At 38.6% G+C, this 288,358-nt stretch overlaps 3 protein-coding genes, 1 long non-coding RNA gene and 1 pseudogene across 62 annotated transcripts; 2 read left to right on the forward strand and 3 right to left on the reverse strand.

Moving 5' to 3' along the window:
* Nucleotides 1-271: 271 nt before the first annotated feature.
* FGL1 (fibrinogen like 1) lies at nt 272-45,869 on the reverse strand. The gene is made up of 10 exons (XM_003823644.6): nt 45,375-45,869; nt 30,875-31,844; nt 27,107-27,233; nt 20,856-20,935; nt 17,793-17,973; nt 10,234-10,393; nt 9,891-9,988; nt 4,798-4,886; nt 4,430-4,617; nt 272-632 (listed from the first exon to the last, which is right to left on the reverse strand). The coding sequence occupies exons 4-10, from the start codon at nt 20,916-20,918 to the stop codon at nt 473-475; spliced, it is 939 nt and encodes a 312-aa protein (XP_003823692.4). The 5' UTR covers nt 20,919-20,935; nt 27,107-27,233; nt 30,875-31,844; nt 45,375-45,869; the 3' UTR covers nt 272-472.
* Nucleotides 45,870-58,181: 12,312 nt separating this feature from the next.
* On the forward strand, nt 58,182-161,777 carry PCM1 (pericentriolar material 1). 50 transcript variants are annotated; one of them, XM_063607076.1, is made up of 42 exons: nt 58,280-58,698; nt 60,226-60,293; nt 71,132-71,249; nt 72,672-72,917; nt 74,277-74,546; nt 75,191-75,361; nt 75,542-75,658; nt 77,148-77,336; nt 82,687-82,864; nt 86,111-86,220; nt 88,449-88,665; nt 90,957-91,140; nt 92,093-92,266; nt 92,753-92,910; nt 93,029-93,264; nt 95,524-95,675; nt 95,825-95,954; nt 97,228-97,368; nt 98,296-98,486; nt 99,763-99,963; nt 101,193-101,412; nt 101,522-101,667; nt 102,174-102,364; nt 104,777-104,948; nt 107,536-107,894; nt 115,775-115,939; nt 118,420-118,476; nt 120,632-120,804; nt 121,144-121,272; nt 125,044-125,164; nt 126,723-126,884; nt 128,656-128,792; nt 140,475-140,621; nt 143,684-143,881; nt 144,740-144,799; nt 145,327-145,456; nt 145,753-145,913; nt 148,035-148,107; nt 148,657-148,913; nt 159,387-159,479; nt 159,570-159,684; nt 161,656-161,777. In XM_063607076.1, exons 3-42 carry the CDS (start codon nt 71,154-71,156, stop codon nt 161,679-161,681), a joined length of 6,453 nt encoding a protein of 2,150 aa, XP_063463146.1. In that variant the 5' UTR covers nt 58,280-58,698; nt 60,226-60,293; nt 71,132-71,153; the 3' UTR covers nt 161,682-161,777. The 50 variants fall into 50 exon arrangements, with proteins under 50 accessions (XP_063463172.1, XP_063463176.1, XP_063463174.1 ...); XM_063607080.1 differs by having other exon boundaries at nt 140,487-140,621; XM_063607074.1 differs by having other exon boundaries at nt 58,306-58,698; nt 93,026-93,264.
* A 28,659-nt stretch (nt 161,778-190,436) lies between these two features.
* On the reverse strand, nt 190,437-218,724 carry ASAH1 (N-acylsphingosine amidohydrolase 1). 3 transcript variants are annotated; one of them, XM_003823639.6, is made up of 14 exons: nt 218,584-218,724; nt 209,502-209,548; nt 205,249-205,339; nt 203,736-203,822; nt 201,223-201,301; nt 198,490-198,564; nt 197,213-197,258; nt 196,317-196,461; nt 195,724-195,778; nt 195,415-195,496; nt 193,608-193,739; nt 193,377-193,500; nt 192,872-192,928; nt 190,437-191,608 (listed from the first exon to the last, which is right to left on the reverse strand). In XM_003823639.6, the coding sequence occupies exons 1-14, from the start codon at nt 218,707-218,709 to the stop codon at nt 191,519-191,521; spliced, it is 1,236 nt and encodes a 411-aa protein (XP_003823687.3). In that variant the 5' UTR covers nt 218,710-218,724; the 3' UTR covers nt 190,437-191,518. The 3 variants fall into 3 exon arrangements, with proteins under 3 accessions (XP_003823687.3, XP_003823686.3, XP_054972304.2); XM_003823638.6 differs by lacking the exon at nt 218,584-218,724 and adding an exon at nt 217,889-218,021; XM_055116329.2 differs by lacking the exon at nt 218,584-218,724 and adding an exon at nt 210,142-210,352.
* On the forward strand, nt 218,710-261,289 carry LOC103786971 (uncharacterized). Of its 8 annotated transcripts, none has more exons than XR_008626344.2 (6): nt 218,856-219,395; nt 220,788-220,841; nt 238,665-238,768; nt 240,539-240,687; nt 250,955-251,206; nt 260,727-261,289. It is a non-coding gene; the product is annotated as an uncharacterized LOC103786971 (long non-coding RNA). The 8 variants fall into 8 exon arrangements; XR_008626343.2 differs by having other exon boundaries at nt 250,955-251,092; XR_008626347.2 differs by having other exon boundaries at nt 250,955-251,092; nt 260,731-261,289.
* LOC100979868 (BRCA1-A complex subunit Abraxas 1-like) lies at nt 221,191-223,800 on the reverse strand (annotated as a pseudogene).
* Nucleotides 261,290-288,358: the final 27,069 nt, after the last annotated feature.

Here is a 288,358-nt window from a genome sequence, read left to right on the forward strand (position 1 = left end):
GTGGTTAAGATCCTGGGTTGTGCTTAAAAGTTTCCACTCTGTAATCCAAAACCTGAGTTCAAATCCCAACTCATAATATTTATTGTCTCTGCGGTTGATTTGGCAATCCATTATTTGCCGGATTTTGTCATGTGTTTTGCCAATTGCATTCATAATTTATTTTGCATTTATGCTTGTATCTCCTAAGTCATGGTATATAATCCATGCTTTTTATGTTTTGTCTGACATAAGCTCTTATCAGAGCCCTTTGCACACAGGGATTCAATAAATATTAACACAATCTACATTTATTTGGTGAATATTGCATATCTGCTGTACTGAAAGCACATTAAGTAACAAAGGCAAGTGAGAATAATGAAAAGCAGTACTCACAACAGTTATCATGATTGTGCATGGATATGTTCAGAATGAGCATTTTTCAAATCACTTTAAACAAAGCTGAATTGCAGAAACGAAAGGCCAACAGCAACAATTAAATTACATTTGGAATAAAATCATTTGGCCTAATTTTCATAACCACAGATTTCAGAGAATACCACCACCCATGCCAGGTGTACCAGACAATCCCATTGTCTGTTTTAGCCGTGTAGGGGCCGCTGTAGTATACACCATTCAGGTTTGCAGAGTGACATCTAGTGGAAGGGGGAAAAAAAAAGAAAACAACAATCAGACTGGAAAAATATTGTTCAGAATCCCTTTTATTTTGCTACAAATACTTAAAACTTTTGAACTATGAATTCTGCCATTTTTCAGACAAGTATATATTTACTAGTTTCCAAAAGCTGAGAAATTTCTACAACAGATGGCTATTGTATTTTATTTTTTATTTTTTAATTTTTTTTAATAATAGAGACAGTGTCTCACTGTGTTGCCCTGGCTGGTCTCCAACTCCTGAGCTCAAGCAATCCTCCTGCCTCAGCCTTCCAAAATGCTGGGATAACAGGTGTGAGCCACCGCGCCTGGCCTCAGAGATGGGTATTTTAAACTGGTGAGTTTTACTGCCGTAACAAATCTGAAAATACAACCCAGGCCACTCACAGTGCATTGAAAAATAAGCATTTCAATTTTCGATTGTCTTTAAACAAAAAATTAAAACAAGAAAACAAAAACGCCTCCTTGTAACCTCCAGCCTTACAACCTCCTGACTCAGAACAGTGTTAATTTCGTACTTAACAAGAGCTAAGGTGAGTGTCAGCAAAGCAAGGCGTGGGCAAGGTGCTCTACTACTGGCTTTCCTGGATAATTTGCACTCACACATTCGTTCCCCTGCTGCTAAGACTTAGCTTTCATAATTCAAACTCCGTATGTCCCCTTCTTTAAATTGGTAGCATATCAATTATTTCAATCTCAAGGGTAAGCAAACAAACCTAAACCACCATTTAAAGTTTTGCCCCCCATCAACCAAAAATCATTTTTTCCTAGTTGCTGAGTTAATTTTTTACATATATTGCACCAATCTAGATAAGCTGGTTAGGTTATCGACAATATAAAAATGTTTCTTTCCTCCTTTGGAGTCTGTAAATTTTGTCCTTGATATGTATAATTTACATGTAACAGTATGCAATAAGTTTATGTGTGTTGTTATGAAATTAATTGCCATATACTTCTTTATTGATACAATTAATGAAAAGATGTCAGAATTAGGATAGAAGGAGAACATTCACAAGAGGTAGTTCTGAACATCTATGGAAAAACCCAAATTATTGAATCAAAAAAGCATATAATCTACCCGTAAAGGCTGAGTGGCTGGCTTGAATCACTTATCAGCTTAATGATTCACTCCTACTGAGCGTTCTCGAAGTCCTCCTAACTTAAATGGACGTAATTAATTGAAAATATGTATGTCAAGTCTGCAAATGTCAAAGCCTACTGTGTTTTTAAAACAGCATGGAAAGTAATGTTAAAAAAGAAAATACTGTAAATTGAGTCTCCAGAATATATATTTTGGCATATATTTGTCTATCTAGAGACATCTGCTAACTATATTTTTATATTTGGTCTATGATTTGAATCCCATTAGGAAACTGACTCTGTGATGAACATAAGAAACCTTCACTATTCTGAGACCAGTTTTCTAGCATCGTTTAGTTTTTAGAACAGCCTGGATTTGAAACTAGGTTAGGGGATGATTGGGGCTTCCTTGGTGAAGAAGTGGCTGTGAGCACTCACGTGAAATGCTACACTAACAAAGAAAAGACATCAACTCGCAGTGATTGGTTTGCTATGTGGAAAAAGAATATCTTATAGGTGGGTAACATTTATGAAGTGCCAACATTTCATGTAAATTAGAAGAACTATGGGACAGAAAAAAAGCAACAGTAAGAAGGAAGAAAAGATGATAGTCGAACTCACTAATTGTAGGCATGGTAGAAGTAGCACCAAGTTTCTAAAACAATCTACTTTCTCTCCCTTAATGCCTACTGATTTTCCAATTGCACAGCCTTATCAACCCCTTTGATTCCAAAGATAACGTGGGCTCTGTGGCTGGCTCCACCTAATGAATTGCCTTTCTTTGTGCTCCCTGAACCCATATCTTTAAAGTCAGGTAAATCGTTCCTTTGCCCACATTAATATACATGGTAGTTTTCATTCAGATGCCTTAGAAGCCAGTCAGCTGGATAAAGTACATGGTTTTGATCTCAGGATACTATTAGTAATTATTTCTGTATACGGAATTATTTTCAAAATCAAACATTGGTGATGCTTGCAGATGACTTCATGAATTACACGTAAGTTTTATGTCATGCTGACTTAGAAGAACAAGGGGGAAAGAAAGGAGGAGTAGGAACAGGTGAAGAAGACGGTTTTTAAAATAACAGGAAAACCACTAAGGAAAACACCATCATCACCTTCAATTTGCAAAGCAGGAGAGTGAAATTTCCTTCTCTCCTTCACACTGCTGGAAATACTCCAGTTCCTTTATAAATGATCAAATCTTAAATGGACTCAAATGTTTTTTTAAAAAAGCAAAATATAGAAAAGATGACTATTTTTACAACAGCAGTAGTACTCCCTTATCTGCAGGGGATACGTTCCAAGACCCCTAGTGGATGCCTGAAACTACAGATAATACCAAATTCTATATATTGATACTATGCTTTTTCAGTCTGATAACCGAAACAGCTACGAAGTGAGTAACGAGCAGATAAAGAAAATAAAATTTACCAAACTGAAAGACATGATATAGATTCAAAAGAACCACTGAGTACCCACTGTAGTAAACAAAAAGAAGACCACGACAGTGTATGTCACTGTAAAATTTCAGAACGCTAGGGGGAAAAATCTTTTGGGTGTAGGAAAGAAAAAAACCATCTATAGTAGTTCTCTGTTTTTTCCTATAATATACATACCTATGATAATGTTAATTTATAAATTAGACACAGTAAAAGATTAACAACAACTAATAATAAAAGATTATGATTATATAACAATATGTCAGCATTACAGCTCTTGTGCTTTGGGACCATTATTAAATCAAATAAGCATGATTTGAACACGAGCACTATGAAACTCCAACACTGGATCTGATAACTCAGACTTCTACTAAGTGTCTTGGGGCAGGGAGGGCTTTCAGCATGGATACGCTAGACAAAGGGGTGACCCACCTCCTGGGCAGAAAGAATCCAATGGTGCTAATCTCTGCTCAGAATGACATGCAATTTAAAACTTATGAATTCGGCAGGGTGCGGTGGCTCACGCCCAACACTTTGGGAGGCCGGGGTAGGTGGATCACATGAGGCCAGGAGTTCGAGACCTGCCGGGGCAACATGGCAAAACCCTATCTCTACCAAAATTACAAAAATTAGCCCATGTACCCCAGAAATATATAAAATATTTTGTATCAGTAAAAAAAGAAGCAACTATATACAATGAAAAACGGAATGAATTTGCTGATAAAGTAACATGAATGTATTCAGTCAGAGGGTAGAATTAGGTTTCTGGATTATTGTAAAGGAAATTTCTGTATTGGGAGAGGTTTAGACTCAATGAATTAATGAAAGCCATAGTGATTGAAAAGTAGTACTATACAGAAACATTACAGCAATAACGGTGGCTCTTTTGTGTGATATGGTCAGGTGAAGAACTAGTTGGTTATTAGGATGCCAAATAGTCTCCATATATATACATGCTCTCTCTTTCTTTGTGTGAATTTGTGGCCTTCTATTTATAACTCATCCATAATTCAGTTTGCAAATGATCTTTGTAAAAGTAATCATTTATTTCTATGACATTTAAACTTTACTAATGTACACAATGAACAAATCCTCAAAACGACTTCATTGCTGAAGAATTCTAATGAGAGTGATTACTTAATAATACTAATATTATAAATAAAGACTAACATTACCATACATATTATATTGATAATTAATGTCTATCAGTGAGATATCATCAACTCCATTACAACTATGCTCGTAAGACATCAAACCTGTTAAACCACCAGCCAGACTGATCTTCTTCTGCGCAGTTCCCTTCATAGTTGTCATGATCTCTGTCCCACGTGCTGAATTTCATTCTTTGGTGACTAGCCCACCACTGCACCTCAGGATGAAAATTCCCCGCAAGGGAATCTCCAGCTGTTCCAGAATATTCCCCAATATTCAACTCGTAGAAATTCTAAAGAAAAAGAGCATTTCTGCTGTCAGTGGAGTTCCTCTATGACCATTTTAAAATTAAGTTTATTTCATAAACAAAAGAACAGGTTCTATTGTATATTTTTATTTCCACTGACTCCAGGGTTATATTGCACATTTTAAGCATTTATTCACGGTTTTACTTATTAGAAAATTGTAGTACCTTTTCATCTCCAACTTTGAAATTCTTATATTGTGCATAACGGCTATTTTTTTCAAAATCTGCAAGGTCGATTTTTAAAGTGTAGTCTTCTAAAAAAGAAACAAGCAATTATAATTTTTAAAAATGTGTGACATGACACGGACTACTGCAGTTTAAAAATAATTCACAGCTCTATTTTAATTTTACCATTTCCCTTGGACAAGAATCAGTTTTCAAAGATTAAACAGTGACTTCTTTGTATTTATAACATGAACATTTTATCGTGTAATTTATTTGGAAAAAAATGATGGATACAATATTAAATTTTAAAAATGTCTACTAGATCTCTCAGAGGTAAAACCTAGTGCAATTCACTGAATAATGAACAACAGAAAAAATAAGTGATTACTTAAAGCAATCTAACAATGAAAGGATCGACGTTTTACGTTTAATAGTTTGACCTCTTTTTCTTGATTTCAGTAAGAATGTTGATCTTGAATGTAAATGGTGGCTATTAATGACATTGTGTAATCTCTAGTAGCTGAGCCACTAGGTTTGTAAAATGTAGTTGCCGTTGCCTGCATATGCCTGAACTTGGTTATTTTCCCGATAGCATAAAAGATCAGCTAGGAAACCCTTTAAGAATAATTTGAGGAAGAAATATGAATCCTAATTGTTATCCGAAAACCTTCGTTTGATACTGGCTCATAAGATCAAGAGACTCTTAGCATCAAAGTTTGTAGAGTGGATGTCATTGGAAGAGAATTTCAGAGACAATAAGGAAACATTCTTGAGAAATGCTGTACCACCAACATTCTCAATGGCAGAGATGATGATAATTACTGGAAAATATGCTAACATCAATGACTCTGAGTCAAAAAGTATTTCTGAAGAGCTGATATCTACATGTGAAAGCATTTTAAGAATACAATGGGGCCAGGGCGGTGGCTCACGCCTGTAATCCCAGCACTTTGGGAGGCTGAGGCGGGCGGATCACGAGGTCAGGAGATAGACACCATCCTGGCTAACACTGTGAAACCCCGTCTCTACTAAAAAATACAAAAAATTAGCCAGGCATGGTGGCGGGCACCTGTAGTCCCAGCTACTTGGGAGGCTGAGGCAGGAGAATGGCGTGAACCCAGAAGGCAGAGCTTGCAGTGAGCCGAGATTGCTCCACTGCACTCCAGCCTGGGCGACAGAGCGAGACTCCTTCACAAAAAACAACAAAAAAACAAAAAAAAAAGAATACAATGTATTGGGTATATATTATCTTTTATATATGCTAAAGAATGATATATGATGACAAAAAATCTCTAAACATTAAAGATATACTTTAATGACTGTAAAAATTCTAGGCGATATAAGAGCATTATGTTTTTAAAATGATTAAAATAATTGCTACCTTCAAGTAATCTTTTTTTTCCCATTGTTTGGAAATAACAAAGACTATTCCTTTTTCAGAAACAGAACTCTTGTCAGGGGCACCAAATGTTATAAATCAAATTATTAGATCACATGGGTTCTATCCTCCTACTTTGATAAATAAGATATAACAATGACCTGTAAGGTCAGGTTAGAGTTTAGAGCCTCACTTTCCTTGGAGTTTCAAGCCAGATCATGGAGGCACTGGGAAAGAGAGTCCCTGAATAGTCCTATCACCTAGGCCCCATCTCTGGTTGGCCTCTTCTCTCTTTCCATCCCCATCTCCATCACTTATAGCAAGGGGCTTTGGATCCACTTGTGGACATCCCAGGCTGCATATCCAAGTTCTATTCACACCCAAGTTGGGTGGATTACAAGGTCAGGAGATCGAGACCATCTTGGCCAACATGGTGAAACCCTGTCTCTATTAAAAATACAAAAATTAGCTGGGCATGGTGGCACGTGCCTGTAATCCCAGCTACTCAGGAGGCTGAGGCAGGAGAATTGCTTGAATCCGGGAGGCGGAGGTTGCAGTGAGCCGAGAACGCGCCACTGCACTCCAGCCTGGCTACAGAGTGAGACTCTGTTTCAAAAAAAAAAAAAAGCCATTTTTTAGCCTCCCCTCAAGCTTAAGGGTGCACACACCAGCAGCAGAAGAGGACAGACAAGAGAACAGCCTGAAGGAGTCCTATAAACAAACTCAAGGCTGTTGGGGCAGGGAATGCTGGATTCCTCATGACTGGAGTCCCTTTAAGAGGGGATGCAGGCCTCTCTTGGGCTTGTTGATTTAGCACCACAATTTCCTTGCCCCAGGGAGCTCTCTCAAGGTAGTAAAGGTCACAGGAGAAAAGACTGTGGAGTGTATAAGAGCAGCAAGGCAGGCTAAGTCAACTGTCTTTAAAAATATTCTATTACAGACGAGATACGGTGGTTCATACCTGTAATTGAAGCACTTTCGGAGGCTAAGGCACGCAGATGACTTGAAGCCAGGAGTTTGAGACCATCCTGGTCAGCATGGTGAGACCACCGTCTCTACTAAAAATACAAAAATTAGCTGGGTATGGTGGTGTGCGACTATAATCCCAGCTACTCAGGAGGCTGAGGCATGAGAATTGCTTGAGCCAAGAGTCAGCGGTTTTAGTGAGCCAAGGCTGTGCCACTGCACTCCAGCTTGGGCAACAGGCAAAAATCTGTCTCAAAAACAAAAAAAGAAACTTCTATTATAACAGAGACATAAAGTCTCAATTTTTTGGCTAACATTGAAATGTCTCTTTGTTCAATAAGTAAACAAATTACATTTACCATTTCTAAATCAATTTTATTGCCACTACTTCTAGTTGAGATTTATGTAGTGGGGATAAAGCTATTCTCAGAGGTAATTCATTAGCCGTAATGCTCTCATAATTAAAGAATGCAGAGACAAAAACACTGGCTATTGTCTGGATTGATGGGATACGTGGTTGGGGGCCCAGGAACTGAAAAATACGTTTTTTCTCCAACGAAATTAGCCAGGCTGAGTACCAAGTTGATATATGAAAAGGAACAGGTTTGTTGGTAAAGTTCCTCTGGGCAAATATGTACATCATAATAACTTAAAAAATAATACGTTTGAATTTCATATATTTAGAAAGAGCCAAGGGTTACTGCTCTGGGGTTTTCATAGTTTCAATAAGAAACCAGATAAATATCAATGTGCAAATGAAACAGAAGTTGGTATGGCAAATTTTATATATCTGGCATAAAACACTTAAAACTAGAATAATAGATTTGTTGAAGGAAAGGAAGCGTTATGTAAATTTAGAGAGCACTGATCATAAGAAGGACATACAAAGAAAGTATAAGGTTTCTAGGATTACTCATCCTGTCTAATATTTATCATTCTAGTGTCTCAAAGAACTTTATAACCATAAGCCTACTACTATAAATATAGAAACACCAATAGCTTTCCAGAACTTGGATGGAACAAAGGAACTTTTGTTTTATCTTAATTTATTATTATTATTATTATTATTATTTGAGACAGAGTCTTGCTCTGTCACCCAGGCTGGAGTGGATTGGCACAATCTTGGCTCACTGCAACCTCCGCCTCTTGGGTTCAAGCAATTCTCCTGCCTCAGCCTCCCAAGTGGCTGGGATTACAGTGGTGTGCCACCATGCCTGGCTAATTTTTGTATTTTTAGTAGAGACGGGGTTTCACCATGTTGGCCAGGCTGGTCTCGAACTCCTGGCCCCAAGGGGTCCACCTGCCTCAGCCTCCCAAAGTGCTGGGATTACAGGCATGAGCCACCATGCCCAGCTGTTTATTTTTAATGCAATTGCAGTGTAACTTAGCATGCTTTCTTGGGCATTACAGTTGGCTTTTATGAAGGATTCAGGATCAGACTTCAGTGGGACTGATGATAATCTCAGACTAAAACAGAGGTAGGGAAGCAATGGATTGGAGCAAAAGAACATGGGAGATAGAAGCTGGGAAAAGTCGTTATCAAAACAATGATATTTTAGACAAATATTAAACTCTATAGATAAGAATTTAAAAGTATATAGGGAGACATCCAGATGTCTGCTATTTACTTTGAAATATATATACAGAAAAGATGGATTGATGGACGGATTGAGTAATGGGCAAACGGATAGATATGTAACAAAAACAAGCAAAGTAAAATGTTAATGTAGGATACAAGTGGTAGGTTGAAACTTCTTTCAAATTGGTTGCATCTTTGAAAAAATTTCAGCATAAAAGATGAGACGTATGTGGAAACATGGACATTTCATATATTATAGTATTTTATTGGAAAAATAGCACCAATTCCCCAATTGTTCACCTCTCTCTCGTAATATGTCTTCATAACTCCTCCTATTGTTTACTTCCTTTTTAAAAAAAGTCTGAGCTGCTCCTGTGATTTGCTTTCACCAATAGAAGAAAAATGACTCCATGCCAGTTCTGGGCCTAGATCTCAAGAGACTTACATACATCCACTCTTTTTTCTGGAACCCTGCCTGTGCTACAAAAACAAGTCCAGGCTGGCTAGCTGGAAGATGAGAGACCCTATGGCGCCAGGTTGAATCCATCTATCCCAGAGCAGCAACTTCAGCGAGGAAGTTGATGGCAGACTCATAAGCAAGCCCAGCCATGATCAGCAGAGCCCAGCCCTGATCAGCAAAATCACCCAGCCAACCTGCAGATTTGTGAGAAGTGATAAATGGTTATTGATTTTAAGCCACTAAGCTTTGGAAGAGGATTGTTACACGTTATTATTGTGACCTTAGGTAACTGATACAGCATATATAATCTCCAGGAACTCAAGGCATCAAAAAGGAATAATTATGACATTATATATCCTTTTCAGAAGTAGAATCTATAGATACATATAGCGACTTATATTCTATATATCTATATATAGCTACATATATACTATGTATAGAATGTATATTTATCTATAAATATATATAGATATTTCTCATAAATATATATGTGAAAACAATTTCCCGCAACCCAATTCTAGCTTTTTTTTCTGTTTCTAATTTTAGGCAGCCACATTTTACATTTGGGATTATTGCCCAAATGTTATCACTACCATCTGCAAGTCATAGCAATTATTGAATTAGTTCCATTGCCTATAATTTGGTAAAAAAAAAAATTTAGTGTTGTTTTTATTTTATTTCAAATAAATCTGACATCATTCAAACCTTACCTTGAGTGGTCAAGAAGTGAAGATTTTTATTGCCCAGCCAATATTCACCATGTTTTTGGACAAAATTTCCAAAGCCATTTTCATAGTCTTTCCATCCTCTAAAAAAGGTAAAGTGGAAGCCGATTAGAGCAAACTCCATTTGTGGTACCAAAGCGACCACCACCCACCCCCTGCTACCACCGCCTCCAATATTTTCTTGATTAGTTAATTCATTTTCAGTATTCTTCTTTAGAGAGATTGAAATTCTGTCTAATTAATAGACTTCAGGATATGATCAAAATATTTGACTTATAAATCTCACTTTTGCTGCTACATATAAAGTCTTACATCATAATTAGCACACCTGTTAAAGTTTTCACTGCCATCAGATCGTCTCTGAATTACAGTCCATCCTCCTCCATCGGACATGTCACAATAAACAGAAAATTCTGCTGGGCTCTGGAGAGGTTTGATTTTGTAAAATCCACTGAGCTTATACCCATCATTGAAAATCTCTGAACAATCTGTTTTTAAAACAAGGTAATGTAACATTCATTATGTGTCTTTCCCCGCCCCCCCTTAGGGAGCCTCTGAATGAGACTACTCAGTATCACTGGAGACAGATAACACATGGTATAGAAATCAGCGTTTTAAAATTGCATCTTGTACATCTTCCAGTGGATATTAGGAAAGTTTTATTTCCTTTGCTAATATTTGCCACCTGAATCCTTGATATAATCATGGAGGAAAAAATGGGAGTGAAACAAGAATCTAGTTTTTTGTTTCTTTCTTCTTTTTTCTTTTACTTTTTTTTTAAGAAATGGGGGCGTGTCACTATATTGCCCAGGCTGGTCTCGAACTCCTGGCTTCAAACAATCCTATCCTCCCACCACAGACTCCCAAAGTGCTGGGATTACAGGTGTGAGCTACCACGCCTGGCTTAGTTTCCAATTTCTGAGTTTTGTAGAAAACAATCTTAAAAAAACAAGTTATGAGTAGTCTGTGAATAACAGTATATTTAGGTGGAACTTACAGTTTTATCATACGGAATAGTAAAATTTATCTCACCCATGAAGCTAAAATGAAAGCAGAAATGTTAACACCAAAGTTACTACAGGTTATCCTGACTTAGAGCATGATAAATCATTCTGGACATCTGAAAATGAACCCAAAATAGTAATCTTGTCAAAATCTTTTTTTTTATTCTTATACTTTAAGTTCTAGGGTACATGTGCACAACATGCAGGTTTGTTACGTATGTGTACGTGTGCCATGTTGGTGTGCTGCACCCATAATCTTGTCAAAATCTTATAATCTCTTAGCTTTATTAGATTTTTTACTAACCCACTGAAGTTTCTAAAAGTCTATACATTCTTAGATGTTTTTGCTAAAAACTGCAAGCTTCTGCTATTCTTTTCATCCCTTAATTCTTTTTTGCTGTGGTATTTCTTTGAACACTGAAGCAAATGTAGCTACCCCTTTGTCACCACAAAGTGATATCTATTTCTTTCTTTCTTTTTTTTTTTTTTCCTTTGAGACAGAGTCTTGCTCTTTCACCCAGGCTGGAGTGCAATGGTGCTATTTCGGCTCACTACAACCTCCGCCTCCCGGGTTCAAGCAATTCTCCTGCCTCAGCCTCCTGAGTAGCTGGGATCACAGCCATGCACCTACACACCTGGCTAATTTTTTTGTATTTTTAGTACAGACGGGATTTTGCCACGTTGGCCAGGCTGGTCTCAAACTCCTGAGGTCAGGCCATCCGCCCGCCTCGGCCTCCAAAGTGAAAGGATGACAGGTGTGAGCCACCACACCCTGCCAAAAGGTGATGTCTGTTCCTTAAGCCACTTGAGGGTGATGTAAATTAATACCCATTGGGTCTCACCTAGGTCGATCTGTACAGACTTAGAGAATGTGGCAAATGGGGACCTCTCTATTGTTCAGATGCATAGAAAGCTAGGTTTTAGGATGATTGAAGTAGTGGTCACTATAAACAGTCTGAAGAAGAGCCGTCTACAAACATTTGAATAAAAATACTATATCATCAACTTTCACTTTTACCCTTATCGCTTTGTTAATTTCCTTAACAAAAAATTTTTTTCTTATTGGATAATTCCATTCTTGTAGCATATTTTAAAGATGTTTAAAGATTTAAAAACAAATGTTCATTGTTTTGATACTAAATTGCCAAATTTACAACTCTCTTGTTTTGTTACAGATAAAATATATTGCACATTAAGTAGGTTGAATAGGCCATAGACATCAGAAGAGAAAAGAAAAGAAAGAACCTTAGTCATTTTATAACCTTCACATGGTTGGGACCAACCATATACTCCTGCTTTGGTGAGATGTTTATCTTTGTAATGATTTAGGCTTTATTCATATATTTATTTTCAAGATTCAGAAGCACATGTGTTCAAATACATGCTAAATTATAAAAAGGATCCTGTTTTGGCAATTAAACAAGAAGCAAAACAATGAGAAAATGATTACCTAAAATTAGTTCAATGTTGTTATAAAGTTTACATCTTGTAGTCAAGTATATAGTACAACACTTTTATTAAAGTAAGCAGATTTTAGCCCTATTTGGAAAGAAGCTTTTTGCTTACATTTAATTTCCTACCAAAGAGCTGAATACTAAAGACTCACAAGGATCAAACTATTTTCCAGGCAAATATGGAAGTGATTAGCTATAACATTTGCCTCTGGAAAACTTAGTGAATATAGAGGTTTCAGCCAACATTTTCTACTTGTTATTATCTTTTGCTAACTGCGAGTTTGTTATTTCTTTGGTCTTGTTTTTGAAATTTTCCTTCTCCCCAGAAGAAAATGCCAAACACAACTTAAGAAAAGCTTTTAACTGAAATAAACAGTAACACAACAACAAAACCCCCAACAAATAAATAAACATTAAAAAAGCAAAAAAGCACCAGTAGTTCAATTTGCTTATAGCTAACAAGTTGAGAAGCCTGCTTTGGGAAATGAGACTTAAATCGTAACAGCAGAAAGTATGAAAAATGTAGAATTTAAAATATGAACTTGATATTTAAAATGATGATTTTCAAAATGTTCTGACCCACTCAACTCCCTGGAGAATAGGTAGAAGAAAGGCAAGGTTAAAGAGCTTTGTGTTCATGGGAGTTTTTTTTTTTTTTTTAAAGAAAAAGAATTTTGAATATTTACATAATACTAGAGTGAGGCCAAGGCATCCTGCCTTCTGTTTTGACAAACACTGTATTAAACTGGGTGATGTGCATCCTTTCTCTGATCATGCAGAAAGTAAGCCATGTTGGAAGGCTGAATGTTTAAGCTCATAAAGTGACATGACAGCCTGCCAAATGGGCTTTTTCCTCTTGTCTCAGGATGGTGCCTGAGGCACAAAGCTGAGAACCAAAGGCACAAAGTACCCCACATTCTAAACACAAAAAGAGGTAAGCAACAGAGGTCAGCTGCCACTCCCCAGAGCATGTTGGGATATGCGAGAACTGGCCCTGCTACCGCCATCTTCACCCCCAGGCAACATAAGGAGAGAAAAAAGAAAGGATAAAGGAAGGTGGGTGCATTGTAGGTGTATGTATTTGTTGGGGTACATGTGATATTTTGATAAAGGCGTGCAATGCATAATAATCACATCATGGAAAAGGAGGTGTCCATCCCTTCAAGCATTTATCCTTTGTGTTACAAACAATTCAATTTTGCTCTCTTTGTTATTTTTAAATGTGCAGTTAAATTAATATTGAGAGAATGCGATACTCTTGTAGGGTAGAGTGAGTAGGCTTTCTTCCTTGAAAACAAGTCTATAATAATGTCCATAGATAGCTGGCATTCACTGAGTACTTCTTTTGCTCTACAATGTTAAATATATTAACTCATTTTATTTTGTTTATTTATTTATTTGAGACGGGTCTCACTCTGTTACCCAGGCAGGTTGTAGTGCAGTGGCACAGTCAGTTCACTGCAGCCCCAAACTTCTGCAATCCTCCTGCCTCAGCCTCCTGAGTAGCTGGGCCTGCATGCATGCACCACCAAGCCTGGCAATTTTTTTTTTATAGTGTTAGAGTCTCACTCTGTTGCCCAGGCTGTTCTTGAAATCCTGGCCTCAAGTGTTCCTCCCACCTCGGCCTCCCAAAGTGCAGGGATTACAGGCATGATTCATGGCACCTGGCCAAAATATTTTCACTCATTTGAATATATTTTAATCCTTACAACAAATACACAGCATTCTTATTCTCATTCTTCAGATGGAGAATATGGGACACACAGAGGTTATGTAATGTCCCCAAAGGCCACAGCTAGCAAGATGGGTAGCTGAACTTTGAAATCAAACTCCAGAGTCAACACCTTAGGCCACTTTGTAACCTGCCTCAAGACACTCACATGCAGACTGGGGGCTCCTGAAGAAGGGGAGATGCTGGAGCCAGTGGTGTTGTCAAGTGAACAGCGGTGGTGATGCCAGATTTTTGTTCTTGCCACCAGTTAATGTGAATTTGACACAGTAACCTTTTAATTCATAAACCGCTAGCACCCAAATGCTTTAAAAAAAGATACAGCTTAATAGTATGCTGTAGAAAATCATGTGCCTTGTGCATTGTTTGCACAAATTGCTAGGTTGTATGTAATTGGGTGTTTTCTACCATCAGATAAATTAGAATTCAGAAAATAACTAATTTAGTAATAATAAAGTAACTTATAAATAAGAAGAAAAGATTTACATTTCTACAGATTATATGTATGAATATTTAATTGTTTTCAATTTAAGGACACCAAAAACATCAACTTTGAGGTGAACAAGTTCTTATATATTTTATACCATATTATATATATATAAAAAACACTATACTTTATTGGAATTTTTATGTTATATATTTTATTTATTGAGTGTCTGTTCTTAGTAGCCTCTCCAGTACTATCTCCCTATATGCTAAAATATAAAGAACAATTGAACTGTGTTTATATTTTATATTTTATTTCCCCTTTTTCTTCTTCATGCTTGTAATTAATATATGAAAAATATTGTTTTAATCTACTGAATTCTGATTTTTTTGGCTTTTATGTCAAAAAACAGTCATCTAGAATTCCTATCATCTGTCTTATTATTATAAGTCTTATATTTATAATAATTATAATGTGTTTTCTGAAGCATCTCTATACGACTCTTCTAACTCCTGCTTGTACAGTTAATCCTGCTCTGACCTTGGCATCGTAATTTCCAAGTAACTGATTTCTTGCCTTATTCCTTGGTGACCCCTTGCTTCCCAAAGTCTGCTCCCCAGCAGTGTCAACACAAGGACTGGATCTTCAGCTCTTGATATGATTTGCATGTGTGTCCGCACCAAATCTCATGTGGAGTTGTAGTTCCCAGTGTTGGAGGGAGGGCCTAGTGGGAGGCGATTGGCTCACAGGGGTGGAGTTGTCATGAATGTTTTAGCACCATCCCTCTTGGTACTGTACAGTGAGTGGTGAGTTCTCATGAGATCTGGTTTTTGAAACAGTGTCGCACCTCCTCCCTCTCTTTCTCCTGTTCCCACCATGTGAGATGTGCCTGCTTCTGCTTTGCCATCTGCCATGATTGTAAGTTCCCTGAGGCCTCCCCAGAAGCAGATGCTGCTATGCTTCCTTTACAGTCTGCAGAACCACGAGCCAATTAAACCTCTTTTCTTTATAAACGACCCAGCCTCATTCATTTCGTTATAGCGGTATGAGAACGGACTAATACAGCACTTAAGCCTCAGTCTTCCCATGACTGGTTGTAGAGGCCTGGGAACAAACATCTGATTAGCTGCCCCCTGCCATGATTGACCCTTGAGTCTGTGCCAATAACCTGCTCAGAATGTGTTCGAATAGAAACCCCAAGTCTTGGGCTTGGTTTGAAATTTGGAATAATGGTGATCCACTGGCATCTACCAGTTCCTTGCCCTTGAGATCAGCTTTGTATGTTCTTTTGGGATCACTTATCTGTATGCTCATCCCTTAAATGATAGTCCGTTTGCTTCCCAAGCCCATTTTTACCCGAACTGTCCCTGGTTCCTCTTGGCTCCAGAGGCACTGGCCATCTTCACGCTATAGCCATCCCCACTACTGCAGACCACTGGCTCTGGCCTCTTTCTGATCTCTAAGAGCCAGAGGGAGGGCAGTTGGATCAAGATGCTGGCCATAAGAGAAGCAGGAGCCCAGGGCGAGGAGTCTGAGCAGAGGGAGATAAGGATCTTGGTAGAAAAAAAGGGAGCATTTTAAGAGTCTCATGCGCTGCCGTCTGAGCCAGCCAGGTGCCCTGAAGAATTTATGGAAGCATAGATTCTCACAACTCCTATATCCTACACTTGTATGATTAGAAGCAGAAAATAAACATGTTTCTATTCCCATAAGATCGGCATCTCTTTGACCTCTACAGTCTTTCAATTCTAGTCAAATAGGTATCCGAATTTATATTTGCTTATCTTGCTATTCCTCTCCCTATGAACTACCTTCCTTTCATTCCTGAATATGAGGATCTACTATGATTCAGGCACTCTAATAGCCAACAGGGAGATAAAAGTACATTAAATATCATTCTAGACCTTACAGAGTGCCCAGTTAATTGACCTCAATAGACTCATAAACAGAAATTACAATGTAGCATGGTAGTGCTAGAATAGACATATGGACAAAGTGCTCTCGCTAGCATTCTTTTTGTTTCTGACAATCATCGTTTACTCTAAAAGATACCTTTTACTTCTGGAGGAATTCAAGTGAACAGTTTTCCATAGAGAATAATGATTTGTGCAGCAATGTGTGTAATGTGTTGCCAGTTTAAAATCATTTAGTTTCTGGGGAGAAATACCTCATTGAAAGGAACATTATGAAATCAGAAAATATACATATAAAAAACTACTCTTTTATTTTCCTTAGTAATTCTGGTTCTTTTTCCTTTTTCTACTCCTTTATTTTTTACCTTATTTGCCCCCCTAATGCACATTAGGATTTCAGAAGGGAAAACTGCATACATGCTACAAGGAAAGATACACAAACACAAAGCTCATATGCAGAAATTCCCAATTGTAATCTGCCATGTGTACACTGATTTTTTTTTTTTTTTGAGACAGAGTCTTATTGTGTTGCCCAGGCTGGAGTGCAGTGGCACCATCTTGGCTCACTGCAACCTGCGCCTCCCGGGTTCAAGTGATTCTCCTGCCTCAGCTTCCCAGGTAGCTGGGACTACAGGCACCTGCCACCACGCCCAGCTAATTTTTGTATTTTTAGTAGAGATGGGGTTTCACCATATTGGCCAGGCTGGTCTCAATCTCCTGACCTTGTAATCCGCCCACCTAGGCCTCCCAACATGCTGGGATTACAGGTGTGAGCCACCGCACTTAGCTATGTCCATCAGTATTTAAACAATCTATTGTCCTGATTTCTTATTAAATGATATAAATTCTCAGATATTTAGCATTCACATTAAATGCCCCCGCAGAGATAGAAAAAAGTAAAGTGTTGGCTGGGCACGGTGGCTCACGCCTGTAATCCCAGCACTTTGGGAGGCCGAGGCAGGCGGATCACAAGGTCAGGTGATCGAGACCATCCTGGCTAACATGGTGAAACCCTGCCTCTACTAAAAATACAAAAAAAGTAGCTGGGCCTGGTGGTGGGCACCTGTAGTCCCAGCTACTCGGGAGACTGAGGCAGGAGAATGGTGTGAACCTGGTAGACGGAGCTTGCAGTGAGCCAAAATTACACCACTGCACTCCTGCCTGGGCGACAGAGCAAGACTCTGCCTCAAAAAAAAAAAAAAAAAAAAAAAGTAAAGTGTGAAAGAAGACATTTACAATAGATATAATGCTTCATATTGCTTGTTACTGAAATAGGAAAAGCCTGAAATAACTAGCACCATCACTGTACATGGGTGCATAATGTAAGTTATTGAAACACTTAAGAAAAGTCCATTCTGACCTGCATACTGCCTCTTGCTTTCAAGATCAATGACAGTATTCTCATCTCCTTTATCAAGGAACTGGACTTCATTCTCCTGCAAAAGCTGCTTGATCTTGACCTGTTGCTGTTTGACCCGGGTCTCAAGCAGGCGCACCTGGGCTCTGAGCCGCACCTGCTCCTGGGCACAGTCCTCGAGCGCCTGCAAAACAGGTGAGATGAGATGAGTATGCACCTCATTTTCATGGAAAACAAGTGCTCTTTAAACATTTGGATAAATCAGTGATTCCATTTTGTCTCCAGTTCCCATTTCAGAATATTATTCCAAAGAGAAAGTGGCTTGAAAAGTTCTAATACTGCCTAACTATTTGAAGAATTGGAAATTATGGCTTATGCGAAAACTCCTGGACTCAAAAGATCAAATAATACAAAATAATTGGAATCGCTATGCTAGGAGCTTTATAGTTGTCTCCTTTGATCCTCATAACAATTCCTTGCGGTAGGAAAGGGCTCAGTCTTGATGCCCATTGGGTAAGCGGAGGTGGGATTCAAATTCAGTTCAAGGACTGTGCTCTCAATCTCTATATGACATTGCTTATGTGTTTTCTAAACAGTAATGTGGTTTATAGAAGTTAATTGTACTGTTGGCATGTAAATCTCCATAATAAATGAGGTTTTTGAATGGCTGTCTGGTATAAATACTTTTAAATATGTATATTTAATGTATATTATATACATTAAATATACATTTATAAATGTATATTCATATATATTATATATCTTATATAATATATATGCATATAAATAATATATCATATATCATATATTAAATAATATATAATATATCATATAATATATTAAATAATATATAATATGTTAAATAATATATAATATAATAATATATAATATATTAAATAATATATAATATAATAATATATATAATATATCAAATAATATATAATATATAAAATAATATATAATATAATAAAAATATATAATATATATTACATAATATATAATATGAATATATATGAATATAAATGAATAGATATTATATATTATATCATTTAAAAATATATTTAATATGTAATATATTAAATATATTTATATATAATATAATGTAATATAATTGTATTTATTATATTGTAGTCTTTATTATAGTCTATATTATATTTATATATATGTATATATAAAATTACATAATGGATTTATATATTATATATTATATCAAATACATATGCATATATAATACATTTATATTTATATAGTCTATTTTATATATATATATATATGTAGTACGTCTCCCCTCCCTCCCGTCTCTAGGTCCAAGTCATGGAACCTCTCCCAGCCATTTTTCTAGGATGGTTTCTCCCTTTTCCTTCCCCTTCCCCTTCCTCTTCCCCTTCCCCTTCCCCTTCCCTTACCATTCTCAGAACCTCTCCCAGATATCTTTTCTAGGATCATTTCTTTCTCTTCTTTTCTTTTCTTTTGTTCTTTTCCTCTCTTTCTCCTTCCCTCCTTCCCTCCCTTCCTTCCTTCCTTTCTTTTCTTTCCTTTCTTCCCATCCCTAGGTCCAAGTCACAGAATCTCTCCCAGCCATTTTTCTAAAATGATTTCTTTCTCCTCTTTTCTTTTTCTTTTCTTTTGTTCTTTTCCTTTCTTTCTCCTTCCCTCCCTCCCTCCCTTCCTTCCTTCCTTCCTTTCTTTTCTTTTTTCCTTTGTTCCCATCCCTAGGTCCAAGTCACAGAACCTCTCCCAGCCATTTTTCTAGGATGATTCCTTCTCTCTCTCTCTCTTTCTTTCAACAGAGTCTTGCTCTGTTGCCCAGGCTGGAGTGCAGTGGTGCAATCTCGGCTCCCTGCAACCTCTGCCTCTCCGGTTCAAGCGATTCTTGTGCTTCATCCTGGCAAGTAGCTGGGACTATACAGGTTGTGTGCCATAACACCCGGCTAATTTTTGTATTTTTAGTAGAGATGGGGTTTTGCCATGTTGCCCAGTCTGGTCTCAAACTCCTGGCTTCAAGCGACCCACCCACCTCAGCCCCTCAAAGTGCTGGGATTACAGGCGTGAGCCACTGTGCCAGGCCTCTCTAGGATTACTTCTTATTTGTTCTTGTTTCTCTATCCCTATCACTCAGATTTATCCCTTCTGAGAGAGTTATTTGTTTAGCACCTTGAGTCACATAGGCTAAAAAATGAACAGCAAGAACATTTTATGGTGTCTGGGTCCTGTGTTGTTTTACAATAGTGGGGGATCGGATGTGATATTGTTAAACATAGTGCACTATGCAATTTTAAAATAATTGAAGACATCACAGGTCAAGTATGCCCAATCTTTATGAGACTGCATACGCATATTTAGTAAGCTTATTTAAAACCTAGGAGTTTTCTTTCTCCAAGAACTTTGAATGAATGTTTTGTCTTTTTTATTCACAAATGAAGGACAACACAAGTTCGACGTAATTACTTTCAAATAATCTGGTTAGTTTTACACTTTTCAATATTGAAAAGCTCAAGGTTAATTTTAATTACTATGGACAGTTTCAAATTTCTAATATTCCAACCAAATAACTCCAGTGAATTTTTAAAAATTACTTATTTATTATGAATACTTTTTATTTAAAAAAATGTAAAGCACTTTTTTTTTTTTTTGAAATGGAGTCTCACTCTGTCGCCCAGGCTGGAGTGAAGTGGCATGATCTCAGTTCACTGCAATCTCCGCCTCCTGGGTTCAAGGGATTCTCCTGCCTCAGCCTCATGAGTAGCTAGGACTACAGATGCGTGCCATCACGCCCGGCTAATTTTTTGTATTTTTTTTAGTAAAGATGGGGTTTCACCATATTGGCCAGGCTGGTTTCGAACTCCTGACCTTGTGATCCACCCATCTCGGCCTCCCCTACAAAAATGTAAAGCGCTTTAAAGTGCTGCTTTACTATGTGTCCAGTATTTCTACCAGCCTCTTTGCTTTTCCCACGTAGTTAAGTTTTTTCAATGACAAGTCACTATAGGTTTAATGCAAAATGAAAGAAAATTCAGATAAAAGCAGGCATTATAAATATGACAATAGTTTTCACAATAAGCTTACCGAAATTTCCCTGCCCATTATCAGAGCGGTGGTAACAAGGATGAAACTGAACATCTTTGCCATGTTCCCCCTTGAAAAAACTGCAAGAACAAAAAGAATTTTATAAATGTATCAACCTTGAATTTTTCATGAGACCAGAGTTCAGACTTCAGTAGCTCCAGGAAGTCGGATGCAGCCGCAGGCCATCCCTAATCTTAGAGTCGCCGAGGAAATTCTCCCAGACTTTCCCAGCCTCTCACCACACAGAATGACACTCAGTGTTAACTAGAATTGAATCTGTTTCATCACAAAAACAGAGGAAGGACTCTGGTTCTTTTCGCTATCCTAATGTGCTGTTTGTGTTATGCTGTGGAAAGGCACAGGAGCATTTTAATCAGTTACTTAATGTTGCACAACAAGGAAGTGGCTTAGTCAAAATATGCACGCAGGTCTCTGCTTATGGAGCTTGTGTCTTTTTCTCCCCATGTTGCGAGGCTGGTCTCAAACTCCTGGACTTGAGTGATCCTCCCACCTTGGCCTCCAAAAGTGCTGGGATTACAGGCGTGAGCCACTGCCTAGAGTAAGATTTTTGAAAGCAAAGGTCACACCTGGCTAATTTTGGTATCCCTAGCATTGAATTCTTGTGGTGACCCCAATAACTGTTGTTGCCTCTACGGAATTATTCCTCAGGAGGCAAAATCGTTCTCAGAGGGAAAAATGTAATTTCCTTGCTTTAAACTACAGTCTGTTTATACTGACATACTTTCCTCTTTTACTGGAAAACAATGGGCTAAGTATAGTTTTGAAGGTAAGAGTTAAGAAGGAGTTGGGGACTTTTGGTTTGATTGAACACATGAATTTAATTTTTTCCTTCTCACAAAGCCCACTAGAAAATGAGTGAAGAAAAAGTTTAAAAGATGCGAATTGACAAAGTCAAAGAGAAAGGGAAAGAACAGCTAGTGTGCAATGTCAGCAAGTCGGCAGATGATAAAAAGCATGTGGAGGGCCTGGTGTGGTGGCTCACGCCTGTAATCCCAGCACTTTGGGAGGTCGAGGTGGGCAGATCACTCGAGGTCAGGAGCTCGAGACCAGCCTGGTCAACATGGCGAAACCCTGTCTCTACTAAAAATACAAAAATTAGCCAGGCGTGGTGGTGGGCACCTGTACTCCCAGCCACTCGGGAGGCTGAGGCAGAATTGCTTGAACCCGGGAGATGGAGGTTGCGGTGAGCCAAGATCGTGCCAATGCACTCCAGCCTGGGTGACAGAGTGAGTCCCTGTCTAGAAAGAAACGAAATGAGAGGAGAAGAGAGGAGAGGAGAGAAGAGAAGTAGGGGAATTGGCAAAGCAGCAGTAGAGAGGAGCACCATGAGAAGCGAGAGAAGTCACAGTGTAGCACCCTAGGGGATTCTGGATTGGAGGCACTGCTAGCTTGGAAGTGAAGGTAGAGGCAAATGGGCTAACAGTCAGATCCTCATCTAAACCCTGTGCAGCCAGGTGAATGCTGCTTCTCGTACCCTTTCAGAATATGGAAGATTTACTTTCTATTAAGATTGCCCAGAGATGCTCCAGGTGACATGACAGCAGAAGCGCTGGAGGGGAGGAGAGAGACCCTGTTCAAAAAGGGTGAGGCTTTCCCAGGCTTCTTCTCTTGCAGCCAGGCAACCGGCTCTACACTCTTCCTACCACTTTCCAGGCCAGAGAACATAGGATTCCTCGCTGGAATAACTGCAGAGCTTCACTGAAAAGATATTCAGAGACTGATATTGGGGGATTCTCCATCAAAGGAGGCTTTTCCTTGACTGATCGCTCTCCAAAGAAGCCCACCAGTTGGGAAGCCTCCTTCATGCACCTGGGAGAGGTATAAAAGGTATAGGCACACTATTCTGCTTATTTCTTTCAACATAAGTCTTCTTTCTGAAGAGAGGCATATTTTATATTTCATTCTCTGTCCACATCAAATGGTCTAAAGAGAAACACCAAATTTCTGTATTACAACACTGGGCAGAAATTCATATGATAGCAATTAGTCATGACTTAACCCTTTCACCCAACATTGTAAACAAAACAACCAAGATGGGCCGGGCGTGTTGGCTCACACCTGTAATCCCAGCACTTCAAGAGGCTGAGGCGGGCGGATCACTGAGACCAGCCTGGCCAACATAGTGAAACCCTGTCTCTACTAAAAATACAAAAAATTAGCTAGGCGTGGCGGCGGGTGCCTGCAATCCCAGCAAATTGGGAGGCTGAGGCAGGAGAATTGCTTGAACCTGGGAGGTGGAGGTTGCAGTGAGCCGAGATCACGCCACTGCACTCCAGCCCAGGTGACAGTGCGAGACTCCATCTCAAAAAAAAAAAAAAAAAGTATCTCTAGACCCATTTTTCCATTAAAGTTATCCTTTTAAACATATAATTTGTAGCAACAATTTAAAAAAAAGTATCTCTAGACCCATTTTTCCATTAAAGTTATCCTTTTAAACATATGATATAATTTGTAGCAACAATTTATAAGAACTCTGGCATTTCACTCTTTATTTTATCTTAGTAAATATTTTTTCTTTAAAATTCAATTGTATATTGAGTATGTACCTATCTTAGGCCCAGTGATAGAAATAGTAGATGTTTTTATATGTAATGTATTAAATATAATTGATTATATTAAAATATTTGCTTATATTAAAAATAGAGAAAATTAACTTTCTGATATTTAAAACGTTTACCAATGTGAAAAAGAGACACCCTCTGTGTATTTTTATAAAAGATAAAATGGGGTGAGAATAGGATTGCAAAGGAACAGAAGTCGTGACCAAATTAGAAGAAAAGATGATTAGGTTTGCTATCAATTAATATTTGCTAATTAATATAATAAGCTTGGAATTATTTAAGGAAGACTTTTCTAGGTCACCTTTATTATTGTCATGAAAGGTAAAATCATTTTCTTTAAGATAAAAACATTGACTGCACTAAAGAGTCATCATTTGCAATGCAATAGTGTCCTAAATCTCGTATTCCCAATGTCAAGATTATGTCTACAAATTAAGAAAATTTCAAGTTGAAATAAGTATTCTAAACCGAAGACATCTGATGTTAGGAGCAAATACATTTTCATTCTGATCCTGGGGGTAGTTTCATGTTTTCTTTTGTTTTTCTTTTTTTGTCTGAGGGTTCTTGGGAACACTCCTTATTCATTGTGGCTGAATTTTTTCAACATCAGCATTGAATACTACAAAGGATTGTATCATATATAAATCAATAGTCAATAATTTTATTAAGAAGTAAAAACCATCCATTTAAAATGAATTACAGTGGGAAAATATATCTGTAAAGAAGGCTTACAAAATAAACAATAACGATAAACTACAATGAGATTATTTCAAGCATATATTTTCTAACAATTCGTAGGTAAAGTTTTAAAAATTGAATGGATTCTAGTCCTCTAATCCCTGTCACTAGAAAATGACTGACCTACAGCATGCTTTAGTATATTTTCTTCACAATAAGAGAATAATATTTTAATAATGACACACAATAATTGCTAAACAGGCTTGATGGGACAATAAGCGTAGTTCCACAAAGATGCCAAGCAGCCTGCGTGGCCTGGGGCATTATATAAAAATGAGCTAGCCATTCAAGTAGAATGTACCTCTGCAAGGCTGCAATATTACTTACATTAAAGGGCCCATCAAGGGGACAAGGGCTATTTCCCCAAGTCTAACGTGGATTGGAAAAATAAGGAATACTCATCTGAAACCATATTGTGTTTGTGTTTGGGCATCAGTAAACACTCTGCCAAACTTTGGCTGGGCATGGTGGCTTACGCCTGTAATCTCAGCACTTTGGGAGGACGAAGTGGGAGGATCGCCAGAGGTCAGGAGTTCAAGACCAGCCTGGCCAACATGATAAAACTCCATCGCTACTAAAAATACAAAAATTAGCCAGGTGTGGTGGTGCACACCTGTAATCCCAGCTACTCGGGAGGCTGAAGCATGAGAATCACTTGAACCTGGGAGGCGGAGGTTGCAGTGAGCTGAGATTGTCTCACTGTAGTTCAGCCTGGGTGACAGAGCGACACTCCACCTCAAACAACAACGACACTATCAAAACACTATCAAATTTGAATTGACCATTTTATTTTATTTCATTAGGCTCACAGTGAAAATAAGAAAACAAGCACAAGGATGCTTATGATTTCTCCAGGACCATTCAGCCTCTGGGGATATCCTCTGGGAATATCTCCCAAATCTCCTGAACCTATTTCCTTATTGCCTGGTTAATCCTTTCTTACTGTATTAGGTTGAACTATAAGAAATGGCAGATGTTTGAACATTTCTGACTTAGAAAAATGGCAATTTCATTGTTTCAAATTAATGCATATTGGTTAGATAGGAAGAACACACTTGAAATCATTATAACCATTTATACTACAATGAATACCAAAAAAAGTAGGTTCAAAATATACTGTTTGCGGCTTACTTGATAAGAGAGAGAACAAATTGGCAAGAACCTGTTTTTATATCAATGCTGCCTCCCATGTTAATAATGTGTGCCATTTAAAATATGTTTACAAAATTGCTAATACATCATCAACACATGAAATCTCACAATGTCTTTAGAAGAAAAATTATGTTTACAAAATTGCTAATACATCATCAACACATGAAATCTCACAATGTCTTTAGAAGACAAATTATGTTTACTTTTTACTAAAGGAAGCTAAAATAGTGAAGCAAAGTAACTTTCCTAAGGAAAGACTCTACGTTCAAAATTTATACAACATCCAATCATTTCTCACCACCTCTATTGCTACTGTCTGGCCCAAGCTACCAATGGAAGATTCCAAAGAATTTTTTAGAATTACAATGAGACAACGTTCTATACTGAGCCTTTCCTGGGCAAACCGGAATATTTGGTCATTCACCGACAAAGCTTCACATAATCTGTGAGCATCCACCTCCTCAACACATCTCTTTTCCCATCATTTTTGCCTGTTCTGGCTACATTGGTCTCTTTGGCATTTTTGGAACACGCTGAAATACACAGACTTCTCAGGGCGATTGCACTTGCTGTTCTCTCTACCTGGAATGCTCTTCTGAAAATCTCTGTGGTTTGCTCCATGACATCCTTTAGGTCTTTCCTCAGGTATTCCCTTCCCAGAGATACCTTCCCTGACTACCACATATAAAATAACAACTGTCCCCCATTGTCTTACTCCATTCTCATTTTATAAATTTACCCAGTAAAGATCTGCCTGAGACTGGGTAATTTAATAAAGGAAAAAGGTTTAATTGACTCACAGTTTGCCCTGACTGGGGAGGCCCCAGGAAACTTACAATCATGGTGGAAGGGGAAGCAAATATGTCCTTCTTCACATGATGGCAGGAAGGGGAAGAGCCAAGCAAAAGCCCCTTATAAAACCATCAGATCTCGGGAGAACTCACTATCACAAAAACAGCAGCATGGGGGTAGCTGCCCCCGTGATTCAATTACCTTCCACTGGGTCCATCCCATAACATGTGGGATTACGAGAACTACAATTCAAGATGAGATTTGGGTGGAGACACAGGCAAAAAACATCACCCATACACTTCATGTCTGTATTACAATGGATTAAGTTTCTCCTTAGCACTTATCACCAAATATAATGAAATATTATAATATATGTGTTTATTGTCTACCCACTCCAACCGCCCTCTACAATGTAAGCACGAAGAGGTGAATGGCTACATCTGTTATGTATACTGCCCTAATGCTAGGTGGATAGTTAGATACTGTACTAGTTTCTTGAGGCTACCATAACAAATTACCATAAACTGAGTGGCCTAAAACAACAGGAGCTTATTATCTCACAGTTCTGGAGCATACAAGTCCAAAATCAAGAAGAACAGGGCCATACTTCCTTCAAAGGCTCTAAGAGAAAATCCTTTCTGGCCTCTTCTAGCATTTGGTGGTTGCCAGCAATTCTTGACATCCTTTGACTTGTGGCAGTATCACTCCATTCTCTGATACCATCTTCACATAGCTGTCTTTCCTCTGTGTGTCTCTATGTCTAATTTCCCTCTTCATATAAGGACATCAGTCATTGGATTAGGGTCTGCCCTAATCTAGTATGACCTCATCTTAACTCAGTTACATGTACAAAGACCCTATTTGCAAATGAGATCACATTCACAGCTAATAAAAGTTAGGAATGAACATGTTTTGGGGGCACAATTGAACCTAGCACAGGTACTTGACAAAATATCTACTGAATAGATGAGAAGAAAACTTGTAAACCTGAATTAGAATTGTAGAACTTCCCAGGATCTGTTATCGTAATTTCACAGTTGTTTATGGGAGATCAAATTCTTTTGTGTCTGTTGAATTTATAAGATGTCTTTATCAGATTCCCTCCGTCTTCACCCTTCCAGCAACAACAAAAATAACTACTCTTAATGAATTATGCTTTTCATAAACTTTTTTGTGATTTGCAAATATGTCATGTCAATATGTAACAGCTTATTTTGGTTTTAAAAGAGATATTTGGATTTATAAAATCCCAAAAGAAAATATATACCTGAAAATATAATACCTAAGATATTTGAAAGTTGGCTCATTCACTGGGCCAAGGTCATTACCATAGCTATCTCATAATAAGTTTTTAGTTTGACTCATGTTTTCAGTTAGCAATAAATATGTTTTTTGAGCAAAATTATAATAGCTATGTTGCTTTTTAAATTTGTACCCTTGTGTCTTTAACTATCTAATTTTAAAATTTATCACAAAACTCAAGTAGCATAAAGGAAAAAAATAAATGCCCTTATGCAAATGGCAATTTCTTAAACATAAACAATAACATAGTCACAGACATACAGTCATAAAGTATTTTTCATGTTACAGAAAATAAGAAACAAAAACATTTTATTATAAGGAAGCAAAAGAAAATAAAGATGGAAAACAAAATATTTTTTAAAAAATATAAAGAGATTTTAGAAATAGCCTTGTCCCCCGAGACTAGAACATGCAGACAAAATATAATTAAAGGAAGTGACATCATTCAGTCAAATATCATCAACACTAGAGGCTCAGAGAGGGAAAATTGTTTGCCTAAAGAAATAAAAGAGACTTTCACTAAGTATATTCACACTAGTCTGGGAAATCAGCATAACGACATGACATAAATACGATTTATTTGTGACTCCAAGTCAAATTATTCTTCTGACTGAAAATAACCAATGTATTTAATAGATTACTGATTAGGATTTTTCCTTGATAAATGAAACTGCTAAGGATTAGTAGTAAAAATAATGTCCTCTTTTTTTATGTGACAGGAAACAAATCTTCATTATTTTAATCCACTCCCAGATAATATTCAGGAGTCAAAAATTAAAAATCATGAAATGTCTGTATCTTCTAGACTTTGCTTTAATGTTATTTGTTGAAAAATTTTTTTATTTGATTCAAGTTTTCTTATGCATTTGTGGGATCAAGTACTTTATTTCAGAAGTGAATAAATTAGCTTAAAAAGTTAGAGCTTAGCCAGGCGTGGTGGCTCATGCCTGTAATCCCAGCACGTTGAGAGGCTGAGGCAGGCAGATCACTTGGGTCAGGAGTTTGAGACCAGCATGGCCAACATGGCAAAACCCCGTCTCTACTAAAAACACAAAGAAATTAGCCGGGTGTGGTGGCACACACCTTTAATCCCAGCTACTGTGTTGGTTGAGGCATGAGAATTGCTTGAACCTGGGAGACAGAGGTTGCAGTGAGCCAAGATCACACCACTGCACTCCAGCCTGGGTGACAGAGTGAGACTCCATCTCAAAAAACAAACAAACAAACGACAACAACAAAAAACACCTAGAGCTTAAAAAAGAAATTTTCTTATTCCAATGTTTGATTCTGGCTCTTGCATAAATGGAAGTATGTTTTGAAAATGCTCTGAGTGATGCACCTATATATCATATAATTTTACCTATGCACACTGTATATATATGTATATGTATGTACATAACATTATTATACATAATATGTATATATTATAGATTATATTATATATACATTATATAAGGTATATAAATATTGCTTAGCATTAGATTTAGTAAAAAATAAAGGGCTAATGAAATTTTTTTGACAGGCCTCTGTCTCTTGATGTCCTGAAATGTTCATCTCACTACCATTAAGATAATCCAATAATCAAAAAGGCACCCCCTAGTCTGGTAGCATATAAACAATAAAGCATTTCAAAAAGTAATTATATACATTTAGAAAGTCATTATATTACTTTGATTAGCTTTAGAATAATTCCTGAGAATATCTTAAGTTCTCTAAAATTTTCCATTTTCCTCCTTTGTAATTCTAACCAACATTCTCTGTAATATTGAAGAAATGCTAAGCATTAAGAAACTTGCTTTGAAATTCTGGTCTCCATCATTCATTATAGTAAACCATTATTTCTTCTGCACATCTGGCTTACAGTAAAGTTGTATCAAATTATTCTGTTCATTTATTGCACAATTAGTTGTATTTCTTTTATAATATTTTTGCTTTAGGCAGTATCAAAACTTTTAATTATTATAAAATTAAAATTGTTATCAAATGGCTGTTCTTTGGTGGACTATATTATTTTACATAATTTTAATGCTATAAATTCTAATTCCTTCCCCACTACATTTAAAAAAAATTTAATTAATTACGCTGCATTAAATTTAAGATGAAGACATTAAATTTGTAAATGAAAAGTTCTACAGATAATATATAATTTTTAAAAACAATTACAAAACAGAAGTACATTAGTAGCATGTAAACATTTCAAAACTGGTATGTTTTAAGCAAGCATTGTAAAAGGATATATAAAAGAAATAAAAAGGAAGGAAAAAGTTATTGAACAAAGTATGTTTAATAAGTTAGCGTTCACAAATGCTATAGGACTATAATGCTTAGGACTATAACCTAAGTCAGTGAGTTAAAAATGTACCCATAAACACAAGCTTAGAGACTCCTTTTAAGCTATTTCCTTCCAAATTTTTTCCTCTTTCTGAAAATGGAATATAACTGTGCTTTTGTATTTTTCTTAAGAATCCATACTCACTGAAAGCCTTACAAAGCTAAACATAGTTGATCCCTCAAGAAATGCAATAAAGAAAAATGTTTCCGAAGTTTTTTTACTTCTGAAGTGAAAATTGTCATATAGTCCATTTTATTTTTAATTTTTTATACTGAAACTGTAAACCTATCATTTACATCAAACTCCCATGCAATTCATTCAAAATGTAAAGGAAATTATACAGAGTGAGACTCCATCTCAAAAAGCCAACAAACAAACGACAACAACAAAAAACGTCTAGAGCTTAAAAAAGAAATTTTCTTATTCCAATGTTTGATTCTGGCTCTTGCATAAATGGAAGTATGTTTTGAAAATGCTCTGAGTGATGCACCTATATATCATATAATTTTACCTACGCACACTGTATATATATGTATATGTATGTACATAACATTATTATACAGAATTATGTATATATTATAGATTATATATACATTATATAAGGTATATAAATATTGCTTAGCATTAGATTTAGTAAAAAATAAAGGGCTAATGAAATTTTTTTGACAGGCCTCTGTCTCTTGATGTCCTGAAATGTTCATCTCATTACCATTAAGATAATCCAATAATCAAAAAGGCACCCCCTAGTCTGGTAGCATATAAACAATAAAGCATTTCAAAATGTAATTATATATATTTAGAAAGTCATTATATTACTTTGATTAGCTTTAGAATAATTCCTGAGAATATCTTAAGTTCTCTAAAATTTTCCATTTTCCTCATTTGTAATTCTAACATACCTTATTTGTATATCTGTATATTTGTATATCTGTATATTTGTAACAAAAGATACATAATTCTAAATCTCTTCTCCAAGTTGCAGAAGCAGACTCCTTGCTAGTCAACCTGACTTCTTGCAAAAGCTAATGGTTGTTACCTGAGTTTTGGTTACTATCATACCTGTGAAATAAATTAGCATTATTACAGGCACGTCAAAAATGCAGAGACATTAAATAACTTGCCTAAAGTCAGAAGTGAGTCAGAGACCCAGCTCAGGTTCCATCCAGACACTCTGCTTCCCAGGATCCTGTAACTGCATTTGGAATTCGTAATTATTTCTCCATTATTTGATTAGAAATAGGGACAATGTTGATTCTGGCTTCAATCCAGAAACAAACATGTGGACACAGGTTTAACTGAAAGAAAGCTAAAAGAGAAGATTCAAGGACAAATCCCAATACTCTGATATTTTTCTTTTTTCCCCACTTGTATGACTTTTTGTGAAAGATCCAATAATATATCTTTATAAAGATATATATATTTTACAACTTATTATTATGTTCATTCAGAGAATTTTTATACTGTAACTTCAATAATGTTCCATTGAAGATTAAGTAAAAACGAAGTCCAGCTGAAACTTTGCTTTGTATTAAGGGTAATAACATTTTACCCACAAAGATATGAATTAATATGTCATCTCAACTAAAATATGGAGATAAGCCAAATTTTTCCTAGTTATAAAAAACAAGGCAGGTTAATAATTGCCAAGGTGAAATGGTCAGTTTATTTGCTCTCTAAGAAAAACAAAAGTATTCTCTGAGGTGCAAAATTGTGAAATATAACTGGAAGCATCAATTACACTCTGGACAAGTTGTTCCTTTTGTTTTAAAATCCTCTAGAAGATTTTCTAATGTGTAATAGGCACTTGTTAGCTCCATTAATCATATTGTGTAACAGTTTCTTATTGGAAATCTGGGTTCATCATTTCTTCTTTCCTTCTTACGTAACTCAAGCAGTTGTTTGCCATTTGTCCTGTGGTCCCTATTTATTCACTCAGATTCCAGTAAAATACCAAAGTTTTGTTTTCTTTCTGTTCTTTGTTATCTACTGGACTTGAGCACTGACGATGTTTGGTCTTCCCATTAAACATCTTGCTGTCCTTCACGTGGACATTTTGAAGATTATTAAGGGAAAGGTAATCCTGTTGATTTACTGGAAAAAAGAAGGAAAAAAAAGCCAGTTAGACTGAAGTGATTTGCACACACACAGAAGAAGTGGAAATTATACATTCATAATTGTAGAGAATTCAAGCTGCTAATGTTAAATTTCAAAAGCAAAAATATGGGATTATTCGGCTAATTCAATAATGACCTCTGGTAAAATGACATTTTTTGAAATACAAACTTATCTTTCCTTCTTGTATGCCTTTAGCTTTGTCCCCATTCAAGCAATAATTTAGCCTTGTGTTCATTTCCTCACTGGAGGGACATAACATTAACAGCAGGTAACATGTGGTATACTTACCATGTGCTAAACATGGTAATTATATCAACTCACTCAGCCACACAGCCCTATAAGTAGGTACTGTTAATGATCTCCATTTCACAAATGACAAAACCGAGACACAGAGGTTTAAGTGACTTGCACGAGGTCACACAGCTAACAAGAGGTCTAGCTGGGCTCAAAGGCAATCCTGCTCAGAATCTGTGCTCTTTTCTACTAAAGGTAGACTATGCTGTCTTTCGGAAACTTGGCTAGCATCATTGCCTCAGGAGAAACTTGCAAAAGTTAATCAGGCAGTAAGGACTACTCTAGGGCCAATATTTTGTGGAGGAATTCCAAAAGCCAAATTTTCTTGGAGTAACATTATTCCATGGATGTACTGCCATAACATGGTGGAAGAACTATCATCAGGAAAGGTCAAAATTATGGCCAGGTGCGGTGGCTCACGCCTGTAATCCCAACGCTTTGGGAGGCTAAGGCAGGTGGATCACCTGAGGTCAGGAGTTTGAGACCAGCCTGGCCAACATGGCAAAACCCCATGTATTTTTAGTTTCTACTAAAACTACAAAAATTATCCAGGTGTGGTGGCAGGCGTCTGTGGTACCAGCTACACAGGAGGCTGAGGCAGGAGAATTACTTGAACCCAGGAGGCAGAGATTGCAGTGAGCCGAGATCGCGCCACTGCACTCCAGCCTGGGTGACAGAGCAAGACCCTGTCAAAAAAAAAAAAAAAAAAAAGAAAAGAAAAAGAAAAAAAGCAAGAAAGAAGAGTTGTGACCTTGCACAACTGCACCAAAGCTATGAAATGAGAATGAGACCTGAGATCACTGGCTGAAAAAAGTACAAGAAAAGCATGATATAATAGGACAACAGGTACAGTCCCACCAAGATCAGGCTGATTAGGCTCTCAAACACATTAAACGGACGCTGTCAATTCTTTTTTCCTTTTCCTTTTGGAAGACCTTTTTCAGACAACTCTTCAATTAATACATCAGTTACAGCACAATTTTCATCCAAACCCTCTGGACCCTGTATTGTGCCTGCCAGATTGAACACCTGTCCATTATTTGATACTTGTCCCAGTCACCGTGAGAAGGTTTAATTCCAGATCTTGCCGCCTCCAGTCCACTCAAGCTTGCAGCGAGGAACATGTCTGCTTAAGGCTGCATGAGGAACTAGACTCAGACAACTGATCTTATATCCTTGACTGTATTCTACCAGCATAAATTTCTGATGGTTATATTTTCCAAACTTGACTCCCAGTTCAGGAGGCACCCTTTTATGGGACTTATAAAACCCCATGCTCTGATTACAATGATAACATTTTAAACTTCAAATGTGCCCTTTATTAAAATATTTAGAACGGAGTGTATTGTAGATATCAAGGAAAGGGGTTGTTAAGAACAGTCTTCATTCCACACAACTAGCAGAGCCTCCTCAGGTGGAGGTAATCAAATTCCTTCCTAAAATGCTGGTTTCAATGTCATCTCAGGCAGAGTCCTGAAAAACTAGAAAGTTTATTTGCACATAACGTAGGTCTCAGAAATTTCAATGGAGAAGCATTTTAAAATTAATAAAACTAAAACAATTTTACTAGTGAGTTATCCTAAATATTCCCATTATTGATGTAACTAGCAGAAAGTTTAAATTAATAGATGCTCAATAAATAGTTCCACCTTCACACACACTTTCTGGGAAAGATTCTGACAATATGAACTAGAAAAATAAGGGTAAAAGTGGATAAAGAGAAAGAGGAAGAAAAGAAAAAGTGAGGTGCTTTGCAATGTGTCAACTTGGGTAGGCCGAACTACGGTTCCCAGAATTCCTTTTGCCTTATGTTTTCCATTAGGAGCAGTTGGCGGGCAGAAAGGAAGTGGCAGCTATCTTTGCAGCTCCCCCATGCTGTCACGTATCTCGTTGGCCTTAAGATAGCGGCTAAGCCTCCAGCTGTATCACTTCCCTTTGGATATAATTTGGAGCCTCGTTTAGCACATAACAAATGGGTCTGGCTTCTGTAGGACACCCACATCAACCAAGGTCAGAGGCAACAAGAACGGACACAGGTTTCAGTCCGTCCTCATAGATTCCAGCTCCTGCTTCTATTACGCTCATCTACTCTCTCGCTTAACTGCAGTTCGTACTTCAACCTCCAACATCATCCGTGGAGACAGCTGCCTTTCAAAGAGTACTTAACCAGCTCCCACATTTGCATTAAGTCAAATCCCTTATATATCCTAGAAGCTCTGCTTCTGTGATTGAACTCTGCCTGTAACTCTGAGGCTCCTGGACAGGAAAGTGGAATGCCACAGAAGGAATTTTGTCACTGCACCATTGTTTCTTCCTCCCAGAGCTCTCTGTTCTTTTGCTCACATCTGGATTGCTCTCTCTCTAGGCCTGCTACATGAGGCATGTAAAAAGTAATACTGATAGACATTTGGCAGATACCCCCAAATGTGTAGCTTCAGGTTCCACACAACCTATGTCCTCCCCTGCATACTAGTTAAGATAAAATGAAACGCTTACTCACTACTCATCTTTTCAGAGCTTTCTCACCTATGTGTTGGGATTTTTTTCCCCTCTGATTCTCAAACTAATTTTAAATTGGTTCCCTAGCAGGAAGAGTGCAAAAGATGTTTTCTTATTTTTTTTCTGCCACAAAAAATAAAAAGTGTTCTTGCTAAGGAATATGTTTGTTTTTCTTTCTGTGTGTTTGCAAGGACTGTGGACTGGCATTTATTTTATGCTTCTGAATAATAACATCTTTCTTATTAAAGAAGAATCGCCCCAGAAGGTCACATGTCATTAAAAAAACAATTTCAACCAAATACACGTAAATTCTAATAGAAAACAGATTTTTTACCCGTAACACATGAAGAAGAAATTTAGCTATATTGTATAAAAATATGTGGGGAAAAAAGAACACAAGAGCTCGTGTTAAGTAAAACCACATTTTAAAATACGCCTTTAGGAACACGGAAGATGGAAGGTATCACAAGATACTTGCTTTCATTCTACTCCTCGGTGATGATGTAACTGCTTTTTTTTTTTTCTTGATGAATTTGCAGTGTATCTTTTCATCCTGATGCCTAAATCCAGTCTCTATATATACCTCTTTTCTCCAGTTTTTAGACTTTTAAAATATTATCTTTCCATGAAGAATTCAACTAATTGGAAAATGCATGATTCCTACCACTATGACAATATCTGAAAGTAGAATCCTCAGGGTTGCAAGGTATTCTGACAAAATTTCTGAACTCTAGCAGAAAATGTAAGAATATACATTTGACAAAAATATATTTGCCCATTTGAATTTAAATTTTGTCTTTTTTTAACTCAGTTTTTATTTCTTAGAAAAAGGAAGACAATCTAAATATAATTCCCTGAGATATAGTTTCCTTTCACTTCAAAATAACTGTACATTTGGTTGAGAGACAAAAAAAATTCATTTTCTACAATTACACATACTTTCTGATTAATTTATTGGTTAGCCCACATTTAGTTCATCACGCACAACTTATTTTTCTGCATGTGCATTTGGGACAATAACCTGGCATATGAAACCTTTAACATTTACATTTAAAAATTTATATTTGCACTTGGATGACTTTGCCAATAACTAGAACTCCCTCAAAAACAAAGGCTAGGTCCCTGACTCCTATAGGCATGACCAAGAGTACACTACAAAATGATTCCTCTGAGACTGAAATGTTTTTTTCCTGCTTCTCCCTCAGAGAGACATTGTGGAAAAATTCTAGAACTTTTAGAATAGACATTGTGTGCTTGACTCCAGCGATCAAAGATTCTGAAATATTGAGGCCCCATTTGAGAGTCATACACTTATACTAGTTTTATTTGTTGTTGTTGTTTATAATCTGAAGAAATGAACTTCAGCCATCTAGAGCAAAAATAGTTGGATTTGTTGGAGGGATACGGACTGAGCTAAGTAGTAGAATCAGTGACAGACTGATACAAGCCAAGGGACGGCAGAATAAGGAAAGCTCCAAAAATCTCTCAAAGGTTTGTTCTTGGATTTATTCTGTAGTATGCAGCCCTTAAAATGTTTTAATTTCAGTGGAATTCTGGCCTCTGTGTCTGTCCATACAAATCTCACATCCCTAAGAGGGAGAATCCAATTAGCCCAGTCATCTGTATTTCTTTCTGTTTTTCTTTCTTTCTTTCTTTCTTTTTCTTTCTTTCTTTCTTTCTTTCTTTCTTTCCTTCCTTCCTTCCTTCCTTCCTTCCTTCGTTTCTTCTTTCTTTCTTTCCTTTCTTTCTTTCTTTTTCTTTCTTTCTTACTTTTTTTTTTTTTTGAGACAGAGTCTCACTCTGTTGCCTGGCTGGAGGACAGTGGTGCAATCTCGGCTCACTGCAACCTCCACCTCCCGGGTTCCAGCAATTCTCCTGCCTCAGCCTCCCAGGTAGCTGGGACTCGGGCATGCACCACCATGCCCAGCTAATTTTTGTATTTTTAGTAGAGATGGGGTTTTACCATGTTGGCCAGGAACGTCTCGATCTCTTGACCTCGTGATCCGCCCACCTCGGCCTACCAAAGTGCTGAGATTACAGGCGTGAGCTACCACGCCCAGCCATCTGTATTTCAGTGTACACCTAGATATATGGCACCCACACACTGAGGCCACACCTTTACTCCCTGGCCCCAAAATTTTTGTCAAATGTGGCTGCTGGGTGATCTGTTGTGAGCAAGAAAAGCCCCATAGTATGTGCCAATCTCCTACTACAAAATTAGGAAATTTCAAGAGAAATGAAAGGGGGGGATCTGTCCAGTTTAATGGAAGATTGCCTGGCTCAATAAAGATGCTCGGCAAGCCTAAGACTGCATCTCCAATGACTCTTTCACCAATGAATTAACCATAATACATGTACCCTTTTCTATTGCTGTGATGTATATAGTTGTTACCTTTTTATTTGCCTATTCTAATTTCTATGTACCCTCTCTGAATGAAATAAGTCTTAATTAGCCACCAGCCCTTCTCCTAGCCCATCCACCAAGGCTAGATGTTCTCCTATGTATTTACTTCTCTTATATCACACATCACTATACTGTGTACTGGAGCTTCTCTTTTCATTCCAGGGAGATCAGGGGCTTGTTTTTTCTTATTTCAATATCCACAGCACCCAGCATGTGCACACCACACAACAGAAGCTCAGAAATATTTATTATGCATGGAATAGTAATATCACCTACTTGTATTAGCATATAATGTAAATATTCAAAATTGGTAACGATTAAACTTGATAACTTACATGAAGTGCTTATGACAATGCCTGATAGAAAATATGCGATAAATTTTCGTTTCCTTCTGTCTTGAAACAATGTCATGATTGTTTAATTCGTTCTGTAAAGAAGGAGGCAGCAGGCTGGCTCCTGGGATTGGTGGCTTACACCTGTAATCCCAGCACTTTGGGAGGCCAAGACATGTGGATCATCTGAGGTCAGGAGTTTGAGACCAGTCTGGCCAACATGGTGAAATCCCATCTCTACTAAAAATACAAAAACAGCCAGCTGTGGTGGCAGGTGCCTGTAATCCCAACTACTCGGGAGGCTGAGGCAGGAGGATCACTTGAACCTGGGAGGTGGAGGTTACAGTGAGGCAAGATCACACCATTGCACTCCAGCCTGGGCAACAGAGTAAGACCCTGTCTCAAAAAAAAGAGTGAGGCAGCAATGTACAACCAAAGATAATAAATCATTTTATGAAGATAATTCCAATGTTAGATTAGGAAGCTACCATGTCCAGCCTGCTGCCTCATTCTTTACAGAACGAATGAAAGAGTCATGATGTTATTCTTAATAATGTAGAACTATTTGTGAAATGTGGATGCAGTGAACGTTGATGCAGACAATACAATGCCCCTAAAGTCATTTTACTAACATTCCCAAATTTACTCATGCTTTAGCACAATAATTTTACATTTCAGTTAAGAAAGGTGAAAGAAACTTCTTTAATCTGTAATGGAAGACCTTGTAGCAGAACAAAATTGCTACCAAGAAAGTTGAAAAGTAGATATATATAAGAAAAACGTTTTTGTGACCTGGATTCACAAAGTCTGGGATAATATTCTTACTCAACAACTATTTAAATTGGGATTCCCTGAAAGCAGAGCCTGAGACAAAGATTTGGATACAAGTAGTTTATTTGGGAGGTGATTCCAGTGAGCATAAACAAGGGAGTGGTCAAATGAAATAGAACAGGGAGGAAAGCCAAAAAGTACCTAATGAGTGGGGGTACACTCATAGACAACTGAGGCTCCAACCTACTGAAATCTCTGAGAGCCCCACATCAGAATTTTCCTCTCAGGTGGCAGGAGACCAAGAGTAGGTATATATCCACCAACCCCAGGTCCTTGTTGCTTGAGGGTTGCTTCTGTGGTATTGATTCCACCTGTTGTACTATGATCCTTCCCCCTGTGCTTTAATCCCCAGCTCATTTCTTCTCTAGAGCTAGGTTGATTACCTTCCTCTTTTTCACTTTTGACTTCACCCTTTCCTTCCACAGTTGTTTCCCCTTTTTCCTCTATGAACAAGCCCAAGTCTATTAAACCCTAGAAAATTAAAACCTCTCTTATTCCTGCCTCTAGCAACTTTCCTATTTTTCTCTCCATTTCAACTATGCTTATTTTTTAAGAAGACAGTCCACACTCACTGATTCCACGGTCTCTCTTTCCATGAACTCCTCAATTAAAGCCAGTGACTTCTGACTCCTTTACTGCAATGGCAGCTGCTTACAAGACGCCACAACACTCCTCATGGCAGTTTCTCACTGAATTCTCAGGCTGCTCCTTCTTCCTCAAAAGTTCTTCTTCCACAGGCTTTTATAAAACCCATCCCTCTTAGTTCTCTGGGCATCCTCCAAGTTTTCCATCTTTCCTTTATGGAGTATTCTTTCCTTTTTGGTCCATTGAATGTTAGTGTTTAACAACTCCCAAATATTTCATTCCAGCTATTACTTCTCTCTGTAACTCCAGAAGTGTTTGTCCAGTAGCCTGTTAGCTCAGACTAAATTTATTATAGTCTCTTCTCTTCCTCTTTCCTTCCCTTGGGAAGAAAGGCTTGCCTTGGAAAGAACATAGTGAGTTGGCAAAACCAGCATTTACTCACTTCATTTACCCACTTCAAAATCTTGGGATTATCAGAGAACATTCCTCCTCCTCATCCTGCATTTCCAGTTAGTCATTAAGTTCTGCTGATTCTACCTTCTAAATGCTAAATTCTCTCCATCAGCCCCATTGCTGCTGTCACCTTAATTCATGTGTTCATCACCTTGGCATAATCTACTGGTATCTCTTAGTTGATCAATCTGCTTCCAGTTTCTTCCTCACGCAGACCATCTCCTACAGAGTATAAAACATTATCTTGATGCAAAAAAAGACCACATTACTTCTCTACTTAAAAAGGCTTAGAAGTTCTCCATCAAGTCAACAATCAACAAGCTAAAATCCAATTTCTTTTATGTGGTGATCTAGCTAGTCCCAGTGTCAGGATCCAGAAGCTGCTCAGGTGGTCCCTGTGGCTAAAGCCATCATGAGCCAGCCAACCTGGCATGTGTGGGTGCTTTGAAATCAATGGTTAAAATCTGAGTGTGGGAATGGATCCTGAGACCTTGTAGCCCCAAGTCAGTATTGGCACAGAGCCTTCTCTGTAAACTTAAATTAAGTGTCAACATTTAGAAGTCATTTACTATGAGCCAGGTACTCTCTGAACACTTCCTATGTACTAATTCATGTAATCTACAGAGTAGCCCTTTGAGATATGTATTATTATTTTTAATTCCCATTTTCCCAGTGAGGTGACTGAGACATAAAGAGAGCAAGCAACTTGCTTAACATCATATATGCCACGATTTGACTTGAAATAGACTGTTCTAGAAGCAGGGTCTTATCCATTTGCTATGGGCTTTGTTAGCTTTACACAGAGGCTGTGGGGTTCCCAGGCTTAGAACATAATTCCAGCCTGTGCAGGGATCTAGACGAATCAGAGGTGAAGAGTGGAAGAAAGAAGCAGAGTGGAAGCCCAAGCCACTGATGGCAATCTGAACTTGGAGCGTGACATCACCAGGACAATCTTTATCTCCACATCTTCCCAATCCTCTACAGTTCTCTCATCCAACACACACACAGATACAGACATACACACGCACACATAGACACACACACAATCCATGAGAAGCTTTCACCAGATCAGAAGTGGAATTATTGCTGCAGAAGATAATGATGGATGGCCCCTGACCACATGAGAATGTTTTTAAAAATGACAAAATATTGGGAATATAACAAACAAGCAAAAAAATGGGACCCATCTAGAGAGCCACATGTGGTCTCTAATTCCTTCCTGCACTGTGGGTTTGGAATGAAAACTGGCCCCTAAGAACCGAGTTAGCCATGCCCTGTTCTTCTCTTGAATATAACGGGAGGGGATGTCAGGGAAATGGAGATGTCTCTTCTCACAATATCTGCTAATCAGGATTGTTAAGGGCCTTGTGCAATTAATTTTAGCTTTCAAAAAAGAAATAATTTCTCAGAACTCCATGGTGAGGAAATAGGTCATACTCATTAGCATAGTTGTAGAGGAAGAACAGTGTTTAATAATAGGCCTGGCTGAAATAGGCTAGCAGTGAAACTAGAAGGGCAAAATTATTCTGTTAATGAAGAATTAATGAAGATTTTCGAGTTTCCTTAGGTAACCCAAGAAGAAAGGGGTGAAAAAGGAAGGAGTGAATGAGATAAGAATGGGGAGGAGGATGTGAGGAAGGAATACATCAAGATGCCAGGGAGCTGAGCAAGAGGCAGCCAGGGAGAAGTTCTGGGCTATGGCCAAGGATCTTTAAAGAGCAAGGATCTTTAAATAGTCAGTTTTAAGGTGTTTGGTGCAGCCTAAATTCCTCTTCCTCTTCCCCTGCCTGAATCTTCCGTCAGAATCTACTACACAGAGATGCCTTGTATCTGCGGCATTTTGAGAAGAGGGAGAGAGGCAGTTGCTTTGGGAATGATGCAGAGTGGAGAAAAAGAACAGCCAAAAGAGGCTAGACTTGAGAGAAATCACAGTAATTCAGTAAAAGCAGGAAATAATAGAAAAACATTGACTCCAAAGATCCTGGAAGGTGCCAGCAAGTGAGGTTAGGTTTCCCACTGTAGATGTAATGGAAACATGGTTTCCCCACCAACTTCGAGGCTTGAGAGCATTCAGGTAACTGATACTTGTACTATGTTAGTAAAGCGGATATGTGTCTTTTGACAATTTACATGTGAAATAACTGCAGCTCTGTTTTCTAATTGAATTTCAAGGCTCCATTCCATGGGCTCAGAGAAATCTGATTCTCTACTGCTTTCAGCATGATATCAGACAATTTAGAGTTTCTCTCCAGTCTGGGGGTTGCATATGATTTCTGGGGTTTGGGGTGGTGTGAAGTTGGTATAATGTCACTACAACTGTCTATTCTTGCTCTAGTCACTGGGACCTCAGCCTCAGGGACTACACAGATTGCTGCCGCAAATCCCCCCGCTTCCTTTTCAGCAATGCAAGGGAAAACATCACATTCTTTTGATTTCCCACCAATTCATCCTCTTTCCACCCAGGCAAATTGTGGGAGTGGGAGCTTCTCTGATTTTAATCTTTTTTCATCTGTTGTTTCTAACATTGCTGGCTGTGACAATCCGCAGAGGAAATGCATGCCTACCTCTAGTCTGAATGGGGAAAAACAAAATCCAGTATATAAGAAAATATATGGTACAGTGGCCCGGCATGGTGGCTCATGCCTATAATCTCAGCGCTTTGGGAGGCCAAGGTGGGTGGATCACAAGGTCTAGATATCGAGACCATCATGGCCAACATAGTGAAACCCTGTCTCTACTAAAAATACAAAAATTAGCTGGGCGTGGTGGTGCATGCCTGTAGTCCCAGCTACTTGGGAGGCTGAGGCAGGAGAATCACTTGAATCTGGGAGGTGGAGGTTGCAGTGAGCCATGATTGTGCCATTGCACTCCAGCCTGGTGACAAAGTGAGACTTTGTCTCAAAAAAAAAAAAAAAAAGAAAGAAAGAAAATATATGGTACAAACTAATACCTACAAATATCATTCGGTTACATTGGCTTTACACCCTCCCTTTCTATTAGTTCAAAATAGTACTCATAAAATAACCATCCTGTAAAGTAATGAAACTGAATTTTCTTCCATTGCTAATTTCTCCTCTGACCTAACATTAATTATCTAAGAACTTAAGTGTTTAGTGCTCTACATCAGAGGTCAACAAACTATTGTATCGCCCACAGTCTAAACTGGACCCATGGTCCATTTTTATATATTTAAGTAGTTGAAAAAAATCACAAAAAGATCGATATCCTGTGACCTGTGAAAATTATATAAAATCTAAATTTCAGTGTCTACAAATAAAGTTTTATTGGAATATAGACATGCTCATTTGTTTATATACTGTCTGTAGCTGCTTTCATTCTATAACCACAGAGTTGAGAAGTTGCAACAGAATGTATAGCATACAATGCTGAAAATATTTAATATCTGGTCTTTTACAGAAAAAGTTTGGTCAACCTTGTAGGGGAACCAGCCTGCTATACCACCCGTGGTTCTCCCCTTCCCAGTGGAGACGAGGGAATGAGAAAAGAAATAAAGACAAACACACAAAGTTCAAGAGTTATCAAAAGTGGGTCCAGGGGTCCATCGCAATGTGGAAACTGTGACAGCCCTGAGCTCTGCATTCCACTGATATTTACTGAGTACAATTCCTTTGATCCTATAGGCTGAGGGTGGGCAGATGGTGGGGTGATCATAGGGTGACCATGGGGAGAGGTGGCAGAGGGGGTAGCATGCGTCATCAGCAAGTTAATATTATTTACTGTTCCACTGTATAAGCTAATACTCTATGTTTAACTTACAGATAATCGTTAAAGTCCAACTAAGTGGTTAACAGAACAGGACGTGAAAGCAGACAGCCCGTCAGATCACAGGCCTGTGCATCAAAGGAGCGGTCCACTCCAAGCACCATCAGCAGAGCAGCAGAGCTCTCTGCCTCTGGGAACGAGCGAGAGATAGAAGACTTTCTCCTTATCCTCAGAGGACTTCTCCTCTTTTACAAGCAGCCTCCTGCTGTTCCCTTCTGGGGAATGGAGCAGGGGTCGCTTCCCTTCCCACAAGACCTTTGTTCAGGGACTCAAGTGGGAGGTTGAGCAATAAGCAAGCTTTCTTGCTTAGAGGCTCCGCACACTTCCTGCGGTTGTTTGTTCCACCCTGCGGTTAGTCAAGCAAGCTCACCGCCTGATTCTTATATTGTTGGACTAAGCAGAAGCTATTCTTATGATTCATGACTATATTAATAAAGCACTATTCTAAAGCATATATTGTTAATCCTTAAACAGGCACACCATAGGCCAGCCCTCAACCACCTCGGCCCACATCCAAGCCCCTGTTTTGACCCACATTTCCCCCATTTTTTAAATTTAAAACAGCCATCTCAATCATAACTTGCTTGTGGTTTTGATTTTCTTTCAGGAGCCGCCTTCCGCATCTGCAGACTAAAAACAGACAACATAAGCAGACACAAATTAAAACAAAATTAGCAATGGCAGAGCTTCCCAGAGTTTTAATCCATTTGATAGAATTGAGCTCCGAGAGCCTATCTGCGGCTCCAGCAAGCATTTCTGATCCAGGCAACAAATTTAAGTGAGCCTGCGATGCTGCAAAAATCTGTTCTTTTAATTTAGTTATATCCAGGGTTAGATTATCTTCTCTTCCTTGTAAGTGGCATCAGACCTTTTCCCACTGATGTTCAGTAACATTATAAGAATAAGGAGTAATACAAAAAGCAGATGTATTCCAATCACATTGCATTTGCATACGATGCTCTAAATTCATAAAACGATCTCTTATCCAGGTGACTGTTTGCCTCAAATCATTAATTTGATTGGCCAACTTCTGATCAAGTTTTGCCTGAGAATTCCATAATCTGGTGAAATTTTTCTGCCAGGCATTAACATAATGAGCAGTTTGAACGGAAGAATACAAGGCAACACCTGCCACAGCCGCAGTGGTGGTGACAGCAATCAAGCTCATAATCACAGCAATTAAAGTAAAAATAAATCTTATTGTACGATTAAGAATCCCTTTTAAAACTCCAGTTATTACATGAATAGAGGGGAAAGTCTCCCAAGGCCTGTTAAGAGTAACTGGAATCCAAACGCCCTCTCGCACTCGGACCAGCAAAATGCTATTCCTCATATCAAAAGTAGAATCAATACAAGTAAACAGATGGCAATTGTCACAAGTAATGGTTTGAGAGTCAGGTAAAATGATAAGTTTTCCAACAACTAACATGTAAGGAGGTTTAACACAACTTTGAAGAGAAATAGACTGATTAGACTGAAGAAGCATGGTAAACAGTAGCTTATTACCTCTTGTTCCCCATGATGCTTCCCCTTTCCACACTCTCATTCCGGAGGTAGCCATAAGCAGCTTCCACAATTCTGGATGTTCCAGACCCATGACTGGACTAATTATCTTTGGTCAGGGAGGAGCAGTACCTTTATCTTCCCATTTCAATGGATATAGTGATTCCAATCTTCTAACTAAAGTGGGAGGATTATTGGGACTTTCTCTATAATCTATCATGAAGGAATCCTCAGCGCACCCAGCATTTTGTCCAGTGCAATTTCTGGCAAAGGATCCTTTGGGGGCCCAATCTATAATTATTCCATAAGAATCATTTTGCAAAACTACTGCACCATCTGCTACACAGTCGTCCCAAGCAAGAATCTCTAGTTTTTCTGACCATTTTGGATTTCTTTTAGGACAAGCCAGTCCTTGAGATTTGTAATTTTTTACTTTTAAATTTGACCGAAAATAACCATCCCCATAAGTTTTTACAGTCATGATAGGTTGGAAAGACATTCCACTCACTACGTGATAACTGGGTTGGGAACGATTATGAGGAGGTACATAGATTATCCAACTATGTATTTGCAATGGTAAACATCAAGGAGCAATTCCTAAACAAATTGGAGGGTATTCATACTAGTTACATTGATCAACATGCCCTCCTTCTCAGGCTGTGCAGGACAGCCATCATCAATCGGCCCAGGCATCCAAAATACTATCATTTGTATAAACTTCAATAGGGGAATCCATCCAAGTAACTGGCCTAATTAAAGGAGGAAATGGAACAGAAGCCAGTATGTAAAATTTTGTTCAGTCCAGACAGCAGGGAGACTTACCGCCGCGGTAATTACCATCAAGGCAGCCAAGATCATATTACCCGGGATAATTGCCAGTTGTTTCTCCTTTAGGCTGCCCTCTGCCATTTGAGTCAGCTTCTTTATCTGTTCTCATGTCGGTGGTGTAGCCTGGCGGGTCTTCTCCGTCTTCTGTTGTTTCTCTGAGACGCTCAGCTTCGTCATCTTTCTCAGCTCCCGAAAGGACAGGTCGGAGGGACCAGTCTTCTTCCTCTTTGGATTCTTCCCTTTCTTCTGTCCGGTCGGTGTAGGGTTCATTGTAGAATTTCAAATGTCTATTGGGTATCTAAATGGGTGTTTGATTGTCTCCTGGTGAAACACAAGCAAAAGCCCTTCCCCACGTCATAATTTTTCCTAATTCCCAAGTTTTAGTTCTGGTATCCTTCCACCAGACCGTTTTTCCTTCATGTAAATTAACTTTCTGTCCAGAAAAGTGTTGTTCGGCTGCTGTGGAGACCTGATCTCTGGAAATGTTCAAAAAATTTAGAGTCAAAAGGGCTAATTTTAACTGCCTATGGGGCGTGGTATACTCCTTACTACTTCCCCCTTTCTTTTGTTTTTCCAATTGTGTCTTAAGAGTCCGAATGGCCCGTTCTACTATGGCCTGACCTTGCAAATTATAGGGTATTCCTGTAGTGTGTACAAATTTCCATTGCTGAACAAAACTTTCAAAAGTTTTACTGCAATATCCTTGTCCGTTGTCCGTTTTCATTTTCTGTGGCACACTCATGACTGCAAAACAAGATAATAAATGTCGTTTTACATGAGCTGTACTTTCTCCAGTTTAGCATGTAGCCCAGATAAACCAAGAGAAATTATCAACAGTAACATGCACAAGAGAAAGTTTTCCCAATGATGGGACATGAGTCACATTCATTTGCCAAAGAGCATTTGGTTTAACTCCAGGTTCTTGAGTAGGTAGCTGTAGCACCTGGCATTGTGGACAATGTTGCACTATATTTTTAGCTTGTTTTCAGGTAAATGAATATTTATTTTTTAATCCAGCTGCATTTACATGAGTTAATGAATGGAATTCTTGAGGCTCTGTTAAAACAGGTGTCACTAATAAATCTGCTTGATTATTTAATTGGGTTAAAGGTCCTGGTAAATTTGTGTGAGCTCGAATATGTGTAATATAAACAGGAAAATTTCAAACTCTAACTGCTTGTTGAAGTGAACCAAACAAAAAATTTAGCTGATCATCAGAAATATATTTTATTAAAGCTGTTTTTACCATTGTTGTCGCCTGAACCACATAGACAGAGTCAGAGACAATATAAACAGGTTGATCAAAATCTTCCAATACAAATATAACTGCTTGTAGCTTAGCTCTTTGTGCAGAATGAAACTGGGTTTGAATAACCTTTTCTTCTGGTCCTGTATAAGCTGCTTTTCCATTCTGAGAGCCATCAGTAAAGACAGTTACAGCCCCCTCCAAGAGGATAGAACTGGTTATTTTAGGTAAAATCCAGGTAGCCAATTTTAGGAACTGAAAAATTTTTGTTTTAGGGTAATGATTATCTATATGGCCAACAAAACCAGCTAAATTAGACTGCCATTCTGATAAATTTATAAAGGCTTGTTGAACCTGTGCTTTGTTTAAAGGAACTACAATTTTATCTGGATCAGTGCCAGTGAATCTAACTATTCTTAATTGGGCTTGGCCTATAAGAATAGCTATTTGATCTAAGTAAATTGAAAAAGTCCTAGTTGTACTGTGGGGTAAAAAAGACCATTCAACCAAGTCAGCATCTTGAATAATCACTCCTGTAAGAGAATGGAGAGTAGGAACACCAAGAGCTGTAAGGGAACACTAGGATCTATTCTACTGACTTGAGCACTTTGAATTTTTTCCTCAATTATTCTTAACAGCTGAAGCTGTTGCAGGCGTCAGAGTTCTTTTGCTATGTAAATTTGGATCCCCTCTCAGCAAAGCAAACAAGTCAGACCTCGCATAAGTGGCAATTCCTAAGGTGGGCCTTATCCAATTAACGTCTCCTAATAATTTTTGAAAATCATTTAAAGTTTTTAAGGACTTCTTACGAATTTCTACCTTTTGAGGCTTAACTGTTCTCTCCTCCACCTTCATTCCTAGGTAATGATAGGGTGTAGTAGTTTGAATTTTATTTGGCGCTATAGCGAGAACTGTAAGCCCCACCATTTCTTGTAACATAGAAAAACATTTGATAAGTCTATCCCTACTTGTAGCAGCACATAAAATGTCATCAACATAATGAATAATATTAACAATCAGGAAACTGATCCTGGACAGGCTGAATGACCTTCCCAACGAAAGTTTGACGAATTGTAGGACTATTTAACATTCCTTGGGGTAAAACTTTCCAGTGATACCTAGTAGCTGGTTCCTTATTATTTATAGCAGATATTGTAAATGCAAATTTTTCAAAGTCCTGGGGATCCAAAGGAATGGTGAAAAAACCATCTTTCGAATCAATTTTTTTTTTTTGAGACGGAGTGTCACTCTATCGCCCAGGCTGGAGTGCAGTGGCGCGATCTCGCTCACTGCAAGCTCCGCCTGCCGGGTTCACGCCATTCTCCTGCCTCAGCCTCCGGAGTAGCTGGGACTACAGGCACCCGCTACCACACCCTGCTAATTTTTTGTATTTTTAGTAGAGATGGGGTTTCCCCGTGTTAGCCAGGATGGTCTTGATCTCCTGACCTCGTGATCCTCCCGCCTCGGCCTCCCAAAATGCTGGGATTATAGGCGTGAGCCACCGCGCCCGACCCAAATCAATTATTACCATCGGCTATTCTCTTGGAATCATGACTGGGGATGGCAACCCCGGTTGGAGAGCCCACACCGGTTGAATGACTGACTGCATTAACCGCTCGTAGGTTGGTCAACATGCGCCATCTACCGGATTTTTTCTGAATTACAAAAACCGGGGAATTCCACGGTGAGAAAGAAGGTTCAATATGTCCTTTGTCTAATTGCTCTTTTGCTAGTCAATGTAATGCCTCCAGTTTTTGCTGAGGAGGCGGCTACTGATCAACCCACACAGGTTTTTGAGTTTTCCATTTCAATGGGATGGGCTTTGGAGGCTCAACAGTGGCCGCCCCTAAAAAGAGTACCCAATTCCTTTTCGGTCAAGTTTAACTGAAGCTTCAATTGGCTGTTATTCCATCCGCATTCTTTCCTAATGTTTTTCCAGGAGTATACCCCAACTTAGTCATCATGCTTTGACTCTCTGAACTGTAAATCATAGAGGGAATGGTGATTTCTGTACCCCACTGTTGTAACTAATCTTTTCCCCACAAATTAATGGGAATGGCAGTAATTATAGGTTGGATGGTGCCTTCCTGTCCATCTGGTACTAAACAGTGTAAAATTGTAACACTCTGATAAACTTCAGATGCCATGCCTATTCCAATTAAACCCATAGAAGCTCTCTGTTTGGGCCATGTTTTTGGCCACTGATCCAGGGCTGTAACAGAAATATTAGCGCCTGTATCGACAAGTCCTTCAAAGAGTTTTCCCTGAATCGTTATTGTGCACACAGGTCTATTTTCAGAAACTTGATTTACCCAATAAGTTGCTTTTCCTTTGCTATCAGTGCTGCCGAAACCACCTTCTCTTTTTACTGTACTTTCTCCTACTTAGGTAATAACAACAATTAGGTAATAAGGTAATAACAACAATTGAGCAATTCTCTCTGCCAGGCTTGCACTCCAAGGAATACTAGAACTAATAACCAATTGAATTTCTCCCACAAAATCTGAATCTATCACTCCAGTATGAATTTGAACTCCTTTTAAATTTAGACTAAATCTCCCTAAAACAAGTCCAACTGTTACCTCAGGTAAAGGGCCAAATACTCCAGTGGGCACCTTTTGAGGCGGTTCCCCTGGAAGCAGAGACACAGCTCTGGTGCAACATAAATCTAAAGCAGCGCCCCCTGTTGTAACTGGCGCCAATTATGTTACTGTGGTGGTTGGGCTAGAGGTATTTGTGTCACTTGAGGGATTAAGGGCACTGGTGCCCACTGACGGACAAACTGCTGGAGAGGGAATGCCCCAGTTTGGAGTGGGGCCTGAGGCTTGCCCCTCTTCCCATTTCCCAGTTGCGCCTGCAAGGGTTGGCCATTTTCATCAAATTTGGAGGGACACCGTTTAGCCCAACATTTACCCTTCTGGCACCTGGGACATAAGCCAGGTGGCTCCTTTGTTTGATTAGATCTGGATTGTTTGATTTGTTCTTATATTCCTTTTTTGTATTTCCAAATTGCCCACAGTTATAACAATTGCCTGAAAAGTTTTTCACTGGATCTCCCACCTTTAATCCTGCCATGTTTTGAGCCATTATCATAGCCTTATGCATGATTCCACCAATCTATCACATGCCCTGATATACTCATTGATTACATCAACTCCCACCAGAACCTTTCCTTTCACAGAGCGAATAGGTGATTGACACTCAGGGTTGGCATTTTCATAAGCCAACAATTCTATAATCACCTTCCTGGCACTTTCATCAGTGAGAGCCTTCTGAGCTGCATCTTGAAGAGAAGCAATAAAATCAGGATACGGGTCTTTTGAGCCTTGTCTGACAGAATTAAAAGAGGGATAAGTAGTTCCCGGGTCCTGAATTTTTTCCCATGCCCTCAAGCAACAACTGCGAATTTGCTCAACGGCATCATCCTGAGGCACTAATTGCTGTTGTACAGTTCCTCATTGGCCCCCAACTCCCAACAGTTGTTCAAGTAAAATGGCAACAACAGGATTAGCAGCACGGTTTTTTTTATCTTGATTTTGAGCCTCATCGGTCCACCAACTTTTAAATTGAAGAAATTGGGAGGGCGAAAGAGTAGCTTTTGCTAAAATCTCCCAATCGTCCGGGGCCAATCGCTTGTCCTGAGTCACTGAGTGTACTAGTGACTGGACAAAAGGCGAATTGGGACCGTACTGACCAAAAGCTGCTTTGAGATCTTTAAGCAGCTTAAAAGAAAATGGTTCCCATACCGCCTGATGGGCACCACCCTGCTGCTGTGGGAGTTCCAAAACTACTGGAAACTGCCAGGCATCGGGATCTCCAGCTAACCTAGCCTGCCGAATAACCATTTGAAATGGTGATTCATTGACATTAGGTGGCAGTGCAGCCCTATGCTGTATTGGTGCCGCGAAACGTGTTCTTGATTCCTGAGCCCCTAATTTATCCATTCATGAAACAGGGCAAATTTGAGATTCAAACCTCCAAGGCTCCAGGATACTTTGCCTTATTGGAGGCGGCCACTCCGGATGATCACAATGAGGAGCCGAAGATTCCTCAAGGCCCTTCTTTGTTTTAAACATATTGGCATAAATAGCTTCTCTCTTTATTTTAGGAGCAGCTGGAGGTCCCACATGCTCCTCAAAAGAAATTAAGTCATCTCCAGGTTTGTCTGTACTTTCCTCAAAATCTTCTTCACTATCCTCTCCTCCTTCAACTTCCTTTATATTTATATTGGTGGCAGCACCGCCTTCCTCCGCTGGAATTCTTTCTGCTGGAGGATAAACCTCGTTTTCTGTTTGAAACGGTTCCAAGGCTGCTTTAACCATAGCCCAGTGTGACCAGACCATTAGAAGAATAAGTTTTCCTTCCTTATGAACTTGTTTTAAGGCAATTCCAACCTGCTCCCAGTCTTTTAAATCCATGGTACCTTATTCAGGAAACCAAGGGCAATACTGCTCTACTGTTTGAAACAGAGTAATCAAGTTTTCTGTGCTAGCCTTTATTACCCCCCTCTTTAAGAGGAGTTTGATAAAGTGTAAGTAAGCAGAGTGCTTACTTTCCGATTGTCCCATGGAGTCCCTGGAATACTCCGAGCACACAAGCTTACCGCAAGGCCGACCACACGTTCTTGGGAGTCCCTCGACAGACTGGTCTCCGCAATGACCACGCTCAGGTGTAACTCTACCTGGGTACAAGGAGCCCACACTGGGTGCCAAAGATGTAGGGGAACCAGCCCGCTACACCACATGCGTGTTCTCCCCTTCCCGGTGGAAACGAAGGAATGAGAAAAGAAATAAAGACACAAAGTTCAAGAGTTAACAAAAGTGGGTCCAGGGTTCCATCACAACACGGAAACTGCGAAGGCCTTGAGCTCTGGATTCCACTGATGTTTATTGAGTACAATTCCTTTGATCCTATGGGCTGAGGGTGGGCAGATGGTTGGGTGATCATAGAGTGACCATGGGGAGAGGTGGCAGAGGGGCTTAACAGAACAGAACAGGACGTGAAAGCAGACAGCCCGTCAGACCACAGGCCTGTGCATCAAAGGAGTGGTCCACTCCAAGCACCATCAGCAGAGCAGCAGAGCTCTCCGCCTCTGGGAACGAGCGAGAGATAGAAGACTTCCTCCTCATCTCTACTGCAGAGGACTTCTCCTCTTTTACAAGCAGCCTCCTGCTGTTCCCTTCTGGGGAATGGAGCAGGGGTCGCTTCCCTTCCCACGAGACCTTTGTTCAGGGACTCAAGTGGGAGGTTGAGCAATAAGCAAGCTTTCTTGCTTAGAGGCTCCGCACACTTCCTGCGGTTGTTTGTTCCACTCTGTGGTCAGTCAAGTAAGCTCACCGCCTGATTCTTATATTGTTGGACTAAGCAGAAGCTATTCTTATGATTCATGACTATATTAATAAAGCACTATTCTAAAGCATATATTGTTAATCCTTAAACAGGCACACCATAGGCCAGCCCTCAACCACCTCGGCCCACATCCAAGCCCCTGTTTTGACCCACAAACCTCTCCTCTATACCAGTGTGTTTCACCCACTATCAGAGTTTTACTTGTTTCCTTATCTAGATTGGGGAGAGTCTTGGATAGACCGGCCTGCCATCCAACGTCCTTGGTTTTTAGCCCTGGAGATTATTTAGTTCTTCTGGTAAGGAGAGGGCATTTTCTCTTACCTGGTTAATCTGAATTCATGCGTGTTCTGCTAGTTCTCCCCTGACTTTGGGATCTTTCTCATGGAAGGAGAAATGCAATGTGGAAGCCTTTTTATGGTAAAATAAAAAATTATAAGGCCAAGGTGGGTGGATCACAAGGTCAGGAGATCGAGACCACCCTGGCTAACACGGTGAAACTCCATCTCTGCTAAAAATACAAAAAATTAGCCAGGCGTGGTGGCGGGTGCCTGTAGTCCCAGCTACTTGGGAGGCTGAGGCAGGAGAATGGCTTGAACCCGGGAGGCGCAGGTTGTAATGAGCTGAAACCGTGCCACTGCACTCCAGCGTGGGTGACAGAGCGAGACTCTGTCTCAAAAAAAAAAAAAAATTATAATATATACAGCTGTAGCTTCCCACATAATGCCGTGAATTTAACATGAATCATTGTAACCCCAATCATGCCACATACTCCTCTGCTAGTCCGTATGGATGCATATTACAAATCTAGTTGTCACCTGCAGCTCTCTTTATTTCTGTGAATAAAAAATTATTTGACCCAGAAACCATCTTTTATAAAATCACTCCAGATTATTCCTTATAACCATGACAATTTTGAGTCCTTATTTCATATCATTTTGTTTTGATTAACAGTGTTTTTAAAGTGAAAGCTGAGGTTTAATTTTCATGCCTTTCTAACATTTTTCCTATGAATTAGGAGGCAAAATCTGTATCAGCCCATATTTCCATATTTTTGGAACTCCCTCACCTAATTATCCAATTTTTCTACTTAATTACCAACATATATCTAGTTCCATAGTTCTGGTTTAACTGTTTTGGTATAGGGTTGCTGGGAAACAAGGAAAAAGATATGGATTATTTTCCTTGTAGTTTTAAAAATTGTTACTCATATCTCTTTGTTTAAACCTCTCCAACTTGGTGTGTCTTGGGAAAGAAGCAATTTACTCAAGATTTTACTACATGATTGCAGCTTTGACCAGATTTTCAGTGAATAGAGAAGATGATGTAAAAACATACATACAAGAAAAATACAGGAAGAATCATGTAGTAATCACAACTCTGTAGAAGTAAAGCCATGTGAAAACTGATGAAATGCAACTATAGATGAAATTGTCAGAATCGCGAAGGTTACATCCATTAAATGAGTGATTTTTGAAAGAAAAGAACATAAATTGGTTATGAAGGAAGAGGCAGTTCAGACTGTTACAAATGTTAATATTGTATGTCGACAGCAGTAATTAGGTATTTTCAAATCTAATAATAAAGAATCAAAACTAGGCAGTAATGAGAGATGTTCTGGTAATTAGATCTGGGGAAAACAAAGCAAGGCAAAAGGAGCCTTGAAACATTACTTACGCATGTGGATTTGATAGAATTCGTTGACATAATTATATAATGGCTGGTTGATTAGATTATATACATCAACTTTTAAGTTTTTGAGCAAAAGAGTTAGGGAAGAAAAATCTCCCTCCCCAAACTCCCGAGGATGCTTGGCAATCAATGTCAGGAGACATTTTTGGTTTTTACAATGGACAGGGGTTTGCTCTAGGTATACAGTGGGTAGAGGCCAGGGATGTTGCTAAACCTCCTGGAATGCACAGAACCGCCCCACAACAAGAACCACCCAGCCCAAACTATCAATAGTATCAAGGTTAAGAAACTCTGGGCTAGATTAAAAGGTAGAGAAGTTAACCATGCTAAAATTTAACCAAAAGATTTAACCAAAAGGTTAAACTAGGTCAGAGGCCTCCAATTAGTCCTTTGTTTGGCATGACCAGTCTCTTCTTCCATTAAGTTACCCAGAAAGCCAAGTTATATTTTTCAGGAATATTCAAAAATTAATTTTACATTCTGCTCTTAATAAATTTGGGGTTTATACCCATTAAAATGGATGAGTCGCAGAAACACAATGTTGAATGAAAAAAGCAAGTAAAGCAAAAATACATTCAGTATGATATCATTTATATAAAGCTTGAAAATAAGCAAAATAAAACATATTATTTAGGGATATCCATAGTTACATGAATAAAATGAAGGAATTCAATAACATTGAATTCCGGATAGTATTTATGTCTGCAAAGAGGAAAGAGTTTGAAGAAAATGTGGCAGGGAGTAGTCCTTAAACATCTTAAGTTCTTTTTTTTTTTTTTTTTTTTGACAGAGTCTTGCTCTGTCACCAGGCTGGAGTGCAGTGGCACAATCTCGGTTCACTGCAACCTCTGCCTCCCGGGCTCAAGTGATATTGTCCTGCCTCAACCTACCTGGGAATACAGGCTCGCACCACCACGTCTGGCTAATTTTTGTAGTTGTAGTAGCGGCGGGGTTTTACCACGTTGCCTTGTCTCAAACTCCTGACCTCAAATGATCCAACTGCCTCGGGCTCCCAAAGTGCTGGGATTACAGGCATAAGCCACTGTACCCAGACACGTTTTGATTAAATTCTATTTTCAAGGTTAGGTTGTGGGTTCTTGAGTGTTTCGCTCATTATTGTACTTTATGTATGTATGTATGTATGTATGTAGAAACAGTTGCCTTAAGTTCCTCAGGCTGGTCTGGAGCTCCTGGCCTCAAGTGATCTTCCAGCTTCAGCCTCCCAAGTAGCTGAGATTACAGGCATATAATGTGCCCAGTTGTCAGTATTGTACTATAGAGTTTACATGTATGTTATATATTCTTTTGGGTGTATGAAAAAATCACATAATAAAAACAAATAACATGCAGTTATAAAGTAGTGGATTTGTCCCTGAAGATTTTTCCTTTAAGTTCTGTCACCATCTGCAGGTTAAAACTAGGTATTGCAGAAAACTTGTTTTTCAAAGAATAAAAAGTACAAACGGCTGGATTTCTGTTACAGACATGCTTACAATCCATCTGGGGATAAGGAGCATACAGAATACATTAAAGAGATAAACAATATAGCACCAAGTGTTTTGTTTTGTTTTTTTTTTGAGACAGAGTCTCGCTCAGGCTGGAATGCAATGGTGTGACCTGGGCTCACTGCAACCTCCACCTCCTAGGTTCAAGCAATTCTCCTGCCTCAGCCTCCTGAGTAGCTGGGATTATAGTCACATGCCATCACACCCGGCTAATTTTTGTATTTTTAGTAGAGACGGGGTTTCACTATGTTGGTCAGGCTGGTCTCGAACTCCTGACATCATGATCCACCCGCCTCGGCCTCCCAAAGTGCTGGGATTACAGGCATGAGCCACCGTGCCCAGCTGTGTTATCTTATAAGTACCACCTGGTTAGTGTCCTACCAAATATCAAGACACAGAAATAGTATTTTCACATCATAACAACTGATTTAGTTTATGTTAATAAAAATTTAAATCCCTTACTTTATTCATCCTGCTACTACCTTAGGCCAAGCCTTCATTACTTCATGACAGGTTGGCACCTGTTCTCCTTGTCTTCTTTTCCTAGTCTTTACAAAACGTTGCCACTAGATTGAAGTCTTCAAATAACCATTTCATTACAGCATTGACCTCTTCCAAAGTCTCAAATGGTTTCACACTAACTGAAGAACAAAGTCCAAACTCTTTAGATAAGTTGTTGACTTTCTATAGTTTGGCCCCAACCTGGTAATAAACCTTGCCTTCTCCCACCTCCCCATCACTTACCATATATAAATCCTCTACTTCAGCCAGTCTGTTTTTTGTCCATTGCTTACTCCGGATGTGTGATCTGTGTTCTTGGTATATCCCAATTCCTTGAACATCATTCTGCAATTTGGAACTTCCACCCCCTGCATATTTAATACATGTGTTAGGTTGTTCTCTTGAATGTGGAAAACTGAAATGCAGTTTCAATGTTTATCTCTTAGAGGCCATTCTTCTGTTTCCTATCTACATTTCCACAGACTGCTGCCCCTAATTTCATCCTACCTATAACCTAGAGCTATCATTATCTCTGAGACAAAACATCCCTATTTTAAAAATCTAAATTACCACAGCAATCAGTGTCTACATCATTTGTTTGGCATAGTGATAGATTATTAACACTAAATCGATTCATTCTGATAAAGTTTGTTTCTAAAAATAGATGTTAAATTTCTGAAAGCCAGGTATAATTTTATCGCTTCTTGTTTTTTTTCTTTCCTTCTTCCCTTACAAAGATCAGTAATGCTCATACTTGAGTTTGAGATCCCCTTTTCAATGTAAATATTTCTCAAATTCCTCTTACCTCCTAACAAACAATAGTATTGACATTCTGGGGCTTCATAAATTCAGAAAACATAATGACTAGTAGATATTATAATTTCATGCTTTTGAATTTATTAGAATTGTTTTAATGATAACAGCTTCTACATTTCAATGTAAATATTTCTCAAATTCCTCCTACCTCCTAATAAACAATAGTATTGACATCCTGGAGCTTCATAAATTCAGAAAACATAATGACTAGTATGTATTATAATTTCACGCTTTTGAATTTATTAGAATTGTTTTAATGATAACAGCTTCTACATACGTTTAATAATAATACATATGTATAAAGCAAAATAATGATGATAGCTAATATTTTGGGCCTCAACATATACTAGTGTTTTTATATGCATTTTATTTAATTAAAAAAAATCTTAAAGGAATCACGTAGACCTCCGTTTAAATTTAGGCTCTACCACTTGCAGCTGCTAGAAGTTTGATTTATATAATCTTTCATTGCCAAAACGGGTCAGATTCAGAACCAGCCTCTTCAGGGTAACTGTGAGGATCAAGAAAATCACAACAGCCGAAGTGCTTTACAGTGTGCCTGGCATAAAACAAACTCTGAGAACATTTTTAAAAAATCCTTTCAAGGTAGGCAGTATTATTCCTTCCCCCTCATTTCATAGATGGGGCAATTAAGGCTCAGAAAGGAACGTCGCTTTTCCAGGATCTTGGAGTGGTGGAATTAGGATAGGGCATTCTGGACTACAATAAACACCTGAGCGTTTAGCTGCTGTGTTCTGAGCTCCCACAGCACTTTTTCTTACAACACAAACTTTATTTACATCACACTCCACTTCCGCATCCTTCACTAAAATATGAGCTCTTCAAGGGCAGGGACTATATTTTTGCTACCTCAGTAGTTAGCGATACACACACAGAATATGAGGAAAAAGTGTCTGACCAACGATCAATGCACTCACGACTGAACCTACGGTGGCAAATTGCAGTGGGATAGAAGAGCTTTATGTGAATTGCGTACTCAGATGCAGACCTACTATTTTGGGAACAATTTGCTTTTGTTGTTGAAACCCAGAATGCAATTCTTCTTTTTACCTTTATTTTGCTTAAAAAGTTATTCCATAATTATAAACTGCGTAAAACTAGAAGAATGCCCTTGCACTCAACTAAAACTGACAGGTGTTTTACCTTTCCAGTCAGGCACATTGAAGGCCTTGTGACTTTATTGATTTTTGTTTTTTAAAGGGAGGACCTGCCAATTTATTAATCTTAATAGAGCTGTAACAGGAGAGTATAAATAAAAAGATAATTCAGAGAAAATTTACTGAAATTAAGTTTGGATTAAAATCATCTGGCTCTTTTAAGGAAAAGAGACATTAACCAAAAGTGGCGTTAACTATCAACAATATTTATGATTCTCTCAGTAGATACATAATGACGTTTGGCAAATTGTTTAACTTCCGTGGAACAATCCCCTCATATGTAAAATCAGGAGGTTGGACTACATTGTAAGTGTCCTTTTGTTTCCACGTCTTCGTGACCGGATGTGGGGTGAGGAAGGGGCAAAAAAGCGATCCCGGTCTTCGCTCCTTCTTCCGGCACGGGCCGGAGCTGACACCCCCACGGAAAACCGCACAGCGCCTCCGCTCTTTCTCCACGGGCTGAGGGATCAATGCACTTCCGCATAGGCCTAGGACCCCACGCTCCGCGATCAGCGCCGGAAGCGCACAGCATGCTGGGATTTGTAGTCCTCCACCTGTGGCCGGCAGGCGTTTAGAACGCGGGGTCTAGTTGGCATTCTGGGATACATAGTTCCTGGGCGGGTGGGGGCGGATTCGTTGGTGTAATCTGTTTTCGGCTTAAAGAGCCAGAAGCGACACCACAGACTCCGGCGGGTCACATGACTCCAGTCTAGCTCGCACTGCGGCTCCCGCCCGGGCGAGTTCTCGCCCCCGCGCGGCCGTTGCCGAGGAGACGGCGCATGTCCCGCCGCGCGTTGCCCCCTCTGCAGTACCCCCGCCCCTCTTCTCCCACCACAATGAGATCCTAAGATGGCGGTGGCTGCGGCGGTTGGCGCTGCGTAGCGGAGGTCGAAAAGGCGGCCACTGGGGCCGAGGCAGCCAGGAAACGTGTGGGCCTCTCTGCTGCGGTCTCCGAGGGCCGACCGCTGCCGGCGGCGGGTCGTGGGGGCTGACTGTCGCTCTGCCTTTGACAGGAGAGGCTGCTTCTTGTAGAGGTAATGCCTGCGCGTCCCCAGCCCTTGGCAACCGAGGGCGGCGCGCCCCAGGGGCGGGAGAGTAACGGCTCCGGGACACTTGGCCCTGTTGGGTCTGGCCACGGGCCCACGCCTCCTCGGTAGGTTCCCGGGTCTTCCTGCCCCGGGCTTCCCGTGCCCTAGGCGGTCAGTCCGCCCGCTCCCTCAGGACTGACCGCCGGGATCCTCGGGTGAGCACCTCGGGACGCGTTGGTGATTGCAGGACTCCCTTCTTGCCTCCTCGCCCCTCCTGCTGGCCCTGTCGGGGAGGCTGTTCTGCGTCCCGGTGGCTCCGGGAATACCCCTTGCGGGCGGAGGAAGCGGAGCGGGGGCTCTGGTTTGGGTGCCAGGGGCACTGGGTCGAGTTCTCAGAGAAACAGGCCTTGGTGGCCATAGTTCTTCCCCGCGTTCCCTCTGTGGAACTCTCAGTGTCCAGAGTTTGGGGTGTAGAAGGGCGGATGAGGAGCGACGCGACTCTGAAGAGTTGCAGTTGGGCTGTGAGCTGCAGGATTTCCGCCGTCTCTGGTGCTGTGGGAGCCGACGGGCCGGGGGAGGCGTTCCTGGGAATGTTAATGGAGTAATTATTGCCCCTTCTTTCTCCCTTCCTGCATATCTAGTTAGAATTGGGCCTAGAACCGGGAAAGACTAAATGCCAAGTGGGACTGGGGGAAACGTTGTTTGGTTTGCAGACACTGGCGTTTGGGGATTAGGCCCCGCCAGGGAGGCTGGGCGCGCCAACTTTGCATCCCTCAGCCTACTCCCCAGGAACTCGCCTGGTTTAATTTTTTTGTTTTGTTTTGTTTTTTTTTTTGAGCGAGTTGAGGTCTGTATTGTGTGTCTTACGGGTGACGGTTCGTGTTTGGGCGCTGGAAGGAGCGGGCTTTCTGGGCGCCCCTACCACCCCCGCCCCATAACCGCTTTCCAGACTCCGCCTGCTGGTGTTCTCTGGTTACCGGAGTGGGTGTTGCAGAGCCTCGGGTGCACCTGCTCCTTTCTTTCCCTAGCACCTTCCTGGTGAGGACCCCTGAACACCAATATAATACAGAGTTTTTGAATTGAAGGTAAACCTGGTATTTATGTAGTGACGAGGTTATTTTATTATGAAGTACAGTAGCTTTTAAATGAGCAAACATTTTTAAAATCATCGGATATACGAGGTTGTTACATAGTTTGAGTAACAGGAAGCTCGATCAATCAGAGGAGTAAACTTTGGCATAGACTAGTAAAGGATAGTTAGTGCTAACCATCTTTGTTATACTGTTCCGAAATAGATATCACTTTGCTGTTTGGTAAGATTTCAGAAGTTTAGGGGATTTAAGCATTTATGCATATCACACTATTTTCCAAAAGAATTGAGGTAACTTAAATTTAAAATATGAATAAGTTATATTTTTCCCCTTCTTTTGATCTTTCTAAACATATTTTAGACCAAAACTGAAGTATTTGTTATTCTGTATTTCATAGCGTAAGTAATTTACTTAAGTGATACATATTTTTAATCCTAATTAGGAAACAGCTTTGAAGTGTGGAGCGGGAAAGGAGCAGTTTGTGAGCTGCAAAAACTAGTTTCTAAACAGGTAATTTGACATTATTATCTGTATTATCCTTTGTATTAGAGTTGGAGAAGACTTTATGGTGGACACTGCTGTCACAGTTACAGTGCATGACTGAGGATCCTCTCTGCTTAGTAAACAAACTTTCTGGGTTCACCGCCCTGTTTGCTCTGCTTTTCGGCGTGCTGCTTTGGCCTGCCGGTATATCTTTGTTAGGAAAGGCCCTGTCATTCCTAATTATTAATTACTAGAATGGTTTATGCAGTACCGTTTGAAATTTCTTTGTCTTCACAGAGTTTTTTCAACCTGTTAGAATTTGTCCTATAACTAGATAGCCTCTCTTTCCAAATCCATTTAATCTCAAGTTCTCTCCTACAACATTCCTATTAATTGGCTGTTCATGAACTCTACTTTTCGAACTTGTTATACCTTGACCGAAGTTTAGTTGTCTAAAATTACTTTATTATTATTTTTTGTACTTCGATCTCCCTTTCCTGGTATAAAGTTACTTGAAACATTACTTTTAGCGCATAGTACATTGTCACATGCAAGTGACATAAAGGTATTCTCTGTCCAGCAGAATAAAGTCAGTGTTGTAGAATGTAAGTTCACTAGGAGAAGTTCAATAATTGTTTGCAAAGGGCAGTTTGGAAAAATGGCTAAAAGATAATTAGAAGTTTGTTAAAAGCTTTTTAGAAATAATTGCTCTTCAGAAAAAAACCTCAGAAATAAATAACCTAAATTTAATTCTACTCTTAAAATTTTAAGAAAGTTCATTTTGACAGTTTTGTAGAAATTGGCTGGGCGCAGTGGCTCACGCCTGTAATCCCAGCACTTTGGGAGGCCGAGGTGGGCGGATGACGAGGTCAGCAGATCGAGACCATCCGGCTAACATGGTGAAACCCCATCTCTACTAAAAATACAAAAAAGATTAGCCAGGCGTGGTGGCGGGCACCTGTAGTCCCAGCTACTCTGGAGGCAGAGGCAGGAGAATGGCGTGAACCTGGGAGCAGGAGGTTGCAGTGAGCCAAGATTGTGCCACTGCACCCCAGCCTAGGCAACAGAGTGCGACTCCATCTCAAAAAAAAACAAAACAAAACAAAAACAAACTTTTGTAGAAATCAATATATATTCTTGCTTTCTACAAAAGCAGACAGATTTTTATTTTATAGCTCTCCTATGAGGACCTGAAATGAGACTGTCATGAGAAAATACGAATAGGTAGTTGATGTATATCTTAATTATAATTCTCAGTGGTTTTTTTTTTTTTTTTAAACTGGAAGACTAACAAAACAGGGCAAGAAAAATGGAACTCAAGGGAAAGGTCACATGTGAATGTGTGTGTTAGAGTTGTTAATACTAGAGTGATTGCTATATGGTAGGCTTTAGTAAAATAAACAATAATTACAAAATTAGTTATAAAATTTTCCTTTTAGCGCATTGGGGAAGATGATGGATAAGACGAATAAAAATAAAGGGTAATTGAGTTAACTTAAATTGGAAGACCTGGGTTTTTTCAATAGGAGATTTGGCCATTTTTTTCTGAAGGAGGAAAGTGGATTTGAGACCTGGAGAAACTAGTAAGGCTGTGAGATTCACAGTACAGAACTAAGAAGACAACCAGAAATACCTATCAGTACTTTCATTTTTACGGATTTGAGTGCCCTACAACGTGCTATGTAATGACTACTACAGATAAAACAGTGTGCAAAACAGACAGGGTGCCTTTCTTCATGGAGTAAATTTACATTTTAAAAGTATCTATGTGTATGTAGAGTGTAGTATACCTTAATAGTGATCACAGGCAATGCCATTTTATGATGATTTCCCCACTTTTTGACAGCTTGAGAATAGTAGCAGAGAAAACAGACAGTGGAGTTTAGCCAGAATTGAGTTGACACAGTACGCAAGTAGGTGAGGAAGTGAAGGATGCTAGCTAGCAAGGCATTTTTGCAATGACTTAGTTGGGTTTGGGTTTGAGTAAAGAATTAAGGGATTGATGGATTTAGGGAGAGAAACGATCAAGGGGCTGGTAGTATTCAGGAAGGCTAAGAGCAGTTTCAGCAGGAATAAAGTGAGAGAAGTAGAATGCAAAAACTTATGATCAGAAAGAGGAACTTCAGAAGTTCAGGATCCTGAACAAATTATCAGTTCAGTATTGGAATAGAGAAGATGAGATGGATATTGGAATTGAGGCCAGAGTCCTAGAAAAGTCATTGCAAGTGTTTAGTTCATGAAAGCAAGGAATGAAGTAGAAAGTGAAACCATGCGCCAGTTACTGTCAGGAAAAGTACAGGCATATCTTGGATATTTTCAGAGGTGATTATGAGTAATTTAATGCCATTTGAGAAAAAAATAATTTTTTTCGTTACTGATTACTTTGATTTTTTTTTTTTTTTTTTTTGGAGACAGAGTCTTGCTCTGTTGTCCAGACTGGAGTGCAGTGGCATTATCTTGGCTTACTGCATCCCTCTCCTCCCGAGTTCAAGCAATTGATTCTCCTTACTCAGCCTACCAAACAGCTGGGATTACAGGAATGCCCCACCACACGTGGCTAATATTTGCATTTTAAGTAGAGGCAGAGTTTCGCCATGTTGACCAGGCGAATCAAGTGATCCGCCCGCCTCAGCTTCCCAAAGTGGTGGGATCACAGGTGTGAGCCACTGCACCCAGCCTGATTATTTGATTACTTTGAATTTCTTCTTTACCTTATATTCTTATTTCAAAGGTAAAATGTAGTCATAGGTATTTTCATGGTAATTAATACCGTGATATTCTACCGTAATATGTCTCTATAGTTAGAATCCTGCAACGGGATATTCTTTTTTTTGGCGATGGAGTCTTGCTCTGGCACCCACTGGAGTGCAGCAGCGCAGTCTTGGCTCACTGCAACCTCTGCCTCCCAGGTTCAAGTGATTCTCCTGCCTCAGCCTCCCAAGTAGCTGGGATTACAGACGCGTGCCACCATGTCCGACTAATTTTTGTATTTTTAATATAGATGGGGTTTTACCATGTTGGTCAGGCTAGTCTTCAACTCCTGACCTCGTGATCCGCCCGCCTCAGCTTCCCTAAGTCCTGGGATTACAAGCGTGAGCCACCGCGCCCAGCCTAACAGGATTTTCTTAAAAAAAAAAAAAAAAAAAAAAAAAAGTCATTGAAAGTAGCTTAAAATTGCCATAGTATATTTTCATTTTTGTGTCTTTGTAAAAAAAAAAAAAAAAAAACCACTAAGGCTGTCAAAAATAGCTAAATGAAACTTGAAAGTAACAGTTTCAACTTCGTTTAGTAAGGCATAGCATGAGTAGAAGTGCGTGTTTAAAGTAGAAGGATTTTATTTTTATCCCCGTTCAGCTACCCGTAGTACTGTCATCAATCACTTCTACCAATTGTTTTCTTACAGTTTCAACTTTCTTATCTTACTGTCTTTCTGTTTAACTTGCATGGCAAAATTTCAACCTTGGGTGGATTCAGTGGAGTGTTTATATTGAGGGATATGAGCACTGCTGGAAAAAAATATCTGTAGTACGTGTTATATGAGTGAATAGTCTCTCGTTTCCCTGAGTCCGTAGTGCTGCCCACGGTCATTCTCCATTCCCTACTTTTCTACGCTCTCTCAGACACTGCTGTCTCACCCTCACATTTAATGTACAGTCCTTCCTACTTCACAACACTTAGGAACACCCTTGGTTTCCTACCACCACATCTGCTAACCAGCCTCCAACCCATTCCATCCTTTCTTGTTTTTTTTTCAATTAAAGAGGTGTTCTTCTTCCTCTCTAAAGCTAATCATTTGTCTTTTGCTCTAGACCCCAATGGCCCCCGCTTTCTCAGAGCCCACATGCTAGTTGCTTATCTCCTTTCTCTTCTGCATTTTTAGTATCTCCCTCTTTTTTTTTTTTAGTGAGGCGGAGTTTCTCTCTTGTTGCCCAGGCTGAGTGCAATGGCACGATCTCCGCTCACTGTAACCTCCGCCTCCCGGGTTCAAACGATTCTCCTGCCTCAGCCTCTCTTGTAGCTGGGATTACAGGCATGTGCCACCATACCTGGCTAATTTTTGTATTTTTAGTGGAAACAGGGTGTCGCAGTTTTGGACAGGCTGGTCTCAAACTCCTGACCTTAGATGACCCACCCACCTCAGCCTCCCACAGTGCTGGGATTGCAGGCGTGAGCCACCGCACCCGACCAGTATCTCCCTCCTTACCAACAAATTGTAAACGTACTCAAGATACTTCTATTTTAATAAAACTTTCCTTATGACCATCTGTGCTTGCTTCTCATCATAGGCTGATTCCTTAAAAATATTAGCTAATGACTTCCTTTATTTTTTCCCTCTTCCTTCCAATAATACATTCCAGTTATGGAATTGACCCTCACTACCCCTGCTGAAATTTCTTACCAAAGTCAACAGTAACCTTGTTGCTAAATCCAGGAGGATACTTCTCAGTACTTCTCTTATCTGACAAGGTAACTGTTTGGTTTCTTATCACATTCTACTTGATACACTTTTCCCCTTTTGGCAGGCTCTCCTGGTTTCCCTCCTGTCTTTCTGTACCTTATTAGTATATTAGTGTGTCCTTTTCCTCTGCCTCTCTATTTAATACCAGTGTATTTAAGATCTGGTCTTCTCTTACTCTTTATCGTCTCCCTGAGTCCTCTGTCCCACTTTTTGAGTGGATGACTCTCCAGCGCAGATTTCTCTCTTGAGAGATAGATCGCTATTTGTCAACCGGACAATTTAATTGGGTGTACTATAGGCACCTCATACTCTCCATTTCTAAAACTTGAACTCATCATCATCCTCTCTCAACAAAGAAAACTTGTTTCTTTTCTGATCAGTTTAACTGTATGTCACATACCCAGTTTCTAGCAACCTTTATCCTTTATCTTTTAACTCTTCTATCCTTTAACTCTTCTGCTTCTTTATCGCCCGTGTTGTAATACAGTAGTCTGCTCTATTCTGTGTGGGATACCTTCCAGAGACCCCCAGTGCATGCCTGAAACTGTGGGTAGTACCAAACTCTATGTGTATGTTATTTCCTGTATGTATGTAACTGTGATAAAGTTTAATTTATAGATTAGGCTCAGTAAGAGATTAACAATAACTAATAAGACAGAATAGTCACAACAATATACTGTAATAAAAGTTACAAGAATGTGGTCTCTGTCGCTCAAAATAACGTACTTTACTCACCAGTTTCCTGACCATGGTTGACTATGGGGAACTATAATCCTGTAACACAAAACTGCAGATAAGGTGGGGACTATAGTCACCAACTCCTATTGATCCTGCACAGCAGTTTTGCTTGAATTGGTATTCTGTACATCCTTAGTCTTTTCGTTATTGGAATACTTCCTTTTTTTTTTTTTTTTTTTTTTTTTTTTGAGACAGAGTCTCGCTCTTCCACCCAGGCCGGAGTGCAGTGGCGTTATCTGGGCTCACTGCAAGCTCCGCCTCCTGGGTTCACACCATTCTGCCTCAGCCTCCCGAGTAGCTGGGACTACAGGTGCCCGCCACCACGCCTGGCTAATTTTTTGTATTTTTAGTAGAGGTGACAGGGTTTTACCGTGTTAGCCAGGATGGTCTCGATCTCCTGACCTCGTGATCCGCCTGCCTTGGCCTCCCAAAATGCTGGGATTACAGGTGTGAGCCACTGCGCCTGACCGTTACTGGAATCCTTTCTGTACTTGTAAGTACTAGTTTATATTAATGTGTTTACAGAATAAAATTTAGAAGGCAGAGATTCTGTATTTGTAATGGTGACATTTAGGTGGTTAAAGAGGTTGACATGAAGAGAAATAACATGCCATTACTCTTATGAGGGAGATACTTAGTATTTTTGGGAAATGTTGTGAATGTGGCCGGGTGCGGTGGCTCACGCCTGTAATCCCAGCACTTTGGGAGGCCCAGGCGGGCAGATCACGAGGTCAGGAGATGGAGACCATCCTGGCTAACATGGTGAAACCCTGTCTCTACTAAAGATACAACAAAAATTAGCCAGGCGTGGTGGCAGGCGCCTGTAGTCCCAGCTATTGGGGAAGCTGAGGCAGGAGAATGACGTGAACCTGGGAGGCGGAGCTTGTAGTGAGCCCAGATGGCGCCACCCCACTCCAGCCTGGGTGACAGAGCAAGACTCTGTCTCCAAAAAAAAAAAAAAAAAAAAAGAATTCATCCATATGCAGTTATTTCTTTAGCTTCATACTAATAGTTTTACTTTTTAAAGGCATACTAATGCTGTGCCTTTTAAACACATTTGGTGTCATCATTAAGTTATAAAGTATTCTACCCCCTATGGCAATCACAGTGTAACAGTGGATGAAATTGTTCATTTTGCCAACCTAATAGATTAGACTTTAGTAAATTTTGTTTTAAAAAATACTGAAAAAAATCATGTTTTTCCCAAACTAATTAGAGTGTACAGTTTTAAAATTGTTTTAGAAACTTATTTTAGTAGTGCTCAAAGTCGTTAGCCAGAAATAGGTTTTTGGAACAAGCTCTGCATTTTAGGGGGAATTTATTGTAATAGGAAAATAGAATGTGTAAAACATTCTTTCTCCAGATATATTCTTTTTTTTTTTTTGAGATGGAGTCTTGCTCTTGCTCAGTCTGGAGTGCAGTGGCGTGATCTCAGCACACTGCAACCTCTGCCTCCCGGGTTCAATTGATTCTTCTGCTTCAGCCTCCCGAGTAACTAGGACTACAGGCGTGTGCCACCATGACTGGCTAGTTTTTGTATTTTTAGTAGAGATAGGATTTCGTTATGTTGGCCAGGCTGGTATTGAATTCCTGACCTTGTGATAACGCCGACCTTGGCCCAGATATATTCTTAATACATTTATCTTACTTTACTATTACTTCATTATTCTATTAATAGAAAGTATTGCTAACATACTCTTTTAAGATAAAAATGATATGTAATAATTTTGACTTAAATATCTTAATTTTCCCTTCCAATTTACGTTTCAAAACAATTGCTTTTAGTACTTTTAAATATGGCATCACTTCTGTTGCATGGCTGTTTTATTCTTCAGTATTACAAATTATGTCAGTATATGTAGAAAACAGTAGTTGCAAAATGTTTTATTTAAATGAGTCATTTTGGTTCACTGGATATACTTCTATGGATATTATTTTTTAAAGTTTTAAAATATATTTCTAGTATAAATAATTATGTAAACTATTCCTGAAAATATGAGACAGAAAAAAAGAAGAAAAATCACCAGTGCCTACCCTGTAACCAATAATTGCTTTTGTGAAAGCACTTTAATAAAGTTTCTTAGCTTTTGTTTAAAAAAATTTATGTATAATTTTTCATACTGCTTTTTTACTTTTTTATATTACTTTTTCCATGATACACCGACAGGTTATATTGTCCAGGCTTCATAATTACATATTTTGAAGGGTACTTAGTATTCTACCCAGCAAGTGTAGTACAGTTTGCCTGATAGCATTGATTTTGTCATTTGACATTTAGTGTTGTTTTTTAATTTATCACAATTATAGCGTAATAAACAACTTCATTATAGTTCTTTCCACCATATTTAAGGTTGTTTTCTTAGATTGCATATAGAGAGGTAGAATTACTGCGTCAAAAATTCAGTTTTAGTTCTTGATACAGTATTGGCCAAAATGCTTTCCAGAAATGTTATACTGGTTTATATTCTCAATATAGTGTCTGAGAATTCCATTTTCCTTTTACTGTCATTAGGATTAGATAATATGTAATTTATATGAAAGTTAGCAAATTTAATAGTTTCTTATTTTAATTTGCAGCTGGACTTTATACGTATTTTTTTTTGCAAACTACTTGTTTTGCTTATATTTCTCCAGTTTTATTTTTTTAAAACAAATTCTCTGTATAACAAAGGTATTAACTATACTTAGTATTTCTTTGAGATTTTTTTTTCTCCCAAGCTCTCATTTACTATTCTCAGCACACTTAGGAATTTACTTTTATGTGAATAAAATCTGTTGAACTTTTTATTTTTTATTTCTTTGTGTTCTAAATTTAGTAAGTTCTCTGTTTTTAAAAACCATTCAATTTTCTTGTCTTTTTAAAATCTTAATTGATGTTTAAAATTCTGTTTTAATCTTTGACTATTTTGATAGTATGATATAAGGCAGCCTTTCTCAGTTGGGAGAGAATTAAGCTCCAATACCCTAAGGCATCTGTTGTTTACTGTGAATTAACTTTTTTTCTGTGTGTCTGGGATGGATGGTACTGGATATGTACCATCCTTGGGAGAATTGAGAAAGTAGTGACTCAAACGATTTTTCCTCTCTTCTATGATTGAGGTGAAGAATACCACTTAAGAAAGACTGTTAAAGCTCTAAATGTATCTTTTTCAAATCTGTTAGCAAGTTGTTGTATCAGTGCTCACTCCTACATCATAGAATTGTTGTGAGGCTTTAATGACATAATGGACGTGAAATATTTTAGCATGGTGTTTGGCATGTGGTAAGCAAAATAAAATGCGTTAGCTGTTACTAGTTTTTCTTACTACATTTTTCTGATTACATGTATTTGAGGGTTTTTGTTCCTGAGCTAGTACTAATTTAACCATATAGACAGCATTGTTAAAACCATATAGACAGCTAATTTGGATTAGCATTCTAACCTCCTGACCTCTGTTGCTATCCTTGCTTTTATTTTACAGATGGTAACTTTTTTTTCCGACATGTTTATTCTTCCAGATAAATTTTAGAATTATTTTGTCAAGTTCTAAGGAGAATCCCAGTGGGATCTTAACTGGAATTACATTAAGCCAATATACATTTAGAAAAAGTGGTTGGTTGTAATATTTAGTTTCCCATCATGGAAGATAGTTTTTCTACTTATTCACATTTTTTCTCCCATATTGTTTTATAGAGTTTAATAGTGCTTCTTGACATAGAGCCAAATTATTATTCCTAGATATTTTATATATTTGTCACTATTATAAGTAGCATCGTTTAAGTGGTATTGGTGATATTTTGACGTTCTCTAGATTTTTAAAGAATACCTACTCCTTAAGAATACCACCTTTTCTCTTTTCAGTGTTAATATTTCTCTTTCATATTTGTCTGCTTGATAGAATTTCTGAAAGAATGCCAAGTAACTGATATGTAGCATTCTTATTTTGGTCTTTATTGGAGATGTCCTTCATGTCTTATTTTAAGCATAGTGTTGACTGCTTGTTTATACTTACTTTCAACTCTTTAGAGAATTATTAAAGTAATATATGCTCATTAAAAAAACAAAGAGTAAAATATAACAGGAAGGGTCAATGTAGTTGTGATTTTTAAGATTTTTAAAATTAATATTTTGTTGAATTTTATCATTTTTATTTTGAGATAAAATTTAATTTGCTATATAATTTGTTAATGTAATATGTTATTCTAATAGATATTCTAGCATCAAAACATCTGTGGGACAAATTCTACTTTTTCAGAGTTGATAATCCTTTTGATATTTTTTCTCTAGTGAATGGGATGAGTTAGGGTCTTAGAATTAAAGCAACTTGGATTTTTATCATTATTACTATTTATTTAATTTTTAATCTTTCTTTTTTTTTTTTGAGATGGTTTTTTGCTAGTCACCCAGGCTGGAGTGCAGTGGTGCAGTCTTGGCTCACTGCAACCTTGGCTTCCTCTGTTGAAGCCATACTCCTGCCTCAGCCTCCCGAGTAGCTGGGATTACAGGCACCTGCCACCGCACCCGGCTAATTTTGTATTTTTAGTAGAGATGGGGTTTTACCATGTTGGCCAGGCTGGTCTTGAACTCCTGACCTCAAGTGATCTGCTTACCTCAGCTTCTCAAAGTGCTGGGATTACAGGCGTGAGCCACTGCACCCAGCCTATTAATATTTTTTTATTGCCATTTTTAGCTGAATGACCTTGGCCAAACTGTCTCTTTCGAATGTCAGTGCTTTTGTGTGTAGTTTAATGACTTTTCATGTCCCTTGAATTTTAGATAAAATTATCTCAACCTCTCCTCTTTCAACTAGCACCCTTTCAACCTGTACAAATTCCACAGCTAGTGGAAATCCAGTCTTCTGCAAGATTATGCAGAAATCTTATTTTCTGATGATCATCTCTGCCTTTGAACCTCTACTTCCACCATTGCTGCTGCTTTTTCTTATCTCTTTGACCCAGGTAGGAAATTCAGTCCCTTTCTTGATTTTCACATGTACAAGCAAAAACCCCATTTTTATGGGGAGGATTAGAGTTTGGTAGTCTTTACCAAGATTTAGAGAAAGCACTAATACAAATTAAACTAGGGTAGTAAGCATCACTATTCTTAAAATGTCTTCTAGCCACTGCACTTTTAGATGTTTTGGCCCTAGTCCTGCTTCTCTTTCCCTACCTTCTTATCATCTTGCTATTGTACCTTCCTGTTAAAACCAAAATTTTCTTCTTGTTTCTTGCAGAGCAGTTCTCCCGTCTTTGACTCTTTGGCATACAACTAATGCCTGTGTTTTCAGGGTATCATCTTCATCCCAAGTCCATTGTCAGAACAGAGATACTTTCTTTCCTGGGAGAAGTTCTGGGTCTAGCTGTTTATGACATTTTTCCTACTTTATTGTTCTACCCTTTGGAACTGTGTTGAATTAAGTAAGTAATCTTCAAGCATGCAGACTAGTGCTCACAAGGTATATTCAGGGGTTTTCCTTTCCTTCTCTGTCATTCCAACTACCTAGCTCATTTGAATCATAATATGCCTGTCACAGCTAAATCAGTTTGTCTGTGATGTGGTTGACAGTGCCTCATTTTAGTTCATAAAAATCAGTGCTTCAAAGATTGTATTGCTAAACTTCATGGAATGATTTGAAAATTGAATTTGTTTTTATGTGTTATAAAGCTCAGTTCTTAACTTGTTTCGCAGAGAGTTAATTGTTAAATCCAGTATGGCCACAGGAGGAGGTCCCTTTGAAGATGGCATGAATGATCAGGATTTACCAAACTGGAGTAATGAGAATGTTGATGACAGGCTCAACAATATGGTATGATTCCTTACTCTTCATGGTGTGTTGTTGGCTATTAATGTTAAAATGCAGTTTTCCCCCGACCAAATTTAACTCACTGATGCTCTTTGTAAACACTTGCTGGCCGAGACATTAAGGGACCCTGGGCCGTTTATTATATTAATTGAAGACACAAATCAAATTGAGTTTTTAAGCCCCAAAGCAGATTTACTGTTATATAAAGATGTAAAAGTGTTTTTTTTATGGAAACCATGTTTAAGACATGCAGCTGGGTTTTAGGAGGGGACTTGGAGACGGAATTGGGAAATTATCAAGAATTAGTTTTCACCACCCTAACTCTGCTTTTGAGTGCATCTGCCTAACACACCTTTCTCTTTACAGACCAGTTTTCTCTCCTCTGGTCCATGTGATATACTGTGGCTGTCCCATTGTTCTAAAGCTTTTAGTTATGGGTGCGATTATGTACTGACTAGTTACCTCTTAGTTCCAATTTGAAATTTTATATTATGATTATCCTAATTTGGATTAGATATGTGTTTCTTTTTTCAGTCTTCTGTGGCGATGGTGGGGTGAGGTGTAAGTAGTGTAACAGGTTGGCAGGAATATTCACTCATAGATTGGGTGGAAGGACAGTTCATAAAGAAGGGGGTTTTGTTAAAATAAGGAAAATATCCCAAGTGGTTTACTATACTAGTACTAAAAGAATTTTCCAATTGGATAAAGTGGGAATTTACAGACCTTTTTGTTGAATGAATTAGGTTATGTGAGTTTAAGTAAATAAAAATGTTTTCTATTTAAAACTATAAGCACTTTTTGTAATTCCATATTAGCTATTATCATGTACATTTTTACCTATAAAAATAATACCTGTCTTTATTGCTTACTAAATGCTAGGTACTAATTAGTTTTAATCCTATTTTGAAGGTGACACTATTTTAGAGATTAGGAAACTGAGACTATAGGAAGTAAAATAAATAGCCTAGGGTCACACAGTAGAGTGTTTTTTCAGAAAACAGTAATTAGGTTTAGAACCTAGGTTGATGTGATTTCAGATCTCTTTTTGATACGTACTGACTTTATAGGAGATCGGTAAAGGTATCTGTAATTTATGTCACTATTTATAATAGAAAATCACAATGTAAAAAAATCCTCTTGGAAATATTCAGATTGATTTTAGGGTTGGCATTTGAGGATTTGTATTTGTTAGTGATCTTGATAAGAAAATAATCTCTTTTCAGAAGGATGGGCTATAAAATTAAGGTAGATGTAACGAGGGGAAAATGGGTTAATAGAAGTAAATATTTGTCTCTAGGAGTATAAGTCTGTCAAAAATGTCTTGTCTTTTTTAATTTTAAAACTGACCAAAACTTTTTAATTATACCAACCTATTTTCCTGGTTTGATACAGGCCATGTTAATTTTTGCTTTTACTTTTTTAAAGGATTGGGGTGCCCAACAGAAGAAAGCAAATAGATCATCAGAAAAGAATAAGAAAAAGTTTGGTGTAGAAAGTGATAAAAGAGTAACCAATGATATTTCTCCGGAGTCGTCACCAGGAGTTGGAAGGCGAAGAACAAAGACTCCACATACGTTCCCACACAGTAGATACATGAGTCAGATGTCTGTCCCAGAGCAGGCAGAATTAGAGAAACTGAAACAGCGGATAAACTTCAGTGATTTAGATCAGGTTTGTGAATTATTTTTAAAAATGAAGCTATTACTGTGAGAAATACTTGAAATGGATTAAATAATTTGTCTTAGGAATAAAAAATTGAGCTGTTTATGTAATTTTAAAAAAAAGTTTCTGTGCCTATGGAAAGAATTTTAATCACTGGGGATGGTCCTGTGTTCTTTAGAAGGAAATGAAGTCCCATTTCTAAACTTGCTAAAGACATGCATTTCTGGACTTTATACTATGTTATATGACTAACTCAAGTGATTTTACTATACAACTAAATTTTGCATTTTGGTAACTGAATAAAAGGGTATTAAGTGATGGAAAGTTCCAGTTTAGTATATATATCATTGGCTAAGTGTGAGATGTGCTGGGTTACCTCAAGTTTAGAATGAAACTATTTTCTGTTTATAATCACCAAAATAAAGTTTAGATCTAAAAACAAGTAGAAATGATAATAAATTCTTGAGAGATATTTTACTCTTAGATCTATGTCATAGAGACACACACATTTCCAAAAATGTAGAAAGGTAGATTCAAGTCTGATAATGATGTTGGTAATGATCATGTATCATTTATTTATATCTATTTATCAATTATTGAACACTTAACTGTATGTCAGGCACTGAGCTGAATACTTTTTCAGACAGTTCTTCATGTAGACACAACTTTAATTACATTGATTCATTGGGTCCAAAGCGTATAAAAATACTATAAGCAAGTAATAAAAAGCAATATGAGTTAAAGTGTGATCCATGGTCCTAGGACACGTTGAGCATCCCTAATACGAAAATCCGAAATGCTCCAAAATCCAAAACTTTTTAAGTGCCAACATGAGTGGAAAATTTAACACCTGACCTTGTGTGATGGTCTGCAGTGAAAACGCAGTCAAAACTTTGTTTCGTGCACAAAATTATTAAAAATATTGTGTAAGATTACCTTCAGATTATGTGTATAAGGTGCACATGAAACACAAATGAATTTTATGTTTAGAGTCCGGTCTCTTTCCTAAGATATATCTCATGTTTATGCATATATTCCAAAATTTGAAAAAAAGTGAAACTCCTAACACTTCTTGTCTGAAATATTTTGGATAAGGGGTACTCAAGCTGTACTTCATTTAGACTTACCTTGTTCATATTCGTCAGTTGAATTGTCTCAGCAAAGTGAAGTCTAGAAAATGCTAATCAAATTTTCATATTGTAGTGAAAGACTGTTACAGAGCCAAAGCTCTTTCAGGTCTTAGTGCAAAGCTCTTTGTGTGCACCTTCTGAATCAATATCTGATGGCGAAACTAAGAACATTGGGGTTAAAACAAAATTTTGTCATAAGGTTAATGTTTGTGTGATTTGATTTCTTTTTCATATATAGAGAAGCATTGGAAGTGATTCCCAAGGTAGAGCAACAGCTGCTAACAACAAACGTCAGCTTAGTGAAAACCGAAAGCCCTTCAACTTTTTGCCTATGCAGATTAATACTAACAAGAGCAAAGATGCATCTACAAGTCCCCCAAACAGAGAAACGATTGGATCAGCACAGTGTAAAGAGTTGTTTGCTTCTGCTTTAAGTAATGACCTCTTGCAAAACTGTCAGGTGTCTGAAGAAGATGGGAGGGGAGAACCTGCAATGGAGAGCAGCCAGGTGATAACATTTGTTTCTTTTGCTCATTCTTTACACAAACCTCAAAATACCAACATTAAGGTTTAGAAAATTAGGTTACGCACCCAGGAATTTTAGTTGGGTGGAATTAAAGTGCTTCACTGACCTCCTTCGTTAATCTGCCAGATTTACTTTCAGGTTAGTTAAAGGCTTCTGTTTATTTACAAAATAGCATATTGTCAGTTTTTAGTAAAGGGGGATTGGAAGGAAAGTGATTAATAGATTTTTGTAGGAATTTTTTAAAATGGCAAATATTCTTTTGAAAAGTTGTAAAACTATAATACATTTAATTAATTTATAACAATATTATGTAAACATTAGGAAAATTTATATAAAAATTTGTATGCAGTTGTAGAAGTAAAATTTTTCAGATACTGTAGATTAAAATTTTGAAATTTATTTTTGAATTGACAGTGATTGGAGTTTTTAGTATTACCAATTATGTTTTGATTAAAATCTAAGCTGGATTCAGATTTTTTGCATGTGTTAATTCACACAATAATCCAAGTGTCTTTGGTTATCTTCGAAATAAAAATTTGTAAAACTGTTGCTATTGAACTAATTATCCTCAGTTTTATATATTGTGTACTTTCATGCTTTTTTTAAAAAAAATATTTCCCCTGCAGATTGTAAGCAGGCTTGTTCAAATTCGCGATTATATTACTAAAGCTAGTTCCATGCGGGAAGATCTTGTAGAGAAAAATGAGAGATCTGCTAATGTTGAGCGCCTTACTCATCTAATAGATCACCTTAAAGAACAAGAGAAGTCATATATGAAATTTCTTAAAAAAATCCTTGTAAGTATTCGACTTTTAAAATAACATATTATTTTTGTAGTATCTCAGTGTGTATTTACTGATGACATTCTGATGCCACCCCAGAGGAGTTAACATATTTTCAAAAAATCATGCCATCCATTATAACAATTTATTGCCCATTTTAATAGTTGTATGATTTATACCGCTAAAATATTTCAGGCTAGAGAAAATGAGGAGGAGGATGTTCGGACTATAGATTCAGCTGTGGGATCTGGTTCTGTAGCTGAGAGCACATCGCTAAACATAGATGTGCAGTCTGAGGCTTCAGATACCACGGTAAGCGGCTTTTTGGTAATTAAAGTGCTGGAAATGAAGGTTTAAATTTTTCTCCCAGTTTTCAAGATGTTATTTTTATAGGCGTTCCTTAATGAAAAGTGTATTCCAGGGAAGAACCCCTCAAATTGTTAATGCTGTATGTATGCTTCTGTATTTAAACACGGAAGTTAAGTTTTATTTATTAATGCTAAAAATAGTTTTAATGGTTAATTTGAAAATGTAATTTTTGATCTTCAGTTTATAGAAACATTGTTTTTGTAGTTTGTTTTGTTAAGCAAAGCTTCACTAATTTTAAGAAGCATCGAGCAAGTTAAAATGGATGGTGGAATTAAGGGCAATAGGCAACATTAGTGATTACCTAGCATGTAGTCTTTTGGAAATAACCAAGTTCATTTGTCACTGAGGACACCTTAAGGATATTAGAATTTTTCATTTTTTGGGCTCTATCCTAGTACTGGAGCAAAACCAGATGACTGAAAAATCGAGAGAAAGACTAGTAAATGGGACAGGATAGCATTTACATTGTGACTTATTCACAATGAGAAAAATGCTGTAATTGCTGACTTGGAAAAATGAAATTTGTTGAAGTACTGTTTTTCTGAAGAATAGTAATTTACAGAACTTTGAGGAAAGATTTCTAAAACTTAGTGGGGTTCAATGCTAGGGTGTTTTTAGGCATTTTAAACAGGCGTGCCTATAACCATGCATTATTAAACTTTTAACACCTATTACAGACCAGTAAAGCTTTTGTTTTGAGAGGATAAGCATATATCTCTTCGGGTTTTGAGGTGTTCAAAATGCCATTCAGCATTAGGAATTTGAAGGTTTGTTTCCTATTAGTATTGACCTGCATAATTCTTAACTGCCTCCTTTCTCTTCCCGCACCTTCCTAATTTGAAGAGGTGATTTGGATTTCTTTTCTCTACATTATTTTCAACAGGAGATACTTAGAGAGCCTGATCCAAACAGTTGTTGAAGAACGGATTTTACTGTGGGGAAATTCTTTTTCTATTTGCAGTGGTGTGAGGCATAATTTCTTCCTTAGGTTCCAGCAGAAGTGGTAGGGTTAGGACAATGTGGGTGAAGGAGTTCTGTTGGGGAGGAGTGGGAACTTGTATAGATTTATTGTAATTTATATAAAGTATTCATTCTGATGGCAATTTCTTTCATAATATAAAATCATGGTATGAAAGTTGACTAATAACATGTAGCAGAGTAAATGTTAAAAATGTGCTTTAACAACTGTGTGGTATGGTAATTCCGCAGGATGTGGTACTTGCTTAGTTACAGTAAGCAACAGTCTAGTCTACAGAAAACTTAAAAGACTAAATTTACTGTCGCTTGGAGGGGGATGTGGATTGATTTTTGTTTGTTTTTTTTTTTAAAAAAAAAGGTGGACTGGTACTTTTTAAATTGTTTTACAAGGCTGGCTTATATGTTAAACAGGAGTTTGTGTTAAGAAATTAATATGCTACACTATTTAATAAAGGAGGAGGCATCTTTTAGTCTGAGAATTCGGCCGTGCATTGAGGACAAACTAGGGAATTCAGCTTCACAAGAACAGGTTTCAGACATTGACGTTACTACAAGTCCAAAAGGGAAAGGTGACAGACCTCAGAATGACAGGGAACTGAGGCCTAATAGAAAATATAGCCGAAAACGTGGATTTCCCTCAAAGGTATACTTTACAATATTAACTTGGGAAGTCTCTAAATGAGCACTTCTTCTGTTCATATTTCCTCTTCTTTATTTGCTTTTCTGTTGTTGCTATTACTCTTACATATTAATTGTTAATATAGTTGTCATACTGTAATTTGCTTTAGTAAAATTCTGTCCCTTACTGTTTTTCTTTCTAGTTTCTTATATACCTCTCCATGGATTGTAGCTTACAGCTGTTTTTAATTTACATTAACAAAGGTTTTGAAATGTAATTTATTCCCTTTTTTATAAATTGCGAGTATAATTTATAACACGTTCTTAAACCTTGACCATCAGTCAGTTGCCCTTTGTTTCTGATATTTGTGTTTATAAATTTAGATGGGGCCAGGCGTGGTAATTCTAGCACTTTGGGAGACTGAGGTGGGCGGATCACCTGAGGTCAGGGGTTTGGGACCATCCTGGCCAATATGGCGAAACCCTGTCTCTACTAAAAATACAAAAATTAGCTGGGCACGGTGGCGCACGCCTGTAATCCCAGCTACTCAGGAGGCTGAGGCAGGAGAATCGCTTCAACCTAGGAGGTGTAGGTTGCCGTGAGCCACTGCACTCCAGCATGGGTGACAGAGTGAGACTGCGTCTCAAAAAAAAAATAATAAAATAAAAATAAATAAATTTAGATGGCAGTTTGTCAGATTTTTTGGTTTATATTTTTATTTTTGGAAACCCCTTTCATTTGCTTTTTTTAGAAAAAGTATCCAGTTGACTTGGTTGCCTCTGTTTTTGCTGTTTTTTTCTGCAGTGTTTAATTGGTTTTTTAATTTTCCATGATTTGCATAATGGCATTCCAGATAGAGTTAAAGACAACTATTTGTAGTTCTACATAAAAGAGTTTGAATAGGCCGGGCACGGTGGCTCACGCCTGTAATCCCAGCACTTTGGGAGGCCGAGGCAGGCGGATCACGAGGTCAGGAGATCGAGACCAGTCTGGCCAACATAGTGAAACCCTGTCTTTACTAAAAATACACGAAAAATTAGCCGGGTGGGGTAGTATGCGCCTGTAATCTCAGCTACTCAGGAGGCTGAGGCAGGAGAATTGCTTGAACCCTGGAGGCGGAGGTTGCAGCGAGCCGAGATCCTGCCGCTGTACTCCAGCTTGGGTGACAGAACGAGACTCTGTCTCAAAAAAAAAAAAAAAAGAGTTTGAATAAAAATACCATTTATAAAAGTGCATGTATCTGTTGGCAGGAGCAAAGTACTATTTTAGTAATTGAGTATAGGTAAGACTAATTTCGTATGTTTTATTACTGGTTTATTACCTAGGACTACACTTTCCCATTTTGTGGCTATTTTATGGGTTTGTTGTTGTTTTTTTTTTTTTTTTTGGTGTGTGTGGCTATTTACAAATGATAAAACTTCACCTCTAGTATTTTGGCAGTTTTTTTATTTTTTCTGGTTCCTACAAGAATTTGAGAGCACAGTTTGAAATTAGTTATGGGAATCTTATTATATCAAGTAAAATGTGCCCCAGTTCACCAGTAGAGTGAATAAAGTAGCTGATTATTTTAAAAACTAGTGGTATTGGAGAAGAGCAAATAAACATGAAGCATAATAAGTAAGCTTTGGAATTTTATTCTGTTTAATCCTTCTGAATAGTGACAAGCAAAATTTAAGAGTTAACGCAGTATCTGCCAGTTCTTTTTTTCTTAAGGCATTACATATAATTTAAAAACCACTTTTCTGTTTTTAGGTTTCTTTGAATAATATCCTTATAAGTGATTATTATTCTTTTTTGAATTCTCTTCTTGGCATTTATTTCATTTTGAGTTTCTTGATTCTTAAGGCTGTCTCGTTGTTCTGTTAGTATTCTATTTGTAAAATCATTTTAATTTCTTCAGGGGAAAAAATCTTAATTCCCACCACCTGTGTTTATTTTTTTCTCTACTCTGCAGGAACTGTCATTCTTACCACCCCACCCCTGTTTCCTCCTTAGAATCTTTTCAAAATGTAGTATTCTGTTAGAATAGTGGAAAACACAGTTTGAGGGTCTTACATGAGATTCAAGGTTGAAAGCAACCTTGAGACTTAACGCATGATATGAAATGATTCATATTCTAGAGCTGCCTACCAAGGGCACATTCCATTTTATGAAATATTTTAAGACATGATGACATCTTGTATAAGATGTCAGAAGAAGGCAAAAGAAAGCCTTCTACGAGTAGCCATGCGTTCATTGTTTTCCTATACTCATGGCCCCCAACTTAATCTCACCTCTTAAAATTTATAAGCTTTCTTTGTACCTTGTACCTGTGTTTTGCCATTATTTTCATCATTGCTAGTTATTTCGTGTGAGATTGCCCTGTCTTTTAAACCAGCTATGGTTCTTCAGACATGATGTCTTATACTTCTGTATTTAGAACCCAGCACATAATTTGGAGCAGATAGTATGACGTAAAGAAGACTAGAGCCTAAGAACCTGATTTCCCTTAACTGTGACACTGGATAAGTCACAACTTTATCTTCTCTAGGCTTATAGTTCCTTAACCTTCACATGAAGAAATTGAAGTACATAATTATCTGAAGCTGTCAAAATACATTTGGATCCATTAATAATTACTAGGAGAACCTCAGTTGAGTAGAGGAAAGGAAGATTGAGGGTTCTCTGAAATTGGACTACTACATATTTACAACTCAGGGTTTGATGCCTAAGTTATTTTTTTAATCTGTAAACTAAAAATATAGTTGGTGAAAGTGACTTTTTCAAAAAAAGTTTAAAGAAAAATATGTGTTTGAAGAATTAATATACACCTAGCATCCTTTTTGGATTTCTATTCCAGGTGCCATCTTCCTGGTATGTTCTTACTCCTACCTAGATATTTTTATTTTCTCCCTTCTGTATATTTCATCATAGGCTGTACTCCCATCTATTGGCTCAGTTTTTCTGAGCATCAGTCTGAAATGTTGTTTATATGAATGTGAAAGTTATTAAGTAGTAATATTTCACTAATTTTGAAAATTGAGAATTCATTTTTAGATTAGTGAGAAATCTGAAGATAATTGTGTTTAATAGCTTAGAATTCTTTATGATTAGGTTATCACAGTTTTGTGACTAATAAGGATTAAAGAACTTTTTAAAAAGTATGCTTTTTTCTCATTTGCATAATTTTTTTCTCCTAATTATAATTTATGCTTTGCTAGAGGAGTATTTGATCAACCTAGAGAGATTTTGTTTTACTCCTTCCATTGATATCTGTACCTATTTGATTTGGTTTTACATTTTACCGTTGACTTTGATGAAATCATTATAAAATTATTTTTGCTGCATTCTGAGAGGGCTAGCTATTGATAATTATCCCTACCCTTCAAAGTTTTTTTTTTCCTAATGATGTAAACTGTCTGGAAATAAGCCAGACTAGGATGAATTTCCATGGAAATGGATGTAAATATTTACAGGGTAACTCCCCTTATATAGGATGGGAGAGAACTGAGTAAACAGTACTTAATTTGTTAAAAGTTTCAGTTTATTAGAGGTTCAAGACAACAGAAAAACCTCTAATAAATATTGGCTTACCAAGATCCAGGTAGGCTATTTGTTTCCCATGCTCATGAAGTCTAGAGATAGTCTAGGATAGAGAGGCACTGACTAGGCACCTCTGATGTTTACATGAAATAATCTAATTATAGCCAACTTCCTATTTGATAATAACTTTCTTGAGTATTTAACTCTTTGCCATGTACTTATTTGTTTACTTATTAATTTTATGGGTTTCCAAGTCACAGTGTAAAATATTACCACAGTTACTCATGCTCATTCACAATACTGATGAGTTCTACTTGGGGAGGTAAAGAAATTTTTATATAGTATTGTAAAGGATGTCACCCAGAAGGGAGTTTCTCTTGAGCCCATCTGCATGCTCCATAATTTCTCTGGGAATCAAATGTACATAGCAAGTGTAGATCAGTGCATTTTTACTTTCAAAAGAAATCTTTGAACTTCTTTGCTCTCTTTAGTCATTTATTTGAAATTTACATAACCCGACAAAAATTTGTTAGCAGTACAAATTTAAAATTGGCTAAGTGAAACAAAAGTGAAATATTTTATGTAAATATTAGGTAAAATCGTTCAACTTTTAAAATAAAAGACTTTTTAAAAGGTAAATCGGTGATGAAAAATACAATTATGGTATACGTTTCGATGTATAATTTAGCTTGTAATATATTGTTTCCAGGTTGTATTTAAATTTGTCTCTGCTTTGCTTTTCCATTTTCTTGTTGGATTACATTTTGAATAGTTTTAAGATTAACACTTAAAATTTCATCATTTTTTGTAAGTGCCACTTATTTAATCCATCCCTCTACTTTTAGACTAGATGATATGATAACCTCCTAGCATTTTCGGGGAATTTGGAAGTAGTTACTTCCATTTTATGTCATCAGACTCAGATGAATGGGCATAATTTAAGAGGAAAATAATGATGCCTTTGATAACGAATATAAAATTCGTTATTTTCTTAGATGTCTGATAATATGATGTGATTAAATTAAAATCTTTTTACATAAGATTATCAAATAAAAAATGTATTTTTAAAATTTCAGTCCTTTGTTAGAAATAGTAGGTGTGCCTGCTTTCTAGGTTTTGTTGTTGTTTTTAAATATTACTTCTAGTCTTTTTTTTTTTTTCCTTTTTTCTTTTTTCTTTGAGACGGGGTCTCGCTCTGTCACCCAGGCTGGAGTGCAGTGGTGCAGTCTCAGCTCACTGCAATCTCTACCTCCTGAGTTCAAGCGATTCTCTTGCCTCAGCCTCCTGAGTAGCTGGGATAACAGGCGCACACCGCCACACTCGGCTAATTTTTGTATTTTTAGTAGAGATGGGGTTTCATATGTTGGTCAGGCTGGTCTCAAACTCCTGACCTTGTGATCTGCCCACCTCGGCCTCCCGAAGTGCTAGGATTACAAGACTTTCAGGTCATTAACCCAGTATAATGTGCTCCTTTCCTGTAGGGGCCTAGATTCTCGTGTGTGTGTGTGTGTGTGTGTGTGTGTGTGTGTGTGTGTGTCCGTGTGTCCGTCCGTGTCCCTCTTGGCCTTTTATGTTTTGTATATCTTTTTCTTTTCCTTTTGTTCATTCCTGTTCCTGCTGAGCCATTGATTATATAGCTTTTTACTGTGAAATTACCTCTTAAGTGGCAGGCTATATATATCTCTGTGTCATCATTCTGTTCTTACTCTTTTTTCTTGATGTCTACTAAAACTATATTTAGGGTTGTATATTTAATAATTTGTTATCAATGTGTATACTTTGCCATTGATAATTGAAACCGCAACATGGATTTTAATAGTCAGATACAAGTATTGTTGGTCTTATTTTCCAGGCCAGAGATCCTCAGCAGGAGCCTATGGAAGAGATAGAAAATTTGAAGAAACAACATGATTTATTAAAAAGAATGTTACAACAGCAGGAGCAACTAAGAGCTCTACAGGGACGGCAGGCTGCACTTCTAGCTCTGCAACATAAAGCAGAGCAAGCTATTGCAGTGATGGATGATTCTGGTATGTCACAGTCTGAGAATATCCTTTTTGTAAGGAAGACTCATACATAATTGTATTGCAGGGTGGATGCTGATTATTACATAATCAGATCTTGATTGTTGTCTAGTTTAGAAACCTTCATATGAGGCTTATACTTTCCTGTGCTTTTCGCTGGTTATGCAGAAAAGGTTGCAGCGACATGTGGCCATCATACTATACCATGCAGACAGCCAGATCTCTCTTCTTTTCATCAGAGAGTACCCTTAAGAGGTAAAAGAGACAGGCTGTAGTTCTGTTTTTGTACCTCAGACTGATAAGGCTCATGATGCGTTTATTTCCTTTTTTTCTATTTTATTCAGCTAGGATTGTCATTCTTTGCTTGCCTCCCAAGAAAGGGTTAAAACCTTAAGTGAGGCAGTGAGTAAATTTATAAAGTATCTTTAACCTTCAAGGTTAGTAGTAGCTAGTAGCTGTTATTTTAATTAGGTATCCTTTTGTATATGCTAGCTCCTTAGAACTATATTTATAGTGTATACATTCTTCGTAAGACTCAGAAATTTTCTTCCTCCTTTCCTCATAGCCATGTGTGAATTAGATGAAAGTTGTGTTGAATTTCTTAGTATTGAGTCTAATTTTGTACGTTTATCATCACCTTCAAACTTATTTTAGTTCCTTGTTAAATTGAAAAAAAAGATGATTAGTTATTAAAACTCAACAAAACTAAGTTATGTTTTCTAATAGTCTATCCCCCACCGTCTGCTTTTAGTAATAATTTCTCTTCTTTGAGCGCTTTGTTTTTGCGAGTGAGTTAGGTTCTCACTGAGGCTACCCTGTTGTGAATCAGTTTATTCTGCTGTCCAAACCTAGCCCACTGGCTCACCTGTCTAATTCCTGTTATACCTAATTTAAGTTTGCATTTTCACAAGGAACGTTATGACTTTCAAATAACCTAACTCTTTTTTTTTTTTTTTTTTTTTTGGAGACAGAGTTTTGCTCTGTTGCCCAGGCTGGAGTGCAATGGCATGATCTCGGCTCACTGCAACCTCTACCTCCCAGGTTCAAGTGATTCTCCTGCCTCAGCCTCCTGAGTAGCTGGGATTACAGGCGCGCACCACCATGCCTGGCTAATTTTTGTATTTTTAGTAGAGTCGGGGTTTCACCATATTGGTCAGGCTGGTCTTGAACTCCTGACCTTGTGATCTGCCCGCCTTGGCCTCCCAAAGTGCTGGGATTACAGGCGTCAGCCACCGTGCCTGGTCAATAACTTACTCTTTTGTAGTAATGATATAGCTGTATATAGTACTGTATATAGTAATAATTACGAAGATTTTTGTCCCCATTTCTCCATTGTAAAATTTAAAGTACCATTAGCTTTTATATTTAGGAAACAGATAATTTAGGAAAAGATAATTAAAATACTTTAACATAATGACTAATACTAGTTTGGTTAATGACTAACCTTTTAAATATTTTTCGAGTTTGGAATATCAAATTTAAAAGCTTTCCTTTGGTAGTTAATATTAATCTCTAAACTTGCATAATCTCCTTTGATCATCAGAGATTTCTAGGTTAGTCAGAGCTTTAATTCTTATTTCTGTTTTATAGAGAAGGAACTCTACAGAGTTTGTGACTTGCCTAGATTTATATAGAATTTTAGCAGAATTACATTTCTTGAATTCTAGGTCAGGGGTCTTGTTTCTTTTTCTGAATATGAACTTTTGAAAGTAAGCAGATAATTTCTTTTTAAAAAATACTATTATGAGTCAGAGAATAGGAGTATAATGCACATGAGTTTGAACTTCATACTATTTCAAAAAGAATTTTAGCTTAGTAATTTTAAAACAAATTTAGTCTTGTATTTATGAGATTTTGCAGGGGCATACTAATGAAAAGCCATGAAAAGCTACAATTGCAGTATTTAATCTGGTATATGAGACATTATCTTGGGATAATTATGTTACCTCAAAGAGTGTACCTTTCACCATTTAACTAACAAGTTACATATAATTACTGTAATTTCTTTCTTCTCAGCATAGAGTTTTGACTAGACATATAGGATTCTATATAGCCTTGAAATTCTCAGTTCTCAGTGGAAAAAAGGTAGTGTTTTCCTTTAAAACAGAAGCAATTTATAACTAATTGTCTTTTTTCTTTATCTTTTTTTTTTTTGAGACAGGATCTTGCTCTGTCACCCAGGCTGGAATACAGTGGCGTGATCTTGGCTCACTGCAGCCTCTGCCTCGCAGGTTCAAGTGATTCTCTCACCCAAGCCTCCTGAATAGCTAGGAATACAGGCGTGCTGTACCACGCCGGGCTAATTTTTGTAGTTTTGTAGAGATGGGGTCTCACTGTGGTGCCCAGGCTGGTCTTGAACTCCTGCGCTCAAGTGATCTGCCCACCTTGGCCTTCCAAAGTGTTGGAATTACAGGTGTGAGACACTGTACCTGGTCACCAATGTCTGTTTTAGAGTTGGAGAGTTAGAAGTGAGGTTAAGGATGGAGTTATTTGTTAGTAGAACAGTGACTATCATGAAAATTGTTGTCACAAAACTGCTTTATGAATATGGGGGCATTTTTTTTTAAATTAAGAAGATAAAAACCACAGTCTTTTAGTATGACTTGTATCACAAACAGCCACTTCAATAAATTATCCATTTTACTGCAGGGGTCAGCAAACTGGTCAGCTGAGTTTGGCTCATTGCCTGAAATAAAGTTTTAGGGAACACAGCCATGCCCTTTTGTTTACATTGTCTGTGGTTGCTTTTACCCTGTAAAAGCAGAGTTGGGTGGTCGAGACAAAAACTGTATTTCCCACAAAGCTTAACATGTTTACTATTTCAACCTTTAAGCAAAGTTTGCCAGCCCCTCTACCGGAGAATTGATTCTATTCAAGAACATGGAGATTGAAACCTGTCAGAATCAGCTGTGCTTTTTTACACTATCACTTTCCCTTTCACTCCTCACTGATCTTAGACCTGCTCCACTGAGTCACTACTATTAATTGGAATGTAATAGTAACCCTCCTTGTATGTTGGGACAGGAAAAGATGAACCACTTTACCAGAGTTTTGTGACCATCCCTTTATTTTTAAGTTAGGTGGTAACTTCTAATAAAATGATTGTTGGCAGTTAGATACGATTGTTAACTAGTTTCAAGTTACGTATGTGAGCTTTTTAAATTCTTTTTTTAAATTTATTTTTAGCTTGTCAGAGATTAAAAAAGGTGTTTGATTATTTACATTAATCAGTAGTTACTAATTTCTTTCCAGTTGTTGCAGAAACTGCAGGTAGCTTATCTGGCGTCAGTATCACATCTGAACTAAATGAAGAATTGAATGACTTAATTCAGCGTTTTCATAATCAGCTTCGTGATTCTCAGGTAACCTAGATGTTTTAGTATAGTTGAGTTTAAAAAATCACATTAATTAGAACAGTGATTCAGAAACTTCAGTGAGCATACATATCACCTGGCATGATTGTTGAGCAGTGTAGGTTTCTGATTGGTGGGGTCTCCCCCACCTTCAAAATTACGATTCATGGATTTGGGGTGGGCTTCTCCACGTCTCAGTCCAATGCTGGTGGCCTGGGGACTATACTTTAAGAATCACTAAATTAGAGGAGAGTTTACTTTGAAGGAAGTGATTAGTGAAGTTTTTCTTTGTATGCTACTGGATGACGTATTCTTTTTTCCTCTAAAAGACTTAATGGTCTCAACCATTAAGACTTTGCTTTAATTCTGTGTCCTTCGACTAGATACATGGGATTCTATACAGCCTTGGAATTCTCATTTGAAGGAATATTTTACTAACAATTTTAAGAAAGTTCTTAACTTGAGAGTTAGCAAGTGTTATAATTTGATGCACTTTGTAAGTGATATAAATGCAGATTTTCAATATGGGGGCCTTGGGTAAGAAAGGATGAATTAATGCCTCTCCATTGGAAGTGAGTATGATTGAAGATGCAGTGTCTCTTGTCTTCTTGCTGACCAAGTGAAAATGAGAGAATATGGCCCAACCACTTTGGAGAGTTATATAGCAGTACCTAGTAAATTTCTTTTGGTAGACCTGGGGCCTACTTTAGAGAAACTCTCACATGTTCAGAAGGAGGTAGATGGAAGAATATTCATGGCAACTCTGTGTTAATAGCAAATAACCAGAAACAGCCCAAATGTCCATCAACAGAAATGGGCTAATGAATTCTTACATAGAGTGAAATTCTTTATAGCAGTTACAGTAAATAAGCCATTGCTAATGAATACAAAATTCAAGTTTAAGAAGGATCCCACTTACCTTATTTTAAAAAAAGTCTACATTTTTAATGTATGTATACATAGGCATTAGAAAATAAAAACATGTAGAGAATGGTAGATGCCTGATTCCAGGTTGGGGTTACCTTTGGAGTGGGTAATGACATTGGAAAGGGTACAAACAGAGCTTTAGTTAAATCTGTAATGTTATATTAAAGTAATTGATGCAAATATGGGAAAATCTTAAAATTTGACTAAGCATCATGGGAGGTATTCATTATATGATTTCCTAAGCCCTAGTGGATTCTTGCAAAGTTTCATAATTAAAAAAAAATTAAAAAAAAAAAAAGGCCAGGTGCGGTGCCTTATGCCTGTAATCCCAGCACTTTGGGAGGCCAAGGCAGGTGGATCACTTGAGGTCAGGTGTTTGAGACCAGCCTGGCCAACATGGTGAAACCCTGTCTCAACTAAAAATGCAAAAATTAGCCAGGTGTGGAGGCATGCACCTGTAATCTCAGCTACTTGAGAGGCTGAGGCAGGAGAATCGCTTGAACCCAGGAGGCGGAGGTTTCAGTGAGTTGAGATCACACCACTGCACTCTAGCCTGGGCCACAGAGTGAGACTTTGTCTCAAAAATAAATAAATAAAAAATAAAGGAACATGAGAGAGAAGTGATGGGAAAAATTGATAGGTTAAGAAGTTAAAGTTTACAGTGGTAGTTCTAGAAAGAAGGCAAGAGAGAGAATGAGATTTTTGAAGGTTTATTTTGTATAACGTGGCACTGTTATTACTTTTGATTCAATTACTGATGTCTAGTGAATCCAAGACCTCTGTGTGGTCATGTGTCTCTAAAACTATGTAGAGTCAGCTCTCAGTATCTGTGGGTTCCACATCCATGGATTCAACCAACCATGGATCAGGAATATTTTGGGGGGAGAAATAACACAACAATTTTTAAAATGCAAATTTAAAAATATAACAGCTATTTACATAGTGTTTATATTGTATTAGGTATTATAAGTAGTCTAGAGCTGATTTGAAGTATGTAGGAGGATGTGTGTAGATTATGTGCAGATACTACACCATTTTATATAAGGGATTTGGGTATCTGTTGTTTTTGGTGTCCCCAGGGGTCCTTGAACCAATCCCTCATGGATACTGAGGGATGACTTCATATGTTAATAGTGGCATATCAGGAAACCGTATTTAATTTGGGAATAGTAAGGGTATATACTTACCTACCAGCACAGCCTAGCAAATATTTCTTTCTCTTTATAAAGAATATTTATGCATTTAAAAAATGAGAATGCATTTAATTGCGTTAGTCTTAATTCTTCTTTTTTGTTGTTTTTTTTAATAAGCCTCCAGCTGTTCCAGACAATAGAAGACAGGCAGAAAGTCTTTCATTAACTAGGGAGGTTTCCCAGAGCAGGAATCCATCAGCTTCAGAACGTTTACCTGATGAGAAAGTCCAACTTTTTAGCAAAATGAGAGTGCTACAGGAAAAGAAACAAAAAATGGACAAATTGCTTGGAGAACTTCATACACTTCGAGATCAGCATCTTAACAATTCATCATGTGAGTAAATCTGGTTCAGCAGTATTGGGTATAAGACACATAAGTATATATACTGTCACATAATAAATTTAGTATTTGGTGAATGAACACATAGCTCCTCAAAAATATTTGTAGGGACTTAAGACTTGCATATGAAAAGTTTCTAAGTTGCAAGCCAATATATATGAAAGCCAAATAGGTGATAAATCAGTTTTATAATTCAGAAAAGGGAAAGAATAAAGTTGGACCTTGAAAAATTAGTAGGATTTTAATAAGGGAAAGGTAGAAGAGAAGGCAGCTGTTTGATACGTGGACACATTAATACTTTGTTTCTTAACATTCAAAATTTTCCCTTAAAGAAAAGTTAATCCAGTTAGTACTTTGATTTAAAAACCCAAAACTGTGAAACATAGAGAGTGTTTATTAAAAAAAACAAAAAACAAAACTATGAAAAACTTTTATATATGGTTTAGTCTAGAGAGCCCAGAACTTCCAACTGCTGGATTTATATTCATTTTTAAAAAATATATAAATAATCATCTCAAGCAGGTATAACTGCGGGAGTTATCTTTTTTGCTCCACACTTGTTTAACCTTCTTTGTCTAAATCAGATCTAGTCTTCAGTTCCTATCCTAATACCTTTTCAAACATGGCCCCTGTCTCCTATCCAAATAGTAATAGAGGCTCAAGCATTAGAAATTGAAGTCAGTAGGGACAACTTCCAACTAGTCTTTAAACATTCTAGCTGCTGTCTAATTAAAGAAAAGATGAGGGATTTTAAAATAACAAAACCATTGTCTCTGGAGCCTCTGGTCCTTATTCTCCACCTATCTCCTTTTCCTTTTCCACCCACAAAAGAACCTTACTATTCCTGTCCTAAAACATACTCCTTTCTTTTCTCTGACTTCTGCTAGTCTCTTTCTCCTCTAGAGTATAATCCCAGTTTTTATCCTTTACAAACACATGAATACAACTAAGATGTGTGGCTGGGTGTGGTGGCTCACGCCTGTAATCCCAGCACCTTGGGAGGCCGAGGCGGGTGGATCACCTGAGGTCGGGAGTTCGAGACCAGCCTGACCAACATGGAGAAACCCCGTCTCTACTAAAAGTACAAAATTAGCCAGGTGTGGTGGTACATGCCTGTAATCTCAGCTACTCCGGAGGCTGAGGTAGGAGAATGGCTTGAATCTGGGAGGCGGAGGTTGTGGTGAGTCAAGATCGTGCCATTGCACTCCAGCCTGGGCAACAAAAGTGAAACTCCATCTCAAAAAAAAAAAGAAAAGAAAAGAAAAAAAAAACTTAACATGTGAAAGTTGCGCTTAAGTCCTTGTGGTCAGTTTTGTATGCATAAAGTCGCACTCCGTATACTGATGACTCTTAAAGCCTATTTTTTTCCTCACTGGGAAGCAGTGTGAGAGCAGCAGCAAAAGGTAGACTTGTCAAGGAATAGAATGAGGAGACTGCTGGAAACCACCTACAGGAATTGTGATACTAAAGTGAGCAACAAATAATGATGGTTCCTTTGAGAAAGATACTGGTAAATGACAGCACCTTTGAAATGGTAGGAGGTAGAGAAGTGCAAAGATTCTTAATCTTTAATTCCTCTTGAAAGCATGATTTATATTTGATAGTAAAAGAAGTTAAATAGAAAGTAATTAAATTTAGTTCAAGGACCATAGAGGATTAGCCATTATCTAAATAGCAGGTTTTTATTGCTGTTTAATATTTCATGGTTTGAGGTACCACAGTCACTTTTAACACTTTTCTTTCTCTCCTGGAGCAAGAAAAGTTCCTTCTTGGTGTCCAGATGTAACATCCCCCTGATCTGTGGGTATGAAAAACTGATGAAGACCTAATCAGCTAGAGCTACCCTATAAAGATTACAGATTGAGTACTGCACATGATTCATAGTGGCCCTGTTTAACTTAACCTAGAACCAAGTTTATCAAGTTAGTTACCAAGTTTACTCGTTAGTTAAAACTAACTAGAGTACTTCTCTAGTTAGTTTTCCAAGGTAGAATATCATCATTCTTGTCAATTCCCATCTTTTTTCTTTCCTTTCTGTTTTAACCCAGTGGTTATATTGTAAAGGTGATAGAACCTATGGAAGAAAGAGGTAAACAAGTCTTTGTACATTTTGATGTGTTTAATTGTGGAGTAAGTTAATAAACAATTTTCTGAAATTTAAATCTGCAGAAATTAAGTTGTTAATGATATTTACTTTTTAGTTTTCAATATCCAAGCCAACTGTATGTGTTTGTTTATGGTAACTGGTGATTAAAAAAAATTTTTTGTTGTTGTGCCTTCTTCAGCCTCTCCACAAAGGAGTGTTGATCAGAGAAGTACTTCAGCTCCCTCTGCTTCTGTAGGCTTGGCACCGGTTGTCAATGGAGAATCCAATAGCCTCACATCATCTGTTCCTTATCCTACTGCTTCTCTAGTATCTCAGAATGAGAGTGAAAACGAAGGCCACCTCAATCCATCTGAAAAACTCCAGTAAAACATTTATAATCATTGTTTACATGAAGTTAAATAATAGGGATAAATTCTGTTTTTTTTTTTTATGTTGAAAATTCTGGCAAAACGAGATTTATTTAATATTGTTGTAAACATTCTTAAGGGATAGGTAGAAGAGGCGTGTGTGTGTTGTGTGGGGATAATTTGAGTTGTCTAAGAGATGTGATGTAACATAGTTTCTGTGAACTGATGTTACTTTCTTGTTTTTCAAATAAAGGATCAAAAATAAGATTACAGTTAAAATATTTCTATATTCAGATGGTTTAGAGACCAGGCTGTAGAATCAGACAGCCCTGAAATTGTATCACACAAGGCTGTATTACCCTGTACAAATAACTTAGCCTTACTAAGCCTGTATTTCCTCATCTGCAAAACAGGGATGATAATATACCTGTTGATAAATATGTTTTCATTAAAAAACGTTGGCGCAGTTCCTGGCACTTACAGTAAGAACTCAGCTAACTTAATTTTTATTTTTGGTAAACGTAGTATGTAGTGTATAGATCTCATATGTGCAGACAAATCAAGAACCTTCCATACATGCTCAGTAATGTCTGTATACCTGATTTGCCTGAGAGGTAGTATTTAGTAGTACTTCACACTTTTGATACTTGAGAAACTAGAAATATTTTTGACATCAGGTTTTCTGCTATTAACATTTACACCTGCTTAAAATGAACAATTAAATTGAAATTGGTTTTCTTACACTTTTGTCCCTAAAACAGCATAAAAAAATAATGTGAGATTTTGAGTAAGCTGTACTTGGCATTAACCTCATTATTTTACAGTCATACCCCCTGGATAGTTCGCTAGGTGGATATTTCATTAGGTCTAAATTTTGTTTGTGTTAGCTGCTATTATATGAAAATAATGTCTGTATTATTTTGCTAAAATGGGTGTAAATCTTATACATAAATTTTTTGTTTATCAGGAAGTTAAATGAAGTTCGAAAGAGATTGAATGAGCTAAGAGAATTAGTTCATTATTATGAACAAACGTCAGACATGATGACAGATGCTGTGAATGAAAACAGGAAAGATGAAGAAACTGAAGAGTCAGAATATGATTCTGAGCATGAAAATTCCGAGCCTGTTACTAACATTCGGTAAGAACTTTTTTGGGGATGTTTTTCCAGCATATTCATTCTGTCTTGATACTTCTAATGTGGGAACAAAAATACTTCATTATAGTATTTATTATTTGCCTTTTATTTAAGCTTTCTACTATTTTGGTCAGTGTAATCATCTCTGCCCTGTGAAGAAAGATGAATAGGGAAGTATGGAGTACAATAGTTCAGTAAATTTGCCCTTTGTTAGACTGAATTCGAGTAAATCATGAGATGTATCTAACTTAGCATTTTGCTGTCTTTTTATTTTTAGGTGTAATTTTCATTTTTTCAGATGTTTTTCTACTTAAATAGCACATATGCAGAAGTTAATGAAAAGCTGGAGTCGATTATTCAATTTGAATTTAAATGGAATAGCCAACAATGTGCTTGGTTTGGTGTTATTTTATTAGCAGTTCTCAACTTGGATTTCTTTCTCTCTTTTTTTGTGCCTTAAATGACTTCAGGCTGTTTTCTTTCTTCTAGAAATCCACAAGTAGCTTCCACTTGGAATGAAGTAAATAGTCATAGTAATGCACAGTGTGTTTCTAATAATAGAGATGGGCGAACAGTTAATTCTAATTGTGAAATTAACAACAGATCTGCTGCCAACATAAGGGCTCTAAACGTGCCTCCTTCTTTAGGTATGACTGACTGTATTTACATATAATTTTGCTGTGTTATTCTTACAAAGTGGGTTTTCGTTCATGTGTGCTCTTTCTTTTAAAAGTTACTGATTTTAATTATACATGTTTTCAGCAGATTGTCGATATAATAGAGAAGGGGAACAGGAGATTCATGTTGCACAAGGTGAAGATGAGGAGGAGGAGGAGGAAGAAGCAGAAGAGGAGGGAGTCAGTGGAGCTTCATTATCTAGTCACAGGAGCAGTCTGGTTGATGAGCATCCAGAAGATGCTGAATTTGAACAGAAGATCAACCGACTTATGGCTGCAAAACAGAAACTTAGACAGTTACAAGATCTTGTTGCTATGGTACAGGTAAATATTGCTTGGTCTTTTAAAAACCTATTTGTCAAATAGTACAGTCTTAAGTAAAATTTGTGTATGATAATTACTTTGGCTTAATTATACTAATACACATTTATGTATCATATGTGAGGTTTAAATTTTTAGCACTTTACATGCTGTATGTCAGAGGTCAGCAACCTTTTTAAATTAAGAGTGAGTTGGTTAGATAGTTGCGGCTTTGTGGCGATATAGTATCTGTCACAATTTCACAATGCAAAAGCAGCCATACATAATAAATGAGAATGATTATTTGCCAATATAGCTTTATTTTATTATAAACAATATAGCTGTTTTTCTTTACAAAAACAGAAGAGGTTTTGTTGTTTTTGTTGTTTTGCTGACAACTCTGGCCTTATATTATGTACAACTTGCAGCATCTCAATGAGGTAGACATTAAATAGGTTAAAGAGATCTTAATTGCCGAAGTTTATATGACTGTCCAATCCAGAATTCAGACTTCCTGATACCAGAGCCTGCGATCTTAACCTACTGTATATAAAAGAAAAACCATATGTTATCTTATTCAGTAAGGTTAAAGTTAGAGCTATTAATCATAAATTTTAAAAACCAGTTTATACATATTTTGCATTATAGTTACACAATTAACTATAATTTAATAAATGTACAATTGTATATTTATACAAATGTAAAAATATACAATTATAGTTACATAACTATTAACACAAAATATGCCTACACTTATAATTGTATAAATATGTAATTAACTATAATTGTATTACCGTGTAACTATTAACACATTTATAAAGGTGTTGTGTATATATATATATATATAAATCATATAAAATGGTTTTTGTGAGTGAAAAACTCAAGTTTTATTAACAGTTTCTTTTGAAATGCTATGTACTTTGAATTACTCAAGTAAAAGGTGAGCGTGCTCTCTCGGTTCAAAAAAAGTACGTATTTGTATTTATTTATTTTTTGGGGACAAGGTCTTGCTCTGTCACCCAGGTTGGAGTGCAGTGGCATGATTTTGGCTCACTGCAAGCTCCATCTCCCGGGTTCAAGCGATTCTTCTGCCTCAGCCTCCCGAGTAGCTGGAATTACAGATGTGTACCACCACACCTGGCTAATGTTTGTGTTTTTAGTACAGATGGGGTTTCACCATATTGGCCAGGCTGGTCTTGAACTCCTGGCCTCAGGCAGTTCACCCACCTTGGCTTCCCAAAGTGCTCAGATTGCAGGCAAAAAAAGTACATATTACTAATAAACTCCGTCTTTACCTCCATTAATAATCCTATTCTTCTTCACTGAAGTTGCTAGGCCTTTTCTGTGCAGTTAGGTACATCACTATGCACCTATTTTTAAAAAAATACATGACGTTTTGTGGTATGTTTCTTTGTTTTTACAAACTGTATATATAATACACTAAGTATTATTTTATAGCTTCCTTTTTTCCCCACTCCACATTGTCTCAGAGAACTTTCATGTCAGTATAGTTCTATATAATTATAAGTAATTAAGAAACACAAATATGATAATTATAAAATATAAATAATACTGCATATATATACACAGTACATATAGTTATTTTTAGCTGCAGTATAGTTTTCAGTATATCGATGGACTTTAATTTAGTTAATGTATAATAGCATCCAGTTACTATATACTTGTTTTCAATTTTTCGCTATTTAGAAACAATGCACCAAAGAATATACTTGCACAAGCTTCTGTGCATTTGTGTTTTTTAAAAAGGATTTGGAGAAGTGGAACTACTATGTCAGTTGGTGTACATTTTAAAGGACACAACTTAATTGGTCTCTAGAACAATTAGTTTTCTAGAGAGCAATTTTCTATATGTATTTCCGTATGTATTTATATTTCTATATGTACAGAATTTTTGATATGTATTCATATTTTTCTATATGTATTTTTTATATTTTAAGCAGTGGTATGTGAGAGTTCGTTTCTCCACACCCTTGATTGTGTTTTATTTTATTGATATACTGTAGCTTGTTTAACCATTACTGGAATTGGCCTTTTCCAAATTTCCCAATTATAAGAAGAGTTATTGAGGTGAGATAAACATGTATGCAAATACAAACGTGTGTAAACATATATTGAACACGTGTACACATGTATACAAACGTGCTTTCTTTACTGCTTTAATCTTTTTATGTAAATTTTACAGACTAGTGGTATTTACTAAGGTATGAATTGGATAATGTCTTTAGGTATCAAGATTGTTTTAATGTAATGATGCTCTTTCAGGATGATGATGCAGCTCAAGGAGTTATCTCTGCCAATGCATCAAATTTGGATGATTTCTACCCAGCAGAAGAAGACACCAAGCAAAATTCAAATAACACTAGAGGAAATGCCAATAAAACACAGAAAGATACTGGAGTAAATGAAAAGGCAAGGTATGTTAAGCTTTTGGCCTTCATTTAATATAATAAAAATTTAGTACCTGTTTTGGAGAAGGTGCTCAGCTAGGTACTGTGTTATGTTGTGCCTAATGCTTCATCACATTTTATTGGAGTCCATAAATATAATGTCAATTTAATTGTAGAGAGAAATTTTATGAGGCTAAACTACAGCAGCAACAGAGAGAGCTAAAACAATTGCAGGAGGAAAGAAAGAAACTGATTGACATTCAGGAGAAAATTCAAGCATTGCAAACGGCATGCCCTGACTTACAGGTAATTATGAAATTTATTTCTAATTGTCTGAAAAAAGATGTTTAAAACCTGATGTCAACTGAAAGTACTCTTTTTTGTTTTTGTTTTTCTTTTTTTTTTTTTTTTTTTGAGGCAGAGTCTCCCTCTGTCGCCCAGGCTGAAGTGCAGTGGCGTGATCTCGGCTCACTGCAAGCTCTGCCTCTTAGGTTCACGCCATTCTTCTGCCTCAGCCTCCTGAGTAGCTGGGACTTCAGGCACCCGCCACCATGCCTGGCTGATTTTTTGTATTTTTGGTAGAGACAGGGTTTCACAGTGTTAGCCAGGATGGTTTCGATCTCCTGACCTCGTGATTCGCCCGTCTCAGCCTCCCAAAGTGCTGGGATTACAGGCGCGAGAAACTACTCTTTTTTTTCTAGTATTAAGGTGACAGAATTATATCTAGTAATTTTGTGATTAATGAAGTGGATGAACTAATGAAGAGTTGGGGTTATACGTTTACACTGTAAAAGACAGCACATAGGAATTGACTCATTATTTTCATTCTTACTGGGCTGGCTGGCCACAGATTCAGAACATGTGTACTCATAACTGTTTATTATGTTAAAATATTCTGATTTGACTTTTGCAGTTATGGACCAGCATTTCCATCTTTTACTGGCCTGAAATAATATAATAAAATCTTTAAGCCACCATAAGATATCTAAGGAAAATAACTGTATGTGGTTTAAAGAGTAAGTTGTATATACTTTTGCTTATTAACTAGGATCCTATACATGGGTCTTGAGATTGAACAGAAAATAAGATATCTTTGGTGATATCAAATAATCAGTTAATAATATGGGAAGGGGATAATAATTCCTTCTGATATTTTCCCAGAGTTTATTGGCTAGCTTTATCTTCAGTTAGGTTGTGTTTTCAAAGAAAGGAAAACAGGGCAACTGTGTTCATTTTCTAAACCCTTGCCTTTCCTACTGTATCTAATCCTTTTTCTCTCCTTATCTCCAATCTAAATAATGTCTAGAGAAATATGTTGCAAAGGTGGGTTAAGTATACAAAATTTTCCATTATGTTTTATCCCTGTTGTTTCTGAGGGCTTGTGTTTGTTAACCTCAGCTTGTGTTTTCATCTTTGTTTTCTTATTTCAAGTTATCTTCGGATGATGATGGAAATCAGGGTCTGATAGCAGATTAAATATGGCACTAGAGCCTTAGTGCCATATTTAAAGTAACTGCTTTTATGAAATTAATATAATTGCTTTAATTCCTCATAACGTTTTTTGTGAATTCCTTTTTAGCTGTCAGCTGCTAGTGTGGGTAACTGTCCCACCAAAAAATATATGCCAGCTGTTACTTCAACCCCAACTGTTAATCAGCATGAGACCAGTACAAGCAAATCTGTTTTTGAGCCTGAAGATTCTTCAATAGTAGATAATGAGGTATTGTAAATTGTACTCTCTTGTTCCTGAGTTAGTCTTTTGTTTTCCTTTTTTTTTTTCTTCAATAAGGCACATCTCAAGAAAGGAAACTGAATATCCTTGAAACATGTTTGTAAATAGTAGTCTGCTTTGTGCCTTTTTTAGTAGACACAAAAATGTAATAGATTATAATAATATAAGAAAGACAACATTTTAATTTTTAAACTTTAATTGAAAAGTTTTAAATAATTTTCTCTAAAAAGTAATTATCTTTTAAAAATATCCATGTTCTTTGTTAGTAAATATTTGGCAGAAATATATAGGGGGGTAGTTGCAGCAAATAGTAATCATTTCAGTTAGAAAGACCTATCCTTTGACATTTTATTTATATGTAGTTTGTAGAAAATATAATTTTTCCTAAATAATTTCTGAAGTATATTTGAGTTCTACTTGTTTCTATTAATAGGCCATGTGCGGTGACTCACACCTATAATCCCAGCACTTTGGGAGGCTGAGGTGGGCAGATCATGAGGTCAGGTATTCAAGACCAGCCTGGTCAACGTGGTGAAACCCTATCTCTACTAAAAAATACAAAAAAATTAGCTAGGCGTAGTGGTGGGCGCCTGTAATCCCAGCTACTCAGGAGGCTGAGGCAGGATAATCACTTGAACCTGGGAGGCAGAGGTTGCAGTGAGCCGAGATCACACCACTGCACTCCAGCCCAGACGACAGAGTGAGACTCTGTCTCAAAAAAAAAAAAAAAAATTGGCTAATTTTTTTGTAATCATAACTATATTATTATTTTAACCTTCATGGACATGTTAGTGTGAAAAGGAGAGAATGAGAATAGAAACGTTTGTTGATACTGACAATACTAGTAGTGTTTTACTCTTTTAGGCTACAGCAAATCCAAATATTTACTTAACTCTGGTTTCTTAAAAAAAATAGTTGTGGTCAGAAATGAGAAGACATGAAATGTTGAGGGAAGAGCTGCGACAGAGAAGAAAGCAGCTTGAAGCTCTGATGGCTGAACATCAGAGGAGGCAAGGTCTAGCTGAAACTGCATCTCCAGTGGCTGTGTCATTGAGAAGTGATGGATCTGAGAACCTATGTACTCCTCAGCAAAGTAGAACAGAAAAGTAAGAGAGCTGCATAAATCACTTTTCTAAAAATGTCACTTGCCGAAGATTGACCTGTAGGCTAGGCAGCCACATTTCTCCTCTACACCACAGCACAAATCTGCTATTTCAGTGAGGCTACTATTTAACTACCACCTTTGTGACCCAGTTTAACTGAATCCAGCCACTTTCTGTTCTGACTTCTCGTAGCATCAGCTTTCTCTTTTGTCTTAAATTACTATGGCACTTGATCAAATGGTGATACAGATTTTCTTATGTGTATAAGCCTTATTAGTTAAGTTTATAAAAAGAAAATGCTTGATATTTTGTAGTGCTTTTCTGTCAGGCCAGAAATAGGCCCTTTTTTGCTTAAATTGAGTATCTGCTGTTTGTAAGGTTCTTAAGGATCTTAAAGCATTTTATTATAATAATTTAGTTTTTAGGATTTCTGTTTAAGATGTCCATATTTAGAATATTTCTAAAAGAGTTGGTCATCTATAAGATCAGTGAATTATTTAGCTATATAGTAATAACCATATCTAAAATTTTGAAATATAGATTTGTTTATGACCTTCCCTTTTGATATCCTCAGATGGCATTTCTGGAATTTCTGGAATTTTGCACCAAGCCCTACTCTCTTCTCAGATGAACTTCTATTCTTGGAGTCCCAATATGCATTTTACTGATCAGACTATATCTACAATATTTTATTCTGTTCTGGGTACTACACGTCTGTTCTTCTACAGAGTTCTTCAGATAGTTTTGATGAGCATCTGGTTTCAGAATCATTGGTCTGGATTTTTGCTGTCCAGTATGGCAGCCACTAGATATAGGTGGTTATTTAAATTTCAATCAAATGAAATTAAAAATTTATTTTCTCAGTCATATTAGCTGCATTTTAAGTGCTTAGTAGCCATGTGTACCTAGTGTCTACTGTATTGGATAGCACAGATACAGATGATTGCCGTAATTATAGAAAGTTCTGCTGAACTGCACTGATCTTGAAAACTCCCTCAAGGAAATGTTAAGGGTAGTTTAGCTTTGGGAAGTAGTCCCAGGGGATATGATGATTATTTAAATGTATTTGAAGAATTGTTTTGAGGAAGGCAAACTAAACATATTCTATATATAACAGCAATAGGGAGAGTGCCACCCATAGCATAGTTATTGTGATTAAATGAAATTTTATATACAGACGTGTATATGTATGTTTGAAACAATGTCTGGCACATAGTAGGTGGCAGAGTATTTAGCTTATCTCCAGAATGACATCTGTTTTATGTCTCTTAATCACTAGAACGATGGCAACTTGGGGAGGGTCTACCCAGTGTGCACTAGATGAAGAAGGAGATGAAGACGGTTACCTTTCTGAAGGAATTGTTCGGACAGATGAAGAGGAGGAAGAAGAGCAAGATGCCAGTTCCAATGATAACTTTTCTGTGTATCCTTCTAACAGTGTGAATCATAACTCCTACAATGGAAAGGAAACTAAAAATAGGTTAGTTTCAGTATTTTAATTTTGTGCTTAATTTAAGAGGCTCAGGTCTTTTTGACTGACAGCAAGCACTTCTGCAGTTCTCCAAGCCAACTGAATGTCCTACAACTCAATTCAATTTTTACACTAACTACTCAGAGTTAGTGCAGACCCCTCAAGTTAAGGGGCTCAGTTCGGTAAGACTGCCCTCACCTCAGACTTCAATTTCAAGTGCTTGGTCCCCACGTTACCCACACTTCTGTGCAACATGGCTAGAAATTTGGGAGTTCTTACAATCCCCTTCAGGTTTATTTGCTAGAAAACTCACGAAATACAGGAGAACACTTACTTATGTTTCCTCATTTCTTATAAAGGATTCTGAACTGCCAAATGGAAGAGGTGTGTTAGGACAGTGTATGGGTTGGGGAGGTGTGCAGAGCTTCCATGGTTTCCTCTGTGTGTCCCACCCTCCCCAGCACTTTGATGTGTTCAGTGACCCAGAAGCTGCCTGAATTCTGTTTACGGTTTTTTAGGAGATTTCATTGCTTAAGCACAATTGATAAAATTGTTGACTGTTGGTGATTGGTCCCATTAGCAAAAATTCAGATCTGGTTGAAAGGGGCTTGTTATGGATAACAAAAGACATTATCACTTGGGAGATTCCAAGGGTTTTAGGAACTCTGTGCTAGGAACCAGGCACAAAGAACAGATAGATATTTTATTATACCACAAGAATGTTGTTCCAGTAGATCCAAGTAAACTGGATCAGTCTTCACTCCTGCTGTTGAGAATTAAGCAAAAATAACAAATTGTAGATAGTGAAAAGAGTCTGCCAACAAAGATGTTATTACATGGTTACTAATAATTATAACTGAAAATTTCTTCATGAATAACAGATGGTGAAGTAGATATAGTAGTTCCACTTGATGAAATACTATGTGGTTGAACTTAAAGCATGAAGAATGGAATAGTACTTGTGACATAATAAATATTTTTATTTTGCAGAATACTTAATTATATGGACACTTCTGTGTAAAAACATACATGAAAAAGACTGGAGACTAATGAAAACTAATAATTGTACAAAGCTAAAGATCTGGACTTCTCCCCCCTCTATATTTTTTAATACTTTGTATGTTCTTTTAATTTAAAACAGAATATTGGCCCATAGGCCTGAGTATCAGAGTTTATTGCTGTATTTTAAAAACCAAATTATTATGTATGATGACTTAATGCTTTCAATCTTGTGTTAGGTGGAAGAACAATTGCCCTTTTTCGGCAGATGAAAATTATCGTCCTTTAGCCAAGACAAGGCAACAGAATATCAGCATGCAACGGCAAGAAAACCTTCGTTGGGTGTCAGAGCTCTCTTACGTAGAAGAGAAAGAACAATGGCAAGAACAAATCAATCAGCTAAAGAAACAGCTTGATTTTAGTGTCAGTATTTGTCAGACTTTGATGCAAGACCAGCAGGTAAAATTTGCTATGAAAGTATATTTTTCTTGTATTTTTATAACTTCTGAAGCAATACAAATTTTTCTCAAGTCATCAGTAACTATTAACAAACATTTTCTTTCAATAGACTCTATCTTGTCTGCTACAAACTCTTCTCACGGGTCCTTACAGTGTTATGCCCAGCAATGTTGCATCTCCTCAAGTACACTTCATAATGCACCAGTTGAACCAGTGCTATACTCAGCTAACATGGCAACAGAATAATGTTCAGAGGTAATCTGTTTCTTAGAAGTATTGAGACTGTATAAGAGCTAACATTGAGCAGAGGTTTTACAGTTAGCTTCTGGGAGAAAAGAGCAAGACCAAATTGCATATTTGGACATTCTCTTTCCCTTGAGAATTTTATAAGTGGTGATTTACCTAATGTTACCTTTTAATACCATGGATTTCTGTTTTTATAAATTTATGTTATTGAATTTTACTTATATTTTGGCAGATTTTATGGTGTGTAAATTGTACCACAGTGAAGCTATAAACAAACAAAAAAGTGATTTTCTTACAGTTTTACCGACTGTCGGACAGAAGTACTAAGTTCATTTCTTGTTCCAGAGGGAGAGTTATTGAATTAAGCCTTATAGAGCAAGCACGTATTTGTTACAGTATCAGAGCAGTTTGTCTGCATGCTTTTGAATCATTTTTTTACATGTATTCTTCCTGAATGTACTTTATATATATGGTAATATAACTGATTCTTAGATTACTGACTTAAATCTTTGTAGGTTGAAACAAATGCTAAATGAACTTATGCGCCAGCAAAATCAGCATCCAGAAAAACCTGGAGACAAGGAAAGAGGCAGTAGTGCATCGCACCCTCCTTCTCCCAGTTTATTTTGTCCTTTCAGCTTTCCAACACAGCCTGTAAATCTCTTCAATATACCTGGATTTACTAACTTTTCATCATTTGCACCAGGTAGGTGACTTAACCTAAAGAGAAAATAAATAAAAGCAAAGTGTTTGGAACAATGTAATTTGTCTATTGCCTAGATGTTTTAACATTTTCTTTTGGAATGGGGTAGGAAATGTTTGCAAAGAAAGTTACAAACTTTTTTTTTTTTTTTTTTTGAGGTGGAGTTTTACTCTTCATGTCCAGGCTGGAGTGCAGTGACATGATCTTGGCTCATGGCAGCCTCCACCTCCCAGGTTCAAGGGATTCTCCTGCCTCAGCTTCCTAAGTAGCTGGGATTACAGGCATGTGCCACCATGCCCAGCTAATTTTGTATTTTTAGTAGAGATGGGGTTTCTCCATGTTGGTCAGGCTGGTCTCCAACTCCCGAGCTCAGGTGATCCACCTGCCTTGGCCTCCCATGGTGCTGGGATTACAGGCATGAGCCACCGTGCCCAGCCTACGTTGTTCATTTTAAACCAAACTTTAATAATACGGTTGCTAATGAAATTAAGTAAACTACTTAGGAATGATTGCTTCAACTATTTATTAAGAGGAAAGAGAACCTGTTCAATGGCTGCTGTATACTAGGCACTGTGTAAAACTCTGGGAGAGTAAAGATGAATAAGACAGTGCTTTCCTAAAGGAGTACCATGTCTTGTTAGGGGGATACTAATAGACTAAAGGAGAGCACATTTAGCTTAAGCTTTTCTTTGGATGGTTTTTTCTGCACTCATTATGTACCAGACACTATGTAAGTTACTGGGATCTAAAGATGAGTGACACTGATCCTTTAAGGAATTCAGGGTCTAGTGAGGATGCTGTTAATGAATGCTTATAGTACAGTGCCACGGGTGCCATAACAGTAGTGCAAATGCTGGGAAGTGTCAGCAAATCAGTTCCCCCGCCAAAAAAAAAAAAAAAAAGAGTTGATATTTAAGCTAAAGAATGAATAGAATTTATTTCCAGAGAGATTAGAAATGAAAGGGCTTTCTAATAGAACCACTTAGAGTTATAAAGCAATGAAATACTACATCACTCAGGGAATTTAGAGGTATTTAAGTGTGGCTAGTATTTAGGGGAAGAGTAATTGATGTGGTTGAAGAGTGGCAGAGAGATTTTATGATGTGCAAACAAGCTTAGGTTTTATATTGCAGACGAGGGTGCCATTGAAGGACTTTGAGCAAGGGATAACATGAAATTTATATTTTAGAAAGATTACACTGGTGAAAGTGTTCGGGAGAAGTTGGAGGAAGGGAGTGAAGATTTAGCTGGTGAACAGAAGGCTGTCATAATAATATGGAAAGAATGATAGCCTGGCCTTAGGCCTTGTCAGTAGGGATCAAGAAAAAGGAGTAACTGAAAGACATTATAGTGATAGAGTGAATAAGTTAAGTGACCGATTATATGAGGTGAATCATGAGGAGGAGTTAAAGGTGTTGGCAGGGAATATAGGAGGAGAAAAAAGGTTGAGAGGGCTTTGTGAATGTATATATATATAATCACAATATATATGTACTCAATACTTCTTACATATATATATTACAGTGTTATGCCCAGCAATGTGTATATATATGGATGTATATATATGTGTGTGTGTATATGTATGTGTGTGTGTGTATATATATATATATATATATATACACCACAGTGTTTTTTCTTAATAGGATTTTCAAGACAGTGGCATAAAAAATTTAAGAGACTTTTTAGTTCTTGGGTGTCAATTAATATTGGCAGCAAACATCACATGAGTAGACTTTTAAGTAATAAGAAATTGCAAATGCTCTTCCTTTTTACTAAAATATACTTCATACCCACACCAACTCTACATAAAGGCTCTTCATTCTTCTTAACAGTACAATTTTTGTGAAACGTTCCCAGTCTCTTTCCCCCCACGTTGTTAGTAGCCTCTTGCAAATAGCTCTGATACATAACAGTATTTGGTAAGTATTTAATTATATTCTACTTTCCCAATAAAAATAGAGTAGAAACAACATAAGCGTAGGAGTCATACAGACCTGAGATCTAATCATCTTTTTCATTTATTAGACGTTTGATTTCTAACAGTATTTGCTCACTGGTAAAATGAATGCAGTATCTATTTTATAAGTTACTTGGTTTTAAGTATTAAACCAAGTAACATGTAAAGTGCCTGCAGTAGTGTGTGTCACCCAGTAATTGATAAATGTCAGGTACTGTTATTTCTAACTTTTAGCTCTTAAGGGAGTGGGGATTATTAATTGTCTTTGACCAATGCCTAAAACATAGTGGCCTAAGCTGTGAACAGTGATTGGATAAATATTAGCTTTTTTTTTTAATTAACAATTTTTTGTTTTGGTGGATTTGAATGACATATTTAATTAAAACTGTCTTTTAATTTCATTTTAAAGCTAAAGACATTTATTTATTTTTCTCTTACCCATTGCTTTTACTGATTAGGTATGAATTTCAGCCCTTTATTTCCTTCTAATTTTGGAGATTTTTCTCACAATATCTCTACACCCAGTGAACAGCAGCAACCCTTAGCCCAGAATTCTTCAGGAAAAACAGAATATATGGCTTTTCCAAAACCTTTTGAAAGCAGTTCCTCTATTGGAGCAGAGAAACCAAGGTACCTGATTGTAAACAGTCTTTTATTGCTTAAACATTCAGTTTTGTGATTACATCTAATTATGTGTAATTTGAAAACACAACTAGGGAGGACGTTTGTGATGATTTGGCTTGATGATGTTGGAAATATGAAACTTTGACGTATCAGTAGATGAGATGCCAGATACTTCCTGGTAACCCTGGTACATGAAAACTTGGTTGGAAGGATGTGGCGTAACTCATAGGATTTGTTTTGTCTCTAATTTGATACCTGTCTTTATGGTTAAAGCAGTTTGCTGTTCAATGACTTAGGGCTGGAAACTAATATTAACTGCTAGAAGATAGTTGTTAAGTGATGATCCCTTTTTTTGATTCCTAGCTCTTGATTAGAATCACTTCCTAAAGCCTATTCAAATATAATGTTGAGTACTATTAGATTATAAAAACAACTTTTGTCTCATAAGTTTTGAGGATGCATGGTATTAATGATATTTAGGATTTCTTCTGAAACACAGTTTTTGACTCAGTGTGAAAGGTTGGCTCCGTTGAACCTAGTCTGTCAGATGTATCTCTCTGATTGTCTTTCCTACTCCATAAAAATATATATAATTCACATTATATTTCTCTTTAGCTATGTGATTAAGAAGGTCTCAGGCTCTTATATTAGCATTTTGACACTGTTTAATTACTGAGTCATTAACTGGGATTTTTTTTTTTTTTTTACTTGATTAACCAGTAACTCTGAGAATTCCAACTTTGTATTCACCACTAGGAATGCTATGATTAACATCCGTTACTTTGTTGACTCCTTTTTTTTAGTTGTTCTTTTTCCTGTTAAATCTCATGTTGCTCTATAAAGGTATTCTGTTGTCAGAAGCCTAACACAGTGTTAGTTCACAGTTGCCATTCAGAAATGATTGTTGAATGAATATCCATCACGAGCAGTAAACATTTATTCAAAGCTTCGGTGAATAGACCTTCCTACTAGAATGTCCCTACTTCATTATTTTCATATAATTGATAGTAAAAAATTACTCTGGTTTTAAATTATTTATATCATTTTTAGGATGGATCTGAATGTCTAATATTATTTTAGATATTTGGCCTACTTCAGATTAGACCTCATTTCCCAAAATCTCAACTATTATAATTTCATGGAATTAAATGACTAGAGATAAAAAGTCAGATAAAATCCTGTAGTCTTATTCAGGGGTCAGAAAACTTTTCCTATAAAAGACTAGATAGTATTTTAGGCCTTGCTGGCCATATAGTGTTTATCATAGCCATTCATCTGTGACAGTTTTGCACAAGAGCAGCCATAGGCAATATGTAAACATGAGTATGGCTGTGTTCTCCAATAACACTTTATTTATGAGCACAGAAATTTTATTTTCATATAATCTTCATTTGTCACAAACTTTTTTCTTTTAATTTTTTTCTTCCAACTATTTAAGAATATAAAAGCCATTCTTAGCTCTCAGGTCATATGGAAACAGGCAGCAGGCTGAATTTAGTCTGTAAGTTACAGGTTTCTAACCCTTGTCTTGAGTTAAATCCTGTAGGTCACTGTCTCCCAGACTATTAGGAGCAGTGTTGTTGTTCACGCTAGGTTCTGTGATAAAGTTTTGGACTTGTTGCTCACTACCACTCTTAAGAGATTTATAAAGCACATTGGCATATTAAAAGTTGTGAGATATTTTACAGACCTGTTTAACTTTGTTTTATGTGTTTTCTCCCCAACCTAGACGACCGATGAGTACCTATTAAATATTAAGGGATGCTAGTGTTCAGCAGATAAAATTTGAGAAATGACAGTAGACTAATAGAACTACGGACTTAAGGAGTGGAGAAATAAATTGCTAATTGAATGACCAATTGTATTCACCAAATTCTTGTTTTACTTGAACTGCTTTAGGTGAACACAAATCCATGTATGTTCCCAAGCCCTCTGCTATAGCTCTTTCTGAGCCATTCTTCCAACTTTTTGGTCTTGTATATCCCATCCTCCCTTGATTTTTCTTTTTGTTGTTTTTTCTAGAGGCAGGGTCTCACTTTGTTACCCAGGCAGGAGTGCAGTTGATAACGATCATAGCTCACTGCCTCCTTGAATTCCTGGGCTCAAGGGATCCTCCTGCCTCAGCCCCCTGAGTGTCTAGGACTGGAGGCACATGCCACTGTGCCTGACTCATTTTTAAAATTTTTTTTAGACACGGGGTCTCACCAGCTTGTCTGGGCTGGTCTTGAATTCCTGGGCTCAAGCATTCCTCCTGCCTCCGCCTTCCAAAGTGCTGGAGTTACAGGCATGAGCCACTGCAGCTAGCCTGATTTTTCTTTCCCACTGTTTTCCATTGCAAATGCTAGATCTTTGATAAGGAACTTTTGCCAGTAAAAGTGGTTTAGTGAGATGGGTCCAGAATTAAAACTAATTTAGTACCATAGCTTATGTGATAATTTGCATATTTAATGTGTATTTTTGTGAAAACATTTTTATAGCCTGTTGACAATTTTATTCACCTAAATCTACTCAAGAGTAGACTATAAATTCAGTGTATTTGGAGTTTTTGTAAACTATAGTTGTTAACTTATAAAAACTTGTTTTCATTGGTAAGGAATAAAAAACTGCCTGAAGAGGAGGTGGAAAGCAGTAGGACACCATGGTTATATGAACAAGAAGGTGAAGTAGAGAAACCATTTATCAAGACTGGATTTGCAGTGTCTGTAGAAAAATCTACAAGTAGTAACCGCAAAAATCAATTAGATACAAACGGAAGAAGACGCCAGTTTGATGAAGAATCACTGGAAAGCTTTAGCAGTATGCCTGATCCAGTAGATCCAATAACAGTGACTAAAACATTCAAGACAAGAAAAGCGTCTGCACAGGCCAGCCTGGCATCTAAAGATAAAACTCCCAAGTCAAAAAGTAAGAAGAGGAATTCTACTCAGCTGAAAAGCAGAGTTAAAAACATCAGTAAGTGTTGAAATTTGTTGAATGTTGATCAGTGTAAATGTTGGTAATCTTACTTTGACATGTTGACATGTATATAGTTTCAGTAAGGCTAGATGTGCAGGTGCTGTTCTAGACTTAGTTGAACAGTCATTTTTAGTTACCTTTATATATATAATTTTTTTTTACAAAATAATATTCGAAATAGGGTTTAATTTTCTGGATTAATGTTGTAAAACATGGCATTTATTTTTTATACTTCTTAAAGCTTCAATTTTGTAGATTATTGAAAAATTGCCAAATGGCCACGTTTACTATTTTTTTTCTTTTGCTATTGTATCGGATCCTGCATCCAACTCTTTGGTCATGACTTTTAGATGGATTCTTGATTGATTCGTTTAAAGAATAGTGGGCTTCTAAATACATTGCAGTTTTTGAATATCATATGATAAAACCAGTTTTAAAACAGGCTGGCTTAAGTCCTTCTGGAAGTAAACTCATATTTTACTCAGTCTTGCCATTGAGTGTCATATTAAAGTTGTTAAAAAAATTTTTTTTAAATTTTCTTTATGGTGTTAGTCATACCTCTTACAAAAATAGGTTTTCTGTGATTTTTGAATTATTTACTGAAGTGTAGTACTAGGTTAAAAATAGTTTCATTAGCTAAAATCTGCAGTGTTACAGCTGAAGGATATTCTTTGTATGTTTGCAAAGGATGGGCTATGGCCTTGAAAGGTTGTTCTGAGTTTAAGGAGATAGTATTTGGTGCTTAAGGCTAGTTGCGGTGGCTCATGCCTGTAATCCCAGCACTTTGGGAGGCTGAGGCAGGTGGATCACCTGAGAGCAGGAGTTTGAGACCAGCCTGGCCAACATGGTGAAACCCCATCTCTACTAAAAGTACAAAAATTAGCCGGGCGTGGTGGGCGTGCCTGTAATCCAGCTACTAAGGAGGCTGAGACACAAGAATCGCTTGAACCTGGGAGGCAGAGGTTGCAGTGAGCCAACATCATGCCCCTGTACTCCCAGCCTGGGTGACAGAGCAAGTCTCTGTCAGAAAAAAAAAAAAAAAAATTGGTGTTTAAGAACAAAGTATTCTAGGCTTATAATCAGGAAAGTTTGAAATGCATTGCACACTGCTAACTCCCTTTCTTGGAAGTTCACAACACATACAAGTATAGTAAATGCCCTGAGAAATCCTGTAGTAAGAAAATACACTTGTAAACTTTGGCAACCTTCATCTTAATCACTTTTGGATAATGAAACCTTAGAAAACTCTAATGAAAACCACAGATACAAGAGAATATTGGCACATTTTTAAAAATTTCAGTAATTCATCTATCCTTGAAGTCCTTGGCTCCTACCTTGAACCCCATGTGAAGAATCTGACGGATGGTTTAAAAAGCAAGTTTGAACAGGAGTGAAAGGGGTGACATTTTTCTTAGCATACACATTATCAGCCTTGAAGTAATTTTCTGGTTATAAAGGTTTAGGAGAAGCTGGTTTATTTAGTAAATTAATTGGTAATCTGAAGCTATTCAGAAAGTTACTGCGCTTTTCCAAGATTACTGTTGTTGCTACCAGAGAAGATTTAAGTAGATAATGGCCATTTAGAGACAGGGCCGTTAGGCAACTCAGAACTTTCTATTTCCTAGTGCTTTGCCCTCACAGAGATGCTCTTTGTCATATAAATAAATGAAGAAAAGCTGACATTTTAAATTTCAGCATTGTCTCATTCAGATAGTTAATTTGAATCTGATAGGGCAATACTTCATAAACTTGAGTTTCACATGAATCTCCTTAGGAATACAGTTTAAGTGCAGACTCTGATTCATTTGACTTGGAAGGGACTTGAGAGTCTGCCTTCCTAACAGACTCTCTTGTGTTGCCAGTATTGGTCTGTGGACTACACTTCAAGTAGCAGATTTTACAGGAACCTTAGCTAATTTATGGCTATGACCACCTAACCCTAGAAATATTGGTATGTTTTAATTTTTCTGAAACCCCTTTATTCTGGGGAATTACTTTTCCAAATATATAATTCAGCCTTTTAACTTCAAGACAAAGATTGACATTCTGATCTTTGTGCTCTTGTCCTTCATATTGAAGTATAAAAATACCTGCTGGAAATGTACAGTGACATTTGCTCAACAAGCATTCAAGACCACCTGTCAGTGAGTGCCCCACTTTAAGGCACACACACACACACACACACACAAATAAAAGGCTTGATAGCAGAATCAAACTATACATAGCAGAGCCGAAGTGATATGGGGTAAAATCAAATTAGCTCAATCCTTGCTATTCAAACTCTGAACTGTGGACAAGCAGCATTACATCATCTGGGATATTATTAGAAATGCGTGCTTTTGGGCCTCACCTTATGCCAACTAAATCAGTATGTATTTTTCTTCAGTATGCATTTTGGCAAGATTTTTGGTATGAAGATATGTACGTGAAAGTCTGAAAAGTACTGAACTAGAACACTGGTTTATGTGGTTTTTGTTCCTTTTGTGCTATAAGAATGGTCAAGATTTGTTAGAAAAAAGGATTTTTACTGTATCTTTAACCTCCACCTCCCGGGTTCAAGCAATTCTCCTGCCTCATCCTCCCGAGTAGCTGGGATTACAGGCATGTGCCACCACACCCGGCTAATTTTGTATTTTTAGTAGAGACGGGGTTTCTCCATGTTGGTCAGGCTAGTCTTGAACTCCTGATCTCAGGTGATCCACCCCCATTGGCCTCCGGAAGTGGTGGGATTACAGGTGTGAGCCACAGCGCCCGACCGATTTTTATTATATCTTAAAGGAAGTGGTAAATAGAGGTGGGTGGGGAAAAGTTTGGAAAGCCTTTCAAATTGTTACTACAATAAGAAAAGTATAGAGTGGGGAACAAGCAGGATGAGAGGAATTGGGAACGGATATGACAGATATTTCAGCATAGTGGGAATTACACTGCTGTCTTGAGAGATATGGTACAGCCAGTTATACTGCCCCATACTTACTAGACTGATCCAAATATATATGTGTTTTTTGTGCATGTTGACATTCTTTCAGAAGTAGCTCGATAAATCTCATATAACTTTGTTTCCCATGATGGTAATGTGTTTTAATCCTTAGAAGGTCTTTATATATGAAAATAGATATTGCATATGAGGTAAGAATATATAAATTATGTAATAATCGTATTTTAAACTTGAGTTCAGACTTAGACCTTATGAGTTGAAGGTGATTTCCTGCCTTACTGAGTTTTTCTGTTATCAGACCTATAATTTGTTTACACTATACTCTTCTGATATTATTAGAGAGTAGTAGCCAAGATTTTCTTCAGTCTTTTTTTGGAAAATTGGATAGAACTGTTAAGGTACTGCCTTCTGGGTTCTTACTGTCCTTGAATCTTTTCATTTCTTCCTTCTTCCCTTTCCTGTTGCACACTAATGAAGATGGACATGAAATGGATGTGAAACATTAGGCAAGGCAAGGCCTGACAGATTTGGCTGGTAAACAACCAGTAAACTTTTTGAATTTAGACAGTTATTAATTACTTAGGCAGAGAAAAAAGTAGTCCAAGGTGCCATTTCTCTGTGCCCCTTGTCTCACACTTGAAAAGAGTGACACCGAAATAAAAGGGGCTAGCTAACGATTGTCCCTTGAATGGTGGGACACCCTGTTGCTGAGGAATCATTGTTATACTGCAGCTAAGCCTGTTTAGTCTGCAAATGTACCCTACAAGGTTGAGGAAGAAAGGTCTCATGTTTCATTAGAACCTGAGAGGAGATGGGAAACTCTCCTGACAGAAGCATCCTGGGGCAAGAGAGAGGTGAGTGGAAAACGTCCATCCATACAGCAACTTCTCACAAGCCTCTCTTGTCCATGTTCCAGGATGATTCCGTGGCCTTCTGCCAAGACAGCTTGCACTGTGATTCAGACCTTAACCTCTCTGCGCTCTTTGGACATGTGCAAGGTCTCCAGAGTGCCATGGCTGATCTGTTTCCCTTCAGTGGAGGCTCAAGTAGAAGTACTGTTTCTTCTACTAATGTCACCCCCTCATGCTGAGAAAAACAGAATGAGAAAGGGAAAGAGTGGTGAAGTGGCATAGGCGATAACATCCTTATCTCTCATCAGTCACACATTAGTACCTTAACTTTGGAAATCTAGCCTTTGATGTTTTTAATTTGGGACTCATATATAAAACCATAGTTTTTTTTTTCTCTTTTCATAGCATCTTAATAATTATAGCCTACTTCTCTTCACAGTTTCAGCTATTTTGGAGGATGACTGTATGTATTCCTTTTTAAAGTACCTATTGGGACTACCCACTGAGAATTTTGTATATGCCACATTACATGCATTTTAATTTTGATTAAAATTTATTCATCACTTTTCATGTGATACAGTAACAGCATTTAAATGTTTAATTTCACTTATATAAATGTTCATGTTAGAATAACATACTTAAAATCTTTTTCTTTAGATCATTGTATGTTATTAAATGAGCAATAGTACTACCAGTCATGTCACTTTACATATTGCTTTTGGCACTCATACTCTTTATTGCTGGTTTTATATTAAGATCAATAATAATCAAGAGGTCTCTCTTTTCAGTAAATTTCATGCAGACTCGGTGGCAGAGGCTAAACTTTAGTTTGAGAGACCAGTGAAAAAACCTGGAACCTAAAGTTGAGATGATGAAGTCTTACATAATGGCCTTGGAAATAGAGAGGGAGGGCTGAATCTAGATGGGATATCACAGATAATAAATTGACAATATTTGGGAAAATTATTTGTTGTTAGTAGACCTGTGCGGTGATCTGGAAGATGCAAGCAAGGCTTTAGGGTCTGCTGGCTTTTTCCTAGAGTGTCAGGAGCATGGTCAGATCTCCATGCTTCTTGGAGAAAGCTATGTTGGAGGAGATCCTTGCAATTCCTCCTATTATTGACCCTTCCCCTTACCCCCAAGAGTAGCAGTGTTTTGCTACTGCAAGCTACTAGTTGGCAGAAAGGTTATTGAGTAAGTAGGTGGCAGTCTTCCTTAACCCTGTACATGGGAGAGCATTAGTCTTTGCAGCTGAAGAGACTAAGCAGTAGAGAAGATTCCTCTCATTGTCTTGATGAGGGACTGACAGCTTGCTAGCGAAAATGTTGCTTGACCACAGGAATGAGACTTCCATGCACCCTCATCTTGCCATTATTAAAGCTATCCAGCATTTGGGTCCAGCCTTAAGAGAAGGTGAGAGTCATGACTAGGCTAGTGAATATAACAGTGCATATAAAAGGGACCTAGTTACCAGGGAGAAAACAGAAGTAGACCACTGAAAGAGGCAAAACCTAGTGAAAATAGAATTATTGAACAAAATATTGAACAAATACACTTGAACAAAATAATAAGGGCACATAAGCAGATTGAATTATAACAAATTCTTTAGAGCTAGAAAAAAATGACATTAAGTTTTAATGTTTAGATTATTTGAAAAAGAGGACACGTGCTATTAAGTTCCAAATTACGGGCCTAGAAAATCAAGGGGAAGAATTATGTCATTAAATGGAATGAAAGTACTAACAGATAAAATCAAGAGAAGACGATTAGAGGCTTACAAGAAGTTCTGAAGGGGAAAATAAAAAACCAGGTGGACAAGCAATAACTAAATAATAGATGGGATGAAGAAAGACTTGAGACTGCAGATCAGAACAGCTGGCTGTTGTCTAGCCAGGAGAGAAGTGAGGGAAACACACAAACACCTATGCAGAGTCTGGCAAAATCCCTGAATTCCAAGGAAAAAGTAAAAATCCTCTAAGCTTCCACATGAAAGACCAAGTTGCATACAAAGAAAAAGAACCAAACCGACACCAGGCAATCTTCCTTACCACACAAGCAGAAGTAGAAAAAAGTGGAATGACGCTACACAGTTGACAAAGAACTGCAACTCAGGAACCTTGTACTCAGCCAAGGGACCCTCCACATGTCAGAATGAAAAGGAGATACTAGTTTATCCTGTCTGAGGAAAACTAAAGAAACAACCTATGAATCAAAATAGAGACCTTTATACAGGGGAAGATAAAGAAGACAGAGAACAGTTTAATAAAGAAAACAGTAGATCAGTCTCACTAATATAAATTCAAAAGTAAAAATAAAATATTAGCAAATTGAATCTGCCATTGTATCAAAAGAATTCTAGACTGTCAACACTAGAGTTTATTTCAGACATGTAATGATGATTTGTTATCAGGAAATCTGTCAACATAATTTATTCTATCAAAGGGACAAATAATCATAGAAGCTATTCTCATGAGAATTTGAAGTAAAATGGGTATAAGAAGGCAGTTATGCCTGTAATCCCAGCACTTTGGGAGGGCGAGGCAGTTGGATTGCTTGAGCCTGGTAGGTGGAGGTTGCAATGAGCCAAGACTGTGTCACTGTACTTGAGCCTGGGCAACAGAATGAGACTCAGTCTCAAAAGACTGAGCAGTAATTTGAGTGTAATAAAGACTGTTAGCCAGTGTACATCATTGTAAATGAAAGTACTCCAGAGATACTTCTATCTCAATTAGGAACTAAACAGGGATTCCTTCTGTCCCACCATCATTATTTACCATTATTTGGGAAGTATTAGGTCAAATAATTGGAATTATAATGGTAATAAATATTGGAAAAGGAAGGAAGCAAGTTTTATGTGTCTTTTCTAGTGGCATTTTTGTATACTAAGAAAGCCCAAGAGATACTGGAAAGTAGCTCCTAGAGTTACAAGGTAAACTGTTAAAGTGGCTGGTTATGGAATAAGTGTGTGAATATTTTTCTCTGTTGTAATATCCAGTAGCATGAAAGTGGAGAGGAACGCTCTTCTCATAGTAGTACTCTAAGTGTTTGAGTGGGGGATATGAAATGTAAGGAACAAATTTAACAAGGAAAGTACTAGGTCTATAAAAAGCTATAAAGTATTTTTGAAGAACATCAGAAAGATTGAACAAATATAAAAACATAACCATGTTCTTAAGATGGAAAAGATGGAAATGCGTAAGATTATTAAATACCATTCTCCTGAGATTAATACATACTTTTAATTTGATTCCATTTTGAGTCCCCAGAGATTGTTTTTAAAATTGAAAACAAAAAACAACAAAGCTTATGTGGAGGGACAGATGCCCAAGAATAGTCAAGAAAAAAGTGAAGCTAGTGGGACTTGCCTTAGCAGATATTTGATCATCCTGTATAACTTGTGTTTCTAAATGAATAAAAATGGCATTGGAATAGCTAAGTTGAACACATAAATGTCCAAAAGTAAAACCCCAAATATTGGAATTTAATATATTGACCGACGTGTATTTTAATTCAGTGGAAAGAGGGTAGCTATAGCCACCTATCCATGTGGAACAAAAAAAAAAAAAAAAAGGAATTTCTACCTTGTATATATACCAAAATATTTTAAAAACTTGAAAATTTTATAGAATATATGTATAACCTATCAGTGGGTAAGACCTTTTAAACCAAGTCATGTCACATAAAAGATAACAATAAGAAAGGCAAATGTATTTGACTACTCTCCCTCTATAATGGATATCTGTATATATCGGATGTGATTCTTATGTCTCCTAATATTAAAAATTGCTAACTTGGAATTCTAGTAGAGATTTGGGGTCATGTAAGGTCTGCCATATACTTCGAATTGGAATATACTCATTAAGATGAGTATCAAAGAACAGTGAAGGTTAGATTTATTACTGTTAGCTCATGCTTCCAAAGGGTATTGCAAAGATACCTCCAAGACATATTTACTGTTTTGTATTCTATTTATACCAGGCCTTCCTAGCATTGTAAATTGAGTTACCTGTACTGTTACACAATGGAAACCGATTTCCCTTTTAGTTTGAGTTAGTTGCAACTGATAACAGTTGTCACTTTTTTTACTCAAGGGTATGAAAGTGCCAGTATGTCTAGCACATGTGAACCTTGCAAAAGTAGGAACAGACATTCAGCCCAGACTGAAGAGCCTGTTCAAGCAAAAGTATTCAGCAGAAAGAATCATGAGCAACTGGAAAAAATAATAAAATGTAATAGGTCTACAGAAATATCTTCAGGTATGTTCTTTTTTGGTTTGCATTAATATAAGGAGGTTTTCAGCTTAGATTTGAAAAGCTATAATAAAGCAGGTTTTAAAATTGGTGTTTCACACATATCTATCATGTGGAAGGTTTTATAGCGGAAATTATAGTACACATTCCTTGATACTGAAAAATAAAAACTGAAAATATTTTGTGTTATACTATTTAATAGTTTTGGACACATTTTAATAAAATTCTAAACAAAGGATAGTTACAATTGTGGAACTCTTCATTTCAAATTCTGAAAATCTTATCTGATTAAGAATTAGATATGAAATCATGTCATCTCCTGCTTCAATCCTTTGGCTCACTGTGCCTACAGGATAAAGTCTGAATGCCTTCATGGAACGTACATGGCCATCAGGGATTTGGTTCCTTCCTGCCTCTCCAGACTCATTTCTCAACACACTCTGCCTTGAACTTTTTTCTTTCTGTGGCACTGAACTGGAGTTTTTGTATAGCTATCACATTCTTTCTTACCTTGGTAGCTGTTTTTCTATGTCAAGTCCTTTCTGCCTTTTTTGTAAGTTCATTTCTCTGCTGGACTCTTAATACAATTTTAATTCTGAAACTCCATTCTAATCCAAGCTAGGATAGTTTCCCCTTTCTCCTGTTTTCCTTGTAGCTTGTGTAAACCTATTTTGTTGCCTTAATCACATTATTATAGTATTTCCCTGTTTGTCACTTTTTTGAGTCCCTTGGCAGCAGATAAAAGCACCAGTAGTTTCCTAATTTGTAAAGAGCATCTCAAAGAAATATGGAGAGAGAGAGGCAATAACATGACATTAGACTATAGTGGATAGACCTTAATCTAGTAGCTTTCATTGACATTAGTATAAAATGCATGCGTTTTTTGTTTAAAAATGATAACAGCAGCTATCTTTTGTACCATGCTCCATTATTTTCAAATTACCAACAAATCTCATTTGAGCCTCGTAATGCTGAGTTGGTTTTATTTCCATTTTTCAGAGGAAACATGGTCAAAGAGGGAACTTTTTTTTGTTTTGTTTTTCAGTACTCATAAAGGCTCGGTAATGTAAACTGGTACAACTTTCCTGGAAAGCTTCAGAAGTCATGCCCTTAATCCAGTAATTGTACTTGTAGTAATCCATCCTAAGAAGACCAAAGGGGAAAAAAAAAAAGACATTAAGATTTAGTGTTGTCTCAACAGTATGGTTTCAACTATGTATAAACAAAAATTTGAATGCAAAAAGGCTGGAAGAAAATGCATCAAAATGTTAATAGTGGTTTTATCATCTTTAAACTCATAATGAGCATTTATCATTTTGTAATCAGAAAAGAAACATCACATTTGTTTGCATTTTGAAATGAATTTCTCAAGCTTACATTGCTAGGAAATGGTAAAGCTGAACTTAGAAGCTGGGCTTCTGTTAAGTCTGTGTTCCTTTCTGCAAAAATATCAGTCCTATTCTTCTGAACCCGGAATTTTACTAAAATTTTATAATTTTCATCTCCTTTTACTCTCTACCAAATAGTGATATCTTCAAAAAATAAACAGTCCGGTAGAGGTCGAAGAAGGACACTAAACTGAAAGTCTTAATAAACTGAGTATCAATTACTTAAATAATAATTGGACATAGTACTTCAGGCCCTATTACTGTTACTTAGTGAAATATAATGATTGAATTTTGGTGAATTAAAAAATGTTTGAATATATAAATATACACAAGTGTACATATTTACATTCTGAAAAGATTTAAAAAAAATTTTTTTTTGAGACCGAGTCTCGCTCTGTCATCCAGGCTGGAGTGCAGTGGTGCGACCTCGGCTCACTGCAACCTCTGCCTCCCGGGTTCAAGCGATTCTCCTGCCTCAGCCCACTGAGTAGCTGGGACTACAGGTGCGTGCCACCACGCCCGGCTAATTTTTTGTATTTTTAGTAGAGACAGGGTTTCACTGTGTTAGCCAGGATGGTCTCAATCTCCTGACCTCGTGATCCGCCCGCCTCGGCCTCCCAAAGTGCTGGGATTGCAGGCATGAGCCACCATGCCCAGCCCTGAAAAGATTTATTTTTAGTTTTAATCATTACCCTAAAATTCCTTATAGCATGTAAGGCATGTTACTTTTTGTAACTGTACTCATAACATATGATTATTAGAGTATAGCATAATATGACTGCTAGTATTAAATTACGCAGTCTTCTTCTCCCGTGGGTGTTGTGGGAGGTTCACCTTGATGTGTATGCTTCTAAAAATGAATGATAGAAGTTTATTATGATAGTCATCATCGGTCGCCTTAATATACGTTTATAGCAAACCTTTTGAGATTTTTTTTCTTGAGATTATTTTTAAGTAGAGCGTAAGCCTTAGTTCAGGCAAACAATTTTAAAGAAATTCGCTTATTTCTTTTTTTCATTCACTTATTCATGTTATAGACCCTGTCTTTACTACTCATACACATTTTATGTTCATCCTTATGTCTGCCCTTTCCTACAGCACATGCTAGGAGAATACTACAGCAGTCTAACAGAAATGCATGCAATGAAGCGCCAGGTAACAATCTGCGTAGTTTTGGTGTCCACTTTTTGTTAATTTTTTCCCATTGGTCCTAAAGGTTTTATTGTTCTGATTTTTTTCTTTTTTAAATTTAGCTTAGAGTATATATGTTATGTGACTATTGTAAAAGATAATTTATATTCATAAAATTCTGAACCCATTCATTTATAATTCTTGGTAAAACTGGCTGCTTTTGTTTTCATATTCTGTTAGTGTATGTAACCTAACACATTCATAAGGGTAACAGAAACCTTTTTTACGGTTTAGTACTTGATTTGAGGTTATTTTGTACTTCTTCAAAGCATTAGTATTTCTTAGACCTGGAAATATAGTTACTTTTATAGTTTATCTTTCCTTTTCAGTCAGCATCTTAGAAAAGTCATCAAACAAAACAATGATTACATGCAAAGACGTCATAAATAAAGATCATGGAAATTACAAAGATTCCCAAATACTATTTTAGTCTCTAATATAAGTATTCTCATTAAATGTGGTTCTTTGTGTTTTAGAGTTGTAAATATTTTTTTTAACTCCTCTTGCAGCTTTACATGAATGAAAAGTAAAAGCCAGTTTGAATGGAACCTTTAGGGGAATCTAAAGATACAAAACAAGGATCCAGAACTGACAAAGCTGAACATATATCAGTGGCACTTTGAAAATAAAGAACTCTGAAAATAGAATATAAAAACAAGATGGAATTAGAGAAACCTGATTAAGATTAGGGATTTTTCCAGCCAAAGCTAATAAATTTCAGTTCAGGAGGAGAAACTGGCATAAACTTTCCACCTCTTGACTGCAGAAGTGGTGGGGGAATGAAGCTTGTGTTTAAATGGCATATTCATTATTTGAGAATAATTTAATTTTTAATGATACGCAATTTAGATTGATAATTTTATCACATACAGAGGTATTAAATATGTCATTAAACAGTTATAGCTTTGAAATGAATTTTTTTAATTAAGTATGATTAAACTGCAATATAGTATATAAGATAAAAGTTTGCATATCAAAATTCTTTTTACCTGGATTTTTCCCATTAGAAGAGATTGCTTACAGAGATAGTTTTGGTTCCTGCTTATTATAATAAGTGTCATTTTTGTGATAGTTCATACCTTAAAACTACTAGAACTTTAGTGTATCACTTGATTTTATACCTGTAACTGAGGCAAAATAGGGAAGTTGCATATTTATTGTTACATATAATTAATATATTTTTCTATTGATACCTTGTATTAGTAATGTTATTATTTCATGCTTGTGGAAATTGAGACCTGAAGATATTATTAGCCAAGTAGTGGAAAATTTTTCTATTAGAGCACATTCTTTTTCCATTTTCTTATTCCTCTCACAAAAATGAGTTTTTATGATCTTGTATACTTATTTGAAAGCGCAATGTATTAAGATACTCAACATTTTAAATGGATACCTTTGAGTGTAATAATTTTGTGTTATCAACAAGTAAATTTAGCCGAATTGTAGCTAAATAATAGAGTGATGCCTAGATTCTGTGAAACTGAAAACTTCAGTTGGGTCACTTGCCTGCTCCAATATACACTGAGTATGTAAATAAGACACAATGGTGAAATTGACCTATTATGTTAGGTTACAGATTTGGTTACTCATCATCACAGCACTTTTCTGTGTGATGTATGAGATTTGATAATTAGTAGACTATACTGGATAGACCTTAATCTAGTAGCTTTCATTGGCAGCATTCAGTTTATTCTTTTTAACATTAACAAAATATACAAACTTCCTTTTCTGTAATGAAGTCCATATTAGCAAAAGCAAAAAAGAAATTAGCACTTAGCTTATTTCTAAGTGTTGAAAGATTTTCACTGATTTTTCCTATAAAATGTATAATATTTTCTGTATATTTTATATGATCAGAAATAAACATGGTTCTTAGTAATGCTAGGTAATGTTATTCATTAAAGTTTCATTTTTAGTATAAAATGCATATCTTGATATTTTAAGATTTTATTTATCTTGGTAATATTAAGCTTCTTTTCTACTTTAAAAGCTCTGAAATAGAATTGTCTAAAATAGAATTTTTAGATAATTTAAAGCTGAGAGTAATGATACTAGCTAATAAAAGTTGTCATGAAGGTACTTCATCAATATTAACTTTCTGGTCTTTTATGTATTCCAGAAACTGGGAGTGATTTTTCCATGTTTGAAGCTTTGCGAGATACTATTTATTCTGAAGTAGCTACATTAATTTCTCAAAATGAATCTCGTCCACATTTTCTTATTGAACTCTTCCATGAGCTACAGCTACTAAACACAGACTACTTGAGACAGAGGGCTTTATATGCATTACAGGTATCTGGTACCTAACATAATTTTTCCTACCCTATTATCACCTTCTTCATGATTGTCTCTGGTTGCTGTCTTAGACTGAAGCATGTGCCATATGAATTTTCATCTGTTCTCTATGTGCTTTCTTGACATTTTATTTAAAATTTTTGTATAGCTTAAGTAGCATTAAAGTATTATTTTTGAGTACTTTTTCAGTGTTTTGTCTACTTCCTCACACTTAACCTGTGAGGGTAGAAACAGTACATTTTTCCTTCCATCTGCTTTTATTTTTGAATCTGTAATATAAATGAATGATTAAGCATGTATGTTTTATATAAATGATGATCTTATTTTCTTATTTAGGACATAGTATCCAGACATATTTCTGAGAGCCATGAAAAAGGAGAAAATGTAAAGTCAGTAAACTCTGGTACTTGGATAGCATCAAACTCAGAACTTACTCCTAGTGAGAGCCTTGCTACTACTGATGATGTAAGCTGATAATGATTAGTGAATTGTAGATATAATTTTAGTATGCAGTAAATAAAAGTTAAATAGATTATTGTCAAATTGTAGGTAGACCTAATATATTTGATTTTCAGCTTTTTTTAAAACTTGGGTATAATGTGTTATTTTATTTTGAGGGTGAGATATAATATGCAATCAAAATATGGTAGCAAACACCAAAAATTATGTATGTATGATAGATTATGAGGTCTGAGATAGCCATATTTATATTGTTATTACCCAGTATAGGGGCTGACTCTTAAAAGACATTTACAAATGTATGTTGTATTTATTTAAGACATTCAGTAAAACAGCTATCAGATTATAGTAAAAACACTTGAATGAATAAATACAGGATAAATCAGGTCTTTGGGTTAAAAAAAAAAAAAAAAGCCTAGACAAAAGTCTTCCAGGAAAAAAATTGCAATTTAATGTATTCTAATTCATGGAGAAAATTTTGAATAGAGTAAAAAGGACCTGGAAATGGAGAAGAGTGCTAAGGAGAATGGTATAAATTCAGTAAGCTGTGTCCTCCAAATAGCACTTAGCACATCGTTGATTGAATAACAGTGACAGAACTGCTAGTATACTGAGGAGATAATGTGCTAGGTGTTTGGGAATCACCTATTTCAAGGTTCAGGCCTTGATTTTATTGTAAAATATTTCATGTGGTCGTGGGATAGCAAATACATTCCTTTTTTATGACAACTCTAGCACCTAGAGATACATGGGTAAGAGTTCCGTAGTTGATTAGCAAATATCAGCTATAGGTAGAGAGTTGGAATTTACTGTTTCTGCCTTTTGTTGAAGTGTTAATACTAAGTTTTTTCTGAAGCCAGTGTTTTCTCAAAGGATTGTCTTGCCTTTTCAGATACAGTAATTTCTGAGTTTTTCTGAATTTTTGCTCTTTAACTTCTACTCGTGTTTAAAATAATAACTTCCCCGGCTCATCTTTTCTGTTTAAAATGTTTTCCCACTGGACTCTGACTCCTATAGTACTATAACATAAACCTGTGTCTAAAAACTACATGGTTTTAATTAACTTTGCAATGTGAAATGTAAATTAGTGTCAGTCAGTGTTTGCTCCTTTGGATTGTTATAACTAATTGAAAATTGTGTATTCCTTTTTGTGGGAAATGAAATGCGACCTGCTTGAATACATTAAAAATAGATGTTAAATTATATTAAGGTTTATTGGGCACTGAAATAACTTGAGAGAGAATGAACAGTCTCCGTTCCTAGACGTATTTTTCAATAATTATATATCCTTAATTCCAGTGCTTTCACTTTTATCCAAGTTTCATACAGGCAGCATTACTTCCATTTATTTTAAGAGATTGGAGCACATTGGTTTGCACCATCGATAGCACATTTTGAAAGTTGAGCTACAGTTTAGGATAAAGTTAACCTAAGAAGGTTTTAAAGTTAAATGAAATTTAAAGATGCTGTACTACTTGATAAGTAAGGACTTGGGATAGTAATTGTATTTAGTATTACTTTTAATTAAGTAACTAAATCAGTTCTTTGATATTTCTTCCAAAACTTAAATTCAGCATTAAGGTCAACATCTTCCCTTTACTAATGCCATTTAATCAGCAGCACCACAATATCCAGTGTTGATACTCACAGATCTGAAGCAGCAGTGTCCAGTAGAACTTTCTATAGTGATGGAATTGTTTTATGTCTGCATTGTCTAATGCTGTAGCCATTAGCTACATGTGACTAGCAAGTACTTGAAGTATAGCTATTGTAACTGAGGAACTAAATTTTAAATTTTATTTAAATAGCCATGTGGTGTTTTTTGTATTGGACAGATTTAGAGCCTCATTCTCTAGATGCTTCTATGCTTCTTGAGCTTCATTTTTGGAGCTTTTACAAATGTATATTAAGATGTGTAAGAGATACCTCTATTGCCCAGGGAAGAGAGAAATGAAAGTGAAACTGGGAATCTGGGAGCTGTAAGTCAAGGAGGATGGAGTGGAGACACTGAGGTTTAGGAAGAAGAAAACACACTTTGTGTCTCCTGCTCCTGATGATAATAAAATGGTAAAAGCACATCTGTCTTGAAGACTTGAAGCACATCAAGTCTTACTTGAAAGAGTAAAAAAATGGTTTCCCTATTTCTAAAATACGTTCCTTAATGTCTAAATTTCCTTTAATCAGGGACAAATCTTTGATTTCATAATTGAAGATAGGAAACTTTAAAAAGATCATTAGTTAAGGGAAAGAACACAACTGTAAAATGTCATAATCAAAATGTAAGTGAGACACCCTACCACCATCACACTATACACAAAATTAATTTGAAATGACCTAAAGTCATGTAAAAGCCAACACTATTAAAACTTTTAAAAGAAAATGGGAAAAAATTATGACCTTGACATAGGCTAAGTTTTCTTAGGACAGAGAAAGCACTAACTATAAAAGAAAAAATTAATAAATTAGACTTAACAAAAATAGGAATTTTCTGCTTTTCAAAAGATACTGTTATGGGAAAATAATCCCAGTATATATATCTGACAACTGTCTGATATATAGACTGTATAAAGCTTACAACTCAGTTGTAAGACAACTCAGTAAAAACTGGGCAAGAGATTTGAACAGGCACTTAATGAAAGAAGATATATGAATGGCTAATATGCAAATTAAAGCCACAGAAAATACCACTTCACATCAAGAATGGCTAAAATGAAAAGATTGACAATAAGAAGTGTTGGTGAGAATGTGGAACAGTTGGAACTCTCACAGTCCTTATGAGAATGTAAAATTGCACAACCACTTGGAAAGCAGTTTGGCAGTTGCTTATAAACATAAACGTGGCATGTGACCCAGCAATTTCTCTTCTAGGTATTCATCCAAGAGAAATGAAAATATGCATCACAAAAACACTTGCACATTAATGTTCATAGCATCTTTAGTCATGATAGCCTCAAACTGAAGCATCAAGAGATAAATGGATAAACAAACTGTGGTATATCTATACAGTGGAATACTGTGCAGCCATTAAAAAATAATTTCTGAACTTCTGAAACACAAAACATGGATTCATTTCAGAAACATACTAAGTGAAAAGTCAGACAATGAAGAGTGTGTATATTGGCTGGTTCCATTTGTATGAAGTTCTACAACCAGCAGAACTGATCTACAGTGATAGAAATCATGAGTAGGGTGTGGTGGAGATTGACTGTAGAGGGTTGTGAAGAAACGTCCTGGGCCAGTGGAAATGGTCTTTATCTTTAGGGAATCTGGTTACATGAGTGTATACATTTGTCAAAACTCATCAAACTGTACATTTAAAGTGAGTGCATTGTATATTAATTATATTTCAATAAAGTTTATTTTTTAAAAATGCAAATGATGTTGTGATGTTTTCTTTTCTGATGTGAGACAACCAGGTAGAGTAAGCTACTAGACATTGTTAGCATTTGGAGATAGGAGAATGTCCCTGAGAGTATAGAAATAATGTAAAATGTTAACTTTGCCAAATTAGAATTTAATCAGTAGCTGTCTTTGTGTATGTTTATCTACATAATAAATATTCTGCAAGGCTACTTATATCACTATTCTCTGTGACTCTGTATTCAGCGTTTAATAACTTTGGTTATATTATCATCTTGTTTGGACAGAATACTGAGGAAACTTATGAATATCTTTTAAGTGTACAATTTTATGTAAATACTTAGTTATCTCTGTTAGATTATTAATATGAAATTCTTAGAAGTATTAGTGATTTTTGTTTGTTTTACTGTAACTTAGGAAACTTTTGAGAAGAACTTTGAAAGAGAAACCCATAAAATAAGTGAGCAAAATGATGCTGATAATGCTAGTGTCCTGTCTGTATCATCAAATTTTGAGCCTTTTGCAACAGATGATCTAGGTAAGCAGAATTTTTTATAATCTTAGAAACAACTTTAAGTTGATCTGGTCCAGTCTTTGAATTGGCGTTGATAAGGAAACAAGTCTAGAAAGGCGAAGTGTGTGTGGTTGAAAGAATGTGGACTTAATTATCTATCAGTCTAAAATCAAGAATCTTCTGACTCTTAACCCTGTGAGCAAATCATCCAACATTTTTGACTCTGCATATACTAAGGAAATGGGAATTTTAACCTACCTTGCTATGTTCTTGTGAAAATATAATGTAACTTACTTGCTTGAGTTCAGAAAATGTTAATTTCCTTTTCCTTAAAGGAAAGGTCATCGTTTAAGGTCATCTAGTTAATTCATGGGAACAATTCAGGCCTCATCTAATCATATTTTTAATAAAAATGTTAACTTTTTAATTTGAGTTAAGCAGTCAGTTTTCTTAAATAACCTGTAGTGAAAACCTCAAGTAATTCTCAGGCATAGCAAATGGTTTTGGTTGTTTTTGTTTGTTTGTTTGGATTTTTTTTTTTTTTTCCCGTCTCCCATCAGCTGTAAAACAAAAGAGGTTTAGAGGGTTGCCTGGCTGCAGTGGAGAAAAAATTCGAGTCCTAGACTTGGAAATTTAAGGAAAAGAAAAATATGTAGATACTTGATACGTTTCTAGACTGTGGCCAATCAAAAGAGAACCTGAGAATTCAGTTATTCTGCCATCCAGGGTGCTTAGTTGATAAAATAATGTAATGTCCTGTTACTCTAGTGTTTGTTCACGTGATGAAGAGAAGACTTAGATTATTTCAAAGGTATTTTTCCACTATAAAGAAAAGGACTTAGCCTTGCCCTATCATTACATTCCTACTGTTCACCAAAACAAAAGTCTTCCTTTTGCTTATTGTAATTATTGAGGACTCAGCCTTAGCTGACCTCTAAGTAAATGCTTATTTGGGTCTGCATTGAGTTCATCCCATTACAGAGAAAAATTACCGTGTGACCTGCCAACCCTCACCCCTTAGGTTGTCCCTCTCTTTCTGAGTTGCCAGAATACTTCGACTCCTACGTATTTTCTTTCATTTACTGGTATTTTTTTTTTTTCTTACAACCCTGCACCAGTAGCTGTGTCTGAAGTAGACATAGAATTGGGAAATTTCATTGATAGGCCTTTTTCTTACCTAATTTGCTTGTTTTAGGTTGCATTGTTTTCATCAGAATTTGCATGACATTTTGGAATTCACTTGTATTGTTTAAATGAAACAACAAAATGAAATAAATATGGGCTTCAGAGTTTGATAACTAAGTTTAAATCCTTGTTCCTACATTGAACTGTCTGTGAAAGCTTGAGCAAGTTACTTAAATTTTCTGCAAATGAAAGTAATGTCATCTACTATATAGGATTATTTTAAGGATTAAATAAGTGTGATAATGTATATGAAGTGCTCAAGTAGTATAGTGTGTAGAACTTGTTAAAGCTAATTTTCCTTCCTTTTGTTTGGACATTTTTTTATTAATGCATTTTGAGGAATATATGAAAAAGTTCACTTTTACATACTCAAAAAATATTTTTGTTCCAAATGTAGGTAACACCGTGATTCACTTAGATCAAGCATTAGCCAGAATGAGAGAATATGAGCGTATGAAGACTGAGGCTGAAAGTAACTCAAATATGAGATGCACCTGCAGGATTATTGAGGATGGAGATGGTGCTGGTGGTGCAAGTACTACAGTTAATAATTTAGAAGGTATATATTTTTGTTTTCGGTAGGTTTTTGGAGAACAGGTGGTGTTTGGTTACATGAATAAGTTCTTTAGTGGTGATTTCTGAGATTTTGGTGCACCCATCGCCTGAGCAGTATACACTGTACCCAGTGTGTATTGTTTGATCCCTCACCCCCTTCCCACCCTTTCCCCTGAAACCCCAAAGTACACTGTATCCTGCTTATGCCTTTGCATACTCATAGCTTAGCTACCACTTATGAGTGAGAACATGCAATGTTTGGTTTTCCATTCCTAAGTTACATCACTTAGATTAACGGTGTCCAACTCTACCCAGATGGCTGCAAATGCCATTACTTTGTTCCTTTTTATGGCTAAGTAGTATGCTGTGGTGTATAAATAAATAAACAAATATATCTGTCTATCTACACATATGTACATATACCACATTTTCTTTATCCGCTCGTTGATTGATAGACATTTGGACTGGTTCCATATTTTGCAACTGCAGATTGTGCTGCTATAAACATGCACGTGCAAGTATCTTTTTCATATAATGACTTCTTTTCTTCTGGGCAGATACCTAGTAGTGAGATTGCTGGATCAAATGGTGGATCTACTTTCAGTTGTTTAAGGAATCTTCATACTGTTTTCCATAGTGGTTTTACTTGTTTACATGCCCACCAGCAGTGTAAAAGTGTTCCCTTTTTACCACATCCACACTAACATCTATTATTTTTTGATTTTTAAATTACGGCCATTCTTGCAGGAGTAGGATGGTATCACATTGTAGTTTGTGCTTTGATTTGCATTTTCCTGATAATTAGTGATGTTGAGCATTTTTTCACTCAACATCACCAAAAAGTTTTTTGGCCATTTGTGTGTCTTCTTTTGAGAGTTGTCTATATCCTTAGCCTACTACTACTACTTTTTTTTTTTTTTTTTTTTAATTTGAGCACAGTCTTGCTCTGTTGCCCAGGCTGCAATGCAGTGGCACAATCTCAGCTCACTGCATCCTCTGCCTGCCAGACTCAAGTGATTCTCATGCCTCAGCCTCCCGAGTAGCAGGCATTATAGGCATGTGCCACCATGTCCAGCTAAGTTTTGTATTTTTAGTAGAGATGGGATTTCAGCATATTGTCCAGGCTGGCCTTGAACTCCTGGTCTCAAGTGATCTGCCCACCTCAGCCTCCCAATGTGCTGGGATTACAACTGTGAGACACCACACTTGGCCTTAGCCCACTTTTTGATGGGATTTTTTTTTTTTCCTGATTTGTTTGAGTTCTTTGTAGATTCTGGGTATTAGTCCTTTGTCAGATTGCGTAGTTTACAAAGACTTTCTCACACTCTGTGGGTTGTCTGTTTACTCAGATGATTATTTCTTTTGCTGCGCAGAAACTTTTTAGTTTAAGTTCCATCTGTTTATCTTTGTTTTTGTTGCATTTGCTTTTGGGTTCTTGGTCATGAAGTCTTTGCCTAAGCCAGTGTCTATAAGGGTTTCTCCAATGTTATCTTCTAGAATTTTTGTGGTTTCAGGTATTAGATTTTGAAGGTATATTTTTTATTGATTAGAAGTAATAATAATTCTATGTAAAAAATTTAAATATGTGATATCTAATGGTGGTTTTATTACTACTTTATTTTAATTGATAGGGGTGCTAAAACTACAAACATGTTTCTTTGTATTATGTTAGCATAAAATCATCAAATTTAATATTTTTCAAATTTCAACATAAAGGCATATATGTATATATAATAGGCTTTGTTAGGCTAATGTATTTTCTTTTTAAAAATTAGAAACTCCCGTTATTGAAAATCATAGTTCACAACAACCTGTAAGTGAAGTTTCTACCATCCCATGTCCTAGAATTGATACTCAGCAGCTGGACCGGCAAATTAAAGCAATTATGAAAGAAGTCATTCCTTTTTTGAAGGTAAGCAATTATTTTAAAAAATAAACGAAACTTTCTATGTTTTGTTTTTTAATTCATACAGAAGAGCTTATTGTGATAAAGTTCAACGGTATAGGTAAACAACAACAAAAAAACTATCACCCATAATTTTTTCACCCTACCAACATTCTCTGAACCTTTCAGTAATATTTTGTACACATGTGCATATTCCACCTTTTTCATTTACTATATCATAAACTTCTTTCTAGATCATTATTTTTCTACTGCATTTTTTCAGGATTTATCACCTTTATTTTTATTTTATTTTTAGTTCTTGTGAGTATATAGTAGGTGTGTATATTTATGGGGTACATGAAATAGTTTGATACAGGCATGCAATATGTAATAATCACATCATGGTAAATGGGGTATCCATCCCCTCAAGCATTTAACCTTTGTGTTACAAACAATCCAGTTATACTCTTTTAGTTATTTTAAAATGTATAATTAAATTATTGACTGTAGTCACCCTGTTGTGCTGTTAAATAATCTTATTCATTCATTCTGACTACTTTTTGTACCCATTAACCATCTTCCCTATTCCCTACTACCTTTCATAGCCTCTGGTAACCATCCTTATACACTTTATCTCCATGAGTTAAATTGTTTTAATTTTTAGCTCCCACAAGTAAGTGAGAACATATGAAGTTTGTCTTTCTGAGCCTGGCTAACTTCACTTAACATAATGACCTCCAGTTCCATCCATGTTGTTGCAGATGACAAGGTCTCATTATTTTTTATGGCTGAATAGTACTCCATTGTGTGTCTGTACCACATTTTCTTTATCTGTTCATCTGTTGATGGACACTTAGGTTGCTTCCAAATCTTGGTTGTTGTGAACAGTACTGCAACAAACATGAGTGTGCAGATAGCCCTTTAATACACTGATGTCCTTTCTTTTCTGTATATACCCAGCAGTGGGATTCCTGGATCATATGGTAGCTCTTGCTGTATTTTCAGTTTTTTGAGCAACTTCCAAACTGTTCTCCAGAGGGGTTGTACTAATTTACATTCCCACCAGCAGTGTATGAAAGTTCCCTTTTCTCCACATCCTCGCCAGCATTTATTATTGCCTGTCTTTGGGATAAGTGCCATTTTAACAGAGGTGAGATGATTTCTCGCTATAGTTTTGATTGTCATTTCCGTGATCATGTTGAGCACCTTTTATGTGCCTGTTTGCCATTTGTATGTCGTCTTTTGAGAAATGTGTCTTCAGATCTTCTGCACATTTTAAAATTAGATTATTAGATTTTTTCCTATAGAGTTGTTTGAACTCTTTATATATGCTGGTTATTAATCCCTTGTCGGATGGTTTGCACATATTTTCTCTCATTCTGTGGGTTGTCTCTTCACTTTGTTGTTTGTTTCTTTTCTTGTGCAGAAGCTTTTTAACTTGATGTGATCCCATTTGTCTGCTTTTGCTTTGGTTGCCAGTGCTTGTGGGGTATCACTCAAGAAATTTTTGCCCAGACCAATGTCCTGCAGAGTTTCCCCACTGTTTTCATATAATAGTTTCATAGTATGAGGTCTTAGATTTATGTCTTTAATCCATTTTGATTTGACTTTTGTATATGGTGAGAGATAGAGGTCTAGTTTCATTCCTCTGCATATGGATATCCAGTTACCCCAGCACCATTTATTGTGAGGAGACTGTCTTTTCCCCAATGTGTGTTCTTGGCACCTTTGTTGAAAATGAGTTTATTGTAGGTATGTGGATTTGTTTCTGGGTTCTCTGTTCTGTTCTATCGGTCTGTGTTTCTGGGTTCTCTGTTCTGTTCTGTCGGTCTGTGTTTCTGTTGTTTGTATGCCAGTACCACGCTGTTTTGGTTACTATAGCTCTGTGGTATAATTTGAAGGCAGGTTAATGTGATTCTTCCAGTTTTGTTCTTTTTGCTCAAGATAGCTTTGGCTATTCTGAGCTTTTTTTGTGGTTCCTATAAATTTTAGGATTCTTTTTTCTCTGTGAAGAATGTCATTGGTATTTTGATCACAATTGTATTGAATCTGTAGATTGCTTCAGGGAGTACAGACATTTTAACAATATTGATTTTTCCAATCCATGAACATGGAATATCTTTCAATTTTTGTGTCTTTTTAAATTTCTTTCATCAGTGTTTTATAGTTTTCATTGTAGAGATCTTTCACTTATTTGGTTAATTCTTAGGTATTTAATTTTATTTGTGTCTGTTGTAAATGAGATTACTGGTGGCATATAGAAATGCTACTGATTTTTGTGTGTTGACTTTGTATCCTGCAACTTTACTGAATTTGTTGATCAGTTCTAATAGTATTCTTGTGGAGTCTTTAGGCTTTTCCAAGTATAAGATTATATATATATCATATACAAACAAGGATAATTTGATTCTTCCTTTCCAATTTGGATCCCCTTTATTTCTTTCTCTTGTCTGATTACTCTAGCTAGGACTTCCAGTACTATGTTGAATAACAGTGGTGAAAGTGGACATCCTTGTTGTGTTCCAGATCACAAAGGAATGGCTTTCAGTGTTTCCCCATTTAGTATGATACTAGCTGTGGGTCTGTTGTATATGGCTTCTAGTATGTTGAGGTATGTTTCTTCTGTACCCAGTTTTTTGAGGGCTTTTATGAAAGGATGTTGAATTTTATCAAATGGTTTTTCAGCATCAGTTAAAATGATCATATGGGTTTTGTCCTTCATTCTGTTGATATGATGTATTACATTGATTGATTTACCTATGTTGAACCATCCTTGCATCCCTGGGATAAATCCCACTTGGTCACGATGGATCATCTTTTTAATGTGTTGTTGAATTCCGAGGTATCGGTTGTAATGTCTCCTTTTTCATCTCTGATATTATTTGGGTTTTTTGTCTTTTTTTCTTAGTCTGGTTAATGGTTTGCCAATTTTATGTATCTTTTAAAATACCAACTTTTTGTTTCGTTGCTCTTTTGTATTTTATTTCAATTTCATTTATTTCTGCTTTGATCTTTATTATTTCTTCTATTTTGGGTTTGGTTTGCTCATGCTTTTCTTGTTTTTTAACATCCATTGTGTTCGTATCTGTTATGTGTATGTTTTTTGATTTCAGGTTACCATGAGGATTGCAAATACTGTCTTATAACTCAGTATTTTAAACCGATAACACTGATTGCATAAACAAACAAGCAAACAAAATGAAAACTTATGCAAATGTTAACTTTGTTTCCCTGCTTTTTAACTTTTTGTTGTTTCTCTTTATATCTTACTGTACCATGTCCTGAAAAGTTGTTGTAGTTACTATTTCTGGTTGGTTCATCATTTTGTCTTTCCACTTAAGAGTAGTTTACACACCATAATTACAGTGTTATAATGTTCTGTGTGCTTTCTATTACTGGTGAATTTTGTACCTTCAGACGATATCTTACTGCTCATTAATGTCTTCTTTTAGATGGAAATAAAGTATTTAGTTTTTCTTGTCAGACAGGTCTGGTGTTGATGAAATCCCTCAGCTTTTGTCTGGGAAAGTATTTCTCCTTCATGTTTGAAGGATATTTTTGCTGGATGTACTATTCTAGGGTAAAAGTTTTCTTCCTTCAGCACTTGAAACATGTCATGACACTCTCTCCTGACCTGTAAGGATTCTAGTGACAAGTCTACTGCCAGATATATTGGAACCCCATTATATGTTATTTGTTTCTTTTCTCTTGCTGCTTTCAGGGTCCTTTCTTTATCCTTGATGTTTGGCAGTTTGATTATTAAATGCCTTGAGATAGTCTTATTTGGATTAAACTATCCTGGTTTTCTGTAACCTTCTTGGACTTGAATGTTGTTAAGCTTACTACCTCTGTCTCTCTCTACCCCCTCTTTAAGGCCAATAACTTAGATTTGTCCTGTTGAGGTTATTTTGCAGATCCTGTAGGTGTGCTTTATTGTGTTTTACTTTTTTTTTCTTTTGTCTCCTCAAGTTGTGTGTTTTCAAAGAGCCTGTCTTCAAGCTAATTCTTTAGCTTGATCAATTCTATTAAGAGATTGATGCATTCTTTAGTATGTCAGTTGCGTTTTTCAACTCTAGAATTTCTGCTTGATTCTTTTAAATTATCTCAATCTGTTTATTAAATTTATCTATGAATATAGAATTCTGAATTCCCGGCCAGGTGCTATGGCTCACACCTGTGATCCCAACACTTTGGGAGGCTGGGGCGGGTGATCACTTGAGGTCAGGAGTTTGAGACCAGCCTGGCCAACACGGTGAAACCCCGCCTCTACTACAACATACAAAAAAAAAAAAAAAAGTAGCTGGACATGGTGGTGCGCACCTATAATGACAGCTACTTGGGAGGCCGAGGCAGGAGAATCGCTTGAACCTGGGAGGCGGAGGTTGCAGTAAGCCGAGATTGTGCCACCACACTCTAGCCTGGGTGACAGAGCAAGGAAGGCTCTGTCTGAAAAAAAAAAAAAAAAAAATTCTGAATTCCCTTCCTGTGTTATCTTGAATTTGTTTGAGTTTCCTCAAGACAGCTATTTTGAATTCTCTGTCTGAAAGGTCACATATCTCTCTCCAGGATTGGCCACTGGTGCCTTATTTGGTCCCTTTGTTGAGGTCGTGATTTTCTGTATGGTCTTGATGCTTGTGGATATTTGTTGGTGTCTGGGCATTGAAGAGTTACATATAGGCCTTGTATCTTGTAGGCCTCACAGTCTGGGCTTGTTTGTGCCCATTCTTCTTGGGAAAGCTTTCCAGGTATTCAAAGGGACTTGGGTCCCAAGCCCAAAAACACTGTGCTTTTTGCAGACTCATAGAGGTATACCACTTTGGTGATTTTGGATAAGATCCAGAAGAATTCTCTGAATTACCAGGCGGAGACTTCTGTTCTCTTCCTTTACTTTCTCTCAAATAAATGGAATCTCTGTGTTGAAATGCCTGGAGCTGGATGGAGATGGGGTGATGGAGGCACCCCTTTGGTGACTTACCACTGTGACTGTGCTGGGTCGTACCTAAAGCCAGCACAGCACAGCACTGGGGCTTGCCCAAGACCCTCTGTAACCACTACCTGACTACCGCCTAAATTTGCCTAAATTCGCTCAAGGCCCTAGGGTTCCTACTATTAGCAGGTGGGGAAGCCAGCCAGGTTTGTGTCTTTCCCTTCAGGGCAGTGAGTTCCCCCAGGTCCCTAATGGGTCCACAGATACTGTCCTTGAGCTTAGAAATCTACCTGGTATTCTGTCCTACGGTGGCTAAGCTGGCCTTTAAACCACAAGACAAAGTCCTTCCCACTTTTACCTCTGCTTTCCATAAGCAAAGGAGTCTCTCCTGGTGGCTACCACCATGACCACCGGCCCATGAGTTCTGCTAATATTCATTTAAAGCCCAAGGGCTTTTTAGTCAGCTTGTGGTGAATGCTGCCAGGCCTGGGACTCACCCTTCAGGGCAGTGGGCTCTCCTCTGGCCCAGGGCAGGTCCAGAAATGCTGTCCAGGAGCCAAGTTCTCGAATTGCGGATCCCAGGAGCCTGCTTGGTGCTCTACCCCACTGTGATCGCTCTGGTACTTAAGGTGCAAGACAAAGTCCCCTTTTTCCTCTACTTTTCTCAAGCAGAAGGAATCTTTCACCATAGCCATCACAGCTCAGTATACGTTGGATCTCACCTGAAGCCAGAACATCTCTGAGTCTCACCCAAGGCCCATGGCATACTACATGGGTATCACTGTCAGTTATTCAAGGTTCAAGGGCTCTTTAGTCAGCAGGTTAAGATTAAGCCAAGATTAATCCTTCCAGGACTGGGTCTTTCCCTTTAAGGCAGTGGGTTTCCTTCTGGGCCAGAGTGTATCTAAAAATGTCATCTTGGAGCTGGGGCCTGGAATGGCGACCTTACGACTCTGCCGGTGCCCTGTTGTAGCTGTGGCTGAGCTGGTATCCAAGATGCAACACAAAGTCCTTTTTACTCCTTGCTCTCGTCTCCTCAAGCAGAAGGAGTCACTTGCATTGCTGCAGTCAGTGCTGCCTAGGGTTGGGGGAGGGGTGGCGTCAGCAATTCAAGATGGTCTTTCCTACCCTCAGTGTCCCTTTCAGCAATACAAAGTTAAAAGCAGGTACCATGATTGCTCACCTGGTTTTTATTCTTATAATGGTGCTTTGTGTGTAGTTGTTAAAATTTGGTGTTCCAGAAGGGGAAGATGATTGGTGGAGGCTTCTGTTCTGCCATCTTGCTCCACCCCTGCCTTTTTTTTTAATGGATCCACAACATTCATTCCAAAATATTTATAAAATGCCTACTTAATGCCAGGTTTGGCAGACCTAGCAGTGAACAAGGCCTTTGCTCTCATGGAGCTTGCATGCTAGAGTGGGAATACACTCTGAAATAACATAAGTAAATAAAAGACATATAAGTAACTGTTTATCAGTTAATGATACAGGCCATGCTCAGAATTAAAATTTGGTGATATGATGGTGTCTGTTTTATATTGGATGATCAGGGAAAGCTTCTAATGAGGGAACATTTAAGTAGAGATGTGACTAAGGAGCCAGTGTAAACCAGGATCGTTCTAGACAGTGCACTGGCCTTAAGGTGAGAATTAGCTTCGCGTGTTGAAGGAACTAGAGGGAAAGTCTATATGGTTGGAGGATATTTGTATGAGACTAAGTTGAAAGGGAGGCAAGGGCTAATTGTATAAAATATTACAGGCCACGGTTAGAAGTTTGGACTTTGCTCAAAGTTTGAAGGGAAACTCCTAGAAGGTTTTAAGCAGAGAAACAAAGTCTGGCTTGTTTTTAGAAAATTGATTATAAGGGGGTCAGGAGTGCAGTGAGACCAGAAGAGAAATGATAGTGGCTTAGATAAGGGTGGTGATAAAGAAATACATAATTGGGATATAGTTAGGAAATCGGTAGGTCCTACTAATGGTTAGAGTGTCAAGAGAGAGAGAAAACTGGCTGGGAGGAAATACGATTTACTGAAATGAAGAAGGCTTGGGAGAAGGGGGAGATGAAGAGCTCTGTTTTTTTTGAGGTGGGTGGGGTTTGAGACAGAGGCTCACTTTTATCACCCAGGCGGGAATGCAGTGGCGCGATCTCGGCTCACTGCAACCTCTGCCTTCTGGGTTCAAGCGATTCTCCCACCTCAGCCTCCCAAGTTTCTGGGACTACAGGTGCCTGTCACCATGCCTGGCTTGCTTTTTGTGTTTTTAGTAGAGATGGTGTTTCCCTATGTTGACCACGCTGACCTCAAGTGATGCACCCGCCTGGGCCTCCCAAAGTGCTGGGATTATAGGCTCGAGCCACTGTGCCAGCCAAGAGTTTTATTTTGTACTTTAAAATTGAACTGTCTTTTAGACAATCGTAGAGAGGTCAAGTAGTCATTTGGTTACTCAGCTAATTCCAGGCACAGCTGAAGATAGACATAAGGTACATTATAGCATATAGCTGCTGCCTAAAGCCAGGGCATTTGATTTGAGAATAGAAAGGGGCCTTGCAACTGTGATGTGGGACCAGGTGATTCAGCATTTGTAAGTTGTACAAAAGCGGAGCCAGGGTTGACCAAGAAGGACTGCAAGGAGTTAGTTATGTTGATGGCTGCTATGAGGTCAAGTAGTCATAAAATACAATTTTCTATTAATTATTTTTTCAGTCCCTATTGTTAAATATTTGTGTTTATTCTGGTTTCTTTTCCACTATTACAAACACTTCTTGAATGATTGAAGGTAATCTGTTTACTTTTGTTTCTCTAGAAACAATTTTTAGACATAAAATTTTTAGTTCAAAGGTCATAAACATTTTTAAAGCTTTTCAGACAAGCTGATTGTCCTTCAGAGAAACTAACCAGTTTATATTCCCATCAACACTGATAGTATCAGACTGGTAAGCAGTACTATTAATTTTATTTAATAACATTGATCAGGGCAGATGGAGACATGTGCAACAAATGGAATAGGAAGACAGGACTTCTTTCTGAGATGGCATTCATTACATTCTAATTTAAAATGGAAATTTTAACAATTAGAAGTGAAAAGTAATTGTTTTCTTTTCATCTAGATATGGTAAACTACAAAATACATTGTCACTGGGCTAGTTTCTTATAATGTACTCATACTTTTCTTTGTAAGACATGTACCACAGAGAATTGCTTCCATTGTGCTCATATTTCTTCCCTCAGCAGAAGTAATTGCTTTTTTTTGGAATGTTTTGAGAGAAGAGAGATCTTTGAGAAAGCACCTGTAGAAACTGCTTTCTCTGTATGTGACTTTACAGCTGAGAGGAAAAAGTCAGCTGATCGTGTCCAGATTATTCCATGTAAAAACAGAAACACTTAGCCTTGTTCTGGGCAATTGCAACAGTTCCTAAATGGCCTTACTGTCCTTTTGCCGCTGCTTCTAACCTTTCAACTCTCCTACTAGAGTTGTTAGCACTTCTAAGGCCTTGGCACTTGCTAATACTTCTGCCTGGAATGCTCTTCCTTCAGATACCTACCTGCATGGCTTGTTGTCTTGAACTCAACTGTTTGGTCAAATGTTAACTTTTGCTGAGTAAACCTCTGCCTTATCCTTTACCTGCTTAGTGCTTGCACGCCACCTTTAGCCTATGTAATATTTGTCTGCCTCTCCATGCTAAAATACAAGATCCATGACATCTGAGATGTTAATCTCTTTTGGTCACTGTCCAAAAATAGTACATGCACATTGTAGACACTCAGTAAACATTAATGAATTAATAAATGACTGGACTCTTCAACCCTCAACTGTAGTTGAGCTCTTTAGACGCTCTAAGTGTGAAAACAACTGGCCCATAGGATAAAGACCAGGTTCATTATCAATCACTCACAAAACCTTTTACAGCTTGGTCTGGCCTCTTAAGCCTTGTGTCCTACTTGACATTATTGAAAAAGGCACATTGCCCACATTATGTCCTTTACCTAGAATGACCTTCTCCTCTTTCTCTGTCAGTTTCTCCTGTTTTTCAGGAGCCAGCCCAAATGTTATTGCATGTGTTTACAGGCAGAATTCCTTCCTCTCTTCACTGTTCCTGAGATACTGGATTCATGCCTTCATTATAGCACTTATGACAAAGGATCATAATTATTTGTATCTCCCCCCTAGAATAGTATCTCATAGTACCTACAGCCAAGAAGTACTTAAGATACTGGATAAAAAGAATTTGAGGGATAAGGCATAAATACATCAGTTTTACCAAGTGTTTTGTGAATTTATTTCCTGTTACTTATAAATATATGTATATATTTACCTTCCATAAAAGAATATACTTATAAATTTTAAGAATATAGATTTTTAATATAGATATTTATCTCAGAGCTTGAAACCATTGCCTCAAGTGAATTGGTTTAAATTTTCTTAGTTACTGCTTGCTTTCATCTTAGGCCTAAAGTATTGCCTTTTTGGTTTTATACTTTTATTTTAGCATTAATAGTACAATAAATATTTGTCAACATGTCTTTTAAAAACTAATAGGTATACTTGTAGTAATATTTATTTGATATGTACAGTTACTTTATAAGGGTTTTTAAAAAAGCCTTAAATGATCTATCCTTATGCTTAGGGAGTGCAGCCTTCAGTTAGGAAATTGATTGTTTTTACTTTTTTGTGTCTGATTTGATGGAAGAATTATGTAAGTTACATGCTATCTGCTCAGAAACTGTTATACAATAAAATATTTAATACTTGAGCGAAATAGAAGTCACCTTGAGTCTGTGAAATGTTTAAAAAGTCTTGGATTTAAAAGAATTACATTTTTTAAAGTGATTTTTCTTAAATGTCTAAGATATTAGGAAATATCAATGGTATTTTAGTTGGCTAAAGTGGCTAGTGACACTCATTTAATAGGTTTTCCATTTGACCTTTTAAGTGCTACTAGCATATCCAGAGTTACCTAAATCACAACACTTATCTTGTCACCTTGTGTAAAATCTAAATTGTTCCTCCTCACTTTACCTGTATAGCCCTGATTTAAGTGATTTCATTTCATGAGGAAATGAAATAATAAATACTAATTTAGCATTTCAAAAAGTGTCTGAGGCCAGTAAACACAGTAGAACTAATAATCTGATTTTAATTATTTATGATGTCTCATTTCACTTCAGATCTTGACTTTTTTTGTAGGACTGTAGAACTTCTTTGTTAATTATACCCAGGCAGCATTACACCCAGTCACCTGAGTTAGACTTCTTGACTCTCTTTATGTCATCACTAGTGAGTCAAAAATGTATTCTCCTCCTTAGAGTCATCAATTTGACTTCACTTTCTTCTTTCTAGTAGCATGACCTTAATTCATATTCTTACCTTTTGCTTAGACTACCTGTCGTAATAGGCATGAAGTGCATTTTTACTAAGCCGTATCCTACCCAAACTCCTTAGTCTTCAAGCGGCTTCACTGCTGGATCTGGTGTGCTTTCCCCCTCTAGCTACTCTCCATCTAGGTACATTCACTTCACATTATTCAACATTTTCCATATCTACTGTTACTTTTTCACATATTAGCTGTTTGTACAAGTTGTCTTGTCTATCCAAGAGGTAAAATACTTTCACTCTTTTCTGCCTGGCTGAAATATTTCTTCAGAAATATTTGTTGTTGCCTCCAGTATGCTCCTACAGCTCCTTAAAGCACCTAGTGGGTGCTTTTTAAAAATATTTATTTATTCAGTAAGTAATGTCTCCTGTGAGCCACTGTATTTTGTGATAAATAAGAATACCTGCAGTTTAAAAAGTGTTATCTACCAGACAGCACGGAGCTTATAGTGATTATTTATATACGTATCTGACTCCTGCATAGTATTTGACTCTCTGAAGACAGGGACAGTTGTTTTGTTTTTGTTTTTTGTTTTTTAAATCGCCTGTCTTGACACATACATTATTTTAAATTAGCTTAAGTCTGAGAGGGGACCTTGAACATCTAGTTTGGCACCCTCATTTTATAGATATGTATTGGTGGGGGGGACTGAACTGAGAAAAGGTTTAGGATTTGCTTAAATGGATTTAGTAGAATAAGAAGGATTAGAACCTTGAGATTACTTGATATCGATGATTTATGGACTCAACCTCAGAAAGCGAACCATGATTCATATTATTTTGTAGCTCACACATGCTTCTTAAGGAAGTTTAAGAAGAGACACCTGACTGAAGTGATTTGTTAAGAAAGTTAGGGGGTGATGTTAACCCTCAAGACATTTCAGAATGTCTGAAGATATTTTTAGTTGTCGAGGTGGTGTAGGGAGGAGGTGTTACTGGCATCTAGTGGGTAGAGGCCAGGATGATGCTAAATATCCTACAATGCACAGGATGTCAATAATGTGAAGGTTGAGAAACCCTGAGTTAGAAAATAATAGGGAATTGGGTACAAGGTGAGTATGCTTGTAAGAGTATTTGAAATTAACTGAATGAAAACAAAGATTGGCAAAATGGAAACTAACATGAATAGTTCTCCTTAAGGTACAGAAAAGTACAGAAAGAAAGTGCTGAAAAGTACTGGATCAGCCAGTTCTTTTACTGGCCATCATCTGCTTTCGTGGGTCAAAATTGCCAAACCTCTCAATATGTATGAATAAAGTAGGAGTTTGGCTTTTCTTATGAATGGATATTTCTAAACAGACATCTGAAAATTGAGGAGCATCTATGCAAGAAAATTAAAAATTAACATTTTATATTATATGGATTGATTTTCTTTTTTTAAACAATAGGTAAGTTTATATTCTAACCAACTAGGATTTTTCTCAGGAGCACATGGATGAAGTATGCTCCTCGCAGCTTCTAACTTCAGTAAGGCGCATGGTTTTGACCCTTACCCAGCAAAATGATGAGAGCAAAGAGTTTGTAAAGTTCTTTCATAAACAACTTGGAAGTATATTACAGGTAAGAGTTTATACTTGTATGATTTACCAATATGTACTGTGTGGTAAGGTTTTTTTTCGGGGGGTGGGTGAGGCATTTTCTTGCATTACACAATTTATTCTGGTGGACATCCAGTCTAGCGTCCATTTGGGATGATGTTGTAATACTTTTTAGTTGTCACTTGGTTAAAATAATATTGTATTATTAGGTCCTGTTTGTATCTTCATTTAATTTGGTCATCTCTAAGGCATGTCTCTTATAAGCTTTTACTGGTTTGGTTTATCTTCTCACTGAAAACATTTTGAGTTTGAAATGTTTACAAAGTATTCTGTGGCTGTTTCTAAAATAATTGGCTAAAGTAATTTGACTAATCAGGGAAATTTTGGAAGCCAGAGACCAGCTGGTTGTAGAGACTTTTTAGGGTGTACCAGTACGCTTAAATTATAGTAAGTCAGTAACTGGGAGAGAATTTGCCTTCTAGGAGACATTTAGCAGTGTCTGCAGCCATTTTGTTTATCACAGCAAGTAGTGTGGAGAAGGTAGGAGGGCTGAGAGGAGGACAGGTACTGGCAACTAATGGGTAGAGACCAGGAAGAATCTTGATAAACATTTGACAATACACAGGACAGTACCCCATAGCAAAGTATTATCTGGCCCTAAATGTCAACAGTGCCAAGGTTGAGAAATCCCATGTTAGTGTTAATAAAATTACCTTGTTTATTCCATATGACAAACATCTTTACCTTTATATTTACCTGAATGTTTTTCCATTGAGATAGTTCAGTGATGTGTATTTTTACTCCACATTAGGTGATACATTTTTCTTCTCATCTTTATTACAGAATTTTCGTATGAAACTTGGCTTTGTTTCTTATTTCTGTGTTTAAACTGGTTTTAGATAATCACTATTAACTTTTTTTAAACCTTGGGCTTGATGCAAATTTGTATCACTGTAATTTTCCATTTTGTTAGTATTAAGACTAAAGGACAAATTGTCCTGGCCCCATTAGCAGTAATTAGTACTAACAGATAATTTCTAAGGACTACAAAACATTGATGGTGTTGTGCATTGTAGGAAACTCCATTTTAGAATAAGGCTAAAAGAGAAATTATAATTTAAATATTTTTTATCAAGATCCATGTAGCCCTTCCTCAGTTTTGCCTTCTATGATAATTGTGGACAGATCCCAAAGCATTAATTTCTAAAGACTTTTTTCTCAGTCTAAGGTTTGACTGCTTTTGTTTCATCCCGTTCTTGATTTTTTCACAAGAGGACATACATGAAGAATACAAGTATGAAGAATACAAGTTAATTTACATTAAATATTGCCCAGAGTATTGAAAAATTTTTATGAGCTAGAGCGTAAATTACCATCTTCTACATTTTTCCTTCTGAAACCCGTTCAAGAATTGTTTTTTCCACAAAGCACCCAGCATATGTACGTTTTTACCATAACTGTACTAGATAAGATAGTCTTTTGGTGGGGGAGAGGAGCAGGCATTGAACATCATAGTTGTTTGCCTGTTTGCTAAATAGGGTAGTCCATATTTTAGAAGGAAAAAGAGGAGTGGTTTTACTAAAAATGTGTAGAGTATACTTACTTATTTGAAGATTCTCAACCTAAAATAATCAAAAGGGTCAGAATCTACTTTAAAGAGAGTTTATTCAAGCACAGTGTTGGAGGGATAGCTGCCTGGGAAGCACAGATTCCAAAGAATAGACATCAGAAGTTTGGGATCATTTATATCAGGGGTCCCCAACCCCCAGGCTGGTGAGCAGCAGGCGAGTGAGCAAAGCTTCATCTGTATTTACAGTCCCTCTCCATGGCTCTCATTACCGCCTGAGCTCCACCTCCTGTCAGATCAGCAGCAGCATTAGATTCTCATAGGAGTGTGAACCCTACTGTGAACTGCATGTGTGAGGGATCTAGGTTACATGCTCCTTACGAGAATCTAATTCCTGACCTGTCACTGTCTCCCATCACCCCCATATGAGACCATCTAGTTGCAGGAAAATAAGCTCAGGGCTCCCACTGATTCTACATTATGGTGAGTTGTATAATTATTTCACTATATGTTACAGTGTAATAAAGGGCACAGTCAGTCAATGTAATGTGCTTGAATCATTCCGAAACCTTCCCCCAAGCTATGGTTGGGGGAAAAGTTGTCTTCTGTGAAACCAGGTCCTGGTGCCAGAAAGGTTGGGGACTGCTAATTTATGTGGACAGAGTTTAGAGAAGCTTAACAGAGTTTCAGCATCTTTCTATATAAGGCTTTAATGCATAGTTACAACAGTCTAATTAGTTGAGGTGATGTTTTTGTTTCAGAAAAGGTGGAAGATGAGTCTTTTCTGCCCCCTGATCTGACTTAGGTACAGGACAGTAAAGGAGGCAGTTAATCTGTAACAAACATCAGTGGTTGGGAGGCAGGAGGTCTGGTCTCTTGATCTTTCCTAGTCATTTACAGAACAAGAACAATGAGGAAAAGAGTTAATGTGTTGTCTAAGAAGGAGAAATCACCAAAGTTCAAGTTGCCAGGGCTTAACTTCCTCCTTGACATAATAAATGTAGAGGGTCTTGAAATCCTATTTTCTTTTACATGATCCTATATATCAACTTGAATAGAACTAATGTTTACTTTTGAAGAAAAATTTAAATTAGAATGGTTGTCTTAAGTAAAGGAGGAAGCTTTAAAAGTATTCTAATGGTACATTTAGAGGTGGAAGATTTTGTCTTTTCCTTTCATAGCACTTAGTATTTATTACTGTAGTATATATTGTATCTCCTGTACTGTCAGGGAACTTTCTGGTATTAGAAATCCCTGTCTGAATTCATTTGTGCCCAGCAGTTACATCAAATAGGGACTAAATATAGATGACCATATATGTTCTTCCCTTGTGTATACTCTTTAAGCAGGACTAGCAACATTCCCACTTAGTAATATAGCAGTATTCTTTAGTAATACTAACAACCTATCTTTCCTTAGTAATCATAAACATTAGTTTTAAGTTTTTCAGTACTTTAGTAGTATTTTATAATTGAAGTTTACTATCTTTAAAAATTATTTGGTTTATCTTTGAATAGGATTCACTGGCAAAATTTGCTGGCAGAAAACTGAAAGACTGTGGAGAAGATCTTCTTGTAGAGATATCTGAAGTGTTGTTCAATGAATTGGCTTTCTTTAAGCTTATGCAAGATTTGGATAATAATAGTATAACTGTTAAACAGAGATGCAAAAGGAAAATAGAAGCAACTGGAGTGATACAATCTTATGCCAAAGAGGTAAATAACGTTCATTTTGATTTTTAGGATAATTGACACATAAATACAGTTCTTGATCATTAACTGAAATCACATTTTACCTCAGCAAAAGTAGTTGTTTTTAGTAATACCAGTTAATCACATTATAAGTCATTACATATGCTAGTCACTTGTGGAATTTGAGGACTAACAGCAGTTGCTAAAGATCAGGAATGCAGGCAGGAATTGATGTTAAATGTACATTGTCAGATAACCAGTTCACATTATTGTCCTGTATTCAGGTCTTGAAAGATGAGAGAAGGACTGGGATCTGATCCTGGGCCAGTGCCAGGTGCCTGCCATGTCTGTTATTGATCCCTGTAGATTCTTCGAGAATATGCATTACCCAGAGGTCACTCCCAGTCAACACAAATGCTTATTAGTTAGGGCTTTGGTTTTACCTCCCTGTAGTTTGTTCTACCTTGTCAAATTAATTTTGATCACATGTGAGATTGGATGACTGTTCTGCCTCAAGTTGAGGCATACCAGGAAGCCTTTTCCCTAGATGTGTACCCTTTTCCTGACCCTCTTTTATGAGAAGGAAACAAGCCAAGACCCAAACAGAGATGGCTCTTCTTTCTTAGAATCTACAGTAGACGAAGTCAGGCTGTCCATTTCACACTTTTCATGATATTTATTTTCTGGATATAAATAAATTTCAGACGTTGCTAAGAGCTTGATGAAAATCAAACAGCATGATACTATAATAAATGATTAGAAAGTAATACAGGCCAGGCTTAGGTCTATAATCCCAGTACTTTGGGAGGCTGAGACATGAGAAATGCTAAATTATGTATCTAAGTATGTTGCTAAATTCTGTGTAACTGATTTGTTTTAAAGGCTAAAAGGATTCTTGAAGATCATGGCTCACCTGCTGGAGAGATTGATGATGAAGACAAAGTATGTGCTAATTAATTTTTGCCTAAAAATATGGCTGGGCGTGGTGGCTCACCCCTGTAATCGCAGCACTTTGGGAGGCCAAGGCGGGTGGATCACGAGGTCAAGAGTTCCAGACCAGCCTGGCCAGCATGGTGAAACCCCGTCCATACTAAAAACACAAAAATTAGCCAGGCGTGTGCCTATAGTCCCAGCTAGAACCTGGGAGGCAGAGGTGGTATTGAGCCGAGATCATGCCACTGCATTCCAGCCTGGGCAACAGAGCTAGACTGTGCCTCAAAAAAAAAAAAAGCCTAAAAATAATGCTTTTGAAACAATATAAAATTATTTTAACAGCTTTCACCTTAATGTTTGAAAGCAGACTGTATCATCAAATGACCTTTTTCCTGAGACTTTTGTATTTTAAAAATAAAACTACACTATCAAAAATGGTTCTTTGTATTTTTTATTAGATAATGATCATTATTAATACGATAGGCTTACTATATACCTTTTACACATGTACTTTACTCAAATATTTTTGTGTCTAGGACAAGGATGAAACTGAAACAGTTAAGCAGACTCAAACATCTGAGGTGTATGATGGTCCCAAAAATGTAAGATCTGATATTTCTGATCAAGAGGAAGATGAAGAAAGTGAAGGATGTCCAGTGTCTATTAGTAAGTTTAAAGGCTCTGTACTATCTTTATACTTTAGTTTTTTGTAGGTCATTTATTGGAACAGTTTGGTGGAGTGTAACAAGTGTAAAATTGTCAAAGAACTCTGATTTTGAATTTCACTGTGACCCTGACTAAATTATCTAGACTTTCTGCACTGTAAGTTTTTAATACATACTGTTTGAGGATTTCAGATACTGTATATAAAGCATCTGTGCCATGCAGGAATGCAATAAGTGGTAGCTATTGTTAAGATTATGTGCTGAAATTTACTAAAAATTGTGTATTAATCAACTTAGATTTGTCTAAAGCTGAAACTCAGGCTTTAACTAATTATGGAAGTGGAGAAGATGAAAATGAGGATGAAGAAATGGAAGAATTTGAAGAAGGCCCTGTGGATGTCCAGACTTCCCTCCAGGCTAACACTGAAGCTACTGAAGAAAATGAACATGATGAACAGGTATTCCCGTATTGACTGACACACTTCCATCAGCCTTATTTTAACTAATCAAAGTAGATCCTTCTAAATGTTCAGGTTTCATGAATGCAAGCCTCATTAATATGCTTATTAAAATCTGAAAAACCAGTTTATTTTTTATGATTGTTTTTTAGAGACAGGGTCTTGCTCAGTCTTCTGGGCTGGAGTGCAGTGGTGTAATTGTAGCTCATTGCTCATAGCCTCAAACTCCTGAGCTCAAGCGATCCTCCCACCTCAGCCTCCCAAAGTTCTGGGATTACAGACATGAGCCACCACACCCATCCAATAATTTATATGTTTTAAATTATACACTGTTTTTAGTGGTGTGATTAAACTTCACACCGGCCCTCTCCTTCCTGTTTGGGTTGTGAATCATTCCATTGTCCGGCATGTCTACACTGTATACACTACCTGCTTGTTAATCACTTAATAGCCATCTAGGGTAGCAGATAGACTTGCAGTATAACAGTGTTCAAACAACCCTTATTTGACTTAATGGCCCCAAAGCACAAGAGAATTATTCTATTATTAGTTATTGTTAATCTCTCACTGTGCTCCATTTATAAATTAAACCTTATCATAGATAAGTGTGTATGGGGAAAAACAGTATAAATGGGGTTTGGTGCTATCCACAGTTTTGGAACATACACTCTATGGATGAGGCGGTGCTTTTTTATATGTTATTTTCCTCCCTGGTCTAGATCTTTTCTTCTGGAGTTTGATGTTTTACTGTAATGTGCCTTGTTGGGGTCTTTTTTCATTATTTGCAGTGGATACTCAGTGATTGTTTTCAAGTTGGTAAATTTTTAAATTCTCTTTATTACTGCCACACCATTTTCTCTTTTCTCTCCTTCTGTAATTAATATTATCAGATATTATTAGTACTCATGGATTGATCTTCTGATTTTCTCCTCTTTTCCTTATCTTTTGGTTTTACTTTGAGAGATTTTCTTTGACTTTAACACTTGTATGAAATTATTTTTATTTCAGCTGTCATATTTTTAACTTCTGAACACTTTCTTTTTTTCTGATTGTTACTTTTTTATAGTGCCCTGTTATTTCACAGAAGCATTATCTTCTGTTTTCAAATGTCTGCTGAACCTTGGTTGTTTATATTGAACAATGATATATCAAAAAACAAGTTAAGGTTCTTTTGGGCTTCACTGCAGGTAGGGCATCTGGGGAGACAGCCAGCATATTCCTACAAACTTCTAAATGTTAGTGTCTATTGGTCTTTTCTTTGAGATGGTTTAGATTCTTCAAATTAGGGTCCTTCACTGTCGTCCTGCCTGGAGTGTATGAGCTTGGCTGCTGATATTCTGAAGCTAGATTGGGAATGGGGCTGAGGTCCCACCGTTATACAGGCATGCACTAGATTATTCTGTTTTCAGTATTCTATTTAGGTTGGTGCAAAAGTAATTGTGGTTTTGGTCATTTTCAATAGCAAAACCCACAATTACTTCTACACCAGTCTGATACTTTACTGTGTCATTTGTGTCTCCACCTCTGCTCCCAGTGGCCCCAGGTCTGGGGCTCACTAGTTTAATTTCTCTAAAATATAACGTGCCATTTTCTGTTGAGGTTGGAGGAGAGAACCTACGTAGGCACATTTTCCTTAAACAGTTTTAAACAACTACCACCACTGTTTCATCTCCAGCTCCTGCCCCAACATCATAATGTCTTCCTTTCTAGATCTGTTACTTACAGTTATGAGGTGAATCGCAGTTTTTGTTTCCTCTCCCTGCTGAAGGCATTTAGCTTTGTTCATCTTCCTCTCGTCACTTCCTCCTTCATTCCCTTCTTGTCTGCATTAAGTGTCTTTTAGAGTCTGAAAAAAAATGAACAGTGCAGTCTGTTCATTCCAGTTGTATTATTGTGTGTGTGTGTGTTTTTAAGGCAACAAGGAAACCCTTTAACTTAGCCATCTTGAAATCCATCTTGAAATCACAACCAAAGCCGCCTCCTTGAAATAGTTTTAGAAGATACTTTTAAATTTCTTTGTATGAAGGTCTTGGGTTGGACAAAAACTACACACTAGTGATCATCTCTTTTATAGTGACCATATATTTCAGGCCCTGCTATTAAAACATTTTTCCCTTCTAGGTCCTACAACGTGACTTTAAAAAGACAGCAGAAAGCAAAAATGTCCCATTGGAACGAGAAGCCACTAGTAAAAGTAAGAAATCTAAATAAGTCTTTGATTTTAAGATAATTTCCTTTATTTGCTTAAAAGCTAAAAAAAAAAAAAAAAAAAACACACAGAAAACACTAAAATTCTTAGTTTGAAAGTACTTTGGACCTGATGTATGTTTTTCTTCTCCCTATAAATCCTTTGTAGAAAACGTAAGAATTTGTTTCTATAAACAATAAAGAAAAGGTGACAAATATTTACCTGCACAGACAAAAATTCTGTCAAGAGCATCGCATCTTTAGATACAAATAATGGTAGATTTAAAAAAAATATCCATTTGTAGGCCTTATTACTGAAAGTCCTAATTTTTTAGAAATCAGGTGGATTTCAGGAATCTGAGTCTTAAAATGCTCCCAGGTGATTTTGATCAACTAAATTTGGGAACCATTGATAAGGAAAATTTGTAGTTGCCTTTTCTTTTTGGTCTTAAATATCTTGATTGCTCTTATTCAGGCGTATTGTCTTTATTAGTATAATAGTAAAATTTAACATTTTTTGCATTACACTAATGTTAAGACTTTCTTTTGATGACAGATGACCAAGATAACTGTCCTGTGAAACCCTGTTACCTCAATATCTTGGAAGATGAGCAACCTTTAAATAGTGCTGCCCATAAGGACTCACCTCCTACTGTTGATTCAACTCAACAGCCTAACCCTTTGCCGTTACGTTTACCTGAAATGGAACCCTTAGTGCCTAGAGTCAAAGAAGTTAAATCTGCTCAGGAAACTCCTGAAAGCTCTCTGGCTGGAAGTCCTGATACTGAATCTCCAGTGTTAGTGAATGACTATGTATGTATCATTTACATTTCCAAATATTTTTTACTTTTCATTTCTGTGCATATTTCTTCATTTTCAGATTAGCATTCTCCACATGTAAACCATTTTGTGTTTAGGTTTAGAACATGTTGGAACATTTTTCTAATTCACACTTTAACTTTAGCAGAAGGGTAATAGTGAATTAAGATGTCCATCTCAAAACCCACATGCTGTTTTATAATTTTGAGAACCAAAGGGATAAAAAGAGTTCATCTTAAGTTCGGCTCTGAAGTGGTAATGATGCATGAATCCTCCTTTATCCTTTATACTACCTATTCTTCTCAACTGTTTAGAATATATTGCAAATTTTCAATAAACTTAAAGATTTACACTTGGGATAGGAAATAAAACAGTTTGACAACAGAATCTTTATACAGTGAATGATAAAAAAAAAAAAAAAAACTAGGAAATCTGTACTCATGATAGTACTAAATGAAAATTCAAGTGAAGCCCAGGTCTGAAAAATACTTGAGCAGAGGAAAGCAAAAACCTTTAAAGTAATTAATCTTGCTTAAGCTGCAAACATAAATGAAACTTCACGTGGGTCATTTCTGATAAATGCTTCTGTTAGAACCAAAGCTTAACCCCAGCCTGTCATAAGTAGCCCCCTAACATATGGATATGTGACTAGGGACTTTCTGAGAAGGTACTTGATAAAAGACAATTTTGTAATTGCAAACCAAGCAAATAATTTATTTTACTTCCACATTTTCCAAATAAATACTTGCCTCTGATATTTTGTCAGTGGAACACTAAATCTCTTTTGGTCTGGTGTTCCCACTTCCTGAATTGCTTCTTACTCAAATAAACTCTAAAATTTTATTGTGTCTCAGATTTGTCTTTCACAGTTTGGTGTCAGAGTAGGATTTGAAAGAGACCCCCTGTGGCCTCTGGAAGCATCGAGGAACCAGGCAAAAGGTGTCCATTGTGCTTACTGCTTTCTCGCTGCATCTGGAGGTCCTGGGTAAGTCCCTCTCGGATTTCAGGCTCCACAGTTTGTGTCCTGAGCTCTCTGAGTTTATTTGAGTAATTTTATTTTGAGACCGAGTCTCGCTCTGTCATCCAGGCTGGAGTGCAGTGGCGCGATCTCGGCTCACTGCAACCTCTGCCTCCTGGGTTCAGGTGATTCTCCTGCCTCAGCCTCCCGAGTAGCTGGGATTACAGACTTGTGTCACCACACCCGGCTAATTTTTTGTATTTTTAGTAGAGACAGGGTTTCACCGTGTTAGCCAGAATGATCTCGATCTCCTGACATTGTAATCCGCCTGCCTCAGCCTCCCAAAGTGCTGGGATTACAGGCGTGAGCCACTGCACCCAGCTGGGTAATTTTATTTTTTACTGGATCCAGAGGTCGAACTAGATGTTTGACAGTAACTAGACTGGGTCCAGTTGGCAGCCTCAGGTAGGTGAGGTTTAGAAAGATAGGGTATTATGGGTTCATTGACACCTAAAGACTCTGGGACCCCTCTTTCTAGAACTCTAGCAAATTTTATGTTTAGAAATTAGGAACATGAAACTATGCCTTTAACTATGCCTTTCTAGAGAAATGGTTACACTTTACCAGAGAAGAGTTAAAGTTAAAGTTACAGTGGAGAAGTTTTAATCTAGATAAAATTGTTTATGTGGACATTAGAAAAGAAGGGATCCTAAATGCCTTAGAAACAATGGGAAGCAGTTTTTGATTGTTGTATACAGGCTTCTAAAAGATATAATTCCAAAATTGCCTCGCTAAAAGATTCCTTGCTAAAGGCAAATAAGACAGATGAAAAGCTTAAGCAGTGAATTGACAACCAAATAAAATGAATTGTATGTAGGGAGTGATTTCACTCTGACCTGTTACTCTGCTTATCCTCCTCTAATTATTCTGAGTCCACTAACCCATTTGTTCAGTCATCTTAATCCTTTTGCACAATTACCCTTTCACTCTGGACGATGTGACAGAAAGGAAGTTAGGCTAATGCTTTGCTTAGTTAGACCCTCAGCCAGGACACCGAGGTCTGGCTCCTGTAAGTACTTTTACTTCTGGGTCAAAAGCTGAACTCAGAGCCATAGCAAAAGATTTTCCAAATCCCAAGGAAAATCCAAAACAGTTTGCTGAGGAATTTAGATTTAGAATGACCCTGGGCTTCCTGATTTCTGTCAGTTTCTACGCATGATATTAGCCACTGGGGAAGCATGTTAATGGATGACTACGGCAGGATGGCATAAGCCTCAGAAGAGTATTGCCAACCCTTTAAGAGCTACTTCTGTGGATAGCCCAAAAGATGCTACAAAAACAACTGGAAAACATCTAGAAGCTATCCCATGGTCTTTCCACAAAAGATTGACTAGTCCAAAAAGTTGAATCTATTTCTGATTACACGGCTAGATTGGAAATCTCATTTGTTAATTAATTTAAACATTCTGGTCTTAAAATACAGCAGGGAGTATTTCCTGCGGGAACTGAAATGGTTTTTATGGTTTTATTCATTAATAGTCTCTGACTAGAGTCTGGTGACTTGATTAAAAAACACAAGATTGGATGGCAAGTCACTGATATGGCTATATTAGTCACCATAGCTGAACATTTTGAGAGAACATTAGAACTAGATAAAAATCAGTTTCTGTAAACAGGCCATTGAAGAAAAGAGGCTCCACGCTTGACCAGTCCTCTAATGGACCTACCTGTGTTGGGCCAGACTATTTCCTCATTAGATGAAGTTCCCAAGGCTGGGCCAGGCATGGTGGTTCATGCCTGTAATCCCAGCCCTTTGGGAGGCCAAGGCAGGCAGATCACCTGAGGTCGGGAGTTCAAGACCAGCCTGACCAGCATGAATAAACCCTGTCTCTATTAAAAATACAAAATTAGCCAGGCGTGGTGACACATGCCTGTAATCCCAGCTACACAGGAGGCTGAGGCAGGAGAATCGCTTGAACCCAGTGGGTGGAGGTTGTCGTGAGCCAAGATGGTGCCATTGCACTCCAGCCTGGTCAACAAGAGCAAAACTCCATCTCAAAAAAAAAAAAAAAAAAAAACGTTCCCAAGGGTTTGACTCTGAAGCCAATAATCAACACCAATGGGACATCAAGGGATTCTCTGGTATGTTACTCTCCATAAGGCCCTTAAATAAACATGGGGAAACTAAGATCAGCATCAGTGGGAGTCACGTACAGTGTTGGTGGATACCTTATCCACTTTCAACCCCATCCTAATAAATCAGCCAATCCCTTGGAGGAAAGAAAATATTTCACGTTTCCAGTCAAGTTCAGAGAATCCTCTGTGAACCAGTCTAAATGACAGTTGGACTAATCTCCAGAAAAGCATGCCTTCCTACAATATGACACTAAATTGAGAGGGCACTTAAAGTTCTCTCTGGAAGGAAAGTTAATTTTAGAGCTTCCTGACCCTTCTAAACCTGAACTGCTCTGTTTCCTACAAGCAGGCATTGATCATATTGAAACTCACTCTTTCTTATACCAACCTAGACCTTTCTGAAGTACCCAGATGTTTGTGGGCTTGTTTCTCAACTGACAAAGGGAAGATTAAAAGTGGTAAGCCTATAAAAATACAAATACATTATTCCAAGCCATTGCCTAAATTGCCCTCATGCCCCCTAGAGTCAGAGGCAATCCAAGGGCTTTACCCAGTTATAGAGGATTTAATAAAACAATTCCTTGTACTTGTCTCTATAATACTGTAATCCTACAGTTAAGAAATCCATCACACCTTTAATCCCAGCACTTTGGGAGGCCGAGGCGGGCGGATCAGGAGGTCAAGAGATTGAGACCATCCTGGCCAATATGGTGAAACCCCATCTCTACTAAAAATATAAAAATTAGCTGGGAGTGCTGATGCACACCTGTAGTCCCAGCTACTCAGGAGACTGAGGCAGGAGAATCGCTTGAACTCGGGAGGTGGAGGTTGCAGTGAGCTGAGGTCGTGCCACTGCACTCCAGCCTGGCCACAGAGCCAGATTCCGTCTCAAAAAAAAAATATATATATATATATACACACATATATATAGATATATATATAAAAATATATAACAAAGTTGGAGATTTGTTCAAGACTTACATGCAATAAATTGTCAATCCAAGATTTCCTGCTATTCCAAATCCTAACACTTTGTTATCTAATGTGCCTAAAGATTCTAAATGGTTCACAGTGGGATCGATCTTTCCTCTGCCTTTTTCAGTATTCCAGTAAGCCAGTAGTTCTCTGCTTATACCTGGAAGAACCAGCAATATACTTGGACTGTAGTGCCACAGGGGTTCGCTGAAGCTCTATCTTGTTTTTCTCAGACATTATACCAAGACCTGTCCACCTTACAATTCCATAGAAATTGTATTCTGTCTATATGTAGATAATCTTTCATACTTTTAGCTTACAATGGACATAAGGCCTCAATGGCAAAACTTTAGTTCTGTAGAGCTGCTGTCCTCAGCCTTTTTGGCACCAGGGACTGGTTTCATGGAAGACAGTTTTTCCATGGACTGGGGTAAGGGGGATGGTTTCAGGATGATTGAAATGCATTAAATTTTTGTATATTTTATTTCTATTATTATTACGTTATATAATGAAATTGGTATACAACTCACCACAATGCAGAATCAGTGGGAGACCTGAGCTTGTCTTCCTGAAACTAGATGGTCATATCTGGGGATGATGAGAGATAATGACACAGCATCAGGCATTAGAGTCTCATAAGGAGCACGCAACCTAGATCTCTGGCATGAGCAGTTCACGATAGGGTTCAAGCTCCTACAAGAATCTGTTGCCGCCAGTGATCTGACAGGAGGCAGAGCTCAGGTGAGAATGTGAGTGATGGGAGTAGGTTTAAATAAAGGCGAAACTTGGCTCGCTGGCTCCCGCCACCACTCACCTCCTGCTATTTGGCCTGGTTCTTAACAGGCCCTGGACTGGTACTGGGGGTTGCAGATCCCTGCTGTAGAGTAAAGGTCCATTACATAGGACATGATCTGACTGCAGAGAGAATTTTCCTCTTAACTGAAATAATAAAAACAATCCAAGGGTTCCCTAGGCCCAGTGGAACTAAGGCAGTTAAGGGAGTTCATTGGTCTTATGGGATACTGTAGATCTTGAGTCCCAAATTTCTCTGCTGGCTTCCCCCTTGCCTGAATTTAGAAAAATCTCTGTCCCAGAGCTTTGCCATGGGAAGATAATTAGGAACAAGCTTTCAATAAAATAAACCTGGCCTTATAACCCCTTCAGGTTCAGGATACCCAAGTTGTTTAAAACCTTTCACTTTGGGATTATCAAATGTGATAATCCATCCTTAGGAGTCCTTAACTCAGAAACATGGAGGAAGCTACTGACCCATTGCTTATTATAGGTTACAGTTAAATCGAGTTGTCAGAGCATATCCAAACCATCTAAAAGCAGTGACAGCAGCAGCTAAATTGATAGAAACTTTATCTGACCTAGTATTAGGGAATAAATGTTACCTACAAGTTTCACATGCAATTGAAAGCTCATTACCTTCCAGTCAGATCCAACATGTCTTAATAAGTAGACTAACATTTTATGATATCCTTCTCCTGTCACCTTCTAATCTCTATCTCAGATGTCAGTCTGCTTAACCCTACCACTTTGCTGCCTCTGTCTGAACAATAGGAAGACCAAAACTGTGTGTGTGTGGTATCATAACTATTGACTCCTCACATTGACTTATGGAAAACTTCATTAAATAATTCTGAATAAATACATTTTATTGATGGATCCTATGAAAAAACTGTAGAGGAGAAATACTGAGCAGGACATGCTGTAACAACTCAGTATGAACTAATAGAAAAGGGAATTCTTTCTCAATTTAAGTCAGGACAACCCGAAGAATTACGTGATCTAAGACTTAACCATATAGCAAAATGCCAATCATTTTCCATTTATACAGATAATAGGTATGCCTTTGGAGTGAGTGATGATTTTGGAATGTTGTGGAAACAAAGGGTTTCTCACTTGTAGTGGAACCCCCATCAGTACTGGACCTCTGCCAGATGAGCTTCTTTCAGCTATTCTGCTGCCCTCACAAGTAGCTCTTAATAAAAATGATGCTCATGCTCGTAGGACTGAACCTGAGTATCAAGGAAATGCATGTGTGGACTTTTATGGCCAAGTCTGAAATTGACAAAATACCCATTTTGAATGAACTCCACAGAATTGACCAAGATCAAATCACTCAGGATAATTTGTTCAGTAAACAATGCTGTGCACTTGAGTTGAAACAACAAAAATGGAATCTTAAAGGTTGCAAATTTCATGCTCAGCAAGGACTCACTGAAGGCCCAGACAGCCAGCTGGTCCTTCCTGAGTCCTTCAAACTGTCATTATTATTAAAGGCCCTGCACTCTACAAACCATCATGGTGAAGAAAAACGTTTCAGATTATGAAAAAGATTATGAAAGCAGAAATGGCTTACAACAGTGTGGCTTGTCAAACTCATAAAGCTGGAAAGACCCTTAAGATTTCTACCACCTGCTAGACCATATGTAGGTCTGCAGATGGATTTCATTCAGTTGCCACCCTCATTGAGGTATCAGTACATTCTTGCGGTAGTGTACCTGTTTACAAGATAGATTGGGACTTACCCTTATAGAAAGGCTGATGCCTCAACAGTAGCAAAAAATTCTTAGGAAATGTATTTCCTTTATGGGGCTTTTCTGGAGAGATCTCCGGTAATAAGGGAACTCATTTTCCTTAACAGGTTATCAGATAAACAGGATTTTCAAACTCGGTGGCACTACCATTGGCCTTGTCATCCTCGGTCTTCTGGAAAGCTTGAATGGACAAATTGTATCTTGAAACTAAAATTAGCTAAATTGTCAGCTGGATTACCTTGGCCAAAAATTTTACCACTAGCCCTGATGGCAATTACATCAACCGCTACAGAAAAACACAAATTTGACCCCTTATGAAATAACTGGAAGACCTATGCCTTTAATACCAGAACCCCATGTATCACCTGTATTTGTTAGCTCTGAAATGACTCAATACTCTAAGACCTTCATGGATTATGCAAAAGTCTATTTCTACCAGCTGAAGGAGGCTTTTTGTGAACTGCCTACCAGTGATGATCTATGACTGGCTTCCATAACTTAGAACGTGGAGATTGGATCTTTTGGAAACAACAGCAGAGAAAAATTGCCCTTGAGCCTCATTGGAAAGGACTGTAGCAGACAGCTCTTACAACTCACAATGCAGCAAACCGTTTTGAGCCTTGGGTCCATCTCTCTCAAGTAGAGAGAGCTTCCTTAGACTCTTGGACTTGACAACCTATAGGTGACTTAAAGATATATAAGGGAAAGCCTTCCCTAGGAGCAGGTGGCATCGTGAAGTAAACAACTTACCACCACAATGAAAAAAGACTACATTTAAAACTTTTCTCATTAAGTTTTGATTTGGTTTTGCATTAACACAAAATGTTCAAACTTTTGTTGGGAACTTTTCCTACTCAGAATATCCTCTAAGGTCTTATGTTCAAAGAATAGCCACTCTCACTCAACCAAAGCAATTGCTGGCCATGTAGTCATATAGATGAATGGAATCACAACTAATACCGAAATCTACTCCCACACACACTTGGGTGACCAATTGGTTTTATGAAAAGGTTTGGTATCCTTCCCCTAGCAGGTTGGTTGATATTTATGGTTGACTGACTTCGCACTGGGAAGAAGTTACAGAAGCAAAGGTATGTCCTGTCACTACTATTGATTTTATTGCTGGTAATTTTATCACTATGGACAGAAAACCTTAATGGAACTGGGCCTAATCTAGCCAGGGTTCCAGTCTCCCTATATGCAGTTAGACTTTATGATTTAACACAAATTAGGGAGACTGCTCTCCTATATAATGACACATATTTAAAATCAGAGCTTCACCATGATACCCTTGACTATATTAGTAGAGAACGGACTGAAACTGACATTGGTTCAAAGGAAACTCTAGAGGCAAATGGAATACCCCTGTAGTTTCAGTGTATACAATAGAGTTTTTAAGATCAGTATTCAGGGCATATTTGAAAAGGAAACAAGTCATCCTTATTTGGCGATGGTACCCATGTGTAATACATAGAAGTGTTTTTTTATTCCTCTTTCTATTTAAATCATAACCATTCTACCTGGCAGTGTGCAGATGCAGATATGACAGAGAATAACCATGACAATCACATCATTCCCAATTGGTGGGTAATAGGATCTCCTTTGCCCCTTTCTCTCAGTAATACTGGATTATTTATCTTGTATGGCAACAAAATATATAAATGCTTTCACCTATATGGTCTGGACACTGTGGTTTGGGCTATTTCCTACCTAAAATGACCAGATATGACTCTTTAAATGGTAGTGAAATTCTTAATCTGGGGTTGTTTGTACATGAAGTGATCCCTTACAAAAGAACTCCCTGTGATCTCCCAAACTCGAATATATGAAGGGGTTCTAGATTTTGTTCTTTGGTAAGATCGCTTTTTCTTTAGCTGGCAGTCTCTGAATTGGAAAAATGGCTTATGGATATTTCAGCAACCCTTGAAAAAAAGTTTTAATGATACTTTCGATACTCTTCAAGCAATACAATCTGAGATGAGTCATTTGGTCTCACTGGAACTCCAGTAGAAGTTTAGCTGCTCACAGGGATGAGCTTTGGGTGAAACGTATTGTTTTTATGTTAATTAGATATTGTTGCCCCATATTTAAAAGATCTTAATAAATCAGAATTTTTTTATTAGATAAGCAAGGCCTCCTCCATTGATTTATTCAGTTGGTTAAATTTTAGGCCCCTGGGAATCTTTGCTTAGAGGGATCTTTAAGTTCTTGCTACAGTTACTGTGTTTTCTTCCCTTGTGCTTTATATCCCCACAAGGGGTTTAAATGCTTTCCAGCAGCCACTCACACGTCAGATGATTGCCATCAGGGAAGCTAACACTGTGTAAACTTGATGGAGGGTGCATGACTGAATCCCAACATAACTTTTGATGATAACAACTTTACCTGACTTTTCATCCCAACTTCTGCGTCAGTAGTGGTTACAGGATAATGCTCCTCCATTTGGCCACCCTCAAGCTGAGAGGGCAGCCAAAAGGGGGGAATTGTTAAAGCAAAATTAAAATGGAGATCAGGCCTGAAAATACCTGACCAAAACCCCCATAAAACAAAGGCCTTTAAAACAGCCTTCATCTTCCTTGAATTGCAAACATAAGTGAAACTTAACTTGGGTCATTTCCAATCAATGCTTTTGTTGGATAGAACTAAAAGGAGTTTGAGACCAACCTGGGCAACATAGTAAGACCCTGTCTCTACAAAAAATTAAAAATTAGCCAAGCGTGATAGTGCATGCCTGTGGTCCTAGCACTCAGGAGGCTGAGGCAGGAGGATCACTTGAGCCCAGGAGTTCTAGACTATGGTGAACTATGATTGCCCCCGCTGCATTCCAGTCTGGGCAACAGAGTGAGGCCGTGTGTCTTAAAATTTCTTCTTAAATATATATTTACAGTTATGATTTCATAATTTCTTAGAGAGGGGGCTTATAATCTTTGAAAAACGTTAGTACAAAGAGTAACTCTTCTAACTCTTTTGTTTGCCTCACTACGAGTACAATTACACATTTAAAACTTCGAAAATTACCGGTTAGATTTATTCTTACCTGATCATTGTCTAGTTGCCATAGAAGACATTTAATTGAAATTAAGTCAAAGGTAGATTATAAAAGCTCTTGAATTTGAATTTTAGTCAGGGATCCTACTGAATGTTTTTGTGCAAGGAAGTGAAATGGTCAAATTTATGGGCTGTGAAGATTAATCTGATGACTATAGCATATACTATCAAGCTAGATTGGGGGATCTACTATTATATAAGTATGAAATATAAGCTGAACAGGAGCAGGGTGAGAAATAGTGCAAGAAGAAGAAAAACCTAAGATTTCTACTTGGATAATTGGTAGAATTATGATACTATTAAAAATCAGAAGGGAGAACTAGGAGGGAAAAAAATAGAATTCAAGTTTAGGAAAAACAGTTTAAGGTGATCACAAAAGACAGTTACTAAATTCATACCTCAGCTTTCTAACAGCCCCATCAGAGTTGATACACTGAAAAGTTTGTAAGTGGTTACTTACATTCTGCTGGGTACAGCTCTCGTGTTCAGTAAACATATGAAAAAACAAGAGTTGTCTTTCTGTTTTTAGTCCTCCCGGTTGTAACTATTTCTTCAGCATGTATGAACTGCCCCCCAGCCTTTTTTTTTTTTTTTTTTTGACAAAATGGTAACAGCTTGACAGTATGTTTCACAGCTGTGATATGTAGCTTTTCCTATGAACTGCATATTTCTAAATTATTCATAGAGCTGAATGTAGAAGAAAACAAAATATGATAGAATTACTGAGAAAATAATTCACTATTTCTTTACATGGATGACTGGTTTGGATCTAGAGTATGTATCTTTTTTTTCATTACATTACAGGAAGCAGAATCTGGTAATATAAGTCAAAAGTCTGATGAAGAAGATTTTGTAAAAGTTGAAGATTTACCACTGAAACTGACAATATATTCAGAGGTATTTAGCTGTCTTTAATTAAACTTGTCTTTACATAACAAATATTGTTAAAATGAAAAATGATTTGTATTTTTAATTTTCATTCCAAAGGCAGATCTAAGAAAGAAAATGGTAGAAGAAGAACAGAAAAACCATTTATCTGGTGAAATATGTGAAATGCAGACCGAAGAATTAGCTGGAAATTCTGAGACACTAAAAGAACCTGGTAAGAGTTATCAATTTAAATCTTGCCATATTGAAAAATCATTGAATCTTCATACTACTATTGTGTTTTATTTTTTTTAAATATGCTACTACTGACCTGGGAGATTTAAGCCAAATACTAGAAAGAAAGTATAATTCTGTAAGAATTTTAGTTCAACTATTTATAAAACAGTGTCAGATAATTTTTTTCTATTCAAATCTTTAGTTTTAAAAAATGTAGACATGCTGGCTGGGCGTGGTGGCTCACGCCTGTAATCCCAGCACTTTGGGAGGCCAAGGCGGGTGGATCACGAGGTCAGGAGATGGAGACCATCCTGGCTAACATGGTGAAACCTCGTCTCTACTAAAAATACAAAAAATCAGCCGAGCGCGGTGGCGGGCGCCTGTAGTGCCAGCTACTCGGGAGGCTGAGGCAGGAGAATGGCGTGAACCCAGGAGGTGGAGTTTGCAGTGAGCTGAGATAGCGCCACTGCACTCTGGCCTGGGTGAAAGAGCGAGACTCCATCTCAAAAAAAAAAAAAAAAAAAAAATGTAGAGATGCCCATGGTTTAAGAAAGGTACAAAAATATTATAAATAGCAAAAACCCACTTTTTTTTTTTTTTTTTTGAGACAGAGTCTCACTCTGCCACTGAGGCTGGAGTGCAGTGGTGTGATCTCAGCTCACTGCAAGCTCCTCCGCCTGCCGGGTTCGCGCCATTCTTCTGCCTCAGCCTCCCAAGTAGCTGGGACTACAGGCGCCCGCCACCACGCCTGGCTGATTTTTTTTGTATTTTTTAAGTAGAGACGGGGTTTCACCAAGTTAGTCAGATGGTCTCGATCTCCTGACCTCGTGATCCGCCTGCCTCAGCCTCCCAAAGTGCTGAGATTACAGGCGTGAGCCACCGTGCCCAGCCCAAAAACCCACTTTTTATTATTGATTTTTAGTTCTTTAGGAGACTATAACTCTAAATATTATGATTCTTAGTTTTTAAGATGCAGATAATACCTCTTTTCTACCCGATGACAAGTATGTATCTAGCCCTACCTCTCTCTCCTCCTCCTCTCAGTGTTCATATTATTTTTGTTTGTTCTGTTTTTTACTTTCAATTTTGGTTAAGTATATGTGCATTTTGTTCCATCAACTTTGGTCATTATCCCTTGCTGCTCCTCCTCTGCTTTCTTCCTGGTTCTCTGTTCAGTTTTACCCATATTCTTACATTACTAAGGCTATTATATACGCTTACATTTTGTTTTTGTAATATAATTAAATGGTTCTATACCTTCTCTGAGGTTGCTTCTATATAAATATCATTCATTGTAGAGCCAAGCGATAGTCTCAGATTTTCTGTATGAGTCTAATAACACAGCTCTGGAGCCACTCAGTGTTTCTTGCATCAGGATCAAAGGGTTTTCTTTTTGTTGTTCTCCATCAGTTCATCAGTTGATGAAAATCACATGATATCTCATTGTTTTTGTTTTTCCTGGAAATGGAGTTGAGGAGAAGGAAAGACCCTTCAGATATCAGACCTTCAGTTAATTTCTGTTTTCAGCCCACTTCTACCTGTTAGAATATGGTACCCTTCTCAGTTGCAGCCTCTTGCAAGTGTTTGAGCTGCAGCTTCCTCCCCTGTCATTGGGTATGCTTCCATCTGCATTGAGCATTCTGGTAATTTGTTGATATCCCCTCTTCTGTTTTCTCACAACCAGTCTTTTGTTGGTGTAGATTTATTCTGTTCTATAGTTGTTTTCTTTTCATAGTGGAGTGTTTTTAGAGAGACACGAAGTATCTGCTCAGTCTGCCTTGTTGAATCAGAAACACCTCACCTATTCTTTTTTTACTGTGTGCTGTTAGGGAATTGTATTAGCAAGCTAACTTAGGATTTCTTTTATAATAACGTTATATTAAAAGTAAAAGCTTTAATGACAGAGAACAATGTTAAATTCTAGTAATTCGATAAGTAATTTATAAAGCATTTTTATTCTGTTTTTCAGAAACGGTGGGAACCCAGAGTATATGAGATGTCTTCAGAGGCTCATCTAACTCTGTCCTTACATACTCAATGCATATATGAAAACAATACTAAATAAACATCTGATCTGTATAAAAATGTAAATTAGTTTGACACTGCTTTTTTGATAGGTGTGGTCATTTCTCCCCATGGTAGTTTAAAACATCAGAAACTGAATTCTGGACAGATTTAAGCCTTGACACACTGTGGGTTTTTTTTTTTTTTCCCCCCTTCTTTTTTGGGTCTTGATTTTTTCCCCATTGTGATGTTTGGTAACGAATTTAAAATGTAGTTTTAAATAAAGTTTGGACTTATCTATAAAGTATCTTCTTTGGAAATTATATTGAATTCTATACAGCAAGTCAATGTTTTATATAACTTTAGGCTGCTCAGAGAAGAGCAATGGTTAAGAGTTAGAGAAATATATTATTTGTTATAAAGCCCATCCATTAGGCCAGTCTTCCAACTAATGCCAGTGTTGCTGCTGTTGGGTCTGATGTTCTTCTTTTAGATACCTGCAGGTCCTATTCCTGTGCAAGAATAGGGCAGATTATCAAGATATCCAGGATACCTATGAAGTTATTATAGAATATTTATTAATCCATTGAAATTGGATAATAAGTTTAGAACATAGGTTCTCAGTATCTAGAACTTACATCATTATCTGTTAGGATTTGAAATTCTGGAAAATATTTATCTACATCGCCTCAGACTAAAAGTAAAAAAAATAAGCTTTATATAATTAGGGAGATTTCTGCACAGAGAAGTAACATTGTGGTTAATTTTAAATGAAAAACTTAACTTTTTCAAGTGGGGATAATAAATAATACAACTAAATTTCTGTAATAAAATAGCAAGATTCTATATGCCTTCAGATAAACTTGCCTATTGAGATGGTAATTTAAAGCCAAAGCATAGCAGTTTCTTTTGTGTGTAGTGAGGTTGAAGCAGATTTGCAGGTGAAGTATTGAAAGTTTATGTGACTTTAAGTCAGCTTTTGAAAAGTGATTTGCTTTTTATCCCAAACTGTCCATATACCCAGTAAGGCTTCAAAAAACCAGTCAACAATGAGTAAGTCAATCTTATAGATTGTTCTTCCTCGAATAAAATACGAAGAATTAGTTCCAATAAGTATTTTCACTTTGTTAACAACTGAAATACCCCATAAAAAAAAGAACTTGTTGAGAGTATTCCTTTAAAATTGTTACTTGCTGCCCAGGCGCCATGGCTCACTCCTGTAATCCCAGCACCTTGGGAGGCCGAGGCGGGCAGATCACGAGGTCAAGAGATTGAGACCATCCTGCCCAACATGGGGGAAACCCCGTCTCTACTAAAAATAAAAAAATTAGCTGGGAGAGGTGGCACATGCCTGTAGTCCTAGCTACTTGGGAGGCTAAGGCAGGAGAATAGCCTGAACCCGGGAGGTGGAGGTTGCAGGTTGCAGTGAGCCGAGATCATGCCACTGCACTCCAGCCTGGCAACAGAGCGAGACTCTGTCTCAAAAAAAAAAAAAAAAAAAAAAGTGAACTTGCTGTATACCTCAGTGTAATGTCCATTCAAGGAGTATTAAATGAGGATTTCCCTGCGAGGACATTTACTGTATTGCTACTTAAATTACGGAAGACAATATATCTTCAACTTTAATAAAACCTATTCAGAAAATTACCAATTCAGAATTCGGAGTTCTTATCCAGGTGCTCTAACTTCAGGGAAATTGGAACAATAAGTTATGTTACCTGCACACTCAAATTCTTTATTTTCTCCACTTTAAGCAGGAAAGGGTAAAAACTGTTTTGGTACTCAAGCCCAGTCTTACATACTGTCTCTCTCTCTGTCTGCATGCATATTAAAGTGGAAAAATTGTATTTATATCTTAGTTATTACCATAGTACCTATGAACCTTATCAAAATTGCTTATTTGACTGGTGTTACAGCTGCTATTAATCTAAGTCTATTGTTTTTCTATTTTAGTAGATAATTTAGTTTTAAAATACGTAGGGTTTGAGAGCAGATATATTTATTTAATCTGTTTTCTCTAGTAACTATTGCTGAAGGGTTAGGCATTCAGTATTCCTATTTGTCCTAATTTTGAAGTTAAAAATTTTGGTTACAGATAGAGGGAGAAAAGTTCAAAATGAGTAAGAGAGAACTTTATTCAGGTTGAGATAATGCCTAAAATAATGAGCTGGCCAGACTGTGGAGGTACTCTTTGTATTTTGTAACATTGACTTTGGGTAAATGCTTTTTCACTGTTAATAAATATATATCCTGTATACAACCCTGAATTGTATTTTCTTTTAAATTCACATGCTCATTTATGTTTTATAATTTGTTCCACAATGGTGACTTGACAGCTTTAAATGTCACTTTGGGAGGCCGAGGCAGGCGGATCACAAGGTCAGGAGATCGAGACCATCCTGGCTAACACGGTGAAACCCCGTCTCTACTAAAAATACAAAAAATTAGCCGGGCGTGGTGGTGGGCACCTGTAGTCCCAGCTACTCAGGAGGCTGAGGCAGGAGAATGGCGTGAACCCGGGAGGCGGAGCTTGCAGTGGGCCGAGATGGTGCTACTGCACTCGAGCCTGGGCGACAGAGCGAGACTCCATCTCAAAAACAAACAAAAACAAGTATATGTTGAATAATGGTATGATAGAAGTCACTGGCCACAGGAAGAATAAACTTCAAAGAAGTAAGTTTATTATACTCAAAGGCTTCAGAGTGGATTACCGCCAGTGCGATGGCTCACACCTGTAATCCCAGCACTTTGTGAGGCCGAGGCGGGCGGATTACCTGAGGTCAGGAGTTCAAGACCAGTGTGGCCAACATGGCAAACCCCTGTCTCTACGAAAAAATACAAAAATTAGCCGGGCATAGTGGCACATGCCTGTAATGCCAGCTACTCAGGAGGATGAGGCAGGAGAATCGCTTGAACCTGGGAGGTGGAGGTTGCAGTGAGCCAAGATCATGCCTCTGCACTCCAGCCTCAGTGATACAGCGACACTCTGTCTCAAAGGAAAAAAGAGGTTGAGTTACCACATGCTATATAGGGTCATGGGCAAAGCACCAAATTTTGGTCACGTGGCGTAAGACAGGAGCAAGGAGCAAGACTAGCTAGATCCTTTTTTGAGATTTCCTTAGGAAATGCCAGGCGGGGTAGAGTAAATGGTTTAAGATTGGCTAGTTTGAATAATACCGGTGGGCCATAGGGATGGTGTCTGATTCTCTGGGGCCTTGTCCTAGGATGATTTAGGATGGCTAAATAGTGGCTTAGTGTGCAAGTATTAGATAAGGAGTGTGGTTGGGGCTGTAGACTTGGGATTGATAGGTATGCGTATGAAAGACCTGCTCCTGGCTGAGCCCTTTGCTATCTCTAAGAGACCTATCGCTAAGAAAGACCTTTGCTATCTCAAAGAACCTTTGCTATCGCTAAGAGACAGACCCTGAATGGGGTGGTTCCTCTTTGATCAGCAAGCATGTAAAGATGTGAAAGCATCATAAAATACAGCAAATAAAAAGCATGAATAACATATATACTCTAGAGAGAACATTCTTATATTTACTCAAAAATAGACTGATTCGTTTCTTGTCCGACTTTTTTTTTTTTTTTTTTTTTTGAAGACAGAGTCTCGCTCCGTTGCCGAGACGGGAGTGCAGTGGTGCAATCTCAGCTCACTGTAACCTCCACCTTCCAGGTTCAAGTGATTCTCCTGCCTCAGCCTCCCGAGTAGCTGGGACTACAGACACCTGCCACCGTGCCCGGCTAATTTTTTTTTGTATTTTTAGTAGAGATTGGGTTTCACCATATTGGCCAGGCTGGTCTCACAACTCCTGACCTCATGAGCCACCCGCCTCGGCCTCCCAAAGTGCTGGGATTACAGGTGTGAGCCACCTCACCAAGCCTGTCCAACTTTCTTTAATCAGCTCATCTGTCAAAAAGAGATTGACTCTAGATTTCCCTTATTTCACTACACAAATAAAGTTTCCAAGTCACCTTGACTGGAAGAGCCAGCATTTCCTGTTGTACAACTCTAATTGTTACTCTTACAGTCCCTGTCTTTACATGTCTGGTTTCTTCCTCAGATTCACTGGTATCATTTTCTGAAAATTAAGGAACAGAAGGGAGCTCTGTGCCTACAAATGACTTTGATGCACGCAAGCATGCACACACACACGTATACACAAACAGATTCAGTATCCATTGTTAGAAATGCTCCAAAATCCACAACTTTAAGTGCTGACATGACCTTCAGAAGAAATGTTTATTGGGGCATTTGGGATTTTGGATTTTCATATCTGGGATGCTCAACCAGTAAATATAAATATTCAAAAATTCAAAAAATCCAAAATCCAAAAGACTTATTTCCAAGCATTTCGGATGAACAATATTCAGCCTGTGTATGTGTATGTGTGTGTATATACATATATATGTACACTTCTAATTACCAGTTCATTTCTTCTTTATAAGCTTAGAAAAATCTGTTACAAAATAAATTTTGGAGCAGCAATTTAAAGAGCTCTTGATTTCCTTGTTTTAAAAACTAATCACAGTATAAAGTTTCTATGCAACAGAGTTCTATTATATCTCTTTTACATACTAAATGTATTTCTTGCCTTAAGACTTTTCCAAAGTGTAGTTAGTTGTCTATCCCCCATATGTAGGTTTAACAAATCACATGATTAATTTTAAAACAAATCATATAGTTGCAAATACTATTTTGCTAGGAATCCTCACCTTTAATCAATAGCTTCCTGCCTAGAGCTTTTCTGTGGATCAGATCACAAAATACTTTGAAAGATGCAAAGAGCTATGTCATTTCACACTAGCAGTTGTCAACATTTGTGTTAAACCACTTTTAGTGAGACTATGGATACAAATTTAGACTTATCCCATCTTCATTGCTGTTTATAAAAATTTCACTTACTAGTGTGACCATCAGCTATTGTCTCACAGTTACATTGAGAATTTCCCTAGACTGGGAATAGGTATAGGTTATTCTATTCAATGAAATAATGCTCATAAGAATGTTTTGAGTATAAGTGCTATACAAATTACCTATGTTGGAGAAAAAAGACAACTCAGTATGGATTAAGTTCTGGATTTGGGATTTTTTTTTCTTTCAGATTTTGGAATATTTACATTATACTGGTTGAGCATCTCAAATCTAGAGTTCAAAATGCTTCAGTGAGCATTTCCTTTGAGCATCAGGTCAGTACTGAAAAGGTTTTGCATTTTGGACCATTTCAGATCTTTGGGTTTGGGACGCTCAATGTGGAGTGGTTTTGCTTTGTTTTCAATGTTCTAACCAACATATCATTAAATCAATTTCCAGGGCAGAGTTTTAAATACTGATTGTCCACCAGAACCCACAGTTGCTTCTATGTGTCCTTTGTGAACATGTTCTGGCTATATACTTTTTTTTGTAGATTTTCCTTTTCTTAGGTGACAGAGACTAAAGGGCCTTCATTATAATGGATCTTGGATCTTAGATGTGCAGTTTCCCCCCAGTGTCAGCTTTGCCATTTCCAATCTTTCTATTCCCTCACTCTTCCCTCTACACTCCAAAATATTTAAGACAGATAATGAATTTTAAGTTATAAAATCAGTATTTCAAATAGCTTTTTGGATTATGATTTTCAAATTTACCTTGGATTATGTAATTTTGCCTCTTTTTTCTGCCCTTCCCTACCTTTCTCTATATTCCCCCACCACCAGTTGTCAAATTTATATTACACAAATATTCAATAGAGAAATCACTAATAACTTATTTTTGTGGCCCATCGAATTCCGTTGAATTTGAGTATATAATAGCAAAAAAAAAAAAAAGCGTATTTCAGGTGGTGTTTTCTAGCCAAATGAGTATATGTATTTTGTATTTCATATAATTCTGAAGCTTATTATCTGGTAGTTTCAGTGGTCAGTCTCAATTTTTATGTAGAAAAGTTCTATACTCTTCCAGGGCTTATCAGGATTCAAAAGTTCAATTTATGTAACATTATGTAGTTCAATTTTTTTCTTCTATCTATATTAGCAGTCATATATACATTAGATATATGTTAGAATGCTTTTGGTTTTAACCTACAATTCCTTACCAGGAAATATTTGGACAGTATTATAATAAAGCAACAAAGAGATAGAGTTTCTATGACATTTGGAAATGTACAATGCAAAAAAAAAAACCAAAAACCCTGCTGTTCTTCATTTTCCTATCTGTGAAATGCAGGAAGAATTATCCTAGATCCAAGGATGCTTTTAGTATTTTCAAAGGAAGACTTACGAAAAGAATTAAAAATGGAAATTAGTGAATGAGCAATTATACAAATAATTATCGGTGTTTATTGAAGTCCCAGCGAATAAGAAAGTGAAAAACCATAGTAACTCTTTATTTTATAACAAAAATGGGATTAAATTACAAGGATTCAGGTGACCCCAACTTTTGTCCATTTTCTATGACTTGGGAGGCTTCTGGACTTCTCTTGGCATGGTGGCACTGCCAGAAAAAAAAAAAAACAGGGACTTCTTGTTGTTCCTCAAGTCTTCTTGGGGCATGTTACTTAGTCGACAACACAGAAGAAAGATACTACAATAAACTGTTTTTCTGCCCACTCCTAGGCTTTGAAAAACTAGTCAGTTATTGTAGTCCATTCTCCAACCTTAAAAGTAAACAACTAAATGATACTTTAAGTTAGTTTGCCACCCTTGGCATTAGAGTCTTTCTGTATGGTAAGATTCAAAAAATTCATATGGAAGTATGTTAAGGTTTATGTTAAGGTTCACATAGATATTAGATATTGACGTGTTAAAACGGAGTTGTTGGTTGCCCCACATCTGATTGTTCTAGTCTTCTCATCTTAGTAAGTGCCAGTTCCATCCTTCTACTTTCTTAGGACAAACCCCTTGACATTGTCTGTGGCTCAACTCTGTATCCCAAACCCTTCATCCAACCCTTCAGTAAATATGGTCAGCTACACCTTTAAAAAGTAAGTAGAATCCAGCTGGTTTTCACTACCTCTTCCACTGCCATCTTTATTCAAGTCACTCTTATCTCTTGCCTCGATTCCTGTAGTAGCCTCCTAATGGCCAGACCCGTCACTTCCTAGACTTTCTATAATCTAGTCTCAGCACAGCAACCAAAGTGATACTGTTCAGATGATACCAGTAGCTTCCTATTTTATTCCAAGTAAAAGCAAAAATGACTTCAGAAGGCCCTACAGGACAATTCTCTACCTCTTCCTTTCTTATTTTCCGTGTGCTTCAGTCACACTGACCTCTTTGCTGTTCAGACCTGCCAGGCATCATTGCATGCAGGGCCTTTTGCATTTACTGTTACCTCTACTTAGAATGTTCTTTCCTCAGATATTTTTATGGCAGACGTTTAGTGAATCTTCTTTATGTATCCAACCTAAAATTGCACCTCCCCACAGTTTATTTTTATCTTCTTGCCCTCAGCTTATTTTTCTCCATATTACCTATCCACAGTTAACAATATTTTACTTATTTTATGTCTTTCTCCACCCCCTCAGTTAGAATGTAAGCTCTTTAAGGGTAGGAATTTTTCTCTGCTTTGTTCACTGCAATATTTCTTGTCTTTAAGCAGATCCTGGAATGTAGAAATTTTTCAATATCTGTTACATAAACAAGTAAATTTGAGTATTTCGAAGAGAGATTCAAGGTCATCAGTATGTTTTACTAAGAAGGATTGGACATCTTATTTAACTATGGCAAATGGATTCTTCTCCACTTCAATAGTTTTAACAAAAACAGTGGAATATTCCTATAATAGTACTTTTCAGAGAGAAAAGTTTCAGCTGAGGAAAATGAAATATATGCTTATCTATTCCAAGTCTGCTAATAGGTAAGTCATATTAGTTGATTGATATAATTTGAAATTAACATGAAATTTAAGTTTAAAATGCAGTGAATCTAATGATAACATACAACAATAGATTTTAAAGTAATCATTGGAAAACCTTCAGAAAAACTAGGCTGTTAGTCAAATTTAAGAATATCTCCTAAGGGTTTCTGGAAAGAGACCCCTGCCCTAATTTCCCACTAAAAGGTCCAGAAAAATTGATGCCACCTGTAGTTTGGCAACGTGCACTAAAAAGTTCAAGATACAGTCTTTGGCATAGCAATTTAATTGCTAGAAATCCTAACAATAAATATCTTAAGCTCTAAGAATCTTTATATATATAAAATATATGGATAATCATTCTTTGTCCTACATATTTAAGCTCTATCATCTATTTTAAGTAATTTTTTTTGGTATGGTATGAGGTAAGGATCAGGTTTTATTTTTATCCTATATAGAAATCCAGTGCCTTCATTTGTTCAAAGGACTTTTCCTACTGTCTTGTTACCTTTGTGGAAATCAATTGACCATATATGTGTGGCTCTATGTCTGGAATTTCTGTTATGTTCTGTTGATTTATATGTCTATTCTTACATCGGTATTACACTGTCTTGACTACTATAGCTTTATAGTAAGTCTTGAAATTAAGAAACGTAAGTCCTTGCTTGATGACTTGGGATACAGAAAAAAAAATCTCCTCTGAGCTGTTCTAACACTCAATAAAGTTTGTCTTCATCTTGCTCACCAAAAAAAAAAGAAAAAAAAAAGAAAAGAAAAGAAAGAAAAAGAAACGTAAGTACTCTAACTTTGTTCTTTTGCAGACATTTTTGGCTATGTTCTTTTCATTTTCATGTTTTGCATTTTCAATTTCAGTTTTCACAAACCAAAAACCTGCTGGGAGTTTTATTAGAATTGCATTGAACTTATAATTTGGAGGAAATGGAAATGGAAACAATATTGAGTTTTCCAATCCATGAACATTATATAGTTTTTTGGAAAGAAGTCTGCTGTCATTTTTCTTCTGTGTGTAATGTGTACTTTTCAGCAATTTGAATATGATATGCCCGTGTGTATGTGGATGTGTGTATCATGCTTGGGGTTCACTGAGCCTATGTGAGTTCGTAGTTTCCATCAAATTTGCCTCACACCCTCCAGTTATTCTCTATCCCATCATTTTCTTTTTTTTTTTTTCTTCCTATACTTGTCACCGTCTGAAACTATCATGATTAGTATATTCACATCTGTCTGTCCTTGTTAAGGAGTCAAACTTGTTCAACACTGTATCCCCAGCAACCAAACAAGGCCTGACACAGAGTTGGTGGTCAGTATTTGTTAGCTTTGTATATTATTGCCTACAACATTTACCACTAGGATAATAACTCAGTCGTCCTAATATTTGCTGTACATCAGCTGTCCACAGTATTCTAGCATTGCTTATTTCAGTGTCAGATACTGATATGTTAAAAGGGAAAGGATTAGGTAGATTTTTCCAAATGCACTGTTGTTCTAGAAAAGGGGTAATTGTTATTAAATCACCACCATTATTACTGCCTGGTGCTTCAATGAACCTCTAGCTTAAGGGAAACAAAAACAACTTGATGTCAACTCTTCAAAGCAAATGGTTTCTACTCTGTCTACCTCTCCAAATAGCCACATATCCCAAGTGTTCACAAAATATTTATTGTTATTGAGGATCCTAGATGTGAGAGGGGTATAGGGCAGGGCCAACCTTATCAACACTTTGGCCTCAAAGATGAATGGAACCTTGCCCTCGGTATTTCTCTGTAACTGCAGAGTTTGGTTGAGTAGGGCAGAGGAGAAAGAACAGTATTAGTATCTGTCATTTTTGACTGTATACAATTTGCTGATCAAATGGGAGCTCAGGGAATAGCCCACAATATTATCAAAATGTTCAGCCACCATTGTCTGCCTACATTTCCACCTAAAACAGTGCTGTTTCCTATTTGCTGTTTTTTAGAGGGTTAGTTTCTTCGTGTGTGTGTGTGTGTGTGTGTGTGTGTGTGTGTGTGTGTGTGTGTGTATGTGTCTGTGTGTATATATATATTGGCTGGGGTGGGGGTGGAGGGCATATAAATTTTTGTCAACTTTCCAGCGACACTGTATTTCCAACAAGGTTTAAGTAGGACATCAGTGATTGGTCAAGCCCTTTGAAGGCTGTCTCTATGCCAAGTAAGAAGATTCTTTTTATGTGGAATGTGGTATCAAATCAGCAAAGCAGCAGACTTATCAAGGAAAAACTATACAAAGAAGTTCGGGTAGAGGAAAAGGTTAATTTGAAATCTTTCTGAACTTACATTATAATTACTGAAGGTCTTTAATATTATAACAGCTGGCAATAATTCTGATAGTGGCTTTTCAATGGAATTTTAAAAATTCTGCATTCTACTTCCACTGGAAAATGTCATGTCAACGAGTTTAATTGTAAAATAAGGATAAGCTCAAACGGGTGATAACAGAGAAAAAAGTAATCAGGCCACTATTGAGAAGAAGTACAATGAAAGTGGTCAATAGTATATCAACTCACACACTATTCTACTTCCCCACCCTTACCATCATTCTTCCCTGGCACTTTAATTAAAAGAGAAAGGTTGAAGGAAAGAGCATATATGTGGAACTCTATTCTGTTGCTAGACTCTATGCCCCTCATTGATTTGAGAACTTCTTTAACTGCAGTTTAAAAAATTAGACACAATCTCTTTTAAAACCGTGAAAAAGAAATGAATGCCCCTAAGTATAACTTACATTCCACACTGAACTACAGGTTTTACCCAACACTGTCAGGCAAGAAAAAATGTGTAAGAATTTGGAAAGAAAAAAAACTGCCATTATTCACAGATGATTTGTTGGCAACAAAGAAAATCCAAATCTACAGACAAATCATTTGAAAAAGTGTGTTTAGCAAAATTGTGTTATATAAGGTGATAATTTTAAAATCATTTTTATACATCGGCAATTAATAAGCAATGTTTTGAAATTATTTAAAATTGTTTGAAATTTACAAATACAGGATAAAAATAAATGTCACAAAAGATGGACAAATTATAAAGTTTTCTGAGTCATTAAGGAAGATCTCAATAAATGGAGAGATGTACAATACATTTTGAGAATACAACTCAATAATGTGTAGATTTCAGTTTTCCCCAAATTGACCTAAAGATTGAATGCAATCAAAATCAAAAATCCGTGTAAATTAGTCCAGCTACAGTAGAGAACATTTTGGAGATTTCTCAAAGAACTGACAGTTGAACTACCATTCAACCCAGCAACCCCATTATGGGATACATACCCAAAGGAAAATAAATTATTCTACCAAAAAGGCCCATGCGCCTGTATGTTCATTGCAGCACTATTCACAATAGCAAAGACATGAAATCAACCCAAATGACCATTAACAGTGGATTGGACAAAGAAAATATGGTATATATACACCATGGAATACTATGCAGCCATAAAAAAGAACAAAAATCATTTCCTGTGCAGCAACATGGATGCAGCTGGAGGCTGTTATCCTAAGTGAACTAATGCAGAAACAAAATCAAATACTTTATGTTCTCACTTATAAGTGGGAGCCAAACACTGGGCACACATGGACATAAAGATGGGAGCAAAAGACACTGGGGACTACTAGAAGGGATAGAGCAGGAGGAATCAAGGGCTAAAAATCTACCTATTGGGTTCTCGGGTCACCCAACGTGGGTGATGGATTCCTTCATACCCCAGACCTCAGCACCACACAGTATACCTTTTTAACAAATCTGCACACGTACCCTCAAATTCTAAAATAAAACTTGGGGGAAAAAAATAAAAATTCCAACATAGTTTTTCAAGGAATTGATAACTAATTTTAAAAGTAATAGGGAGTATCAAATGCCCCCAAATAGCCAAGATACTTTGGAAGCAAAAGAATGCAACGAAGGGGCAGTGGTTGCCCTACCAAATATAAAATCTTATCATAAACCTATACTGCTTAAAGATAGTATACCTAGGTCCAGGGATGGACAAACTGAATAATGGAAGGAACTCAAGCATATATAAGGTCTTATACTTGACAAAGGATGTTATAGAGTAGTAGTGAAAGGAGAACTAATCACTACATGCCATTCAGTGATTATCCATGTAGAAAAGAATAAAATTATCTCCCTTGTCTCTCATCATACATAAAAACCCAACTCCATGTGAATTAAAGACAAATGTGAAAGAGCAAACTTGATTAAGAAAATACATGAGAAGATTTTTTACTTTGAGGTAAGAAAAGATTTCTTAGACACAAAAACAATCCATAAAAGATTGATAAATTTTTCTATAGTAAGAATATGGACAGATCTTAAAAACAATGTTGAAGAAAGGGGCAGTCACAGAATATTATATATGTATGATTCTATCTTCATATTGCTCAAAACAACTAATACATGGATAAGGAATATATACATATGCACTGTTTTTTTTTTAAGCATGGAAGGGCTAAAGATGAAATTTAAGACAGTGATTCCCTCTGAGAATAATGAGAAAGGCATGAGAAGAAACTTGGTAATTTCAGTGTGAGTGAGTTGATAGTGGGTTTGATACTGTTGTTTCATTATGGTGCTTCATGGTTTAGCTGTACTTTACTTATATGCTTTTGGATGTGTCAGATACTATACAAAAATTTTAAGAAAAGAAGTATTGGCACAGTCTGCCAACTCTTCCACCCCAGTCAGGGTGTTGCCTACCTGCTCATAGTGCTCACGGTGATGCTGCCAACCAGTCAAGAGTAGCTGTTGCCAGGACTTAAAGCCTGTGGGCTGGGCATGGTGGTGCACACCTGTAAACCCAGCACTTTGGGAGGCTGAGGCGGGCGGATCACCTGAAGTCCAGGAGTTCATGACCAGCCTGGCCAGCATGGTGAAACCCCATCTCTACCAAAAATTCAAAAATTAGCCGGGTGTGGTAGCAGGCACCTGTAATCCCAGCTACTGGGGAGGCTGAGGCAGGAGAATCGCTTGAACCTGGGAGGCGGAGGTTGCAGTGAGCTGAGATGACGCCACTGCACTCCAGCCTGGGCGACAGAAGGAGACACCGTCTCAGAAAAGAAAAGAAAAGAAAAACATAAAGCCTATGAATGCCTCACCGATCCTGTAATCAGCCATTTTTTGGTGGATTGTGTGCATATCCATACTGATACAAACCATTCTGCACCCCAGTATGTTTAAGGAATTTGCCTTAGCACCTGAGTCAGTCCTATAGGCATTCATTACTCTTGCCCCAGACCTGCCATTAGTTACCACTCACATCCTCTCACACCCAACCCCAAGGTTCACAGGGAAAAGAGGAAGCCACATGTAGAAATAGAATATCCAGCCTCTTCACCTGTAGCCAAAGAACACATACTCTTCTTAATGTCTTCTTAGGTGTCTTTGAATTGAGCCTTTGTTACTAACCCAGTGCTGGCTCTTCTGAGGAAAATGAACGGGCTTTTTCTAAGCACAAAAATGATTATAACTTTCTCTGTAAACAGAAATAGGAAAATTACATCCTATTCCAAATAGCTGCAAACTCTAGTTTCAAACTGTTAGATCAACCAACTCTAGCAGCCCTTACCTGAGGCGATGATTTAAGAAATCCTGTTGGTGATAACAGTTTGCTCCTGTCACACAATAAAGAATCACCAGAGAGAACAAGTATGTGGGCAGAAGTGGAAACTGATGAAAGAAATGGAAGGGAAGATTCTTTGCTTAATATCTTAAAATCCATGAAGACAGAGACCTTCCTTTGTCTTTTTTGTTCAACATGGTATCTCCAATACCTAGCCAACCATCTGTATTGTTGAATGTATTCTCAATACGTTTTTCACACCTTTATTGAGGGATAATTGACATATAATCAAGTATACTTTAAAATGTACAATTTGCTGTTTGACACATGTAACACTGTCACTACAATCAAGATAATAAACATACCTATCATCCCCAAAAGTTTCCCGATGCCCTTTTGTAATCCCTCCCTCTCACCTTTCCCCCACCTAACCCCATCTCCAGACAAGCCCTGACTTACTGTCACCACAGATTAGTTTGCATTTGCTAGAAATTTATCTAAATGTAACCATGCAGTATACATGTTTTTTGGTCTTGCTTTCTTCACTCAGCATTATATTTTGACATTCACTCATGTTGTAGCAAGTACTGATACTTCATTGCCTTGTATTGCTGAATAATATTCCATAGTATGTATATACTCATTTGTTTATTCATTAATCTCTTGATGCATATTTAGGTTGTTTCTGGTTTGGGGCTAGTACAAGTAAAGCTGTTATTGAAAAATTTTGTACACTTTTTTGAATAGACATGCTTTCATTTCCCGTGAGTAAATACCTAGGACTGGAATGGCTTTATCATATGCTAAGTGTGTGTATTTAACTTTAAAAGAAACTGCCTAATCTGTTTCCAAAGTACCATTTTACATTATTCCACCTTTACACTTGGAAAATCCCAGTGCTCCACATCCCTGCCAGTGCTTTGTATTATCAGTCTTTGCAATTTTTAGACATTCTAGTACATGTGTAGTGGTATCCCATTATGGTTTTGACTTGTGTTTCGCTAATAACTAATGATATTGAGCATCTTTTCATGTGCTTATTTACCAACTATATATTGTCTTTGAAGTATTCAAACATTTTGCGCATTTAAAAAAATAGGTCTTTTTTTTCTTTGTTTCTTTCTTTCTTTTTTTTATTGAGACGGAGTCTCACTCAGTCGCCCAGGCTGGAGTGCAGTGGTACAATCTGGACTCACTGCAACCTCCGCCTCCAGGGTTCAAGCAATTCTCCTGCCTCAGCCTCCCGAGTAGCTGGGACTACAGGGGTGCCACTATGCTTAGCTAATTTTTTATATCTTTAGTAGAAATGGGATTTCACCATGTTACTCAGGATGGTCTCGACCTCATGATCCACCCGCCTCAGATCCCAAAGTGCTGGGATTACAGTCGTGAGCCACCTCGCCCCGCCGGTTGTTTTCTTATTATTTGGTACCCATATATCTTTTTGGTGAAGTGTCCAAATATTTTGTCCATTTTAAAAACATGGTTGTCAGGTTTGTTATTTTTGAGTTGTGAGTTTTATATGTATTATAGATACAAGTTCTTTATCTGATAAAGTGTTTTGCAGACATTTTCTCTCTGAGGCTTGTTTTTTCATTTTCTTTTTGGTGCCTGTTGAAGAGCTTAAGCTCTTGATTTTGATGAAGTCCAACGTATTAATTTTTTCCTCTTAAGCATCATGCTTTTAGCATTATATCTAAGAAAATTTTCCTTAACCCAGGGTCACAAAGATGTTCCCGTGTTCTTCTAGAGGCTTTATAGTTCACTGATCAATTTTAAAAAGTTTTTAATTTTTGTAACAGGGTCTTGCTGTGTCACCCAGGCTGGAGTGCAGTGGCACGATCATGGCTCACTGAAGTCTCAACCTCTGTATTAGTCCATTTTTACACTGCTGATAAAGACATACCCAAGACTGGGAAGAAAAAGAGGTTTAATTGGACTTACAGTTCCACATGGCCGGGGAGGCCTCAGAATCATGGCAGAAGGCAAAAGGCACTTCTTACGTAGCGGCATCAAGAGAAAATGTGGAAGATGCAAAAGCGGAAACCCCTCATAAAATCATCAGATCTCATGAGACTTATTCAGTACCACGAGAACAGTATGGGGGAAACCACCCCCATGATTGCAATTATGTCCTACTGGATCCCTCCCACAACATGTGGGAATTATGAGAGTACAATTCAAGATGAGATTTGGGTAGGGACACAGAGCAAAACCGTATCAACCTCCCTGGACTCAAGTGATCCTCCCACCTCAGCTTCCCAAGTAGTTGGGACCATAAGCATGCACCACCATGCCTGGCTAATTTTTTGTAGAGACAGGGTCTTCCCATGTTGCCCAGGCAGGTCTTGAACTCCTGGGCTCAAGCAAGCTGCCTGCCTTGGCTTCCCAAAGTGCTGGGATTACAAGTGTGGGCCACAGTGCCCAGCCTGATCAATTATGAATTAGTTTTTGTATATGTGTGAGGTTTTCATTAATGTTCATGTATTTGCATTTGAACATCCAGTTGCCCCAGCATCACAGTTGAAAATGCTTATCCTTTCTCTACTGAATTCCATTTGCACCTTTGTTGAAAATCAATTGACTATATTATGTGTGCAGATCTACTTTTGGACTCTTTTCAATTCTGCTGATATATTTGTCTGTCTTTATACCATCAGCACACTGTTTTCCTCACTATAACTTTATTATAATAAATCAGGTAGTATAAGTCCTCCAACTTTTCAACTTCCAAGATTTCTTCAACTATTCTAGGTCCTTTGCATTTCTATATGAACCTGAGAATCAACAATTTCTACTAGAAAATCTGCTGGAATTTTGTTTGAGATTGGTTTGAATCTATAGGTCAATTTGAGAATTTTCATCTTAACAACATCAAGTATTCCATGAACATGATAGCTCTAAGTTTTGTCTAATTCCTCTCAGCTATGTTTTATAGTATTCAGTGTGTAGGATTTACTGATAATTTGCAGATTTATCCTATACAGATTGCTACTGCTGCCATAAAAAATCACCACAGGCTTAGTGGTTTAAAACAACAAATGTATTATCTTACAGTTCTCTATAGATTAGAATTACAGCATAGATCACATGGGCTGGCATCAAGGTGTCAGCAGGTCTGCCTTCCTTTCTAGGGACCCAAGGAGACAACCCATTTCCTTGCACATTCCAGCTTCTGGAGGCCACACACATTCCTGGGCTCACGGCTTCCTTTTTCCATCTTCAAAGTCAGCAGAATTGCGTCTCACTGCAACCCTTCTTCAGTAGTCACACCTCTGACAGAGCAGAAAAAAATTATCTGCTATCCATGTGATTAGATTAGGTCCACTTGGATAAATCTCCTTCACTGCAGGTCCTTAATCACATCTGCAAAGTTCCATTTGCCATGTAGGGTAACATATGCTCAAGTTCTGAGGATTAGGACATGGGCATATTTGGGGGTCATTATTCTGCCTCTTGCAAACTCACAGAGTTTCCTGCATCACTGATGGTATTGTTTTGAAATTCAATTTCTGGTTAATCATTGCCAGAAGATAGAAATATAATTGATTTTATACAGAGATCTTGCATCGTGCAACCTTGTTAAACTCACTTATTGATTCTAGTAATTTTTATATTTTTTTGTAGATTCCAAAGGTTTCCTACATAGACAATCATGTCATCTTCAGAAAAAAAAAAACAATTTTACATCTTCCTTTTCAGTCTGGATGCCTTTTACTTCTTTATCTTGCCTGGTTGCACTGGCTGAAACAACCAGTACAATGTTGATAGAAGTAGTAAGAGTGGGCAACAATCCCTTGTCCTCAATCTTAGGAGAAATGTATTTTACCATTAAGTATGATATTAGCTGTATGGCTTTCATATTTGCCCCTTATCAGGTTTGAGTATTTTCCATATCTACCATGTTTCTATAACTTAATCTTTCCCCTACCTTCTTGAGCACTGGAGTACAATTAGAGTAACTGTTATAACATCTTTGTCTGCTAATTCTGTCATCTGTGTTATTTCTGGCTGATTTTCATTAATTCATTTTTTCCCTCATTAGGAACCATCTTTTTCTGCTGCTTTGTATGCCTGGCAACTTTTCATTGGATGTCAGATATTGTATATTTTACATTATTGGGTGTGGATATTTTTGTATTCCTATAGCTATTCTCCACACTCAGCCCTTGCCCTGTAATCTTTAGCTGCCTTTGCTACTTACACCCAGCTCTATCACACTTCAAAGATACCCCAGGCTCTACCGTTGCTCCCTCTTTCTGCTCCATGGCATGCAAACTCTCCATGGCATGGCAGTAGGCTGGGGCAAGCAGGGCTCTCCTTGTTTCCCACCTTTCAGATATCTCATATCCAATGTCTTAAAAATCTTCATTTCATATATTTTGTCTGTTTTTTCTGTGGTATCAGGTAGAAGGTGAATCTGACTCCTGTTATTTCATCCTGCCTGGAAGCATACATTGTAATGACATTTTCCTGCCTATATATTTTGTTGAATGAATAAATGGGAGTTGCAGAGTTCGTTTCTTTACTGAGTTGCAGGTGGTTAGAAAGGATATGGAGAAGGGTGCTGGCCCATTTGTACTTATAAGATTGCAATCATGTTAAAAGCAGTCCCCTGGATACGTGGTTAGGATGGCATTCAAAGACCACTACATGGAGAACTGTTCGCAGAACCTCATCTTGCCCTTATGAATAAGACCACTGGGTCGCTTCAGCCTGGTTCTGTCTCTAACCAGTAGCTTTGAGGACAGAGTAGCATCCTTTTTCTCTTCCTCTGCTACAATGAGTTGTTGTCCCCAGAGGCTTCTGGAATTCAGTGACTCAGCAACCAAGAGGGTAGTGTGAATGTTAAGTAAATTTATTTTTCCAACATGATTTGATTTACAAAATGGCAATTATAGATCCCTGGATCCATCTGTTGACCTCTCTAACCTTGTGTTGCTGCAAGCACTTGACAACTTGTAGTTCTCCAAACTGGTCATACTGTTTCATGCTTCCATGCTTCATACACACTCTTTTTCTCTGTCAGTGAAACCACTTATTTCCTTCTTTATCCATTGAACTCCTGCTCATTCTTCAAGGCCTTGTTCTTCTCCAGCCCTCCCTTTTGGGCTGCAGTTTCTCATTTCTGTGTTTACCCTGTGCCAACTCCCATCATGGCCAATCCCACTGAGTGATTTACTCTCCTAACTACCATCTTGGGCTGTATGATCCTTCAGGGAAGGGGCTGTTTCTTAGCCAGCCCAGTACAGTGCCTGCCATGGTTTTCACTCAGTGGTGAGCTGGTTGAATTCAACATGAAGTATATGGGTTACAGGCTATTGATTTGATCTTGGTCAAAAATAGTGGCTTGGAACACAGGGCAACTGCTAAGAGTCTTTTGTATTTAACATGGGAGTCACAATCACATTCTTTTTTGCTACCCTTTCAGATCAGATTTCCCAGGTTAGAGGGTTCTCTGTTCTGATGTCCCTTCTCCTTTCACTTGCCCTGACACAGGCACCTGTGCATCAGTAGTCACAATGGACCCTTTGTCAGATTAGGGTTGGAGCCCTGTTGGCCCCATCTCCCCAGGAATGTCTTTGCAGGGTGCCCTAGGAATCTGTGAAAATGAACGCGGTGATGGGAATAGAGTAATCCTCTCACTCTTCCAAGTGTGTTCACTGATGTCATACATTCATTAGCTATGGTAATTACTGTTTCTGAGTGTCTGGGGAAAAAGGCATTCTCCCCACTGCTGGGAGTGTGCAGTGATTCAGACATTTTGGAAAGCACTTCAGTAGTATCTTACAAAATAAATGTGCACCTACCACATCTATTCTTTATTGTGTATCTGTTATCTATTATATAAACTGTTAGATATGTAAACATACGATGTTCACTGCAGCATTACTTATAACTACAAAGCTCTGAAAACAAATTAAATGTCCATCGATATACTTTGGAATTCTTCAAAGCACTTAAAAAAGATGAGAAAAATTATAAACAGTCACATGCAAACAGGTCCATACTGTTGAATGAAAAACAAAAGCTACGTGTAGTGGCACATGCCTGTAATCCCAACACTTTGGGAAGCTGAGGTGGGAGGATCACTTGAGCCTAGGAGTTCGAGAGCCGCCTGGGCAAAATGATGAGACCTTGTCTCTACAAAAAATAAGAAGAAGCAGGGCATGGTGGTGCATTCCTGTAGCCCCAGCAACTCAGAAGGCTGAGGTGAGAGGACTGCTTGCACCCAGGATGTTGAGGCTGCAGTGAGCCATGATTGTGCCACTGCATTCCAGCCTGGGTGACAGAGTGAGACCCTTTCTCAAAACAAACAGCCCGGGTGCAGTGGCTCATGCCTGTAATCTTAGCGCTTTGGGAGGCTGAGGTGGATGGATCACCTGAGGTCAGGAATTCAAGACCAGGCTGGCCAACATGGTGAAACCCCATCTCTACTAAAAATACAAAAATTAGTTGGGCGTGGTGGCAGGTGCCTGTAATCTCAGTTACTTGGGAGGCTGAGGCAAGAGAATCGCTTGAACTGGGGAGGCGGAGGTTGCAATGAGCCCAGATCGTGCCACTGCACTCCAGCCTAGGTGACAGAGTGAGACTCCAGCCTAGGTGACAGAGTGAGACTCCATCTCAAACACAAATAAAGATGAACGCAGAGCCAAACAGAGAATATGGGTAAGAGGTTACCTCTGGGGAGGGGAGTGGAATTTGGAAGAGTAAAGTAAAGGGGAGACTTCTGTTTGTTAAATGTTTTATCAAAAAAGATATATATATTATTTGCATATTTTAAAGAAAATTTTAAGATAACCTAGCTCAGTGGTTTTTAAATGATTGTACCTGATGAGACAGATAAAGTGTCAAGTAGCTCAGAGATAAGATGACCTGATTAAAACAGATCTAATGGAAGCTTAAGGTGCTATCTCTGCAAACAAGTCTAAGTGAAATCCTTTATTTTGCCGTACATGGTTCACATAACTTTACTAGTCAAAATTTAAAATTACTATTAAATAAAGTTTGTAGCAATATCTAAAGCAAAGCATGAAAAGATAAGAAAATATTTCTTCTAAATAAATTTGTCATAGGCACATAGACCAAAGGAATAGAATAGAGAACCCAGAAATAAACTCAAATACTTACAGCCAACTGATCTTCAACAAAGCAAACAAAAACATAGTGGGGAAAGGACACCCTTTTCAACAAATGGTGCTGGGATAACTGGCTAGCCACATGTATGAGAATGAAACTGGATCCTCATCTCTCACCTGATAGAAAAATCAACTCAAGTTGGATTAACGACTTAAACCTAAAACCTGAAACTATAAAAATTCTACAAGACAACATTGGAAAAACCCTTCTCAACACTGGCTTAGGCCAGGATTTCATGATCAAAAACCCAAAAACAATTGCAATAAAAACAAAGATAAATAGCTGGGACCTAATTAAACTAAAGAGCTTTTGCACGGCAAAAGGAACAGTCAGCAGAGTAAACAGACAACACACAGAGTGGGAGAAAATCTTCACAATCTATATATCTGACAGTGGACTAATATCCAGAATCTCCAACCAACCCAAACAAATTAGTAAGAAAAGAAAAATCCCGTCAAAAAGTGGGCTAAGGACATGAATAGACAATTCTCAAAAGAAGATATACACACGGCCAACAAACATATGAAAAAATACTCAACATCACTAAAGATTAGGGAAATGCAAATCAAAACCACAATGCGATACCACCTTACTCCTGCAAGAATGGTCATAATCAAAGAATCAAAAATGGTAGATGTTGGCATGGATGCAGTGAGCAGAAAACACTTCTACACTAGTGGTGGGAATGTAAACTAGTACAGCCACTATGGAAAACAGTGTGGAGATTCCTTAAAGAGCTAAAAGTAGAACCACCATTTGATCCAGCAATCCCACTACTGGGTATCTACTCAGAGGAAAAGAAGTCATATTCGAAATAGATACTTGCACACACGTTTATAGCAGCACATTTCACAATCGCAAAATCATGGAACCAACCCACATGCCCATCAATCAACAATTGGATAAAGAAACTGTGGTATGTATGTGTGTGTGTGTGTATATATATATATATATATATATACACACACACACATATGATGGAATACTACTCAGCCATAAAAATGAATGAGTTAACAGCATTTGCAGTGACCTGGATGAGATTGGAGACTATTATTCTAAGTGAAGTAACTCAGGAATGGAAAACCAAACATCATATGTTCTCACTGATATGTGATAGCTAAGCTATGAGGATGCAAAGGCATAAGAATGATACAATGGACTTTGGGGACTTGGGGAGAAGAGTGGGAGGGGGGCGAGGGATAAGAGACAACAAATACGGTGCAGTATATACTGCTCGGGTGATGGGTGCACCAAAATCTCTCAATTCACCACTAAAAACTTACTCATGTAACCAAATACCACCTGTACCGCAATAATTTATGGAAAAACAAAACTAAAATAAAAAAAACCTTACACTTGTATTATCACTATGTTGGCACATCTACAAATATTTTAAAATTTTAAAGTATTTTATACAGAATGATACACCAAATAACAATTGCTTTGGTCATGATTCTAATAATCCACTTTAATTTTTTTATTAGCTTGTGTATATTTTATTTTTTTGAGACACAGTCTCGCTCTGTCGCCCAGGCTGGAGTGCAGTGGCACAATCTTGGCTCACTGCAACCTCTGCCACCTGGGTTCAAGCAATTCTCTTGCCTCAGCCTCCCCAGTAGCTGGGATTACAGGTGCCTGCCACCACGCCAAGCTAATATTTGTATTTTAGTAGACATGGGGTTTCTCCGTGTTGCCCAGGCTGGTCTCGAACTCCTGAGCTCAGGTGATCCACCTGCCTCGGCCTGCCAAAGTTAGGATTACAGGCGTGAGCCACCATGCTTGGCCGCTCTTGTATATTTTTAATGCTAGATTTGTCACTGTTCTTATGTAGCTAAGTTGAAAAAAGAAATGCAAGTTAACTAAGCACCTGTACTCAGTCCTTGAAATCTTGGATCCAGAAGAACAGTCTATCAATTATATGATTTAAAAAAATAAGAACTATAATAACTTTTCCTAAACAACCACTTAAGATTTTTAAAAATCCATCATATTAGCTTTTAGCATATTGAGAACTTAAGGAGATGATAGGGAAATATTTTTAATATTATTAGATTATTTTGGCTATAGCAGATTTTCCACATGGAGAATGATTTGAAAAATATTAATTTTTATCTGGTCTATAAGACAGTAGTATTATTCAATACATATTAATATGATCGCTATAGATTTCTATATTCTTTTGGTTAAAAAACCCAGTCAAACAACAAAGGGCTGTCAACTTTTCACAGTCCCTTGTCTTTGACAGCCCTAAAAATTTTGTAGATATCAAAGATCTTTCATAGTGCCTTACTTTCTTCACATTTTAAATATAGGAAAACTGAGTGCCAGAGACAACACCAGAACAAGTCTCAAGTTCATCTTCCCCTATATACACCATTGCTCATTTGCAACGAATGTAATAACTTAAAAACTACTGCATATGTGTCTTTGACAGAGACATATACACACACATACATGAATATGTGTGTGTGTATGTATATATATTATGAAGTCAGTACCCTTGAAAGCAAACAAGTGAAAACTTTACACATTGTTCCCACCCAGCAACTGTAACAATCAGAAACAAAAATGTAATGAAACTCAACTACTGAAACTTGATTTTCTATAGTAAGACAGTAAACTTAATTCTTTAATAACAGAGCCAATCACTGGGTGTTTGCTTTACCAAGGAATACTTTTTCTCAGTAACTAAGATGAAAAGTCTTACTTATTCCATTTGGTAGTATGTATGGTCCATTGTACCGAGCAGGTGAAAAGCAAGAACTGGTGTATGCATCAAGTAATTTCCCCTTGGTTATGGCTCCTTGGCATAAGGCGATTTCACTCACCCACACACAGCCTTGGACATGCATGGCCTTGCAGTTGACTTCTTAGAACTGCTACTTCTTATAATATTTTGAAATAATGCTATCAACCGTGCCTCATTATTTCATATCCACAACATGGGAAGAGCAGAATTTGTGTAGGCCACTAGACTATCATAGAGCATAATGTAAATGTCTTTTTTTTTCTTTTTAATTGAGACAGAATCTTGCTCTGTCACCCAGGCTGGAGTGCAGTGGCGCGATCATAGCTCACCGCAGCCTCCATCTCCCAGGCTCAAGTGCTCCTCCCGCCTCAGCCTCCTGAGTAGCTGGGACACAGGTGCATGCTGCAAAGCCCAGCTAGTTATTTTTTGATTTTTAGTATACATCAAGTCTCACTATGTGCCCAGGCTGGTCTCAAACTTCTGGCCTCATGTGATGCTCCTGCCTTGGCCTCCCAAAGAGCTGGGATTACAGGTGTGAGCCACCATGCACAGCCTTACTATGTTTCTCTGACATTCAGTGAGGGTTGGCATTGAACTCAGGTACTATGGTTTCAAATTTAAACATATTTACTGTATATGTGTGTGTGTGTACAAATTATACATATGTGTACATATAAATTGTATATATGTATGAAACTCCATCTCTACTAAAATATACATCATATTTTGTATATGTTATACATGTACAAACTGTCATTTGCAGCTCACAGGCCACTTTGGAGGCATCTTGGCTACCTGCCCATGACTGCCCCAACTGCATGTGCTTTCTGCCAAGTAGAGCATCATTTTGAAATACTTGATATGAAAGTTTTGACTGGATTTCACCCATGCATGTGTATGACTAACAAAGACTTACAACGGTTCTGACGAGTCCAACCACACCTGGGTGTCGGCTGCTACTGGATTCCCTGCAGAACTGAGACGCAATTTAAATCTAGATTTATCAAGCTAGAGGAATCCTTAGAGAAAATTGGATCTAAACCCTCATTTTACAAAGGCAGATATGGGGATGCAAGGAGTTAAGTCATGTGTCGCTGGTCACCCAGGCTGGTGATGAAGCAATGGAAACAATGAGAGATTTGTTACCTTTTGGCCTGTTTGTATGTCGCAGTACATACTGAAAAGGATAGTGTTTGTAAACGAGAGGGGATATATGGACTTGGTGAAAAATTCATTACATTTTCTTTATATTAATTATGAAATGTCTAAGTAATGAACAGAAGATAAAGCATCAGGGGAGATATTACACATAAAAAATGCAAAACTATAGACTTTTTTTTTTTTTTTTGGGACAGAGTTTCACTTTCTTGCCCAGGCTGGAGTGGAGTGGCATGATCTTGGCTCACTGCAACTTCCGCCTCCTGGGTTTAAGCAATTCTCATGCCTCAGCCTCCTGAGTAGCTGGGATTACAGACGCCCGGCACCTTGCCAAGCTGATTTTTTGTATTTTAGTAGAGACAGGGTTTCACCATGTTACCCAAGCTTGTCTTGAACTCCTGAGCTCAGGCAATCCACCCGTCTCTGCCTCCCAAAGTGCTAGGATTATAGGCGTGAGTCACAGAGCCCGGCCATTTTCTTAACGTGTTTTTATAACCTATTTTCTATTTGAAATTGTTACACACAATTCTTGGCCGAGACTTTATGATCTCCTCAAATTTTTGAAAAATCATTAAGGATCAATTTGTATGCCTAATTGAGTGATAAATTTAAAGCAGTGATGTACAAGCATTCAAGGATTTATAGAAATTGGAATTATATTTGAAAACTAATTTTTTTTAACTTTCATTGATACATGTACTACTAAATTATCTTGGGAAGAGTTTTGAATTCAATCAAAATTGCCATATCGGCCAAGCACGGTGGCTCACGCCTGTAACCCCAGCACTTTGGGAGGCTGAGGCGGGCGGCTCACTTGAAGTCAGGAGTTCGAGATCAGCCTGGCCAACACGGTGAAACTCCGTCTCTACTAAAAATACAAAATTTAGCTGGGCGTGGTGGTGGGTACCTGTAATCCCAGCTACTCTGGAGGATGAAGCAGGAGAATTGCTTGCACCTGGGAGGTGGAGGCTGCAGTGAGGCGAGATGGTGCCACTGGACCACTCCAGCCTGGGCAACAGAGCATGACTCTGTCTCAAAAAAAAAAAAAAAAAAAAAAAAATTCCAATCAAGTATTTTAAAATAACAATGCCCTATTTTGCAGAAAGCACTTGAATTGTTAACAACAGTCATAGGCAGCCAGCTGAGATGCCTCCAAATTGGCCTGTCAGCTACAAATGGACACAGTAATCAGATACATGTGAAGTGAATGTTTGGGATACTGCCTGGAGCTGAATCCACCGGGAGACCGCAGTGCCTCTGCGCCTCCCTCCCACCTCTGCAGCAGGGCTGTGTGCTGCGTTCTGCGCACCTGGAACATAAATTCCAGTTGTGCCACAGGCCGCTTGTCTGTGAGATCTGCAGGCCAGCTGCTATTGCTCAACCTTGCAATGGGAGCAACAAGTTCCAGGTGTTATTGCTGCCACTGACGACCGGGACGACCAAGCCAAGTTTGGGTCTTGGTGAAAAACAATCGGGAGGGCCCCCAGTGAGGGCTGAATGGTTAGGTTTCCTTATGAGGATTCTGTATTTGACAGAGGCAAAACCTAGTTGGCCCAGGTCTCTTCTGGTCCACAGGGCCAGTGATTTTTACTAACTTTCTCCATACCTTGCATGCCCCACACCTCCCTTCCCAGCCTGTGAGAACACAGAGGGATGCAGTCTATCCCACTCTGTCTGTATTAGCCCGTTTTCGCACTGCTAAGTTATAAAGTAAAGAGGTTTAATTGACTCACAGTTCCGCATGGCTGGGGAGGCCTCAGGAAACTGACAATCGTGGCAGAAGGCAAGAGGGCGGGAGACGACGCCTTCACAAGGCAGGAGAGAAGCAAGTCGGAGAACCAGGAAGCGCCACACTTTAAAACCATCAGCTCTCGTGAGAGCTCACTAGCTATCACGAGAACAGCATGGGGGAAACCACCCCCATACTCCAATCAACTCCACCTGGTCCCTCCCTTGACAAATCGAGATGAGATTTGGGTGAGGAGGACACAGGGCCAAACCGTATCACTGTCCCAGTCTGCCCTTCAAGGAGCCCCAGAGGAAGCTGGGGCTGTGGGAGGCAGCCTGGAGGCTGGTATGCCTAGACCCTGCCCAGCTGCCAAGGCTGCGGCCCTGTGAAGGGCCTGAGATTTTACCCTGCTTGCAAGCTAATGACCTAGCCTGCCACAGCTTCCTGGATGCTGGCAGACTCCTGGGCCAAAGGCAAAGGACAGTATTACTCTGGGAATGCCATTTGCCCCCCACCCCAAGTCCCCCAAGGAGGTGATGTGTGACAACCCAATTTATGATGTATCATCTGTATCACAGCTGAGGAACCCCAAGCTCAGGAAACCCCTCGAGTTATAAGACGGGCTGCTTGTCCAATCATCTCATCCAACCTTTGCCCTACAGGTAGATGATGATCTTTATTACCGTAGTCAGGAAACAAATCTGTCCTCTGCCTAGACAAGCATCCTTGAAGATGTCCAGAACTGCCACAGAGAATTGCCCAACACACACCAGTCTAGCATCCCCTGTGCCACCTGGCTGGGAAACCCACTTTATCAACATAAGAGGGTCGGAGTGCCCTAGGGAAAAAGAGAGGACTGATTTTCATGTGAGCTGAGCAACCTCCACGAGCTGTGAAGGTTGAGGAGCCCAGCCACACTTCCCCAGGCTTGTAGACGGGGCCAGCATGCAGCTCGGTGTGGTCTGGAGCCTGCTGGCCACATCTGTCATATGTGAGGCTAAGCTGGCAAGTATTTTGTAAATTGTCACCAATGAACAAAAACTATCCTTCACTTTGTGAGACTAACTTCAATAATGATTGTGTGAGGTTTTATAGTGACTTTTTATAAATTTCTGAACTATTCATATTTTTCACGTACTCCTCAGTCACAGCCACAGAAAGACTGAGGAGCTCTTAACGCATTCCCCACAAGCTGAGCACGATTCAGACTCAGGGTAGTCAAAAACAGGTGACCTGTCACCTCCTAACACCAAAGGGTTTCTGATCCCTATGGGAACATTAATAATTGACACAGAACAAGTAGAAGGCAGTGACACAGTGGTGTCCAGGCTCAGCAGGGTGGCCTGGTCCATGGCAGCAGAAGTGTGGGTCTCATAAGACAGAGCTGTTTCTCAATCCTACTTGTAAAGTTAAGAATTCGGGTGTCATAAGAGCACAGGAGTTGGACAGACCTGGCTGAAACCCTGGCTCTAAGCCCTTCTGTTAATGCAACTTTCAGCAAGTTACTTCCATGGCTGGCAAGTGTGATTACAAGTGATACCGGGGTTTGCTGAGGAGGTAATCTAGGTCAAGCACCTTATCAATCACAAGGCCTGGTACATAAATGGATAAGCAGGAGCTCTAATTAAGATGAGTGACTGAGGAGCTCGATGTGTGAAGGAATACAGGTAGGATTCAGCCTTCCATTCACAATCAAACTCCCGAAAACTTGGCAGGGAAATTAGACGTAGCCCATGGTTTGGATCCAACCTGGACCTTATTTTTTTATAGTATTTCTAAAAATAGAGTCTCATTAATGTCCAATGGCTACTAAGTTTTGTCCTCTCAAAATTAAAATAGCACTTGCCATTATCCAGTAGGAACTACAGTCAGCATTTTGGTTAATATCCTCCCAGGCATCTTTTGATATTCTAGATGTGTATCTAGTTATGCATAAGTACATATATAAAGTGTTATATAAACAGGCTCATCCTGTATATCCTATTTTAAAACTGCTTTACCACTAAACAGTTACTTCCTAAAATCTTAATACCTGTTATTTCTTGTAAACTTTGATTTACTCCGGAGAAATCGGTCTGAAACAATTAGCATCTCACCTCTTTACTATCAGGCATATCAAAGGTTATTACATTAACAAAAAAATACATCAAATTGACCTGACTTCATTTTTATAAGAGGTAGAAAATCTGAGTAAAGTTTTTTTTTCATTAATTAAATCCTATTTTCATGTAAATCCTCTTATAATTCCTCGTTTCACTAAAGTAATCTTGGAATCACTAAAGTTTTGTGGAAGCACCATCTATCTGGGGGAAAAACTGCCTTTAAACACCTGCAAATTGGGTTGATAGTATCTGGTTAAGAGGTGGTATCAGTCATGTAAGAGTAAGATTGTGACCGTTTAGTCATATTTAATAACCCACTTACATAACCCTTGTTATTTAATTCAGATACGATGTTCAGCTTGTATTTCTTGATAATAACCCCCCTCCTCCAAACCAACACAGATGTACACACCCAATCAGCGTGCATGACTGCTGACTGGCACTCTTTCCAATGACTGTTTATTGAGTGTCAGGAACACAACTGTGATTATACAAAATGAAGTGGACAAACGGTCTTGCACAAATGACGTACATTTCACAGTTAATCGTGAAGGTTAGAAAGGTTAACAAGTTCTATTAGTACTTTTCATAAGCAGTTTGATTTCTGAAAAATAAAGTAACATAATTTTAGTAACTACTAAAATTTCTTTAAAACTATCTATCAATCTGAAGAACAAACTAAAAACCTGTTTATTACATGAATGCTACTTATGAGAATTTAAAATATGGGTTCACTTCCTATTTTCCACAAGTCTTTGACTTGTTTATTTACTAAATTAACAGAACCTGGGATGCGGTTTTTTAAGTTAGCAACTTCCTTAGGGTTACTGGGAAGTAGAGTAATTATGAAAAAGGGAACACTTCAATTATTGTATAAAAGATTGCTTTGCATACTGATTACTTCTTGAACCCCAAAAAGTGCTATTTAGAGGCAAGGGCCCATTTTGTGCCCATTAAAAGAAATATACAGGTGAATGTCTGTCTCATCCCTCTAATCATATGTAATAAAATTATATCACTGTCAATAACAGCAAAGATAATGATATATTAATTTTAAGAGCAGTTAGAACCAGAAGGAAAAGGCTGTTATACAGAAAAACATACAAATATGTAGGTAGAAGTGAAAAACTGAAGAATGTGGAGTGTTTACTGTCCCGTTACTCATACAGACGTGCTGGATTCAACACCCATGCTGAATCTCCATTTATTCCACGGAGGTGGAGTTCACCATGGTTCAACTGCCCACCAGATCCCCAAATGTCAAAGTGAAACAAAACTCAATGAATTCTAGATGACTGTTTTACTTCCCCTAAAGAAGTTATCTGTAAATAAGAAAAATCAACTGATAGGGGGAAAAAAAAAAGGTCTGTCATTTGTCAACAGATGGACGAAGACAAGCTTTTGACTCAAAGAGAACCTGCCGCGAGTCTTAGTCTTTGGAAGGTCAGACAGCTGCAGTGTTCGGTCACATGGAGATGGTGTCTTCATGTCTCAGAGGCCGCATTCTGTAGGCCAGACGTGTGCTCACCAACCTATACAAGGGTCAGGGCAGTCCCGCAGGTAAGTTTCGAATTGACCTTTGGTAACATCTATCAAGGTTGTGTATACGGTCAGCTGAAAGAAAAGTTATTTTTACTTTAAGGACGTTTTCACTTCAGAGATGTTCTGATATATATTAGCATTTCTATACTTGTAGAATTTGCTTTAGAAGTTCTTTAATATTAAACAATATAACTGTTAATATATGCAAAGCATGCTATATAATGTATATATTTATATTAATATAGTATAATCATATAAAATTAGCTAAAGTCTCACCAAATAACTAAAGCAAACAACTTCAACAGGATCACTGTTTCAGGTAATGAATATAAACAGGCTCAGGAAAGAATCTCCAGCTCCTTATAGGAGCTTATTCCTGACAGCACATTGCTCCACCCCCAATGCTTTAAGTCTGCCTTAACCCTCCTTGACGCACAGCTGGCAGTCCTGGGAGACCTGCCGGTGTCCTATGGAGTAAAAACCACAGCTGGCAGTCCTGGGAGACCTGCCGGTGTCCTATGGAGTAAAAACCGTGGAGCTTTGGCTATCCCTATCCTTAAAGCATTTCCAATACAGCGGGGGAAACTGCAGGCACCCAGATCACAAGGCACACACCCAAACACAAGTCACGAGATTGTGACTTGCTCAAAGATGGTATAGGCAAAACGCAAGTATGGCAGGGCCCGTGAACTGAAGGCAGGCTTCCTGTGAGAACCAGGGAGACCTGGATGCTAAAGGCCGGAGGGATTTGTCCTGGCAGGGTAAAGGCGGCATGTTTACTTTAGGGAGAGCTGTGGAGAAGGACCAAGAAAAGAAGGAACAAATGGGATAATTAGGGGGGCATATTCAGAACGTTCAGGGAATGATTGTTAGCGAGTGGTGGGATGATAGGAAACTTTTTGCAGTTTTTTAAAACTATAGCGTAGGGAAAAGATACACAGATGTAGTAAAGTTTAAGGGAAACCCGAACCCACCAAGACACAGAGCTCTGTCTGAAAATGGACTTCAGACTTTGTTTTGTTGACATTTAGGTGTTAGTTATATAGTGTGAGATTTTTAATAGATACCAATAAGAGTAAAATGCTAGCCTTAATTCAAATGCTATGTAAATAAAGCTATAAACAATATTCTGACCTATCAAGCCTCAGTGATCAATTTCTTTCTTGTATTCCAAAATACAGTTTTAGCCACACAAAAACATTTTTTAATAAAAAAATCAGTCCTCAGCTGAACATAACTTTCGTGCTCAAACTGATCAAAGATAACAGAGAAAGATGAAACATAGGGCCAAATTCTTTCCCTAAAAGGCAAATATACATATAACATTTAAAATACCTTGTTGAGGACAGGTTTTGTTGACAGGACATCATACATGGTTTCAAATGAGATATTCTAAAACACAAGAAAATAGTTTTGTTCAGTAAGTTAAATACAGAAGCCAACAGCCTTATCTACACACATGGGCCACTAGAAACCAAGACACTCTTTAATCAACCTCCCCTCCATCCCCGCAGTAGAGTTTCTGTGGGAGTCACTGTTAGAAACACAGGTAACAGTTTCAATGGATTACTTTCCTCTCTCTCCTTCCCCTTTTTAAATTCTTGCCTGTTTGTTATTCAACTTCAGAGTGGTATCCAGCATTAGAACCAGAAAAGGAAAGTACAGCACAATTTTGCTCTTTAAGTTAAGAAAACGAAACAAAAAAATCAGTGGAGAGTGGCTAGAGATACTAGGAAAAATAGGACGTTTATAAATTACTTGAAGGCCAAAGAAAAATGCCAGAACCAAGAGAATCTTTCATGGCAACAGTTTCTTTCTAAAGATGACCCTGCAAAGGTACCTCTTGGCTGGTGCGGTTCAGACACATCTTTGCAGGCGTTCTGCGATCATCAAGGAAGAAGGGATGTTTCCAACGGTCATAATTTGTTTGTACCACATACCATCTACCCTGCTTAGCATCGAGTCTAGATACAAAAGGAGAGATTCCCTCTTAGGCTACATGCCTTAAAACTCAAAGTATGTCAGTGTATGCTTTTGTTTCTACTTCTTTTGCTTTAACAAACCTACTTACTCATATACATCCAATGATTCCTTTCTGTCTCGTGTAATCACACAACCTTCCCCAGACTGGTTGCCTCCCAGGATAAAGTAGGCTGGGGCCAATATCTTGGTCTTGGTCAATAAATTCTTGGCTTCTTCATAACTATATAGAAACATTTAAAAAGAAAAATGAAACTTTTTCTTAATTTTAGTAAATAACTTCATTTATTTTAAAATTTTACGTTAAGTTCTGGGACACATGTGCTGAACGTGCAGGTTTGTTACATAGGTACACATGTGCCATGGTGGTTTGCTGCACCCATCAACCCATCATCTAAGTTTCAAGCCCTACATGCATTAGGTATTTGTCCTAATGCTCTCCCTCCCCTTTCACCCCACCCCCTGACAGGCCCTGGTGCGTGATGTTCCCCTCCCTGTGTTCATGTGTTCTCTTTGTTCAGCTCTCACTTATGAGTGAGAACATGCAGTGTTTGGTTTTCTGTTCCTGTGTTAGTTTGCTGAGGATGATGGTGGGAAACATTTTTAGATGACTTAGAACGGAAATGTTTAGCTCTGTAGAAACTAAAGAAAAACAAGTATCTAAGGAATGTGTTATTTATTTATTTCTATTTTTAGAGATGGGCTCTCACTCTGTTGCCCAGGCTGGTCTCGAACTCCTTGGCACAAGCGATACTCTTGCCTTCGCCTCCCAAAGTACTGGGATTACAGGCATGAGCCACCATGGCCAGCCACAATGTGTTTTCTAAAAAAGGATGGTGAGCAATGCCTCTGGGAAAAGCAATCCCTGACCCTGTATGGTGAACACTGAGATGGGAAGTGGGAATCTTAGGAAGCCCCTCTAATCTGAAGGAGAAACAAAGTGGCCTCAAGAGATCATCTTCCACCCTTACTGTCCATGCCTTTCACTCAACAACAGAACAAAGGGAAATAATATTACAGTATGTAGGACTTAGAGAACAGAAAGTAAACCTTCTTGAAAATTAGGACTATTAAAAATTGAAGTGGGTTATCAAAGAACACTACTAACATTAAATCTTATTCCCTGGGAAGTATTAAAAATAGGATTGATGCCCATTTATTTGGACGCAGTGCTGGCTGAATGAAGGAAAGGCAGTTTTGCTATTGTAAGATTTCTATACCAAGGCAAGATATAACTTACAGGTTAATATGTAGTACATTTTGTATTTATTTATTTTGTTTTTTTAAGACAGAGTCTCACTCTGTCACTCAGGGTGAAGTGCAGTGGACTGATCCCAGCTCACTGCAGTCTCGACCTCCTTGGGCTCAGGTGATCCTCCCACCTCAGCCTCCTGAGTAGCTGGGACTACAGGCAGGCACGTGTCACCATGCCTGGCTAATTTTTGTATTTTTTATAGAGATGGGGTTTCGCCATGTTGCTCAGACTGGTCTCAAACCCCTGGGTGCAAGTCATCTGTCTATCTCAGCCACCCAAAGTGTGAGGATTACAGGCATAAGCCACTGTGCCTGGTCTGTACTACCATTTAAATGAAGATTTTACTGTATGACTGTTCTTTTTTGTGTGGGTCATTTTTTTTCTGTACACCAAAAATATTCATAGGTGCCTTTCATAATGTCAGTATCCCTAGTGCTTTTTAAGTAATTCATTTCTTTGCTATAAAACACACAATCTGCACAAAGAAAACATGAGTAATTCCACATGAGTGTCAGAGGTTCACCTAAGAAATTCTGCAATAGTTCCTCAAAGGATTGTTAAGCTGGAGCTTGACAAATATTTTTATTTTTTAATATGAGTAATTTAAAATAAATATTTAATATAAAGCAACGAAACACTTTACCTTGTGCTATTTTCCAGAACTGTTCTAGTGAGGAACCCTATCCACATGGCATCTTTCTTTCCCAGAATCCATTCTAGAATACCTGGAAGAGATGAACACAATGTCAGGAACCGGAAGAGGTTACACTATGTAACCAGTCAGGACCCGGAAGAGGCTGGACTATATAACCAGTCAGGAACCAGAAGAGGTTAGACTTTGTAACCAGTCGGGAACCGGAAGAGGTTGGACTTTGTAACCAGAAGGCACAGTCCAGCCTTCCTCATAAAAAACCTCTGAGATTCCCATTTCACTTGAGAATGCTCTACTTACCCAGATAACCACCATTTATACTGAAACGTTCATTCAGTGAAAGACTGAACAGTCCCTGAGAAAAAGACAAAGCAACGAAGTCAGAAACATCAACCATGCGCTTTAAGGCCCTGTCGCTCACTGTACTTCAGAGTGGGATATAAAGGCCTAGCTTGGGTAATGGGGAAGGCAAAAATAAATCAAAACCATAAAAGGCTTTTTAAAAAGTTCAAAGCATTTTTTATTCTAGTATGTGAGATAAGTAGGTGGGGTATCACTGGCAACGCTTTTTGGACAGGAAACTGAAGGGCAGGGAATCAACGCCTGACTTGCCTAAGTGAGCGGAAGACCTAGGACTAGAAATCAGATTGTGACTCCCAGCCCTTGACACCCGGCCACATGCTCTTTATCCCAGAACAGGCTCAGAAACCTCCGTTTCCTTTCTACTCTTCTCTACCACGAGATCTCATACCTATGAAGTGACAAGAAGTACAAGGGGGTGAAATGGGGCTTCATATTCCCTTTAGGTCCTCATATTCTTAGATTTCAACTTTTACGTAACAGTAATAGGACAAAAGGCTACCTGTATAATTATGTAACAACAGACTCCTTACTGGTTTGAATCCTGTTAACATGCCCACATAGCCAGCAAAGCTTGAAGCCTTGAAGACAGTTTTGTTGTTTCTTTGGAAGTCCAAATTCACTGTTAAAGGTTTTAGTTGCTCAGTTATGACCCAGGTATCATTATTTATGTTCCACCTATAAAAGACATGTTTCAGTGACATTTCAGAAACACAGTGATAGTAATGATCAACATGATGATGAGGGCCAGGCATTACACTAGGAGCTTTATTTACCGAGTCACCACGATCAATCCTAACAAGAACTTTACAATATGGTGTATTTATTCTGTTTTCCAAATGATAAAATTGAGGTTCAGAGAAGTCAGGTAACTCTCCCAATATCACACAGCTTATAAATAGGGAGCCTCAGATTCAAACACAGAATGCTAATTACAATATTCTTATTTTTTCAGAAAGGTCAAGATGGACACATAAAATAGAAGAGCATGTCCCTCTTGTCTCAGCACTCAAGTAATCCATTTATCTTCACTTATGACCACATTTTGGGTGTGACTTGGGACTTATCATCAATATAATACAACCTACTCTTCCTACAGAACGAAACAGTTCTGTGTTCTTTTTTTTTTTTTTTTTGAGATGGAGTCTGGCTCTGTATGCCAAGCTGCAGTGCAGTGGCGCGATCTCGGCTCACTGCAACCTCCGCCTTGCAGGTTCAAAAAAGTCTCTGCCTCAGGCTCCCAAGTAGCCGGGATTACAGATGCCCACCACGCCTGGCTAATTTTTATGTTTTTAGTAGAGACGGGGTTTCACCATCTTGGCCAGGCTGGTCTTGAACTCCTGACCTCGTGATCCACCCGTGTCAGCCTCCCAAAAAGCTGGGATTACAGGCGTGAACCACCATGCCTGACCCTTTGTTCTGTACTTACCCAAGAAATACTCCAAAATCCATGTTTCTCCCATGTATTAGATGACCTATTTGAAGGTAGACAGAAGAGACGTGTAATAGCAGTTAAGATTCTAAATCAAAGCTGGACAATTAATTTTGATTAATTAATTTATTTCTGAGACAGAGTCTCGTTCTGTTGGCCAGACTGGAGTGCAGTGGTGCGATCTCAGCTCACTGCAACCTCTGCCTCCCAGGTTCAAGCAATTCTTGTGCCTCAGCCTTCCACGTAGTTGGGATTACAGACATGTGCGACCGCACCTGGCTACTTTTTTTTTTTTTTTTTTTTGTATTTTTCTTTTAGTAGAGAAGGGGTTTTACCATGTTGGCCAGTCTGGTGTCAAACTCCCAACCTCAGATGATTCGCCCGCCTCAGCCTCGCAAAGTGCTGGCATTACAGGGGTAAGCCACTGTGCCTGGCCTCTAATTTTGATTAATTTATATTCACAATTGTTTCTTCAAACAATAAGAAGTAAGAAATATCCTAATATCCTAAGCCTTCACCAGATGGGACTGTTGTCACTGTCAATCTGCCAGATAACCCCACAAAATTTGAGAGCACGGGTTTCCAGGTAAGATCAGAATATGGGAAAAGGAATCAATGGTCATGTTTTGGTTCACTATCACATGGTTCTACCAGGACACAGAAATCTGAGCCTCAATTACTGTGATTCATCAAATGTTTCCCTTCAGGCACCATCCCCTAGAGCAGGACATCTCAAGGGTAAGGTACAGGCAGATTTATACCCAGAGTATAGGTCAAAGATCAGGGTGAGTTAGTGAAGTTGTCCTGTGCTTTGTACTCTGGGAACCAGTCAGGAAAAATACGGGAAAGTGAGGCTGGTATTCATTGGGTTGCCTGGCTGGGAAAGGATGGGAGAATGTGTGTTCTGGGCCTCAAGAAAAGGACAGATGTCATGACATACACGAAGATAAGGAAGCACCTCCTGCGAGCACTTCTATCAAATCATGTAGATGGGTAGAAGTAAACTATGAGAAAGAGAAGAATGTTTCTAGCCCTGAAACATTTCTTCCAGGTTTTTTGCATGTCTGAAATCAACTTTAATAGGCAGTACAGTAGTCTGAAAATAAGGAAAATTTTCAGTACAATCACAAAAATTTACCAAGAAATAAAAAGCTGTATGCAACATACACAGAATTTACATAGCAAGCCCAAATTTTAGAAGTTCTAATTTCATTTAGAAGATTTTTCTGTATGTAGTGCTTCATGCTGCCCACCCTCCCTCAGCACACAATTACCTTTTTTGTCTTCTGCTACTATTGAAGTACAAATGGTAAATAATTCATAAAAAATATTGAATGAAATAATCTCTCCTATGAGAAAAGAAAATTTTGTGTTAATATACAGAACCATGACAATGGGAGAAAAATTTGTTTTAAGAAAAAGTTTCAGTGTTTTCATTGTGTGAGTGTGTGCTTTGGCCAGTGGGGCTGTGCTGGAACGGCCGGCTGGAGGTGGTTTTCTTCCCCAGCCTGGTCTCTCTAGACTCAAGATGAAACAAGTCACCAAGGAGGCAGCCTTTGGGCGAGCTGAACATCTGGGCAGGTTGCAATTGTTCTCCAACATCACGTCCAAAATGTTTATTATCAACATGCTTCATTTTGAATTTTCTTTTGGGAGCGTAAATATGATCATTTAATACATCTGGCTCTTGGCTGTTTGCTGGACATATATTTTGCCCAGATTTTTAAAGTGTGACTAAAATTTCTAAGGTGAAAAAGGAGATTCAAGAACTATTAAAATTAGTACAGAGCTGCCAAGAAACTCCATTCTAGGGTATTTTATTTTTTGAATATTTTCCCAAAATGTATAATACTGCTATTTAGCATTTAATTCAAAAGTAGGCAGCACATTGTATTTCTGTCCCATTTAACATTAACATGTTAAGCTCAACATGTTTTTTTCACCCAAATCCAATGTTTATTTTATTTCCATTAAATTTCTAATTTGGTGAAATTCTAGTTATTTTATTATACATTTATAATAATTTATAATAATTATATGAATTTACACCACTTATACATGATGTTATTCTTAATCCATAAGGTATTTCTATTTGGTATTGAGTTGCTAGAGTTCTTTACATAATAAAGGAATTAGACTTGCTCTCCATAAAGGCAGCAAGTACATATTTCCAGTATGCTATCTTTTAAATGATTTTTTTAAAGAAGCAGCACACAAAACTAGCCACTTTTGTTGATAAATACTACTGATTTTCACAAATTCTCAATCATCTCTCTTATCAAATGAAGGTACTGTTGGCTATTTAAAATAATGACACTACTGCTTTGCTAGCTTAAAGATAAAACCTTTGGGGTCGTGGGGAAAATCTTTTTCGTTACATGCCATAAAGCTTAAATTGAAATTTTAAAAATAGCTTCCCAAACCATCAATATCTAAGAATAATTTTAACGAATGACATGCAAGGTCTTCTCCCTGAAAATAAAAGATACTGCTCAGAGAAATCAGTAACTTAAATAAATATTGAGAAAAACAAAGTTGGAAGAATTATACCACCTAATTTGAAGACTTACTATAAAGCTTTAGTAACTGAGGTGAAATAGTATTGATATAAGGGAAGACAAAAAGACAAATATGTAAATGAAACAATAGTAATTCCCCAAACAAAACAACATATATACAATCACCTGATTGTATATACAGATACACATTGTGTGTGTGTGTGTGTGTATATATATATATATGTATTGTATATTTATATCAAAGACACTACTGCAATTTGCTGAGGAAAGGATAGCCTTTTGAATTGATGATGTTTAACTAACTGGATATATCATAAGAGAAAAACCTGAAGCTTGACCCATAAGTCATAGCATATACAAAAATAATTCAAAATAGATGATAGGCCTAAATGTAAAAAGTAAACATTAAACATCTAGAAGAAAATATATAAGCATATATATATATGACTTTGGGGTAGGCCAAGATTCCTTAAATGGATACAAAAGGCACTACTCATAAAAGAGAAGACTGAGATATTAGACTTCACTAAAATTAAAAATTTCTGTTCATCAAAAGACAAAAGTAAGAGAATAAAAATGAAAGTCATAGACTGGGAGCAGATATTCAGAATCCATATATCTGACAAAGGGCTTATATTCAAAGTATGTAAAAAATTCCTTCAGTCTAATTTTTAAAAGGGCAAAAGACCTTCACAAGCCCTTCTCCAAAAGAAACAAAGAAACCAAAAAAAAAAAAGTCAATAAACTGTTCAATCTCATTAGTCATCAGGGAAATGCAAATTGAAACTAAAATGCGATACTGTGACACTCAACAAAAAGGCTCAAATAAAGATTGACACTAACAAAAAAAAAAGGAAAAAGAAAAGACTGACACTATCGAGAGGAGAATTATCAAAGGAGAAAACTGAAACTCTCATACTCTGCTGATTGTCAACTGCTGGAATCACTTTGGAAAACTGTTTGGCAGAATCTATAAGGCTAAACACACAATTACTCCATAACACAACAGTTCACTTCCTAGGTATATATCCAGAAAATGAGTACCTAGAACTCCCCCAAAATGTACTACAATATTTATAATTCCTTTATTGTTAATATCACAAATCTGAAAACCACCCAAATACCCTGTTGATACAATAGCACACCACCCATAATGAAATACAAGAAATCACACAGGACAGTTCATATTGTTCAGTTCTATTTATACAAAGTTCACAAAGAGGCAAAACTAATCTATAGTGCCATCAGAATAGTGTTTACTGGAGGAGGCAGTATTTTCTGCAAAGGGGCATGATGGAGCATCGTGGAGTGCTGGGCTCTTCCGTATCTTGATCTGAGTCATGGCTACATGCATGCATGCATTTCTGAAGCTTCACTGAGCTGTATATCTAAGACCTGTGCACTTTGCTGTATGTATATCACACCTCAATGGAAACTTGTAAAAGAATTTAATTATTTTTTTTTTTAAAGCTTCTAAGTGAACTTTACCTAAAGGTATATCAGTAACAGCGGCAATACCCTTCATTTCCTCTTCAAAAGGGCCAGGAAAGTTGCCAAGTAGGCCAGGCTGGAAAACAAATATATTAATAAAAGCATTTAATATAATAATAATAAAATATATACAATATAATATAAACAAATATAATAATAAAAGCATGCTTTGAAATCTAGTTCTTTGACATATAATTTGTTCTAGATACTGCTATCACAATAAGTGATAGGAATTATTTTTTAAAGCATTTTTACATCATGTAGTTATAAAAAGATTCTATGTAATACTGAATATTGGGCCCCTATACAGAGACCAGATTCTCAGATTGTTTTTCCTGCCTTATTTTTCCATCATTCTCCAGAGAAGGCAGGAACGAGAGTAATTCCACTTGGATGACCTAACCTGACCCACACCACAAAAACATCATAACAAGCACTCCTTATCTCTCTGCACGAATTCACCCTCTAGCCATCGGCATATACCCTTCTTACCATTTCCTTCCCACACTCACAGAGATAAACCTGCACTATTCTATCCATAGCCCTGTGTCATGGTTAATGGCTGATCTTCAGCTAAGATGAAGTAACTGCATTCTTTTAGCAAACCAGAGACATTGAGCAAATTCAGTGGTGGACATCATCTATTTATTCTCAATGGCAACTACTAACATCTAGATCACAACTTAAGTTCACGGCCTTTTGCTGAGATAATCTGCTTAAAATTCAAGAATCTCATTTTTTTAACCAACTTGGTAATTACATGTAATGTCACCTAAACATATTTTTTTTTTCCCTAGGAACTCAAAGCATTCCCCAAGTGGAATGTTCCAGCCATTTAACAAACAAATGTGATGTAATGGGTATTTATTAAACACTTATTACATCCAAGCACTATGCTTTATACACAGTATGTCATTTAACCCTTACAACCACCATATGAAATATATATTAGTAATTATTATTCTCCCTGATGAGAAAACTGAGGTTTCATAGGTTAAGAAACTTTCCCTAGGACACAAGGCTAGTATGTGACTGATCCAGCCTTAAAACCCAGTATTGTCCGATTCCACGGCGTGGCACAAAAACTCTCTGCAATGTTGCCCTCCCTGATAACATTCAGAGTAGAGGGGAGATTAAGGCATATGGGGAACGTGGAGACCTCATCCTCTTTTGCTCCTGCCAGCATTTTTTGTTTTGAGGAAGTCCGGTAAGTATGAACATAAAGGATAGCCTGAAACAAAAGCTCCGAGAGCATGAACGTGAGGGATAATGGGTTTGGTGCTTGGCAGGTACAAGTGTCATAGGGAGGATGTGGCCACAGCACTCAGCCGCTAGGGCAATGATTCTCGACCACGGGAGATTCGGTAACATCTAAGGACATTTTTGGTTGTCACAACTGAGGGGGTGTTACCCGCATCCAGTGGGTAAGGGCCAGGGATGCTGGTAAACATCCTGCAATGCACATGACAGCCCCACAAAAAAGAGACACCCACCCCAGGCTGGGCATCCTGAAATGTAGACAAGCCCACGACAAAGAAATATCCAACCCAGGCCGGGCATGGCAGTTCACACCTATGATCCCAACACTTTGGGAGAACACTTTGGGAGAACACTTTGGGAGGTTGAGGCGGGAAGATCGCCTGAGCCCAGGAGTTGGAAGACCAGCCTGGGTGACACAGCAAGCCTCCGTCTCTACTAAAAATTCAGAAAATTACCTGGGTGTGGCGGCACGTGACTGTAGTCCCAGCTACTCAGGAGGCTGAGGCAGAAGGATCCCTTGAGCCTGGGAGATCAAGGCAGCTGTGAGCTATGATCATGCCACTGCACTCCAGCCTGGGCTACAGAGTGAGATGAGGTCTCAAAAAAAAAAAAAAAAAAAGCTGCCCAACCCCAAATGTCATTAATGCCCAAAATCTGCCATCAAGAGCAATGAGGATCCCTTTAACAGTTCTAGGGGCCAGGCCCTAGGTGTTTCATTGGTTCTGCGTCAACAAAAACGGGGCTGAGAAATGGAGTCTTCCTGCATGATGAGGATGAAAATGAAATGGTTTGGTGATTGCACAGAAACACTCAGCCCAAATGAGTTTCAGGGTCAGAGCTACTGAGGAACTCTACAGAATAAGGGGCCAGGCTGAGTATGTCATTTGCTCATATCTACAAAAAAAAAAATCTCTGGATGTCCCTGAGACACTTAAGAAAAAAAACCAAGTCTTCAATAGTGAACTCACTACATAAAGGGAAGGAAATACCACACTCCCAGATGAAATATGTTTATTTGCCCAATGTCGTAATGTAGTCCCATCCCCTTTTACGAAACCATAATTTGCTATGCTGTAACCCTAATATTACCAATTCCCCAAATTTAAGTCCCTCTGAAGTTCTGACAGTGAGCTAGATTCATGCAGATTTGCCCAAGTCCCTCCGAAGAGGTTGCTGAATTATGCCTTTAAATAAATACCAGCGCATTTTCTATGTGCTTAACATTTATTGTGAGAAATAATATTTCTTACCAATTTTTCATCCACCACCTGCACAATTTTTCCACTTGGCACGAATGTATTTATCATATTCTTCAGAGAATTCACTATAACCTTTAGCTGAAAAATAAATAAAATGCTTACTAAAAGACATAATGAAATGCTGTCAAGATTACCTTTTGGCTTACCCATATGTAGCTAAAAGAGAGTGCTATTTGACAATTTATATATGTATATTTTAAAACAGCGTCTCGCTCTGTCACCCAGGCTGCAGTGCAGTAGCACCATCTCGGCTCACTGCAATCTCCGCCTCCCAGGTTCAAGCGATTCTCCTGCCTCAGCCTCCCAAGTAGCTGAGATTACAAGCGTGCATCACCATTCCCAGCTAATTTTTGTATTTTTTTTTTTTAAGACGGAGTTTTGCTCTTGTCGCCCAGGCTGGAGTGCAATGGCACGATCTCTGCTCACCGCAACCTCTGCCTCCCGGGTTCAAGCGATTCTCTTGCCTCAGCCTCCCAAGTAGCTGGGACTACAGGCATGCACCACCATGCCTGGCTAATTTTTGTATTTTTAGTAGAGACGGGGTTTCACCATCTTGGCCAGGCTGGTCTCAAACTCTGACCTCGTGATCCACCCTCCTCGGCCTCCCAAAGTGCTGGGATTACAGGCATGAGCCACCGTGCCTGGCCTAATTTTTGTATTTTTAATAGAGACAGGGTTTCACCATGTTGGTCAGGCTGGTCTTGAACTTCTGACCTCAGGTGATCCGCCTGCCTCAGCCTCCCAAAGTACTGGGATTGATTACAGGCATGAGCCACCGTGCCTGGCCTCGATTAATATATTAATACAGTAAGTCTAATTTTATCTTTAAAGTGAATTTGATTCTTAATTATTTACATGAAGGGAGATGACATAAAGGGAAAGAAACAAAGGTAAAGTTTACAAAAAAGAACAAAGGCTACAGAGGAATGACCTCTTTTCCTCTGCTGTCACTTAACGTATAGGGCAGAAAGTTATCAAAAGCACAATTTTAAACTATTCTGTGGGTAATTTCATGAAGTGTTCTTTTAAAAATACAATAATATTTAATAAAGTTAGAAATAAAAGATTTAATATAGAATCTCCACGGTCCGTGGGGGGAAAATAAATAAATAAAATAAGAAATATGGCCGGGCATGGCGGCTCATGCCTATAATCCCAGCACTTTGGGAGGCTGAGGTGGGAGGATCACTCGAGGTCAGGAGTTTGAGATCAGCTTGGACAATTTGGCAAAATCTTGTCTCTACTAAAAATACAAAAATTAGCCGGCATGGTGGCAGGTGCCTGTAATTCCAGCTACTCAGGAAGCTGAGGCAGGGGAATTGCTTGAACCCAGGAGGCGGAGGTTGCGGCGAGCTGAGATCGTGCCACTGCATTCCAGCCTGGGTGACAGAGTGAGACTCTGTCTCAAAACAAAAAAAAAATCAATCAATAAATAAAAATAAAGAAATAAAATAAAATAAAAAATAAAAATAAAGAAATAAAAGATTTAAGCATCATAGCATACCATTGGTGCCTTGTCAAGCATCAATTCATGCCATCTTTTGTAGGGTGGTAAGTCAAGATTTATGGTGTACCATGGAACTGGACCTCTGTACCTGTAATGAGAGGTGTATCATCTTGAAATGATGAAAGGGTTTTTTGTGAGGGGCAGTTAGATACATCTATAAGGATATATGAGAGGCATAGTCTTAACAACAGTGTAGAATTTGGTTACCCAAACCAAAATTTGGAAAGAAAGTTCATTCTCTACCTAGTGCTTCTAGGTTGAGAACACAATCATAAGCGGTCACAGAAATCCTGGAATAGAATGATCTAGTAGGGAGGGTTCATGTGAATTGGTTTTCTATGAAAAAATCAACTATGGCTTAAGAGCTCTAACCTGATTATCACTGACGGGAAATACCTGGCATTTTTTTTCTCCTAAATATCTGCAAAGATTTAGTCTGGGCTCTAGACAATTCTCCAGTTGGTTTCCAGTTTCAGAATTCTCTCTCAGAGAGTGTAACACTATTGCCAAACCAATGTCTCCAGTGTTGCCTTCAGGAAGATCACCTTTTAAGCCCCAGATGGCAACATGTATTATCTTCCCACGATCAGCTTCAAGAACCTTCATGATTCTGTCAGCCATCCTAATCTTCCCTACTATATACCTCTTCTCTTCTCATTTTTCTGTACAAAGTCCAAGCCCAAGCTGTATTCTGTCATATCCTCCAACTTCCTACTCTTTAACTTACGTGCAGCAATTTCTGAGGATATAGCAACATCCAGTCACTTATCAGTGAAGCTGGGCCATATTTCTGCTGGATGAATTCTACAACTATTTTTGTTGCTATAGGAACATTATTTTCTGGCCCTGGTTACTAAACTGAAATAGCTTTTAAGGGTGTGCCATTTAGTGGTTTATCAGTATAAACCTATGCCTAAAAATAACCATCATCTGTTCCACTGATCTGCTCCTGAGACTGGCAGGGTGACTCTGGTATGTGCCACAATGATACCAGTCTCCTAAATAGAAATGTTATCTAGACTTATGTCCATAGCTGGGGATGGGTTATTACCTAAGTCATGAACTGTGGTTCTATTTATATTTCCACTGTCATAAATAATTACTTGGTTCTCTAAATAATGCTGTGTAACTTGGGGCCCTGGTATATGTATGAGGTTTTATGAAACTGTTAACTAGCAGACATTCAGGTTGTGATTTAGACAGAAAAGAAAAGCATATTCAATTTTGGAAATGTACATTTAAACAAAATCATAGTGAACGAATTTTGTTCTTCTCAAAGCATTTTCAAGTTCCCCATTTTCTTAGGAGCTGATATCTACATGAAATACTACAATACTTATATTCTAGAAAAAAACTTTTCATCACAACAAATTAATTCCATTTCTGACAGACCATAATTTCACATGTAAAATTTTGTCCCACAATTCAGTAAGTAATTATTGTTCCCCATATTATGGGCAGGTATTACTAGTCTCCCCTCTCCCTTCAAGTGTGCATTTAGATTTCTATGTCTAGTAGCAAAGATAACTCAGTGGCCTGTTGGAGCTATGCGTGTCGTCCCTATGAACTCCAATCAGCTGCTCCTCACCTCATAACATCCAACCAATCCCAAATCATGCCTCTATATCCGCCATAAATTCCTGATTCTTTTTCAGCCTAGAGTCCTGGGTAGGTTCATGGATCTCAGAGACGCGATAAGAGGGGATGAACACAACACAATGGACAATGAAGGGATTACAATGAAGTGGGGATGATGAGACCCCACAAACCTCTCTACCATCAAACCTGCGCTAATTAGAATTTGAGAGAACTGGTTAATCTAATAAACGAAATTATTTTAATGACTAAAGCTTAGCCATAATTGCACATTTTACCTCTCGTTAAACAGTTTTCTAAAACATTTCAGTGTTTAACTTGTGCGCCACAATTTCCCCATAAGAATAAAAGAGTATCCACCTTATAATAGCAGGGAAGACACTATATGAAAAATGCAAAAATAAAAAAAACACTTAGCAGCATTGGTATTCAATCAACGGTAGTTATCACAGTGTATTTTCCTACTTCACTGCAAACAAGAAATATCATTTCATCATTTTTGAGACTTAGTGTTTGCATGTCCATGCCATTCATAATATCAGCAACATCACCTGAACCCACATGTCTACCTAGGTGGCATGGAAACTAGTCCAAGTGACACAACGCACACATATACAAATAAGAGAGCAAGTGCTAGGCACCCCGTGGGCAGTGGGAAAGAAATGCTGAATGGGACTCAGATGGATTCAAGGGTGATCTGGCTATCAGTTCCTTTATCTCCAGCATTGATTTGACTAGTCATGCTGGCCAAACAGGTTATCTTTTTCTTTCCTCATATTTGCCCATGGATGCTGCCCAAATCTACGCACTTAATTGAAAAGGATGATCTCAAAGGAACAGAACGTCTGTTTGTCATTCAAAGGTACATAAATACCACAGTTATCTCCTAAATCTCAAGATCCATTGATAGAGTTGAGAGAAGAGAAGGATAAGAGCAAAGCTGAGGCTTTTTGTGTAGGAAAGCAGGCTAGTGAGATAAAAAGAAAGCTAGCGAAAAAATGAAGGCAAGGAAAGAAACATACAAGTTATGTCCATGTATACACGTGTATGTGTTTTGGAGTACATATGTATGTATACATGTAGGTATGTATGCACATAGGTAGACACACACTCACATGCACATGGCAATAAGGAGTCAGTAAAATGCCTAATCAGGAAAGGTTTATGGTTTGCAGGGCATTCAATTTATAGACACATGTAAAGTGCACCTAAAAGGGAGTAGAAACGGCCTTAAACATGGAAGGCACCTCATTAAATGTTCAATGAATCGGGGCAGTGAGACCAGCAGAGAGACATAATCAATCAGTAAGGCAGACATGTCACTGAAGGCCAGAATGATGCCACTGATGACAGAAAGGAAGACTTTCAGACAGCAGGCCATTGAAGAAAGAGCTGGAATGAACACTGGCCCCAAACAACATCCAAACTGGTTACCTCTAAATTGCTTCCTGCCAAATACTGGCCTCTTTCTACATAAAGGCGAGTAAGTCAAAAGAATTTAGTTTATTACAGTTTCAAGCTATCTGGGACAGAGGCTATTTAAAATACATCGTTTAGACAACAACAGTACAACATAAGTAATTTGGAATGTTGCACAAACTGAAAATGTCATCTTGATATCACTAGATAGAGTTGTACTGTTTCCCCCTACAAACAGCAGGCTACTTTCAGCGAAAGGGCAGTGTAGGAGAAAAAGATCACCACCCCCTATACCTGTTCCTTCTTTTCTCTGTTCTGTACCCTCTGAGGGGTTTGTGAGCTGTTATTATGGCTTTCTCACAGGCCCATTTAAACACTGAGGATTTGGAAAGACCAAAATCTAGACTAAAAATATTAATGTTAAACACACTGAATCATGACATTGGTCCTCCTCTTAGGTGTTCCAATCCTGTCTTGTCCTCGACAGCTTTGTCGTGCCAAGGTTTATTTTGAGAACGTTTCACATATGAGGGCCTATGATTTTTTGTTACAATATAATTTGGTGGTTTATATCCAGGCACCATAGAGAATCACAGGTCATTTCAAATACAGCCCTTACATTTGTCAAAGATGAGAAAAACACTTCATGGTAGACATGAGAATTTAGTGGAGAATAAAAATCCTTTTCTTTTTTTTTTTTTTTTTTTTGAGACGGAGTCTTGCTCTGTCACCCAGGCTGGAGTGCAGTGGTGCGATCTCGGCTCACTGCAAGCTCCGCCTCCCAGGTTCACGCCATTCTCCTGCCTCAGCCTCCCGAGTAGCTGGGACTACAGGCACCCGCCACCACGCCTGGCTAATTTTTTGTATTTTTAGTAGAGACGGGGTTTCACTGTTAGCCAGGATGGTCTCTATCTCCTGACCTCGTGATTCACCCGCCTCGGCCTCCCAAAGTGCTGGGATTACAGGTGTGAGCCACCGCGTCTGGCTGAAAATCCTTTTCTTTCCCATGATTTTGATACTCTAGCGATGGGCATTTGAATCGGAAGATATTTTCATATTTGTCCAAGATCTCAGCCAAATGCATAATAAACAAATCTGAGAAACAAACCTCTGTCTCGGAATGGGAAACATGACTTAAGATTTTATTCACTATCATTAGTTTATGAGCAATTATTACATACAGAAAAAACTTCACAAAGGTCAAAGGGAGCTTTGATCATCTGATGTTTACTCACGTCGGTCCTGAAGGAGGATAGGTTGATTTTCTGCAGTCCTCTGTCCACTAAAAAGCAAAGAAAATTAAGTTTCAGAAAATAACAAATGCTTGCCAATGGAAATAAGCAATTTCAAAAGTAGTTAACAATCTGTGAAGACAACATCAAGTCTGATTTTGCTCTTTTATACGTTTCAATGCCTCTTAAAATAAGTCTTTTCCTTCCAAGAAAACTTCTAAAATCCTAAACCATTAAGTGGATTTTCAGTTTCAATTCAATTTGTAAAAGTGCTAGGTGTTATAATTCGGCTCTAATATTTCATCAAATATATTGAGTAACGAACAAATGTAACAAAGTAGATGGAAAATATTTATGTTAGAGAGGCTGACTTAGCACTAAAAGTAAATGACCTGATAGGATGTATTATCTGCACTTATCAGCCATGTGTATTGCAACCTGTCCTGGGATTTGCCTCCCAAACCAGATTTTCAGGGCACACAGCACAGGGCCCTTCATCATCTTTCCGTAACTTACCATCCCAGCCTCATCTCCTGACACTCCCCTTAGTATTTATAGCCATATGCAGGCACTTCCTATCATCTCTCACCCTTCCATGCCTGTGTCTGTGCTATTCCCTCTTGCTAGAATGCCTTTTCCCTACCTGGTGAACTGCTGGTTCTAACTTCCAAGATTCAGTTCAAGCATTTTCTTTCTTGTGAAGTCTTCATCTATCTTCCATACGAAAATATTCATACCCTCCTTTCCTCCCACAGCATTTGTGCACACTCTCATCAACATGTTTATGACACTGCTTTATAATCATCTGTTTGCGTTCCTTGTCAATACCAGACTCTGTGCTCCTTGAGGTGAGGACGGCCCCCAACACTGACGTCACTGCCTGAGACAAGGAATGAACAGACTCTTTTAGGGGAAGTTGTCCAAGCTTAGTGGCAAAATGGAATCTTCTCCTAAACTTATCAAAAAAAGTCCACACAGATTTATGATTCTTTTGTTACTCATTCAACATATCAAGTGTCTTTATCTCCTTTCCTCTGGAGAACCAGTTCTGTGAAAGTAAAATAATTGTTTTAAAAAAGTACAAATCCAAAATAAGATAGAGTAGAGTAGGTAAGAAAACTCTTGGAACTGTAGCTTGAGCTCAGAAAACTCCTGGAACTGTAGCTTGAGCACAGAAAATGTATCTGCTGGAAAGTTGTGTAAGAATGGAGGTCTAGCATCTTGTTTTAACTTTTGATAACATGGGGAATATATAAAGTAGGTTGACATTACCTGTGATTCAAACATTAGCTGTCAAATTGGCCTTACCACACTGTAAGTTTCTCACATATGTCTGGCTTTGTCTGGTAATTTTGGGTTGAATTCATTAAGAAACAATATCAAGTCTGTAGCAAAAGCTAATTTCCAAAGCCATTCGTGTTCAGTAACAGTGGCTGGGGGCAGCTCGTTTAGAAAAACTTCAGTCTCAACTGTGAACTCAAAGACTGCAAAACTTTATAGCTAGCAAGCTATCTAATGGCTGTGTCACAAGAGACATCAGGATATCCAGCCTCTATTTCTGATAATTCACAGAAATGATGACGGTTATATCCACAAGAGCAAATGAAGCTCATGGTTTATATTGCCGGTTCAATAACACATGTGAGATTCCAATATTTTCCACAAAATATCTGAAAAGGAATACTATAATAAATAACCATGAGCTTTAAACACCTCGCATGTTCACAAGTTTTGTGAATTTGCTCAACTCAGCCTTTTTCTACTCACAAATATTTTTACCACTGTCAATTTTTATAGATCTTAGCAGATTCCATTGCAGGTTATACTCAATCATTATTTTCTCAGCTTCTTCGAAAACATCCTCGCCTGTAGTTGTTTTATACAGATGATTCAGAGGCTAACTCTTCAGTCACTTCAAACTTGGCATTGATCATCTAATAAATATCAACAACTGATCAGTTATCGGTATGTTGAGAGTCAAGAAAAATCACTCAAAAATCACATGCTTTGTTCTTTAATTGATATTGATGTTCTTCCCAAAGCCCAGGACAAGGGTTCTCACTTAATGACGTGTAAAATAATTTCATTTTCCCTGGACACAATACTTCTGCTGCTACAATCGAATACAATTTAGTTAATCCACCATTGGTAAATGGCTTTCCTTATTTTGCTAATAAATGAGCTACTTAGAGACTTATTTGGGTTCCAACTTAATTTTACTTTGTAAAATTTGTAAATAAATTCTGCTGTGAGGAGATACTCCGCTTTATATTTTCTTGTTTATCTGACCATTGTTTTCCTATGAGTTGGGAATACTGTGATGGGTACTTAACCCAAGTGCTTAATTTTATGATCATGTTGTGGACGTAAAACCCTGCTCCATTAGTGACTTGCAGAAAGTTACACAGCTGGTGACAGAATCAGAGTCAATGGCTTTCCCTGTTCTATCAAACAGCTTCCCACAGAGATAATAAAACCAACGCCTCAATTTAATTCCTAACAGAATAATCTGCGCGTAGTTCAGGGCTTCTGGTGATCACTAGAATCAACTCGGCAAATTAAGTGAAATGTAATGACTCCCATCCCTTCCTAATAATGACATTTGCACACCCTGGGTTCCAAAGCCAAAATAAACATCAAATTACAGGCACATTTCTTACTAGACAACTGTGAGCAAAGTTGAAAATGCTCTGTCTAGTATTAGGAGAGAATGTGACCTGCCCCAGAGGTAAGAACTAAAGAGCAAGCTAGCAACAACACATGTGGAGTGAGTCTGAGGTTGATAACGCCTCTTGGTCGTAATAAACAAACGTGAAATTGGCATAGAACCTGGCTGCAAGAAAATAGGATAAATGTGAGAGAAAATAAGAAAGTTGGCAGCTATGAGACTACAGTATTTCAGGGGCTCACATGGCATGAGAGCCTAAGTCATTTATGCAAAAAGGTTAGTTTTAGGGGTAGGGTGGAAAAAAGAGCTACTTCCTCCCCCTCAAAAAAGAATTCTACAGGGAGACACAGCTCCAAAACCCACGAGTAGCCCTAAAACAGAATTATAATGAACTCATTTAATGTTATTTAAAGTTTCTTACTATCCCCAAGTTTATACACAGTTTAATAACAGACAACTCTATTAAGGCAGGTAAAAACTTAAATAGATGATAGGTAAGGATTAGAAAGATGATAAGAAGGGAGATTATGTGGTCTGGATGGTATACTATCTTACACCCTATCACAGGAAACAAAATCCAACTTAGAATCAATTCTCTCTAACCCTCTCCCCACAGTACCTCTCTTTCTCTCTCTCTCCCTGCCCTTCCCCACCTTTCTCCCTGCCCCTCAGTGGTCTCCTAAGAGTGAAGATAAGTGGTAAAAATCTGATATTTCAATGCATTTGAAACTCTCTGGGCCAGGCATGGTGGCTCATGCCTGTAATTCTAGCACCTTGGGAGGCTGAGGTGGGTGTATCACCTGAGGTCAGGAGTTCAAGACCAGCCTGGCCAACATGGCGAAATCCCCGTTACTACTAACAATGCAAAAATTAGCTGGGTGGCATGTGCCTGTAATCCTAGGTACTCTGAAGGCTGAGGTAGGAGAATTGCCTGAAGCCGGGAGGTGGAAGTTGCAGTGAGATGAGATAGTGTCAATGCACTCCAGCCTGGGAGACAGAGCAAGACTCCATCTCAAAAAAAAAAAAAAAAAAAAAAGAAACTCTCTGGAAAGTGCTTTTAAAAGACTGTTTGGGTCAGAAAATTCTCTAATTTTTCTGGTTATTTGATAGAAACTTAAGCCTCTTTGAATGTCCTCCCCATTCATTAAGAGAAATTAATTACAGAGCCACTGAACATAACATTCTAGAAAAAAACAAAAATATAAAGAGAACATTATTAAGGTCTCAATGAAAGCGCCATACCCTTAAAAAATGGCATAACTTGTACAGCTCCTTAAAATATTTGAGCCCGAAAGAATTAGGAGACCCTGAATGAAATAATGTATGCTTCTAATAATGAATTTTAAAAGTCCAGAAAGCCCCTGTGTGCTTGTCTTATTGAAATACTCAGAAAGAGACAATGAAAGATAATCTAAAATTACATACCTCATGTCAGTTTTCATACCCATCAGAAGCCAAACAACTCTAGCAAGACAATTTTTCATTCATTCAATTCTTGAATTCATCAACAACTATTGTGCAGACAAGTTTTTCCTATAATGTCCTCTTATGTACAACTCAGCAGAAACACTGAATACAAAGAGGCATGTTTCTTACGTGTATAAGAATTCACATGAGCTTGAAAATGTTTTCACTTGTCTTCTGGGCTTTGATGGGATGGCATCCTATTACGCTACTGATATTTAGATCAAAGGAATGTGAATAAACCCTCCAAGAGAGGAAGGACCTCATCTATCTCATTGGCTGACGCATTCCCAGCATTTAGGAGTCTGGCACATAGTAGGCAAGCAGTATTTGTTGAATAAGTGAATGGATTACACCTGTGTGTTCCTTCTTTGGGAGAAGTAGGGAAAAGCAGACGAAGTGCAATAAATTCCTAGGCCAGATGGGGTCTATGAGATTTTTGGCAACTGCGTGAAAATCATTGCTAAAGCTGATTCAATAGCTAATGTCAACAATGTTGACATATGCTGTTAACTCGTATGAGAAGCTGATGCATAAAAATGAGTTTACGAGTTTACTTTGGCAATGAATTACTAAGCCATTACGTTTCATCTTCGCACATCTTATGAAGTGGGTCAGATTTATTACGCAGAGCAGCCATCTCTCCCCTCTAGTTCCTTTCCTGCCAATCACACTTAGCCTACCGCAAGCTGTTTTCTGCCCCCAACACTGCTCTAGTCGAGGTGACCAATGACCTCCAGTTGCCCAACATCATAATACTACTGACATCTCAATAATATTCAACATAGTTAACCTGTCCCAGTCTCTTCCCTGAGCTTCCTGTTCCACTTACTCTTCTATTTTTTTGTTTTTGTTTTCTGTGACGAAGTTTCGCTCATTGTCCAGGCTGGAGTGCAATGGCAGGATCTTGACTCACTGCAACCTCTCCCTCCCAGGTTCAAGCAATTCTCCCGCCTCAGCCTCCTGAGTAGCTGGGACTACAGGCGTGAGCCACTATGCCCAGCTAATTTTTGTATTTTTAGTAGAGACAGGGTTTCTCCATGTTGGCCAGGCTAGTCTCAAACTCCTGGCCTCACGTGATCTGCCCAGCTTGGCCTCCCAAAGTGCTGGGATTACAGGCATGAGCCACCGCGCCCGTCCTGTCCTGTTTTAACTTTGGCAATTTCCCCTCTTCTTGACACATACATGTGCAAGTTACTTAGCCTTTGCCTAGTTCTCTTTTCTTCTCTTTCTCTATCCTATTTCTAGGTGAGTTCATCTGCTCCAAGGGCTTCAAATATAATATCATTATGCCAGTGACTCTCAGTGTCTCTCTTCTGAGTGCCAGTCCGAGTGGCCTGCTGGATGTCTCTCTGCCACCTGAAATTTAACATACACCCCAAATGAAAACGATCCTCATTCTTTAGCCCACAAGCTTTCCCCTCCCCATGTTCCCTGGAACTGATGCCACCATTCACCCAGCGAAGCACTTCAGCAATGTGCAGGTCACGCTGACACCTCACTCCCTCATCCTCACCCAACGATTCCTTCAGCTCATTCGCCCTCCTGATTTTTTTCTAGAACATCTACTTCTCTCCCTCACCCCTGGTGCCACCATCCTTCAATGCACCCTGTTTTCTTTTCTGGACTAGTCTCCTCATCTCTACCCTTGCTGCCCTCCAATCCAGACTCACCTTTTTAAAGTGAAAATGTTATCTTGTCTAAAACCATCTAATGGCCTCCCAGTGGCTGGTTCCAGATCCTCCCATTTTTTAGGATAAATTTCTGAATCCTTAATAAGAGTCTACAGAACCCTGGATGATGTCATCTGGCGCTATCTCTCCAGACATTTCTTGCGCCACTGTCTTCACCATCATCTCTTAATAGACTCCTAAAAAATTCAATAATGAAGAATAACTCAGGAGGACCTTCACATACGAATATTGTGAAAAGCCTCAAAAACAAACACAGAAAAAATCCTTACAGATGTTCTAAATCAAATGACTTGTTTCCAATTTAAAGCTGCTTCTCATTATTCATATTTATTGAAAGTACTTTTGAAATATCTTTTGTTACCATGAGGCTATAGTTTATTATATAATGACTCCAGTTGAAAAACTGCTTATTCTTCTCAGAGAATGAAGTCACTAAACTTCTGTAAGGTTCTAAAGGTCCTTCAGTCCATGGATCCCAGGATTTTCCAGGCCAGTAAAAAAAAATTAATGAGGCCTTGGCACAGGAGGGTCCAAATTTTTATTCTGCCAAATGGAGATGTTAAAACAAAACAAATTCCATGCACATAACATCTACCTCTGCCGTTATTTTTAAGAACACGTTTGCAACAATGAAAACTTGAAGTCCATACAATCAGAGTAAAGATTAACATTCTAAATTAATAATTTTACTTTTGCATTCTTATTTTTCCAGTTTCATTGAAAACCTGTGAAAACAGCTTCCCAAAGTGACACCAGTGGCCAGACTAGACTTTGATAATCGCTGTTCTAGATAAGAACTATTATATCCATTGAGAGGTTGTTAATTCTTCTTCTGAAAATAGCTATCAAAATATTTTTGCTAGAATAAATAAAGCTATTGAGAAAGAAGAAAAAACAGCCTCCAACACCTGAAACTGCTCTGAGTCCCACAGCTATCCCTCAATATTATTACAAGCCGATCTGACACTCACAGCCGGGTAAGCTCTGTTTTCCTCCTGGACATCAACAATCCCACAGATACCTACCTCGGATAAGATTATTCTGAGACATGACACACTAAGACAAAGCAATGCCACTTGAAGATTTTGTCTAAGAACAGACAAAAACAAGGGCACCTGCAACACACAAAACACCAAACATCCCCTTCTCGTGCTAAACAGGATGGCTGTTCCTTCTTTACTCAGTCAGAATTGCCCCACCTTCTAACAGCATTCTATCTACAGCAAAGCCCGGTTCCTCAGTCTTACCCCAATTCATGCAACCAAAGTTCAAATTCTGTAATGGGTTTTTTTCTATAACCTACCGTCGCTCATGGTGTGTGGTCTCCTTTGCCTCAAAAAACACTAAACCCAATTTGTTCAACTTATGGTGTGTTCCTGGTGGTCTTTGAATGAAGGGCCCTGACAGTGTCAAAGTATCAAAGTCTTTCCGAATTCCCATAATACCAACTACCGTCAAGCAAATTAATTCCCTACCCACAATAGAGCAATTTTATTTTAAGGCCTTTAATCGTGTCCACATACATGTTCTGTGTATTTTCCTAGTACAGGAAAAACTGTATATACTATTCTGGATTCTACTTTTATCTGCTCAACATTATATCAATTTTAATGGCTAAATCATATCCCACCATGATTTTAAAGAATTTCTCCTTATAGGTATAAAAGAAGAGAATGCACATCTTGCTTCCACTTTCAATAACCTACCTAAACTATTCAAGACCATCACCATCTAGCCTCAGGCCAGATGCGCCAGGTTCCTACTTATCCGATCTGTTGGCAAAGACAAACGCAGTCTGATTGCTTTATAAAGAAATGAATTATGAAACAGTACTGGGCGTCAAGAGGCTCGGACGTTACGCATGTTCAGTAAACAATAGTGTAACCTCTGGCTAAATATTTTCTCACTCTAGGTCTACTTCCTCTTCTGTAAAATGAAAAAGTCACGCTCGTCCCTCACTGTCTCTTGCAGTTAGGAAGTCCGTAGCCCTGTGACTTGCTCGTGGGAAAGAGCCACGGGACAGGCGATCCCATGACTTGGGTGCAAAAGGCCACAGGGGGCCCTTTGGGGCCTGCTCCGGGCTGCTCGCACCGCCCAGGCTTGGGACCACTCAGCGTTTCCCACGGCCCTGCAGTATCCTGGGCTGAACTCCTGAACTTCTTCGGGAGAAAGCACCTGACCATCAGGCAGTCTGTCCTTGATTGAGTAATGCACACAGGTCCACCGGAACATTTTATTTAAACACATCAAAAGGCAAGGGCCTGGAACTGGTTATTCAAGTACACTCACTCAAATTTAAGAATGTGCGAATCACACCCAGGTATCCTGCAGAGACTAGGATTTCCTTTAAAGGTGTTCTAGTTGCAGGTAGCACCGAATCTACCGAGGACGGGGTTCGCCAGCCCGCTCTGCACCCACACCCCTGTGCACGAAACCACAGACCCCCGTAAAGAAGCTGCCCAGCACGAGGTGTTCCTCGTACCCGCTCGCGCCGCCACACCTGCGCCTCCATCCCCGCCCGCACCTGCACGCCCCTCTCTGCTCCTCGGCTCAAGCTCACTCACCGGCGGCGCGTGCTGCGCGACGGCACAGCTGACGGCGGCAGCCAGGAGGACTAAGGCGACGCGACTCCGGCCCGGCATCGCTCTAGCAGCCAACGCCACTCCCCGGACTCCAGCAGAGGCAAAGAAGAGCCGGCTGGGCCGGGGGCAGGCCACGCCCCCTCTGCCGCGTGACCCGCGACCTGGGACCGCACCATTCCAGGCAGTGGGGGGAGCGCTCGGAGGAGGCGGGACTGGGAGGAGAGGACGGGACTTTTCAGTGCCACGAAAAGGGTGGCGTAGAGAAGGAGAGTGAGCCTTCCAGGCTACCTGCAGAAGGAGAGTCGCGATCGCCTTTGGCGCGTGGCGTGATCCATCCCCCTCCCCCACCGCGGGCAATAGTCGGACCGAGCCGGAGCCCCGCCCCGTAGGTGGGGCAGGGAGCTTCACCCGTGCCGCCTCGATGGGGCGCCTCTAGCAGGCGGGTGCAGCCTGTCCCGCGTACCCAGGCGTCCTCGGTACCCACGAAACGGATCCAAAGAGTCTCAACACCAATGTAACATCCCACCCTGACCCATCTTTGCCCTCTGAGAAAAGCGGCCCGAAATGAGTTGAGTTATTCATCCCCACCGCGGGGTCAGGGACCAGGAGCAGTTGAGTGGCCGAGGAGTGAGAGAGAATCGAATCCACTCGGGTCCTCCAAGCTGTTGGTTACCCACTTGGGCTTTCACAGCAAAGCTGCCAAATCCCAGAATTGAGGCCTCGGTGAAAAGCGCGCTGAGACTTGGGTAGGAGGCCCGGTGGGACCCGCGAGCTTTCTCTCCCAGCCCGATGCAGCCGTTCATTAAGCGGCTGTGTTTCCTCCTAACTGGCGAAGGACTCAGGTGGGCGGAGCAGAGCTCAGCTTGGGAGGAGGCGGACGCGAGTAGCTCGGCAGGGGGACTCGCTTGGCTTTCGTGCCATCCGTGGACACAGTCGCGCGGGTAGGTGACCGGGTTGGATTTCAAAGTCCAGCAGGAAATCCTGCCCTCTGGGTTGCACTTCCTGGATGAGCCTCTGACGTCTCAAGCAGCATTGTTTTAATGCTTTGATGAAGCTCAGCACGCTGCCGAAATCTCGGCAGTATTTTTTCTTTTCTTTTTGCATGTGAGAGAAAGGACAACAAATTGCAGTTTTATCCATTTGTATTATTTCTTTAGAAAACTCAACACTCTTTTTGTTGGAGGTGGGGAAATGAGAAGGTGATGTTTTGTTTTGCTTTATTTCCTATTTTTTTTTTTTTTAAAGGAGGAGAAGATGACAGTGTTCTCCCTAAGGATGAAGTTTGACTTTTGAAACATATCACATGCTTAAAGCACGTTTGAGCTCCTGCATGAACAGTAAGCTAGCAGATGGTAGAAATATTCTTTATTAATTCAAAAAATATTTACTGCGGACCTACAATGTGCCAAGCATGTCTCCTGACACTGGGGATAAGCAGTGAACAACAACAAAAAGACAAACTTCTTCCACCCTGAGGCGTATGTTCTAGGTGAGAAATGGGCAATAAACATAATACCTAAGAAAATTATATGGGATGTTAGTGATAAATGCTGTGGAGAAAAAGGGAGGCCAGGGGCATCAAGTGTGGAGATCAGAAGTGGTAGAGTTACAATTTTAAATAAGAGGGACAGATAGACATGATTAAGGAGGTGAAGTTTGAGCAGACAGTTGAGGGAGGCCAGGAAGCTAGTTTTGTGTGTGCCCAAGTAAGAGTATTCTAGGCAGAGACAGCAGCTGTTAAAAGGCTTTAAATGGAGAATGTGCCTGGCATGTTCAATTACAGCAGACGTGCGTGGGTCTGACACAGAAAGAACAAGGGGAAAAGAAGAAAGAAGTATTAATAGACACAGTATTTAGTTAAGGAGAGCAGGGCAAATTCTGTAAGGCATTCAGAGCCATTTCACTCCGGAAAAAAATGTGTAATATTGAATATACGTGTTAAATGTTGAATCTATGGAATTACCTTGGAGCTTAAAATAAGTGTGCGAAGAAGAGGATTCCCATCTTTTAGTTGTTATTACTAAATCAGATAGCTACTTGATTGGAAGATCATTCATCTTCAGTACTCTTGAGAGCGACTGAAACATGTCACCAAGCATATTTTTTTCCCTACTGGAGGATGTTAATTGGTGATTAGGTAGTCTAGCAAAATCAGATTCTTTATGGAAAAAATTTGTCAATTGACATACTATTCTTAGGCACCACTTTCGCAGAACTATGCGTCTAACTTTCAAAGGTCTATTATATATTATTGATACTCTTTTCAGATAAAATGTAAATCTAGTTCCCTAAAATTAAACCATTTCATGCATGTCTTTTTTTTCTTACACATATATCTTTATTTTGCCTACACCATTCTTTAATACTAGAAATGTACAGAAAGTCAAGGCAAGGTGTGTGTAGGAGACTTTGCAGTGGTTTTTGGCGTACTGATCTTTTCATAGAAAATGGTATTTCAATGTGCAAATGATTATGTCCACGGAAAGGGTGGTTCATACTGCACAAAAGCATCAAGTTTAAGACTTGGATAACCTGTTTCGTGTGCAAGAGTCGGGATATGTAATCAGATTGTTTATGGAATAGCTGAAGTTCTTGGCAAGCTGTGGACTTCCTCATCTCCTACCTAAAATTCCTAGGTTCCTGAGGTGGAGCCTTGATTTAAAAGCGTTGCAACTTAGCCACCCCACCCTAAATGAAACCTATCATGTATAACATGACATTACCTGTAACAGGTTTGACTTGATTTAGTAAAACCGAATATACAAAAATGTATACTAAAAGGTCAAGAGATAGAGAAATAATGTTTCAGTTTGAGAAATAAACATTTTTTTAACTTTAAATATTGACTTTTTTATGAATAAGGAGGCTTTTTATTTTACAGGTCTTTGTGGGAAGAAACAAATCACAAAAGCAATTAAGAGAGCTCAAACAATGGGTAAGAAAGAGCACCTCAACAACTGTATTGAGCTAGCTGAAATTTTGCTCATTATGCTTTGTCAAGAACTTTAATTATCTCTTTACAGGGTTTATGCCAGTTACAGACAAGGATCCTGCATATTTCAGGGACCCTAAAGTTTATAACATCAGATAACGGGAATAAATTCCATCACATTACCACCAGTAAACTTATTTTATAGTAAGTGGTTGTATGATGCCAATACTGACTCAAACCAACCTTTGGATAGAAAAGTGTTTCAGGAGTGAGGTAAAGAATGACACTTCCCCTTCATACCAATCAGTGTTCATTAAGCAGATCGCTTATTTAAAATGTTAACACTCATCACATTTTACATATGTTGAATAAAAGTGGTTCTGGGTGATTGTCATTTATATCTGGTCCACAAATAGCTCATACAATGTAGTACACCATTCAATTGAATGGAGTTAAAACTGCTCAGAATGGTTTTCTAACTAGCAAATGTAAGTATGCCTGGTTAAGAGATCTTCCCTTTGTAGGAATGTTACACTGGGATGCATAGTGATGCTGTCACAGCCGGACAAAACATTCCTAGACAACTCTATCCTCAAACCAGTAGTGTCTTTTACATAAAAAGATGATTTACACCTAATAGACATTGAATGTGATAGACATGTATGTATATATGTATCAGTTCTGAGTTCCACCAGCCTATCCCAAACACACTGGATTACCAGGCTTGTACTGTACTCAAAATTAAGGATTTGCTAAATTTCGTGCAAAGGACTCTAAACTAGGGGAGATTATTGTTTGTGTTGCGTTATAGTTGTGTAATAATTAAGGCTGCCAGATTTAGCAAGTACAAATGTAGGACAAATTTAAATTTTAGATCATGTTTTGCAAAGGTACTGCGTGAGATCCAGCATTTTATCTGGCAACACTAGCTGTAATGTACTTCTAAAAAATTATCACTTAAGGATAATTTTAATGACTCAGATAAATTTCATATAAATTTCTTTCCACATTGTGAAAATAAGGCTATTCTAGCTTTTCTAATACTTTTCTTTTTTAATAGAGATGGGTCTCACTGTGTTGCCCAGGCTGGTCTCTAACTCCTGGCCTCAATCAATCCTGCCTTGTCTTCCCTAAGTGCTGGGATTACAGCTGTGAGCCACTGTGCCTGGCCTCACTTTTCCAATTCTAAAGAATGTGTGTAAGCCTTTCCCTCAACAACTTATTGAAAGGCAAAAAAAGGTTTGGAAATAAAAGGATCTGATGTTTGAAAAAGTACTTTGTAAAATAAATGCACTAAGACTTATCTGTGGATTACTGCAAAGAGGTGAATATAGTAAAAACAAATGAACTTACCTGTATTAATGCAAGTAGCTCAACCTAGTAAAAACAATGGAAATGTTTGACTTTACCCATCAGCCAAATTTAAAAAATCTCCTTTTAAGGTTAAAAGGATCAAAATGTAGGTGACCGTGAATATTCAGCAAAACCCTCATCTTTTCAATCTCTTCATCTGTTTCTGGGCTGCTCATTTTGGATGCTTTTTTATTGGTTACTACTATCAGTATCTGTTTTAGATGGTTTGTCTTGTGTGTCTAACAGCCGTGAACACTCTTTTTTTTTTTTTTTTTTTCTGAGTCGAAGTATTCCTCTGTAGCCCAGGCTGTAGTGCAGTGGCAGGATCTCAGCTCACTGCAAGCTCCGCCTTCTGGGTTCACACCATTCTCCTGACTCAGCCTCCCAAGCAGCTGGGACTACAGGCACCTGCCACCACGCCGGGCTAATTTTTTGTATTTTAATAGAGACAGGGTTTCACCATGTTAGCCAGGATGGTCTCTGTCTCCTGACCTCCTGATCCGCCCACCTTGGCCTCCCAAAGTGCTGGGACTATAGTTGTGAGCCACCGCGCCCAGCCAATTTTTTTGTATTAGAGATGGGGTTTCACTGTGTTACCCAGGATGGTCTCGATCTCCTGACCTCGTGATCCGCCCGCCGTCATCTCTTGAATTGCCATCTGTCAGCTAAGTCTAAGGTTTTATGCTTAACCATTTGTGGTGTACTAGCTGGACTAGCTTCAGCAATGTCAGTGTTTTCTACCATTAAGGTCAGATTGTCTACTACATCGAGATGGTGGTGGTTGTTAGAGCTACCTTTAGAAACATGTCTGTTTTTTTAAAGACATAACACATGCATGAAGAAATTCAGAATCTGGAAAAAAGGTCCATAATGCTTGACAAAGAAAAATGTTCTCCTGAGGGTCTTTTTTGGATGCTCTTCTCTCGTGCTGCCGGAATCTGGGCTCATCTCCTTTTTTCAATTTCTCGTTTTAATCTGTTTACATCCTTTACTAGTTTATCTACTGCTTGTTCACTGTCTTCCACTTTTTTGCATATACTCTTTAATTCCTCTTACAATGAAGCATACATTTCATTTATCTTATGTACCTCCTTTAAGGATCCATCTTCTTCAAAAAATTTAGAGCTGTGTGTTTGTACTGCTCGGCTAAAACCAGTGGACATACAGGAACCTGATACAGTTTTATAACCTAGTTGTTCAGACATGCCCAGATTTGCAACCACTGAAGGTACCCTGTGAAAAAGTCCTTTTCGAGGTTTATATAAGGCATGTTCCAGTCAATGAGTAGAGCGGCTTTCTGTTATTATACTTGGTGTTCATAGCAGAAAAACCAGGTCTTGGTTTCAAAAATGCTCCTGCAAGTTTTTGTGAAGCAGCCTCTCTCTAAATGTCATGATCTGATCTGAATGACGATGGAATTTGTACCAACCTACCACATTCTTTGTGAATTTGATAATATTTTCTTCAGTGCTTGCTCATTTACTTCACCTGAAGAATTATAAAAACTAAAAAACTGATAGCATGGAATATATTTCTGAATGTCAATTGTATAAACAACTTCAGCATCATCTATTTGGGAATCAGTAATGCTATTCTTTTTTTTTTTTTTTTTTTGAGATGGAGTCTAGCTCTGTCGCCCAGGTTGGAGTGAGGTGGCCCGATCTCGGCTCACTGCAACCTCTGCCTCCCGGATTCAAGCAATTCTCCTGCCTCAGCCTCCCAAGTAGCTGGGATTACAGGCGCCCACCACCATGCCCAGCTAATTTTTTGTATTTTTAGTAGATACGAGGTTTCACCGTGTCAGCCAGGCTGGTCTCGAACTCCTGACCTCAGGTGATCCACCCGCCGCAGCCTCCCAAAGTGCTGGGGTTACAGGCGTGAGCCACCATGCTTGGCCTTGTCTTCTCCCTTCTAATATGAAAGAGGAAGCTAGGAATCCCCATTGCTGCTGGCAAGCATGCTATAAACCTGAAGGGAGCCACCTAAGATGAAATTGATACTGTGGACTACACAGTAGAAAGATGGAAAGAAACTGGGTCATTGGTGACATTGTCAAGATGCTAGATCAACCAACCACAGATCCTGTCCAACAAGTGGACTCTTCATTTACATCAGCCACTACTCTGTTATTGAATCTTGGACAAATTGGTTTGCTTACAAGTTAAATTATTGTATCTGAGAGCATCCTAACTGATACACACAGGAAAATAGACATTTCTCCTTTGTTGAGAAGGATGTACAACAAATCTATGAAGTTTAAGTTTTAGTACCTTCACTTGCTCATGCCCCTTCCCAGCCTTTTACTAAATTTTATGCTTGTAATTTTGTATTCTTTTCCTTAAGGAGAACCACTTAAATTGCATAAGATTCAGGTGTCACCAAACCTGGATCTAGCATCAGATGTTTTTGGAAGAAAATGTCCACCTTTCTCTGCCGTCTCCTCCATTCATGTCTCCCTAGGGAAGGAGAGATGTATGATGTATCTAATCGGTAAATAGTTGAAAAGGTCACAGAACGTGTGTGGCCTGGCCTCTCTTCTGGCGCTTTCATTCAGATCTGCCTCCCCACAGTAGTAGATATGCCTGCCCACACTGGTAATCCTACTGCAGCAAGCCTTGAATGACAACAGTGGACGTGAAAGTAGTTGCTGCCTTTGACCACATCTTCCCAAAGTGGCACGTTACCAACAGACCTTAAAATCATGACGTTATAACGTAATGGCTGTGAAGATTTGGAAGAAAGCACTCTAAAATGAGAGCTCTGAGAGATGTAGAGAGAAGGTAGTCAAGGAATGGCGCCTATAAGCACCTCCTGTCACCAGGGTGCACATCCGGTCCCTGCACCTCCATCCTCACCCTGCCCTCAGCTCACTCCCCTCCTGTTAGAAATTGGCTGTGCCCCTGAAAAGTCATTTGCATTTGCCTAAAGACTGAGTACACAAGCTCATTCCAAAGTAGAAGGTGTTGAAGTTCCATTTTGGCCTCAGGTCAAAATTGTTTTCTCTATTTCAGCTTAATGAGCAAGAAAGCAGAATCTAATCTGTGTATGTTTCTAACGCCTGTGTATATTTCTCAACTGTTTCCCAGCTCAGAAAGGTGAGGAGTATGACAGTCACCCTGAAATGACAACAGAAGCCAACAATAACAAGTATAGTAATAATGTGTGTATAGAAAGTACTAAATGACCATTAAATGAAGAGCAGATTACTAGGTGCTATGGAAGATACACATGCAGTGAAATACAAATTCCAGATCTCAGGGAGTTTGCAACCGAAAAAGAATATAACACTAATATATATACAAGGGGACTTCAAAACGTTCATGGAAGATGGAGTTAAAGGATAAAAAGTATAAACTTTATTTCTTTCTTTTTTTTTTTTTTTTTTTTTGTGAGATGGAGTCTCCCTCTGTCGCCCAGGCTGGAGTGCAGTGGCGCAATCTCGCCTCACTGCAAGCTCCCCCTCCCAGGTTCACGCCATTCTCCTGCCTCAGCCTCCCGTCATAAGCACCATCAAGGTCAAGACACTTTTGTCAGGGATGATACCAGCCATTTAGTCCATCCTTAAAAAAAGAGGGTCCTGGGAATTTAACCATGTCAATGCAGTCTTTATTAACTGAAGAAAAATGGGTGCTCTTTACAGATTTTTTAAGATTAGGAAACAAAAAGAAGTCAGAAAGATTTCCTGTGGAGGCTCTTGCAAAATTGCCCTTGTTTGATGAGAGGAATGGGCAGGAGCATTGTCATGGTGAAGAAGGACTCTCTGGTGAATCTCCTGGGCATTTTTCTGCTAAGGCTTTGGCTTTCTCAAAATAATAATAAGGAGATGTTGTCATTTTTTGGCCCTGCAGAAAATCAACAAGCGAAATGCCTTGAGCATCAAAAAGAAATGTTGCCATGATCTTTGCTCTTGACTGCTTTGTTTGTTTGTTTTTGGAGACAGAGTCTTGTTCTGTCACCCAGACTGGAGCGCAGTGGTGCAATCTCGGCTCACTGCACCTGCACCCGCCACCTCCCAGGTTCAAACAATTCTGCCTCAGCCTCCCAAGTAGCTGGGATTACAGACATGCACCACCACTCCTGACTAATTTTGTATTTTTATATTTATATTTTTATTTTATTGTTATTTTTTGGAGACAGAGTCTCGCTCTGTCACCCAGGTTGGAGTGCAGTGGTGCCATCTCGGCTCACTGCAACCTCTGCCTCCCAGGCTCAAGTGATTCTCATGCCTCAGCCTCCGGAGCAGCTGGGATTACAGGTGCATGCTGCCACGCCCGGCTAATTTTTGTATTTTTAGTAGAGACAGGCTCTCACCGTGTTGACCAGGAGGGTCTCAAACTCCTGACCTCAAACGATCCACCTGCCTCGGCCTCCCAAAGTGCTGAGATTACAAGTATGAGCCACTGCGCCTGGCTTTATTTTTGTATTTTTAGTAGAGATGAGGCTTCACCATGTTGGCCAGACTGGTCTCAAACTCCTGGCCTGAAGTGATCCACCTGCCTTGGCCTCCCAAAGTGCTGGGATTACAGGTGTAAGCCGCCGCGCCTGGCCTGGTCTGCTTTTGCTTTGACTGGACCATTTGCAATTCTTGGAAGCCATTGCTTTAATCATGCCTTGTATTCAGGATCCTACTGGTAAAGCCGTCCTGTTACAGTTCTTCAAATATATGCTTCAGCATCCTGATCTCAGTTGTTTAAAATGTTCATTTAAAAGGTCTACTCTTGACTGCAGCTGATCTGGATGTAATGGTTTTGGCATTCATTGAGGGGAAGGTTTGCTCAACTGTAATTTTTCACTTGTAATTGTGTAAGCTGAACAAGTTGAGATGTCTATGCTGTTGGCTGTTATTTGTGCTGTTGTTAATCCTCTTCAATTAGGGCATGAAGATGATGAATTTTTTTTCTCACAACTTGATGTAATGATCTGGCACTGTGGGTTTCATCTTCAACATTGTCTCATCCTTTTTAAATTGAGTTGTTTGTTTGTAAACTGCTGATTTCTTTGGGGCATTGTCCCCATAAACTTTTTGTAAAGCATTAGTGATTTCACTGTTCTTCTACCCAAGCTTTACCATAAACTTGATATTCTTGCTTCAATTTTACAGAATTTGTGTTGCTCAGATAGGGACTTTTTTCCGACTGACGATTTATCCTTCCTATTACCTCCAGCTAGATCCTTTGAGACATATTACAGTACGATAGTATGAGTTTATTTTGGTGCAAACAAATTTTGAAATCATACATAGTTATTTTATAGCACGCATTTTCCATGGACTTTTTGAAGTCCCCTTATATATATAGACTTATAAAGGCAGCTTTAACTGAAGCATATTTTACACATGTTCTATTTGGTTGAGGATATGAAATTACCATTTTTGTAGATAAAATGTATTTGAATATTAACACTTTCATATAGCCAACCTAATTGTTACCAACACCCGAAACATTCACAATTACTTGACTTGGAAACTTCAACATTCCAGAACATTCACAATTACTTAACTTGGAAACTTCAAATTCCAGAACATTCACAATTACTTGACTTGGAAACTCCAACATTCCAGAACATTCAGAATTACTTGGCTTGGCAACTTCAACATTCCAGAGCATTCACAATTACTTGACTTAGAAATTTCAACATTCCAGAACATTCACAGTTACTTGACTTGCCATCACACTGTAGTTATCTGTAGACCTCTGGGGTCCCCTGCTTCTCCTCACTCTTTGAAAGTTTTGACACCTGACTCACTGTCACTCTTTTAAACGTGACTCTTGGCAACATTCTTGGTGATTTCAACATCCACAAAGACAATCTTTCCAATATTCTGGTTTCCTGACTTCTGAAAATGTTCTTGGATGCCATTTTACCTCAAATACCCAGTTCCATGGTCATATCTTAGACATTGGAATATTTACATCATTTTGCTTCTGGGGTACCATTCTCCTGATTCTTCCATTACTCACTGGCCACATTTTGAATAGCATCTGTTGGTTTCTCCTCATCAACTGATCTCTATATGTAGGAGTACCCTAGGGCCTGGTCATCAGACATTGCTTCTTATTTATCTATGCTTACCACTTAATGTGACCTCATTCACTCTCATGACTTTAGTTCCATCTGAATATTGATGACAGCTATGGTTTAAATGTGTCCCTCCAAAATTCAGGTGTTGTCAGTGTGCTGGTAGTAAGAGGTGCCTTCTTTAAGAGGTGATTACCTCATGAGGGTTCCTCCCTAGTGAATGGAATTAAGGCCTTTATTAAAAAGGCCTCGCGGCCGGGCACGGTGGCTCACGCCTGTAATCCCAGCACTTTGGGAGGCCGAGGCAGGCAGATCACAAGGTCAGGAGTTGGAGAACAGCCTGGCCAATATGGTGAAACCCTGTCTCTACTAAAAATACAAAAATTAGCTGGGCATGGTGGCACACACCTGTAGTCCCAGCTACTCAGGAGGCTGGGGCCGGAGAATCGCTTCAACCCGGGAGGCGGGGGTTGCAGTGAGCCAAGATCATGCCACTGCACTCCAGCCTGCTAACAGAGCAAGATTCCATCTCAAAAAAAAAAAAAAAAAAAAAAGAACAAGGCTTCGCAGCCATCATTCTCAGCAAACTAACACAGGAAGAGAAAACCAAACACTGTATGTTCTCACTCATAAGTGGGAGCTGAACAATGAGAAAACATGGACACAGGGAGGGGAACAACACACACTGGGGCCTGTCAGGGTGGGGTGAGGGGAGGGAGAGCATTAGGATGAATAGGTAATGCATGTGAGGCTTAATACCTAGGTGATGGGTTGATAGGTGCCGCAAACCACTATGGCACATGTTTACCTATGTAACCTCATTCTGCACGTGTATCCTGGAACTTAAAGTAAAATTAAAAAAAGAGAAAACATAAATGGCTAATTAACAAATAAAATTGTGTTTCACCTCTAAAAATAAAAATAAAACATAAAAAGTCTTCACCAAACAGTTGGCATCTTTTGCTCTTCTTCCTTCTACCAGAGGAGAACACAGTAAGAAGGCTGCACCAGAGGCTGTGGTCTTGATCTTGGACTTAACCTCCAAAACTGAGAAAATAAATATCTATTCTTTATAAATTACCCAATCTCAGGTACTGTTATAGCAGCACAAATGGACTAAGACAGTGATTCCCAAATTTATGTCACTAGCTCAGACCTGTCCCCTGAATTTAGATTCTTATATGTAGTTGCTTCTCAGCCTCATCTACTTTGGATACCTAATAGGCATCTTAATATGTCATGTCTAAAAAGGAACTTATGTTCTCTCCGTCCCAATATACACTGTCCCTTTCCCAAATCTTCCCCATCTCAGTAAATGGCAATCCCATCTTTCTAGTTGCTTAGGCCAAAGAATCTTACAGTCAATTTGATTTTTCTCTTTCTTACCACATACTCAATGCACCAGCAAATCCTATTAGCTTTACCTTCAAAATATACGATACCCCGAATCTGACCACTTCTCACACTTTCCACTTCTGCTTTCTTCCAGGTTACTCTCATCTGGATTATTGTAGTCACCTTGTCACTGGTATCTCTGCTTTCTCCTAACCCCCATCTAATCTCCAAAAAATCAGAGCATGTCACTCCTGGCCCCCAAATCCCCCCAATGACTCTGCCCTCCCCACCCCACTCAGAATTAAAGTCAATGATCTTTTTTTTTTTTTTTTTTTTGAGATGGATTCTTGCACTGTCACCCAGGCTGGAGTGCAGTACGTAGTGTGATCTCAGCTCACTGCAACCTCCGCCTCCCAGATTCAAGCGATTCTCCTGCCTTAGCCTCCTGAGTAGCTGGGATTACAGGTGTGCACAATGCCTGGCTAATTTTTATATTGTTAGTAGAGTTGGGGTTTCACCATGTTGGCCAAGCTGGTCTCGAACTCCTGACCTCAGGTGATCCACCCACCTTGGCCTCGCAAAGTACTGGGATTACAGGCATGAGCCACCATGCCCAGCCTAAAGTCAATGATCTCACCACAGACCACAAGGCTACTTTGATCCAACCAGCCCATCTTATATACTACCACTTTCCAGTTTTCTCACAGTGCTCCAATCACACTGGCCTTCTTTCTGGACTTTGAACGTGCCAAATATACTCTCCTTGAGGGACATAGCACTTACTGCTACCTTTGTTTGGAATGTTCTTTCCCAGATACCCATGTGGCACACCCAAATGCTTGAGTGGCCCCTTATTAGTGAGGCCTTCCTATAGCATTATATATAAGATGGATGTAAGGTAGGACTCAGAACATACTCCCTATCCTCCTTACTCTACTTCACCTGACTCCAAACACTGTCACCATCTGACGTAGTACATATTTTATGTTTTATTTGTTTAGCATCTTTCTCCCTCTAACTAGAATGCAAGCTCCATGAGGACAGAGATTTTTGTTTTGTTTACCGCCATATTGTCAGCAGCTAGAGCAATTTCTGGCATGTAGTAGCACTCAATGAATATTAATTGAATAAATGAGCTACCTAAAAAATAACTGCATTGATATCATAACCCAAGTAGTGTCTGAAATAATGTAATGAATTACCAGAATGCAAATGAATTATTTTCCAGATGTCTTTAAGTTGGGTGTTGGAAAGTCAATATGCATTTTTCCTACAAATATAAAGTAAGTGCTATTATCCCCATCTTATGGATAAGACATCTGATATTTAGCCTATGCAACTATGCCCATTTTCTGATTTTGAGGCAAGTACCTCACCACTTATTCTAAATTTCCAGGTCAGATCATAAAACCTTACGTAAGCCATAAAATTCAGATATAAAGTAGTCTAAAAAAAGGAAGGACCAGAATGGAAGATACCTATCTTACACACAAACAGCTGTATCTAGAGTATAGGTTTCTTAGCTTTCTAGATGTTTCACCCAGTTATAGCTGTTCTTTGATAGTGATACAGTGATAGAGGCAGGAGGCAGAGAAATTCTAGGCAGATGGGAAGATCCCTGGCGAAGCACCACCCTAAAGCTGAAAAGCTTGAAACCACTGCCTAAAGTGAGAACTTATATTCCCGTTTTCCTGCTTGAATGTTGTCTTTTCCTAAACTACCCACAGCCTGCCCCACCCTATCTTGTGCCTATAAAGACCCCAGACTCAGCCAGCAGAGGGGAGAAACAGCTGGACATCAGAGAGAAGCAGCCGGACTTCAGAGGGACAGCTTGATGACATAACTTTGGAGAAGAATGCAGCCAGAGATGGGTGGACTCCAGGGAAAGATTACCTGCCGCCCCACCCTCTTTTCAGCTCCCCTTCCTGCTGAGAGCCACTTTCATTGGCAATAAAATTCACTGCATTTGCTATCCTTCGATTTGTTTGTATGACCTTATTTCTCCTGGACGCCGGTCAAGAGCTCAGGAACCATCAGTGCGATACAAAAGGCTGTCACACTGGCCCTTTGCCCTCACCGGAGGAGGGCAGCCACCTCATGCAAAAGAGCAGAGAGCTCACTGAGCTTTTAACACTCAAGCTGTCCACGGGTGGAAGAGCTGAAAGAGCACTGTAACGCACCGTCTGGGACTTCAGGAGTTGCAGGCACCCTGCAGGGATGTTGCTGTGGGGTCTGTATGGGGTTTGCTCCTGCTGGTGCCCCAAAGTGCTTGCTCTAGCTCCTGTACCTACTCACCTGTGTGTTCCCTCCTGTGGGGTGGAACACAGTGGGTCCAAGTGAGTGGAGTTTGATCCCGCTGGTGCCAAAGTAGCTGGCTGGTTCCAGTGCTTGTGCACTCCAGTTCCTGCCTTGTTTGCTGGTGCTCTGCCTCCCATGAGGAGTTGAGAATGGCAGGCAGAGTAAATGAGGCACCCCTGTCGTGAGTCCTGCAAAGGGGTCAGGGAAATATTCTCCTCCGGTAGGTTTTTCTGTTTTCATCAACTTATCTGCTTTCTTCCTCTCCTCTCCTCTCCTCTGCAGCTTAGGTTCCATGGGCCACCATTTTAACCACTTACTTGCCAATATATTAAACTTTCTTCCTTTTTGTTCTTTCATTGCCCATTCTGTAAAACCCCAGCCCTGGATGAATACAACTATCTATATCCTCTATATACGTACACCTGGACTATTGACTTCTACTCAGCAGACTTAGTGTCATTATAAATTTATGGCAGACAATCTACTGGGCCCTCAATACTATGCAGCAAATCTGTGATTCTCAGGCATGTTATCTCTCTTAACTCTTTGAAATCTTCTCAAAACTTTGTCTATTATTTCTTCTGTTGCTCTTAGATTACCATGTCTTCTTCTTCATGGAGAAAATGTTAATTTCAGAAGGGAATTGCCTCAATTTTCTGCCATCAAGTCTGCATATGGTCTACATCTATCTCTATACTTTTCTACTTCTCTTCTGCTACAGTGGAGAGGTTTCCCCTTCTGTTTTAGCCCAATCTCTTCTTCCTTTTATGGAATACCATGCCATAAATTATGACTTCTCTCTCTTGCATCTTCAGCCTCTTCTTTTCTATTGGCTTCTTGATATTAACATTTACATATACTCAAGTCTCTCCTATGTTAAGAAAAAGTCTTCCTTGGATCCTGTTACTAACCTCACTCTCCCTCATTCATAGCCAAAGTTCTCAAAAGAAAACTACACTGGAAATTCCCAAATACTGATCCATGGACTATAAGACCATTGGGAGATATTTTTAGGTGTCTGTGGCAAAATAAGAAACAAATAAGCTAATGTAGTCCATGTTTACTCATATAGCAAGTTACAGATACGAGTCAGATTAAGGTTACTGTTTTCTCCCGAAGAGTGTTCATTATTCTTTTATATCCTTCCTATTTTTCTGGAATTGAATGCTTTTTAATAAAATAATGGCACTAGTAGGTAGAATTAAAAAAATTCTGCTTGGCAAAATAAAAACTTACCCTGTCTATATAATACAAAAATATTTTGCATTTATTACTGTTGCTTTAAGTTTAAAAGTGTTGAATTGACTTTATTATATTTATTTCCTCACCTCTAACTCACCCACCAATACTTCTCCATCTGGATATTGCACCAACAACCTCTGCCAAAAATGCTCTTGCTGAGGTACCCAGTGAGCTCTGTAAGGCAAAAGTTAATTTTCATTTTGTTAGATCCTTCAGTACATTGGATAAAATTGACAACTTCCTCTTCCTTAAAAAGCCTCCCTTTTATGGCTTCCATTATGCTCCAGCTACTGGTTTTCTGCACCCTTCCTTGACTTCATTTCCACAGTCTTTCATCACCTCCTCCTCTACTACATCACACTAGTGTTGGAAATCCTTGGTCTCTGTCCTATCTAACTTGTATTAGTCTACATTGTCTCCCAGAGTGATTTCATTCCCTCCCAAGACTTCTGTGTCCAGATTCTGTGTCTGATTTATGTGGCATTTGATAGGTGACTTGAGAGAAGTCAGAAACTGAGTTCATCAGTTTTCCCTCCTTTCAAATCTGCTCATCCTCCATCTCAGTAGATAACATTACCATCTACTTTCATGCTCAAGCCTGAAATTTAGAAGTTGCCTTGACTTCCTTCTTTCCTTTATCACCTACATTTAATTCTAATCATTAAGACAGTTAATTGTTTTAAACAACTCTCAAATCTGTCATCTTCTTTCCACCCTCCCTGCCGGCATCCTAGTCTAGCCTACCATCATTTCTTTCCTCTACCACTGCAGTAAATTCCTACGTGGACTCTCTCACTGTTCAAAACGTCCTCTAAACTGCAACCAGAATGATCTTCTAGAAATGCAAATCTGATAATATCACTTCCCTGCTTAATGCCTTTTAATGATATCCCCTTACTCTTATGGGCTTCTCAACCTGGCTCCAAAGGCTCTGCTCAGAAGCCAGATTAGGTCTGACTTCCTCTCTGGCTTTTTAAAGTCACTCTTCATCATTCATTCCCTTCCAGCCAAAAAGCAGTTCCTCCAAGACACCCTGCTGTCTCCTATCTCAATGTTCCTGCTCACAGGATTCCAATGCATGGAATATTTTCTCCTATGTGAGTCTTCACACTTATAACTCCTACTCATCCCTCAGAGTTGAGCTTAACTCCTGTCCTCCTTAGGGAAGCCTTCCCTGGCCTACATCTCTTCAAACCAAGTTTTTCACCCTATTAATCAATTCTCAAATATCCTGGAATTTTCCTTTTCAGTACTTCGCACACTTATAATTATTTGATTGATCATTTATGAATTGTTTAATATCTGACTTCCTTAATAATCTGTAAACTCTATCAAGACAGAGATCATGTCTATGTCATTTATCACCACATTCGCAATATCTAGCACAATGCCTGACATCGCTTAGGTGCATAATAAACATGTTGATGATTGATTTATTGACGATTTTTAGAGCTGAAAAACTGACCTGTCTAAATAACAGTGCTTTGTGGAAACATGCATTCACGTTCTAACATGACTTTTCTTTTCTTTCCTCAACCACACTTCTTTCATTTTTTTCTTTCTCTCTCTTGCTCTCTTTATATACATAGAAATGGTACTCTCACTCTCCGGCCTATATTTAAAAAGTCTCTAATGTGATGGGCATTGGAAAAAGTGTGGGTTCTGGAATAAGGGTTAGGTCAAAGACCTAAGGGTGAGATACCTTGGGGATTAGGTTTTTATCTCAGACTATGTCTGAGTTAGGTTTTCTCTCTATTCTCCAGGCTCTAAAGTTTCTGGATTTTTGTTTTTGCTCTAGTAAAGATACAGGAAGCACAGCTAAGCCAACCACAACCCTTTACTGTCTTTTACCAGAATCATGTAGGAAAGATAAAATCTACTCTTGGATACCAACATTGAGTCCATAACTTAAATGCAAAAGTCCAAAAAAGTGGAATCTATGACTTGTGGAATATTCAGATAATCAACCAAAGTGATGACTCCCACTTACTACCACAAACAATGGATGAGAGTTCCCATTGTTTCCTATTCTTGCCAACTCTGGTTTTAACTGACTTTTAAATTTTTGCCAGTTTGGTGACTGCAAATGCTATCTCATTGAAGCTTTATTTTGCAGTTCCCTAGTTATTAAAGTATTGGGTATTGAAGTTGGCTCTTGACACTACTTACTTGAAAAGTCTATGATATTTACTACACAGAAATAAGCAAATACTACAAGTCAGGGCTTTCCTCACATTGGAGGACTGGTTGTTAAATATTACCAGTCCACAGCTGTTGATAAGGCTGAATATTTACTTATATCTTTATGGGCTTTCATGTTTTGTCTTGTTAAAACATCTGTTTCTATTGGCCTATTTATTTAAATTAAGCTCTTTTTTTCTTTGTAACTCATGCAGAGTTGCTCTTCATGTATCATAAATACTAACCCTTTACTAGTTAAATGTATTGCCAATATCTTCTCCCAGAATGCAGCTTGTATTTTCAATGCCTCCTCATATCATTTAAAAAATAATCCTTAAAAAGTTATTTTGGACATGTGAAAATCTTTACATTATTAATGTATATAACTTGGTGAGTTCAGAGATTAGCATATATCCATGGCACAATCACTATAATCTATGCCATAAGCCTGTCACCTCCAAAAGTTTCCTCCTGACCTCTTATTTAGTAGTATTATTTTTGTGATGACTTCATATAAGATCTACCGTTTTAGCAAAATTTTAAGCATACAATATAGTATTGTTTCTATGGGCACTATGCTGTACAGTAGATCTCTAGGACTTATTTATCTTGTATGGACAACATTTTGTACCTGTATTAGTCCGTTTTCATGCTGCTAATAAAGAAATACCTTTATTGTCTCCAAATAAAGGAAAGAGGTTTATTTGACTCACAGTTCCACATGCCTGGGGAGGCCTCAGAATAACGGCAGAAGGCAAAGAGGAGCAAGTCATATCCTACATGGTGGCAAGCAAGAGAGTGTGTGCAGGGGAACTCCGCTTTATAAAACCATCAGATCTCGTGAGACTTATTCACTATCACGAGAATAGCATGGAAAAGACCTGTCCCTATGATTCAGTTACCTCCCACTGGGGCCCTCATATGACATGTGGGAATTATGGGAGCTATAATTCAAGATGAGATTTGTGTGCGGACACAGCCAAACCATATCAGTACCCTTTGACTAACACCTTTCCATTTCCCCTTCTCCCAGCCTTTGGCAACCACCATTCTACTCACCTTCTATAAATCGGATTGTTTTAGATTCATCATATAAATGTGATATGGTTTGGATGTCCTGCCCAAATCTCATGTTGAATTGTAATCCCCAGTGCTGGAGGTGGGGCCTGTGGGAAGTGTTTAGATCATGGGGCCAGATCCCTCACGGCATGGTGCTTTTTGTGATAGTGAGTTCTCATGATATCTGGTCATGTAAAACTGTGTTGCACACCCTCCCCCCTTTCTTTCCCTCTCGCTATTGCTTTCACTATATGAGATCCCTACTCCCCCTTTGCCTTCTGCCATTATTGTAAGCCTCATAAGGCCTCCCCAGAAGCTGCTGCAGGTGCTATGCTTCCTCTACAGCCTGCAGAACCATGAGCCAACTAAACCCCTTTTCTTATAAATTACCTAGTCTCAGGCATTTCCTTATAGCAACGCAAAAATGGCCTAATACATAAAATTGGTATCAAGGAGTGAGGCATTGATATAAAGATATCATACCTGAAATTATGGAAGCGACTTTGGAATTGGGTAATAAGCAGAGGTTGGAAGAGTTTGGAGGGTTCAGAAAAAGACAGGAAAATGAGGGAAAGTTTACAACTTCTTATAGACTGGTTAAATGGTTGTGACCAAAATGCTGGATAGTGATAAGGACAGTAAAGTCCATGCTGATGAGGTCTCAGATGGAAATAAGGAATTTATTGGGAACTGGAGCAAAGGTCATGCATGTTGTGCCTTAGCAAAGAACTTGGCTGTATTCTGTTCATGCCCTAGGGATCTGTGGAAGTTTGAACTAAAGGATGATGATTTAGGATATCTGGGGGAAGAAATTTCTAAGCAACAAAGTATTCAAAATGTGGGGGAAGAAATTTCAAAGCAATAAAGTATTTAAAATGTGGTCTGGCTGCTTCTTACAGCCTATGCTCAGATGCAGGAGTATAGAAATGAATTAAAGTTGGAATTTAAATTTTAAAAGGGAAGCACAGTGTAGAAGTTCGGAAAATTTGCAGCCTGGACATGTGGCACAGAAAGAAAAAGCTTTTTCTCAGGAGAGAAATTCAAGCAGGCTGTGAAGTAACCGCTTGCTAGAGAAATTTACCAAGAGAAAGGGAGCCAAGTGCTAATAGCCAAGATAATGCAGAAAAGGCCTTGAAGGCATTTCAGAGACTTTCATGGCAGTCCCTCCCATCACAGGCCTAGAAGCCAAGGAGCAAAGAATGGTTTCATAGGCCAGGCCCAGGGTCCCACTTCCCTGCTCAGTCTGAAGACACTGTTCCCCACATTCCCACTGTTCTGGCTCCAGTCTTGGTTCAAAGGAGCCCAAATATAGCTCAGGCCATAGCTCCAGGGGATGCAAGCTCTAAGCCTTGGCAGCTTCAACATAATATTAAACTTGTAGGTGCACAGAATGCAATAATAAAAGACATATGGCAGCCTCTGCCTAGATTTCAAAGGATGTATGGAAAAGCCTGGGCACCCAGGCAGAAGTCTGCTGCAGGGGCAGAGCCCTCAAAGAGAGCTTTCTACTAGGGCAGTACCAAGGGGAAACATGAGGCTGGAGCCTCCACAGAGTGTCCAGTGGGGCACTACCTAGTGGAGCTCTTAGAAAGGGGTTACTGTCCTCTAGACCCCAGAGCGGTAGAGCCACTGGAAGCTTATACCCTGCACCTGGAAAAGCCACAGGTACTCAACAAACCATGAGAGCAGCTGTGGAGGCTGAACCCTATAAACCACAGGGGCAGAGCTTCCCAAGGCCTTAGGAGTCCACCCCTTTCATTGGTGTGCCCTAGATGTGGGATATGGAGTCAAAATAGATTATTGTGGAGCTTTAAGATTTATTGACTCTCCTGCTGGGTATAGAACTTGCATGGGGCCTGTACTCCCTTTCTTTTGACTAGTTTATCCTTTTTGGAATGGAAATGTTGACCCAGTGCCAATATTTCCATTGTATCTTGGAATTAAATAACTTCTCTTTGATTTTACAGTCTCATAGGTAGAATGGACTTGCTTTGTCTCAGATGAGACTTTGGACTTTTAAGTTAATGCTGAAATGAGTTAAGACTTTGGGGGACTATTGGGATGGCATGATTCTATTTTGCAATGAATGTGAGAAGGACATTTGGGAGGGGCCAGGGAAGAAATAATATAGTTTGGATGCCCTGCCCACATCTCATGTTGAATTGTAATCTCCATTGCTGGAGGTGGGACCTGGTGGGAGGTGCTTAGATCACAGGTTGGATCCCTCATGGCTTGGTGCTGTCTTCATGACAGTGTGTTCTTGTGAGATATGGTCATTTAACAGTGTGTGGTACTTCCCCCAACTTTCTCTCCTTTTTGCTCCTGCTTTCACCGTATGAGATGCCTGCTCTCCCTTTGCTTCTGCCATGACTGTAAGCTTCCTGAGGCCTCCCTAGAAGCCAAGCAGATGCCCGCACCATGCTTCCTGTATAGCCCATAGAACTGTGAGTCAATTAAACTTCTTTTCTTACGAATTACCCAGTCTCGGGCATTTCTTTATAGCCATGCAAAAACAGCCTAATACAAATGACATTATGTAGCATTTGTCCCCCTGCATCTGGCTTATTTCACTTAGCATGTCTTCAATGTTCATCCATAGTGTAGAAAATATGCAGGATTTCATCATTTTTTAAGGCTGAATAATATTCTATTATGTTAAATCCATTCATTTGTCATTCATTTGAACATTTAGGTCACTGTCATATCTTGGCTGTTGTGAAAAATGCTGCAATGAACATGGGAGTGAAGATATCTCTTTGAGATTTTGATTTCAATTCCTTTAGTTACATGACCAGAAATGGGATTGCTGGATCACATGTAGTTCCATTTTCTGTTTTTTTTAAAGAACTTCCTCACTATTTTTCACAGTGGCTGAATCAATAATATATTTCCACCAACAGTGTACGATTCCCTTTTCTCCACAACCTCATCACTTATTATCTTTTAAAAAATTTTTAATGTATTTTTTGAGACAGGATCTTGATCTGTCATCCAGGCTGGAGTGCAGTGGCGTGATCACAGCTCACTGTAGCCTCGACTTCCTGGGCTCAATTGATCCTCCTACCTCAGCCTCCCAAGTAGCTGGGACTACAGGTGCATGCCAACACACCCACCTGATTTTTGTATTTTTTTGTAGAGCTGGGGTTTTGCCATGTTGCCCAGGCTGGTCTCAAACTCCTGGGCTAAGTGGTCCACCTGCCTCAGCTTCCCAAAGTGCTGGGATTATAGGCATGAGCCACTGTACCCAGCCATCTTTTTTTTTTTTTATTGATTAAAGCCATCCTAATAGGTTCAAGGTGATATCTCATTGTGATTTTATTCTATTATATTATTTTTTATTTTTTTTTTGAGATGCAGTCTTGCTGTGTCACCCAGGCTGGGGTGCAGTGGCACAATCTCGGCTCACTGCAACCTCTGCCTCTCGGGTTCAAGCGATTCTTGTGCCTCAGCCTCCTGAGTAGCTGGGATTACAGGCACCCACCACCACGCCTGGCTAATTTTTTTTGTATTTTTAGCAGAGACGGGCTTTCACCATTTTTGCCAGGCTGGTCTCCAACTCCTGAACCCAGGTGATCCACCTGCCTCGACCTCCCAAAATGCTAAGATTACAGGCATGAGCCACCGCACCTGGCTCATTGTGATATTAATTTGTATTTCTTGATTAGTGATGTTAAGCACCTTTTCACACACCTGTTGGCCATTTGTATGACTTCTTTAAATGTCTAGTCAGTACCTTTGGCCATTTTTAATCTGATTATTATTATTATTATTATTATTATTTTTTGCAATTGGGTTGCAGAAGTTTCTTACATATTTTAGATATTAACCCTTTATCCAAGATACGGTTTGCGAAAAAGTTCTCCCATTGTGTACGTTATCTTTTTGTTTTGTTGTTTCCTTTGCTGTGCAGAAGCTTTTTTAATTTTGATATCCCAGCTTCTTTAAAGGAACATGTGCTTTTTTTCTCTCAGTGAATGGAATTGTTTTTCAGAGAGAAAAAACTGTAATCAGGTGTTTGGAACATACTTTCGAAGAATGTTTCTTACCTTTGTTTTTAAGACCTAATTTTGATGGGTTTCCATATATACATTTAAAAGCTAAATCTAAAAATGCTTCTTTGGAGATGCATTATGTACTATTTTCTTTCAATGAATAGAACTATCTCCAAAGGAGAACTCTCTAAGCAAGGGATGTTTCTTACCATTGTTTTGTAGGTCTCAATCTTAACTTCCAGTTTAATGGAATCTTTGTTGTGTCTGCTGGTGGCAGCATTCCTTCCTCTGGAACTAAGACCTCTAGGCCAGCAGAACCTAATGTGGGAGCAGGATGCAACAATTTTGCTAGTGGATCACCAGGGGTGATGGTGAGTGGTGCCACTTCCATTTCCACCCCTCGATTCCTGTACCTGTGAATCCTGGCTATGGGAGAAACAGTATCATATATTGGGTGCTGATTCAGAGCTCACATGACCTTCTGGAGAACTTTGCCCCAGCCCTACAAAATATTGTCACCTAGTGGGCATTGTAATTGTGACTTCAAAAGGCCATTTCACCGTTCTATTAACCCAGCTGCTTCAGGATGATGGGGAACATAGTAAGACAAGTGAATTTTATGAGCATGAGCCCCTGCTGCACTTCTTTAGCCATAAAATCAGTGCCTTGGTCAGAGGCAATGCTGTGTATAATACCATGACAGTGGACAAGGCATTCCATGAATCCACAGATGTCAATCTTGACAGAAGCACTGTGTGCAGGATAAGGAAACCCATATCCAAAGTAAGCGTCTATTCCAGTGAGGACAAACCTCTGCCCTTTCCATGGTGGAAGAGGTTCAGTATAATCAATGTGCCACCAGGTAGCTGGCTGATTACCTTGAGAAATGGTGCCATATCGAGGGCTCAGTGTTAGTCTCTGCTGCTGGCAAACTGGGCACTCAGCAGTGGCTGTAGCCAGGTCAGCCTTGGTGAGTGGAAGTCCATGTTGCTGAGCCCATGCATAACCTCCATCCCTGCCACTGTGGCCACTTTGTTCATGGGCCTATTGGATGATGACAGGGGTGGCTGGGAAAAGAGGTTGAGCGGTGTCCACAGAACAGGTCATCCTATCCACTTGATTAAAATCTTCCTCTGCTGAGGTCACCCATTAGTGAGCACTCACATGAGATGCAAATATCTTCACAGTTTTTGACCACTCAGAGAGGTCCATCCACATACCTTTTCCCCACATTTCTTTGTCACCAATTTTCCAATCATGTTTCTTCCAAGTCCCTGAACACCCAGCCAAGCCATTGGCTACAGCCCATGAGTCAGTATATAATCATACACTTGGCCATTGCTCCTTCCATGCAAAGTGCACAACCAGGTGCACAGCTCAAAGTTCTGCCCACTGGGAAGATTTCTCTTCACTGCTGTCCTTCAGGGATATCCTAGAAAGTGACTGCAGTGTTGCAACAGTCCACTCTCCGGTGGTGCCTGCATATCGTGCAGAACCATCTGTGAACCAGGCCCTAGTCTTCTCTTCCTCTGTCAACTGATCACAGGGAACTCCCCATGAGGCCATTGGTGCAGGCTGGGGGAGAGGGGGCAGGGTGGCAGGAGTGGAGACCATGGGCACCACTTGATGAGGAGTGGAGTCACTTCCTCATGTAACTTACTTGTGCCTTCGGGACCTGCTCGAGCCTGATCACATATATACCACTTCCATTTGATGATGGAATGCTGCTGTGCATGACCCACTTTATGGCTAGATGGGTCAGAAAGCACCCAGTTCATGATAGGCAATTCAGGTCGCACGGTGACTTGATGACCCATAGTCAAATGTTCAGTTTCCACCAAAGCCCAGTAACAGGCCAAGAGCTGTCTCTCAAAAGGAGATAGTTATCTGCAGAAGATGGCAGGGCCCTGCTCCAAAATCCAAGAGGCCTCTGCTGTGATTCACCTATGTGGGCCTGCCAAAGGCTCCAAACAGCATTCCTATCTGCCCCTTACACCTCAAGCACCATTGGATCTGCTGGGTCATAAGACCCAAGTGGCAGAGCAGCTTGCACAATAGCCTGGACCTGTTGCAGAGCCTTCTTCTGATCTGGACCCCACTCAAAACTGGCAGCCTTTCAGGTCATTCAATAAATGGGCCAGAGTCACACACCCAAATGAGGATAGTGTTGCCTCTAACCCACTAGGCATTGTGCCTCTTTCTTGGTTGTAAGAAGGGCCAAATGCAGCAACTTATCCTTCACCTCAGAAGGAATATCTTGACAGGTCCCATACAACTAGACCCGTACAAATTTTACTGAGGTAGAAGATCCCTGAATTTTAGTTGGATTTATTTCCCATCCTCTAGCACACAAATGTCTCACCAATAAGTCCAGTGTGTTTGCTACTTCTTGCTCACTGGATGCAATCAGCATAATGTCATCAATATAATGGACCAGTGTGATATCTTGTGGAAGCAAAACGTGATCAAGCTCTCTCCAAATAAGATTATGACACAAAGCCGGAAAGTTGATATACCCCTGAGGTAAGACAGCCAAGGTATATTGCTGGCCTTGCCAGCTGAAGGCAGATTGCTTCTGGTGGGCCTTATGGACAGGAATGGAGAAAAAGGCATTTGCCAAGTCAATGGCTGCATACAAGGTACAAGGATATGCGTTAATTCGCTCAAGCAATGAAACCGCATCTGGTACAGCAGCTGCAATTGGAGTAACCCCTTGATTAAGCTTACAATAATCTACTGCCATTTTCCAAGATCCATCTGTCTTCTGCACAGGCTAAATAGGAGAGTTGAACGGAGATGTGGTGGGAACCACCACCCCCGCATCTTTTAAATCCTTGATGGTGGCACTAATCTCCACAATCCCTTCAGGGATGTAAATTGTTTTGGTACCAGTAGAGTGGGGCACTGCTGAAAAGATCCCCAAAAATGTGGCAGTGACTTTGGAACTGGGTAACAGGCAGAAGTTGGAACAGTTTGGAGGGCTCAGAAGAAGCCAAGAAAATGTGGGAAAGTTTGGAACTCCCTAGAGACTTGTTGAATGGCTTTGACCAAAATGCTGATAATGATATGGACAATGAAATCCAGGCTGAGGTGTTCTCAGATGGAGATGAAGAACTTGTTGGGAACTGGAGCAAAGGTGACTCTTGTTATGTTTTAGCAAAGAGACTGATGGCATTTTGCCCCTGCCCTAGAGACTTGTGAAACTTTAAACTTGAGAGAGATGATTTAGGGTATCTGGCAGAAGAAATTTCCAGGCAACAAAGCATTCAAGCGGTGACTTGGGTGCTGTTAAAGGTATTCAGTTTCAAAAGGGAAACAGAGCATAAAAGTTTGGAAGATTTGCAGCCTGACAATGCAATAGAAAAGAAAATCTCATTGGTATTAGTTATTCTTTAACTGTTTGGTAGAATTCAGCAGTGTAGCCATCAGGTCCTGGGCTTTCACTGGATCAGAGATTTTCTATTATGGCTTTAATCTTGTTACTCATTATTGAAATCCTCATATTTTCTATTTCTTCATGGTTCAATATTGGTATATGTTGGTTGAATGTGTCCAGGAAGTTTTCCATTTTTTTCTAGGTTTCCCAATTTATTGGTGTGTAGTTGTTGACAATATTCTCTAATGCTTCTTTGTATTCCTAGGTATTAGTTGTTAAGTCTCCTTTTCTGTTTCTGACTTTGTCTATTTTCTTTCTTCCCTCTGGTGGTCTAGCTAAAGGTTTGTCAATTTTGTTTGTCATTTCAAAAAACCAACTTTATGTTTCATCGATCTTTGGTATTTTTGTAGCCTCATTTTCATTTATTTCTGCTCTAATTTTTATTAAATATTTTCTTCTGATAAATTTGGATTGGGTTTGTTCTTGAATTTCTAGTTCCGGGAAGTGCATAATTAGGTTGTTTATTGAAGTCTTTCCTTTTTTTTTTGAGACGGAGTCTTGCTCTGTCACCCAGGCTGGAGTTCAGTGGCACGATGGTGGCTCACTGCAATCTCCGCCTCCAGGGTTCAAGCGATTCTCCTGCCTCAGCCTCCCTAGTAGCTGGGATTACAGGCGTCTGCAACCACGTCCAGTTAATTGTTTTATTTTTAGTAGAGACAGGGTTTCTCCATGTTGGCCAGGCTGGTCTCAAACTCTTGACCTCAAATGATGCACCCACCTTGGCCACCCAAAGTGCTGGGATTACGGGCGTGAACCACCACGCTCGACCTTTCTTCTTTTTTGACGTGGGTGTTTATTGTTATAAACTTCCCTCTTGGCACTATTTTTGCTGTATTCCACAGATTATGGTATTTTGCATTCTTGTATCTTGCATTATTAGTAATTTTGTATTTGTAATAATTTCTAATTTCTTCATTGACCCATTGATTATTTAGGAGCATGTTATTTAATTTCTATGTGCTTGTGTAGTTTCCAAGATTCCTCCTGTTATTGATCTCTAGTTTTATTCCATTGTGGTCAGAAAAGATAATTTATACGATTTTGACTTCTGAATTTGCTGAGACTTGTTTTGTGGCCTCACGATGGTCTATTCTAGAGAATGTTTCATGTGCTGATGAGAAGAATGTGTATTCTGAAGTGTTTGGCTGAAATGTTCTATAAATGTCAGGCCTATTTGGTCTCATGTGGAATTTAATGCTGATTATTTCTTTGTTAATTTTCTATCTGGAAGATCTGTCCATTACTGAGAGTAGGGTATTGAAATTCCCTACTATTATTATTGTTTTACACTCTCCCTTTCCTTTTAGATCTATTGATGTTTTCTTTATATACTGGGGTGCACCTGTGTTGGGTGCATATTTATAATTGCTCTAACCTCTTGATGAATCAATGCCTTTATTATTACATAGTTACCCTTCTTTGCCTATTCTTATAGTCTTTGACTTGTAGTCTATCTTATCTGATGAAAGGATAGCTACTCCTACTCTTTCTTGGTTTGGATTTACATAGAATATCTTTTCCTATTCTCTCCCTTTCAGTCTATGTGTCTTTATAGATGAAGAGGATTTTTTTTAAGACAGCATATAGTTGGGTTTCTTTCTGTATCCATTCAGTAACTCTTTATCTTTTAATTGGAGAATTTAGTCTATTTACATTCAGTGTTATTACTGACAGGTAGGAACTTATTACTGCCATTTTGTTACCTCTTTTCTCGTTGTTTTGTAACTCTTCTCTTCCTTTCTTACCACTTAACCTTTGTGGTTAAGTGATTTTCTCTAGTAGTATGGTTTAATTTGTAATTTTTTATTTTTAGTGTATTTCTTGAAGGTTTTTGATTTGTGGTTACCATGAGGCTTACAAAAACATTTAAGATATAACATATTATTTTGAACAGCTGCTTGTTGATCACAGAGAAAAGAATAAAAACAATCAAACAGAGAAAAAACTTCAAAACTCTAGTCTTTAACTCCATCCCCCAACATTTTGACTTTCTGTCATCTCAGTTTACATGTTTATACTGCCTGTCTCTTAACAGGTTGCTGTAGCTATTGTAATTTTTGATAGATTTGTCTTTTAGTCTTCATTGTAGAGTTATAAGTGGATTGCATACCACAATTACAGTGTCATAGTATTCTGAGTTTGTCTGTGTACTTACTATTTTTGTTTCTTTTTAAAATATTTAAAAATTTTTAAAGTTTTAAAATACTGACACATAATAATTGTTCATTATGGGGTACAAAGTGATGTTGTAATACATGTAATGTATAATGATCAGATTAAGGTAATTAGCATATTCATCATCTCACATACTTATCACTTCTTTGTGTTTGGAAATTCAATATCCTCTTTCTAGCTATTTGAAACTGTATATTATTGTTAACTAACTATAGTCACCCTACAGTGCCATAGAACACAATAACTATTCCTCTTATCTAGCTGTAATTTGTGTCCTTTAATAGATCTCTCCATGTCACCCCCTTCCCTCTAACCTTTTCTGCCTCTAGTATCCTCTGTTCTGAGATCATCTTTTTTTTTTTTCAGTTTCTACATATGAGTAAGAATATGTGGTGTTTAACTTTCTGTTCCTAATTTATCCCACTTCACAGAATATCCTCCAGTTTCATCCATGTTGCCATGAATGTCAGAATTTTATTCTTTTTTATGGCTGAATGGTATTCCATTATGTATATATGACACATTTTCTTTATCCATTCATCTGCTGGACACCTAGGTTGATTCCATATCTTGCCTATTGTGAATTTAGTGCTGCAACACACATGGGGGTGCAGATATGTTTTTGATGTACTGATTTCCTTCTTCTTGGATAAATGCCCAGTAGAGAGCTGGATCATATGGAATTCTTTTTTTTTTTTTTTGAGACAATGTCTCGCTCTGTCACCCAGGCTGGAGTGCAGGGGCACGATCTCGGCTCACTGCAACTTCTGCCTCCCAGGTTCAAGTGATTCTCCTGCCTCAGCCTCCCGAGTAGATGGGATTACAAGCGCTCACCACCACGTCTGGCTAATTTTTTATATTTTTAATAGAGACGGAGTTTCTCCATGTTGGCCAGGCTGGTCTCGAACCCTTGACCTCAAGTGATCCACCCGCCTCAGCCTCCCAAAGTGCTGGGATCACAGGAGTGAGCCACCGTGCCTGGCCCCTATTTGTAGCTTTTAAAGGAAACTCTATACTGTTTTTCATAGTGGCTGTACTAATTCACATTCCTACCAACAATGTATAAGAATTCACTTTTCTCTACACCCTTGCTAGCATTTATTTTTTGTATTTTTGATAATAGCCATCCTAACCAGGGTGAGATCATATCTGACTGTGGTTTTGATTTGCATTTCCCTGATGATTAGTGATGTTGCTGAGCATTTAAAAAATATATTTCTTGGCCATATATAGGTCCTATTTTGAAAAATGTCTATTAAGATCATTTGCTGATTTTTAAACTAGATTATTTATTTGCTGTTTAAACGCTTGAGTTCCTTGTATATTCTGGATATTAGTCTCCTGTCAGATGAGTACTTGGCAAATATTTTCTCCCATCCTGTGTGTTGTCTTTTCATTTTGTCAACTATTTCCTTTGCTGTGCAGAGAGGCTTTTTAGTTTGCTATAATCCATTTGTTTATTTTTGCTTTTTTGCCTGTGCATTTTTTTTTTTTTTAAAGATGGAGTTTCGCTCTTGTTGCCCAGGCTGGAGTGCAATGGCGCGATCTCGGCTCACTGCAACCTCTGTCTCCCGGGTTCTCCTGCCTCAGCCTCCCGAGTAGTTGGGACTACAGGCATGCGCCACCATGCCTGGCTAATTTTGTATTTTTAGTAGAGACAGGGTTTCTCCATGTTGGTCAGGCTGGTCTTGAACTCCCGACCTCTGGTGATCCGCCTGCTTCGGCCTCCCAAAGTGTTGGGATTACAGGCATGAGCCACCACGCCCAGGCTTGCCTATGCTTTTGAGGTCTTATAAAATCTTTTTTCCAGACCAATGTCCTGAAGCAACTCTCCTGTGTTTTCTTCTGACAGTTTTATCATTTTGAGTCTTACATTTGTACATAGGTATGTATATACATCAATCAGACAAGAGAAAGAAATAAAAGGCACCCAAATCGGTAAAGAGGAAGTCAAACTATCACTGTTTGCTGATGGCATAACTGTATATCTAGAAAACCCTAAATATATGTACATACAATAGAATATTATTATGTCTTCTTGGGTCCTTTGTTGAAAATCACTTGGCTGTAAATGCATGGATATATTTCTGAGGTCTCTAACCTGTTGCATTGGTGCATTTGTCTGTTTTTAAGCCGGGACCATGATTTTTGGTTACTGTGAGTTTGTAGCATATTATTCTGAAGTCAGGCAGAAGAATGATGGTGGTATTTTGGTGGGAATTGCATTGAATTGGTAGATTGCTTTTGGCAGTATGGTCATTTTCACAATATTGATTCCACTCATCTATGAGCATTGGATGTGTTTCCATTTGCTTGTGTCATCTGATTTCCTGCAGCAGTGTTTTGTAGTTTTCCTTGTAGAGGTCTTTCACCTTCTTCGTTAAGTATATTCCTAAGTATTTTTTTATTTGTAAAAGTGGCTGAGTTCTCAATTTGATTCTCAGCTTGGTCACTGCTAGTATATAGCAGAGCTGCTGATTTGTGTACATTAATTTTGTATCCTGAAACTTCACTGAATTCATTTACCATTTCTAGGAGCTTTCTGGATGAGTCTTTAGGGTTTACCCATTAACCATTCCTACCTCCCTCCTGCCCCTCGCTACCTTTCCCAGCCTCTGGTAATCATCCTTCTATTCTCTATCTCCGTAAGTTAAATTATTTTGATTTTTAGGTTCTACAAATTGGTAAGAACATGCAATGTTTGTCTTTCTATTTAACAGAATTTTAAAAACGTATGCAAATCAAATTTCATCTTTTGTTTTTTGAGACAGGGTCGGTCTTGCTCTGTTGCCCAGGCTGGAGTGTGTGGCATGATTATAGCCCACTGTAGCGTCCACTTTCTGGGCTCAAGCAATCCTCCCACCTCAGCCTCCCAGGTGGCTGAGACTACAGGAGTGTGCCACCACGCCTGGCTAATTTTTGTAGAGATGAGGTTTTGCTATGTTGCCCAGGCTGGATATTTCATCTTTAACTTGTGAGGCTTTTGTTGTTTTCTCAGCAGATCAAATATTTATTTGCTGATTCCCCCTACAGGCACATTGAGTTGCCCAAAGATTAGACTGGGTCACCCATGAGGTCTCAGTCATATTCTTCATTAGAAATTGTTTTTTTTTTTGGCCTCTAACAGAGAAATGTGGGAGGAATGAGTTCCTAAATTGAATGTCAAATTTCTTAGGTAACCCCTATACCCCCAATTCCCAAAAATGGTGTCTTGACAGCTGATGCATTAGAAGTTACAGTGTTTATTTTGTTTTCTTTCTTCCTTGTTTTCCCTTGAATATAGATGCCTAACGGTTCAGATGACACTTGGTTCCCCAAATTGTACAACACACATGAATCTAGTTCATGTTGTTTCATTGAAACACAAGCTCAAAACTCTGTCCTGTGTATTATACACTCACCAAAGACAGACATGTAGAAGATATTTCTTAGAGTGGCCGTTGCAAATAGTAATCATGGTTTTGTTATTTCAATGGAATGCTATGTTCACCTTTCTTCACCTTTCTGTTCTGTATGTTATAAACTCTCCAAAGACAAATGTATAAAATAAGTTTCTAAGCATGTTACTTGTGGGTATGAATCAAGACAGTGTTTTTTCAATAAAATACTGTGTTGACTCTGCTGCCTGTTTCACACTGTCGAAATACACATGTATAAAAGATATTTCTAAGAATGCTCATTGGAGGAATACATTTTTTAGACATTAATATTTTATACAGCCCTTCCCATTGATTTTTGCATCCCCCCACAAGCCATCCATCCCAACCAGAACATTGTCCCTGACAGCGACAAAAGAAGACAGTACCTGATGGGGGGGCTTTGGTAGATGGGACATCTACTCTACCAAAGGGTGGTCAAAGTAGGTTTGGCAGGAGAAGAAGGCACTTCCATGGTTTGACAGTCACCTGAGGCAGGGGTCCTAGGAACTGCAAAAGTATCTTCTTGAGGCATTATCTGCCACTATCCCTGCTGGCCCATCAGGAGGACCCATTGGACCCTGGCATGTGTGTGTTATGTGCATATGCACTCTTTTTTTTTTCGAGATGAAGTCTCACTCTGTTGCCCAGGCTGGAGTGCAGTGGTGCTATCTCAGCTCACTGCAACCTCCATCTCCCAGGTTCAAGCGATTCTCCTGCCTCAGCCTCCCAAGTAGCTGGGATTACAGGCGCATGCCACTACGCCCAACTAATTTTTGTATTTTTAGTAGAGATGGGGTTTTGCTGTGTTGGCCAGGCTGGTCTCGAACTCCAGACCTCATGTGATCTGCCTGCCTTGGCCTCCCCAAGTGCTGGGATATACAGGCGTGAGCCACCGCGCCCAGCCTGCATTTTTGTTTATCCTCTTTGTAAGTGGTGAAACCGTGCTTTCTGCAGGCACTGTAGATCTTCACCTCAGCCTGGCAACTCGAAGGCCTGCACTGATCACCAGGACCAGTGCAGGCCATGGACCTGGGTCCTAGGCCCTAGGTTTTCTGAGCATTACTGCCAATCTTCAGGAGACTCGTGCATGTGCAGCTCACTTCTGCCAGATCCATCTGCACCTGCACCTAAAGTGCTGCGTCAGCTTAGCCAGATCTCCAGATCCCCAGCTCATCAAACTATCCACCCCCTCCCTAAAGATATTTGTATCAGGATATTTCTAACAGTGCCACTTGTGTGAAAAGATCAGGTTTCAGTTGTTGCTTTGTAACACTGTTTTCATAGATCTGTGCTTCATGGTATCTGCTCTGTCAATATAGATGTATAAAAGAAGAGTCTCAGAATGTGATTTGCAAGAATGAATCAAGATCAGGTTATTTCTGGGAAAACCGTATTGGGCACTCTGTGCTGCGTGCTCTACATGCTAATAAGCTATGTGTGAAAGTTGTGAATACGAATTCTTGATGTGAATATCAGTCAGGATGTGCAATTGCTCTGAAACACTGTGCCTCGGGTTACAGACACTCTAATGACATAATGACATGTATAAACACATCTCCAAGAGTGCTCTAAGTGAGGTTTCTTTCTTTTTTTTTTTTTTTGAGACAGAGTCTTGCTCTGTCGCCCAGGCTGAAATGCAGTGGCGCAATCTCGGCTCACTGCAAGCTCCGCCTCCCGGGTTCATGCCATTCTCCTGCCTCAGCCTCTCCAGTAGCTGGAACTACAAGCGCCCGCCACCACGCCCGGGTAATTTTTTGTATTTTTAGTAGAGACGGGGTTTCACTGTGTTAGCCAGGATTGTCTCGATCTCCTGACCTCGTGATCTGCCTGCCTCGGCCTCCCAAAGTGCTGGGATTACAGGTGTGAGCCACTGCGCCCGGCCCTAAGCGAGGTTTCTAAATGTAATTATGTGACTGCATGAAGATAGTGTTGTGTTTTGTTTTGTTTTGTTTTGTTTTTGAGATAGAGTCTTACTCTGTCCCCCAAGCTGGAGTACAGTGGCACGAACTTGGCTCACTGCCACCTCCATCTCCTGGGTTCGAGCAATTCTCCTGCCTCAGCCTCGTGAGTAACTGGGATTACAGGTGTGCACCACCATGCCTGGCTAATTTTTTTGTATTTTTAGTAGAAATGGGGTTTCACTACATTGGCCAGGCTGGTTTTGAACTCCTGACCTCAAGTGATCCGCCCACCTCAGCCTCCCAAAGTGCTGGGATTACAGGCATGAGCCACCGTGCCTGGCCCATTATCGTTATTTTGTGAAATACTATGTTTATCACACTGTGCTGCATGTTATGTATTTTCTAAAAGAGACATCTGTTAAAGATATGTCTAATATGCTAGTTGTGTGTAGCATATTAGACACATCTATTTTTGTGAAACCCTATATTCACCAATATAAAGATGCGTCTAATATGCTAATTAATCAGCATATTATTTTTTGTCTGAAAGATTTGTACTCACCAATCTCTACTGCATGTATACACTCCCCATAGATGTGTGAGAGACGATTCTAAGGTTTTCTTTTTTGAGGTGGAGTCTCGTTTTGTCACCCAGGCTGGAGTGCAGTGGCACAATCTTGGCTCGCTACAACCTCCACCTCCTGGGTTCAAGCAATTCTCCCTGCCTCAGCCTCCCAAGAAGCTGGGATTACAGGCACCCACCAAAATCCCCACCACCACACTGAGCTAATTTTTTGTATTTTTAGTGGAGACAGGGTTTCGCCATGTTGGCCAGGCTTGTCTTGAACTCCTGACCTCAGGTGATCCATCTGCCTTAGCCTCCCAAAGTGCTGGGATTACAGGCGTGAGCCACCACGCCCAGCCATAAGGTTTCCTTTTATATGAACGAATCAAGACACCGTTCTTTCTGTATAATACTGGGTTCACCACTCTGCTGTATGATATACACTCCCTAAAGAGACATGAGCAAAAGATGTTTATAAGAATGTTGGCTCCCGAATGAGTCAAGATAGTGTCACTTGTGTGAATCACTCTCTTTAGCACTCAGAGGTGCATGTTATATGTTCTGTAAACAGACATGTTTAAAATATATTTCTAACAGCGTTTAGTAACACTACTCTAAAATCAGGATAGTTTTATTCCTGTTACTTGTATAAATGAATCAGATAAATCAAGATAGTGTTATTTGTGTGAAACACAATGTTTACCACCTGTGATGTATGTTATACATGCACATATTAAAAATACATGTTTTTCTGTAAAGAAACATGTATAACATATATTTCTAAGAATTCTTTTTCCTTAATGAATCAGGATACTGTTCTGTATAATACTGAAGACATTCTGTGCTTAGAGAGAGAGAGAGATAAAAGTTGTTTCTAAGACTGCTAATTATGTGAACGAATCAGGATAGTGGTATTTTCGTGAAACCCTACATTCACCGATTTGTACTTCAAATGTAAAAGATGATTGTAAGAAGGCTACTGGCCTGAATCAGATTAGTCTCATTTCCTAGAATTGCTATGTCCAGCACCCTGAGTTGCATGTTATTCCTTCTTTAAAAAGATGTTTATAAGAATGCTTGCTCTGTGGATGAATGAGGACAGGGTTATTTCTGTGAAACACTGTGTTCAACAAATCAGTGCTGCAGACCCTGCCTCCAACACTGGGGATTATAATTTGACATGAGATTTGGTGGAGACACTGATATGGTTTGGCTCTGTGTCCCCACCCAAATCTTATCTCGATTTATAATCCCCATATGTCAAGGGAGGATCCTGGTGGGAGGTGATTCAGTCATGAGGGTTGTTTCTGCCATGCTGTTCTTGTGACAGAGTTCTCACGAGATCAGGCCGATAAGTGGCACCTCTCCCTTCTCACTCTCTCTCCTGCCACCACGTAAGACGTGCCTTGCTTTACCTTCACCTTCCGCCATGATTGTAAGTTTCCTGAGACCTCTAGAGCCATACAGAACTGTGTGTCCATTAAACCTCCTTTCTTTTCTTTTTTTTAAACCAATGAAACCATTTTATTACTGTTAATCAGTTACTTAGAAATCACTTTTACCAGAGTTTAGATTACTAACACCTTAGGAAGACCATTCTCTCCTTTTTCATTATTATTTCTCAAAAGAGAGAATGTTTCTGGTATTCCTGAAATGAGTATGTTGAGAAAATCTTTGCATTATCAGTATCATTTAAACAATGTTGAAGTCTGGGGAAAAATAAATTTTTTCCAAGGCTACACACATATCTATTCTTTGAATACAGGAAACTGAATGTGCAAATCCAGACAGGTGCAGAATTTTCACTGAGAGTCTAAGAAGGGATGAGTGTGTTATTGTGAATGGACTCTATAGACAGTATTAATTCCTTCACTTTCAGGCACCATCTCTCAGTGTGAGATCTCAGAGTCCCAGAAATCCAGTGCTGTTTCTTTGGGCTTTGTTCCTTGCTTCTTTCTTGCTTTTTTTTTTTTTTTAATTATTATACTTTAAATTCTGGGATACACGTTCAGAACGTGCAGGTTTGTTACAAAGGTATACACAGGCCATGGTGTAAACCTCCTTTCTTTATAAATTACTCAGTCTCAGGTAGTATCTTTATAGCAGTGTGAGAATGGACTAATACAGACATAGATCCAAAGCATATCAAGCACTCTGTGCTATATGCCCTCTAAAAGCCATGTATAAAAGCTATTTCTAAGAGCGCTAGTGGCATGAATGAATCAAGACAGTGTTACTGTGGTATTTCTGTGAACACATTGTCCACCACTCTGCCCTACATGTTATAGACTCTCTATATACATAGCGTGAATATGATTTTAAAAGCTCTTCTTACCTGAATAAATTAGGATAATGTTTCTTCTGTCTATCCTTGGGTTCACCAGTCTATGCAGCATGTTACATGCTCTCCAAAGAGACACGTACGTACAAAATATAAGAATACTTGTGTGAATGAATCACAGTCGTGTTTTTAGTGAAATGCTTTGTTCAGCAGTCTATACCATAGGTTATCCAATATCTATTGAGTCATTTAAAAGATTTTTCAAAGTGTTCTATTTGCATTAATGAATGAGGATAATCTGTGAAGCACTCTGTTCAGCACGCTGTTCTGCACATTATATTCTCTCCATAGACGTAAGTGTAAATGATGATTCTAAGAGCTCTTTTTCCCTGAGTGAGTCAGAATATACTGTTTTGTCTGCCTAACACTGGGTTTCCTACTCTGTGCTGCATTTATACACTCTTATTTAAAAAATGTTTCTAAAGCTGCTGATTGCATGAAAGAATTCAGGTAGTTATATATGTGAAACACTGTGTTCAGCACCTGCCACATGTCACACATGCTTTAAAGACACATATATAAGCATGTTTCTAACAATGCTATTTGCTTAATGAGGATAATATTATTTCTGCAAAACACCGTGTATTAGTTTTCTAGGGCTGACATAACAAAATATAATTTACTGGGAGACTTACACAAGAGAAATTAATATTCTCACAGGTCAGGAGGATAGAGGTTCAAGTGTTGGCAGGTCTGATTTCTCCTGAGTCTTCTCTTACGGGCTTGCAGATGGCTGTGTTATCACCGTGTCCTCACGTGGCCTTTCTTCTGTGCAGGTGCACCCTTGGTATCTCTTCTTCTAAAAGGACACCAAATAGATTAGGCTTCTATGGCATCATTTTAACTTATTCACCCCTTTAAAGACATTACCTTCAAAATTCAGTTACACCCTGAGGTACTGGGGTTTGGGATCTCAACATAGACATTGTATGGAGACACAATTCATTCCATAACATTCTACCTACTGGGCACCCAAATATATGGTCTTATCATATGCAAAATAAATTTACCTCATTTCAAAATCCCAAAGTATCAGCCCATTTCAACATCAAATCTATGTCCAAAATCTTATCAGAATATCTAAATCTAGCGTGGGTGAGACTCACTCAGAACATCTAAATCTAGTGTGGATGATGTCTCCTGGGGAGAAATTCCTTTCCAGGTATAAACCTGTGAAATCAGGCAAGTTATCTGCTTTCAAAATACAGTGCTGGGACAGGCATAAGACAGACATTCCCATTCCAAAAGACAGAAATTGGAAGGAAGAGAGAGGCCATGAGTCTCAAGCAACTCCAAAACCTGTCAGAAAATGTCGTTAGCTTTTAAGACTCAAGAATAATTATCTTTGGTTTGATCTTGTGTCTTCTGAGCACACTGTGGTTGCAGTCCCACCTTTCTGGCCCAGTGGGGAGGAAGCTTTGCTTCTGTGACAATGGGCAGCAATCCTGCTCCCGTCACCCTGGTTGGCAACCCTCCCAGGAGAGCCCAGGGCAACGCCCCCAACCCCAAAGCCTGAATGACAGCCCTGCCCTGAGGACCTAGATGGTATTGACCTGGACTGCTGAATCCAAGGAGGTGACAACCTCAACCCCTTGTTCTGTGCTCTCTTTGCTTGTGATGGTAGTTGAAGCCCTGCCAATCTCAGAATCACTTTCAGAGTCATTCCTTTCTTTGCTTGAAAGATAACACATGTTCACAACTCTAGCGTTCCCTCCTGTACAATCCCAGAACTCTGACATTCGTCTTTCATTGTGTACCATCTCTGTCCTCTTTGGTCCAAGCTTTCAATGTATCTGCTGGTATAGCCCCATCCCTCTCCTGCTTCTGCTGAGATGGCTACGCAGATCTATGAGTCACACCCATAATCTCATTACTGGGCGATTTTCCAGCAACGTTCTTGGTGTTCTTTTCAGAAATCACTTTATTTTTTTTCTGAAATATGAGTAGTCTCATAATATTCCAAGTCTTCAAGTTCTAGTTCCTTTTTGCTTAATAACACCTTCAATTTATCTATTTTCTCCCACATTTTATTATAAGCAGTAAGGAGAAATCAAGCCAGACTTCTAATACTTTGCTCAGAAATCTCCTAAGTCAGCTAAATATCCAAGTTTATCACAAATTCTACTTTCCACAAAGTGCTAGGGCACAATTCAACCAAGCCTTCACCACTTTATGTAACAAGGTTGGCCTTTATTCTCCAGCAAGATACTCATCTTTTCCACTTGAGGTCTCATCGGAATGGTTTTTACCATCCACATTTCTACCAGCAGTCTCTTCAGGGTAATCTGCGCTTTCTAGCAGGTACCTCAAAACTCTTCTAACCCCCACCCATTACCCAGTTCCAAAGCTACTTCCACATTTTTAGAACTTTGTTACAGCCGCACTCTGCCTCCCAGTACCAAAATCAGCATGAGTTTGCCAGCATCACTTTAACAAAACACCATACCCTGGGAGACTTCAACAGCAGAAGTTCATTTTTCACAGTTCTGGAGCCTGGAAGTCTAAGATAAAGGTGATGACATATTTGGTTTCTCCTGAGTCCTCTTTTCCTTGCTTGCAGATGGCCACTTTATCATTCTGTCCCCACATGGCTCCTTTTCTGTACATGCTAACTCCTGGTGTCTCTTTCTGTTCTGATAAGGACACCTGTCCTATTGGATTAGGGCTCTACCCTCATTGCTTTTTTTTTTTTGTGAGACAGGGTCCTGCTCGGTCGCCCAGGAGAGAGTGCAGTGGTGAGATCGTGGCTCACAGCAGCCTCGACCTCATGGGCTCCAGCAATCTTCCTACCTCAACGGCCCAAGTAGCTGGGACCATAAGCATGTGCCACCAGGCCTGGCTGCCTCGTTTTAATTTAATCATCTCTTTACAAACTTATTTCTAAATATGGTTATACCGTTTTTGTTGTTGTTGATTTTTTTTTTTTTTCTTTGAGATAGAGTCTTACTCTGTAGCCCAGGCTGGAGTGCAGTGGCACCATCTCTGCTCACTGCAACCTCCACCTCCCAGGTTCAAGCAATTCTCCTGCCTCAGCCTCTCAAGTAGCTTGGATTACAGGCGCCCACCACCACGCCCAGCTAATTTTTGTATTTTAGTAGAGACGGGGTTTCACCATGTGGGCCAGGCTGGTCTCGAATTCCTGACCTCAGGTAATCTGCCTGCATCGGCCTCCCAAAGTGCTAGCATTACAGGCATGAGCCACCACGCCCAGCCAGTATGGTTACATCTAAATATGGTTACATCCTGATCCCCTGGGGCTTGGGACTTAATATGAATTTTGTGGGGGTGCACAATTGAGCCCATAACACACTGTATTTCCATCTGTTGTGCCTGTTATGTACTCTAAAGAGACGTGCATAAATCGCGTTTATGAGAATGCTTGCTGTGGGGACCAAACATGAATCGAGTGTTTTGATGTGACACACTCTGTTCAGTATGGGCTGAATAGTATGTAAGGACACATGTTCATACCTGTAATCCCAGCACTTTGGGAGGCTGAGGTGGGTGGATTGCCTGAGTCCAGGAGTTTGAGACCAGCCTGGGCAATGTGGTGAAACCCCATCTCTACAAAAAATACAAAATTTAGCCAGGTGTGGTGGTGCATGCCTATAGTCCCAGTGACTTGGGAGGCTGACGTGGGAGGATCACCTGAGCCTGGGAGGTGGAGGCTGTAGTGAGCCAAGATCATAACACTGCACTCCAGCCTGGGTGACAGAGTGAGACCTGTTTTTTAAAAAACAAAAGACATGTGTATGATGGTAATTCTTTTTCTTTTCTTTTTCTTTTTTTTTTTTTTTGAGATGGAGTGTTGCTCTGTCGCCAGGCTGGAGTGCAGTGGCACGATCTCGGCTCACTGCAACCTCCACCTCCCGGTTTCAAGTGATTCTCCTGCCTCAGCCTCCTGAGTAGCTGGGACTACAGGTGCACGCCACCAAGCCCAGCTGATTTTTTTTGTTTATTTTTATTTTTAGTAGAGATGGGGTTTCACTGTGTTAGCCAGGACGGTCTCGATCTCTTGACCTTGTTATCCGCCCACCTCAACCTCCCAAAGTGCTGGGATTACAGGCGTGATCCACCGCACCTGGCTGTACGATGGTATTTCTAAGAGCGCTAGTTGTATGAATGAATCAGTACCGTGAAGTGTCTGGAAGACTCTTTGCTACATGTTACACATTCTCTAAACAAACATGTTTAAAAGATGTTTCTAAGATTTCTACTTACCTGAATGAATCAGATACTATAATTTGTTTGAACCACTGTGTTCACCACTCCGTGCTGCCTGCTATACATTCTTTAAAGAGCCATGTGTTCAGTATTTTCTAAAGTACTCATTTTAAGTAAATCAGGGCCATTTTACATCTGAAATACTGCATTTGATAATCTGTGCTTCATGTTATATATGCGAGGGCACATGTATGAAAGTCACTTAGAGTGCTGGTGGTAGGAATGGATTAGTATGCTGATATTATTGTGAAGCACGGCATTTAGTATTCCATGCTGTAGGCTATACATTCGCAACAGATAGATGCGTAAAAATATTTTGAAGATGTAACAAACCTGCACGTTGTGCACATGTACCCTAAAACTTAAAGTATAATAATAATAAAATTTAAAAAAAGACACTAGTGGATAAACTGCAGAGATCCCCCCCAAAAAAAAAATTTTGAAGTGTACTGTGCTAGGCCATTTTAGCACTACTATAAAGAAATACCTGACGCTGGGTAATTTATAAAGCAAAGAGAGTTTTTTTCTTTTCTTTTCTTTTCTTTTTTTTTTTTTTCTGAGACAGAGTCTTGTTCTGTCGCCCAGGCTGGAGTTCAGTGGCTCAATCTCTGCTCACTGCAAACTCTGCCTCCTAAGTTCCACTGAATCTTCTGCCTCAGCCTCCCAAGTAGTTAGGATTACAGGCGTGCGCCACCATGCCCAGCTAGTTTTTATATTTTTAGTAGAGACGGGGTTTCGCCGTGTTGGCCAGGCAAAGAGGTTTAACAGGCTCACGGTTCTGCAGGCTGTGCAAGCATGGCACTAACATCTATTCAGTTTCTGGTGAGGGGCCTCAGGAAGCTTATAGTCATGGCCAGAGGTGAAGGGGGAACAGCACATCCCAGGGTGAGGGTAGGAGCAGGAGAGAGAGGGAGAAGGGGCCAAGCTCTTTTAAACAACCAGATCTCATGTGAACGCAACTCAAAAACTCACTCATTTATCATGAGGATAGCACCAAGCCACTCATGAGGCATCTGCCCCCGTGACCCAGACACTCCCCATCAGGCCCGACCTCCAACATTGGGGATCCCATTTCAACATGAGATTTGGAGGAGACAAATATCCAAACCATATGAAATATAGTTATGTGACTGAATCAGAAGAATTTTATTTCATAGAATCATGCATTCAGCACTCTTCTGCCCATTACACACTTTTTTTTTTTTTTTTGAGATGGATTCTGTCTCTGTTGCTCAGGCTGGAGTGCAGTGGTGACGTCTTGGTTCACTGCAAACTCTGCCTCCCAGGTTCAAGCAATTCTCCTGCCTCAGTCTCCTGAATAGCTGGGACTATAGGTGCCCGCCGCCATACCACGCCTGGCTAATTTTTTATTTTTATTTTTAGTAGAGACAGGGTTTCACCATGTTGGCCAGGCTGGTCTCGAACTCCTGATCTCAGGTGACCCGCCCGCCTTGGCCTCCCAAAGTGCTAGGATTACAGGTGTCAGCCACCACGCCTGGCCCCATTATACACTTTTTAAGGAGCTGTGTAAATGTGTTTCGAAGAGCGTCAATTGAATAAATAAGTCCCATGTTACTTAACGAAGCATTTTGTTCCGTTCCCTGTGCCGCATGTTTTACACTCTCCAAAGACACATGTGTAAAGGAATTTCTAACAGGTCAACTTGTGTGGATGAATCAGTTTTATTTCTATGAAGCACTCAGTTCAGCACTCGCTGCACAGTATGCATTCTTTATGACACATGTGGAAAAGATGTTGCTAAGACTGCTATTTGTGTGCATAAACCAGCATAACATTGTTTCTGTAAACCTCATTGTTCAGGACTATTGCTGAATGTTATACACTTCATAACATTTTATGGGTAAAAGATGTTTCTAAGCGTGCTGGTTGTGTGAATGAATCAATATACTGTCATATCTATGAAACACTATTCACAGCTTTCTGAACTGTATTGTATAATCTCTGAAAAGAGACACATGTAAATTGTGTTTTGTTAAGAGATAATTGTGTAATGAACCAATGTTATTTTCATGAAACCATATGTACTGCTCTCTCTGTGCCATGTTATACACTGGAAATACAAATACATAAATGACATTTGTAACAATCTTATGTGGCTCAATAAATCAGTATAGTGTAATTTCTATGGCCTACATTGTATGTAAATATGCTTGTAGTAGCTCTGGTTGGGTGAATGAATAAGGATAGTGTTATTTCGATGAAACATTGTTCAGCACTTTATTGTTTATTGTACACTCTAAATACAACTGTATAAAAGATATTTAATGTGGCCTTAAACTACGCGAGCACACTTACATGTGGATTTTCTTCTGTCTCTGCCACCCCTAGACAGCAAGACCCCCCGCAAGACAGCAAGACCCAACTCTCTTCTTTCTCTTCCTCCTCATCCTACTCAACATGAAGATGACAAGGATGAAGACCTTCATGATGGTCCACTTCACTTAATGAATAGTAAATAGTAAATTTTCTCTTCCTCATGATGTTTGAAATAATATTTTCTTTTCTCTAGCTTATTTTATTGTAACAATACAGTATACTATACATACACAAAATATGTGTTAATCAACTGTTTATGTTATTGGTAAGGCTTATGGTTAACAGTGGGCTCTTAATAGCTACACTGTGGTGGAGTCAAAAGTTATATACAGAGTCTCGACTGTCTGGGGGTTTGGTGTCCCTAATCTCTGTATTGTTCAAGGGACAACCACAGTGTTATTTCTGTTAGACATGTGTCAGCACCCTATGCTGTTACTGTGACTTGCTATTTTTTTTAATCTCCCTTGTAACTGTAGGATAACTCTCTGTATAATTCTAATGAATCCCCAGTAAGTGCAAATTAAAATGGTGACCTGTATCTTTCAAGAAAATTAAATCTTTATACATGCTCATGACATCTTGTGTTTTTCATAAACCATTAAGTATATCAGAAGGTTAGTCACATATTTGATGGCTTATGTATGAAATCTCTCAATCAGTAACCAGCAGAACAGGTTCTAGTCCTCACTCTGCCACTAACTAGCTGTTTCACCATGAGTAAGTCACTCTGCTTGTTTGGATCTTCGTGTGTGAAGTGGGGAGTGTTAGGCAATAGAGCACTGCTGTGCCTGTCGGTGCCAACTTTCTCCAACTCATTATGCATAAGCTACATCAGTATGTAGGTTTTATTTCTGTTCTGGAAACTACAGCCTTTATCTCTGTATTTATACCAATCGCTTAGGTTACAAGTTAATCAGAGCCACCACTGAATGAACGTGGTCTATACATTTGCCTAGTAGTCAGTTTATGCTTTTATTTACCTTTTGCCTGGAGCCCAGCTCATATGTGACAACAGAAAAAATTATGGCTGTTAGATGGAGGCTTCTCTGTGAGGAATAAGGAAAAGCAAAGGAAGAGATGAGGCCAGAAAGCAACTCGTGGCATTCACAAGGCATTTGATGTTGCGCATCAGGACAGAGGCTTGCCAACAGACACTGGACGGGTTAAAAGAAAGTCCTAAAATGACATGTGTTTTCCTGTGTAGGGAGGTGTTTACGCATGCATGTATAAGCAGGCACTTTCAAGAGCATGTGTGCATGTCTAACTATTTTTCAAAGATATTTGTAATCCAGAAAATGTTTGGAGCCACTGACATAATGGAATATACCATTGTTTTTCTTTCAGTCAATGAATTAACAGTCACAAATATGCTCTTTGGAGACAGGTAGAGCAAAATGGTCAAATGGAACCCTTGAGCAATTGTCCTCCTTACCCCCACCCCCATAGGAACATCAAATTAAACAACTACTCATACAGTAATACACCTTCATAAGAACAAAAAATACTGGGTGAGAGGTCACATAGTACCTGATTTTTGCATTATAGCAAGAGAAGAAACACTGAAGGGTGTAGGAAGGACAGTTTCATATTGCTTACACTACCCTCCTCTAGACCCAGGCAGTACAGCATGAAAAGAGAGAGAGAGAGAGAAGTGCCACAAAGTGCCACCCCATCACAGTGGAACACAGCATTGTGTAGAATTTTACCAGTGCCCACAAAGCAAGAAATTAGACCAGTTCTGTGCCAAAGAGTAATCCATTGCCCCAACAGAAGGTACCCAAGATCCAACTTGCTCTGCCACCAGCTAGCTGAAGTGGACTCAAGCCCTGAATAAATATGAGTGGCAGCAAGGCCATAGCACTGTGGAGCTTGGGCAAACTCTGGTACTGGTCTCAAAGATTGTAGGCTTGGGGTGTGACCCAGCATCACACCAGGTATGGCAGCCATGGGATTGCCCGTGTCACCTTTCTCCTGACTCTAGGCAGAGCAGGGTGGAGAGGACTCCTTCTACTTGGAAAATGAGAGAAAAGAGTACAGGGAATATTGTCTTGCAATTGGGTACCAGCGCAGCCACAGTAAAACAAAGCTCTGGGCAGAGTCCCACAGCTCCTGACTCCAGGCCATTGCTCCTGGATGGTGCTTCCAGACCCAGAAGGGAATCTGCTGTTTTGCTGGGCCAAACCCATGTCCTGGAAAGCTTCACCACCTGCTGAATAAAGTGACCTTGGGCGTTGAATAAACATCAGTGGGAGTCAGGCAGTAGCAGATGTGAGCCTTGGGTATGCCCAGGTACTGTACTGGTCTGGGACACTGTGCACTTCGAGTGTGACCCAGCACAGTGCCAGCTATGGTAGCCATGAGAGTGTTTGCATCACCCCTTCCCCAGCTCCAAATAGTCCAGCACCATTCCATGTGGAAAATAAGAGGGAAGAGAGTGACAAACTTTACTTGGGAACACAGGGAATTCTTTTTTATTTTCCTCAAGTCCATCAGGGCTAGGTATATAGGAGTCTGCAAGAGTTGCAGCATACCTGAGCTTAAGGTGTTCTGTAGTGCTTGAATGTCTGCAGTGACCATGCAGGCTTAGGGAATCCAACTCTTTGTCCCCTTTGAATGCTTGGAAGGCCCTGTGAGGAAAGATGAGTAAAAATAAAGCCAGACACCAATTACTGGAATAAACACCCAACTTTTCAATGCTCAGACATCAATGAATATCCACAAGCATCAAGAACATCCAGGAAAGCATGACCTCAACGAATGGACTAAATAAGATCCCAGTGACCAACCCTGGAGTGACAAGAGTTATATTATCCCTCAGACAGAGAATTCAAAATAGCTCTTTTGAGGAAGCTCAATGAACTTCAAGAAAACACAAAGAAGGAATTTAAAAAATTTATCAGAGAAACTTAACAAAGAAATTGAGACAACGAAAAAGAATGAAACAGAAATCCTGCGATGGGAAAATATAATTAACAAACTGAAAAACGCTTCAGGGTGTCTCAACAGCAGAACTGATCAAACAAAAGAAAGAATTAGTGAGCAGAAGACAGGCTATTTGAAAATGCACAGTAAGGACGAAAGAAATAATAGAAAAGAATGATGAACACTTATAAGATTGAAAAGATAGCCTTAAAAGGGTAAATCTAAGATGTATTGGCCTTAAAGAGGAAGTAGGAAGAGAGGCAGGTTTAGAAATCTTATTTAAATAAATAATTTAAAAAAACTTTCCAAAGCTTGAGAAAGATAGAAATGTCCAGGTATAAGGAGGTCCAAGCTAACCAAACAAATTTAACCCAAATAAAACTAACTCAAGGCAAGTAATAATCAAACTCTCAAAAGTAAAGGACAAAGAGAAGACCTTAAAAGCAGCAAGAGAAATGAGGCAAATAACAAATAATGGCGCTCCAACTCATCTGGCAACAGACTTCTCAACAGGAACTGCAGAGGTCAGGAGGGAGTGAGATGACATATTCAAAATGATGAAGGGAATGGGGGGAACACTGTCAACTGAGATATCCTTTAAATATCAAGGAGAGATAAGTCTTGCACAGATAAACCAAAGCTAAGGAATTAATCACCGCCAGACATGTTTTACAAGAAATACTAAAGGGAGTTTGTAAATCTGAAAGTAAAAAATACCACTAATGTGCAAGAAGAAAACATTTGAAGGTATAAAACTCATTGGTAAAAGTAAGTACACAGACAAAGTCAGAATACTCTAATACTGTAATTGCAGCGTATAATTCAAGATTTACTGTATTATGATGACTAAAAGACAAATCTATCAAAAATATAATAGCTACAGTGACTTATTATAAGACAGGCAATATAAAAATATATATATTGAGACAAGAAAAGCAAAATGTGTGTGCGGGGGTTAAGTTAGTGTAGAGTTTTCTTTTCAGTTTTTCCTTTGTTTCTATTCTTTTCTTTATGATAGACGATAAATTCTTATCTGTTTAAAATAACTAATTGGCTGGGCATGGTGGCTCATGCCTGTAATCCCAGCACTTTGGGAGCCTGAGGTGAGTGAATCACCTGAGGTGAGGAGTTTGAGACCAGCCTGGCCAACATGATGAAACCCCATCTCTACTAAAAATACAAAAATTAGCCAGGCGAGGTGGTGGGTGCCTGTAATCCCAGATACTTGGGAGGCTGAGGCAGGAGAATCACCTGAACCCCGGGCAGCAGAGGTTGCAGTGACCTGAGATTGTGCCATTGCACTCCAGTCTCAGTGACAGAGTAAGACTCCATCTCAAAAAAACTACAAAAACCAAAAAACTTGTTAGATCTCATGGTAACCACAAAGCAAGACCATATAATAGACACACTAAAAATAAAAAGCAAAGAATTGAAACATGACCATAGAAAATCACTTAACCACAAGGAAGAAAGGAAGAATAGAAGAGAGGAATTATAAAACAACCAGAAAACAAATAACAAAATGTCAGTAGTAAGTTGTTACCCGTCAATAATAACAAAAGTTATTATAAATATATAATTTCAGTATAATATATAATTTTAGTATAATAAAAACTAAAAAGCTCCTGCACAGCCAAATAAACAATTATCAGAGTTAACAGACAACCAACAGAGTGGGAGAAAATCTTCAAAATCTATACATCTGACAAAGGACTAATATCTAGAATCAACAAAGAACTCAAATCAGCAAGAACAAAACAAAAAGTGGGCTAAGGACATGAATAGATAACTCTCACAAGAAGATATACAAATGGCCAACAAGCATATGAAAAAATGTTCAACATCACTAATTATCAGGAAAATGCAAATCAAAACCACAATGCGATACTGCCTCACTCTTGCAAGAATGGCCATAATGAGAAAATAAAAAAATAGTAGATGTTGGCATGGATGTGGTGAAATGGGGACACTTTTACACCGTTGGTGGGAATGTAAAGTAGTACAACCACTGTGGAAAACAGTGTAGAGATTCCTTAAAGAACTAAAAGTGGATCTACCGTTTGATCCAGCAATCCCACTGTTAGGTATCTACCCAGAGGAAAATACGTCATTGTACAAAAAAGGTATTTGCACACACATGTTTATAGCAGCACAATTTGCAATTGCAAAAATATGGAAACAGCCTAAATGCCCACCAATGAACAAGTGTATTAAAAAATATGGTTTACATATACCATGGAATACTACTCTGACATAAAAAGGAACAAAATAACGGCATTCGCAGCAACCTGAATGGAACTGGAGACTATTATTCTAAGTGAAGTAACTGAAGAATGGAAAACCAAACATCGTATGTTCTCACTCATATGTGGGAGCTAAGCTATGAGGACACAAAGGCACAAGAATGATATATTGGACTTTGGGGACTTGGGGGGAAAGGGTGTGGGGTAGTGAGGGATTAAAGACCACACATTGGGTACAGTGTACACTGCTCAGGTGATGGGCACACCAGAATCTCATAAATCACCACTAAAGAACATACTCATGTAACCAAACACCACCTGTTCCCCCAAAACCAATTGAAATTAAAAAAAAATACATAGAGTGGCTGAATGGATGAAGAAACATGACCCAACTACATGCTGCCTAATGGAAAACCACTTTACCTATAAAGACATATACAGACTGAAAGGGAAAATATGGAAAAATATATCCCATGCAAACAGAAACCAAAAAAAAGCAGGAGTAGATAAAGTTATATCAGATAAAATAGACTACAAGTCAGAGACCGTGAAAAAAACACAAAACCATAAAGAAGATCAATATATAATGTTAAAGAGGTCTGTTCAGCAATATCATATAACAATTCTAAATACCTGTGCACTCAATGCTGGAATACCAAAACGCATAAAGCAAGCATCAATAGCCCTAAAGGGAGAGATGGACTGTAATTCAATAACAGTATGGGACTTCAACACCTCAGACTCAATAATGAAGAGTTCACCCAGACAGAAAAATAACAAAGAAACATCAAAGTGAAATCAAAATTAGACCAAATGGGCCTAACTGACATTTGTAGACCATTTTATCTGACTGCTGCAGAATACACACTCCTCTCATCAGCACATAGAACATTCTTCAGAATAGACCATATTTTGAGCCACAAAACAAGTCTCAACAAATTTTTAAAAGACAAATACAATTAGAAATCAATAAAAAGAAGAATCTTGGAAACTACACAAACACATGGAAATTAAACATCTCCTGAATGATGAATAAATCAATGAAGAAATTAAGAAGAAAATTGAAAATTTATTTATACAAATAAAAGTGGAAACACTACATACCAAAATCTATGGGCTATAGCAAAAACAATACTAAGAGAGGAGTTTATGGCAATAAACTCCTACACTGAAAAGTAGAAAGACTTTAAATAAACAACTTAACAATGCACCCAAAGTAGCTAGAAATGCAAGCTAAAACCAAACCCAAAATTAGTAGAAAGAAAGACGTAATAAAGATCAGAGCAGAAATAACTGAAATTGAGACAACAAAATTTAAAAATCAAGAAAACTGAAAAGTTGGCTTTTTAAAAAAATAAACAAAATGGACAAACCTTGAGCTAGACTAAGAAAAAAAAGAGAGAGGACTCAGGTAAGTAAAATCAGAAACAAATAAGGAGATGTAATAACTGAGACCACAGAAATACAAAGATTCATTAGAGATTATTATGCTTCTTTTCTATCTGCTGGCTGAGACTGGGGTTTTTATGGGCACAGGATTGGGGGCAGGGCCGGCCATGGATGGTTGTGGAAAAGGTAACATTTGAGCAGGAAACCAGGGATGTAAGTTCTCACTTTGTGCTGCAGTTTCAGGCTCGAGGGTGGGACCCTCATCGGGGACCTGCCCTCCCAGAATTTCTCTCCCTCTTGTCCCTATCATTTAGAGAACTCCTATAAGCAACAACAATATAAAACAACCTGATTCAAAAATGAGCAATGGATTTGAACAGTTATTTCTGCAGATGATATACAAACTGTCAACAAGCACATGAAAAGATGCTAAGCATCACTAATCATCAGGGAAATGCAAATCAAAACCACAAAAAGATAAAACTACAAAAAGATAAAAAAAGATAGATGGCTATTATCAAAAACAGAAAATAACAAATATTCATAAAGACATAGAGAAAGTGGGACCCTGTGCAGTGTTGGTGGGGATAGAGAATGGTGAAGTCACTGTGGAAAACAGTATTGCAGTTCCTAAAACATAGATATTTTTATATAATTACCATAGGATTCAGCAATTCCACTTCTGTGTATAAATAAAAAAGACTTGAAAGCAGGATTTTTGAAGTGATACTATTACACCTATGTTTATAACAGCACTATTCACAATAACCAAGAGGTGAACACAACCAAAGTGTCTGTAGATGAGGGAATGGATAAGCAAAATGTGGTACATAGATAAAATGAAAGGAAATTCTGATATGGATAAACTTTGAAGATCTGACATGGATAAAGCAAGCAATGACTCCTGGCAGCCTTCAAGATGTGGTGCATAATGAAGACATTATGGTAAGTGAAAATATGCCAGGCACAAAAGGACAAATATTATATAATTCCACTTCTATAAGGTACCTAGAGCAGTCAAGTTTATAGAGGCAGACAATAGAATAGTAGTTTCCAGGGGCTGGGGGGCTGGGAAGAATGGCAGGAGTTGTTTTTCAATGGGTACCAGTTTCATTTTGGGAAGATGAAAAAGTTCTGGAGATGGAAAGTGATGATGGTTGCTTAACAATGTGAATGTTCTTAGTGTCACTGAACCGTAGACTAAAAATAGTTAAAATGGTAAACTGTATGTTATGTATAATTTACCACAATAAAAAAGTGTATATGAGATCCAGTCAAGGGAACCTAGTTTTCTCCAGGGGAAAAAGGAGGTGTAGAAGGGTGGAGGGGTGTGCATGTGACTGTTGAAACATTAAAAGTACTCTTTAAGTAAGAGAGAGAGTAACCAGCTGTGCCACTTATCAGTTATCTGACTTTTTGCAAGTAGGTAAACTTCTCCATGCTTTAGTTTCTTAAACAATACAAATAAAAAGGGTCATATTTTTCCATCATTGTTACTCTTTTCTTTTCCCCCTTATTCCCTCAAATGATTGCATAGTTAGTGGTTTGGGAGCATGGTGATATGGTTTGGCTGTGTCCCCACCCAAATCTCAACTTAAATTTTAGTTTGCATAATCCCCACGTGTTGTGGGAGGAGAGCCAGTGGGAGGTAACTTAATCATGGGTGGGTTACTTTGATGCTGTTCTCATGATAGTGAGTGAGTTCTCATGAGATCTGACGGCTTTATAAGGGGCTTTTACCCCTTTTGCTCGGCACTTCCTCTTGCTGCCACCATGCGAAGAAGGACATGTTTGCTTCCCCGTCTGCCATGATTGTAAGTTTCCTGAGGCCACTCTAGTCATGCTGAACTGTGAGTCCGTTAAACCTCCCTCCTTTATAAATTACCCAGGCTTGGGCGTGTCTTTATTAGCAGCATGAGAACGGACTAATACAGATGGTTAACACTACACTTCTCTAAAGCAGGAACCCTCCTCTTATACCTGTCTATTTCCATTCGTTCCACAATAGAATGAATAAACAAATTCATCCTGTAGACTGTTTTGTTTCTATCTCATGCTGTCCATCTACCCAGTCCATGAGCACACGCACACACAGAAACACACACACACATACACACAAACATGCAAATTTTGTAAATCTGCTTTCCTCCTACTCTAAGAATCACCAGATTTATTTTATTGACTCTCTTTCATGGCCAATTTTCTTCCTAGCATTTATATCTTTTTTGGCAGCTCCCTGAAGGAGAAGGAAGTATGCATTTTGTTGCTAGGCAACGAGTATCTCCAGAATGCACATTCCTTTTTTTAGATGGAAAAGGGAGTGTTTAATTTTTGTAAATGGGGTTTAATTTCAGTTCTTGAAAGGTCACTCGAATAATTCAGAGTTATGAAGAGTTGCTCAGCACAAATTGTAAGCCTAGTCTTTCCCTTAGTCCCCGGAGATAGGACAAGGAACTTTCAGCCAAGTTGTCCCTGGTCGAGGTCTCCCAATGTACTGTGAGATATTTCTGTTTACAAATGCCAACAGGCCCAACAGAAGAAGGACATGTTTGCTTCCCCTTCTGCCGTGATTGTAAGTTTCCTGAGGCCACTCTAGTCATGCTGAACTGTGAGTCCCCTAAACCACTTTCCTTTATAAATTACCCAGGCTTGGGCAAAATGGCAGACTTTACCTAGCCTGAGAGACAGGAGTAAATAGTTAAAAAGAGGTAATTTAGGTAGATATGCATAAGAGAAAATTCATGGCAATAAAAACAATATAAATATGTATCTTTTATAGGGGGAGGGAGTTTTGGGGTGACTGCAGGTAGGAAAATGTTGTTTCAAGATAAGAATGGAGCAGTGAGGGCTAGATGTGGTGGCTCATGCCTATAATCCCAGCACTTTGGGAGGCCGAGGCGGGTGGATCACCTGAGGTCACGAGTTCAAGACCAGCCTGGCCAACATGGTGAAACCCCGTCTCTACTAAAAATACAAAAATTAGCCAGGCGTAGTGGCGGGCCCCTGTAATCCTGGCTACTCTGGAGGCTGAGGCAGGAGAATCGCTCCACTTGAACCTGGGAGGCGGAGGTTAAAGTGAGCTGAGAATGCACCATTGCACTCCAGCCTGGTCAACAAGAGCAAAACTGTCTCAAACCCTCCCCCTCAAAACACAAAAAAACAAAAAGAATGGGGCAATGAAGTCAGATGCCATCCACTGCACCATATTTCATTTAATTATAATTCACATAAGCCCACATGTAAATGGCCAAAGCACGTTTATGATTTTCTATTTTTCAAAAACATTTTTTATTTAACTTTATTAAAATGACTGATAAAACATAAGGTTTGAACCCTTAAAAATGACATATCAGTTTCCTTCCCTTAAGGTCTATGATCCAGTGAGAACAAAGAATATTTTCAACTTTCTATTTTATCTTTTTAGAGATTTATTTATATTTTCCCTTATCTATATGTCCCTATGTGCTCTATTGTCTAGTCACATCTTAGGATGCCACTGCCATTTATATCATTCTTTTTTTTTTGAGATGGAGTTTTGCTCTTGCTGCCCAGGGTGGAGTGCAGTGGTGCGATCTTGGCTCACTGCAACCTCTGCTTCCTGGGTTCAAGTGATTCTCCTGCCTCAGCCTCCTGAGTAGCTGGGATTACAGGTGTGTGCCACCATGCCCAGCTAATTTTTGTATTTTTATTAGAGATGGGGCTCTCGCCATGTTGGCCAGGCTGGTCTTGAACTCTTGACCTCAGGTGATCTGCCCGCCTTGGCCTCTCAGTGCTGGGCTTATAGGCCTGAGCCACCCTTATGTCATTCTTAAACAGATATGATCTTACATGCCATCCTCCAAGATGTCCTCCAGTTCCCAATTATTATTTTTCCCTCTGTAGTCTACGTGTCTTGTTCCTTTATGTTTGACTCACGATAACTGACAGAAAAGTGAATTAGTTAAAAGGTGAGACTGCCCAAATAGTTTATAAATAACTAAATAACAAGGTTTGATTCATTTCTATGTGCCCCTCATGTTTAACATATAAGTGCACACTCACTGGTTACATAAATGAGCCACAAACTAGCAAGTATATCAACAGAGACTCGCAGTATTCTTAAACTATAGCACACTCTCTTTCTCTCCTGTGAAAGTTCAGAGTCATCATTCAAAAACATATGGCAAGATCTTCAAGAATCTCCTAAAAGAGAAAACATATCCAACAGTTTTCTTGTTTAATGTATCTCCTAATCCTTTGAAAATCAGTAACCTCTATGGAGTTAAAAAAGCAAATAACCAGTCAATAAAAACGTTAAATTAACCAGAGCATCTGAAAATAAAGCTGTACCGAGCCACGGGTGAAAGGAAAAGGAGTACTAGATGTATAATAACCACAATGACAAGCAGCTTCATTTTTGCCCTTGCCCATCAAGTGCTAGATGCTATAATGCCTTCCTCAGATAGGCAAAAAATCCACTTTCTAAAATAGAAAATATTCACTCTGGTTCTTTAAATAGTAAAGGGTAGCTGCCATCTAGTGACTTATTGCTTAGTAATACTGCTGTACACTCTCTCTCCTCTCGGAGGCAGGGAACCCTTCCCATTCTCTGTTGGAATTGCAACCTTTACATTTTTCTGGAAAACCATTTCTCTAGCCTTCTGTTTTTAAAGCTGTTACCAGATCAAGTGGAGTGATTAATGAATTCTGAGTTTTCAAGCCCAGGCAAATGAAAGGGCAAAGTGAGAGCTCACAGATATGGAGAGGCTTCCATGTATAAACCAGAAACCACCTAGTGGCACAGAGGAGGTGAGAGAACCTTTTTGTTTTTCTTGTTTTTTTGTTCAAAGCAACCAGTGACTCCTGGCAGCCTTCAAGATCTGGTACAAAAGAGAAGGAAAAACCAACGAAAAATATTCAGGAAGACAGTAATGCAGTATCAGCCTTTTTTTTTTTTGTTACGTTTTAAGTTTTTCTTTCTTTTCTTTTTAGTTGAAGTACAATTACTACACGTAACTGCTAAAAGTTAGGGAAAAATCTTTTGAGGAATAATTGACCAAAGTTCTTTCTTGATAACCTTTAAAAGCTTGCAAATTGGTAATACTAAAGGCTTTCAAATGATAGCCAGGAACAAGCTAAATACATCCACTGTGTGACTGCAGAAACACTCCACAAGTGATGGGAAATCAATTACTCTGTGCAGGAATACCTCGGCGATATTGCAGGTTCAGTTCTAGAACACTGCAATAAAGTGAATATTGCAATAAAGCAAATCAGACAATTTTTTTTGTTTTCCCAGTGCATATACATTTATGTTTACAGTGTATGGTAGTCTATGAAGTGTGCAAGAGCACTATATCTAAAAAAATACATACCTTAATTTAAAAATACCTTATTGCTAAAAAATGCTGAAACAGAAACACAGAATGAGCATGCGCTATTGGAAAAATGGTGCTGATAGACTTGTTCATCATGGGGTTGCCACATACCTTCAATTTGTAAAAAAATGCAGTATCTGTGAAGTGCAATAAAGTGCAGTAAAACAAGGTATGCCTGTACTCACAGAGAAGAATATTCTAATTAACTGCAAGCCCACCTGAGGATATGAAAACCCCAGAGCATAAAATATTGCGTAGGTTTTAGCATGTCAAAACTTGCCCATTCCAATGTCTTCCTTTGCCTAATATTCAGAAGTAAGAAAGGTGATTTTCTTCCACTCTTGTATTCTTGGGTGGTGAAGGAGGCAGCGTGGTGCAGCAGAGGGGGATGTGAGGCAGGGTCTTGCCTCCAGTCTGCTGAATGAGCTGGGATAAGATACTTATATTTTCTCGGTCCAGGTTTTCTCATCAGTCAGACTAATCAAAAAGTTTTTCTTCTGGTTTAAATTTCTTATTCTGAAGTTGGTCTTATCGGCTATGAATTCTGAGAAAGCCACAACCTTTCTCATCCTCTGCCTCCACCAGTGCAAAAAAGGACAGGGTATAAACCAAAAATACAATCCTGTGTCACCCAGCTGCCTGAACAGACCCCTTCCTGGCCAAGGGAACGCCAGAAAAACCTGAAAAATGGAATTCCTAGCCATGATGGGAAGGGAGGTCAGATATGCCTTGTCATACCCCCTCGTTTTTGGAGTTTAGGCATGAGTGACCAGCATTAAAGTTAAAATAAAGATCCTAATGTCACCGGAAAGGGCTCCCAATCCTGTCCCCAAGAGATGGTTCTTGGATCTTGCACAAGAAAGAATTTAAGGTGAATCCATACGGTAAAGTGAAAGCAAGTTCATTAGGAAAGTAAAGGAATAAAAGAATGGCTACTCCATAGACAGAGCCGCCCTGAGGGCTGCTGGTTGCTCATTTTTGTGGTTATTTGTTGATTACATGCTAAACAAGGGGTGGATTATTCATGCCTCCCCTTTTAGACCATATAGGGTAATTTCCTGATGTTGCCATGGCATTTGTAAACTGTCATGGCGCTGGTGGGAGTGTAGCAGTAGGGACAACTATAAGTCACTCTCATCACCATCTTGGTTTTGATGGGCTTTGGCCAGCTTCTTTCCTGCAACCTATTTTATTAGCAAGGTCTTTATGACCTGTATCTTGTGCTGACCTCCTATCTCATCCTGGGACTTAGAACGCCTTAACCATTTGGGAATGCAGCTCAGTAGGTCTCAGTCTCATTTTACCCAGCTCCTATTCAAGATGGAGTTGCTCTGGTTTAAACGCCTCTGACAATAAGACTCACAAAACAGAATCTGTGTGGAAAATGGATACCAAATTAAAAACAAGGCCTAAGGCCATGCAAAGCCAAAGTCAAGTCACACCCTACTAATCATAAAATCTTGTTAAATGAGTTTTTATTATCCTGAAATAATATGGCTTACTTTCCAACCTGACTCTGGTATAACATCACATGACAGATAGCGAACTCTGAAGGAAATAAAAATATTTTACCCCAAAATGTATTTCTTTGACATATTTTGAAATGACCCTGCAAAGTTCTCTTTTATGGGGGAAATCTGCCTCTGTACAGAAGGGCCATTAATGCAGCCAGGCCTTCCCTTTCTAGGTCATTCCATGATCTAGGATCTAGGAGAGATTAGCTTAGAACCTGACACATTTAAAGGCTTGAAAAGAGACATTTATAGTCTATTCTCTCTAACAACTACCACCTAAGAGCCTTCCTCTACATAACAAGGGCCTTGCCCCCCACAACCACCTTATCTTAACCCAATTATTCCTTTCTACTAACTTCAAGTCTTCAGACAATAGCCTAACTTTCTCAACAGGCTGTCAACTTAAGAATCCCTAAAATCCACCTGTAAGATACAATGAATCAGTTTCTCTTCAAAGGTTTAGCCTGTTAACTTCCTTGTCCTTTGTTCTCGAACTCAACTTTCTTGTTCTACATGCCTCCTTGCCCCTAGTTACTGTAAACAGCCTACCTGCTTCCCATCAGCTCTAATCAATAACTCACATCTGTTGCCTTGATTACCTGCACCCATTGTTCCCCCAAAACTTCACCACTGTACCTCATGTCCCCCTTCCCTTCCATATTTAGAAAAATATTTGCAAGTAGTCAATTGGCTCAGCTCAAATTGTGCAGTCTGACCCCAGTCCATGGGGGAATGACACAGAGGTAAGGACTACACGTCAGAGATAAACACACCCTGCTCTCCTTTGTTCAGTGTGCTCTTGCGATCTTGATTGACATGAGTGGCACCTTTCTGCAGAAATAAACTACCTTGCAGAGAAAACTTTTGCCTGAGTGCTGGTTTCACTTTGCGGCACCAAGCATTTATCCCTAGAACATTTTTATATTCAACACACCTATGACTTTTAAGCCTCCTGGTTTGAGATGTTCTGCCATTTCAGGCTGAACCAATGTATCCCTTCTATGTACTGGTTTATGTCATTGCCTGCAACTCCTCTCTCCCAAAATGTATAGAACCAAACTGTAACCCCACCTCTTCGTGACCACTTACTCATGGATTCTTGGGTTTGTGTTTTCCCTGGGCTGCAGTCATGCATTGGCTTAGAATAAACCTCTTTAAAATATTTTTACAGAGTTTGATTTTTCTACTAACGAGGGGAAATGGACACCATGATTCTAAATTCTTTCTAGTTCTGTATTTCAGTGATTTCTTGTCCCTTCACTAAAGAGATAACAGAATGAAAAGGACTCATATTTGAACGAACAAGGCCACATAAATCAGAAGGAGGCTGTGGGAAAAAGAAGGATAACATGTGCTACCTGAGATCATCAACACTGGATAACTAAGCTTGAAGTGTATTCAGAAGGGAATTCTTCATCAGCAAAACAAATCAAGGCACAATATCACCGCTTTCTCTAAATCCTTTTGTCAGACGTTACTTACAAAACAGAGAAAGGCAAATAGAACAAGGATAACTTTCACCCAGTGTGAACAAGTGTAGAGAAATCTGGGTAATGAAAAGCTGATACTCACAATGTCATTTCATGGGTAAGTGTTTAATACCCTGCTCTCCAATGCAGATTTCCTAGATATGTACCTGCAACCAACTAAGCATAACACTAGATGTCAGTAGATATAGTTGAAAAAAACGAAGCCTCATCCAGCAGTTTGAAAATCAGAGGAAATAATTTGCATTTACAGAACAGCTTATTCCAACAATCTTGTTGGACCAATTATTCTGTTTCCCAGCAGCCATCCATCTTTTTTGACTCAAGTGTTATATGACCTTGGAAATCATGGTTTTTACAGATGTTTGAGTTATGTCTTATGAAGTTATCTTGATGGTTTCCAGATGATAATAAGTTTATAAAGTATTTTAGTACTGGGTTGATGGGTCCTGAAGACGTCACATTTTCTTGTGAATGTTGTCTTGCTTATCTTTCTCCTTTGAATATTTGTATTTATCCATTTACATGTACATAAGTATTTCTGTAAACATATGTAAACAACACAGTGGTTCTGGCTGCTTGATATAGTGGGGAGAGCACCAGACTAAGAGTATTCAATGTTATTCACATCATGTTACTCCTTCATTTGGGTTCTTAGTTTTTAGAAACATTAAATTAGGGAGTGAGATCATAGTACCCTTAACTAAAGTCTCTTTTAACTCTTATTTCCTAATTTTGTATTTCTTCTAAGAACAATTTTAAACCACCTTAGACAAAGAAGACAACACCCCAGTGCTACAGACATCAGAAATATTTTATCTTAATTATCTAATTATCTTTTCTTCTGATAGCCTCTTGGAGAGGGAGAGAAGTTAAAACTAAACTGCCAGGGGAGAGGATCAGATCCTTATTAGTAGTTCTAATTTTGTTATCAGAAAGGGGTGTCGATCCAGACCCCCAAAGAGGGTTCTTAGATCTTGTGCAAGAAACACTTCGGGCGAGTCCACAGAGTAAAGTGAAAGCAAGTTTATTAAGAAAGTCAAGGAATGGAAGAATGGCTACTCCATAGGCAGGGCAGCAGCTTAGGCTGCTGGACTAAGGACACTTTGAGTTATTTATTGATTATATGCTAAAGAGGGGGTAGATTATTCATGAGTTTTCTGGGAAAGGAATGGGAAATTCCCAGAACTGATGGTTCCTCTTTTTTTTTTTTTTTTCGAGACGGAGTCTCACTCTGTCGCCCAGGCTGGAGTGCAGTGGTGCAATCTCGGTTCACTGCAAGCTCCACCTCCCGGGTTCATGCCATTCTCCTGCCTCAGCCTCCCGAGTAGCTGGGACTACAGGCGCCCGCCACCGCGACCGGCTAATTTTTTGTATTTTCAGTAGAGATGGGGTTTCACTGTGTTAGCCAGGATGGACTCGATCTCCTGACCCTGGGATCCGCCTGCCTCCGCCTCCCAAAGTGCTGGGATTACAGGCATGAGCCACTGCGCTGCCTGGTTCCTCCCCTTTTTAGACCATATAGGATAACTTCCTGGTTTTGCCATGGCATCTATAAACTGTCCTGGCGCTGATGGGAGTGTCTTCTAGCATTTACAGAACAGCTTATTCCTACAAACTTGTTCGACCAATTATTTTGTTTCCCAGCAGCCATCCATCTTTTTTAACTCAAGTGTTACATGACCTTGGAAATCATGGTTTTTACAGATGTTTGAATTATGCCTTATGAAGTCATCTTGATGGTTTCCAGATGATAATAACTTTATAAAGTATTTTAGTACTGGCATGCTAATGCATTATAGTTAGCATAAAATGAGCAGTGAGGACCACCAGAGGTCACTTTCTTTGCCATCTTGGTTTTGGTGGGTTTTGGCCGGCTTCTTTACCACAGCCTGTTTTATCAGCAAGGTCTTTATGACCTGTATCTTGTACCGACCTCCTATCTCATCCTGTGACTTAGAATGCCTTAACCATCTGGGAATGCAGCCCTGTAGGTCTCAGCCTTATTTTACGCAGATCCTATTCAACATGGAGTTGCTCTGTTTCAAATGCCTCTGACAATTTTATGACTATGACCCTTGCTTACTTGTTACCAGAACCAAACTCAACAATTAGATGAAATACCCTCACGTAACACTAGGGGGAATATGCTTATGTGGTGTCTGTGGCCACGCCTGTAAGTGCCACTTACCCAGGAGTCATTTGGAGAATCAGATAACGATGAGGAACCACATGTAAAGGTTCTTCAATACTGTAACCAGCAGCTTAGCAGCTAAGCCTCAAACTGCATTTTAAACTATTTTTTCTTTCCTTTTTCCTCTTCCTCCTCCCAGTCTCAAGATATAACTTTGAGACAAACTGCATGTATGTTAACACTCATCTTAAAGTACAGCCTCAGAATGGGCTGTGAACCTCTACTCCCTTTCCTTTCTCATGCTATACTCCCTTGCCTTATGCACATTTATTCCCCTACGTGCTTCCTAAGCACATACCATGCCCTCTCTCTCTTTTTTTTTTTTTTTTGAGACGGAGTCTCGCTCTGTTGCCCAGGCTGGAGTGCAGTGGCACAATCTCAGCTCACTGCAACCTCCGCCACCCAGGTTCAAGCGATTTTTCTGCCTCAGTCTCCCGACTAGCTGGGATTACAGGTGCACAACACCACACCCAGATAATTTTTTATATTTTTAGTAGAGATGGGGTTTCACCATGTTAACCATGCTGGTCTCAAACTCCTGACCTTAAGTGATCTGTCTGCCTTGGCCTCCAAAAGTGTCGGGATTACAGGCGTGAGCCACCACGCCCGGCCTGGCCCATGTTCTCTTACCTGGTCCTATATTTCCTTAGAAGCTCAGCAGTCAGATTCGGATAGGGATCAGTCACCTCTGGAATTCTTTCTTCAACAAAAGATTACTTTGAGGATGGAACCCACACCTGGCTGAAGAGTGACTAATTTATAACCTGGCAGAATCCATGATGGTGCCAGCCCCTTCACCAATTGGGACAATAATTTAAGAGGACCACAGAGCAAGTCATGCCACCTGGCACCCTCTGCCCACTTTCCTTCTTCTGCATTTCAAACCCTTTCTTTAAAAACCCATGTTCCCTCCACAAATTGGAGAGTGGAACTTTTTTCTGCTCTTCCCATGCTAGCATGAATAATAAAATCTTTCTCGCTCTTATTACAACTCATTATTATTTTTGACTTCTCTCTGCAAGCAGTGGACAGCTGGACCCTTTTGCCGGTTACTTACAATACAACCTCTACAAAAAAAGAGCAACAGTTTAAAGTAATAGTCCTTTTTCTCATCAGGGGACAAACAAAACCCTTGAGAGTAACAAATGCTTTTTCTGGTAACAGTACCTAACGGTGGGTTGTTTGAATTTTTGGCAAGAAAAAAGAGAAGAACACTGAGATAAACAGCACTCGAATTCTTTTGTTTAGCCATCAAGAAGTAATTACCTTTCAGTTTTCCCGATACCGGCTAGAAAAATTTATCATAATGTTTAAACTATCCACAGAAACAGACCCAAGGGGAACATAGACCCTAGAAATGGATATGGATGGATAGGTCCAAAAGGCATAAAGAAAGCCTCCATGCTCACTCGCTGCATGGACAGAATTTCCAGCCTTGGATTGACATTATTCTATCATCATCAGATTGCTCTCTTATTCAAAACGTAAATACCACCCTAGATGGGGTCACAGGGAAGCTGATATCTATTGGTCCCTTAAGGTGCATTTTTTTGTGATGTCCCTCCCTTCCTCCCTTCCTCCCTCCCTCCCTCCCTTCCTTCCTTCTTTCTCTCTTTCTCTTTCTCTCTCTCTCTCTTTGTTTTTTTTTGTTGTTGAGACGGAGTTTCACTCTTGTTGCCCAGGCTGGAGTGCAATGGTGTGATCTCAGCTCACTGCAACCTCCACCTCCCGGGTTCAAGCAATTCTCCTGCCTCAGCCTCCCGAGTAGCTGGGACTACAGGCGCACGCCACCACACCAGGCTAACTTTTTGAATTTTTAGTAGAGATGGGGTTTCTCTACGTAGGTCAGGCTGGTCTCAAACTCCCTACCTCAGGTGATCCGCCTGCCTCGGCCTCCCCAGTGCTGGGATTACAGGCGTGAGCCAGCGTGCCCAGCCTGGGGCGTCATTTTCTCTGTGGCATCTAGCAGATTGACGACCTTGAGAAATGGAAACTGTGAGAGACAAAGGAGTGTATGGGAGAAATTGTGGGCTGTAGCCTCATAGACAGAAATCTCTTCTGCAATATTCCTAGCTACTTCAGACTCTCTGGTTTGCAGACCCTCCAACATCCCTAACAACTTTACATAGTGATCACATGTACCGCTTAAGACATGTTTCAAAGAACTAAGCATCAATTACCTGTCTGAACGGCTAGGATGCCAGGCTGCTGTGTGCAGACATCAGGTCCCTGAAAGAGGAAGATGAGCAGAGAGGTGGATTTTACCCTGGGCTTATTTTCTCTGCACCTGCCAGGCTTCTTAGTTGCAACCACCTATATTAACTCTGCTTATTTAAACAGATAAGTAATTTCTTATAAGGAGATCCAAAAATTTTAAAATTGATAGGGAGGTTTGGCAACAAGGCAACCATACAAAGAGACAAAATTTACTAAAAGTCATACCACAGAAAGAGCTTGATTGGGTCACTGGACACTCAGAACCGCTGCTGCTGGGCTGTGCCCCTCCCCACACTTTCAGCCGCATTGTAGAACCCTAGATCCATCACAGTCACCACAAGAAGACATCCCTATTCTTTGTGTTACTTTCAAGATTCAAAGTCCATAATGTAGCATCAGATTGGCTGAGTCTAGGTCTCATGTCCACCTTCCTAGCTGCCACATGATCATCAAGACAGAACAGCTGCCCAGACTTCACCTTCCAGTGTAGAATGTTGGACCTGCTTCTCCATCTTGAAATTCATTCCAGATAGGAATGATTGGATGCTGAGAAGTCCAAAGCAATTGTCCAATGTTTTAGCTACAATGGAACCAAGAGACTGTAGGTGAAATATGCATAAGATAGGTCGTTCTTTGGTTCTGTCTTATTTCATGACATCAGACACGAAACATAGTTCTGTATTATTTCTTTCCACTACAAATGAAGAACAGGAATTAAAAAAAATTCTCTAAAAACAAAGACCTTGAATTACCTGGGGAAGAGATGTTGGAATTTAATAGGTTTTTACATTTATCCTTACTTGTCTCCTAAAGTTTAGGATCAATATTCTAACAGCCTCATCCAAGGTTTCTTTATTCTTTTCACTTTGAAGAAACCAATTTTAACTAAGCCCACAGACTGTGAAAAGGAAAGGTGAGAAGCCAGAGGCAGCTTGTCATTCTGGGCTTAAATAAGGAAGAAACTTGAACCCAGTCACCTTGAATCTGAATGATGAACAAACTGACTAATTTTCTGGGTTGATTGAAACTCAAAGCTGAATACTCCCACTATCTAACCTGGAATTTTGCCTTCATATAGGCATACTGGGAATTCTGACAGGAGTGAGTGACAGCCCTAATCCCTGTCTCTCTGTATGTCAGTGACCTTTTGGAGGGGGCAAACTCAAATATGCTTGAGTTTGCAACCCTGTACAGCTTGAAGAGAGCTAAGGGAAATGTGGGAATTAAGGACATAAAAAGGAAAAAATGATTTCACCTAAACAGACATGTTCTCTAACTATGGTGGAGTAATACATTTTGAAATATATCCCATTTTTCCCCCTTTTGAGTCCCTTAGAGATTCTCCACCCCCTCAATTCCCAGCAATCCTTAAACCATTGAAACTAGAGTAAGAGATTGAGGATTTTACCCCTGGAAAATGGCAAAAAAAATTTTCTAAGAAGGGGGAAAATGTAATGATAAAATAGAATCACCTAAATATATTTGGTTGAGAGGAGGTTTTAGAACAACAAAATTGGTGCTCCATTTCTCCAGAGTGTGTCATTATGAACCAACATGGTACTAGATGAGCCACAGGTGGCTGATGGAGGTCCCCATTTGTGTGGACATTAGGGTGGCATCTTAAGGCTCAAGTGGAGTCAAATAAACAGTTGAGAGTTAAACTAATTGTGAGATGGAACTGGAAGTGCTGAAAAATGTAGTCAACTGGGAGATATACCTGGGGTCAAAATGTCAAGGCTGCAAGGTGCAGGAACCTCAGAACTGGAGGTAACCGCAAAGTACATGATCATCATCAGCAGACGCCAGCATTATGCCTAAAACACCAGGAAGGACCACCTATATTTTAAGACATTATAGCACAGGATTCCAAAGACCAGTGGGTGCTGAAATAAAGAGACTGTGCTCAAAGATCAAACGATGTCAGACATTAGAAGGGAAGTCAACAGCAGTATATATACAGACCACACACCCTTCCTGATCACCTAGGATGTTAAATGTAAGTTTGCCACTGCTTCCAAATGCCATCTTATGGAGAAAGAGGCAAAGGGAAAGAGAAGAATAGCCCAAATAAGGAGTTAATACTTCAAATGGATAGTTTGAGTCATTTTGTTGTGAAGCTGGCTAAATATTGACACAAATGATACCAATTTTAAGGCAAAGATGAATACAATAACTTGAAGAAGAAAAATCAGTGCCACTGGTAATAAGAGTTGCAGAAAAAATTGAGCTCAGAAATAGGCAACTTTTTAGAAAGGTATTTCTCTGTGTCTCAGTTGAAGTATGTACATTTTACCAACTACAAAGGAAACAGTTTGGAATAGTTGGCAACCAGAAAACATATGTGACTTTCTGTAATTTGCATGGCTTTCTGTTGGCACTACTTGGAGGCACCAAGAACAATTTCTCCTTCCCCACCTGAATCCCTCAGAATTCTGGCCTCTGGTCTTTGCTTTGGGTCTTTCTCCCATAGAGACCTTATTAATGGCACAAGACACAAAAAACTAGCCACTTAAAGTGCACAACTTGTTTTGCTGTAGATCAAAGGGCCATGGAATTAACGAGAACTATAAGCCTGGAAGGCCCCTGAGGGATCAATGAGTTTATCTTTGTCATCCTACACAGAAGGCTGAGACTCAAAGAGGCAACACCACTTGGCCCAGGTCCCACAGATAGATATTGACAACATTTGACATAAAACGTACCATCTCTAATAGTGGAAAAACTTGTAAATGGTTGTACCAAAATGTGGTTGCTTCTATAGTAAAAATGTATACAAAGACTCTGGGAGTAAGAAGAGAAAGCAACTTCATTACGAGAGTCATAGAAACAACATACAAACTGGATCTTAAGTGAGAAGACTTATACGACTTGCAAAAGAGGAAACGGAGAAAAGGTATTTTTAGCAGAAGAAAGATGCACAAAGGTGTGCGGTGGACATGTGAGCATGACATAGGGACGTATGAGGAGTGAGAGAATTTGAGGTGGGAAAGGGATCTAATGACCGCGAATCTCATGTTTCCTTCTCCATTCCAGGCTCTGCTATAGACCTTTATTTCTTCCTATACTGTTCAGGAAGATGGTTCTCTTATGTCCCTTGTCCAATGTACATGTTTCCAGACTGAGTTCTAATCTATTCAGGCTGTCTGTGACTAGGGATATCTGTATCCCTTCTTGTAGCACACATTTCAGCTTTGTGAGAATACCAGAATCCAGTGTAGAAGTTGCAGCATCCTAAAAGAGCACAGAACCAAGAATGGCCACATTGAAACAGGTAGGAAGAGCAGTTTCACTTTGCTCACATTTCTCCCTCCTTCAAGTTGGCATAGCTCACCACTGAGAGAGATCCACTTGGCCCACAATTTCTTCCAAGAAGAAAGGAAAGCGAGAGTGCATCCAACATCCCCACCTTGTAGGGCACGGGGCCAAGAGAAATGCTCCTGTCTTGACTCATTCAGAGAACTGAAGGATCCAGCATAGTTGGAATACCTATGCATAGCTAATAACAGATTTGGGATAGGTAGCTCTCAGCATTTGGCATGGCCTCCAACAGCCAGTGAGGGCCCCAGCAGCCACATGGCCTCCAACAGCCCCCACACACCTAAGAGCAGCCTTCATGGATCCAGCACACAACTCCCAGTCCATGGTGGGTCTCCCTGCAACTGATGAGACTTTCAGAAGCCTGCAAGTCCAGACAGCCATGCAGCACTGGATATCCAGCATGGGTTGCAGCTGCCAGCACTTATTGCACTAATTGCAATTGTTGGTGCTGACCACAGCTGCCAGGGCAGATTGGAGCTGTCAGTCCAGTCCCTAGTGGCTGGCACAACCCCCAACACTAAGCATGGCCCCTAGCAGTGGCAAGGATCTCAGTGGATGTCACAGTTCTTAGTAGATAGTATGCATTTCTGCAGATGTCACAGATCCGCAGACAACACGTATCTCAGCAGCCAGCTTAGTTCTGCAGGACTGGGAGAAGTCACACAATCCTGAGACTACTTCTGCAGGAGGAATAGAGAGAAGTGGAGCTTACACCCAACATCCCGGCATCTCAGTGCACTGCCCTAGGAAAAAGGAGAGGATGACTTTCAGTACCTGGCATGCAACTGGGGAAATGCACACAATCCTGAATTTTCTTTTCAGGAGAGAGGAAGGGAAGTTGAGCTTGTATCTAATGCTTTAGCATATCGATGCAATGTACTAGAGAAAAGGATAAGGCAGCATTTAGCATCCAGCACAACTCTGCAGGATTGGAAGAAGAAGCACAATCCTGAGACTTCTCCCCAAGGCAAAAGAGATAGTAGCAGAATGTGTACATTTATAAAATAGTTTCGAGAGATATACAAAATCTCTAGACAGGCTGATTGTTAAAGGTTTTCTGCTGCTAAATCCAATCTGTAAAGACTAGAAAAAGTGGCTGCTTATTTAAATGCACAGACACCAATGCAAAGCTACAAGGAACATGAAGAATCAGAAAAATATGACACAAGCAAAGGAACAAAATAAATCTTCTGTACCCAATCTTAAAGACATAAAGATCTATAAATAGCATGATAAACAATTTAAAATAATCATCTTAAGAAGCTCAGTGAGCTACAAAAGGACATAGATAAACAACTAAACAAAATCAGAGAAAAATGATACATGAACAATATGAGAAAATGAACAAAGAGATAAAAAATGTAAATAATGGCCAGGCGCGGTGGCTCAAGCCTGTAATCCCAGAACTTTGGGAGGCTGAGGTGGGCAGATCACGAGGTCAGGAGATCGAGACCATCCTGGCTAACATGGTGAAACCCCGTCTCTACTAAAAATACAAAAAATTAGCCGGGCATGGTGGCAGGTGCCTGTAGTCCCAGCTACTCAGGAGGCTGAGGCAGGAGAATGACGTGAATCTGAGAGGTGGAGCTTGCAGTGAGCCAGGATTGTGCCACTGCACTCCAGTCTGGGAGACAATAAGACTCTGTCTCAAAAAAAAAAAAAAAAAAAAAAAAAAAGTGAATAATAACCAAACAGAAACTCTGGAGCTGAAGAATATAATAACTAAACTGAAAATTCGATAAAGAGCTTCAACAGCAGAATTCATCAAGTGTAAGAAAAAAAATCAATGAACTTGAAGATGGGTCATTTGAAATGATCTAATCAGAAGAAAAAAAAATAAAAAAAAGTGATGAAAGCCTAAGAGACTTATGAAACACTGTCAAGCAAACCAGTATACATATTATGGGAGCCTAAGAAGGAGAAAAAAGAGAGAGAGGCAGCCAGCTGTGGTGGCTCACACCTGTAATCCCAGCACTTTGGGAGGCTGAGGTGGGTGGATCACATGGTCAAGAGATTGAGACCATCCTGGCCAAAATGGTGAAACCCCGTATCTACTAAAAATCCAAAAATTAGCTGGGTGTGGTGGCATGTGCCTGTAGTCCCAGCTACTCAGGAGGGTCAGGCAGGAGAATCACTTGAACCCTGGAAGTCGAGGTTGCAGTGAGCTGAGATCATGCCACTGTACTCCAGCTGGCAACCGAGACTCCATCTCAAGAAAAAAAAAGAAAGAAAGAGAGAGAGAGAGGCACAAAGCTTATTTTAGAAAATAATGACAAGAAAATCCCATACTTTGGGATGGAAATGGATATCCAGACACATGAAACTCAAAAGACACCAAATAGAATCCAGACAGACACCAAACAGAACCCAAAGAAGTCTACTTCAAGGCATGTTATAATTGAATTGTCACAAAAATACAGTTAGATAGAAGAAATAAGTTCTAGTGTTTGATAGCACAGTAGGGTGACTATACTTAAGAATAATTTATTGTATATTTCAAAATAGCTAGGAGAGAAGATTTGGAATGTTTCAAACACAAAGAAATGATAAATATTTGAAGTGATGGATGTGCTGATGACCCTTATGTGATCATTAAACATTGTATACATGTATCAAAATATCAGATGCACCCTATAAATATCTATAATTATTAGGCATCAATAAAATTAACTAAATTAATCTTTAAAAGTCAGACAGAGAGAACATTTCGAAAGCAGTAAGAGAAAGTACACTTTAAATGAAATGACCCATCACATAAAAAGGACCTCTAGTTGCAGTGTGCTGAGATCATGCCACTGCACTCTAGCCTGAGTGACAGAGCAAGACTCCATCTCAAAAAATAAAAATAAAAAAGGGGCCTCTAATAAGACTGTCAGTGGATATCTCAGCAGAAACCTTGCAGGCCAGAAGTGAGAATGATGATATATTCAGAGGGCTAAGAGGGGAAAAAAAATGGCAACCAAGAATTCTATACCCAGCAAACTGTCTTTTTAAAATGAAGGACAAAATAAAGATGTTCCTAGATAATGCTGGTCATGGTGGTTTATGCTTGTAATCCCAGCACTTTGGGAGGCTGAGGATGGTGGAACACTTGAGCTCAAGAGTTCGAGTCCAGCCTCAGCAACAAGGTGAAACCTCATCCCTTCAAAAAATACAAAAATAAACCAGGCATTGTGGTGTGCACCTGTAGTCCCAGCTACTCGGGAGGCTTAAGTGGATAGCTTGAGCCTAGTAGGTTGAGGCTGCAGTGAGCCGAGATCACGCCACTGCACTCTGACCTGGGTAACAGAGGAAACCTAGTCTCAAAATAAAAATAAAATAAAATAAAATAAAATAAAATAAAATAAAATGTTCCCAGATAAATAAAACCTGAGGGAATTCATCACCATCACATCTGTCTCAAAAGAAATGCTAAGGAGAGATTCTCATGTTGAAACAAAAGAATGCTAAATGACAACATAAAAGTATGTAACGGTTGAGACGAAAGGATGCTAAATGATAACATAAAAGTATATGAAAGTATAAACTCACTTTACAAAGGTAAATGTAAAGACAAATAGCTGATACTGTATTACTGTACTGTTAAAAGCATTCTTTTTTTTTTTTTGAAACAGTGTCTCACTCCATCACCGAAGCTGCAGTGCAGTGGTGTGACCACAGTTCATTGCCACCTTGACCTCCTGGGCTTGGGCGATCCTCCCATCTCAGCCTCCCAAGTAGCTGGGACTACAGGTGTGTGCCACTGTGCCTAGATAATTTTTGTATTTTTTGTAGAGACAAAATTTTGCCATGTTGTCCAGGCTGGTCTCGAACTCCTGAGCTCAAATGATCCACTGGCCTCAGCCTCCCCAAGTGCTGGGATTACAGACGTGAGCCGTAGTGCCTGGCCAAAATCATTCTTAATTTTAGTGTGAACTATGGAAAATAGTATGAAGCTTCCTAAAAATATATATATATAATTACTATATGATCCAGCAATCCTACTCCAGGGTATATATCCCCAAAAAACGAAATCAGGATCTCAAACAGATGTATGCACTCCTATGTTTATTGCAGCATTATATACAGTAGCCATTGTGACAGTTAATACTGAGTGTCAACTTGATTGGATTAAAGGATATAAAGTATTAATCCTAGGTGTGTCTGTAAGAGTGTTGCCAAAGGAGATTAACATTTGAGTCAGTGGCCTGGGAAAGGCTGACCCACCCTTAATCTGGGTGGGTACCATCTAATCGGCTGCCAGCACATAAAGCAGGCAGAAAAACAAGAAAAGGCTAGACCGGCTTAGACTCCCAGCCTACATCTTTCTCCTGTGCTGGATGCTTCCTGCCCTCAAACATTGAACTCCAAATTCATTAGCTTTGGGACCTGGACTGGCTTCCTTGCTCCTTAGCTTGCAGACAGCCTGTTGTGGGACCTTGTGATTATGTGAGTTCATACTACTTAATAAACCCCTCTTTATTTATATATTATATACATTATTTATATATATATATAAAATATATATATATATATCTCCTATTAGTTCGGTCCCTCTAGAGAACCCTAATACAGCCATAATATGGAAGCAACCTAAATGTCCATCAACAGAGGAATGGATAAGAGATTATGGTATATACATACAATGGAGTAGTATTTAGCCTGAAATAAGGATAGTCCATTATTTGCAAAAACATGGATAGACATAAGTGAAATAAGTCAGTATAGAAGGACAACACTGCACAATTTTACTTATATGAGGTATCTGAAATAGTCAAACTTATAGAAGCAGAAAATAAATTGTACCAGGAAAACTAGATATCCACATGCAGAAGAATAAAACTAGACCGGCATCTCTCACCCTATATAAAAATTAACTCAAAATTGAGTAAAGACTTAAATGTAACTCCATAAGCTGTAAAACTATAAGGCAAAAACATAGGAAAAACATCAGGACATTGATCTAGCTAAAGATTTTATAACTAAGACTTCAAAAGCACTGTCAAGAAAATAAAAGAAGGACT

Source organism: Pan paniscus, chromosome 7, assembly GCF_029289425.2.
Source record: "Pan paniscus chromosome 7, NHGRI_mPanPan1-v2.0_pri, whole genome shotgun sequence".
In the NCBI taxonomy this organism is placed as follows: Eukaryota; Metazoa; Chordata; class Mammalia; order Primates; family Hominidae; genus Pan; species Pan paniscus.

Bases quoted from the DNA above. Each gene is read 5' to 3' on its own strand.
- FGL1 (XM_003823644.6), bottom strand. From the start codon at position 20,918: ATGGCAAAGATGTTCAGTTTCATCCTTGTTACCACCGCTCTGATAATG. The intron at 17,974-20,855 runs GTAAGCTTATTG...CCTGTTTTGCAG, and splicing joins TAATGGGCAGGGAAATTTCG to GCGCTCGAGGACTGTGCCCA. The intron at 4,618-4,797 runs GTACTACAATTT...CTTTTTCTTTAG, and splicing joins TCAAAGTTGGAGATGAAAAG to AATTTCTACGAGTTGAATAT.
- PCM1 (XM_063607074.1), top strand. From the start codon at position 71,154: ATGGCCACAGGAGGAGGTCCCTTTGAAGATGGCATGAATGATCAGGAT. The intron at 86,221-88,448 runs GTAACCTAGATG...TTTTTTAATAAG, and splicing joins ATCAGCTTCGTGATTCTCAG to CCTCCAGCTGTTCCAGACAA. The intron at 91,141-92,092 runs GTAAAACATTTA...TTTGTTTATCAG, and splicing joins AATCCATCTGAAAAACTCCA to GAAGTTAAATGAAGTTCGAA.
- ASAH1 (XM_003823639.6), bottom strand. From the start codon at position 218,709: ATGAACGGCTGCATCGGGCTGGGAGAGAAAGCTCGCGGGTCCCACCGG. The intron at 203,823-205,248 runs GTATGCTATGAT...TTTATTTTTCAG, and splicing joins TGCTTGACAAGGCACCAATG to CTAAAGGTTATAGTGAATTC. The intron at 201,302-203,735 runs GTAAGAAATATT...TTTGTTTTCCAG, and splicing joins AGGTGGTGGATGAAAAATTG to CCTGGCCTACTTGGCAACTT.